General features: G+C 44.0%; 2 protein-coding genes across 4 annotated transcripts; one reads left to right on the forward strand and one right to left on the reverse strand.

Annotated features, from left to right (window-relative positions):
• Window positions 1-8124: 8124 nt before the first annotated feature.
• RORB (RAR related orphan receptor B) lies at window positions 8125-147385 on the forward strand. Of its 3 annotated transcripts, none has more exons than XM_078885959.1 (11): window positions 8125-8365; window positions 131266-131351; window positions 133253-133394; window positions 133581-133715; window positions 134300-134779; window positions 135209-135330; window positions 135699-135831; window positions 136247-136354; window positions 137588-137698; window positions 138628-138740; window positions 139466-147385. In XM_078885959.1, exons 1-11 carry the CDS (start codon window positions 8140-8142, stop codon window positions 139640-139642), a joined length of 1833 nt encoding a protein of 610 aa, XP_078742085.1. In that variant the 5' UTR covers window positions 8125-8139; the 3' UTR covers window positions 139643-147385. The 3 variants fall into 3 exon arrangements, with proteins under 3 accessions (XP_078742085.1, XP_078742086.1, XP_078742087.1); XM_078885960.1 differs by having other exon boundaries at window positions 8128-8365; window positions 134300-134572; XM_078885961.1 differs by lacking the exon at window positions 8125-8365 and adding an exon at window positions 114450-114615.
• Window positions 147386-182985: 35600 nt separating this feature from the next.
• Window positions 182986-264826, reverse strand: ADAMTS17 (ADAM metallopeptidase with thrombospondin type 1 motif 17). The gene is made up of 25 exons (XM_078885971.1): window positions 264676-264826; window positions 263003-263730; window positions 258915-259052; window positions 256155-256263; window positions 247267-247442; window positions 244415-244498; window positions 237388-237515; window positions 233350-233393; window positions 227723-227828; window positions 227111-227269; window positions 220227-220311; window positions 215984-216187; window positions 214646-214848; window positions 212372-212544; window positions 207849-207976; window positions 201916-202036; window positions 200345-200416; window positions 198750-198830; window positions 196584-196741; window positions 193909-194059; window positions 190905-191040; window positions 187908-188112; window positions 186839-186991; window positions 185596-185773; window positions 182986-183718 (listed from the first exon to the last, which is right to left on the reverse strand). Exons 1-25 carry the CDS (start codon window positions 264779-264781, stop codon window positions 183519-183521), a joined length of 4026 nt encoding a protein of 1341 aa, XP_078742097.1. The 5' UTR covers window positions 264782-264826; the 3' UTR covers window positions 182986-183518.
• Between the last annotated feature and the right edge of the window lie 23532 nt (window positions 264827-288358).

Genomic DNA, 288358 nt, shown 5'->3' on the forward strand with positions numbered 1-288358 from the left:
CCATACCCAAATGAATATTTCATTAAAATGCACCTTGACAAGCTTGGGATAAATTCCCCAGCATGGTACTCATCTCGGCATTAAAAATATATATATAATTGGACCCAACTGCTCGCTTGCCTAATTTTTTGGTATTATGCGAAAAAATATAATTTTACTCTGGCAAGGCCATTTAATTTTGCTTAAAAAAGAAAAAACTTGCAAGCGTTTTCCCTAAACTCCACTTAGCGATAATAAACATGTTTGAATTGATGAAACTTCAATGATAATTCAAGAGCAGGTATTATTTTGAGCGGCGCGTTAATTTTGGCGCCGCCAGATGTTGGTGTTGAGGAGTGCGTGTTGAGGTTTCGAGAGATGGGAATTGGTTGCGCTGTGTGCAAGTCTGCTATGGGAGAGAGAGGAGAGAAGAATAGTGCGGTGGGGGGTGGGGGTGGAGACTATTCAGAGATTGTACAAATTCCCTACAGTGTATAGATCCCAAGCATCTTCCCAATTTGACTGTTAATATCACGTTCGAAGAAGCATACGGCTCGCATTTTGGTCATTTGAAATCATCGCGATTTTGCCCCACGGGTATGGAAATGCCTCTTTATTTTCTCGTTTCGCCTCCTCAACGGTGCTGCATGATGAAACGCTGTCTCCTTTGTTTTAGAGACACAGATGCCCCCCATACAACCTGAACGGACTGTTGGGACAAGTGCTGTTAGGTAGCAACCTATGAAGGCCGGCAAGGCACACGAGGGGGTGGGTGGCCAGCACCACGCCCGGCCGCCTTTTTCTCCGCAGTGGCGATGTTTATACATCGCACCAGGTACTAATTTAAGGCTGAGTCGACCTAGGGGAGGCCCAGGACCGTTTCAGATAATCGTCACTGGTGTTGGCCCTGAGCGGGAATCGAACTCGGCTCAGCAGGTTCGTAGCGCAGCGCGCTAACCGCTACTCCATCGCTCTCCACTGCTAGAGGCACACACACACACACCCCACACACAAAAACAAACCCTTTAACCTAATCAATCAAAAGCTCCCCAAGAAAATGCTGAGCTGTAAGTAGATGGCACTGTCGCACACCCCCTATTAGTCCTGTGTTTAATTGAGAGGGGTCGGTCCTAGCAAGGCATGTTGGGGCGGTCGGGGGTGTTTTGGGGGTTGGGGGGTGTGTTTGGAAGCATTCGCGAGTTGTGAACTCGTATTATGATAAATTTGGTCGGCACGCTGCAGGCCATGTGCAGGGTGGAGGGGAGGAGGGGGGGGACTAGCGGGCGAGCTGTCACGTGTCGAGCGGTGTGCTGTCCCGCACTTAAGCTGCCCTGAGCCCAGTTTACCTTCACCACTGGCTGTGGCCGCAGACCGGAGGGGAGAGAGAGAGAGAGAGCGAGCGAGGGAGCGCACGTTGTCTGGCAAGGGTTGAGGATGACAGGCCACGCAAGGGAACAACGGCCGCGTCTATTAACTATTCGTCTCGGTCGCTTAAATTATTCAATCTCTTTATTCACTTACACGTTTGAGCATCGGTGTTAAATTACATTTTTAGGGGTGGTGGTGGTGGTGGGTGGGGGGGGGATGACAACTTTATTTATAATCAACTGAGATATACGCTCGTGGGGGTTTTTTTCTTTGCTTTTGTTTAATTGTTTCAGCCGTGTTTTTTATTTACTGAAACGCGCCGAATAAAATGGAAAATCGATAGGTTTCTCTGAAGTTAAATCAATTTATTTTTGTTTTAATATTCGGTATGTCGATATAATTAGCTTGAGGTGGGTGGAGGGGTAAAGAAGTCCACTAGTCTCATATCCCAAGCACAGTGTTCTTCATTTGCAAGGCCCGCGGGCCACTGAAAACACCCCCCCATCCCCCCCATCATCGTGATGTCAAACCCCAATGGTTTCAAATGTGTGGCGGCCCTCAACACGCCGATGTCTTGTCGGCGAAAGTGGCCCACCCTTCTGAGAATGAGTGAAGAACGCTGCGCAAGCACATCAGCTGCCGCGCACAATTACACTGGCGCCGATGGCAAGCAAAGTGCGGAGAGGCACGCGCACGAGGTGTGGACTCGAGTCATGTGACTTGGACTCGAGTCAGACTCGAGTCATGAATTTGATGACTTGCGACTCGACTTGGACTTGCATAACAATGACTTTGTCCCACCTATGAGATGTGGACTCGAGTCATGTGACTTGGACTCGAGTCAGACTCGAGTCATGAATTTGATGACTTGCGACTCGACTTGGACTTGCATAACAATGACTTTGTCCCACCTATGAGATGTGGACTCGAGTCATGTGACTTGGACTCGAGTCAGACTCGAGTCATGAATTTGATGACTTGCGACTCGACTTGGACTTGCATAACAATGACTTTGTCCCACCTATGAGATGTGGACTCGAGTCATGTGACTTGGACTCGAGTCAGACTCGAGTCATGAATTTGATGACTTGCGACTCGACTTGGACTTGCATAACAATGACTTTGTCCCACCTATGAGATGTGGACTCGAGTCATGTGACTTGGACTCGAGTCAGACTCGAGTCATGAATTTGATGACTTGCGACTCGACTTGGACTTGCATAACAATGACTTTGTCCCACCTATGAGATGTGGACTCGAGTCATGTGACTTGGACTCGAGTCAGACTCGAGTCATGAATTTGATGACTTGCGACTCGACTTGGACTTGCATAACAATGACTTTGTCCCACCTATGAGGTGTGGACTCGAGTCATGTGACTTGGACTCGAGTCAGACTCGAGTCACGAATTTGATGACTTGCGACTCGACTTGGACTTGCATAACAATGACTTTGTCCCACCTATGAGATGTGGACTCGAGTCATGTGACTTGGACTCGAGTCAAACTCGAGTCATGAATTTGATGACTTGCGACTCGACTTGGACTTGCATAACAATGACTTTGTCCCACCTATGAGATGTGGACTCGAGTCATGTGACTTGGACTCGAGTCAGACTCGAGTCATGAATTTGATGACTTGCGACTCGACTTGGACTTGCATAACAATGACTTTGTCCCACCTCTGGCACGCGCACGAGATGAGCTCCCCCGTGCGTGTGTGACTCGGCGCAGGTGGTGGGCACATTCACGCGTCCAGGCCGCTGACGATAACAATGTTTATGGCAAAGCGAACGTCGTGAGATGTTGAATCTCGGTCAATGTTGTGGACAGAATGTATGGCACGCTTTGTTTTTGTTACAAATGTCGGTACAATCATTGAAATCCACTATCCATTACTTTTGTAATCACCATCATCAGCCATAATCTGATGATGATGATGATGGATGAAAACCTCCCCAAGCAAGCCGTGATAATCATTTGTCACCTGATTTGATCGCATCGCTCAATTTCCATGGTTTTAGGTGCTTCGGTCAGTGTCCGAGTTGCGTCCAAGTTGCTTCTTGAATTTTTGTGGACGTTGTGAATTTACATTTTTTATTCTTCACTTTTTTGAGCCATCACATTGCTTTATTGTTGTTAAGGACAAAAAAAACGAGCACTTGAGTGACGTAATAAAACGAGTAAACACTTGCTCTGGCAAGATATGACAAAGCAATAGTGCTCGGTGTGCCATGTGTTTTTTTTTCACGAAAAACCTAATAGAATGATTTACAACATTTCAGGAGATAAAATTAATCCACACTCATAGCCACAAATTGTGCAAGGGCAAGAAACGCTGCTAATAAAATGAAGTTAGCTGCTGATGCTCCGCAGATTGCATTTGACTGTTAATATCCGCACTCCCTTGACTTTCATTTTTTGTGCTCCACATCCATGAGCAAGGACACCCCTAAATAGATTTTGCAATTTGTAATATTTCATCAAGTGGATCATCCACGTGCATATTGCTCACAACACAACGTGAGCGCCGTGCAGGAGTATTTGCACGGATACTTCGACAATGCTGATCAGATCGGTTAGGAGAGTTTGAGTACCCACAATGCATCCCACCATACGTCATCTGCTACTTCACTTACTGCCATGCACACACTGACTAAGAACGTTCTTAGTGTATATTCCCTGCTGTGATAAATGGATTAGAAACACAGACAGTGTAAAAACGGAAATGAAGCAGAAGCTGAAAAGTAAACAAAGAATCGTGGAGAGGTGCATGCTTGGAATTGCACCGAGAGGAAGAAGAAGAATACATGGAAACGAGAAGACGCACAAGTTAAATAAGTAATTTTTGAGATTGGGGGAGGACACGTCACGAGAAGAGATTATGGCTGGTGGTCGAAACTAATGATGGAGAGGCGCCAAAGGAGACAAACCTGCCCGAGAGCACGTGAAAAGGTCGCGCTCACTACACACAAAGTGCCTGCCACAAAGCGCTTGCCACAAATGAACCACAATACCTCGCTGATCTCGTCAATGAGCATAAACCGTGACGCGAACTCCGGTCATCCTCGCAGCGGATTATTTTGGCTCGCCATCGAAACAAAGACGGCCACCGCGTAGCGCGCTTTCAGATGCGCGTCTGCGGCCGTCTGGAACGCTCTTCCTTTCCGATATTAGGAAGCCACTGGAGCTACGCACTTTTAAATCTACATTGAAAACTCATTTCTTTATAACTGTTTTTTGCGTTTAGTTTGTTATCCTTCCCCCGTATGTCCGTATAGCACGGTTGATTATGTAAGGTGCGAAAGAAGTTCAACATACATTCATATATATGTCCACCATGGAAATATAATTAAGTATGAAATCAACTCAGGTGCAGATGCTTACTGGATTGTTGCATCGTGAAACCACGAGAGATAATGATGGCTTGGGGAGACTTTCATCCAGCAGTGTATTGACTATGTCTGATGACAAGGATTATAGCAAGACAGGTGAGGAATTAGCCATAAAATGATGACAGGGAAGTTCTGGGTACTTGGGTTTGACTGCAAAGTATGGGGGAAAAACTGCAGTGTGGCAATTAAAATTTAAATCCATTCTGATGACATTCCAACGATGCACAGATCGAAGGGAGAAATATTTTCTGCAGTAGGCCGTGTACGGGATTGGGTAATGAAGAGGTCAGAGAGGTAGGAAGAGGAGAAGCCTAGGGGGATCTTTAAAAAAACAACAGCCATCGTGTAGACTGTAGAGCATCTATGGGTAGCTTGGAAAGCAGCAGTTGAGGGTTCTGAGAATTGAGATGACGTGGTCTTCAGTGCGAGCTGTGAATGATGAAAAGGAAGGAACGGCAGCCGTAGAGCCAGATGGTTATGAATGAATGAATGAGGGCTGCTGTAGCCAGAGGATCCAGAGAATTAATAAATGTAGAATGTGTTCCTTAGATGAAGGTAAGGAGGTCTTACAGAGTTTAGAAAACACGAAGGTCTCCCTGGGGTTGAGGATAGCGGGTTCAAAGACTAAAGGAGATCAAAAGTTAGGTGCCGTCAGCATGAAGATGCTGATCAATTTTGGAGCCAAACATACTTTTGCAAGAGAGGAGAGAGATAAAGGACAGATATCCAGCCTTGAGGGATATCGAGCCAAGAGAGTCAGTGGACGATTGACCTTGCCGAGAAACACGAGCAAATAGGTGAGTGGAACCAGGATGAGGGTGTGCTAAGAGACTCGGATTCGGCGTTGGACAATACGGAGGATAACTGTTGATCGATGGTGTCAAAGGTAAAAACCGACGATAAGTAGAATAAGTGGAGATATGGAATCATGGTGAGAAAATGAGGAGAGGTCATTGGCCGCTCGCAGCAGGGCAGTAAATACTTTGTGTACCTGGCGTGCGATGGCTGCATAGACTAAGTGGACAGTATGTTGGTCATTGTGCCAATTTGCATGGATGTCATTATTGTTGTTGTTTATTGCCAGTGCTTTATAATGACTATGAAAAAATGACAAATTATTCACTCTGGCATAATTGATCTCCTAGCAAATTCATAATATGTAGTCCTTTGATCAGCCACTGCTGGTTGGAAGGCTTCTTCTATGCCATGACAATCGAGGCGGAATTGGTTGACGCTGCTTCGCCTTGCTGATAAGTGCTTGTTGGTGAAGGCTGAGAGAGGGTACGGGACCAGTTCGGATATAATTCGCCGTTGATGTTAGCCGTAGCCGGGAATTTGTATGGGGAAGTAGCGAACGCTACTTCCCCATATAAATGCTCCCTCTGTAAAGAAAACATAATAATCTTGTGCAATAACCTTTCCTAGGCATCCCTTGCAAATGACAATTAACATCAACGGGCTCGCGTACTTAGTTAATTACGTATTTGTACGTCAAAACTGGAAACCGTGAACTTGGATTGTGATGGGCAAAAAGGTCTTCTAAAAAGCAGTATACTGATACGCCTGACAAAAGCTACGATGCATCTTAACGGGCTCTCGCCTGCTGTAAAAAAGACCCGATGCTGTCACTCATTCTTTGGTTCTTTTCGGTTAAGTCACGTCTAAAAATAAAAATAAAATAATAAATTAAAATAACATATTACGACGTTTCGATTGCAACACAAGCAATCAGCATCAGGTATAAAAGAAATAGCAACAAAAATCTAACTAGAAAACTATAGACAGACATACAAGCAGACAGACATCACAACGGCACACAGAGAGAGGACACACATCGGCACGAAACGTCGTAATATGTTATTTTAATTTATTATTTTATTTTTATTTTTAGACGTGACTTAACCGAAAAGAACCAAAGAATAATTCCTGCAGTCACGAAAGCTCCTAAATTAAGGCTGTCACTCATATTAGCTTCGTGAATGTTGAGACTGAAGGACTTATCAAAGACCCACACAAACATTAAGTTCTCCCGCACCAAGCTGATCATGAATCCCAGCGAACTGCTTGCTCCTCAAATGACACCGCATTATACTGTGATCTATTATATATATATTTTTTTGGTGTGCCCAAGAGCGCTTGAAAGAAACTTGAATTTTGAAACTTAGCAGATCAAGGTGGAGGGACGGACATAGAAGGAGGGGACGGGAGGTGTCGAGAGCTGGGGTGGATGTGAGGTTGAGTTCGAATCGCGAGAGGAAGAGAGAGAGAGAGGAGAGAGAGCGGTGTGGAGGGAGAGAACGAGCTCGTGCATAGTGGGAGAGAGAGAGAGAGGAGGAGAGTGGAGTGGGAGGGAGGGATTGTCAGACGCGAGTGCTACCCCTCTGCGTGAGCCGGGCACACCGCATGTGACGCACGGATTCGGGCCCCCGTGAAGCTGCCGAGCCGCAGTTCGCACGGCGCACACCGGGACCGATCTCCTGCGCGCCAACCCACTTCAGAGACGGCGGAGCGCGCATCCTCCTCCTACATTGTGTGTGTGGTGTACACGCACGTGCGTGCGTGTGTGTGTGCGCGCGCCGTGTGTCTACTATAGCGCGCGCACGTGTGTGTGTGTATATATAAACGGATACAGGAGGCACTTCGCGCGCTTTGCGTAATTCGGTTAAAGGTCTCGCGTAGCCTTTTGCAGAAAAAAAAGAGAACAAACGAGGCAAACGACGCACAAATTGACTGCGAACGCGCACGGCAAAAAAACTAATTCGGATTTACGCAACGTGCTACAGTCGAATACAACGATTGTACTCTACTCTCAATAATCACCCGACGACTCAACGGTTACCGTTATAGCAGATGTACAATAGAGCGAGAGCAGAGAGAGAGAAAAAAAGTATCAGGCAATAAAATAAGTAACCGGTTAAATAAACCCCCCGCATCGACAGCGGAGCGTGGAAGTTGAACGCGCGCGTCGGGAAGAAACGGGGGGGGGGGGGTCTGTGCTTTGCATTCGTCCGCTACGCTCTCGGGGGATCGAATGCACGAGCGCCTCTGTGCGTCGTTGCATTCATAGACAGCGGCGACGGCGAGGAGAGCACACGACGCTCGAAACACACAACGGACACACAGACGCACACAGACACACACACGCACGCGCGCGCTCGCTATCTACACACGCGCAACGCACGCGCGCGCGCGCCGCCTTCACGATCGGCGTGCTCCCAGCCACGTCTCGCCCCGGCGAGCGCAAAAAAGGAACTTCCATCTTTATCGTTTGAGAAAACAACAACAACAACACCACCGGCGGTGTTGAAAGCAAACAAGCAACTGCTTTACCGCAACCACCTCGATCAGAAGCAGCAGTATCAACACCACCAGCAGCAGCATCATCATCTACCATCATCATGATGGAGAGCGCGCATCAATCGCTGCTGCTGTCCACGGCCAACGCCAACCACACCACGGCGCCGCAGGCTCCAGCGCCGCCCCCGCTGCCCTCTCTGCCACCGCAGATGCCCGCGCACCACCCTCCCGTCGCAGCCGCGGCTGCCCCGGCGATCGAGAGCGGCGATCGACCTCCTCTGCCCTCGCAGCCAGCGCGCCGACCCAGGTGCCCAAGCAGCAGTCGAGGTACAAGCCCAGGGATGGTGGGGGCAGGGGGAGGCTGCCCGGCCAGGGCAAGCTGGTTTCCTGCCTTGGCTGGGATGGTATTCATGTTGGGGTTCGATTTGGGGATGTCGCCGTGGGTTGAAGGTTGAGGAAGAGGAGGGGGCCATGGGGTTGGTGGGGCAGCCCGCCCGCGCGCCGGTCGGTCGGCACTCCCAGGTGTGCAGGTAGCAGTGGAGATGGATCCCGGGACGTTGTGGTGGTGGTGGAGGACTGTGGGGGAGGCTGGCAGGGTATGAATGTTGGAGTTCGGTTAAGGGACGGGGTGGGGGTTGGAGGTGCAGGAAGGACGGCATGAGGTTGGTCGTACAATAGGGTAGTTAAGGTCAGCAGAACGATGGTTGGTTAGGTCGTATGGCATGTAGAAGTAGAGGAGATGGAATGATTCCCTTCATGTTTGCGGACGGCCTCGTGTGGAGTTGCGTGTGTGTGTGAATGGCTGGAGTTGTTGTTGAGCCCATATTAATTATGACGGCTCACATTTTTGTATTTTTTTTAAATTATGTAACGGCGATGCCCAACGTAGCGAAAACCTCTCTAAACTCTGTGCATCTGTGTATTTGAGACGTAGCTCGGCTAAATACGTAAAATCAAGAATGTGTGCCTGTTGTAATTAAACTGTTACGTTTTAAAGAAAAGCAGCTCAGACGAGCTTGGCAATTTGCTCATACAGTGAGGATATGTTTAGACAAGTGCCTTATACAGTATAATTTGTGTCCGCATTAATATGTATTCGTGCTTTAATATTTCAAAATATGTGTTTATATGCATTTAGCATAAGTGTGTATTTAATGGCCGCAGACTTAAATCTACACACGTGTCCCGTGTACACAAGCTAACACGCACGTGTAAGAGTGTATGCCCGTGCACACAAGCTAACACGCACGTGTAAGAGTGTATGCCCGTGTACACAAGCTAACACGCACGTGTAAGAGTGTATGCCCGTGTACACAAGCTAACACGCACGTGTAAGAGTGTATGCCCGTGTACACAAGCTAACACGCACGTGTAAGAGTGTATGCCCGTGTACACAAGCTAACACGCACGTGTAAGAGTGTATGCCCGTGTACACAAGCTAACACGCACGTGTAAGAGTGTATGCCCGTGTACACAAGCTAACACGCACGTGTAAGAGTGTATGCCCGTGTACACAAGCTAACACGCACGTGTTAGAGTGTATGCCCGTGTACACAAGCTAACACGCACGTGTAAGAGTGTATGCCCGTGTACACAAGCTAACACGCACGTGTAAGAGTGTATGCCCGTGTACATGACAATTCTTACATTTCCCTTTGCTATTTGCTTCCAGATCTACCTCGGTTTAAACGAGTCATCTCAATGTTTCTGTCGGCTACTTATAGTGAGAAAATAGACTTGACAGAGCATTGTGTGTGTGTGTCTATGAATGTGTGCCACTGTGCATTACCATCACCATAGGATACAGTGCACAGCTTCAATCAGTCGGGGTGGACACGCCAGGATGTATAAGGTCCATCATTAGGGTCGTCTCATCTCAGCTGTGTCTCTGCAAACCACATTTGTGTTGTGCACAATGTAATGTGACTGTACTATCCACTGTTGGATGAAGACATCTCCAATCCCTCTCGGTCGTGAGTGTTGCTGGACCGCACTTCACCACGCTGGTCAGTGTGATTTCAAAACAACAGACGGAAATATGTAAAAAAAAGAATACAGCCTCTGTGCATATGCAACCAAAAAAAGCCAGAATTTCCTAAAGAAGTGCACTGTGATTCTCTTAGCTTAGATCACCATTGAAATACACTTGAGCAAAAGTGATCGGGTGACAACGGCAGTGATGCAGTGATGGATAAATTTGGACCGGTTTCATCTTCATTTGGGACTCATTATCACAGCAGAGTCAACCAAAACTCACGGCTGCACAGCCTGCCTCTGGGAGCTATGAATTGTATATGGAGTCTTCAACATCCACACTACGGGACCGATTAGCTTGGATAATGCCAAGAATAATCACATCTGTAATTGAAGATAAAACGGCGTTCATAGTGCAGGCTGAAAATTTACAAGTTTCAAACACCGCACAGAAATGTGTAAATGGGCACATTTTGACGATGATCTAAGGCAACAGAGCCACATTGCACTTCTTCAAGAAATGTTGATTGTTTTTGCAACAAAAATTGCACAGAAGCTGTACACTTTTTTTTTGCTTCCTTGAACCCGATGATTTTCCAGCCTGCACTATTCTGTAATGCTGGGTTTTTCTCGTCGTGAACAGATTTGATTGTCAGTGTGGGTTGGTGAAAAGTCGGGGGGGGGGGGGGGAGGAGAGGGGGGGTGTAACGAGGGAGGGAGAGAGGGGGGGGGGGCTTTTGGGCTATAGAGGACAGGTTGAGATATCACTCCGTCACTGATGTTTAGCCACCCGTCGGGAATCGAACTCAGGCTCAGGGTGTGCGCGTGCACATCGAGCAGGCCACGCACATCAAAGACTCAACGTTGGCTGTAAAGCATACGATCGGCAATAACCCCCCGAAGAGCATCGCAAGAGAAGCAGCAGCAGCAAGGAAAAGAGCAATGCTTTTGCAAGCTGCACCCCACAGGCCAACGGTGACTGCAAATCCCAGCCTTTCCAAAATAACTCAACTGTATACGTTACATAACATTACTGTCCTGTTTGGGGAATAGCGCTTTGGTCTACACGCATGGAAACTGAACTTCCTGCAGTCTCTGTTAAGGCAGACACACCCCGACTTGATGCCTGCATAATCCCCCCCCCTTGCCTCTGTGTGTGTGTGTGTTTTTTTATGGGGAGCGTTGGTGTAGCGGTTAGCGCGCTGCGCTACAAACCGGTGACCCGAGTTCGATTTCCGCTCACAGCCGACACCAGTGACAATTATCCGAACCGGTCCTGGGCCTCCCTTAGGTCGACTCAGCCTAAAATGAGTAGCTAGTGGGATATGTAAAAACGTTGCCACTAGGGAGACAAAGGCGGTCGGCAGTAGTGCTGGCCACCCACCCCCTCGAGTACCGTGCCGGCCTTCATAGGTGCTCGCTAACAGCACTTGCCCCAACGGTCTGTTAAGGCTGTGTGTGTGTATGTGTTAAAGCGCTCTCTGCAAACACATATCCATCCAGTATTAACCAAAGTGCTGCTTTGAACACAAGCAGAGAAACTGAATGACAACCATACACATGCGATCATTGACGATAGTTCGGGGTTCTTGTTGGGGGACTCAGAGCATCTCATGGATAGGGATGTATGCACCCCCACCGACCAGAAGAAAGACTCATCACTGCTCTACATGTCGTCTTAGATAGACTGTGCATGTACCTGGCTCTAAGGCTTTGATACTTCACACGGTGCATTCATAGAGGTTTCTTCACATTTTACGCACGAATCCTGAATACTTAAAAAAAACCCCATTCTGCGTTCCCCTCCCACCGTCAGCCAGCACGCGACCAAACCCTCCAAATCTCTTCTCGGAGGCAAGTACATGCAAGAATTCTCAGATAATGTGGAAATCCGCAGACTGAATATAGCGTATTCATTACAGTGCCGTCACCGTCATTATTATGTAAAGGAGAGGGCGATGCAAGTTGGAGCTGGTGTGAGTGTTATCATCCTGCGCGTGAGGAGAGCGCCCCGTAGCGAGGTGCCTCTGGTTTGCCAGACGAAGACCGATACAAAGGTTTGGTTTGGGGAGGGGGGGGGGCAGTATTGGAGGGAGGGGGGTGGTAGCGCTATAAAAATAATAATACAGAAATTTAACCGGTCATATAAGCAACATGCAGTTTAATAATAATAATTTCCATAAACATATGCGTGACTGCCTACGGGTGCTGTAATCACTGCTCAGCACGGAATTTGGTGCCACAGTTCGAATGGGCCGAGCCAAACGGCCCCTGCGCTAAAGAAATAATTATCAGGTCGGTGCTAAGGCTTGCTTTAAAAAAGAAAAAAAAATCTTATTTAATTTATGAAATACCGAGCGAGCGAGCGAGAGCGTAGCGCCGCTCTCTCCGCGGCAATTGGCCGGGATGCGCTCTGGCCGGCTCGTGTGCCCAGAGCTGTTCTGCCTGCTTAAGTTTCAAATCACATTTCAGGGCCTGAGTTGACAGTTACATATAGGAGTAGAGGCTGAGAAGGCTGTCCTTCCTTTGTAAATAATAGCACCGGTTTATAAAACGAGAGAGGGAGAAAAAGGGAAAATAAGTATATATTTCCGGCAATATACGGTCCTTCTGCGGAGACGAGAAACAGGCGGGGATGCCACCTTATTCGAGATGTTTCTGTGCACATATGAAACCAGCTGTCGAGGGGCAGATATAATTTGACCGCTGCTGCATTTTCACGTTTTTAGCCGTTCTTGTGCTGGCTCTGTCTCTTCCGATGTCAATGTGCCCAGATGGTAGCGCAACATGGGCAGAACATGACCTACTGATCTATAAGCAGTCCATCATTCCTGTTTTGCCTGAGCCATGATGGACCCAGAGCCCACTTTGTAGAGGCTTGCCATTCACCCATGACGTCCTTTGCTGTGACATGCGGTTATTATTGGTACGTTTCCAAATCTGAGATCATCGTCCCTGAAGACATGCTTGCAAAAGCTGAAACTCGTGGTTGCAGAGTAAAAAAAATCTAAAAATCACGAGACCGTTGATACTAATGTTTGTACGTTTACATAGACTCAAAAAAATTGCATTATTGCCATGTGTAGACCAAACTAACGGTAAAAAAATACTGTAACACGGCTGATATTTTTTCTTCTTAAATTTGTATTATTTACTCAGTAAAAGTCTCGTGGAATATCATGATTTTTTTTTCGGTAGGATCCTGCTCAAGACGTTTCGCAATGCCCCTCTCGGGAATGTTTTTTTGCGCACGTGGGAGGGAACCAGAGTGCCTGGAGAAAACCACGATGTTTGACTCGGACGAGCGAGCCGAGTTGGAAAGCACACGCAATCTTTTCCCACGCACACGCACATTGATCGTGTTGCAAGGGATGGAGACGCCCGTCGAAGGGAGAAAATGAGCAGAGCCCCTCCTCGCTTTGCAGTACAACCTCGAGCGAAACTTTTTTTTTACGAGCCACGGCGAAACGGTGCGCATGTGTGCAATATTCCGGTTGTTGTTTTTCATGTTTGCATACACACACACACAGATAGAGTGTAATAATATCTTGAACAAGCTCACTGCGCGCCTGCAGACAAGCAATTATTGCAGGAGTGCAACAGCCAGTCTGGCACATTTGCCCAAAGTAGTGCTCATTCCTTTGACTCATTATCTAAGTAAATGCATTATTAAACACACAATTACACGGGCACAATTGATTCATTTACCATCTTGACCTGCTATCGCACTTTTTATAGAATTCTCTGCCGTTTTTTTATGCTGTGTCTTGCAAGCAGTGTAACTTTGCATCGTGGAACATGGCTTATTCAAATTCTTCAGTTGTCATTTTATAAACAACTTTGTCCCATTATTATGTAACGAGCAGGAACCCGCGGAATTGCCGCGAGGAATTTAGCAGTCTCCAATTTACGAAGGGGATCTGTTCCGAAGACATACACACATACACACACACACGCTGACTTTCACACGGACACACAAAGATCCCCCGTATAGCCTTAACAGACTGTTGGGGCAAGTGCTGTTAGCGAGCACCTATGAAGGCCGGTACAGCACACAAGTAGGTGGGTGGCCAGCACCACGCCCGACCGCCTTTGTCTCCCCAGTGACGATGCTTACAGACCGCACCAGGTACTCATTTTAAGGCTCAATAGAGCTAGAGGAGGCCCGGCACCGGTTCAGAAAATTGTCACTGGTGTTGGCCGTGAGCGGGAATCGAACTCCGACTGCCAGGTTCGTAGCGCAGCGTAGCGCTAACCGCTACACCACCACTCCTCACACACGCAAAACATACACGCGCGTGCGTACACACACAATCTCTCAACACACACACACACACAATTTCAACACGCACACTCTCTCAACACACACTCTCAACACACACACTCAACACACACACACTCAACACACACACACTCAACACACACTCTCTCAACGCACACACAATCTCTCAACACACACACTCAACACACATAATCTCAACACACACACTCAACACACACACAATCTCAACACACACACAATCTCAACACACACTCTCAACACGCACACACAATCTCAACACACACTCAACACACACACAGTCTCAACACACACACACTGAACACACAATCTCAACACACACACACTCAACACACACACTCAACACACACACACTCTCAACACACACACAGTCTCAACACACACACATTCAACACACACACACAATCTCAACACACACACACTCAACACACACACACTCTCAACACACTCTCAACACACACAATCTCAACACACACACACTCAACACACACACAATCTCAACACACACACACACTCAACACACACACACTCTCAACACACTCTCAACACACACATAATCTCAACACACACACACTCAACACACACAATCTCAACACACACACACACTCAACACACACACACTCTCAACACACTCTCAACACACACACAATCTCAACACACACACACTCAACACACACACACAATCTCAACACACACACACACTCAACACACACACACTCTCAACACACTCTCAACACACACACAATCTCAGCACACACACACTCAACACACACACAATCTCAACACACACACACTCTCAACACACACACACACTCTCAACACACACACAATCTCAGCACACACACACTCAACACACACACAATCTCAACACACACACACTCTCAACACACACACACACTCTCAACACACACACAATCTCAACACACACACAGTCTCAACACACACACACTCAACACTCACACACAATCTCAACACACACACACTCTCAACATACACACACTCAACACACACACTCTCAACACACACACACACACACTCTCAACACACACACACTCTCAACAAACACAATCTCAACACACACACACACTCTCAACACACACACACTCTCAACACACACACACTCAACACACACACACTCAACACACACTCTCTCAACGCACACACAATCTCTCAACACACACACTCAACACACATAATCTCAACACACACACTCAACACACACACAATCTCAACACACACACAATCTCAACACACACTCTCAACACGCACACACAATCTCAACACACACTCAACACACACACAGTCTCAACACACACACACTGAACACACAATCTCAACACACACACACTCAACACACACACTCAACACACACACACTCTCAACACACACACAGTCTCAACACACACACATTCAACACACACACACAATCTCAACACACACACACTCAACACACACACACTCTCAACACACTCTCAACACACACAATCTCAACACACACACACTCAACACACACACAATCTCAACACACACACACACTCAATACACACACACTCTCAACACACTCTCAACACACACATAATCTCAACACACACACACTCAACACACACAATCTCAACACACACACACACTCAACACACACACACTCTCAACACACTCTCAACACACACACAATCTCAACACACACACACTCAACACACACACACAATCTCAACACACACACACACTCAACACACACACACTCTCAACACACTCTCAACACACACACAATCTCAGCACACACACACTCAACACACACACAATCTCAACACACACACACTCTCAACACACACACACACTCTCAACACACACACAATCTCAACACACACACAGTCTCAACAAACACAATCTCAACACACACACACTCTCAACACACACACACACACTCAACACACACACAATCTCAACACACACACACTCTCAACACACACACACACTCTCAACACACACACAATCTCAACACACACACAGTCTCAACACACACACACTCAACACTCACACACAATCTCAACACACACACACTCTCAACATACACACACTCAACACACACACTCTCAACACACACACACACTCTCAACACACACACACTCTCAACAAACACAATCTCAACACACACACACACTCTCAACACACACACACTCTCAACACACACACACTCAACACACACACACTTTCAACACACACACACACTCAACACACACACACTCTCAACACACACACACACTCTCAACACACACACAATCTCAACACACACACAGTCTCAACACACACACACACTCAACACACACACACAATCTCAACACACACACACTCTCAACACACACACTCAACACACACACACAATCTCAACACACACACACACTATCAACACACAATCTCAACACACACACACTCTCAACACACACACAATCTCAACACACACACTCAACACACACACACACTCTCAACACACACACTCTCTCAACACACACTCTCAACACACACACTCAACACACACAATCTCAACACACACACACTCTCAACACACACACACACACTCTCAACACACACACAATCTCAACACACACACACAGTCTCAACACACACACACTCAACACACACACTCTCAACACACACACACAATCTCAACACACACACACACTCAACACACACACAATCTCAACACACACACACTCTCAACACACACACACACTCTCAACACACACACAATCTCAACACACACACAGTCTCAACAAACACAATCTCAACACACACACACTCTCAACACACACACACACACTCAACACACACACAATCTCAACACACACACACTCTCAACACACACACACACTCTCAACACACACACAATCTCAACACACACACAGTCTCAACACACACACACTCAACACTCACACACAATCTCAACACACACACACTCTCAACATACACACACTCAACACACACACTCTCAACACACACACACACTCTCAACACACACACACTCTCAACAAACACAATCTCAACACACACACACACTCTCAACACACACACACTCTCAACACACACACACTCAACACACACACACTTTCAACACACACACACACTCAACACACACACACTCTCAACACACACACACACTCTCAACACACACACAATCTCAACACACACACAGTCTCAACACACACACACACTCAACACACACACACAATCTCAACACACACACACTCTCAACACACACACTCAACACACACACACAATCTCAACACACACACACACTATCAACACACAATCTCAACACACACACACTCTCAACACACACACAATCTCAACACACACACTCAACACACACACACACTCTCAACACACACACTCTCTCAACACACACTCTCAACACACACACTCAACACACACAATCTCAACACACACACACTCTCAACACACACACACACACTCTCAACACACACACAATCTCAACACACACACACAGTCTCAACACACACACACTCAACACACACACTCTCAACACACACACACAATCTCAACACACACACACACTCAACACACACACACTCAACACACACACACTCAACACACACACAATCTCAACACACACACTCTCAACACACTCTCAACACACACACACTCAACACACACACACTCAACACACACACAATCTCAACACACACACACTCTCAACACACACTCTCTCAACACACACACACTCAACACACACACTCTCAACACACACACTCTCAACACACACTCAACACACACACACTCTCAACACACACACACTCTCAACACACACACACACTCAACACACACACTCAACACACACACACACTCTCAACACACACAATCTCAACACACACACTCAACACACACACACTCTCAACACACACAATCTCAACACACACACACACTCAGCACACACAATCTCAACACACACACGCTCTCAACACAAGCACACTCTCAACACACACACACTCAACACACACACACTCAACACACACATACTCAACACACACATACTCAACACACACACACTCTCAACACACACACTCTCAACACACACACACTCAACACACACACACTCTCAACACACACAATCTCAACACACACACTCTCAACACACACACATACTCAACACACACACACAATCTCAACACACACACGCCCTCCCAGCGGTGATGTGAGGACTCTTTTACAGCTGGCGGAGGATCTCTCGCTCCGCCGAAGCAAATAGTTGGGGTGCTTCGTTGACAGCCAGTGCGAGGAGGCGTTTGCAAAGAGGCATTTTGTTTGCACGGAATTGGTTACCTCCGTGTGCTCGCAACGAGCGTCGCCGACTTACGATCAATTGGCCCAATGAACGAGCCTCTGAAAGAGGCCCCGTTCGTAAGTCGGGGCGGTGAGTTGCAAATAACGTTGCATTTTGCAGTGCAGGACGATGAATGATTGCACGGATAGGGCCACTCGCCTCTATTTTCTGTTAACATCGGAAGTTGTTTTCGTGCCATCGCGTTGACGGGACGTGTGTGGATGGAGCAAGCGGCCAGCCAGCACGTGCGCGCATAAATTATGTTAGCGATGGCGGCTGAGCAGCCAATCAGAGGGGGGTACAATGTTAGGGGTGGGGGGGAAAGTCTGCAAAGCGTATTCTGTGTGTGTGTAGGAAGATCAGATTGAGTTGCAACAAAGTTCATAAATATGTCAAATGTAACCTTCCAACCATTTGACTGCGAGCATTATATTAATTTGTAAAGGTACCTCATTTGAAATGTATATATATTTTTGAATTTATATTATTGCTTAAATTATTTACTTTTGTCCCGCAATAAAGCTGATCCAGATTAAACTAAAATCTGGGGATGTTTAAAGAGTAAAACAATGAGCGTGAACAATCTATATACCTCAATTGGCAGGGCTCACAATGCATCAGAGGTGTGGACTCGAGTCATGTGACTTGGACTCGAGTCAGACTCGAGTCATGAATTTGATGACTTGCGACTCGACTTGGACTTGCATAACAATGACTTTGTCCCACCTATGAGATGTGGACTCGAGTCATGTGACTTGGACTCGAGTCAGACTCGAGTCATGAATTTGATGACTTGCGACTCGACTTGGACTTGCATAACAATGACTTTGTCCCACCTCTGCAATGCATGCATGGCATCGTGTATATAGGTACAGGTGTATACTCTTAGTTCTTTCGGTAAAGTCACGTAGGTAAAAAATGAAATGAAAATTAATAAAAATAAAAATATTTTTATTATTATTTTATTATTATTTTATTTTTTATTCATTTTAATTTCGTTTTTCACCTACGTGACTTTACCGAAAGAACTAAGAGTATGAATCCTTGCAGTCACGAAAGCTTCAAATCTAGAATTAGGTACTGGTGTGTTTAAGTTCATACGAATTGGTAATGGGAATCATTCCGACAGAGTTGGTCACTCGCGGTGAGCAGGTGACCGACCCCCAAGCTCTGCGGTTCTCTATATGAAGGTGTTATCGGCCAATCAATGAGTGTTTACATGTGGGAGGAAAGTAAAGCACCACGCAACACTCTATCCAGTGCCGGATTAAGTTAGTGCGGGGCCTGTAGCAAATGTTATAAAGTGGCCCTAAATAATACATTAAAAAACGTAAGTGTTCAAACACATTTTTAACTTGCATAGTAAATTTATTGTATTTTTTCATTTTCCATACAGCCAAATAATACGACAAATCGCTAACCTTAAACACCCAGTCGTTCATAAAAATTGAAGATAGTATAGTACTATAGTGATAGAGCAAGTGCAGAATCACTGAACCGAAATTGATAGCTTGAAAGCATTTAGCGCGGGGCACTTGAAATAACTGGGCCCGTAGCATATGTAGCTACTTTTGCTGCGAGCATAATCCGGCACTGACTCTATCCCATGCAAACATAGGGAGGAACAGATTCAACTTCGTCCACGCTTTACTGGAGCACATTCTCGAGGAGGGAAAGTGGGCCCAACGTTTGTGTGAACCACCAAACCCCTCTGCCTTCACGGTGCTGCAAAAACGATCGGCTCATAATGTCACCATTTACGCGAACGGGATGAACAGAACTGCGCAACAACTCCAAAAACTGAAGAAGAAAAAAATTCCCGAAACACTACAAACGAGATGGTAAAAAGGATAATGCAAATATCAATTCCTGATTTAAATAGTGGCCTAGAATCCTTTTTTTTTTATCAAATAACCCATGGGGGGTATGGCTGGTGAGTTAAGCCGTTGTACACTGTTCTAAATCATGGGTATAGAGAACTGCAATCTCCCTCTCTCTTCGCTGGTACTGAAGTAACTTGTGCGTCCCCCCCGACCAAGTTACAAAATTGCCTTTCAAACTTCCATATTTGCAATATAAAAATATCAGAAAGCCATCAAACGTGTTTCAAATAGGCCCTATTGTTGACTGTTAAGGATTTTGAAAGACCCATTTCGTGAGACAGCGCTAGGTGAGTGGCGTTGTCCGAGTGGCTTGCTGCCTCGCGGTTTGAACACAATTCCTCAAAAACCCTTGCACAGCAGGGCGGATCAAATATTCACTGCATCATTAAGGAAGTAGGAGAAAGTTGCTTGACAGTTCCTGCACATTTTGCAGATGTGTTGCACGTTTCCCTGACCCATTATAGAGTGCCTGATTTGCAAGTAAAATTATCCAGTGTTTTATCATGGTCATACATATATGTGTGTGCGTACGCTCATATGAACACTTTATTCAAACAAATTTAATGATTTATGATGGTCAACCAGAAATAAGCGTACAATGAACGGTCACCATCAAGTTTTCACCGGCATATTTTACTTGAGGCACCTACGGTCGTAAATTGTTACGTGTCGTTTCATGTCTCCAGTGCAGCCAATTAAGTTAAAGTATTTAACTTAATACTAATTTTGGTTATTTATGCGGGCACATCCCTGTAATACCAGCAGCTTAGCAACAGGACATCGCGCTATTGAGAACCTCACCTGCAGAGATATGAATTCCCCGAAGTAAGCATTTAGGTAAACGGGTTTCTGACCTCGTTCTCCGACGTGTATTCGAGTTGCATCACGTGTTGTTCGGTGACGATGTCCGACGGTTTCACTATGCCTGCCGGGTGCTTCTTCGGGAACTGAGCTAACTTTCTCTGAAGAAGGTCCCAGCACGTGGAGCAAAACGTCGGACATTGTGCTGAGCAACACGTGGCACAATCTGGCTCTCAAACGGAGAAATCCCAATCTAACCGTATACACAATAATATTCATTAAGGGAATTGACTGAACCTCCCAGGTGCAAGTCACGTCTTAGGTTGGCTTTTGGGACTCAGTGAGACTTTACTGAGTAAATATATACATCAATGGGGCTTTTAAAATATGAGTTATGGACGCTTATTTAAATATGCTCCGTGATCTGTGGCATGCATAGTGTAATATATATGCGAAACATAAATTTGACATTCAATATTTTCTAAAATAAATTAAAACTTGTGCAGTACCGCTAGACATTTTATATAGCATGCGCAGATGTTAATTACGACATACATATCCACCGTAGTATTACCATAATGACTGCGTACTATAAAATTATGCGTGCATAATTGCACAATGTAACAATTTGCATGGACCACTTAGAAAGAAAAATACAAGTTCGTGATTTATTGCTCAAATGACCAGCAAGGCAGTGCTCGCCTCCTGTTTACAGCCCTGAGCTAGTGATAGTAAATCAAATACCTTTGGCGGGGGTGGGGTCTATTTATTGGACAACCGCTGCTAACATCACCATGAGGTGATACTCATTTTATGAACCCCCACTCACCCCGGAATGATGATGGGCTTAGTCAACAACCCAACCAGGATTTGAACTCGAAACCCTCCGTTTGCGAGCCACTCACTCACTCTTCCTGCTGAGCCACTTGGTTCGTTTCAGCATGTATGTATTTTTGTGGTCACACGTGCGCTGTGTCGAGAGCACGGCCGCTTTTTGAACGCCAAGTGTTGTTCCAGAAAAATCGCTGGCTACCGCTCGAAAAGATTTCTTTCATTCATAATGAACAATGGAAATCATCAAATCACATTGCACCCATTAAAGGCGCTATCGCTGTGCCCTTGGATTGGCGTGCTACTCTCATAGTGGCGATTTTTACTTCATACAAGATAACTCATTACTTTTTCGACAATCATCACTGTGTCAAAAAAAAAACCGCACACACAACTCACGCTCCTAGTTTTATTCGTTAGTGTTCTTTTGCCCTTGAAAGGGAACGATGTCATTGTGACTCTTCACCAACTTCGTATTGAAGCCCACGACAAATATCCCCTTACAGATTTGGATTCTTATCAGTTTGCGCAAATTTTTTTTGGTTTGTTTGTTCCCTCCACGAAGGTGATCGTTTTTTTTTATCCCTCCGGAGCTGCGCATTTGTTGAGAACGGTTCGGCCGGGGCGTCGTCATGCAAACGTGGGGGGGGAGCGTTCTTAGTGAGTGGACTCGAAGTGCACGTGGTTTAGACCGAGTGTTTCAGCTCATTCCCTAATGGCGTATTTGATTACAATCCCATCCATAGCAACGTGCCGCTGTGCGCCCGATGCAACGTTAACTTAACGGCAAAATTGCACTCCAGAGGGTCATTCTCAGCGCATATATGCAAACGGCGGTGCTTATGGTATCCTGCATGTGTCGCTTTGATAATGAGTGACAATTTAAATTCTGACGATTTTTTTAAATGTGTTTTTTTTTGTTGTGGCAAGCAGTCATTCATGTGCTTGCTATAGTTTTGGCTGAAAGCAATTCCCAGTAACTCATTACAAGGACATCTGGACCCAACAAGCATTTAATTACTGACGAAGTAATTGTATACATTGTGTGTATATAACACACACACGGCATTTATCATATATAGTGTCGCAAGTTCGTCAATCCATTCGTAATACATTGCACATAATTAAATAAAGATTGTATTGCTGTTATGAGTTTGGAAATATGCTAGTCTATAAAAATTATAATAATTTACAGACATTCGTAAATTCACTGCTGGATGGACTTTTCAGTTATGCGGGTTGTTTGACCATACTTCACCACGCTGGTCAGTGTGGACTGGTGACAGGGGGCTTAGGAACATTATAAAAATACACCTTTACACAGTATATATTATGACACATTTTGAATTGCGTAATACATTTGGTAGGCTTGTTTTGGCACTCGTACGCCTACACATTGGAAAATTACGTTAATACAAATGGGTGATGTCGAGGCCATAGATTAATAATCTAATCTTAATTGTGCCTCAGTTATGTAGTGTGAGATCTGGTCAAATAATATATTCACGTAAAAATCAATTGAACCCAAGCATTAAACACTCCCTTACACGAAATTAATCTAAATGTAAATTGTAGCCTTCGTTAATATCCCTGGGGACAATTTAGCTGTTGTAAAACGTTGACCTGTGATCATTTTGTTTACTGCTGTCATGATAAAAAATGTCCCTAAAATCATATTTGTATGCTAGTGTGTGTGCGTGGAGCCGTGGCGCAGTGGTTAGCGAACTGTGCTATTAACTTGGCTAGCCAAGTTCCAATTCAGAGCCGACGGCTTTACAAACCCACACTAACCAACGTGGCGTAGTATAATAAAACAACCCTCACAACCTACACTGTAGTGAAGCCTTCAGCTAACAGATTGACTAAGGGCTGTACAGAAATATAACATTTTATTATTGTACATGTGTGATAAAATCACATTATTTTAATTTGCCTCCACCAATCAATTCTTGCTTACAAATATCGCGGTTTTTTTTACAGTGTAGTTATGATCAAGGATTGTGACAAGCTCGTTATATAAAAATAAGTTCTACATTGTGTGGTGGCCGGGTGTCTCAGTGCTGAGCTTGGCACTGCTGAGGACCTGTGATCAAACCAGCCTCTCTCGGGTCGAGAATTAATGGTCTCAGTCCAATCACCAGGGACTGAAAAGCAAAATTGCGTTCAATTTGCTTCCCTACTGAACTTGGCTAAATTCCAGCTGTCATTTGGGTAATGTTTCTCTTCTCTGCAAGATGATGGATGGTGAAGTGATGCCCGCTACTGTGGACTGAGTCACTTGACGGGATTTTGACGAGGTAGACCAGTGTTATCCGCTTCCACGGGCTGTTCTCCAACATAAGGTTCAAAGTTAATGTATTAGGTATAGCCCTGTGAGCCATTCGGCTCTTGAATCGGGTGCAACCGCAACAAACTAAAAAACATGAACAAGAAAACATCTTAAAGTGCAAACAGAAAATCCAAAAAAAGACAGCAAAATATTGAAGAAAAATCACCGTACACCAACCCTGTGCAAATATCCCAGTGGGATGCAAGTCAAACAACAACAACCAAGACAACTTAGATTAAGGCCATCAGTCTAACTCTGTACTACAACAAACAAACATGGCCAAACCAAAAAACTTTTCGAAAATCACCAAAATAAAGCCATAAAAGCAATGAAACAGTGGTCATAGGAACTGTGACCGAATTTTCACAATAAACGACATAAACAACATGTACTACCAAACCCTGCAGCCATAGCTGGCTGCATGAGTCACTCCACAACAGCAGGAGCATCAGTCGGAGTATCAACATTTTTCAATGCACCTTTAAGATCAAGATTAAGAACACGAAGAAAGGGCTGCACTGCTCTGCGAGAGGTCCGGACGAATTCTTCGTCTCGTGTTGATGTGACACCGACAGCGCCGTTGAGATGACACTGGGTGCAAATGATAAAACAAATTCTACGAAAAAGATCTGTGATGCACAGCAGAAACATTTTCTATTCAACTTAATTTTACATTTCCAACATCCAATTTTACAAGTTGCCTATTATAGTGCAATGTACTATTGCTAACGGAGCTTTTTGGGAACTTAAAGAGCGCTCCTTTATTTAAATGTAATTTATATTCGCACATTAAATATTTGTACATATAATGTTTCAGCGTATAGTCAAGTAGAATGAAGCGAATTTTACATTCTGCACTGCTGTAAACAGAGCATTTAAACATGCACACAATATAAAAGCAGCAACAGCTTTAAAAAATAGATTTGCAGTATAAAATCTCCTTAATCCTACATTTCAATTTTTAGAAATGTCTTTGCATTTGTTGGCAATGTAAATTGTCATTTTAGGGAGCGGTTTTCTTTCTCATTTTAAACTTTATCCAACAGTAAAAAGGAAGTTGGTGAGACAGCGGAGTAATAATCTGATTAACACATAGGCTTTCGCGAAACATCAGATTATTATTTATTGTGAATAATAATACTTATAATGATTAATTATCTGATGTTCAGAACGTCAGAATGGCATTGAGGAAGGGGTGAGGCATAATATGTTAGGCTGCCTGAGAGCGTTGGTGAGTCAGCGACTCATTTGATCCAAGAATACCATACATTGGGCCGTGTTCACATCATTGAGCAAACGACCAAAACGCCTCACGTCTGCAATTTTCCCACCTTGTTGGGGATGGAGACATTGACACCTTTTGGACATAAAATCCAATGAAAAGGAATTTTCGCCAACACATGAAATCGGCCCTAATGTTGTTTTTGCCAGCGACAGTCGTGTGTAGGTCCAACAACAAACAAAACATTAATTGTAGTGTTGCTGTAAATGCAATGCATCGACGACTTCATGATTTGCCTTTGTGGTGACCGTAGGATCATAGCGATAAGCATTGCTAACAGGACATGGTGTTGTCAGGGAGACGTCAATGTAGCTAGTTATGAGCGTAGTAACAAGGTCCTGTCCTTGGTAGTCTTGGCAGAGCGAAGCCTGCTGGGGGTGCCCAAGAAACTTTTGTCCTGACAGTTGACGCCAAGCCACTGACCCTTGACCTCCACGGAATTGAGACGATGTCTGCGGCCATGCTGGCAGGGCACACGTTTATTTCATTCCCATGTGTCTTGACCTGATTGCATAAGCCCAGCTGTTATCCTGGTATTCTCCCTGTCAGGTGTCTTAATTATTCCACTATGAGTTTGAACGAGATAATGCGTGTACGGCGATTATGTGCTTTTAAAGTAGGCCTTAGAGAGTAGAATGGAACAGTATTGCACGATAGAGAAACATTAATGAACATAAAGGATGGATTTTACACAGATATCTATAGCAACAACAACTAAAGAAACCCCACCACATACCCCAGCAAGAGAAACATGTCACATGTAGAGGAGGAGGTTCCAGATGTCACACTTGAAGAAGTAATCCCACACCTCCACATTTTTAAAAGAGGATAAGCTCCAGGACCAGATGGAATAACTGTGGACATCGTCAAATACGGAAGACCAGCTGCTGAAATAAAATAAGTAAACATTTGGTAAGTACAATATTTACGAAATGTTTACACTTATAATGTAAACGCCACAACAGTGGAACAATGTCCTAACGGCCTAACCGATGATGGCTGATGGCAGCAAATGAGGGATCATGCCTGGAGATTGAGTGAGGGGATCAGCTCATCTATAGGAGTGAGTGATGTGGATTGAAGCGTCGCAAGACGGATGATGATGATGATGACAATATGGACTAATGCTCTTAGAAATTTCCCCGTGGAACTGACCGCTTGATGAGCGAACGTACACTATTAGTATTCCATCCACGGAGCTAAAAGCACAGAACCACGGAGAGAAAGGTGAAGGAGCAGCAGGACTCTAATGAGAAGTACACATTTAAACGTGTCAGGTTTCCTGTAGAATTGTCTATAACGGGTATTTGACATTGGGGATTTTCGGCCTGACTCAGGGGAAGGCATGTGAGATTGAAGGTCAGATGTCCTGAGCACCGCAACTGCACCGGGCCATCTTCCACGAGCTCCATACAAGATCTCGGGAGCGGGAAACCTCCGTACAGCGGCCCTTCACTCTCCTCCATTGGCCTTGGCGACGCGGGACATTTTCAAATCTTGTCGCGCATCATGGTGCGGCGCGTTTCTGCGTTCAGGTTACACAATCGCTGCTTCTGCCCACCCATCTGTTCGCTCGCAGACATAAAATATCACGCCACGCTCTACCCGAGTAGACCATCGCGCGCCAAAAAGATTCTCGATCAGCTGCTGCTTCATATGTCCTCGTGCAGTGTGCTTATCGACGTCCTTTTCTCCTGCATTACTCTGGCTTCTTGTATAAGTATACCATCACTTTGACGAATACGATGAGTGAGCTCTAATAAGATATACATTGTGAAAAAGTTAGTGGGGGTAGGGGGGGGAATAGCGGCACAGTGGGTAGTTTATTGCACTATGAACACGATGACCAGTTTTTTTAGATTTCCAGCTACGGCCAACATCAGCAGCATGCGATATCTGAACCGGCCCTGGGCTGCCATGACATGAGGAGGCCTTCATCCCACAGTGGATTTACAAAGGGCTGTAAAATATGACATAAAGGTTTTGAAATCTGTTGTTGTGTAAAAACTCTCAGCCTTTTGTTTAGTCACCTTTTCTGCCACTTGGAATACTCTACGGTAAAATAACTTTAGTGCTTCTCTTGAGGCCGACGTATAAAAATTAATTACGAGTAATTTCAGTGACAGAGTAGATGTCCAATGCAAATATACACATTAGAACGTGTTTCATTATTCCGCGTCACGTAAATAAGTCAGGCGTAAATAGGAGGCCTGGTTTAAAATACTGTAATATAAATAGCAAACAGGTTAGCTGCGTTTTGATGATGTAATTTGTAAGTTCCAGTATATTTGTCCAGTTGCTGAGTGCTTGTGTACGGGAATGTATAAACGAATGTGTACATGTAGATGACATCTAAAAAATATATAAATTCAGTGACAAATACCATGTTTACAGTTTATTTCATTACCGTCATCAGCAACAGCAGCCATAATAACACGTACGCTTTTGCGATTAATATTATTTTCATTATAAAGGTTTGTGGGTTAAAATGCGTAAATAGAAATGCGTCGTTAACCCACCACCACCCGATACACGCAATTTTAAAGGTTTGTGACGTGAACAAAACGTGCCAATTAGTTACTACTTCAGCACAATGGTGTGATAGCGAGTCGACCCATTTCGCTGGCGATTTCAACCAGCTTCATCAGGCGATTTGCCAGAATTATGGCAAATCGATTTGCCAGAATTATGGGAAATCGCCTTTGTTATGAAGCATCCATGATCTATCCACTGCTGGATGAAATTCTGTCCACGTTCTTATCCCTCACAGTCTGGCAATATTGCTGCAGTACACGAGCCAGTCTCATCGCTCCATCTAGGAGGTGGGCGCTCATCTTGGGCATGTTCGCTCCTTTGACTGCCATTCCATTGCCAGTCTCTTTCATTGACCATAATGGTTTAACAGAGTTATGTATATTTGTTGTTTTGATTGGCATATTCATCCCTTTTAACAACACCCTTTTTGTGATTTTAACAACAAATCCAACACATTCATCAATAAGAGCGTGGCCTTAAAAAGAAAATAGAGAACTGTTCAGGCAATGTCCCTTTTTCATCGCACACAAATGCACATTCATTGATGTGCTATGAATAAGGGACAGTGCCCAAGCGTTACCTATTATATATATATTGCTCATTTCAATGCAGTGTGATTTGGAAACATGCATTGAGATGATTTAGATTTAATTCGTTTGCTGCGATAAATGTCCAAACGACAAGCCACTTTGTTGAGTTGTCATTTGTGGCGAAGTCGCTTCTGAAAAATAAGTGAATGCCTCAGTAAGCTTTGCCTGGTAGGATGGAGATGGATTAGTTGTATTTGTATGTGTTTGGGCAATTTGTTTATCTTTCTTGTAATGTGCACGACTACGATGTTTTTGTATTGTTTGTTGGAGTAAAGTTCTTACCTGCTCCTACTGGACATTTGTGAAAAAATTAACCCGTAAAAACAAAGTTTTTCACTATAAATCCTTTATATTCGTGGCATCGGTTTCATTTTATTATTCATTTCTATTTTTCTTGAGTAAGAGTTTCATTTTTATCACATTGGTATTTTAAATTAAATATGATTTTTTGTTTTCATAAAAAGTGGAAAATTTTGGAAAAAAATTTTCACGAAAATAAATTGTCACGCACAACGAGTCTGTGTGCAAAATGTCAGCTCGATTGGATCACGGGAAGTGGGTTAAAAAACGATCGAAAAATTTGCACGGCCGTAAGCGCGTAAGCACGCAAGCAAGTGAACTTAATATAAAGGATTTAAAAAGAGCTTTATAGCTTATCGAGTTCCTCCAGCATAAATAAATAAATATTCTCATTTTGATATTCATTCATGTGTTGAGTGTTTTGTAGAGGGGCTTGTGCTTCACTACCAATGCAAAAGCAACACCAAACAATGATGTAACACGATTTTTGTTCCTGGATAATAAGTGTTATTTTCTAATTGCTTATGCCTCAAAAGTACAGAAAATGGCTATTATTCCCCAAGAACTTTGCTTTTGGGACCAGGACTTTACGTGAATGAATGACACAAATGCACACCATGTTTTCTCATTGAAAATAGGTACATTTCGAAATATCACTGTCCTAGTCAAAAAAGCAAAGTTTATGGGGAGTAATAGCAATTTTCTGTACTTTTGAGGCATAAGCAATTAGGAAATAACACTTACTTCCCAGGAACAAGAAATAAAAAATGTGTTACACAGTGCTATTAATGGAGTGGATTATTAACTTTGCTTTTGTGTCCTGGTACAAAAGCAAAGTTTGTGGGGAATAATAGCCATTTTCTGTACTTTTGAGGCATAGGCAATTAGAAAATAACACTTATTAGCCAGGAACAAAAAAAAACATTTTTTTGTTACACATTTATTTATTTTTTGCCGTTTTTAAAATCTGCCTTCCACTTTCAGCACACCGTTACAATGCTAGTTATTTAATTCTATAAAGTGGTGACTTCTATTGAATCATTGCCATTCTCTCGGGATTGAAATCAGTTACTGCACTTATAATTCGTCAAAAATTCTCCTACATCGCGACCTGTATTTGACATTAGCCGTCACGTTTTGTGTGTGTGTAATGAACGCTGTCCTCTATTTGAAGTGTAACTCTTACCAGCCTCTGATTCGCTAAGGGCAGAGACATATCTAACAATGTGCGGCTTTATTTATTAATAATTTCTCCATGTGGGCTCCTCTCTGTCCATAGCTACAAATATAAAGTCGTTGAAACCACAGAATTGCAATGGAGACCACAAGTTTCGCAAAGCTCGGTGACCTCTTCAATTAAGCGTTAAAATATTCCCAGCTTCCACGGGGAAAAGGCCCGCAAGTTTTCTGTGTACGGCTGTTAAGCGCCGCACGTCACCGATATATTTTGTTGTCGCTGTAGAAGCGGGATGTTTCCAACGGGATTGATTTCATGCTGTGCAATGTAATCCCACCTTCTCCAACGTGCACAAGCAACACTACACGTTGTGCTGCGTAGCTCTTCGATGTGTTTTTCAGGTTGTGCCGCGTGTGATATTGGTATGTTGTCAGTTTGTTCGCTTCGCGTGCTGGGAGCTTCGTCAATTCGCAAACCGATTTGTTCAATTCAATGAAGAAGAAGAAGCTCCCACCTGTAACACCGTTCGCAAAACGTCGGACGTCATGCCGAGCAGCATGCGCTACAGCTCGAAAACCTCACGAATCTAGACAAGCAATGGCCCACGATAGCGTGACTGCAGTGCGATTGTTGTGCTTTTCTCTGCTTTGGATTGGAGCAGCTTTAGTGTAGCGCACATATTTACGCGATAGCTGGTGTTAAAAGGGTGTTTTACAATTTCATTGAGCAATGAAAAAATTAATGGAGAGGGCTGTGCCAGCTTTGTCACAGCCGTTCTTAAAACCACACCGGTGGCCTTCTTCTAACACTGTGTTTTACTTTCGTGTAGTTTTAATTTTTTTGCCTATAACACTCTTCTGAAAATTGGCATATTAGAGTATTATTTTTTTCACTGGTGGATTCTTTTCTAAATTGCTTTCAGATGTATTATGTGTCCCCCCACGTGTTTCTGTGTTAATATTATTTTCTCATCGGCAATGTGTTGGTGTGGGTTTTTAAAATGCAAGATTTCATTACATAATGATGAATGTGTGGGTTAGTTAGGCTCGTAGCTTAGCTTGTTTTCCCCCAGCTGTGTTGTTTGGTGGCCAGTCATTGGCGTGGATCTGTGCTGTATTTTATTTGCATGCTCCAAAAAATAAATCTGTGAATTTTGACTTTAAACTTTCCTGACTGCAGGAATTCATATTCTTGGCTTCTTTCGATAAAGTCACGTAGATAGAAAATAAAAATAGAATTAAAAATACATTTAAAAAATGTAAAAGCAAAAAACCCACGACGTTTCGATCGCAACACAAGCGGCGTGACTTTACCGAAAGAACCAAAAATATGAATAAGAAATCTGTGTCAAAATAAACCAATTATTTTTATAACAAACGCAGCCCTTAACAATACAACTGTAGAAAAACGTTGTGTTCTAGGATGATTATAAAGGAGGTTTAAGGTGCAAAAAATGAAAGCAGAAATGAAAAAAGGTGCATGCAAGGAAAACATTACATAATGGGTCTTTTGCAAGCACTTTAATTGGCAAAACGGCAGCTACAGATGAGAGTATTTTAAGCCTAAGTAACGAAGAAGAAGCACCAATTATGAATGACCTGTATCCATTATACGAACTGTTATTCCTGAATGGGGTGTTTTAATGCAAGATGTTCTTTAATGGAAAGGAGCATTCTCATGCAGGCTCAAAGCTTTTCACATCATATGTGCGTGTACGCTCAGAGATTTTGTGTTATGTAGTGTTAAAATGCAATTGTATTTCTACATCATGGGACCTCCTTTGACAGTACCAAAATATGATAATAGTTTTTCCCCTTTTTTCTGGCAACAAAACAGGTGTTAAGATGTTATAACACCAAACTGAAACCTTTTACAAGGAATCATGTCTGCTTAACCACAATAATTGTGGTCAGAATGCAAACAAAAAACGTATTCTGATAATATATGCATTGTCTTTTAAGCTGATTGGCCCACACCAGAGACAGCTTTCTTTTGAGCCTAGTCTTAAAACGGTGTTAGACCAGAGAACGCCAAAAGACCTTATTTTGGAACAATCAGTTTCAAAGACAATGCATATATTATCAGAGTACGTTTTTGTTTGCATTCTGACCACAAGTATTGTGGTTAAGCAGACATGATTCCTTTTAAACGGTTTTAGTTTGGTGTTTTAACATCTTAACGCCTGTTTTGTTGCTAGAAAAAAGGGGAAAACCTATTCTCATGTATTTCTACACTCTGTTGGGTCAAAATGTTGTATATTTATATTCAATTTGGAATGATGTCTACATATGTATGAGATTGTACGTGTCTTTAAATGCATAAAAAATAATGGTCCCCCGTGTGCGTATGGGGAGCATGGGGGAACCCATGCGCTACCAACTTAGTAAGCTGGGTTCAATGCCTGCCCACGGCTGACATCAGTTGCCGAGTGATATCTGAACTGGTATTGAGCTTCCCATAGGTCAGGTCAGTCTTAAAACACATTCCTGCGGAGGGAGCTGGTAGGAACGTTGGGTTGCTCGGTCAATGGCCAGGGTCAACGGCGGCGTGGTGTATTCCGCAAATATGCCCAACTGTGAGGGCGGGCACAAGCCGGCGTGAGTAGGTTAAACGTTGAGTTTTATAAGGGCACCACGGGGTGACCAGCCCCTCCCCACCCAGCCCCACCCCTCCCACCCCCCACCTAGCCCCACCCTCCCCACCCAGCCCCTCCCCACCCTCCCCACCCTCCCCTTCCAGCCCCTCCCTCCCCACCCAGCCCCTCCCTGCACGACGGACACAATAATCCCCTGTGGGCTGGTGTAACCAGGAGGTTCCTACCAGTATGAGTACCTAGTGGTCAGGTGTAGTGCTGGCCACAAAACCCCCTCGTGCACCGTGCCACCCTGCATAGGGCCTGCGTTGGTGCAGCAGGTTTTAAGTCAATTGAGGTGGTGAGTAAAAATGCACTCACCATGACCGTGATTGCATTGAAAAAAGGGCAAAGCCTAAATTAAATATTTTGAGTTAGTTATACAGCTGTCATATCTCGGCAAAATGAGTCATGCCTTAGACAAAATAACATATTAATCTCTTGCGGCACAGAGGTCGTCTGATTGAAATACAGAGCAATAACATTAATTGGAAAGACAGTGATTTTGCACTGGGTGTATTTATTATCTTCCAAGTGACAAAATATCGTGGGTGGCAGAAGCTGTGAACATTGGGAATTAACCATTCTTACAATAGATGTGTCGATGAGTTTCATGGTGGTATTAAAAAGTGACAAAACATCTTGTGCTTTGTTAAAAAATGTCCCGCTTGAAATGCCATTATTTTTCATTAACTGGTATTATATATTTTTTCTAAGTCACATGCCCAATTCTCTAATCCTCTTTGACCTTTTCCACACAACAAATATCCCACAACATACATTTACATGTTCTAAATGTAACATCTAGATGACATTAGAGTATTTAGTTTAAAAACGTATAATACTACCCAGTTTGATAAGAAAAAACAAATACACGTTATTTAACAAACATTGGAAACCGTATTGTATTTATCGTCGCTGTTCCGTATGTAAACGTTGTGCAATAAGGGTGAATACTTGTATGTAATGTTAGTAAACAGCTTTAATTGTATGGAGCTGTATCAAAACTTTACAGTCTGATATCTTCCATTCCAAAAATCACTTGGTAAGTGCACAACCAAGATTATAACAAAACAAAATTATAATTTCTATTTCCTCAAAAAAAATGGTCCATCAATTGGTGCCTCCATATTATTTTTCTCATTCCGCCCACCACTGACAGACGTTGGCTTTCCTCAATAGACGAGAGATTCAATAGGTGCCTGATTGTACGCATTAATACGTTTACATTACTTTCAATAGGTCCCCCCGACCCCCCGAAATCACTGGAGGCGAGCCATAAAGTAGGAGCCATCATTTCAATCTTTATTCTGCGAAGAGGTGTCTTACTTGAATTAAAAATCTATTTACGAATTTTTTTTTGGGGTGGTGGGGGGGGGCGCTGGGTCTTCAGAGCTTCGTTTCGTGTACCGAGTCATTCGTGAGCAAAACAAAACATGTCGCAAACCAGTCGTATGATTGGATTTGAATTTCATGGGACGCCTAAATTCACACATCTTTGCTGTGTATTCAATCCCCAGCTTTTTCCGCCTTGAAAGTATGACCTCACAGGCTGGTCTCTGCTTGCTGCCAGTCTCTAAACACTGTAATTGTCATCTCGCTGGATGTACGTTCCAGGCCGTGTCCATGCTTGTGCCGGTGAAAACTACCAACGCCGCCTAAGAGCCTTTGATGACACCTCCCATGCCACCTTTTTGTGCTCCAGCATGTTTTTTTGTTGTTGTTGCTGTGCGGTATTGTGTTTTAAAACAAACTGTGTGTGTAACATTATTGAAGGACCTGTGAATCAGAGTTGCATTTGAGATGAGTGGTTCTTAACCTATAGGGGCCTTCCATTTAGTACGTACGCAGATGGGGGGAGGGGGACGTGGGAAAAGTACGCGTGCTTACAGGGAGGGGGGGAGGGGTCAAGTTTTTTTTACAGATTTTTGCGTACGTACTAAATGGATGGCCCCATATTATTTCGGGGTAATGATATTACATAAGATACGTCTATCCCTGTTGTACGTTCTAGTCAACTCTGTATGATGGCGATTGAAATAGAAAGATCCCATTATTGCACATTTGTATGAGGATTATATTGGTTATTGAAATACATATACACATATTAATGATGAGTGTTTTATTTGGATTACTCCATACGATGTCAGTCTGAAAAGAAGACTTAGTTTCTTTATATAGACGACTTAATTTTTTTATCATGACAGTAAGCCAATCCACATGCATGGAACCATAATATACCTCCAAGATTACTTGCGCCGGCATTGGATGACACACCAAAGAGGTTTGCTCAAATCGCCTGCACAAAATATAATGTCCCATCGTTTGCCAAAGAGAGTCTTGTTATTGGACGAGGCCAACAACAATGACATAACCACTGACTGATGAATGTATTATGCCTGTCAAAAAGCCCTAGACTTAAAAATACAATCATTAAACAAAGGCTTCATTTAGGAATCATGTTTTCTTGTCAAAACAAGTTTTATTTTATTGAATTCATTAATTCATTGAAGGGCCTGAAATGATATGCAAAGTTACATATTTAAAAACATGTATGAGATTACTTCTAATAGTAACCGCCATTGGATAATAATTACGTAACATTGTTCTTCACACATTTATTTATGTATCTCTGCCATACAATGAGTTAAGTTACAAGTGCTGGGGCTACAGGGGAGGGGTCAACTGGGCCAGCAAAAGCCAGTTGGAGGCAACGATGAAGAACAGGGGAAACATTTGACGGCATGGAACACCTCAATAGAAAAAAATGACTTCTCAATTCACAAAGCAATCATTGGCCACTACTAGCAAACTAAAACGCACTTTGCAGACCAATGCTGAGTTACCTTCTGCCATACAGACATGGCTGCCACTGTGGGTCCCTTTTTGAATGGTTTAGATTAGCTGTGATGTAAGACACTTTTGAAATGCAGAGGCAATTAAATGCCCTATAAATACAAACATTATTATTCGTAGCAAGCTTGAGGTGATGGAATCTTGCATCACCTCGGTCTAATCACACGGGGTGCGTAAGGTTTCCTGCCTGTACATCCACCTCCCCCAGACTGCTCAGCAGGGTTCCTGCCTTAGGACGTTCCACCATTCTCTCAGCTTAAGATTGGTAGCAGGATGGCGCAGGGCTACCACACACACACAAGTGTAAAAAAAGGAAACATTTTGCAAGGAATCCTGTCTGCATTAAGCACACGTACTTGTGGTGAACATGCAAACAAAAAACATGCTCTGATAATATATGCATTGTCTTTTAAACTAATTAATCCACACCAAAGACATCTTTCTTCAGAGCCTAGCCTCAAAGTGTTAGACCAGAGAACGCCAAAAGGCGAACAGCACAAAGACAATGCACTATCTGGCAGAGGTGGGACAAAGTCATTGTTATGCAAGTCCAAGTCGAGTCGCAAGTCATCAAATTCATGACTCGAGTCTGACTCGAGTCCAAGTCACATGACTCGAGTCCACACCTCTGCTATCTGGGCATTGATAGCTCGGGGTGAGCAGCTACAATATGGGACTTTTCTTGCAAGTAGAGTAGGGTAAAACGTATTCTTATATTTTGATACTGGCAAGAAAGGTCCCAAAAGGTCACCCGTTATAAAGGTGGAATGCCTCGGTCAATAAAGATAATAAAGATGTAAGGATCGATAAAGGTATGGCATGGTGTGATAGGCGTCGATGTCTGAATTGGTGTGAATTAGCTAGGGCGTCAGATCGTATTGAAATTAGGGCCACCCTGGCACAGGAGCCCGTAAACTTCAGAAACCTGTAGCACGACTTTGACTCTCCAAGACCCATGAAACCAATACTAGGTGGATACAAAAGTCTGTCAACTCATTGCCTTGATCCAAGAGCTCTATGAGGACACGATAAATTAAGACTCAAACAGAAATCCAAGAAACCATTCGAGAAACATGGGAACCTAATACTTAGATGGCAGAAACTAAAACAGGACTCGAATATTGAGTCTGAAATCCAAGAAGACGAGGGAAGCTACACCAACAACTTTGCACTCGTGTCAATGTAGCCACGGCAGTGTAAATGCCTCACCCGGAGTGAGCTCTTTAATATGCCACTTGCCTTAATACACCACAATGAGTCAAACACACTTTTAGGATCTGGCACATCCGACAGAAAAGGACCTCTGGGTGTCTTGGGAGCAAACACAATTAAAAATGCGACCCTTGCGCTCCTCTCCAGTGAAACTGAAGAGAGAAAAAAAAACCCTCCAGAATATGAGCGTTGGTTTGAATTCCCCATGGTAGGCAACACCCTCCATATCAGGGGCGGTTTCTTCATTAGGGCGATTGGGCGACGCACCACCAATGTCATTCAACCACAGAGTCACGCTAGCCGTCACTGTGCCTCTGGATATAGTCCAATCAGCGTCATGTCCCGTTCTGTGGAGTACCGCCTCTTTTTGGGCGATTTCACTCCGGCTGAGAATCGCCCCGAGTGGCCCCATAGACTTACATTCAAAGATGTTTTTTTTCGAACGGGGGCGCTGCAATGCATTCTCTATGGCTTCCGGGAGGGCTCGCCCTAACGTGCTTACGTCATCATACGTAAGCACGTTTCATCCAACAATATAATTTGTCGCCACCTAGTGGAATCTTTAATAAAAGAAACTTGAGTGGATTGTATATTAATAGTGAGTATAGAAACAAACAAGATGTATTGTAAGAGTCACTTTATTTTTCATTAATATTAAAGAAGTGAAGTTGCCTTTACATGCTTAAGCTGTTAATTTATCCATTGCATGGGTGGACCTTATCCTTATCAATCATCCAGACATTTGCCCCCCCTGAGAGATTTTGCAGGAGCCGCCACTGCTCCATATATGTCCCTGGAGGGTATAGAAAATTGTAGTCACTTGACATAGAAGATGGCGACGTGACAACGCAGTGTTTTTTTATGCTGCTGCCCCATTTAATGGTGCACCGGCATGGAACGCTGGAAATTGCAGGGCACGCTGGGAAAGCATAAAGGGAGGGGCAATAAAGCCCCTGCCAAGTCACAATAATTTCCACCTTGTATTGAGAGACTTGTTAAAAATACAGGTGCCACTCTTAGCGACACTGACCAATTATCCAGGGGTAGGGGCATGCCGGTGTGTGTGTGTGTGTGCATCGTTGTGTGCACGTGTGCTTAGCCATTGCAGCTTGGTATTTTAGTCTTCTCCACCCCACCAGCTTGTTCCCTTATTCGAACTCCAGTCCACCTCTGCTGAGCTTGGCACGGGCATGGGAATGGTCCCAGGCTTTCGGGTCAGTTTTATTGTCTCTGTTGATGTCAGGGGCGAAAGACCTGGGAGCCGTGGCACTACATTGCCCCGCACGTGTGAGTCTCATGTCTGAGTGATGTTTCACACTTTGAATATTGATGTGTATAGATGTGTCACACTTTGGTTAAGTTGAATAGCTGAGCCATCCAACTTAACCAGATTGAGGCTCGGTATTCTCCCACTGGTGGAGTGTTGTCAGGGATCTTGGTGTGATTCTGGGTTGCATCCTGGGTGATCCTTCCTTAAGTTGCCTGCTCAAGGTGGCTGTCATCGCCACTGCCATAATCTCAATCCTCCCACTCCAGACCTCTCCTCATGTACATGAGTGGTTGCGGTGGTGGGATTTCGAATAACAAGTCAGCTGAGAGGCGAGATTTGTTGGCATAAATTACTATGGATAGCACATGCTGGATTGAGGCATCTACTGTGGTCCTATAAGAGAAGAAGTTAATGGAAAAATCCCAATTCCACTTATTGGCTTGCAGCACATGGGTCGCTTGGTTGTGAGGATCTGTTTGGAGCACTCCATTGAAGCACTCCATCAACCTGTTGCTCACATGCTATACACAGTCACCCAATGCCTCATGTAGGCCATCTCCAATTGGCTCAGGAAGCATTTTTTGGCCTTCAACCTGAGGCTTCAGCTTAAGGTAGGCAGCATGCAAATATTCAAATGAAGTGCACAACCGGATCAGATGCTTGGGCAGAGTGTTTATGAATAAATTATGACATCAAATTCAATTTAAAACTGTCCTCAGCTCCATCGGTTTGTGAAGCATCATGGGGAAATTGGTTCTGCCAAAAGGTATAACCTGAAACTTAGAAGAGGTCCTAAGGTGTTGCAAAAGATAGGCCTACCTCGTGCTTGACCAGGGTCCATCTCGACCTGCCAAGTAGCCAGGTGCCAGGTCTGGGGTAGAGACATATTGAGTCCCTATAAGGCCATCGATAATCATATTAAGACGAGGGAAAATGAATTAATTACCAGAGGTGATGGAGGTAATCACACACAGGACCGCGTGGACTTATCCTTCAAGTTGATGGGCGCTGACCATTGGCTCGAGGAAGGGGCAATGATGCCATCCCTCGGCGTGTTGTCCAGGCCACCGATATAGCAGGCCTAAATTTTCTAGCCCTCAATGACCCATGCTGGTGCTGCCCGAGTGTCAATAGTTTGCTTTACCAGGTTGGTGCAGCCCAGATCAGCGTTGTGACAGAAAAATGTTTTGTAGAAGTCGGTAAGGAGTCTCGTCTCATGATAGGAGAAGCTTCCGGGGCTGTGGCATTACTTAGCGCAGCTCCGATTAGCACGGTTGGCTACGTAAGATGCGAAAGAAGTTCAACATACAAACATATTATTGAAATCATGGCAAGCACGCATGTTACCGTTTATTTGCCTGGTAGTACAAAAATGCAGTCGCTCGCTATACCCAGGGCTTAGTTTCTCAATCGAGAAACCGGTTTTGAAGTAGAGGATTATCAGCATAAGGCACTACCACTATAGAACATGGTACGCCTCTCCACTATAATACTATATCATTGTACCCTATATTCCATTATTTGTATTATTATAATGCAACTCACTACAACTCGGCCTCAATGTCCAAGGAAAGGAGACTTACAGATTTCCCAAGAGAGTTATCCCTAAAAGAAGATGATGCTGGCAGACCAGGGCAGGTGGCAACCCTACAGGGTGGAGCTTAATATCTCATGAAATATATTTTGAGGGTGTCTCAACTCCCAACACTCGGACCCCCCCCTCCCCACCCCTTATTGGGGGGTAGAGGCATGGAAATATTTTCTTTAGCTCAGCCCCAGACAGCTTCAGCTGAAATGGCTGAATGTAAGTTGAGATATGATTTGATTTAAGATCATTACACGTTTTCTATTAACTCAATCTGTTGTTGTCGTATCCTCAAATCTTGTAACTCAATTTTAACCCACTTCCCAATGTGGTATCGACTGCAAACTTGGTATACTTTTGTCATACTGATGACAATACTATATTCTATCATAAAACAAAAACATTTCAAACAATATTTTTTATATGTTATGTTTCGCCTTGGGTCTAATTATCCACGCTCAACTGACGTTGGCTGTAAATGACCACGTCCCCTTACGTTATGGCAAGCTTCGGGGCCACTGCCTGGAGTCGTGGAGTTCTGCCATTACTCGTACGGTACATTTCATTAAAGCGTATTTAAAAAAAAAGTCTTTCTAAATGTTACTTATTTTTACTTACTTTCTTTTGCGGGGAACATGAACAGATTCTAGTGGTTGGATGGGTAATGTGAACCCGCTACAAACGGCATATACAAATTGAAAACATTCATCATTACACACCTGATTCAATGCTTGCATTGTAAGCTAAAAAAAAAAATCTATATTAATTTATTAATTTATATACTGTACCTCTACACCACTAATTTACACGCTAATGAAGAAGCCATGAAAGACGATTGAGCTACTGTTTGTAAAAGTATCTCTCAGTCTGCAAGAAAGTATCACATGAACAAGATGAGTGTTTTTTGTTACAAAGATAAACACAGTTTATGGAATATGTATCATATTGATTTGTAATGCAAAATGTAAATATATTGTACAGTGTGACAGTGAAGAAAAATGCGTGTTTAAAAACTAAACTATGTATATATGTTTAGCAGGTAAGGCCCACTGAGCTATATAGCTCTTTTTCAAAAGCGACCTGGCCACAAATAGTAGCTCAACGAAGTGGCTTATCATGTGGAAGTGTATAGCAGCCAAATACTCTAAATGCACGTTGATTCTAAATGTGGAGGGAAAACCCGGGGGACCCAGAGAAAAATCCACGTGACCACGGGGAGAACACTTGAACTCCAAATATACAGCAGTCGTCAGGGTCAGGATTAAACCCACGACCTCCTGTACACCAGGCGAGGTGGTTAACATTTCTCCACTGTGGCGAGATGTTATTCGCACCAACCCATAAACAACACAATGTAAAGTTAAACATTAAGGACACAGATTACTGTATTTTTATCATTTTAGTTCCATTTAAATTCCCGCGTGAGATTGCGATTGAGTACATGGGCTTGTTCATGAATGTTATTGGCATTGCCGAGTACTTTTGAGTATGCAAACTGCATGAGTGACTTGGGCAACCGTTCTTCAATTCTGCAACAAAGTTGTTGAGGGGTAAATTGCTGGCAGTTGAAACAGAGATATGAATGAAGGAAGCCTGGTTGTATACACTTTAAAGTTGACTGGTTCAGAAATAGTATCCTGAAATAATAGAAAATACTATGGGACAATCAACTGCCCTATGTTATTTTTATATAAAGTACTCAGTTTCATTTTCCCTTAAGAAACAGCAACTCCATTCACACATTATATGTTTTACATGGTCCCTATATTCTACCTGATTGCCAGACAGGGCTAGCATCGTTGGTTTCAGCAACCTGCACTCCCCTTTTAGCAACCTGCAATGACCAGCATGGTGAAGTATGGTTAACTGCAATGATCAACATGGCACGGTTACTTGACAAAAGGGCTCATAATTATTTTAAAAAATTACCTATTTGGTAACAATATATTTTCCTACTCCTGTCACAACCTGTCACATGCATTTCCTCAGGCTTAATTTTCATCGAATACACACTATTAATAAATGATTGCGAGTTGTTCAGTGGAAAGAGTTCACGGAAATATATTGCCTGGACACTCTCATGAGTAAAATAAACATTATTTGGTGATACTGCATTGTCAGTGGTGCACAAGCACAAATAGCTAAATGAAAGCTGATGGCCTTAAAAAGTATAAAATGGCCCTTATTCACAGTTACATATCGAGGGCAGATGTCCACCTCTCTAGCCTTTCTCTGAGCTGTCCAGAAGGGCCATTGCCCGAAACGTTGCCTACGATGCACTCTTTTTAAGGTAGTGTTATAGATGAATGTGCCGAGTTTTTTTTAATTTGTTTTACTATTCAGTGATTGATGGAGAAGCTGCAGGCCTCTTCGTGATACCTTGAACAATTATTTTTTATTGTTTTATATTTATATTATTTTATTGTTTCCCTTCTACGTGACTTTACCGAAAGAACCAAGAATATAATTCTAAACGCTTCATTTCAGTACACCGTGTGTGACTTAACAGTGCAGTGCCACGAAGCGTGATTGCCGAGTCTGTGCATGACACAGCATGCCTTGATTAAATTAAAATTGTCAAGCCTATAATGAAAGCACATTGTTAAATATTGGTCTTGGTCTGTTGCTTTGAAAACAGTGATACTTTTTTACGCGGTGTAAGTGATTTTCATTTCCCAATGCTTCTCGACTAATAGAGCACTGTTTATTGTATAATTAAATAAGATGGCCATTGATTAATTGCTTATTAGCATGTAATCAGTTTAAGTATTTACTTAAGCAATTGTATGCAATTAAGATAATGATTTGGCTTTTACCACAGCACGCCAGGATGTCTTAAAAGTACCGTATTTATCGTGATAAAGGGACAAATGCAATATCAGGCCCTTTTTTTTTTTAGAAAGCTAATGGCATTAACTCAGCAGAGTGATATTTGGGATGTGTTATCATGATGGCGTAAATGTGCACACTGCTTTATGAAGCTAAGTTTGAGTCCCAGCCATTGTTACAAACATCAGTGGTCTTCATCTAAACCGATGCCAGGTCCCACCTTCACCAACTTGCACTGACCAGCGTGGTGAAGTATGGTCAAACAACCCCCACAACTGACATTCATTGAGTAATAGATTTACAACGGGCCGCAAATTTGTATAACTTAAATTATTATTAAATTATTATCATCATAAATTTAGCATGTCTCTTTTAAAGAGCACATTATCTAATTTAAAATTGTCATCTGGAGTATACATTTTTCACGACCCTTCCCCCCTATGCCCTTCATTATGCATCAGTCTAACCCACATCTGTCAGCTGTACCATAATTAGGCACATAGACATAATAAAGTGTCACTGGTCAAAATAAACTTTTGACCCGATGAAAGATTTGAACACATTCCCATTTAATCCATTATTATTTAATACCTATAGCTTATAAATGTATTAAAATGCTCGTGCGCACAGCATATGTAAGTCCATAGTGCAGTGCGGGGAGCAGTGACGTAGTGATTGGCGCACTGCGCTACAAACCAGGCGACCTGAGTTCGATTTCCCGGCCGTGGTTCAAATCAGTGACGAGTGATATCAGAATTGGTCCTGTGCCTCCCCTTAAATGAGTAACCTGGGGCAGTGTGTAAGCACCGTCACTGGAGAGACTATAGCAACCCGGTGTGTTGATGCAGGCTAGATCACCCCCCATCATGCACTGTTCAGTCCCTAATAGATGCTTACTGACAGCACTTTCTCCACCAGTATACATGGATATCTTTGCATGATACAGTGCTCTGTACCTGTGTATTGTGCATCGTAGCATGCACACATAATCAATGCTGCTGTTGAGCATTGTCAGAAGGTATCTCTGTCAGACATTAAAACATTCGCATGTATTAATGACAGCACTGTAGGGGAGGAAACTGGTGTATATTTAATGTTGGGGCCAGGCTTTAAGGCACCCACATCCCCATCATCATTAACACCACCTTAAAACAGAAAAATACATGGTAAACTCATTTTCCCAGCAGTGGTTCTTCCTCTGAGTCTTTCATCCGAAGTGCATTGCCCAAAAATTGTTGCTTGTTATGCGGTTTTTTTCTGTCTTAAGGCAATATTAATGATGATCACCTTAGACCCAATCACCTTGGCATGCTCCCCATCTCACCAGATCTCGGAAGCTAAACGGGGTTGAGCCTGGATGGTCACATAACCTGCTCCGTGTGAGTGAGGAGGCCTTCATACAGCAGTGGACTGTCAAAGGGCCATTAGATTTATAATATTATTAATTTATTGTATACACGATGGGGTCAATCTGAACGTTGACGCAAGCCTGTTTAACTGCTCAAATGTCCACGCAACCACACTATCATAGTATCACGTGTGCATTATACAATAACGCGGTATTTAAGACGTAGACTTTCACAACCAACATTATCCATAATAGAGGTTTTAAGGTTAGATCGCCACCACCCGACAGCCAATTAGCAAGGTTTATCACGTAAACAAACATGCCAGTTCGTTCCTAGTACAGCACACCGGCGTGTTGGAAATACACCAGTGTGCTGTACTAGTGTAGTGTCGTAGGTCTCTTCTTCCTTCTTGCTCGAGGCTTGTGTGTGCGTGCGGGTGGCGTGCGTCGCACACACACTCAGTCGGAGACGAGGTGGTCGCAGGAGGCACCGTCCTCCCATTTTATTATTGTTGTTGAGTTCACGCCACCACTCGGGCCCCCTCTCTCTCACGACCACGCTGCCGCACGACCCGTCCCAGACACCACCCTGTCCGCGTTGCACCGACGGCGTCGACTGGGACAGCCAACGACTGTCCGGCCACGCAATGATCGGACTGGCAATAAAATTGCCAGTCCGCATAGACGTTGGCTTAGGGGATTGATCACCACAGCATGGAGTTGGTAGGGTTGCCACCTTCGAGGTAAACATAAATAAATTGGGACATCATGGGAAACAGAATATCTCAATGCTGGAAGAAGGGAGAACTACATGTAAGAGTTCAACAAAAATGTCCATAATAGAGGTTTTTTGGTGGGATCGCGTAAATATATAAATGTGTCGTTAAAACCCGCCACCACCCGACACAGCCAACTAGTAAGGTTTGTCACGTAAACAGAACGTGGCCAATTCGTCACTAGTACAGCACTAACAGGTGTGTTGGAGAGCCAAGCCACAACATGTACAATCTGGGTACCACGTTTCGCCAATAATTACAACTAGCTTCATCAGGCGACAGCCAGATTTGTGGAGAAGTCTTACTGTTTCGTTCCTTATATAGAGGCCACACAAAATGTTTTATTTTTTTAAACTCAATTTGGTCTATCCAAGCATTGAATGGGCTTGCTGAACATATTGGCACAAAGAGAACCACTCACTTCATCCATCTCTGCACAAGCTGAAAAGCGCAGCCTATGGTAGGTGTAAGGCAGTAACTATTGAATGATGCGAGCGTTATAAAGGCTTGTCAGACACTGGGCTTATTCCCTCATGTGTGACACTGTGGCTCTGTTGTCGCCAAAATTCCAGAAAAGGAAAACGCTTTGCCCCGTGCCATTGGGTGGTAATTAGTGATAAAAATATATATTAATGTAAAAATAAATATATAAAACTTTAACGTGTTGCCAGGAAAACACTTCATGCCACTACTTGCCTGTACAGAAGAAACGCGGACTGCTACTGTGCTTGCACTGTGCTGCGTCGCGTGCGTTTAAAGGGTTTGAGGGCGATCAACGGTAATCATAGCTTGTTTTAACAGTCCATGTTTACCAGTCTGACACAATAATGCACATTTAAAGATAATGGTGGGTCATCGTAATCAGCCATGTTCTATCCACTGCTGAACGAGGCCTCCTCGTGCCATTCCCGCCCCAACCCTCCCCATGGTCCCGTTATGCCACAGGCCATCTCGCCCTTGCATCGTTTCTGCATCTTTAAGGTGCTCCTCCCATTTGGTTGCGTTTTCCCCTCTAGGTTACCACTCCGTCATCAGCCATCATTCCTTCTAACCGACGTGTCATGCCCGAGCCCATCCACTTTAATTAACAATCACAATGTTTTTTCTTCACAATTGTGTTCGTCCTCCTATCCACGTAGTTTCTCGTTCTATCTTTCAATGTAATTCCCAGAATGCATCTCTGCGCATGCTTCTTTGTGTGCTGTCACCTTTTGTTACATGTTTCTTTGTCAGTGTTTCTAATTCTGAACCATGTCATAGCAGGCAATATCCATTGATTGAAAACATTCTGTTGCTTTTCATCGTCCAATTAAACATTTCCAAAAAGCACCACACCTGCTCTTGCTCACCTCCTTATTTCATCGTTTGTATTCCAGTCTATCATTAACGATTACCCCCCTACTGTGTTGTGCGCTCCAGTTGTGACGCTCCTCAACGTATTTGGTTTGCTCAGAAAACGTTTTGTAAATTACTTCTTTTTATTCTGTATGTGATTATCTCCAGCCCAACTTTGCAGCATTCTCTGCTAAGTTTTTCAGTGATCGATCATCATTGTTTGTCAAAATTGGCTTTCATGAACACATCTCAAATGGTAAATTTAACACGTAGGTGCTTCGCGACCAATATTTATCAAATATGAGGTTGTATTGGGTGAGGTCGTGTAAATGTCGATGCGATCTAACCTAAAACCCCCCAAAAACCTCTATCATGGATAAAATGGTCAAACATTGTCTCTTCATTTAAGTTCATGCCTTAATTTCTGTAGTCGCTTTTTTTATTATCTTCTAATTATGTTGTAAATAGCCTCGGTGAGAGCATACAAATCTTATTTTCTTAATTAACCCTTCTGATTTATTTTCGTTACTCACTTTATGCAGTATCAGTGGAGCCGTTCCCTCGTTATAAATGGATTCTGTAATTATTATATATTTGTTAATAAGGCCTCGGTTTGTGGGAGCTTGGATGGCTGCAACAGTTTCCACTGAATCAAATGCATTTTTTATAGTCGACAGAGCCAGGCATAGTGGCATTGGATATTTTTAAATATTTAACTTTTTTCAACATCACTATTATCTTTTGTATATAAACTATGATATGAAACTAAATCACTGCCATAAGCCCTAAGTCTGTGCATAATGTTAATAGTCTTCTTAAATTCATATGAAAACGATTGCACGCAACAATGACTGCTTTTAGAATGACTGTAAAATGTTGAAGAAAATGGGTTATTTTTGGCATACATATGTTTGCACTTATTTGTGAATGTTTTCCACGATTAATTGCCAGAGCACTCTCTTGGCAATGCATGTCAGCCTTTTAGAATTGTAGCTTAAACTATGTTAATTCCATATAATAAACGTAAGTCTGCATTGGGTTATGCATTTCACAGAAACGCACTCACAAATCTTTCCCAAAATCACGTTAAAAGCTCGATTATAAGAAACGTATTCAAAGGCTTTGTTTTGACTCCAGTTGCATAACATGTTTGAGCTGATCACACCCAAAGTCACATTTTCTATGATCAACCCTAAAGAAAAAAAGATGATTTCTTTAAGAAAATGGAACGCGTACCATTAATATTTCCAAATATCAGCATGGCCCTGCGCAGAGTTGAGAATATAACGGATGGAAAAGCACAACACGCACAGGAAATGGCCAGCATAGCTTCAGCAAGGGTTTGCAAATGTTGGCCTTTTGGGGGGGTTTTTTCTCCAGCTTTCTCATTTGCCAGAAATTTAAACAGCAGCCTCCGCCCTCCCACAACACTTGAGCGTATGGTAAATAGCTCGTCAGAGTTTCCGTTTGTCACTGCAAAGCAGAATGCAGTGATTTCTGTGGTGCAAAATACAACCCCATCCTGCGGGTGTGGCATAATAAATTGTCGAGTTTTATTTTGGAATAGAATTCAAAACAAATTATTATTTTTTTTGTTTCCCCCTCCTTGTCTTGCATCTATGTAGCTCAAAATGTTGCAGAAAAATGCGTGCACGAATTGCCGTCTCTCGGCGAGGCTTTGCAACCTAACCACATTGCTTGTGTGGGGAGCGTGAGCATTGACAAAATCAATTAACAACTTGTTTTGCTGAAACAAAAATATTTTTTATTAGGCGAGGCTGTTTTCAAAGTGATGCAACTCCTCATTAAAGAGAACACAACAAAGGCTAAATAAAACATCTAGGAGCGGTTATCAATGCACACTGCAGTGTAAAAAAAATGCAGCTCATGCAACCCAAGTGGGTTTCAAGGGTAGCTTTAGATGGTTTTCAATGAGCGTATTAGTCGGCGTTCCTTTCATTATCCTCCTACTCAGAAAGTAGCTGTGTTAAATGGCCATTTTTCTGTCCCGCTTTTAGAGCAATAAACGACCTCTAGGCCGTTTAATAATGCGTTACAATGGAGGGAGGGAGAATTGTATATTGTTATACGTTTCAATGTACAATTACGAGCCCATTTATATTAGTCATGATTTAGTCTCATGCCTTGTAAACTTTTCTAAATGTGCAAATGTTGTTTTGCGAGTTGTAAAAATGTCACATCGGGTCCATTGTAAAAGTGGTGTAAAGGGTGGTGTAACACAAAAGCAATGTGCACGCATTTTGTTCGCCTCATCATACCATTATATATTATTTATGGCAGGTGAAAATGTGCTGTATTAGAAGAATATTTTAAGTTTATCTCACAATTTGTCTACCATCCAGAATGCAGTGTGACAGTCTTGAGCATCTTCTTGGTTCTTTCGGTAAAGTCACGTAGAAGGAAAACAATAAAATAATAAAAATAAAACATAATAAAATAATTCTCACGACGTTTCGGCCACAACACAAGCAGCCGTCTTCAGGTGGAGAACAGGTCTGTCGAGAAGGCAGAGTCTGACAGACCTGTTCTTCACCTGGAGACGGCTGCTTGCGTTGTGGCCGAAACGTCGTGAGAATTATTTTATTATGTTTTATTTTTATTATTTTATTGTTTTCCTTCTACGTGACTTTACCGAAAGCTTTAAATCGAAAGTCTTGAGCATGTTTACTTGACATTGAGTGAACGTCGAAGAGACGTGAGAGAGATGGTGACAGATTAGGGAGGCCTTCATCTAACAGTGGATTGATCTAGGCTGATGATCATGATGCCTTGACATTGAAAGCCCCCTCACAATGCTGTGATGTAGGCAGGCTGTATGCGAATATATGTGCATTCAAAAGCACCTTGTGTGACCTGGGATTATTTTTGGGTCAAGCAGTTATCAATGTCCTAATAGCATTGATTCTAGCACACCTCAACATTTCTTCCTTCCTCCCCTTCTGCTAGATCCTGAAGTTGTATCAAGTCGACACTCGACCTTAAGAATTTGCTCTTACAGTATCTACCAACTGGCTTTAGTTCTTCCTCTTGATAACTGACCTTTGGATGCCACTCCAGTTTCTGTCTGGGCAACCTGCCTTCCTCCATCCTGCACACATACCCCAACCCACCACAACAATATTTTTCTCATTTAATCTATAAACAGTTTCTTGCCATGGTCTATTCCAAACTCCCAAGTCACTTGCCCCATCTTTCTATAATCCTCTGCAAACACACCTATATTCAAAGGCTAATATCTTATTTTCTATTTGCTTTGTTAAAATCCAGATCCGTGACCCACAATGTAATGCAGAGATTAATGCTTCTACGTGAACACAACTTTTAGCACAAATGTTCACAGCTGTAGTCTTAATAGTTGCTGTAATCCATAAAAAAAACCTGCCCTGCTAATGTGGTACCTTTCTCAATCCCCTTCTCACAACCCCCTGTATTTACACAAATTCACCACCTAAACATGCAAAGTCCTCTGTTTATCTACACATTCTCATTTCCTACTGCTAACACATGTGACAATGGGGCACAGGACGTGCATCTCTAGCCACTGACATCAACTTCACTTCACTGTGGCGCCACGGTGGCTAGATGTGAACTAGCTTGCCTGGTATGCAGGAGGTCGTGGGTTCGATCCCGACCCTGACGCCTGCTGTATATTGGAGATTGCATGTCATCTCTCCCTGTGGTTCCGTGGCTTGTTCTCCAGGTTCTCCAGGTTCTCCAGGTCCTCCGGTTTTCCCCTCCACATTTGGAAACATGTCTTAGAGTATTTGGCCACTCGAAATTTCCACGTGATAAAAATCACTTCGCTGAGCGATCATTTGTGGCCAGGTGGCCTCTAAAAATAAGAGCTACATAGCGCAGTAGTGAGCCTTGCCTAGTAAAGTAAAAAAAATAGCTTCATATTCTTAGGTTTTTTCGGTAAAGTCACGTAGGTAAAAAAATAAAATGAAAATTAATAAAAGTAAAATAAAAATAAAATAAAAATCACGACGTTTCGGAGGCAACACAAGCTTCCGGGACGTCGTGATTTGTATTTTATTTTTTATTTTACTTTTATTAATTTTAATTTAATTTTTTTACCTACGTGACTTTACCGAAAAAAACCCAAGAATATGAATCCTTGCAGTCACGAAAGCTTCAAATCTAGAATAGCTTAACAGTTTCAGTTGTGTAAAGACACCTATATTCAGCCTCAGAACCTACACCTGTCAAAAATCTACAATGCCCCCAGCAAAGGTCTGAGCTAACAAACCTCCATCGTTCTTATACTTCAAGTTGCCGAATGACCCAATGTGATCCCTGGGTGTGTGTATGTCTCTCCCCTATCCATGGTTTTAGTGAACACACATGGTCAAGCACCGCAATGAACAAAGTGGGTGGCAATGTAGCTTGTGCCAAAACAAAATCTGCCCTCAACTCAAACCGCTCTGATGTAACTGTTTCTTACTGCACAAAAACCTGCGTTCCATTGCACAAGGTATTAAAACGGTCAGATTATATTCTTAGGTCTTTCGGTAAAGTCACGTAAATAGGTTCAAAGAAAATAACAAAATAACAAAAAACGACGACGTTTCAATCGCAACACAAGCAATGGTCATCAGGAGAAACACAAACTCTGACGATTGCTTGTGTTGCGATCGAAACTTTGTAATCTAGATTTGAAGTTTTCGTGACTGCATGGATCCATACTCTTTGGTTCTTTCAGTAAAGTCACGTAGGCATAAAATAAAATAAATAAAATCACGACGTTTCGGGCGCAACACAAGCGTCCGCAATCAGGTGGGACAACCACAGCAATTGTTTCTTGCTGTGGTTGTCCCACCTGATGACGGACGCTTGTGTTGCACCCGAAACGTCGTGATTTAATTTATTTTATTTTATACCTACGTGACTTTACCGAAAGAACAAAAGAGTACAAACGTTGTAGTTTATTGTTATTTGGTTCTTTTCTTTGAACCTATCTACGTGACTTTACCGAAAGAACCAAGAATATGAATTCCTGCAGTCACGAAAGCTTTAAGTCAAGAGTCGGATTATAATTATCGTACCTGGAATTAGGGGTCGGCACGGTTTGAACCGACTCAAACTGGTTTCAAATTGAGCAATCCAAACCAAACCAGCGACGACTGAACCAAACCAAACCAAAACCAAACCAAACTAAGCTAAACCAAACCTCTTAAGTTGGCTTGAACCAAACTAGTTTGAGCCGGTTCCACCCTGTCCGAGCCAAACCGAGTCGGTTTTCGTAGCCCCAAACCAAACCGAACCAGTTCAAACAGAGCCAAACCAAACCGATTTGGTTCGGTTCAAACCGCGGTTTGGTGGTTTGAGCCAAACCGTGCCGACCCCTACCTGGAATACCAAAGGAAGCGTTGCGATATCCCTATTATTCAAAGTCCCCCTTGTAGACCTGCGCAGATTCTTCCGTATATGTGTAATGATATCTTCAAATGCCACTGTATTGTGTTTTAATCGCTTTGTAAATCTTTTCTTGTCTCAATGGGTTCCCACCTGGTTAAATACTGAAAATGTGTAAATCTTACGGAAATATATTCTACACTTCGTGTGCAGCATTCCTCTTTCATAGCACAGATAATAATGCACACCCCTTTGTCAAACCACTGCTGAATGAAGGCTTCCCCATATCATTCAGTTATCGTTGTTGTTGACTCTACCTTGCCACGCTGGGCAGTACAGGTGCCTTCAGGGGGCCTCAGTACCACTCACTACTGATGTTAGCAGGTGGCCAGGAATCGACCTCAGGTCGTTGGGTTAATCGTGCACCCCACTCCATATCGTTTATATCTGAGTTTGTTGTTAACGTATCTTAATATTTCATGTTCATTTGTTTGCTATCATAATCATGAAACTAGGAAGTTGAGCATGAGGACACACACACACACATGTGCGCACGCATGAAAATTTGAGTAAGTTTCATCAGCTATGGGAGTACATTTTGAAAGTACATATTGTGTATGCTGCGTAATTCTAACAAGTGCAGCTCCTGAGTGCAGTTACGAGAATAAGGGACGATGTGAAATGAGGACTGAGTGCGAGAGTGCTTGCTAGCTCTTGGGCAGAGTGATGTTTCTGGGCCAAATACGTCAAAAAGATCACATTCAGATGTCGCCACATTCTTGTTCACGCACGTGCTGTTTTTTTGCAATGGAGACCAATGCAAAATTGAAATATTCCTGTCCATTATCGAGGATTTTAGAAAAATATCTCAACCTTTTAGTCCACTTGCAGACTAAACAATAAGTCACTGCCATGGCGATAACTTTAATTTTGCTTGCAGACATTTTTATTTCCCATGCTTGTTTGTAATCGTCATTTCACCAGATTCAACGAAGTAATTGAGACGCATGAAACTCTGCCTCTTTTGCAATAGCAACCTGAATTTCGTCAAACTAAAACAGTTTCATTTGGTGGGCTGTTTACACTTAAAAAAAAGCCACATACTTTAACATGAATGATTTGCATATTATAATTTACTTTCTAAAATTAGAATTGTGTTATTATCTTTATTGACTTTATTTTATTTTTAGCTCCATTTCAAGTCACAGTGTTGATTAACCATCCTATGGAGTGAATGTTCCCACTGGGTCTTGACGTTTTGGTTGCGCTGTAGTCAAGCTCTCGCCACAAGCAGAATGGGGAACATTTCCAATGCCCGAATCGCTTCCTTTGGGGGAATTCCTTAATGATTTCAAAATGTTTTTTAAAATTCTATTAACTGAGTGAATTCAGTCTTCTGGGAACGCCGTTCGCGCCTGTGATATTCAGAATTTGAGGAGGAAACACACGAAGCATTTCACTTTGAAATATGGTACTGGAAAGGGAGCTGAATACCTGCTGCCCGGATGTGGTCTTTTACCTGCAACGGTTTCATTCCAGTGATTCCCTGTTAATGTATCGTTCACGTTATCTCGCGCACGATTTGCCATAAATCGTACGTTGAAGACATAAGTGATAAAAAAAAAAGATTGGGACACTTTTGTGCAAGTGACTTCACCCAAATGCCACTTTTTGAATGTTTTAACTAAATGCTTATTGTTTTTGAAACTATATACAATCTCTGTCTGTCTCCGTCTCGATGCACAGTGCTATTTCTCGCAAAATAAATTCTGAATCCCGCTGGGCTCTTTCCTTATGAAATAATGTTAATGATCGAAGGTCTATACATATGCAGTTTAAGTATTTTTTGTTCAAGCACAACGAACATAATAAGCTGCACCTCCGGCATAACTGTCATCATCAAAATGCCTATTTTAAGACTCGTTTTTTTTGTGTGAACAGTACACAAAGCTCAAAATTGCATCTCGAAAACCTATAAAGCAATTGCCATTGTCAGAGTACGGTGGTTTTCTGGATGTAGGGAATTTGCATGACACATATGCACCTGGTTGGTGGCTGCGAACAAGCTGGGCATGAAAAGGCAGCTGATCATGTATGGTCTTTGGAGAACCAATTTGGCTCGAAATATGGCGGTGCGTGGAAGCAACATAAAAGCCTTCTGCGTCACGCCTGGAGGGATTGAAGGTTTCAGACATTTCGAAGAGCGCTTAGAAATTGATTAGATGTGGAGACTTTTTTCCGATGCTTTTTTTTTCTCCTCCTCTTTTATGTTGCAGAGGAGATTTATGCAATATGGTTTTTTTTTTCCCTGTTGTTTTGGCATCTTCAAAGTAATCATCCCGTGCAATTATTTCCTTCATCTAAGGTTTAGTCAGATAAGCTTATTTGATGCCCCAAGGAGAAACCCAAGGAGCAAAAAACCTGCCTTGGTAGTTTAGACTTTTTCAATTGATATGGTTTGTAACAAAAATAGCATCACTGATAACATTTCCTCGGTGCATCTTTAAACTTTTTCGGATCTTGAAATTCTGCTGTATCCTGTGGTACTTTGAATTTTTTTTTTAGCCGTAAGGCAAAGATGCAGCAAATGAAGGTGAGGCACACGAAGGGAAATGGTCTTGATGTATATGAGATTATATTTTGGCTTCGAGTTTAACCAGAAATCTCACATGTCTCTCCAAGGATTTAAACTTCAAATTACCGGTAACATTGCCTTATTTCTACTGCCCTTAGGAGAAGGCCGTCTGGCGCGTCACAATCATAAGCAGCGGGACATGGGAATGATATTAGCACATTGCGTACCCGTAGCCGTTTCTGATCGTCCGGCTACGTTTGGTAACTTTCTCCAATGTCAGCATCAGCAGCGTCACCGCAGATTCAAGGGCAAGCGGCGGCGGGGAGTCATAATGATGCTGGGTGCATCACAGCGCTGCCGTTTGAAATGCGCAAGATTAGAAGGGTATAAAAAAAAACTCCGAGAAACGAGTCCTGGTGGGATATGCACCGTAGCGCCGCCGACTTCAAAAGCTCCCAGTAAGGGGTTCGATTTTAACTCTTACAATGAATGCCGATTGCAACGTGACAGCCAGAGATTTATGGTAACAGATGAATTCCTCCAAATGTGAGAATAGAGATTTCCAGCCAGGGATGCTTTGTGTTTCTGAGGTTGGGGAATTTTTCTTTCTGTATGTATGATGAGGGGTTAATGGATACTGTTAAAAGTAGAAGCAACAGTAAACTGCCATGATATATGAATATTTACACAGATTTCGAACGTTTGCTCAAGGGTTTTTAACATAATCAGAATATCTTTTTATACTGGAGAAAAAAAGCTATAACGCTCTTTTCCACAGATTTCCAGTATGGGCGGGTCAGAATGTTACAACAAACAATACAAAATATAGGAAAGGTAAACAAATCATTTAAAAATATATACACACAAAACATGTTTTATTTTATTTTTCCAGGTGAAGGCCACTGTGGTATTAACTTATCTTTCATAAGCGGCCTGGCCACAAATGACAGCTCAACGGCTCATCATGTGGAAATTTATAGCAGCAAAATTATCTAAATAATCTAAATGCATGCTTCTGCATTCGAAATTAACGAAGTGTACTCAATTTATGGAGGACATTTATCTTCCCCCCCCCCACCCCTTTATGTGTCACGTATTGATTTTAAAATTGTGGTTTCATACTACAGTACAGGCAGTCCCCAGGTTACGGAAGGGTTAGGTTCCCGAGAACGATCCGTAACCCGAATTTTCCGTATGTCGGAAACTAAACAATTTTCCATCAAAATCATGATAAAATCCCATAGAGTCGGAAATAGCTGTGCCTCCCTTACCGTTTTCTCTCAGTACCGTATGGCTCTGCCATCCGTTTTCTATCACAACCTGTATCGTGTCGCTCTACAAACGCTCCGTACTTGCTACGATTCTTTCATTTCATCGAATATCTACCCTAACATTACCCATTATTAAACTAATGGAACATATACTGTATCCAATTATTTATAAATACCACGCAACATGTTTATATTAATTGTTAACAGAAAGCAGTAACTTCCGAATGTTCGTTCATTTACCGTGCATTAGGCTATGCCTAGATTTCACATACACAAAGACACATACACACACACATACACGTAAAGTGTCGAAGGCCACGTGTCGAAGGCTCGCTGACAGGAGGTCTCGGGACAGACCAAGGTGCCATTGGTTGGCTGAGGTGACTGGTAGATGCAGCAGCTGTACCCCCGACTGTGCTAACTTGCTGAATTTTAGCCGTCTGGCACTCCGTCAGTTGTTGTGAGCGTCGCTCCTCTGCCCTCTATTGTTGATGGAGGGCGACTGCTTCCAACTGCCCAGCAGCGTCCTTCACGAGCCTCCTCCACAGAGGCTGATCTTGACACCGCTGGTACCGGTCTTCGACAAGTCCACTCAGCTCCACATCCTCCCGTACCGCAGCAGTCCATCTCTTCTCCAGCCCATGTCGTGCCTGTTTAGCCCCCTCTATGCGGCCAAATAGACGCTGTTTGGGCATGCGATGGCTGGGCATGCGGGCTATATGACCCAGCCAACGCAGCCTTGCCTGCTGGAGGAGCTCACTGATAGGAATGTGTCCAGATCTTTCAAGGATTTGTGAGTTCCTCACACAATCCAACCAGGTTAAACCCAGGATGGATCGTAGGCAGGCCAGCCTGAATGTTTCTAACCGGCGCAGATGTTCCATTAGAGGGGTCCACGTTTCACAAGCATAGAGAAGGGAGGGAATGACTGTGGCCGAGAAGAAATGAAGCTTCGTGCGGAGCGACAGTCCAGGTGGCTTCCACATAGCATTACGCAGCCAATTAAAAGATAATGCCGCCCGACTGATTCGGAGTGAGACCTCTGCTGTCAAACAGGAGCTGGTCATAAACACACTGCCCAGGTATGGGAAACTCTCCTCTTTCTCCACAACTGCTCCATCACCAATGGGGAGCTGAGGGCGTGGAGTGTTTGGTGGCACAAAATACCCAGGCAAGTGCTTAGTTTTGGTGGGGCTGATGGTAAGACCCCACCTCTTAGTGGCACACTCCAGGTTCAGCAACAGTGCCTCGGACACCTCCTCTGAGTGACCAGCAATCACCAGATTATCAGCATACATATTGTTGACCAAAATATGGAGCTTTCCCTCGACCGCACCCGGGCATCGATCAGCCTCCCATTGTATTTGTGTCGTCTACACACTAAGACAAGGATCCCCCCCATATAGCCTGAACAGACTCTTGGGACAAGTGCTGTTACACAAGCACACATGCACACATGCACACACATACACACAGTACATGCGGTAAATAACTGATGAAATAAACTTAAAATGAAGTAAACTAGCAATAGAAACATGGGGGGGAGGGGGGGGGGAAGATAGTTCAAGCATATAAAACAAAGATTTACGTAATACTACAAAAGGAAAATAAATACGTAACGCTACAAACATCCATACACCTTAATCCTCGGGAAGCTTGGGCTCGTTTTACGCCGCGCGGAATTCATCCGCAACCTCACCGCGCTGCACTATTTGCGCTTACGTAACTAACGCAACACATTTCCGCATACTGACATTTTAAAAACACGATTTATGGGAGAATTTCCGTAAAGTTCCGGGGTTCCGTAAGTGGGGTCTTCCGTAACCCGAGGACTGCCGGTATGTTGGGGGAAACAAAGTTTTGCTGCATTGCTACCTGGCTGGCTAGCACGCTGGCGGGCAAGTGAACGGTGGGGAGGGACGTCACCGCACACATCTGCGTGTTGATGTGACGCCGGACGTGTAATCCCACGCAAATACACAGGCAGTGCTAGTTACATTTTTCCAACAAAATCATCGTTGAATACTGTTTAAAAATAGTTTGTGCGGAATACTTTTTTTGCCCCTGTTAGAATGATGGGTCATTGCATCCTGGAAAAACAAGAGACAAAGACATGAGAGGTGCCACATTGCTTGTGTAATATTAATAACACTGTGTAACAAACAAACACAATGTGTCCCTGGGTAGTAAGTGTTATTTCCTAATTGCTTATGCCTCAAAAGTACAGAAAATGGCTATTATTCCCCACAAACGTTGCTTTTGTGACCATTTTCAATGAGAAAACTGTGTGCATTTGTGTCATTCCTTCACATAAAGTCCCGGTCACAAAAGCAAGTTTGTGGGGAATAATAGCCATTTTCTATACTTTTGAGGCATAAGCAATTAGGAAATAACACTTACTACCCAGGAACAAAAATTGTGTTACATAGTGTAATGTATAGGTTGTCCGTTTGTACGAAGAGAGAGTTTGGCTGTCACATTTAACGTCATTATCCTGTTCTTTTCAGAATATCATCTCGGGCCGCAAGGGGTGGTACTAACTAAACTTTCCATCATAATTGGTGTTTATGCTGTGAATTATGCGTTCCCATCCTCAAGTACATTAACATCTGAACATTATGATTTCCATTGCAGCACAGTTTGCAATCACATTTCATAAATTGCGATGAGTTATCTAATAACTAGCACAAATGTTTTTTTTTTATAATAACATTTCATAAATTGCGATGAGTTATCTAATAAACAGCACAAATATTTATTTTTAATAAAAATTATGAAGGTCGATTTTTTGTCCAATAAATAAATACTCCGCCAAATTAGAATAACCTTTTGTTCGCGTAATTCCAACAAAATTGCTTGTCATTCTGCACAGTTTTAGAAAATGACTTTCATGATTAGCGGATCCCGATTTCAATCTATATGAAAATGTGAATAATTATGTGTGGATACAGTGAAACAATGAAGAGAAGCGCACTTTTGGAACCCGTCGCAATTGGATAGAGTCTCGAGAAAGGCCCCCCCCCCTCCCTTAAAAAACTTCAAAGAGAGCTAATGATCATTGTCCGTTTGCCAAGTTTATTTTAATATCGCCATCTGATTCAGCATCCAACAAGCCCACCGCAGGCTTCGGTGCAACTTCCTTGAAGAAATGGCAAAGTCGAGGGAGACCGTTAAATAAAAAAAAACAAATCTGTTAGAAGGGCGGGCAAGGAGGAGGGTTGGTTGGTGGTATGTTAGTTGGTTGTGGTAGATATTAAAAAAAAATTGAGTGGAGAAGACCGTCTCAAAAAATTGCTGGTTGCAGTTTTTCCGCACGGAGAAATTTCGGTGGAAAAGGTGGGGTGGTGGGTGATGGGTGCGCATTTTTTTTTAGAAAGGTGACAGCAGCAGCAGCAGCCGCAGAAGCAGGAGGCAGTTGTTGCTTCGTCCTGCTGCTGCTGTTGTGGGGAGGAGAGAAAAAGAAGGGTCCGCGGGGTGGGAAGGGCGGTTATGTAAGCTTTGTTGGCGGCCTAGACTTGGATCGGATGTTAGACATTCCAGCGAAGTTCCGTCAACGCTCTCCACACGACAGCTGCTCGCTTGCTCGCTGTAGAGATCCCTCAGGGTCCTCACCGAAAATTGAAACAAGACAAATAAGGGACGGGCGGGTGGGTAGGTAGTGTTAAGGGTACAGTGCACGGCAATGTACCCTGGAAGAAGATGCGCACACGCAAAACACAAACGCCGACAAATATGTCACTGGTCCTCCCCCAACCCACCACGCACACACTCTCTTCCGTTTTTTTGTGCGTGTGTGTGGATAAGTTGGCTCGGTGCAAAGTCTGCAGGCGAACGCATAAACACCAGTCGAGGTTATTTTAATGGCTTTGCAATTTACATTAGCGGTGGGGTAACAACAAAACGGTTTTTTTTGGGGGGGGGGGGTAAACATCTAAAGTTCATTGCACGGTGCTTATTTGCATTGCAAAATATATATATCAATCGTAAAGTAACGTGTTTCAGACAACCCTTATACAGTGGATACATTATGCATGACGACAGTTTTATTTTAGTTGCAATGCGTTTTCTGAGTCCATCCCGAGGCTCCGTGAAATATGTTCATTTTCATCAGCATACATTGCAGATTTATGGGGGGGGGGGGGGGGTTTTGCACGGACGCTGGATATGTTCCATGAGATTGTCCGTAAATATGTAACACTGCGTAAGATTTGATGGCGCTCAGGGTACTACTGTATGTGTGCCAAAGCTGTTTTTTGTTAATCATTGGCATAATTATCCATAATCCTTGCCTTATGGAAACGGGCAAGGTCCACTTTACGGCACTGGACAGACAGCGTGGTCATTGTGTATGTTTACTGCATCAGCTATCTTATGTTAACCCTTTCATTCCTGCTAATCCTAACACTTAGCCTAAGCTTAAATCTAATTCCAATCGTAAATCCTAAATGCAACCTTCAATGTCCGTATGACGAAATTAATTGTTCAATGTTGTCATTTTATAATGCATTGAATTGTATGCTGTTGTGGCACGATTTAAGATTGCAACCGTTTTAATATGCATCAAAAGACGAGAATAAGAAATAAACGTCATGTAAGAATATGCATTTCGCGTTCGAATTGTGGCATTTGCGTTTATTGACAATCATGGGATCAGCGCCAGTGCTCGACGCATACAATCTGCCCCATCAAACGCAGTATTTTATTTTGATTTCATTGCCACAATGTAAAGTATCCCCTTTTTTCAAGTGCGTAAGACTACGACGCATCAGGAATTCCATACAAACACGCAGTGTTGAGTTAAATGAAACGTGGTGGATAGCATCCCCCCCCCAAAGGAATATAACAAACAAAAATCCCTTTTCAAAAAGTAAACAAAAAGCAAAGAACGTTCTGCTACTAACGCAACAACGTACATGCTCAGTGGCAAGCAACGTATAATTGTCATGGTCAAGTCACACCAAATCAGCAAAAAGCAAATCAGACTGAAAAATAAATTCAGCTTTTGTGTAATATCGACCTTTTAAAAAAAACGAAGCTCGCAGACTCGCAGGAAGAGAGAGAGAGAGGGGGGCGGGGGGAGGACCGCATCTGTGCTTTCTGGCATGCACGCACGTAGTGCGCATACGGGTACAGACGACTGAATCCGACCACTCCTGTCCCGTGCGCACGCGTGAGAGAGCATTGGCGCGTAGCGCTACAGCTGCGCCTGTCGGAATGGATTAAGGTGACGGCTTAAAAGCCTCCTAACCCAGCGACCGACTGAGTGGCGTACATACAGTGCAGCTTTTCTGCCGAAGGGCCATGCCTGACCTACTGTATGTGTGGATGTAGTCACGGTGGCGAGTGCGGCAAACGCAGGAATATCGAAATATTTTGTTTGAAAAAGCCAACCCAAAATAAAGCTTCGGTTTCCTAGAAAATTTTAAAAAAATACAATTGTTCGATGCATTTTTTTTTATCAATGTTTTTTTGGTGGATTCTGAAATGTATTTTAATAATTATCATCATCTATACTTATGCCACTCTAATATTAACACATGCAAACTTACATCGGAAAAAAAACATCCACTACACTTCAATATGGCCGAAGATGTATTGTTCATATGCTCAATGCAATGTTATTATATGTAACGAAACATTGCAGGTTCGATTAATAAATCACCTTCCCATTATTCAACAGTCAATACAAGCACCAAACAGGTTACATCCAACTCGGTGTATTTTTCTGTGGCTAGATCATGCTGTTGTTAATGAATGTTTTTTATTTACAGTTAGAAACACATTTCCCATGTTGAAGATTTTAAAGTCATTTATTTTCTAAGTATGGAGTGATTCGCCCCTCATTGTGATTCGTTTGTCAAGATTTGGAGGGGGGTCGCAATTTACATTGTGAGTCGATTAATTGTGTTTTTTTATCATTGTGGTAAATGTGCCAACATCTAAGAGCTGCAGGGGTCATTTGAACCAATTACATGCAACGTACGTGAGTTAAAATAAATTGTACTTACACTCCTTGCTCCAAGTACTTTGACCCTAGGAATATATTTTCGTCGATGCATCGATACACATCCAAACATTTAATGTGGCAGTAACACATTAATTTAATGTATACATAATTTTGCTTGTGGGAAATTTACATTAACTCATTGAGAACATTTTCTCTCGATATCAGTGGAATATACATATGCAGGGTACGAACAACGGAATTGCATTGAGACAGAAAGGGGAACACGTGGCTTATAGAAAATATGCGGCGTAATAAGCATTGTCCAAACTTCGATTTAAAGCTTTCGTGCCTGCAGGGATTCATCTTCTTGGTTCTTTCGGTAAAGTCACGTAGAAGGGAAATAATAAAATTATAAAAATAAAACATAATAAAATAATTCTCACGATGTTTCGGCCACAACGCAAGCAGCCGTCCTCAGGTGAAGACCAGGTCTGTCGGGGAGACAGCGTCTGAATGAAGCGTGTTGGTGTTTTATTCAGACGCTGTCTCCCCGACAGACCTGGTCTTCACCTAAGGACGGCTGCTTGCGTTGTGGCCGAAACGTCGTGAGAATGATTTGATTGTTTTATTTTTATTATTTTATTACTTCCCTTCTACGTGACTTTACCGAAAGCACCAAGAAGATTGTCCAAACTGTTAAGAAAAGTAAGTGGGCTTGGGCAGGACATGCCGCAAAAAGGGATGGTTGACGATGAATCAAGAATAATAATTGAGTGGCAGCCAAGGAATGGAACGCGTCGTAGAGGAGGCTCCACCTCGGAGATGGAAGCGGTGAGTGAATGTGCTGGACGGATTGTAGGATAGGCGACGGTGACCCTGGGGAGGTTTTCATCCAACAGTGAATTGATCATGGCTGATGATAATGGTCTAGACTCGAGAGCATGTGAAAAAAAACCTGCCAAGCATGCTTGTTCTTAAGAGTCCCACCAATAACAGGAACTTGTGATTTCAAAACGGAAAAATTTCCTTCTGCAATTGCGCAAAAGTCTGAATAATTTTCAACCGCAGCTTTGCAGTTGCGGGGGCTGGGAAAAGAAACCGTTCAAGGTTCCAAAATTTCAACGTTAAACATTTAGTCGCACCTCCTAAACATATGCGAGCGATTGTAAGAAGCATGCTCAACTGGAAAAAGCCAATGATAAGCCTTCATTATGCGACAATAATGGAAAAAGAGTGCAATAACATTTTGTTTCAAAACAATTGCGCAATATGTAAGTTCTGTTTTATAGGCATGTTAAAAAAGAGCTAAACTAAAAATGGTGGAGTGATGATTGAATAACCCTTTTCAATGTACAGAGAAATGTGACTGTAAAACTGTATTATTCCCCAATAGCAATTCAGTGAACAACACCATCCAATCTTTGTATTGGCAGTGTTAAGGTGCAACATTTTAATTGAGGAGTCTTTTTTTATCCATACCTTCTCTTAAACGTGTATTACAGCCTGCATATATGTTTACATCTTAAAATCAGCGTGCTCCTATAGTTAGACACGTGTGTTTGGCTGACCAAATTAAAATAAAATCTTCTACTTGTGGCTATTTAGCAGGTGTTCTTACCACCGCACACATTTACCAAATCGACAGCAGGCCTTGATGTACATTGATTTTGTGTGTCGTGTGCGATTTGCATGGTGTTCATTACGTTGCTGATATGTGTGTGGGCAGAGTAGCTAGATGACACGAAGATGTCCCCAAAGTCCCGTTGCTCCACGCTTCACTTGCCCGCAATGGCCACGGGCGAGTTTAGGGTTCCAACGGCATCGCACACACGTGTTGGCAGACGATCCTGCAACAACAAAACAATGTGAACCCCGATGGTGGCGTCCCTGGTTTGTAACGTCAAGCATCCCACAATGGCCTTTTACTTAAAGGTACGTTGCAACGCATAAAAGATGTGTTTGCAAGGGGGCCTACTGTTTCTAGATTTGAAGCTTTCGTGACTGCAAGGATTCATATTCTTAGGTTTTTTTCGGTAAAGTCACGTAGGTAAAAAATTTTAATTAATAAAAGTTAAATAAAAATAAAATAAAAATCACGACGTTTCGGAGGCAACACAAGCTTCCGTCTTCAGGTGGAACCGTCACAGCAGGATACAGCTATCGTGCTGTGACGGAAGCTTGTGTTGCCTCCGAAACGTCGTGATTTTTATTTTATTTTTATTTTACTTTTATTAATTTTAAAATTTTACCTACGTGACTTTACCGAAAAAAACCTAAGAATATGGGCCTACTGTGCCACGCTTTGTAAGGAGATGGCAGATCCCGTGGATTCACTGGTGACCCGTAGCTTGGGGCCCAATTTTACCAATGTTCAGATCAGGTTGGTGACTTGCCATCAGCTGTCAGGGACATATTTCTCCGCGATAACGTTCATCAGAAAGGATGTTGCCCCTCTCTGCATAAGCAAAGTCCACTGTAATATGTGATGGCCCCGTTGGGCAAAGCGTCTGCAGTCATGGCCACAAGCCTCAATTCGAGCTACCTCCCCCATCATTCTCGACAGTAACGCAGACTGCGTCGCTGTACATTATTGCTTTTTGTGCTGAACAGAGCCCCCCATATGTAGCGCTCTTACTCATAACATCTGTTAATCCAGCAGTATTTGTTTACCAAGCCTGGCTCTGTTGATAAGACCCAGAAGATTGAAACTGGTCCAGCGTTTTATTGCTGAAACAAATGTTGCCGGACAAAATTGGTCTGGTGAGACAATAGGGATGAAATATATAATTTTACCTCTTCTACAAGTCAAGTTAGGATCATAGCCTATATCGTCAGCCTACATCTAGCATATGATAATTCATTAAAATATTTTAAAAGAGTGAAATATATTTCTAACACATGTACGAAGAATTAACAATGTAAAACAATGGAAAATGACAAGTTGTTTTGCACAAGAATGGAATATAATGTCAAAATGCCATCCTGAGACTGAACATTTCAGTGTAAATGTACAGTGGAAGTATTGAAACAGAGGATTTCAATAATGGAGGGGCAAATGAAATTGTAAAAAAGTGCAAAAGCATTATACTTTTAATAAAGTGGAATTTATTAGTAAGTTGAATTGGGGTTTAATAAGAGAAGATACCGTGGTCTTAAAGGAACAATATGGTCGAAGAAAATCCACAATAACGGTGCCAATTGAATTTGGAAACAAGTGTATTCTTTCATTTTATATAAAAAAAAATTACTTGTGATTTCTATTATTCTACAAAATTGTGACGATAATTGACTTGTTACATCTTTGCTGGAGAGTAATTTTCTGGAACAAACACATTATTGCCGCTGAATTGAAATTTGCTATTTCAGCCGCAGACATTTCACTGGTTTGGCTAATTTATTTTTTACTTTCAAAAAATATGTCATCTACCTATCATAGCAAGTAACCTATTGATGATTAAGCATTTACATAAGTCCTTGGTATGAACAAAAATAAATATTGTGTTTTAAATCACAAAAAAAAACACTATAGAATGCTTGATGATTATGAGAGGAAAATTGGAAACATATAACTTGCATCCAATTTGTTATTGTGCTGGAGTGAAAAATGATGGGAAAAGAACAGGTTGTGTTGAATTGTAAAATACCTATTATATGTTGGGACCAGTAATTTGTGTTTTTTTATTCTTCCAAATAATACAATAATTGAGAGCTGCCTATAGAAAATTTGCAAGCTCCAAGCACTTTACCTTCCAAATAACACCTAGATTAGAGAAGAAGTACAATACATTTAATAGCATACACACACACACACACGTATGCATACACACACACACCCACGCACGCAAGCACACACACATACTCTACACGTATGACTAAAACAGAATACTACGCTCGTTTCGGGCAAATAAATGCATGGTATTGGTAAATATTCCGTTAATGCAACACGGGCAGCATGAGTCTTTGAAACAACATGAGTTGGTGCACTGACATTCTGTAGGAGTGACCTCTAATGTGACCGGATTGCAACGCTGTGATTAAAGCATCACGGTTGTTATCATTGAGCGTGCCTTCCAATCCATCACCATGTTCATCTTCAAAAGTTCCCAAGACATAAAAATGTACAAGCGTCCCGTCTGTCAAGATAAGGCAACATGAGAGCCTGCTGCTGCTGCTGCTACTGCTGCTTGCGCGTGTGTTCAGTAAATAAGGAGCGTCTCACCAAAGACGAGGGATGTCTTGTACCCCACGCGCATCGTTTTTTCCGTATAATCTAGACATTTTACTGGGAACTATCCGACCGCACAATGGGATAAATACCCACTCTCAATCTTTATTTTGCAATCTTGATGTTTGATGATGATGATGTCGATAATGATGATGACCTCCAAGAGGTCAATACGGTAGTGACATTTTTTATTGAACAAAATTAAATAATTTGGTCCGACTTGCGAGCGCCTTCCGTTCATTTTATCTCATGTATATTTTGTTATCTATCGAGCTCTTCCTCTCTTATTTTTTATTTTCTTCATGCATTTCATTGTATCTTTTCTCACGCTTTTTTCATTAACGGTATCTTTTAATCCCCTTTTCACTCTGTCGTGCGGTATCTCAGACTCCGTCTGTCTGTCTTTCTCCCTTGATGGCACCCTTTCTGTCCACCATACTCCTCTCATCTAATGCTTTCCCATCCCACACCCCAAGCCTCTCCTCTCCTAGCCTCACTTCCCCTCTTCTCTCCAACCCACTCCTTGCCTCAATTTTTTTTTACATTTCCTTGCCACAAAAAAACGCATTGCCTTGTCAATGCGCTGAAAAGACGAGCGGAAATGTAGAGGCAGATACTTTCTATCAAGGCCACGCTGAAATTATTGTTGCAGAAAGGTAGTCTGCCATATTTTTACAAATAAAATTAGTTGATAATTTTCAAATCTATATTAGATGAACGAACCCTTTAAATTTTTTACTTTTACTTTCAAGTATCTTTCATTTAAATAATTGAACAGATAAGTCATGAGCCAACATTCATAGCTCCATTAACTCACCAATGCCTGTATAACATACATGAAAAGGAATTCAATATTATGATTTAGACCCAAAAGGAGTTGCTATGGTGATAGTGTAAAGGTATACATATCAGGAAGGATGTTGTGAAATAGTAAGCAATGTTTTTAATTTAAATTGCCATCTTTTGTTTCCCAACCATTCGTGAGCGCTATGATTAAAATGCTGACTTTTTTACTGCTTTACAAAAAAAGTTTTAAAGCATTGATACGCGAGCTCTGTCCGTTCGTTTACCTTGTTTGAAGCGATGGGTGGCAATAATTCCCATAACAAAATTGATCACTAAAAATGTAATTTGATTGTTGAGTTCTGTTGCTATCAGGGACTCTGGTCAAGTTGACCGAAGGGTTGCCCACAAACTCTGATAAAAGAAACCAGCCCTGAATATTATATTATTGGTTCTTTCGGTATAGTCACGTAGAGGGAAATAATAAAATAATACAAATAAAACATAATATAATAAACTTCTCACGACGTTTCGGCCACAACACAAGCAGCCGTCGTCAGGTGAAAAAAACAGAGCTGTCGGAAAGACAGCGTCCCAATGAATAGACAATACTTTTCTGACGTCACTTCGTTCGCTGCGTGTGATGACGTTTCGTCGTGCCACTCGGAACGTAAAGTTGTTCATCGTCGTCATCAGCCATGATCTAGCCGCTGCTGGGTGTAGGCCTCGTCAAGCCACCACCATCTCCCACGGTCCTGTGGTGTAACACGCCACACCCAGTACCTGCACGAGAGTTGATTTCATTTCTCCATATTATGCTTTGGTTGACCTCTCGGGATTGGTCCCTCCTTTCAGCTGTCACTTCATCTGCAATCTTGACCCTCACCCTTGGTGCCTTCTACCGGTGTATCCTGCCGAAGCCCACTTTTCTTCACGGTCAAGATGATGTATCTTACTTGTTTATGGTCTGATTCATGTACTCCTATCTCAGTGTAACTCCAAACATGCACCTGTCCACACTTATTTGTGCACTTTTAAACTTTTTGTTCCACTTTCTTCGTCAATGTGCGTGTTTCTGGTTCACGTCCTAGCGAGTAGTTCGCACCTACGATTAGCACGATTGGCTACATACGGTGCGAAAGAAGTTCAACATTCAAACAATTCAACTCTACGCGTGATTTATTTTTCCCTTGCGTAGTTGAACACTCGGGCTGCACATAAACAAAGCTTTCTATTATGTATTTTGTAAAAGAAAATCTAATTAAAAACACGAGTAGAAAGCGAAAGGGGTCTTTTGCATGGATCTCCCGACAGACCTCTACAATAATTTGCTCGTTCATATTGAACAATTTGGAAAAGGTGCGTGCCATTTGCCTTTGCAAGATTGCAGTCTTTCTAGCTATTACAGTCGCATGCTCTTGCGTGGCTCTAACACATATTGCTCATACTGTTACGTTAACTCAATAGGCAAAACACTCTGTTCTGCCCCACGCTGATGTGCTGGATAATGTCACTTCAAATGTGGATGGGAGGAAAAAAATCATCGCTAACGGTTTCCAAATGCTCTTTCAACCCCCCCCCCCCCCCCCGAATAATCCCTCAGAGGGAATCTGCGGCTAATACTCATGCCAGTGTGTATCTCCCACGTTGAGCATGAGACTTTCTCGTGCTTTTAGCGTAGTCCCTGGTTATCAACCATCAACCTCCTGATACTTAAAGGACTGGCAACGCTCATGGATGTGCGCATTTACCCTCGGGAACTGCGGCAAGACCCGTGCAGCAGCAAGATTACATTTTGTCAGTTTGAAACTCACTTGTTGGGTCTCTCTTTTTTTAATGGCGAAATATGTTGCGTAGAAATGTATTAATAAATACAACGGCGTGCAATAATAATAATGTGACAATGTTGAAAAGTCTACATGTGATTACATTTGTAGGCGTACCAAATGTTTCGTCAATTTAATGTCAGAAGGTTTTGTGCAATGTTAGACACATCATCTATTGGTTTGATTGAGCACGCAAAAAGTAATATGAAAATGACAATTATAAGTCCATAATCACGATTCATTTTTATGTCATGCCTTAATAGCATATACTAATTGCGTAGAAAATGTCTATTAAATGCATTATTTAAATTAAAATAATTGCGTAATGTATTACGTAATTTAAAAATTAGTTAAATGTTCTACTTTAAAAAACGAATTAACATGTATTACAAAGGAAGCAAACGGAGCTTACTACGAATAATAATAACGATCCTAACATTTGAATTGTGTTGCATATGCATGAACACAAACACAGCATTAGGCCATGTGAACAAACCCCTTGGTCGTACTAGTTCCATTATTACCATTATCATCAGCCATGATCTACCTACTGCTGGATCAAGGCCTCCCCAAACCGTTGCCATCTCTCGCGGGTCTGCAAAGCAACAGTGCACCTCGCACCTGCATACAACTCAGCTGATTTAATCGCCATAAAAAGCCAAACATTTACGGACACTTTACAGTGCAATGGTAGCATTTTGTGATTGGAATAGTCTACATTTTGTTGTTTTGTGTCCCAACAGGGAATAAACGACTCAGTGTTTCTTAATACCTTTGCAGTGTTGCTCCATTCTAGGAGGCAATTCCTGATTTCCATTAACATATTTGTAATCCTGCGCGGATTATTCCCCGGATATCGGCTTAGCCCCACCGGAGCGAGGGAATTAGGGGTAAATTCCACGTCAGAGCTTGTCATGTGCCTCATATTGCTTAATTTGTACTGCAAGATTATACCCACGGGAAAATTACTTTATTATAAAGAATGTTAAATGCACACATTGCTCCTTGGATTTACAACACGCTAATGCACGATGGTCTTTTAACATTCAGGTTAACAGTACATTACACGATGAAACTGTGTACTTACAAAAGCGTGTTTATTCAGAGAACTATCTTTACCCTGCTGTGTCGAATTTAGCGATTGTGCTTTTTTGGGTTTTTCCGCTCGTTGTGCGGCACGGTGTCCGACGTTTCGCACCGTGTGCAGGTAGCTTCTTCAGGAACTGCTCCCAGCATCATTGGAACCTCATTTGCCAGTAACAAAATATGATAATTGTTTTTTTACCCTTTTATCTGGCAACAAAACTGACACCTTTTTTTTACAAGGAGTCATGTTGGCATAGACCACAATACCTGCAGTCATAATGCAAACAAAAAACATAACTCTGATAATGTATGCACTGTCCTTGAAGTTGATTGGTCCATACCCGAGACAGCTTTCCTTAGAGCCTAGTCTCACATGGTGTTGGACCAGATGACGCCAAAAGGCGCACTGGAGGGAGCCGTTGGACATCATGCCGAACAACACGTGGTACAGCCCGAAAACACATCGGTGAGCTTTATCTTAAACCCTGTCGTGCACAAATTATTAAAAGCAAAACCAAAAAAGAAATGTTGGCTTCATGCGATTTTCAGAGTCAAAGGAACCCTCCGAAATGTGTTACAATGTGTCATATAATGTTACAGCAGTAACACATGTGTCACAGCAGTCCACCACAGTGGATTTGATGCATGAGAGAGTTCAATGGGCCTTGCGTTTGCCATTTATATATTTCGTCACAGATCGAAGGCTTCTGCCACGATGCATTATCACATTCAGGAAGGTTAAATAAACGTTGCAAATTACTGTACTAAATGAACGGAATACTTTCGTTGCCCGAGTGAAGAAGAGCTTACTAATGGGAGACACCCAACCCTCCCATGGTCCCTCTTAATGACACTGTGTCTCTTTGTCCCCGCGCGTACCTCTGTGCCTGTCTTCCGCAACCTGTGTCTCTCCGGTCCTCTCTTGTAACCGTATTAATGCCCGCTCAGGGGATTTGCTGTAACTTTAATGCGATGTAGCAAACTTTCCTCCACGTCGCTGCCAACGGGTTTCAGCAGCTCACTGCAACCATAACAAAGTTATGTAACCAAATAATGGGCAAGGTGGCTGGATCTTAGTTTCATAATTGCAAAACCTCTTCGCTGTGTAGATGTCCTTTGTGTAATGCTTTGAACGGTGGCAGGTTTTTTTCTATGATGTAATTCGCATTGGCCAGATAGAGGAGCATTGATGATGGAGATAGAGAGTTTGCTATTTTAACATTAAATTAATTGGCGAAGCCTGTATGCTCATCTTGTGTATATCAAGTGCGCAGTGTGCATATGCATTGGCATGTGATAATTGTTATGGCTGGGTGAAGGAAGTTGCAAACGATTCGAAGGCTGCACGGTCAATGGAGCCCATCAATCTTACCAGGGTTGATAAAATAGGTACCATTTTGTGGGAGGTCAGCAGTGGTCAGCCTTTAGATGGACCGGTTCTCAGCATGGGATTGTGGAATTTCCAACTCTGGATCAGGATTACACATGGGGATGAGATGAGTGCCATCCAATGTTCATTTGGCATGCGAAGGTACTTTAACATGGAATAAAATAGGTGATTTATTTGTAGATATGCCACTAAAGTAATCTGGAGAAGTTATAGTAAAAATATAATTTACTTAAAAGTCTTAACATGTCTCCGACCAATTTTAATGCACTGATTCAATCTTTTAATACCGTACTCTCCTCTCTAATATATTGGCCCATCGCTTGCACAATAGTCTTATCACTTGTTGAGAACAAAGTAAGAGGGACATTATATATAAAAAAGTGGGCACATATAAAAGGATCAAGCTGTACATATCCATGTTTTCAGCGGGGTTTTTTTTCTACCGATATTTCTACGAAATACAACTTTCTCTACAATAGCTGCCGCACAGGATGACAAGCGTTTGGCTGAGACACAAACATTCCACGATGGCGGGACTGTAATTGCAAACTTTGCCAGAGTTGCGGTTTTACATCGCACTGGCCAGCGATTACGTAATGAGGTCAGCTGGTGCCAGCGCTGGATGATGAGTGGCAACGTTGTCCCTCGGCAGTGTTTTCGCTCAGTTTTTTCCCATGGCGCTTACACAGTGCAGGGGCGGGCAACCCAAAGTGTGGTTGTCATAAAACTGTAATGTTTGGTTAAAACACGTGCCGTAACCAAACTCGTGTTTCTTCCGTTCGCTAGTTAAACAATAATGTAGTTGCCACACAGCGGCACTGCAATATTGCAGGTCAGTGGGCTAATGTGGTCACTTGCCGTAGTCTAAATATGCCCACATCGCATTGGCCATTTTTAAATTATTTTATTATTATTATTTTATTACTTCCCTTCTACGTGACTTTACCGAAAGAACCAAGAAGATGAATCCCTGCAGTCACGAAAGCTTTAAATCGAAAAATTGGCCACTTCTTTTGCCAATCAATTGAACTGCGTCTTTGCTCCTCTTGTCTTGCCGTCAGAAATGTTTCAACGTTCACTGACTGTTTGGAACTTGAAATTTCAACTACCAGGAACCCAGGATAGCCACTGCCCTGTGAATGAATTCTCACATCACTGCTGCGTAGGTTTTAACATTTGCGCTGATGCGTTTTCGGCTTGTACCTTGTATTGCATGTATGTTGAACTTCTTTCGCACCGTACATATCCAACCGTGCTAATCGGAGGTGCGGGGGAAGGACAGCAAACACAAAACAAAAAAAGCACATCATATCCGACGTGCTAGGGGCACGTGTAGCGAAACGTCGGACATCGTGTCGAACAACCAGAAAACACATCCGAGTGCGAATGCTCACATTATTCGGATAGAACAGTGCCCACAGTGGATGAGGTTTGTGCGATGCTCATAGTTTTCACAAGGTTAACCGATTCTCTGTGTGGACCACAAATGTGGTGTCTTACTTTATATGGGCACATTAAGCCGGAGCACCAATCTGCTTTCAGATGTGAAGGTCCTACAACACTGTGTGGTGACACCCTCTTCTGGGTCCTTGTTCACATCAAGGTTATCTGGCTGCTAAGCAAGAAGCTTTTCAAATTTAAATTGGTACTTATTCGAGAAAACATCGTGCAAGCATGGCCCTTGAATTGCAGCTTCTCAAGGGTTTTATATCATTTTGGTTGTATTGCAAATGTCTTTTTTTTACTCAAATGAACCCTGAGTCCAATCTTTGCATAATGCACTGACACAGAGCATATTTTTTTTGTTATCACATATGATAACCAAAAGGTGGGCTGTTTAATATGTTGTATCAATGAATATGTAAAATATGCTATTTACAAGCATTCTAACGAGAGTAGGCCCATTGAGCGTACATGCATAAAATATTTTATATCTATACTATAATGATACATTTTAAGTAAGAGCTACTGTGGTCAATTTATTGCATAATGCACACCACTCAGGTTAATGTTTTATAAGCACAATTTATGAGATTATTTTTCAGAATGCATCAGTGTTTGTTATCAAATGTCATCGTGTCTGGATAAAGTTCACAAGCTGAATGCTAAAATCTTCTAAACGATTCCATTGATGATCCTGCGTTGTCACTCGCTTGTGATGGCACACTAACACGTATGATTTCACCAGAGTTTAGCAGCTATTAATGATAATTACAAACTCTTCCAATAATATCAACAAAACGCTATAATTTTGAGCCCTCTGTTGAGCCACGACTGATGTCACCATACTTCACCACACTTATTGGTAAAGATATCACTTGGCACTGATGTGAGCAGTGACCCGGAATTAAACTCAGGGTGGACAGGTTCATCGTGCAGAGTGCTACCCACTGCACCATCGCTTTACCCCTCAGACAATATACAGTAGTAGCATTGTTGTTGGCATACTACACAACATAAATGGATCACCTACAATTCCAGATATGCTCTTAGTTTTATTTTAATAGTGAGCTAAAAGTGACTAAACAGTTCTTTGTCCCCCGAGCTCTCATACTCTGATGGTGCATTGTCTTTGTTGGCGTCATCTGGTCCAACACCATGTGAGACTAGGCTCTAAGAAAAGCTGTCTCGGGTGTGGACCAATCCATTTCAAGGACAATGCATACATTATCAGAGTTGTGTTTTTTGTTTACATTCCGACCGCAGGTATTGTGGTCAATGCAAACATGACTCCTTGTAAAAAAAAGGTGTCAGTTTTGTTGCTAGATAAAAGGGTAAAAAAACAATTATCATATTTTGCTACTAGCAAAGGAGGTTCCAATGGAGTTCTTTGTCATTGCACTCTCGGTTCTACTTCAGTCGTGGGGTAAGTCTAACTACATTTCAGCATCCTGCTCAGTGCGAGCTGGGCTGGTTCAGATATCAGCTCCTATTTGCCAATTTCATAGCAATGTGTGCTAACCACTGTGCCACCTCTCCCACCCCTAACTAAAAGTGTAAGCAAATTTTCATACACAAATGGAAACTCAGTAACATGGTCCAACCCATCATTCAAGGTTTGGTTTTATTTTGGTTCAAATTTTGGCCGACATGCAAATCTTTTGGTTTCCGAGTATGAGCCTTTTGCAAAGAAAGTGTATTGGATAATCCGAAAGTGAGCACAAAATAATTGTTATAATCAGTGATGTGGTTTGGATTTCTGTGGATTAGTAGGAGACTTCTGGATATCTGATGCGAGTTCATACCCATGTGTAATACCCTATTATAGAGTGGCTATGCCAAAACTGTGAAACTACAAAGGTGGGGCAATCCTCTTCAAGACATAATTATTAGTAGTCACGCGTTTATCATCCACTTTATTGGGTCACTGGCACACATTTTTACGTCTGAAGTGTGACACATTACCAGAGAGGGATACCAATTGTACAATGAATGTAATTTTACAAAACACAAGAATTAGATTGACTATTTTAGCACAATTTGTGTTTTGAATTTAACTGTGTGTGGATATATATGCTTATATTCGACCCAACTAATGTACACTTGTATGCAGCATCATATTTTCATTCGCGTTGACAAAGCTTTAAGCTGCAAGATATTTCTCACATGTGTCTTGTATAGAGAACTTTGATCTCCTAGAAAGTAAGTGGGGAAAGGATGAGGTGGGAATTAAGGTGGTTAAAGCGAGCACTTCCCAACTTTAAAAAGTGCTACAATATATGAAGTTATATTAAATAGATGGAGTGTTCAAATAGTATCGGCAACGATGTGATTTGTAGTGAATAATATGGCCACTGCATTGAAAACTCATTTTTAAGAATTTTAATTTGCAAATCAGAGTTTGACCCTTGGTGTCATAATTGTCAAATGTCTCTCCATGTTTTTTGCCTAATCAAGATGTGAAAGAAAAATGACACTTATGTGGTCTGTAACATGTATCCTGGCATTTTGTGTTTTAAAACATATGGTCATCGTGGTCTTCAAAGCAATGAAGATGCCATAATAGACTTAAACTGCCCAATTTTAAGTTAAGAAAATTGCTTCTCAGAAGTATTTCTGAACTTCAGAACTATAATAAAAAAAATTGTAAGCATTTTAACAACAACAAATATTAAATGTGGCAATCATGGAAAAGTTCCAAGATGAAAGGCTGACTCAATTTGAGCATCGCCATCCATGTTTCACAAACTGAACTAAAAAATGACACATTAAGGATCTAAATGCTGGAAATATTTCGGGAGTTCGCGTTCACAAATATTTCCCTCTCTGCAAGTTCCTGAGTTGCACACTTGCATTTGATCCAGACTAATGTTTGTTTCCTCTGGGACAATTATAGAGGGAAGTGAGGAAATGATGTATTGAGCACCCTGGGGTTCACTGAAATCTCTTCCAGGTGATGCATTAGTGTGGGAAGTCTGTGGTTGTCTAATGAGCTGCTGCAGTCATTTTTCTTTATTGCTCTATCTGCTGGGAAAACAGACTCCAGAGAAAGAAGAACTAAACTTTTGAACATGAAAGATGACTTGTTAACTACTCATCACTGCACTAATGAAGAGACGTTTTTTTGTATTTCTGAAAGAATTGTGTTTAAAAATCTTTGTTTTTACTTCTATTCTTCTAGTATTGAGAGCTCTCCAAAAATATTTTCTGGATTTAACCATAATTTGAAAAAGGTAACCAGACAGAGCCAATTCACACAAAATAACAGTGGGTTTTGAAATATATATTATTTAGAGCCAACACATAACACAACAATATTTTCGATAACAATTTCCCATGTCATTTTAGTGGCTGATATCAAATGTATGTACAGTATATATGATGTTGCACTACTTTCGCACCGTACGTATCCTGCCGTACATTTGGAACCCATACTCTTGTAGCTACAGCCAATTCTTGTGGCTGAATAAATAAATATTGAATTGATGTCTTCACTGACCGGCATGGCAAAGTATAATCGAATAGCCTCCGTGACCTGCAGGGATTGAGAAGACCTCCATTCAGCATTCGACTTTCAAAGGTGTTGCACACATATATATACTTACCTCCATGTCTCAGGACAATATATCAGACATTATGGACATCTTCAGCAGTCGTGTCACTAAATTCCTGCCAAAACAACAAATCTGGTTATGCTACGATACTGAGATTTGTCGATTTGATTTTGTATATATATTGTATGTAATTGGTTCCCATGCATCTCGCATTCACCAGAGTGCAACGTTCATCGCAATGGTAAAACATCCTCGGTTGACGCAAATGGTGACCCCGAAATACGGGGTCAATTCACAAAATTGTGAGGAGGGCAAATTGTTGAATGATATATTGAACTATTTATTTTATGTTTCGTAAAATAATGCAATAATTAATAGAAACATATGTATGGCCAGCACTGTACTGTATATAATGTATGGAGAGCGGTAGTGTAGTGGTTAGCGCTACGCTACGAACCTGGCATATCGCGTTCGATTCCCGTTCATGGCCAACGCCAGGGACAGTTATCTGAACCGGTTCTGGGCCTCCCCTAGGTCGACTCAGCCTCAAATGAGTACCTGGTGCGGTGTGTAAACTAGGGAGGCAAAGGCGGCCGGGTGTGGTGCTGCCCACCCATGCCCTCGTGTACCGTTCCGGCCTTCGTAGCTGCACGCCAACAGCACTTGCCTCAACAGTCTGCTAAGGCTATACGGGGGATCTTTGTTTTTGTATATTATGTATCCAGTTGGGTCGCTCTGTGGCAGTATTGTATGCAAGTTTAAGTCCCAATCTGAGGTCAACTCAGCCCGTTTCTCCTTCGAGGTCAATAAAGTGAGGAGTCTGCATATGAAGCTAACAGTTGTCCAGTGATGAGACTGGCCTCCTCCATGGCAACGTGGAATTTCCACCAGCACTACCTATGGCTATAACCGCCAAGCATTGCTCATTTGAGCATGGGCAGCAAAGGACACAAACTTTGGATGTTTTTTTAATTACTTTATAGAGTGTGGAAAGTTATGTTTTTCCTTTTAAACAGGGGCGGGGAACCTTTTTTCTGCCGAGGGCCATTTGGATATTTTTAACATCATTCGTGGGCCATACAAAATTATCAATTAAAAAATGTGACTGTTATATTTGGTCAAACATTAAATTAGCTCACCCCTAATGTGATGGCTGGAACTGCTTCTCTTTGGCGAGGCGTGTGATGTTAGCTGGTATTGATGGCGTTGTTACTCGCAACTGCTTTTCCAGGTTTGCTCCAAGATTTATTGAATTTCGAGTCCCGCCTGCGGTTGCCTTGGCAGGGCCAGACCAAATGATTTCGCGGGCCCTATACGGCCCGCGGTCCCGACGTTCCCCACCCCTGTAATTTAAACTAACGCATCTGTTCTTGCGCTCACAATATATCGAATCGTATATCTGTCAATCACCTATTTTTTGTTCATATACAATACACTCAACAATGTTAACAGCAACAAAACGAGAGGACCAGTCATTGACATGGAACCACGACTCTTGATCGTGACAATTGATCAGCTCGCGAGTCGGCGGGGTAGATTTGGTTGGGGAGCGGAGAGGCTTTTTGGTGGCTGGTGAAATCGTTGCTGGCCAAACACACGAACTAAAACATATGCCACGCGTGACGTACAGTGCATTTGTTTTGCAACATGTGCCGCGTGTGTAAATAGCGTGCCATGCCCGGCATCAGATTCGCTTTTGAAGTTCCATGTATAACAGCTTTCATTATTGTACATCAGCTTTTGATCAATCCGTGGCTGGACGGGAGCCTAGAACCCCCACCACGTCACCGCCGTCCCCCACTTTGCATTTGCAATGCCAAACATCCACGGTTCGCTCCCTGCACTCGTGGAGCAAAAACTAGTGGCTCAACTCGACGGTGGTCGGTCGTTCTCTTCGGTTCTTTTGCTCCAAACTCTTTGGTTCTTTCGGTAAAGTCACGTAGGTAGAGATAAAATAAAACAAATCACGACGGTTCTTTTGCTCCACCTCCAGTCGCCCTGCCCAATAACACCAGTCGCCGTCCGTTCCCCCAGCCACCGTGTCCCGTCCCCAAGCACGATTGCTTTTTTTTCTTCTTCTGATTCTTCTTACGCCTCTGCATTTGCACGTGGTGCAATACCTGGCGGTGTACGTTATTTGTTGGTGCATTCACTGGCGCGTTAATTCAAACGTGCGTGCATTTAAAACAACAACAACAACAACCACAACACAAATATTCGCCCGGCAGCTTCTCTCTGAATGTGGTTTCCCGAGCCTTGCATCAGACCACTGTATCTGGGCACCTCTGGGGACAGTAATCAAAGCTGTTCCTGGCAGCTGTTTGTACTCCCTTTGCTCTCCGATAAAACAGCGAGCGCATCGCTTCTCCACTTTCTTTTGGACGTTACACATCGCCGCCACAGTCGCGTTGACTGTACCGTGCAGTAAAAGCGTCGCACATCCACCCTGGCCAATTAAACGGGGCGAACACTCAGGGGGTGGGAATTTGTGCACGGCTCAAAAGAAAGCTGTCTCTGGTGTGGACCAATCAGTTTCAAGGACAATGCATTTATTATCAGAGCATGTTTTTTTGTTTGCATTCTGACCACAAGTATTGTGGTTAATGCAGGCATGATTCCCTGTAAAAGGTTTCAGTTCAGTGTTTTAACACTCAACACCTGTTTTGTTGCCAGAAAAAAGGGGAAAACCTATTCTCATGTCTATAGATGTTTACAAATCCGACTTTTTTCGCGCACAGCAATGGATTCTTAATCTCGTTTGCATTTGCTGACTTCTAATTCACGGTGCAGTAAACAATTGCCCCACGTTTAAAGTAGTTTGTGCTTTATTTTTGTCCGGTAACCTATTTGTGCACGATCCAACCCGTCATTTTCTGTCGTTTTCTATACCTCAGTGTCGTTCACCCGCACCTCCGATTAGCACGGTCGGCTACGTACGGTGCGAAATAAGTTCAACATATTTCGATTTAAAGCTTTCGTGACTGCAGGGATTCATCTTCTTGGTTCTTTCGGTAAAGTCACGTAGAAGGGAAGTAATAAAATAATAAAAATACAATATAATAAAATTATTCTCACGACGTTTCGGCCACAACGCAAGCAGCCGTCCTCAGGTGGAGAACAGGTCCGTCAAGTAGACAGTAGACAAAGACAGCAGACAGAGACTCTGTCTACTTGACGGACCTGTTCTCCACCTGAGGACGGCTGCTTGCGTTGTGGCCGAAACGTCGTGAGAATTAATTTATTATGTTTTATTTTTGTTATTTTATTACTTCCCTTCTACGTAACTTTACCGAAATAACCAAGAAGAAGTTCAACATTCTTACGTACGTCCAGCAAGGAGGATATGTGCTGCTGTGCCGCACTCGCTGCTATCCGTTGCCCTTTAACCGTGTCATCTGTTGAGTGAACATTGTGAGTGCGGCGACACCAATAATCTGGGTGCAGCTGCATTGACTTGACAGTGTGAGAACGATGCTTGCTTCCTTGGCCTGTCTGAGGTTAATTGAATAAAAAAAAATGCACAGCCGTCTGACCGCATACAACTTAAAATGTTCTTTTTAGTCCAGAGCAGTCAGCTTAATAGAATGTGTTACCCAAAATGTTCCAAAACGGTGTAAAGTGATGGAGCAGTGGTTAGCGCACCGCATTGCAAAGCTGGCCACCTGGGTTCAACTCCCGGCCGTGGCCAATATTAGTGTCAGGTGACATCTGAATTTACCCAGGGCCCTTTTCATCAACCCGCACTGGACACCCTGGCTAACAGTAGTAAGTATCTGAACTGGCCCTGGGTTCTTCTTCATCTACCAGAACTCACCACCAGCGTGGTGCAGTACGGTCAAACAACCCACGTTATTGACATTTTATGATGAAACCTTCATCGAGTAAGTGGATCGAGAATGGGCTGTAAGTTATAAATAATTATAATGCTCCACAGAAGTACAAAAACACATTCCTGCGGAGGGAGCTGGTAGGAACGTTGGGTTGCTCGGTCAATGGCCAGGGTCAACGGCGGTGTGGTGTATTCCGCAAATATGCCCGACTGTGAGGGCGAGCACAAGTAGGTTAAACGTTGAGTTTTAGTAGGGCACCACGGGGTGACCAGCCCCTCTCCACCCAGTCCCTCCCCACCCCACCCTCCCCTCCCCACCCAGCCCCACCCTCCCCTCCCCACCCAGCCCCTCCCTCCCCACCCAGCCCCTCCCTGCATGACGGACACAATAATCCCCTGTGGGCTGGTACACCAGGAGGTATGAGCTCTAGACACACAGTAATAATTATTTTGTATCAATTGCAAACAAATTAGTATAAAATGACAACTACATGCACGGTATATTACTCGTACTTATTTGCTTTGTAGTTGTTTTGCTTTGTTTGGCATGGGTTCTTGGCACTCTGGTTAAAGCACGTGACTCAAAATATGAATGTTGCGAGTTCAGTTGTGGTCATGTACCTGTTACAGCCCTTTGTCAATCCACTTCTCGGTGTGGGTCCTGGCAGTTATTTGACCATACTTCATCACCCTGCTGCTCAGCAGTGCGAGTTGGTGAAGGTGGAGAGCATTGGTGTGGGAGCACAGAAGTACAGTACAGCAATGGAGTTTGCTGCGTTGTTGCCCACAATGCAGCACCGCAGGCTGTAAACAGTTGCATGTGCACGCTGGTCACGGACCCCGAGCACTATCCAGGATCAAGCCCGATTAGTTTCTACGATCTGACGACATCGGAAGCTTTCCAGATAATTTGGTCACAGGCCCGTTGTGGACCACCACTGATTAAAAGTAATCAATGGTGGTCCGATGGTGACACTCATCCCCCACCGTGCAAGTGCAGAATGTATTTCCACAATTGTCTCAGGACCACCAAAAGAGATCAGCAATGCCCCATTATCCACTGGGAACCCTTGTGCAGAGACGCATCGACTTACGAACACTCGCCGAACGAACTTTCAGAGATACGAACAAACCTGTCCGTATGTCCAGTTGCCTTTTTGGACCGAGAGTCGTAAGTTCAACCGCCACGCAATAGATGACGGTGGCGGCATCTACATCTGCAGAACATGAAGAACCAGTGGCATCTACATCTCCAGGAGATTATACAACTTTTAAAGCCATTCCCTGTGTTTAGTGTACATGCCGTACAAGATGTTTGGAATCGACAGAAGTCAAGTTGGACTTACGAACAAATCGACTTACGAACATACCTCCGGAACCTAACTCGTTCGTATTTAGAGGAGTCCATGCATCCTCATTTTATGTGATGCATTATAGATGCAGTCCTGCAAATTACTTGCTCAAGCCACTGCTGGCAGAAGGACGCACTACTACAGTGAGCTATAGAGAGCCCCTTCCAGAAAGGGGATTCGCTGTGCCTTACTCTTCCATTGCTGGCCATATGTCTTGGTTAGAGGTGGACGTACCCACACCTTACCCCCAGCATATGCTACCTGCCGATCAACTACGTGTTGTGGTGTAACTCATTAATGCATTTGGGTGGACAGAAGAGGTGGGATTAAAAAAAAGTTCATTAAAATATAGTGCACGTGCCAATATACATATTCAAGATTTTATGGAAACTACATATAACGCGGATCACAATTTAATTTAATTCCTCGCCCAAGAAAAAAGAACAGAGTTGTAATGTAACTTTAATTGAAAATGACAATGTGTAGTTTTGCCTTTTTATTATTATTAAGTTTTAAGCACGTGAAGCAGCGTGTCTGAAAATGACAATGTGTAGTTTTGCCTTTTTATTATTATTAAGTTTTAAGCATGTGAAGCAGCGTGTCTGAGCCACCAAACATGAAAACAGAAGCCGTGTCACTGTTCTACTGATGTACATCTCTGTGTGATGCAATGTGGTTCTTATAGGGGGGGACCCTATGTCGACAAGACCCATGCTTACGAAAGGCTTAATCCGATTCTGCCACCACAGAAGAATATACATAAAAGGATGATCTGGCTTTAAATAGGGAATGATTGTCTTTCAAGCTTAATGTGACACATTCGCCCTTTCAACGTCTCTTGCACAATTTTACAAAAAAGACGTTCTCTAAGGCTTCAGATTAAGCATATTGCATGTTGCTGTTGTTGTTAACAAACTCATTTTCTGATGGGCATCGGTGCCAAAATCAGGCAATTTAAATAATCGTTGGCGGAGGGCAAGTCGGTCCAGAATATGCAGACGTTTTCTTCTTCAATTTTACACAAGTGTTTAAATTGAGAACATTTAATTTCAGTATTGTATTACAGACTACGTCTCCACGATGCATAAATTAACTTGGTTGTGGGATTTGAAAATAATCAGCGCGAAAACCGCTGCCAGAAAAATATATAAAAAAGTCATCTTGCTCTTGTTACGCAGGGACAGATTGGCCGTTTTCATTTTGGCTCTTAACAAATTCACTTACAATGCGAAGTGTTAAGTGTGAGTCATAGTCAGCGTTTGGTACAAGTGTCAAAGAACAAACAACACACAAATTCCCTTAACGCAAGCCATGCCTGTAAAGTTTCAAGATTGCGTAACAGCTTTTTTTTTACTTCTGCAAGCAGCGTCCGCTTGAACAATGCCCCCCCCTACTCCCCATATCTCTCTCGGCCACGTTACGAGTTCTGCTCGCTCTTAAAACGAACCGTGGGGTGGTCGTGGGGGTGCCCAGGGGCTAACGGGGGCCTGGAGACGGGGGAGAGGAGGGGGGCCTTGCTTCACGGACTATGAAAATGGCCCTCGGTCGATGGCTCGCCGCATACGCCACTGATTCTGTCCCACAGACAAATCGACGGTTGTGTTGCATTACACGTTGCTTTCAGACAGCGAGGCAAGGTCACAACAGTGCCGCGTTTCCACGGTGACCTGCTGGTGATGACAGTTCCACACACACACAGATGCCCCTCAACGCAGTGTGATGATGGTACACGGGTGCCAAAAATACAATGTATCATCTATAATCTTGATTTGAAGCTTTCGTGACTGCAGGAATCTACACACTTTGGTTCTTTCGGTAAAGTCAGGGGAAAGCTGTCCCACCTGATGACGGACGTTTGTGTTGCGCCCGAAACGTCGTGATTGATTTTATTTATTTTATTTTATACCCACGTGACTTCACCGAAAGAGCCAAAGAGTATAATTTATGAGTTGATTTCACTACTTTCTGATGTTGGCGCTGTTACTTTATTTTAAGTTTCCCGACGAAGTGAGGATTTTATCTGACAGATCGCATTTTAGATTGACCGGTTCACACGTTTGTTATTAGGCTACTAGCCCTTTGCCCGTCCAAGGACGGGTGTATTGCAGTAAATGTGAAACTTGCAAGCGAAAAGCAGCCCGCGACGACGTGATATTCATTGCATCAATGCGTGTGCAATTTGTAAGGGCGCGGTGACACAGACCTATTTCATTTAAAGGTTATAATCCCTTGTTCATCACGACGTCCTTTTTACTTTGATGTCTCAACAGCGTTACGGAGATCGCGTGACGTGAGGGTTCTGCCTTTGTAGTGAGGGTTGTGAGTTGACGCCGAGGAGGGGGGAGGAGGCGCCTCGCTCCCTCCATGTGGAGTGACGTCACCCGCTAATTATTATGAATGGGGGGGGGGGGTGTCCATTTGGAGGACGTCACCTTATAATGGTTATTAATGAAGGGGGCTGTTTGATGTGGAGTGACGTCACCGGCTCATGATTATTAATGAGGGGGGTCCATGTGGAGGACGTCACCCACTCATGATTATTAATGAGGGGGGCTGGTCGACGTGGAGTGACGTCACGCGCAGGACACACAGACATTCTTGGCTCATTTTAGTCCCTAAATCGATGCACTGTTTCACGTTGTGCAGTATTATAGTGGGGGGGTTCAGCCATGGTGCAGTGGTTCACGCAGTGCGCTATGAGTCCGGGAACCAGAGCTCGATTCCCAGACGTGACGAACAATGGCAGTGAACCCACCCCGAGGAGGCCTTCATCCAGCAGTGGATTGACGCATGGCCTCAAATGAACGTCAAAATGTTAATTTGTTCGCTACGCCGCAACAGTAGGAGCAGCGTAAACGTTGCGGCGGTCGATTTTCGAGGGCACTCAACTCGATAAGCTTTGTGCCACTGTCGAGACATAAAGTTCATATTTAGTACTGCACGTCAGAAGATAAACTCATCAATATGGATATTAGAACAGCTTGGAATAGGATTATACCTATTGTAAGGTTACAAGGAATTTGCAACACCATGCAGCGGGCATTTAAAATATCACAACACCTACAGCTGTAAGAATTCAATTCATTGCTGTTGTCAGAAAATAATTGATCAGTCTTCAACGCATGGTGCTTCGTGTAAAATGTCAAATGCTTGTATGGTGGCATCATTTTAAGGACTTGCATTTTCAACTCCCTTCCAACACATGAGCCATATGTCGCACTAGTCGCACACGTCCATATGAAAATATGATTAACGTGTATCATCATCCTCAGCCAGTCCTCAATCCACTGCTGATTGAAGGCCTCCCAAAGCCTCCAACATCTCTCACAAATCCTGTGATGTATATATATAAACATGTACACTCTATGAAGAGAGGGTGAATATTTTAATATGTGAGAGTTCAGGTTTTAGACCTTTTTCCGGCCCAAGGATTGATGAGGGTCGAGATTAGCGACAAAGCGGCAGTCGAGGAATTGAAAGCATCTGGGAACGATGACCACCGTGGAGATGGAGCGATGAAATCGGCTCGCGTGCAGATGCTGAGTGGATCGTTACATCGTGGAACTGTGACATATGTCGACGGCTTGGGGAGGCCTTGATCAATGAGTCTATTGATCATAACTGATGATGAACATACCGATACTGAAATTTGGTTCTGGTAAGAAAGTCCAAACAAGCGTGGTAATATTCATGTATAAAAATCTCATTTTTTGTGTATGCCGGGATACGTATAAATTACACAAATACAATGTTAATAAAGTGAATGTACACGACCAGCAATGTCTAGGGTATCATTTATTAAGGATTTGTTACTTAAACACATAAAATAATTACATTACCTTTTTTTAAATGCTTAACCATTGATGTATCTCTTTGTTCGAACATTAAATGCCTGCACGTGCCCAAGCCAAAACCATCTTGCGAAATTTTAATTCCCAAGGCGGTGATACTCATAAAAGATTAATCTACGGCAGCATTTGTCATTCCAGAATTAACTTTTGTGGTCAAGTGAAACGCGATGCCATTGTGCATCGTACGAGGTTGCACTTTGTAAATGCAGCCAAATTATAATCCCCTCAAAATCACCGAAGGATTTGAGTTGTTTACATTACTTTGTCATGTCAAAACTCATGAGAATGACACGCATAGTTTTTAGTGTGTGGTTTTAATTAACATTATTATGGGAATTCTGGGAGGGAGGGGGGGTGGCCAGCATGGAGCAGTTCGCACACTGTGCACTGCAAACAGTGGCACTATGCATAACCTGAACCGAAGTGACGAGTGCTATCCGGATTGTTCTGTCCCCCCCCCCCAGCCCTTCACCAATTCGGGCTCACCAGCATGGTGAAGTATGGTCAAAGAATCCCCCAGACCTTTACAGTGATCCCTCGTTTATCGCGGTTAATGGGGACCGGAACCCCTCACGATAGGTGAAAATCCGCGAAGTAGGATTGGCCCCCTAGGAATTTCCGTATATGTGTGTGTGGTTACCAGAATGTTTAAAATATGTATATTTATACTTTATATATATATTTTACTTAAATCTATTTAATTATAAAACCTTAATATTATACATTCACTCTCTCTCTCTCATACGATACGTATTATGGTGTTCTACACTCACCAATGACAGTAGTATCTTGAGACTTGACTCCAGTAATGACGACGACGACGATGACAATGACAATGACGACGATGACAGACCTGTGCAGTTCGATGAATGTGATGATGAATGATGATGATGATGGTGTTACTGCACAGGTATAATTAGGCCTATAAATCAGTTCGAAAAATCCGCGATGCACTGAGGCCGCGAAATTTGAACCGCGAAGTGGCGAGGGATTACTGTACAGCCGTCATTCAGCAGTGAACTGAAATAGGGGTGACAATTTTATTTGTATCGCCACTTCATGGGACTTCCATTGCCAGTATATCAAAATATAAGAATAGGTTTTACCCTTTCTGGTAATAAAACAGGTGTTAAGATGTTAAAACACCAAACGTAAACCTTTTGCAAGGAATCATGTCTGCATTAACCACATATACTTGTGGTGAACATGCAAACAAAAAAAACATGCTCTGACAGTATGTGCATTGTCTTTGAAACTGATTGGTCCACACCAGAGACAGCTTTCTTTAGAGCCTAGTCTCAAACAGTGTTAGACCAGAGGACGCCAAAAAGCGAACCGAGCTCTCAATGTCGTGATAGTGCACTGGCGTACGACTGATCCCTGCTACAGCAAAGTCAAATATTGCTGTAGCAGCTCAATAATGTGCATAAACTGTCAATGAGTACACTACCACAAAATGGGCATTGGAGGACAGAGGCAGTATTTACTTGGAGTGATATTAGACTCTACTGCGACTCAGGGAAGCTGTTAAATCATCGTTCTAAATTCGGGTTTGAGCTCCTGCTTAGTCTTTACTCGGGCGTGCTGTTACCCCCGTGATAATTAGGGCACTTTGTGCGCCAGTGTAGACAGACCACGGTGCATTCACCACCTACTTGCGGTGGGAAAAACACCCGCAGCATTTTATTGCAACGAGTTGAACGGATGAGGTAGGAATGCCCAATCCGTCAGGATGACCTTGTTCAACGGGAGGGCAGCACAACACAGCGAGTCTCGAAACAAATGATAAACGATCAACAGAATAAGCAAGGGCATGATTTGCTATCGTCTGCTCTAGCTATGTATATGAGGAACTACTACGAAACCTTTATTGCCCACCTGTATAACAACGCATAAGGAGGGGCTGAGCTTTCAGCAGAGGGGGCTAAAACATACCTCCCCCCCGCCCCACAATGTTTTCTCGAACTTCTGCAAAATCAATTCCACCTGTAATTCTCGTGCCAGTCCATGGCCCAATTTGCTACACGGAATGGGTGAAGTCCCATTCAGCAAGAAATCTCGCAGCCAGTCAGTAGCTGGTGGAGTGCCGAGGGCACTTGGGGCCACGCGTGCTGATGTCAACAAGCTCGCTCTGCCGACCGACAGAACTGGCCAATCAGGCTCTGTCTGTCACAAAGACTAAGATCTCCCGTATAGGGTTAGCAGGCTTTTGGGGAAAGTGCTGTTAGCGAGCACCTATGAAGGCCGGCACGGTACGCGAGGGCGTGGGTGGCCAGCACCAAGGCCGGCTGTCTTTGTCTGCCGAGTGGCGATGTTTACACACTGCACCAGGTACTCATTTCAGGCTGAGTCGACCTAGGGGTGGCCCAGGACCAGTTCACATAATTGTCACTGATGGCCATTAGAGGGGATTGCTACACTACCGCTCCCACACACACGCACACGCAATAATGTGTGTGTGAGCTGCTTTGCCATCCTTCTTAATAACCATTACGATGATGCTAAAAATTACATTGAGAATTATTAATATAATAGTAGCGACAATGGATGATGACAACGATGATGATGATGCTTCTGCAGCTCATGATTATCCACCAATACCCACCACCCATGAGCCACCTCCCTGCCAGCCTCGTTGTCTGGCAATCGACCAACCCTTGGATTGCAAGTGTGCGGTAGTTGCAATGCACACTCTGCACCAGGCTCCCGTTTAAGACTGATACTACTTCGTGGAACAAATTAATTATTTGCTGCGTTGGCCGTGGTGATGTGTGTCAGTGATGTGTGTCATGGGTAGGATTCGAGTTCAAGTGTACAGGTTCATATCAGACTGGTGGTAAAGCAGGCCAGAAGCAATGCACATTCACAATAACACATTGTAAACATTAGTTATTATTACATTTTAACATAATTAGTAAATTAAACGGGTCTACACTTAAATAATTGACCATTAAAACTTTTACAGAAAAGCGTTATTTAAAATGGTCCCGAGTTTACATATAAGTCGTGAAAAGTGTACAAATTCCGACGTGAAATGTCGTTTTCAGCTTACAGTCACCACTTCGTATTAATCTTCAGCTCACTTTCCTTTGTGTAATAAACTACCTCAGAAGCTGAGCAGAGTTGAGCCTGAACGGTGCTTTGATTGGCAACCACCACACATAAATAACAAGGTGTTTTGGGCTGCTGTGGCGCTTACATTGTTGGCAGCAGAGGGCAGCGCAAAACAACATAATGTTGTAATGTACTATGCTCCCATGTGTATGCTACCTGACTTCAGCAACCCACACTGGCCAGTGTGATGAAGTATGGTCAAGTAACCCCCGTGACCCGCACAGCACGGGGACGCCCTCATTAGGGTTGCCACCTGTCCTGGTTTTCCCAGAATCCTATTTTGGGAGTTGCTATCCTGGGAAATCTGTCGTCCCGGTTTTTGTCGGTTGCGTAATACAGTGATACACCACTCAAGATCATACATTAGCAGGCAGTTCCGTACTCTTCCGGCCGTATGAGATACACAATTATTCTTCCTGTGATATGTTCTGGTTATTTTATATTTGAGGGGTGGCAGCCCTCAACCTTTGAAAACGAATGTATTGAGAACTGCTTTTTGTGTTTAGTTAATTGTCCATCCCCCCCGTCACCTCCGATTAGCACAGTTGGCTACATACGGTGCGAAAGAAGTTCAACGTACATACAACCATCAGTGAACTGCCAAAAGGGCGTTTACCTGTTCGTGTTCAATAATGTTACCTCGCCAAGAGTAGCTGAATTGCTGTGCTTTTTCATTACTCATCACGAACGTGTCCATCACCACTTGCTTGAATCGCTTGAACACACCACGGAGACTACCTTTTCAGTGACGCAACGAGATGGTGATGTCCAGGGTCGATGCTAATTAGGTGACCCGCTGCATATAAAGGCAAATTGCTTTGCATTGCCCCGAGAACAAACACGGCGGCGCACTCTTCTCTTGTATGACAATAATGTGTTTACACTGGCCGGCCCGTCGCTAAACCGCAAGAGTCATTGTCAAGAGGTCAGCCGGTGTAGCTATTGAGCTTGCCAACGGTGTAAATACACTGCAGCCTACGGGACACGGTGACCCAGGCGCAGGGCTACGGAGAGAGAGAGAGGGGATGGGTTGGGTGAGGATGGGGGGGAGACTGGACAAGAGGGTCCCATTTCATTCCATGCACCAGGGCCAAAGCCAAACACGCTACGCGACTCCGCAAAAAAAAAAGGGTACCTGCTTGAGATGTTTGACCGGTTTATTTCTGAGCGCTATTTGCCTCAAGAATGAGATCTAAAAAATACTTGGAGAAAACGTACACGACACGTCTTATGAAGGATGGGCTCGGAATCTCTACACGGATAGGTCAGCAACCCAATTGCTGTGCTTCAACCCAAAATGCCCCTCATAGCCCCTGCGGGCGGGTGTCTCGCACACGTGTTCCTCAACGTGATCCACCAACCCTACCTCCTTGTTGTTGGATTACTGTCCGATAGGGATGGAACAATTCACACCCCCCCCACCCTCAAGTTATTCGATAAATGTCTGCAATTCAGGGTTGCAATTCGATGCAAGAATCCCTTGCAGTAATTGGTAGTGCATCTCGTGGCCACGTGAGATCATTACAATGTGTACAAAATATAATAATGGTAATTTTCAGACATTCGGCAATCCACTGCTGGATGAAGGCCTCCCCATGCTCTGTCGACCATGTGGGTTTTTGGACCATGCTTCACCACGATGGTTAGTGTGGGTTGGGGATGGAGTGAGTGGGACTGGTTCAGATGTCACCTGCCGGTCAGTTCCGACCCATGGCTTGAGATCAAATTCAATTCCCTGGGCATATATATGTCACAGTGCGCTAACCACTCTGCCACCATTCCACTCTATGCAACATACGAATAAAGAATATATGATTACGCCACAATTCTACGCAAGTACCATGTAGGTAAAAAATAAAATAAATGGAAACAACTAAATGAAATCACGACGTTTCGGGTGCAACACAAGCGTCCGTCATCAGCAGCAGACCATGCTTTCCCACCTGATGACGGACGCTTGTGTTGCGCCCGAAACGTCGTGATTGAATTTAGTTGTTTTAATGTATTTAATTTTTACCTACATGGTACTTCCGTAGAATTGTGCACGTAATCATATATTTTTTATTCGTATGTTGCATAGAGTGGAATGGTGGCAGAGTGGTTAGCGCACTGTGTCATATATATGCCCAGGGAATTTAATTTGATCTCAAGCCATGGGTCGGAACTGACCGTGTCCAGTAGGCTGCAGTGTATTTACACCGTTGGCAAGCTCAATAGCTACACCGGCTGACCTCTTGACAATTATTTTTTTACCTACGTGACTTGACCGAAAAAACCAAAGAGTATGAATCCTTGCAGTCACGAAAGCTTCAAATTTAGAAGTACCATGTACTTAGAAATATGAGTTTTAAGAACTGGGCTGTTATAAAATGTCCACATGATAAGCCACTTCATTGGGCCATCTTTTGTCACTTCTGAAAAAAAGCGACACTAAACTATATAGCTCAGTGATCTTACCTGGTAGAATAAAAATAGTTGAACGTTTTTTTTAGTTTAAGAATCTAATCTCTATTAATGATGAGTCAATGCGTCGTTCCACTCCTCGTGTGCAGACGTGTCCATCATAGCTGATAGTTCGGAAAGAGTTGCTTCGCCAAGTTGCAAGTACGAAGTGTTACTGAACGGTACAGATTATGGAACGGCTCCGGTCAAGTGCTTGCCACAATTTACAAGCTGAAATTGCGTAATCAGGAATGCAAGTTTAGACATGGCAGAACGTTAAAACAACGGCTTCAGCCTTCACGGCTCTGGCAAGCAACCATGTTACATAACCCAGCCCTGGAGAAACCTCTCCAATGCCACCATAGCCCATGACAATAATGGGAAAAAAACCGTTCTGTCTGGAAAATCTTTCCTCGGGAATTTATTTGATACAGTACTTTTTTTACAGTTCGAATTCCTGCAGCGTATTTCAGTGTTATAGGGCAAAAAAAAATATGTGCAGAACTGAATCAAGTGTGCTTAGTTGTAGCATTGCAGTGACACATTCAATACTCTTTATATTTGCCAAAATTTATATAGCTATGTTGTGCCAGTGGATTATAACTGTAATGAAATGTTAATTGACACAGAAGTATATTTTTAATTATGTAAATGCATAAGATGCTTGCGTAAAACCTGTACGTATTATTTAAAATGTATATGACATTATAAATTACCACTTGCCCCGGGCTATCAATATTTCATGAATAGTTTAGGGCGTTTTGAATGGCAGAAAATTACACTGCGCTAAAAATTATACATTTTAAAAGAAGAATACACTGAGTGATGTTGGAATGCGTCCAGACCTCAATAAAGAGTGAGCATTTCATCTGCCAGCCTGATCAAGGGTGGCTTCCTACTTGCTTGACAGCCACAAAACGTTTGCTGTTGTAACTGTCTAACCTATGCTACTTCCAAATTTACTTTTGCCAGCAATGCATGGACTTGCTGCAACTTCTGGTGAATTGCATTCCAGCGAAATGTGCACAGGATTGAAATTTGCCAGGATAAATGACCAATGAACGCACGTACTCGGTTAAATTTAATGCAGTACAGTACGTACTACTTTTTAAAAATACGCCCCTGAATAGCCTTTAACTCTGCACTGTACTGTAATTATTAATTGAGTTGCAGCATTATCTCGTAAGTAAGTTGTGATATATTGTTTACGAGCATATGTACACATATTCTACCTATGCAAATGATTATTCTTCCAAATAACTTTTAATTAAAAGTGAAAACAACATGCTTCTGGTTGATGGGAATGGGCCATTAAAGTTGTGGGATTTCTTTAAGCCAAAATATTTCACATTTTTTATGAATAAATTCCAGTACAGTAGTATTTATTAGATACATTTTAAATGCATTAAACAAAACGAAGGCCTTCTTACGCCTTGTCGGTTGCGGGAACGTTTGACCATATTTTACCACGAAGGTCAGTGCCGGTGAGTAAAGAGGAACCCAGGACTGGTTCGCAGATCACTCTCTGCTCCTGTTCGCCGAGGCCACGAATAAAACTCAGGTTTGCCAAGTTCAGAGTACGCTAACCGCTGCACCAACGCGCCATCCCATTGGTATGTTGTATATATCTACATACAGAGTATTTTGTAATGTTTATATTTTTACTTCCTATTTGTATATTGGTATAACATTCTGTTATGGTTACAGACTTTTCCACAAACCATTTGATCTGTGTTTGACTTAAGCTTTGTCTCTATTCCCCCAATGGATAATTAGGCGACACACTTCATGCACAGTTACATTTTCCTACCAAACTTTATTTATTATATTGATCTATTTTGAATATTTTAAAAAGGTAATCATCAAATTCTTAAGCATTTGTCTAAAAATAAAAATTACACGCACATTTAAATGCTCATTTTGATTGCATATTGTAAAGAAATCAAACAGGAATAGTCTGGAAAATACTTCATAAGGTAAACTGAGCTTCCATTCATTGGTACTTACACAAACGAATAAGTTCATAATCAACGTTTTTGGGTTTAGATCGCGTTAATTATAAATGTGTCGTAACCCTCCACCACCCGACACGGCCAATCAGTAAAAAAGTGTTACGTTGACAAAAGATAAATAGTTCACTGCTTTTGCCCACCGGTGTGTTGAAGCGTGAAACCACAACATTTACAATTTGAGTACGACGTTTCGCTGGTAATTGCATCCAGCATCATCGGGCAATTCATCATCGGGCAATTCTGGCGAATTCTGGCGAATTGCCCGATGATGCTGGATGCATTTACCAGCGAAACGTCGTACTCAAATTGTAAATGTTGTGGTTTCACGCTTCAACACACCGGTGGGCTAAAGCAGTGAACTATTTGTCTTTTGTCAACGTGACACTTTTTTACTGATTGGCCGTGTCGGGTGGTGGAGGGTTACGACACATTTATAATTAACGCGATCTAAACCCAAAAACGTTGATTATGAATAATATTGGTCGCGAAAGCCTACGTGTTAAACTGACAAACTAATAAGGTCAGCTTGCAATACATATCCACAGCACTTGACATTTCTCAACAAATATATATTTATTTTTTGGGAGAAAAATAAATGATTTACGAGAGAGGCAACGGTGGCTTCAGAAATGCCTGTAATGCTGGCACATGGAGATTGTCTAAAAGAAAGAAGATACGCTACAAAGAAACCTTTTGTGTGATGCTTTTCAATTGCAAGCAGATAAATAATCAGCCGTCCAATCTGGGGGCTCTAAAAACAGACATTACTTTGCAATGCACTTGCATGCTTTGGAGAATACACCTCGGTAGCTGGAATTGTGAGTAAAGTTTTAAAAACCGCGCTTGGCCTGAACTTACCCGAGGCATTGTAATACAGGGGGACATTTTTTTGGCACGGACGAGAGCAAGCTTGTTGGCAATTACACAGTCATGCTTCAGTGCTCCTTAAAAAAGGTGGGATAGAGTTCAGTTGTAAAGCACAAAAGATATCTACAGTACTGTATATAGAGTTGACACACACATATATATACACAATCTGTTTATTAATGCACTGTATGGACGAAGTAAAATCTCTATTTAGAATAATATAAAGTACTGCAGGGAGAGAGAAGGTAATAATGGTGCATCAATTCATCACGTTAATTCACTTACAATGGGTTATAAATACACACAGTGAATTATTGTGCGCGTAAGAATCGATTATTATTTGTAGATCCTCTATGTAGTTCACTGAGTTAACGTGACCTCTTCTGCCACTTGATACTTCTATATTCACCACAATAAAAACATAATAATAGAGAATTTTTTCTTCAATGAAATAGCAAACCCACAATTGTAACAATTACTCAAATCTCTGGAGGTCAACTATAACTGTAATGCCATAAACATCCAGATAATGGCTTTTAGGTTGATTAGGGGAGCACACTTTTACTTTTATACCATACTATATAGGCCCAATCTCCATCTAAAATGATGAACACTAACATTTCTTGCGAGAGCAATTTTTTCTTCCTCAATACGGAAGGTGCAATAACAGAATTTGTCTTTGTTCAGGACCGTAACGTAAATTTTTCGTTCGTCTACGTGGTCTGCTGCGCTCACAAGCTTCGCTCTCACTATTTACACTGGCATAACCGGTGTCAAGCGCTGTAAAATAATTCAAGTGAGTCAAGGGGTTTGCTTTTTGTTTGCAGAGGTGCAATTAAGTTGCTTCACTGTGTACTTTTGACGTGACCCGTGTCTCCCTTCCAAGCATATCCTTCATTCCGTCAAAGATCAGGCCGTGCGTATGTGTTTTTCATCCTGGTCTTTTGTCTAGCCGTGTGCACGACCTGTTCAAACGTTATCAGTCTCTTATTGTGACCTCTCAGGTACGTATATCAATATGTCCAGGGTGTACGCGCTATACATACATTCAGCCAACGTGGGCACAATAAGTTTACTGAGTGAGCACAAACTCCATTGCTTCGCTCCACGAAATCACTGGGCAGAAACAACGGAAAGGTACCGCACGTGTTGCCTATGACCGAATCACACTGCATGTGCCCGATCTGGTCAGATCTCAGGAGCTAGGCAAGGTTGAGCCTAAATTTCGATTTAAAGCTTTCGTGACTGCAGGGATTCATCTTCTTGGTTCTTTCGGTAAAGTCACGTAGAAGGGAAATAATAAAATAATAGAAAATAAAGCATAATAAAATAATTCTCACGACGTTTCGGCCACAACGCAAGCAGCCGTCCTCAGGTGAAGAACAGGTCTGTCGGGGAGACAGCGTCTGAATGAAACACCACCAGGCTTGGAACGTATATTTAAGCTGGGTCTTCACCTGAGGACGGCTGCTTGCGGTGTTGGCGAAACGTCGTGAGAATTATTTTATTATGTTTTATTTTTATTATTTTATTATTTCCCTTCCGCGTGACTTTATCGAAAGGACCAAGAAGAAGGTTGAGCCTGGTAAGCACGTGGATGGAAGACTGCATGGGAAGTGCTGTAAGGGCTTTGGCTGAGAGGTGGCTAAGAGATGGCAGACGATACATATATGACTTAATCTATCTGTACAGAACTTTGAGTGTCTCCCCCCCCCCTCCCCTTGTACGCGTGGGCTTTATTCATGCACTCTGGTTTCTTTTCACATGCCAAACACTCATCAATAGAATTGGTCAAACATCATAATGCAGAGCGCCTGGAAAAACATATGTTGAGACTCAGGCTTTTCCTTGGTAAACAAAAGGCATTTTTATTCTTATTATTGTTGTTGGAATTTTTTTTTTAAAAGAGCCCAAGTGTCTTCAAAGGCATCTCTTTCCATTAAGCTATAGAAATAACATCTTCCAAGTTCAGTCTGCCCAGCTAAATTCATAATCATTAAAACATGTGTTTAGTATTTACCCTTAGCCTTGAGCAATGAAGATGGAGATTGCTTGCTGCTTGTTTGTTTCTGATTTGTTCTGCGGCTTGCGATTTGTAACGTGTATTATTTTGTACAGCCGTTCACCTGCCTACAGTTTGCTAAATTAAAAAGGAAACAACTTAAGAGCATCGTTAGCATCTCATTGAAATTCTACGTGACCTTACGTTTAATGATACTGTGCTGCCCACACTTGCGTTTGAGCACAGCGTAAATGGATGCGTCACTGCCAACAGCACCCTTTCACACCTACATAAGCCATTACATGGAGTGGAGCACGGTGGTGGAGTTGTTAGTGAATTGTGCTACGAACCCACTGACCCCGAGTTGTATTCCCAGCAAAGACTAACATCTGTGGCAAGTGATGTCTGAACGGGTACTGGGCTCTATTTTCACCAAACTGCAATAGCTGGTGTGGTAAACTATGGTCAAACAATCTCCATGACCAGGGCAGCATGGGAAGACCTTCATCTAGCAGTGGATTGGCAAGGCGCTGTACAGACCGTCGCGCCTATATTATATTTGCGCCATTCATCTGCTTAATTCGTACAATGCAACAATTTCCCCATTGTTTTTTTTTGCAGGAGTGGAAGAACTGACCAAATTGGCGAGCTTTAATTTATGTTCCAGTACAGCACTGCCAACACATTCCCTAATTTTTATATTTCCATTAAAATAACAAGTGTCAGCTCGCTGTCATAAAAACATTTTTTGGTTCAGAACACCTAAATCCAATGTCATAAAAAATTAACCCGTAAAAACAAAGTTTTTCACTATAAATCCTTTATATGCGTGGCGGCTAGAGTCCTCTCGTCCTCTGGCTTGAGATGGCTGCCACCTATGGGTCAGATGATTGCCTGCCACCATTAAGCAATTGGTAATTAAATAGAATTTTTTTCCTAAAAAGTGTAAAGTTATGGAAAACATTTTTCACGAAAATAAATTGTCATGCACAACGAGTCTGAGTGCAAAATGTCAGCTCGATTGGATCACGGGAAGTGGGTTAAAAAACGACCGAAAGATTTGCACGGTCGTAAGCGCGCAAGCAAGCAAGCAAGTGAACTTAATATAAAGGATTTAAAAAGCAGATTCTATAATGCAGTGCGAGTTGAATTTTGCACCAATCCTCCCCTTCTACACAGAAGCACCAGCATGTATTTTAATACATTCACACACAGATATATGAACATTATGGCGGTACCCCGGGGTACCATAGTACCTCGGCTCTCGCATAATTTCCCCGTGATGCAGTCATTTTTAGTCTGTTGATGGTCGGCAATCGTCCTCGCTACGTTTCGACATCGCGGAGCGGCACTGATTTCGGATTGATTGGTACCCCAGATGCGGAGTTAAGTACACCCCTGGAAAAAATACTGTCCCAGAAATAAAATATTCAATTGCCTCGGCCATTTTGTATTATTTGGTACCCCTGGGTACTGCCAACACATTCCTGCGGAGGGAGCTGGTAGGAACGTTGGGTTGCTCGGTCAATGGCCAGGGTCAACGGCGGCATGGTGTATTCCGCAAATATGCCCGACTGTGAGGGCGGGCACAAGCCGGCGTGAGTAGGTTAAACGTTGAGTTTTATAAGGGCACCACGGGGTGACCAGCTACTCCCCACCCAGCCCCTCCACACCCTCCCCACCCAGCCCCTCCCCACCCTCCCCACCCAGCCCCTCCCCACCCTCCTCTCCCCACCCAGCCCCACCCTCCCCACCCAGCCCCTCCCCACCCTCCCCACCCAGCCCCTCCCCACCCTCCCCACCCAGCCCCTCCCTCCCCACCCTCCCCACCCAGCCCCTCCCTGCACGACGGACGGACGGACACAACAATCCCCTGTGGGCTGGTGGAACCAGTTTGTTCCTACCAGTTTAAGGATCATATATCACCTACGCAGAACTCCGCTTATCCGCAATGATGTGGGGCATGAACATCGTGGATCCTATGATCTGCAACGTTATTGATTAATTCCACTTAATTTGCAATTTCGTTGCAGATAACAGGACAAATGGGGCTGTGGATAATAGGAGTTTTTTTGCGGATGCTGCAGCTCCCGCTGGTCATACGAGTAACATGTCATACAGTTTGCGGATAAAAGAGAAGTTCTTCTGTATTGTATAAGCAAACACCAATTATTCTGTAATAGGCATGGTTGACTACGTACGGTGTGAAAAAGTTCAACATACATATGGATATTATGCAATGTAGCACGAATATCGGCTCAACTTATCTTGTCTCGATGACCATGGGAAAGGTTGACATGTGGTCATTCAAGGTTTAGGTATTGTCTCCCATGCTGCTTTGGTTGCATGTCACAATTTTTCGTGTGAGTTGATGGTCTACAGGAATACCAGTTCACTCGGGGTGATTCATTACTTTTTTCTCCCTGCCCCGGTGATTTGATGTATTCAGGGTAAGTGATTCGAATAAAGAAAGCGGGGTGGTTTTTTTCTTTACATTGTGGTGAATTGTTGCATCTTTCGTGGCTGCAAGCGTATAATGAACCCATTACATATAACAGATACGAATGAAAACCCAGTATGTCTGCCACACAAAATGTTGTGCGTCTCTTATAGGTTTCAGGACTCAATTTCAATCAATGAATCGATGCATCGTTGCACCCGTAATTGGCAGCCATCCAAAGGAGGCATGCATATGTCTGCCTCCAATGCCCTACTGCTTGGAGACAGCCTTCCGTATATGCAAGAGCAGAGCTTGACCCCGCTTAGTTGTGGGGTTCAAACGAGATCAGGCTCATTAGCGTTGGGCATGATATTCTAAAAATACAACTGTAAACATCAGCCAAGAACATGATACTGAAATTGAGTTTATCACTACCATGAACTTTAAAAAAAGTTTTGATTTTGTGCCATGACCTAGATATTATAATAGTTCCACATATCATATAGACATCCAGCCCCTTCTTAATCCACTGCTGTATGAAGGAGTCCACTGCCGCAAGCCAAGTTTTGTCATACGAGTTGTTTGACCGTACTTCACTGCCCTGGTCAGTGTGTGTGACTCGCCACTGACGTTTGCTGTGGTCGAAAAACAAACCGAGGTTTCCGGGTTCATAGTGCAGTGCGTTAACCACTGCACCACTGCGCCATCATACAATATTATGTTGTACTTTCAAAAAACAACACGAAACACGTGTGAAAGGCAAATATTCTTTAAAATCATCAGCATTTCCTGCATGTATGTATGTAGAACTTCTTTCGCACCATACACAGCCCAGCGTGCTCATCGGAGGTGCGTGGAAGGACAAGCAACTACATGCAAAAAGCAGTTCTAAAGAAATTAGTTTTCAATATAAGTTTAAAAGTGCATAGCTCCAGCGACTTCCGAATATCAGAAGGAAGAGCGTTCCAGACGGCCGCAGTAGCGCACCTGAAAGCGTGCGATGCCTGCGACCGTGTCTAATCGGTGGCTAGACAAAAATTCGCTGCGAGGATGACCGCGAGTTGGCACCACAATGTTTATGATGCTCATTGACGAGATCAGCAGAAGTTCACTGTGGTCCTCTTTCCTTAGCTCACTATCCAAATAAATTGCAATTAAGTGGAATTAATAAATAACGTCGCAGATAATAGGATCCAGAGGTGGGACAAAGTCATTGTTATGCAAGTCCAAGTCGAGTCGCAAGTCATCAAATTCATGACTCGAGTCTGACTCGAGTCCAAGTCACATGACTCGAGTCCACATCTCATAGGTGGGACAAAGTCATTGTTATGCAAGTCCAAGTCGAGTCGCAAGTCATCAAATTCATGACTCGAGTCTGACTCGAGTCCAAGTCACATGACTCGAGTCCACACCTCTGATAGGATCAACGATGTTCATGCCCCACATCATTGCGGATAAGCGGAGTTCTGCGTAGGTGATATATGATCCTTATGGCAGTACCCAGGGGTACCAAATAATACAAAATGGCCGAGGCAATTGAATATTTTATTTCTGGGACACTATTTTTTCCAGGGGTGTACTTAACTCCGCATCTGGGGTACCGATCAATCCGAAATCAGTGACTAACGGACAGCTATCGGCAATACAGTAATGGACAATTGTGGACCGGTTTTATCCTTAGAAAGGCTCATAAGCACACTATCGTTACCACCGGTGCAGTAAATCACAAGTTTGAACTCAGACAAGAGGGCCAAAATGGAATTTTTAATTAAATGCTGATCGTTTTTTCGTATGCACAAAGGCTGTGTGCTTTTGACACTTTTCCGTGTGTTGTTTGAAACGTATGGTTTTCTGGTCTGCACTATTATGTTTTTTTCTCATCATTTGCAGATTTTATAATATTGTACTGTTTATATACATTTAATAGACTATACAGTCCTCGAAACATGCTGAGGTACGCTGTACAGTTCTCGGAATACATCACAGTATTATACTTCGTAAATATGATTACTGCAATGCCAGATATTTGCCAGAGATTTCATTAAAGCATACACAACATTAGACCACAACGTAATTATGTTGGGATCGAGAAATTAAAGTTTTACAAAAAGGGATTGTCATGTGAGTAATGTGACAATTACCATTTTACTCGATATTAATACGCGTATGCCAATATTACATAGAAACTATTTTAACTCAATAGTTTGATATGCTGCATTGAAAAGTTTCGATGTTAGATAAATGATATATTGATTTTTAAAGAGGATTTCTATCCAAAATAATAATAACCAAGGAGAGAGACACCACGTGTGACAGTTACACCACCAGTAACTACAGTACTACACAATGTCCTTTTGGTTCATACAACGTCTTAATATGACCATATCTCGAAACAACACACAGTAGAACTCCACTAAGCCGTTACCCTATTACCCATGATCTATAGGGGCCATGGAAACTCCTGTTATCTGCATTCCTATTCATTCAGTGCACACCCATTGTTCCAGAGATCATGCGTGCAATAGATTTGTGGATTCGCGGATAATAGGATGCCTAATGTTCACCCCCTCACATTACCGTGGGAAAGGGGAGCTCTGTGATAGTGGGATGTGAATTACAGTGTGGTTTTCAATATCCAACCAAAAAAACATACAAATAAAACGCAAACATTTATCGTGTCTTGTTTTTTCCCCGTCACTTTTTGTTTGCATTCATTTTTTTCTGGGATATCGATAAATGTAAATATTTCATGACATTTTTAAGGCTCATTGTCAAATGTTCTCGGCAGTGATAAATGGCGTCACCATTGGTAACGGTAACTTTCAGATTGAAGAGCCATTGTATTGTATTGTGCTATGTGAAATTGCTAAATTACAAACAAATTTGATTTGGGTTAATTGAAACTCATCCTAATTCAAAACACAGTCCTTGTATTATCAGTTCTTTATTCATTGCAACAAATCCGTAGTTTTTTAGAAATCTATTTAAGCCAATTTGTTTTTGTTGTCAAACAACTGCATGTTTCACAGACACACCGATGGAACTGTGGTAACATAAAAGGACAATACGTGTCCAAGCAATGCAATGGAGGGGTACACAACTGAGAAAATTGTGGGCGGAGTTAGAGTGACTGGCTGTGTCAAGGTTAATGCGCACAGTGTCTACTGCGTCGGAAAACATTCCACGTTGGCGCATTGTGGGCTCTTAATGACTCTCGTCAGCTTAACGAGGCATGATGGCTCTCAGGAGAGAGAGAGAGACCGGGGGAGGGGTGCAAGGGAGAGCGAGAGAGTTGGGAGTGAACGCAACATACCGTGCTAATCCCCATCCATATCTGGTGGAACTCAAAATTAAATGCATCAAAAGCGACTGGGCTTCATCGGATCATAAATTATTCATAGACTGCATGCTATGAAAGATACAAAGAAAAAGACGTCGTGTGTCTCAAAGCAGGTTGATGCCGAACAACCAAAGGATGAGCTGTTGACAATGTAAAGATAGTAAGGCACGCTCTTAAAACTAAGTAGACATTTTTTTGTGCGTTATTATTTGTAAGCCATTGCACGAGCCAGCGGACACAATAAATAAATGATGTCATTATGCATGAATTTCATTGCCTATGCAATACTGTACGTCGTAAACATCTGATCTGTTATCTATGTTGTAATGATTACCGTGGGTTTAAGTGCAAGATTTAAACTGGATAGTAGGAAAAGGTATGGAGGAGAAAGCTTAAGATGTCGATGTGGGTTACATTAGGCAAGCTTGGGCCCTCTCTAATCCAATGTTCTACTCTTCGTGCTGTGACTATTCTTAGCTTTAAAATCCCGGCATGAGCTGTTGAGAATTTTCACGCGTGTCCATCTACAGTGCACCGTTTTACAAGCGTAAGAAAGCTCCACCCAAACATGTGTAAGTAACTAAGAGTGCATTAGATCTCAAATTTAACCCCAATTTGAGATGGGGGAAGACACACACACACAAAACACAGAAATGCAGAAAACTGCCCGGGCTGAATCTCTCAAACAGGAACTGTCATCTTGTAGAAAAAAAAAAGTCCCCAGAGCATAGCCCCCCCCCTTTCCTCATCTCCCTCCCCACATTAAAATCAAAGGGTGTTGGGAGGAGAGGGGAAAAAAACTCGCAAGTTATAAAGGTTGTCACGTGGCGTCTTTGATGTGTTCATATCTGCTGATAATGCTTGCCTGAACACGTCGGGCATTTGATGGGGGAACCGCGGGGGGGGGGGGGCAGATCAGCAGGATGGCTTTGTCTCGGCTGTGAAAAATACCGCTAACTTTTGAGACACACTGTCAATATCTTCTCCAACAATTATTACGATCGAACTATTTGAGGGTTGGGAAATAAATAATGATTACATGCGGTGGCGAAGCACGCATTTTCAAAGACTGAAATTGCTCCTTTACCTTTCTGTTGTTTGTAAAATGCAGATGGTATGTTTTATTCGCTCAAGTTGGTGATACAAGTCGTTGTTGTTTACTTGTAATCTGCTATGTTCAATGTGTTTTTTATAGATAGTGTTAGTTCAAATTAAGTGATCAAATGGAACGTATATGTAAATGACAGGATAATTAAAAATAACAACGGTTATTTTTTTACTGTCACCAAAAGGAATGGAAGCTTTTGTATAATAATTATGTTCTTTGCAAAGTGCCTTAAAATGTATAGCAAAGCATATTGTATATATATAATTATGGATGAGTTTCGTATTTAATCTTTACGGAAATCGTCTTTTCATATTTTCAGGCCCAATTATAGATGTTATTTCGTGTTTTGATTCGTTGGGATTTCGAATGTATTAGAAGTTGATACCTCTAATTGTTTTTCCACTAAACATTATGGGTTTTAATAAACACTGAATTTGTTCATTTAATCATGCAATACTTCTTTGGAATTTTTTTATTGGCATTCTTTCATTAAAGTGGTGCCATGTGTCACATCATGTAACATCGAATTGAGAGCACTTTTACCAGGAAAAGCACAAATGTAACCTCTTGGACATCACTTCATGTGATACTACATTTTCAGATCAATCTGAAACAAAAAACATTTTGAATCATTCAAAATTGCATATCTAGGCCTCATTTTTCAGTGTATATTCAGGATGAAGTTCCCTAATGTATCACGACTGTATACTTTTTAAAAGTAAAGCTGCAATTGAAGATACCTCATAAAGCAGAAAGTCACTAATAGAGGAGAAAAGCTTAGAATTGAACAAAGGCAGGGAGTTGGCAGCACGGAGGGCAGGTGGAAAGGAATTCCAGGCAAAGAGGGACAGCAGTCAAGAAGGAGTGACATCCTATTGAGCAGAGGTTAGCTGGGAGAAGGCCATGCTTGCGGAGTAAAGGGGAGTGGATTGAGAGGAGGGAGTTAGGCAGCGGTGAGTCTGTGGAGATCTTGGTGACAGTTTCAAAGTGTAACAAATCAAACGGGGAGATGGAGATGGTTCTAACATAGCAGTGGGACTCGCTCAAAAACACGTTCCTTCGGAGTGGGCACGTAGGAACTTGGTTGGACAGCACATTCGTGCACGACAGAAAGCTCGCGGTCACGTGATGCACTTCAACCAATCCTGGAGCGTACATGTTTGGGAGGGGCTATGCACGACAGACACATAATCCCTGGTGGGCAGTGTGGAACTGTTGTTTCCTACCTGTAAGAAGACACGTACACACAGTACGTACGTTGATTGATGAAGTACAGATAGGTATATATCCTGTCTGTGATATTAGCATATTTATCGGTATGTGAGGCGAATGGAGAATGGTCAGCAGTAAGTCCATTTATAAAATCTTTCCAATATTGGCAGAGCCAATCACATTCCAATAATGTTTTGGTATATAAAAGCAGTGATCGGCAACGATTCTGATTTGAAGGTGAGATAATCTCTGTGAAGCGGAGGCAATAAACGGGTGGCATGTCTGCTTCATTTTTAAAAGGACGTGTTTCGCATAATTACAATCATGCGTGCAAACAATGTCCAATGAAGTTGCTGATAGCAAGGAGATTACTAATGATATGAAAGAGGGGACGTAACATTACAGTCCTGTTGAAACATTTACAGGCACTGCCTCTTGTCAGCGCCTGTACATGCTGTCAGAGGCACCTCGGAAATCTCCAAAGTGAGGAGGAACTGTAACACTATGTAACAATTTTTGTTCCTGGGTAATGAGTGTTATTTTTTAATTGCTTATGCCTAAAAAGTATAGAATTGGCTATTATCCCCCACAAACTTTGCTAAATGCCCCAGCTGCGAAACACATCATGGGTATCTGTAAATAACTACGGAATACCTCTTGACTGTTTTGAGATGGGGACCCGTCTATTATCCGCGGGTTTATCGGTGAATTTGCTCCACTTATCCGTGGGAAGGTAAAATAAATAACGGATAATTGTAGATAATATGAAAAATGTGGCACTCGATTCCACTTATCCGCGACAAAATTGCGAGTAATTGGATGCAATTATGTATCAAATTATCCACGTTAACAGGAGATAATGTGAATGAATAGGGCTGCGGGTAATAGGAGTTTTCGCGGACCATACAGCTCAGGCAAATGATAATCGTCCAGGGCAATAGGATAACGAATACGTGGTATCCTGTAATTTGCAACAATGTTTTTTTAAAAACAAACAGTGCGAAATCTAGTTCTGACGAGTGCATTTATTGTCACTGTAAACTAGAGTTTCGATTTAAAGCTTTCTTTACTGCAGGGATTCATATTCCTGGTTCTTTTTTGGTTCTTTCGGTAAACTCTTTTGTCAAGGCGCTCTGCTCCTCCCACCCAGCTTAAAAATACGTTGCCAAGCTTAGCGGTGTTCATTGGGACGCTGTCTTTCCGACAGCTCTGTTCTTCACCTGAGGACGGCTGCTTGTGTTGTGGCCGAAACGTCGTGAGAATTTTATTTTATTATGTTTTATTTTCATTATTTTATTATCTCCCTTCTACGTGACTTTACCGAAAGAACCAAGAATATGTAAACTAGAGTGTATGCTCGGCGCAAAAACGGTCTTTTTAAATCTCAATAATAACAAATATTTCCTAATACTGTAGATTTACTGCAATGTATATATTACGAATTATATATTACTAATTATGCAGTGTTTACTGTACATATTAAGTTGATATATAGTGGACAATATGCACTGTGGTGCAGTACAGATATACGGTGAAATGTACAAACACAACATGCTCTAAAGTGTTTTGTTTTAGCATACTTAGCATACCTAAGTTTGTTTCCAGTTACGACTAGCATCAGCGGCGTGTGATATTTAAACCAGTTAATGGCCTGGCCCACACTGAACACCATGGTCCATTATGGTTAAACAAACCCTTACAACTGACACCGCACGAGGTGGACTTCATCCGGACAAAGAGCTGTACATTTATATGATGGATGAGTAAATGCATGTATTTCATGCACGTGTGTTTCCGATACATACACACGTGTGTGAATTACAAGCAGATACTGTGACCGTACATGGGGGTACATTTGCTTGAGCCTCGGAAATTTTTTGCACAAGGTAGACGATACGTCGCATGAACCTGGCAAACACATTTTGGAGAAATGTGGCTGGATTATCATAGCATCTGCTTGTGTCTTCATTACACACCATACCAGTAACCGGATGGTGCATTTTTTTAATCACGTGCCATGCACAGAGAGTATATTTAAATATTAATAAAATTATGTAAACTATGATCGACACTTGATAATATAATCACTGCCTGTAAAACATTATCCAGTTGTCGGTGGCTATTGGCTAAATGTTAACCTTTTGATATGTGTCATCGGCATGCTGCACGATGTGTGTAGAGATAAAATAAATTGAGGGGTGTGCATTGGCATCAGTGTAAAGTGTCACTCGTAATCATTGTAAGCACTTCAAATTTTTATAGACATTTTGAAAATCAGTGATACTGCTGGGACAACCGCTGTGTGCATTCACACTTAATATATCTCACGCGGTATTCATTTATGAGAAATGAAGCGGCCGGGTGAAACGATGCCTGCCTGGCCATAACCCTGGCTGTAAAACGTCGTTACTTACCTCCAAGGCTAAAAAGACGCATATAGCGCCTTGCAGTGTGCATACACATGCAACATTTGTCTCACATAAATATACATATGGGGCCCTAATTATTAAGCAATTCAGGTCATCTTTCTGTCCCGATTTGGTCGAATGGAGGCTGATTTTGCTTAAAATCAGTTCAATTCCGCCATTTGCAATTGCACGGGGGGAGGGAGCTTTTCCACCATTATGGGACTGTATTATTGCTACGCTTCGGTCTGTTTGGTGAAATTCCACAATTGGTTGGGCTAGAGGGCAGCCAGAGGAATGGCCCCAAAAGTGGCTGTTGAACTTGGCATGAGACATTGTGCCTCGTTCACTCTGCCACAATGTGGCAGGAATTCTACAACTAAAAGGCACCTGCCACACCCAACTAGAAATTCGTTTTATCCACCGGGGGATCTGTTGCATCACATATAGATCTGTTCCATTCCTGACAGTTATTGCTCATCACTGGCAGATCAATCTCGTTGGCAGATTAAAACTAAATATAAATACAGATATAGCATGCACAAACAACAACAACAGCTGCAAGGTCTTGGGACAAACACAGGTTTTAAAGGCTGACTGATTGATATAACTGGAATATGCACCATCTGTTCTCCTCACGCAAAAAAGTGCTGTGTTTTAGCTACCCAGTACTCTGCTCGTTGTTTTGAGTATGGCTTCTCATGGAATTTTTTTTTTGCCTAAGGATAATAAGATGCAATATTTCATGCACACACACGTACACACATAGACATACACTTTTTACATTACGCTGTTAGCCAGCACCTATGAAGCCCGGCACGGCACACAAGTAGGTGGGGTGGCCAGCACCACACCCGGCCGCGTTTGTATATATAGGCACTCATATAGGCACACTTGAAGACAGCCACATGAGTGGTTATGGCTGAGTTCCATCATGATCATCAACACCATCAATATCACCATGACCCTCATCATTCCTCATGTGCTCCTAACAGCAGTCACACAAAGGCAGCAGACAGACAGTAAGGGTCTTGTACTTGTGCCACCTCGTTGGTGGCTGTGTGGCGTGTTGGCACATCTGCTGTCCATTGCACGGCGTAGTGTACCTCTTGGACAGGTTATTTTCCTCTTACCTTCTGTTTACCAATAAAGGGTCTGCGTTCGTAGTTTTGTGTTGGCCATGTGCAGTGCGTAACCAAGGTATTTCACTTTTTCCTTTGAGTAATATGTGATACTTTAATGGGATCAGTTGTAATAAAAAGTATTGACAGTTGTTCATATATATATAAAATCAGACATGAGCTCTGTCACAGTAATATGGAATTTCCAATGCTGGCTCCGCATCACTAATGGAGATGGGACAGCTCTTTACTTAGTAGACCTCTCCTACTTAGTGTGCACACTTTCAGATGGATCAGAGATTCATTTAGTTGGCTGTTTCCATGGACAGAGATTTATCCATCACAGTATGATAATGCGATGGAATTCTAACACGCAGCTCCCAAGGTTTTGGAGTTTAACAAATCTATGTGATCCATCATTCAATGCTTCCAAAGCACTGGTTCACAGGTGTATCCCAATGTGTGCAACTGCAGTTGTTGCTGCTGTTGATGATACTTCTGCTAATGCTGCTCCCGCTGCTACTGCTGATGATAATGATGAAGGATAAGATGATGAAGGTGTTTACTGTCGGAACTGCCCCTGCTGTGTTCTGCCACATCTAAGCAGGCCCCACCGTGTTCTGTTGTGTTGGACTGCTACCAATGTGTTCCACTGTCGGCATTGCTCCCACTGTGTTACAATGCGTCGAACTGCTATCACTGTGTTTTGCCACGTCAGGACTGCTCCTGTTGGCACAACTCCCACTGTTAGTATCTGGGCCTAGACATTCATATTTGGTGAATACTTTCAAAGGCCTGAAACCATATATAATCCTAATCTACTTTAAGATGAACCGCATTCCTGGTTTGTTCGTGTTTTTTCTACAGGTGCCAGAATCCCATCAAATCATTCTTTTGTAAAACAGATGGTCTGTTTTTTTTAAAGCTACGAGATCGTGCTTGAGACATATCAGAGTTGAGTCCTCCAAAGACTCCTTTTGCCCCAACAAAAACAAAGATTCCCCGTATAGCCTGAACAGACTGTTGGGGCAAGTGCTGTTAGCAAGCACCTATGAAGGATGGCACAGCACACGAGGGGGTGGGTGGCCAGCACCACGCCCGGCCGCCTTTGTCTCCCTAAGTGGCAATGTTTACATACTGCACCAAGTACTAATTTGAGGGTGAGTAGACCTAGGCGAGGCCCAGGACCAGTTCAGATAATTGTCACTGGTGTTGGCCATGAGCAGGAATCGAACTCGGGTCGCCGGGTTCGTAGCGCAGCGCGCTAATCACTCCACTCTCTTTATCTTGCCCCACCTCTCCTGCTTTCACCAGCTTTCATGCCCCAATGCTTCATTCACTCATCCTCCCTCGCCTTCTTTACCCATTTGATTCCTCCCCATTATAACGATAACATTCATAACAGAGTCAATACATCTTTATAGAAATTACCTGTTAAATGTAACACTGGCCACTTTCCCAAAAACCTGCACATGACACCGATGTGTGGAAACAAATGGCCCTACAACTTGCCCTATGACCTACCCTCCCAAATCAAGCAGGGTATCTTGGCACAGTAAGCAATTGTTGAAGACAACTTGATCACATTTTGATTTTGAGTCGAAATTTAACGTGAGGAAATGCATTCAAAGTATAATTTATATCGTGGGACCTCCTTTGCCAGTAGCAAAATATGAGAATAAGTTTTTCCCTTTTATCTGGCAACAAAGCAGGTGTTAAGTTGTTAAAACACCAAACTTAAACCTTTTACAAGGAATTATGTCTCCATTAACCACAATACTTGTGGTCAAAATGCAAACAAAAAACATACTCTGATAATCTATGCTTTGTCTTTGAAACTGATTGGTCCACGCCAGAGACAGCTTTCTTTTGAGCCTCATCTCAAACGGTGTTAGACCAGAGGACGCTTTCGTGCAGTTGTGTGGAAATTGTGTTTCTATCTACGTGACTTTACCGAAAGAACCAAAGAGTATGAATTCCTGCAGTCACGAAAGCTTCAAATCAAGATTGAACCGCCTCTACGGGGAGGATCTCCACAAACCTCAGACATGACTTCAACCGAGAAGATTGATGCAAAATTTAGCAATCTTTAGAAGGACGTTGATCAACCGGATAAAGTGTTAACTGTTGTGTTGGCCGACTTTTTGCGTTGCATCACATTTCTAAGTTTTTATTTAAAGTTTTCGTGACTGCAGGGATTCATATTCTTGGTTCTTTCGGTAAAGTCACGTAGAAGGGAAATAATAAAATAATACAAATATAAAACAATAAAAATTCTCACGACGTTTCGATTGTGTTGCACACACCTCAACACAGTGTTGCAGTCGAAACGTCGTGAGAATTTTTATTGTTTAAAATCTATATTATTTAATTATTTCCCTTCTACGTGACTTTACCGAAAGAACCAAGAATATATTTCTAAGTTTGCTAGGTTTTCCTAGCTCTACGATCTTACATTTACTTGCAAATTCCATCTCTAGCCCAGCCCACTTACCCTTGGGTTGTACCTACCACAAAACGTATATAACATACTCTTTGGTTCTTTCGGTAAAGTCACGTAGTTAGAAATTAATTAAAATAAAATTTAATTTGATAAAATAAAATTTAATTTATTTCTACCTACGTGACTTTACCGAAAGAACCAAAGAGTATGGATTCCTGCAGTCACGAAAGCCTCAAATCAACGTATATCACCTTTGGTTGCAGTAGCTCTCTCGCTACATTCCTTCCTGCCTCAGCAGTCCGCCTGCTGTATTGTTTCACCTGAAGACGATTGGTTGTGTTGCGATCGAAACGTCGTAATCTATTAGTTATGTTTCTATCTACGTGACTTTACCGAAATAACCAACGAGTATTATTCCGTGTAGGTACAATTTGTTTACAATGCTTGCTCGTATCATGTTTTGCAGAACTTGATTATAATTAAGCATTACACATCCCTGATGTTTTATTTCCTGACGGCATATGCACTATTGGTGTTATCACACCCAGAAGTTTTGGAATTTTGCCATGTCGCAATGACCACACCAATATAAATAATGTACTCCCCTGCCTGTCGAAAATAACGCCATTTCACACATTTTCTAATTGTCTCAACCCTTCTCTGTTGAACATAGCTTCTGTGTGAGCCATGACCAAATGGGTTTACAGTACGTTATTTTATTCTGCAACTAAACCCATTGAACTCAACAACAAATTTGATTTGAAGCCTTCAACAACAAATGCACATTATAGTCCGATGAACAGATCTATAGATTGGTAGAGAGCAAAGCAATATATGGACTGATCTTTTATATAGTTAAGCTGGGCACTGTGAAGATATGATCAAACCTGTATTTCCCAGGGAGCTATTATATTCATGATATAGTCTATACCATTGCCAGGCTAGCCTTTTCCTTGTTTTTTTCAGTGATGCCATCAAACAGATGACTGACGCTTGGCAACTAATATTAAATTATTTACATACATTGCAAGATCCCAGAAAATAACCGGTATTTACGTTTCTTAGTTACATTAAATGCAAGGTTATATTGTATGCAACGTCCTTATAGTCTCAATGCAAACAAGTTGCATATAATGTTTTACAGAACATCTATTTACTTTAATGGTAAGATTAACGAATTCATATTCCATTCATGGGTTAAGTATTGTGTTTGCTGCTTGAGAGCTATGTAATATTCTGTACCTCACTGGTGATGACTGGCAGTTGGCATTCAAACACGCTCTCACTATTAATTAGATGCTTTTAAGATGTTCAAGATAAATTCTGTATTGCATTAAAGTAAATCACAATTAACGTGCATATTCTGCACGTAATTTCCTATCAGCAAAAATTAATTACAGTAGCTGTCAACGTGTGCTAGTTGTAAACAAAGCAGTGTGAAGAGCTGGGGAGCCGATGAATGCAGTCTGAAGCCTCATTGCTTGTATTTCCCAAATTCATTACTGTCCTGTCTAACCTTTGGAAAATTAACGTTGTATAATTATATCAAATATATTTATAAATTCTTATATTTGCACTGCGCAGGTTGTGCTTTGTAGCTCGCCGATGTGTTTTTGGGTTGTAGTGCTTTGCCGTCGATATGACGCCCGATATTTTTAATCCACATGCTGGGTGCTGCTTCTTCTGGAACTAAGTTCAGTTCCTGCACTTGAAGCGAAACATCGGACATGATGCTGAGCGACGCACGGTACAACCCAACACACATCTGGCAGAGTTCATATTTACGTTTGAAGACCAGGGACAATCAAAGATCGTTTTTGCATTGCAGGAGGTGGGATCATACTAAGTGTGGGTGTTGAAGGCAATGGGCCATTCAGAAGCTGGCTGCATGACTGTATCCTAGTATTGTAAATAGAAGCAGCTGGCTGATGTAGTCAGCAGAATTTCCCAGGCTGCATAAAATGTAAATGTTGGCTGAATGTGATTTGAAAGCTATAGTTTGGCAGCCAAAGTCGTAACTTATTTTTTAAGTTGTTGTACGCATGTTGCCAGTGTGTACAGGCACACCATTATATAAATAAAGTGCTGCATTACATGTTTTAATTGACACAATATTTTACTGAGCTTGCATTATTCAGAACGCTCGTGTACATTTTAATAAAGTATATATTTATGAATCAATACACGTAAATTACATCTGTACTTTTTAAGAACACGAGACTAATCATTGCCATGGCAAATGGGTAACAAAAACAGCAGGGAATATTCAAACTTAAGCTTAGCCCTATTCAAAGGGTGACAGTGTGTAGGTGGCACACAGGGGAGCAATATAATTTGGGGAGGAGACCCAGGGAACCAAAGACAATAGACACCTGGTTCAATATGTACGATAATTAATATTTGCATACATCCTTAACGTGGGTAAAGTCACGTAGATAGAAATAATAATGATAAAAGAAAACACGACGTTTCGGTCGCAACACAAGCGTCCGTCTTCAGGTGAGAAAATTATCTGCTGTTGTGGCTTTATATAGACACGGGAGGGGAGGGGGGGAGTTTTGTCGAGTCGTGGCTGTAGGAGTTCACGGGGAAGAGGGGGGGTATAATCATATTTAACTTATTGAATGCCATAGACACTTTTTTTACGTTAAATTATTGAATGTTAAGCATACATTACTCCGAGTGGTAAACAGACTTCATATGCCATTGCTTCAGTTGCTATAGATTTAGATTGTAGGGTAATTGGACATGTAGAATAGTACCTGGTCTTCATGGATTTTCATGAGTCTCCAGCATAGACTCAAAATGCAAAGGGTATCCTATACAGCACAGTAAGTGCTCTGAGTGTTGTAGTGTATAGGGCAATGAGTCAGTCAACGCTACCTCACTACCTAACCCCATCCAACCATTTCTCTCCACGACTTTTCTCATATGTAGTTAATAGAAAGCAGAATTCTACTCATCCATTTAGAATTATTAACTTAGAATGTCCATTTTGTACAGTTTTGTCATTCAGATAATGGTCATATGATGGGCATGCAAGAAATGCTTTGCATATAAGATGCGTGGGCAAAGTCTCAAAGTTGGACTTAGAATAATTGGGGGAAAAAACGAGAGTTATGTTGAACCACATTCTCTTAATGGGTAATCTCTGTTGGGGTTGGGGAATAAACACTGGAGCATAAACAGCCGATGAAGTGCATGTTTGCGCACAAAGGAATGGCAAAAGTGGATGCCTGGCTATGATATCAAAGCATGTGCACTTCATAGAGTATAAAGTGAAAGTTGTTTGAATGTTTAAAATAGGCACTAATGAATGAGTCAACTTCATGACAATGTAATGAATTGTCATTGATTCAGAGCCACCATTTAATTTAAGAATTAATAATTATTTTAAAGTTTTGACATTTATTTCCCCCCCCCCCATTGTTAACTCCCTGGCCTGGGCTATAAATGTGGCACCAAACAGAAGCGAATAATGTCAATGTGTGACTGCTAGAATGTCAGATATCTCACTTATAATAAACATTATTTATTTTCTATCCACTGCTGGATAAATGCTCTTTACACCACCCTCACATTCTTGCATTTCCACGATTAATGTATTTTGTTCCGATTTCTTTGTCAGTGTCAATGCTTTTGGCCTGTCATAGCGGATATGTTCTGAGAAAAATGCTACTGTGATTTCTAGAAAAAGCGATTTTTTAATTATCCATATGAAATGTATTGCAAAAGCGGGAGACAATTTGTGAATTATTAAGTACTGCACTCAAGTACAGTATTCAAATTAATACACATGGCTTATTCTTTTGTTCCTGACATTACCGTATCTGAAACGTTCACAGTGCAGCAGACGGTGCATAGCATTTTGTAAATATTAACCAGGGTTTGCCACTGGGCTGGAACCGCAAAGTACCGGACGTGGCAAATGTGCTTCCACTTTTGTTCATGCCACAGGTCACAGCAGAGACCACAGTATAAACATTTCGCCACTTTTGCAATGGATTAAGTTAGAAAAGAACCCACCTAGGGGAGAGTATTTGCTACCTCCAGTCGTATCTCTAAGTCTGAGTAGCTTGTAAAGTACTCTACTGTACTGTATTGCATTCTCATGATTGTTCGCCTGGTGTTAGAAATGTTAGTAGTGTACGCTTATATTGGATGTAGCTTTACAGTATTGATAATCTAAAAGTAGATACTTTCAAAACAATGTTTCAAGTTTCCTCTGAAACAATTGCCAGTATAATCTGGATTTTTTTTAATGCTCTGAAGTGTACAGTATTGCCTTTGACACGTTTGTATCCCAACTCATCAGAATGTAATTTCTTTAGTACTTTACAGTTACTGCATTTAAACGCTTTGTATAACAATAACACCGTAATACGGGAATCATTATAATAGCAACAACGCCCCTGCAACAACAACAAAAAATAACTAAATCCCCTCTTATTTTTTCCCTTTAACGTGGCAAGTAAAAATCCTCCCTCTCTCATTGGACAACATTGCGAGTTGGGGAGCTGCAGAGGAGCAGTGGGTGGGGGGGGTGTTGAGGGGCGGGGCTGTAACCAGTGGGGGGTGGGGGTTCATGAACGGAGGGGTGAGAAGAGAAGAGGGTGGGAGGGAGGGGGGTCCTTGCTATGATTGGCTGCGAATGAGTGAGGGGCGGGTGCGGGCTGGGGGATTTGTGGGAGGGGTGGAGTAGCGAGGGGGTGGGTGGGGTCTAGAGATTGGAGGAGCGCTCTTCAGTGCGCATGCGTGGCGAGGGGGGGGGCAATGTGGAGGATAGGACGGGCTGTGAGGGAAAAGTTGGAGGGGGGGGGGAGACCAAGGGGAAGGGGGGGTGGGGCCAGTGGGGGGGGGGGCAGTGGGGGGGTGGAAATAGCGGGAACTTCACGCGGCCGCGCGCGCGTGACGAGTGAGGCTGGGGCAGGGGTTTGAGGGGGGGGGGGTTGAGGGGGGGGGGTTGAGGGGGGGGGGGTTGAGGGGGGGGGGGTTGAGGGGGGGGGGTTGAGGGGGGGGGGTTGAGGGGGGAGGGTTGAGGGGGGGGTGTTGAGGGGGGGGGTTGAGGGGGGGGGAGACAGCGCGCGGGCGCGACTCGGGAGGAGCGGTGGGAGGGGGCGGAGCAGGGGGGGGGGTGCACGCGCGCGCGCGCTTTCCCCCACCCCAGCTACAACCCCCCCACTTCCCAATCCACCCCCCTCCCCCACATTTGGCCCCGCCCCTCAGCGGCCCCCACGTGTCCCCGGCTCGCGTCGATCGTCTTTATGCGCCGCTGCTGCTGCCGCTGCCGTCGTCTCTGCCACCGCCGTCGTCTTTATTTTTTAATATTTATCATAAATGGTGCGGACGCGAGGCGGACGAGAGGGCACGACTGAGCCATGAGGGGTGAGTTGTTGTTGTTAATATACCTCGTGTGCATCATGCGTTTGTGTGTGTGTGCATCCGTCAGAAAATACGACGTGCGCCTGCGAGTAGAGTGTTAGTGGTGGTGGTAGTAGCGGTGGTTTTTTTTGCGTTAAAATAAAAATGTGAAATAACGCTACGTGGTGGCGGCCCTGCTCCTGCTGCTGGTGTGTGTGTGTACAGTAATGGTGGCTCGGTAGTGGATTGTTGGGGCCGTGAACGGTGCTCGCAATCCTCCTCCTCTCCTGCTCCTCCTGCTTTGCTGTGTTTTGTTTCGGTGGCGCAATCGTCTCTAGTCATGCGGCAGCGATAGCGGGAGGATTATTTTTAGTTTGCATGCTGCCGTCGCTGCTTAGTGTGGCGTGTGCTTAGCGCGCGTGTGTGTGTGTGTTTTCAAGGGCTCTTTTTCAACGTTGACATTGTTTGTCGCCTGTGTGTGTTGTGGCCGGTTCGCTCTTTCGGCCTTGCTGATATCATCAGCCTCCTCCACCCGTGCACGGCACGCGTGCATGTGGACGACGGAGATGGCCATCGTCGTGTTTGCAATTGCATTTTGAGAGTGGCAGAGAGTGGGACTTGCGAACTAGAGAGACACATACGCAGGTGAATGGCATCCTTCAAACTGTGGACAAAAGTGAGTGGTGAGGGCTCGGACTGGAACACGTCGAAAAAAATAGGATGATGATGACGACGATGGCTTTACGGTCGAGGGTAATAACGGAGTGTGAGCCAAGGGATGGAACGTGTTCAAGAGCACGACCGCCAAGGGAGCGGGTGGATCAGGTGCTACGTGGACTATAAACATCGCACGGGATCTTGAAAGGTGTGCGTTGTGGGGGACGGGGGGACCCTTCATCCAGCAGTGGATTGTGACCGGCTCCATCCCTCCTCCATCCCCATTCCACAACGCAAATTTTCCGAGGGTTTGTGGAGATGTTTAATAATACAACTAATTATCACCATTCTCGCAATTTGGCAAGAATAAACTTACCATCTTTAACCCAACAGTGACTCATTGGGTTGTTGCATTCGCTCATTTTCTTTTGCATTTGGGTATTTGCTCGGGGTGTTGAGTCGGTGGCACTTTTAGCGTTGGCAATCGACGATCAGAAAGAAACCTGGAGAAAACCCCCGCGTCTGGGACAGGAGGAAAGTACCCAACTCTGCAAAACAATTGTCACTGTCGTGCTGGTTGCACTGCTCCCTTGAGGGTGTGATGTTGTAGCAGTGTGTGTCAAAAGGAGGACTTTCGTAAAGGAAGATTGTGGCAATGCCAATACTTTACTAACACCGTTTGAGACGAGGCTCAAAAGAAAGCTGTCTCTGGTGTGGACCAATCAGTTTCAAGGACAATGCATTTATTATCAGTGTGTTTTTGTTTGTATTTTGACCACAAGTATTGTGGTTAATGCAGACAGACAAGAAAAAAAAGAACAAACTTATCAAACTTAGAAATGTAATGCAACTCAGAGAGTCGGCCAACACAACAGTTAACACTTTATCCGGTTGATCAACGTCCTTCTAAAGATTGCTAAATTTTGCATCAATCTTCTCGGTTGATGTCATGTTTGAGGTGTGTGGAGATCCTCCCCGTAGAGGCGGTTTAATCTTGATTTGAAGCTTTCGTGACTGCAGGAATTCATACTCTTCGCTTCTTTCGGTAAAGTCACGTAGATAGAAACACAATTGCCACACAACTGCACGAAAGCGTCCTCTGGTTTAACACCGTTTGAGATGAGGCTCAAAAGAAAGCTGTCTCTGGCGTGGACCAATCAGTTTCAAAGACAATGCATAGATCATCAGAGTATGTTTTTTGTTTGCATTTTGACCACAAGTATTGTGGTTAATGCAGACATGATTCCTTGTAAAAGGTTTCAGTTTGGTGTTTTAACACTTGTTTTGTTGCCAGAAAAAAGGGGAAAAACCTATTATCATATTTTGGTACTGGCAAAGGAGGTTCCATGATGCATTACATTAATTGTTTCTCGTTTGTTTTTTGTTCCCTGTTGCATCCATTTGAGGTGTTGCATCAATCTCTTCATTACGCATTAGGGTACAATTCTGCGTGCGGGTTTTGGTGGCTTGTGCACTGTCATGCTGCTGGCCGTTCACTCTGCCAAACTCGTATTTTTGTTATTTTTAGTTTCGTCTTTGCTGTTTATATTTACTCGGTGCCTCTTGCAGTGTCTTGCCATGCTTTTAATAGTATTTGGACGGTATACAAAATAATTGATTGCATCCCTATGTTCTTACTGGTATTCAGGGTGAATACAAATCTTGCGCCAATGATTATCTTTATAAACATACAGTGTCTGAAAACTCCACGGTCTGTCCTCGTGGGCACAGCAGCCAATTCTCATCAGTTGGTGAAAATCACATGGTTCGATGCAGCCAAGAGCTTGCCTGATATGACCACCACTGTTGTTTTTACCAACAAAATTGTTCGCACTACCAGATTGTGCGAATTATACTAACTCCAGAAGGAAATTGCGGCGAGTCTGACCGTTGTTGGGATTTGAGCTCGTGCTCTGAATTGGGAGCCTGGTGCTCTTCTCATTGAGCCACTGTCTGTTCTGTAATGATTGGAAGGGTGTTATTTATGATAGTGTGACACGTTAAAAAGGGGCATATAACAACACCTCGGATATATATATGTACTGTGCTATCACACCATAGCAACTGTTAACACTGAGGCCAGCCACGTCCTTGGTTGTCTTGTCTCAATATGGTTGCAAGTTTATTGAGAAACCTTTTCCAGGTCTCCTTAAAAACTCAATCTAATTCAACCGTAGGCTTTGATTGATTTGAATGTATGGTTTGATTGATTTCCATGCCATTGTTCCCATTAATTGCACTGTAAACAACATGTGCTGCAAGGCTGTTGGTTTGCTTATCCATGTGTTGCATACTTTGTTTCTGTATTTGGACATATGCATCATAACAAGTCAATATATTTGGAAATGTTATAACTTATAAGAGGTTTCCCATGAGCGTTGTACCACCATAATTTATTTCGAGTTAATACATACGCTTAAGGGGTACATTGCCATTATATGACGATTACTTTCAAATGTTCACCTTCACATAATTTGTGCATTAATGGTGAGAATCATAAGCGTTATTTGTACTGTAGGGATGTCGAAATTGCATTCCCGACTTGATAGTAAGCCTCACACACTTCTGCACGAATTGCACACATGTACCATTTCTGCAGTGGTTTTGTTTTACCTTTCCATTCATTTGGTGTCTGATTTATTGCAGTTGATATGAACTGTGTGGCATCCTATGTATACTTAGTATGCCTGTTTGCAGACAGAATTGTCCCGTAAAATACCATCACACTTCCATTTTCCCATCCTTTTCGAAGCTAAGAAAGTAAACATTGTTGAGTGTTTAATAAAGTAATAAGTTAGAAATTATAAGGAAGTTATGACGAGTGACTGGTGTGTGTGTGCGCGCGTGTATGCGACCTGATACTCTACTGACCCAGATGTGTCAGTGATGGGGGGTGGGTGCGGAAAAGGGCTCATGTGTCAAATCATGTGCTCACCACGCTGCATGTGCTGCATTGCCATTGTGGTGACCACTATACTGTACAATATTTATCATGTTGAATCCAGCAATCGGATATTATTTGACAAGGTGAGGGCTCGTTTGAGAGAAGGCATGGTTTTTTCCAAGGTAGACTTGGAAAGAGCACAATGTGAAAATAACGTGCACAAGCAAAATGAGACAGAGTACGAAGATAAAACAAAATGGGTTAAATCAATAAATAATGAAATAGTCCAATACTGTTATAATACATGTATTGTTTAAACTAGAACACTGGCTCCAGTTTTGAGCAGGCCTCCATGTTTGTTCGGGCTGCTGAAGTTGAGAGCTCGGGATGTGGTGGGAGCAGAATGAGGCCCAATAGAAGGACATTTTTTAAAAGGTTTGTATTTTTGATTCATCATGAGGGTTGGATTCCAGCCTCCCAAGCCAAAATTTACAGCTATTCCAGTTGGCTTGTACTCATGGCAAGGGCATTTCCCAGGTGTACACGGCTAGAAATGAGTACCTGGTGCTGCATTCGCTGGAGCTAAAGGAAATCAAAATCCAGCCAGGCATCGTGCTCTTGATTTGGCCCTACATTCCTTGAGGACTTAAATATGGTTTCTTTATCATTTTTTATTTTTTATATATGGTATTACAGAGTGGTTTTGTGTGTGCTAACTCCATATCATTGCACTGTCCGTGTCTCTTCGGAGTCCATAGTTCAAATGCAGCCCAGACAGCAACTATGAGGTCATTCTATGCTGGTGGGTATGCTTTAGACTGCTCGTGCCCGATGGTGTTTGCTTTTGATTAAGGTTTGCCATTTACAGCCACCACCTCGCCGCCATTAAAAATGTGTTGACATATAAATCACAGTGCTTGTTTGTAGATCTGACAACACGTTATGGGCACACGTTACTTTCACATTCATAAACTCTAAAAATATATTACCTGCACAGGATAATTAAACAATTGCAAGACATTTTGTTGCCAGCAACTGACAAGAAAAGCTAAAACAACCACATTGCTTGGTAAACTGTGTCTTTGATGCTATTGAATGTAACAATGTGTGTGCGTATGTCCCTTTACTTACATGGGTCATATAGTACAGTAACATCCCTCCATCAGAAGTATTGGAAATGTTACATTTCCAGCCATCATTGTTTGGTATTTCGGTTAAGATAATGATTGTTTTGTGGTCATCTGAAGCACATGAAGTTAAACAGATGGAAATATAATACGAAGTAGAATTGGAAGCCTTCATTTCAAAGTTGAACATCCATAAAAAAAAATTTTTACATTGTTCTGCGAATATTATTTTTGTTATAATATTGAAAGTTAGGATTTGAACAAACATACTGGAATGCAATTATCGTGTAATACCAAAATATGATTTAAGGCCACTTTACAGAAAAAGGCACTTTGGTGATTCCTTGGAATAATCACTGGGTGGCTGCAGAGGTAAGTTTTTTCGACTCTGCACACCAACTCGGTGTGATGTGCAAACACATTCATATTAACCAGCAGTTTATTTCCACTATGTCATCATCACATACTTATAAACAGATTAAGGTTCTGGGTCTGTAAATATGTAATTTCCTATTTAATCTGTGTGTTGGCATTATAATTTGAATGCATTACTTATTTTGGTCCCAAAAACATGTTATGATTTTAATGCTCAAATGTAACTATTGTTGCAATATTAATAATCGCCTGATAATTGATGGCAAACTAACAAGTATGCATATTGAGCGAACATGATTTTGACAGAGGAGCATTTACAATTTTTTTAACTATCACAATGGGGAGCTCTTACATGAATATTCCACATCTTTTAATGAACCGACTATAAAGAAATATTTGTGCAGAGCATGTGGTTACAGCTGTGGAAGAACAGGGAAGTTGTACGAGTACTGTATTTTAATCTTATGTCTTGTACAGCTGTAACCACAATTTTGGAGATTCGTAAGTGCTGTGGACTTAAGCTCCAGGGATGGAAACAGTCACTCTGTTCCAGCACTTGTTAATTGGCAATAATTGGAGATTTCCAGAATCCGAAATCCATTTACAATAATTTTTAGTAATTGGTACTGTCAAACCTTTAAATGTACACATACGTTGTCAAATATGAGTTTAATTAACTATGATGTAACAACTGAATTAAGGGCTAACGCTTTTGTTGGAATCCTTTTTTTTAAACAAGTACATATTTATTGTATTGTAGTACTTAAAAACCACCATGCTTCTATTGATATCGTTATCCCGGGGTTATTTTGTCCAATGAATATGACCAAAAGTCAAATAATTACGACATTAAAATTATTTAAATGTACTCGTTTATATTGCAAGTAAATGAAAGTCATTTTGAAACGAAATCGACGTATAGATCACATGAACCCTTTCCCAATGCTTTTTGCAACATTGCTTCCCTTTGGTGAAAGATTATACAGTATGTAGATTTAATGAAAGATTGAAAAGGTTTATCCTTTCATTCTAATCCCCAGCCAATGGACAAAGTAGTGCTTTGGGCAGTGATGTGAGCTTATTTTGATGTATACAGTACGCAGTGTGTACAGTGCTGTATGATTAAGCTTTACCTTATGAAAGTATTCATGTTTGTTACCATCTTCTTCTTGGTTCTTTCGGTAAAGTCACGTAGAAGGGAAGTAATAAAATAATAAAAATAAAACATAATAAAATGAAATAATTCTCACGACGTTTCGGCTACAACGCAAGCAGCCGTCTTCAGGTGAATGATTATTTTATTATTTTATTACTTCCCTTCTACGTGACTTTACCGAAAGAACCAAGAAGATGAATCCCTGCAGTCACGAAAGCTTTAAATCGAAATGTTACCATCTTGTTATGTACTGTATTTTCATAATCCCAATGCAGATGACATACAGTAATTGTCTTTTTGCATACTCTTTAGTTATTTCGGTAAAGTCACGTAGGTAGAAAAATTAAATTAAAAAAATGTTTTAATTGAATTTACCGAAAGAACCAAAGTATGAATTCCTGCAGTCACGAAAGCTTCAAATCAAGATTGTCTTTTTGCACTTTTATGTCATTCTATTGTCATTGTATACTCTGCAGCTTTTGCTCTTATGGCTCTTAATCATGATGACAGATATTCTTTGAAGTTTAACAATACGTCTTTGTTTAGTTTCTAACGTTGACAGTGAGTTTAATTCAACTGGTTTGTTTTGTTTGGAAATTTCTGAAAGGAAAGAGATTATTAATTGTTGTCCATTTCAAGCTTGAAAAGTTTAGGTTTGCCATACCATGAGCACAGTATGCAAATAACTCGGCCAACATAAAATTATCATTAGTTCGCATTCATGGTGTTCATTTACATGTTATGATGCTGCCTGTGAAATCCTTTCCTTTGGGATTTATTTACATGAAATTGATATTAAATCTGTAAACTTGTAAAGGGATATGTTGTATATTGTACAAATAAAAAAATATTTATGGCAGCAGTTGAGGTCATTTCAACAAAACCTTGGACCTTCTGTTTCTTATTGACTGTCAGATGAACTGTGCAGTTCATGTAATGATAATCCAGGAATAATTGGCAAAATTCCAAGACACCCCCAGCACATAATCTGAGATTAGTGAGTAACAAATATTGCAGGGCTGTGGTAGAAAGTTCCACACTCCATTATCAGTGGACTTTTCTAACCTAGTTTTTTGTGATCATGCTAAAGTGTGAGCCGTGCAGTAGATAGGTTACAAAGATTTGTTTAAGATGAACCCATCTCACAGAAGGATGAGACAGAGGCTTAAATATAATGGTAGTGCAATTGTTTAACAAATTTTGTTCCTATATAAAAAATTTTTTATCACTTTAATGTATTGCTGATATAACTGATCTCTCTTTGATCAGTGGTATCATGTCAATTATACAAGTGGTGTTGGGGATGTGTAGATAGTTCCGTGTGCTTTTTATATTGTTACTTTTATAGTTTTGTGATTGAAAAACAATCAATACAAATGGCCAATAAAAAATCTCATGTTTGAGCTTATAACAACTGCACTTGTAATATTACATTGTTCAGTAAATGTTATATCTTGTTTGGATCGCACACTCACACACTATATGCTCATTTGTATACTTATCAAACCTGTGCATTTCTTGTTTTGCAACAACTGTGCAAAGCAAAACATATAGATGTTGGGTCTCTTGTCCAGTGTATCTCTGATGACATCTGCTGGCCACGGTTTAAAAAGTCTTGCACAAGCTATACGTATAGAATTGTTCCTTGACCACTTTTGGCTTTCAATTTGATTTCCCAACAGGATTCATTATAAAAAAAATATTTTTCTAAAATGCAAACGGCATATGGTCTCAAACAGTATTTTCTGCCTTTTGGTTAAATTCAGAAGGATGCCAGACTAGGCTTTGCTGTACCCACTAGATTTCAGCAAGTGGCAACATGTGTATCAAAGTTTGGACAGACATTTAAGCTGTTGTAATGGACTTAATTATAGTCTGGGCATCAAGTTAATTGCTTGTTTTTACCCTTCCTCAGAACCCGACTGTTTTATAAGGAACATTTTAATTCTCTCGCAGCTATTGCGTAAGACCGTTCTTTGATAAAAGTAAAAGGGTACATTTTAGTACTGGTACGAAATTCTAAAATGTGGCATTAATCATTTTGGTGCTGACCTCCATAATTCACGAACGGGAACACTAACCTGGCGATGCCTAATATCTTCGCAGATATAGTAAGGAAAATAAAGTAACGTAAAATAGTCAACATTAAATGAGTAGAATGTATTGGAATTGGCTTGAATAATGATGGTCATTTTACCTGCATATAGAAACGCTGTTGATGGTACATAAATGTTAATTGTTTTGTGTATTAATAACAACATTGCTGGACTGTGGGAGATGGTGACGACTTGGCAAGGCCTTCAGTCAGCAGTGGACTAATCATGTTTGATGATGATGTATTCAGAAGTTCTGTCACACTGCATTCAGTGAGAGAGTGAAGAAGGAGTGGGATAGAATCTGTGTGCGTGGTTGTGGTCCTTTAACCCACGTATCCTCCTTCCACCTGTCCCCACGTTCCAGTACAGAACCTTTTAGACACTTTCTAAATTCAACATATTTTGGTTCACTTAGTCAACAGTTATCCTTGGATTACACTGATATATTTGGATGTAAATCAATTGTTTATTGTCACTGCACACAAGTGTGTTTTAAAAAGGATATCATTGGTTAACATTAAACTGACACTTATCGAGTTAAAAGTGTTAAAGTAGGTGCATGCATATCGCAGTTTGCTTGTAGTTGTATAGCTTTAATGGTCGTTTGTAACACAACATTTCAGCATCTATGATTCAGGAATTCTGAAATCTAAAAGTGTTTTTTCTATGAGCCTCATGTAATTACTTACAAGAAATTGAATAATATTTTGCACATTATTTTGCGGTAGATATACAGTACCCCCAACTGAATCCCTCAGTGTGTGCAAACACATTTTGGCTGTACAGTATTCCTTTATTTACAAATGCACGGTACATGTGAACGCCTGTGTATAACATGTATTGCACTCGAAACGGCTTCTTTGCGAATCGATATTTCTAGAAGCTTTATTTTGTCTGACGTTCATTAATTGAACAAAATCTGAAAATCTCACAAATGCAGGAAAAGTGGAATGGATCAGGGAGCAAACACAAATCAGTGGCTTCATACTCGCTTAAATGTGCTTGGGCAGTACGCAATACATATTAATGAAGGGTAGCATCAGATGATGACCTGTGTACAAGATTTCTAACGACTGCCAATTGATGGGTCAAGTTGAAAGGAGGTTGATTAAGTAAGGAGATCAGAACACTTGCCGATATAAGTTGTGGCAACAGCACCAACATGTATGGTGTTGTGTGAAGTCTTCAGCAGTTGCTTGATATTGGCAGCTGTTGATGCTGAATTTACTTGGCGTAGAATGTCTATGTTGTGTTGTCATCCACGGTTTTTTCTACCCTTCATACATGCACCAGTAGCCTAACAAAAAGTGTCATTATTTTAATGTAATCAGATGTTTATTTCTGTTTGACACAATAGTCTGTCATACATTGGAGCTGCAGAACTGAAGCACTGAGCCTTAACAAATTGGCTGCATATCCAAATTATCGAGGCGCTGCTTACATACAATTTTGACTGTTCATCTTTGAGAGCAAATACAGTTTAAATAATGTTTTGACAACGCGTGTTAAATGAATCTTGAATTCACCACACATTGTGAGTTGTTTAGCTCTTGGGAGGAAGTCTGATGAAGACAAGGTAGGGACACCAATGTATTATCTAAAGGGATCAGTAACATTAGGAGGCAACCTCGCAGAGCTTTTGTTCACAGTCTCATCAACGCTCCAATGCATTATTGAGTGAGCTGTGACTCGGTTGTGTTGCACGGCATCAACTCGTCACACACCTGTCAGAAATGTTGTGGCTAGTGTTACTCTAGGGGTTTCGAAGTATTGATTGATTTTCTTTTTTTACATTTTTGCATGACGTTTGAAGGAGTAAGTAAATGGTGGGATTTTTGTATTACGCATTTTTTTTTACAATTTTTTATTTTACCAGGTAAGGTCCACTGAGCTATATAGCTCTTTTCAGAAGTGGATTATCTTGTTGAAATGTATAGCAGCCAAATATTCTATACGCATAATTCTAAATGTAGAGGGGAAAACGGGAAGGCCGGGAGAAAAATCCACGCGACCACGGGGAGAACATTCAAGCTCCAAATATACAGGCGTCAGGGATGGGATCGAACCCACGACCTCCTTTATACCAGGCGAGGTAGTTGACATCTCGTAGCCACCGTGGCAATGGAAACACGCCAGAGGAGGGAGGTTCGTCGTGGAGATGGAGCGATAACATTGGATTGTTTGCTGGAGCTAGATGGATTGTTGCAGAATGAGGCTGAGAAATCGTGATGTCTTGACTCTTGGGACATTCATCTAACAGTGGATTGATCATTGCTGATGAAGATGATGATGAATGTTGCAATATTGGATCACATTGTCTCTACATAAACGTTTATGTAAGTGGTTCGTTTAAGTTTTTTAGATGCACCATGAAATCTCTTATGGTGTGGGAAATTCATATCTCCATTGCTGATGATTCAAAGTCCTTATCTGACCACATGGCCTTTAACTATATATCTTTATAGCTCAGTACAGTATATATGATTTGACATCCAATATAATTCCATACGTAGTAAAATGTGAAGTTTTTCACCAGCCGTTCTTGTTAAAGATGGTGCGTAAATATGTTCACCGCAGCAAGCATTAAGTATTCTAAGACATAATTTTAGGGAATGGTTGTGCTATACTGTTATTACGGACATGGTCCACAAGAACAATAAATGTTACTTACTTTTTAAACTTTAGTGTTGTACTATATACATATTGGTACATCTTAAGAGTGGGTTGAATTCATTTTCCCCTGTCTAGACAGTGCTGTCTGCAAAGACTTGTACAGTGCTCTAATCACACTCGTTTCACGACTTGATTACATTGTATTTTTACTCTTCTTATGGCCGCTTTGTATATCTAGTGTCTGCTTGGTTTATGTTTGTAAAACCCTGAAGTCTACATTTAGCTAGAAAAAAATGCTCAAGGGCAAATCTTGTTGGCAGCTGCCTGATATATGGTTGTATGAATTTGGTTTGATTCTCAGCGAGTTCAGCAATGGGTCACGCAGATTTATGAATGTTTGTCTTGCAATGGCAGCTATTTTTCCATGCATTATGTCATTTTGCACATGTGATATGTTATTCTTTTGCGCATAAGACCAAAGTCCTGCCGGATGAAATCTATGTAAACGTAAAGAAGAGGCATTTGGAGTATATTGTGATTTTGTAATAACTTATGGCACTTAAGGTATACAAAATGTGCACAATTAGTGTGTTTACTGCTTGTATATATACCAGTAACTTTACATAACATGGGTAACAAAATCCCTTCATTTTAATGTTTAACTCTAGACAGTTGCTGACGGAAGTTTTTTTTATGTCTATATTCTCATATTTTCGTTGATCATGACATTAGTTGATCGGCCACCTTTCTTGATGAAAGCAGGTCGATGCATTGTCCGGTTATCATGCTATCTCTATAGTTATTCAATATGCCAAACAAACTCATTGTGTAGATTTGTGTAGTGGCTGCACTGGAATGTTGCGTTCGAGCCAATAATGCATTCCGTAAAAAAAATATCTTATTGTTTATGCATGGCAATAAAGAAGAGTGAATCTGTCAGCTGGGCAAAGTCTGATACTCTATTGCGGTTTATATAAAATATATATCCTTCAGGCAAAATTGACAAGACAATTATAATGCTGAAATAGCTTGTCTCTTCAGCACGAAGTATCGTGACAAAATAGCTTCCGACACGTTCATGTTTCCCGTGCAATTGATACCCACAAAATTGTTTGTGGCTTTTTATGTAATGCTTAATTGAAACACGGAGCTTTGTGGCTCCGGGCACGTTACTGCGTCTCCAAATTTAAAGGCCACAATGAGTTGTGACAGGAACCTATGGTGATTAATTGTGCACAGAAGTTAAGGCAAAAATAAGTGGCCCAACTATAGAGTTACATTTCTTGAGGGTAGGTTTTTTAATGTGCATCCGTTTTGTCTGTCTGATATCTGTTAGGAAAGTCATCATCTGTTTGTATATTCATGCAAGTGTGAACCTCTCCTGCTACTGCAGTGTTTTATCTCATACACACGCTTCAATATCGTTCATGACACCACGTTTAATTGCATTTCTACTCCAGTTTATTTAAGTAAAGTTATTTTTTTTATCGATGCGTAGATCCGTTTCATGATAACAACTAAACGCAACGGTTTTGCCAAATTTCTCACCTGCTATACCAGAGGTAAAATCCATTAATGCTATGTGTTTCATCACGCATTGTTCATATTAATAATGCCACCTTTTTAGATTTAATTAAAAAAATCAAATTGGATAATTCGCAGTTCTTTTAATAGTCTCATGGCCCATTAGTTACAGAAATGTTATGTCAATTTTGGTATTTCATTTTACAGCTCTTTGGCAATTCACTGCTGGATGAAGGCCTCCCAAGGCCATGTTTGTCATACAGGTTATTTGACCATACTTCACCATGATGGTCAGCTTGTTGGTGAAGATAAATTGTAACTAGTAGTTCAATGGCAGGCACTTAGACCTAAAGACATCGATTTACTGAACTGTGTGAAGATCACAATATGGTTTTATTTTTCCGATAAACATCTAGACTTCTAGTTTAAATAGATTAATTTAAGGTTTGTATTGGTACGTTTGTAACAAGGAGTGACTATTTCAAGTACACAACGCTGCTTGTTTGAGTGGTGGAAATTAAAGAAACAATTCATGAACATCAACCTTTATGCAAGTTAAATAATGTAGCCATGCATTTTATATCATTTCTTAAATACTCTATATAGTCTGTCCCTGCTATGCAAGGAATTAGTAGGGTGTTGTTTAGTCATGTCATATTGAAACATGTGTTCTACCCCCATGTGCTTCATTGGCCTTTGGATACAGTCCAATTCATATTGCTCTTGGTTAGTATCTGTCGTGCATCTGAAATTAGATATTTATATCATGCTCTCTTGACCACAACTCTGCTTTTGTCCCCTCTCTCGCTTGGGTCTGCTTGGTTAGTACATTTAATTCTGGTTCTATTTTCATCGAACAGTACAAAGTAACAACATTTATATTGGCATTGTTACATGTGTATTATGAACTAAAAAAAATAATCGTGGGATTGAGTGGATTTGTTTAACGATGGCAAAAATGCACTAATTTTGCTCCTAAGATTCTTCAGGATGATTAATTGCAAGTGATTGTTGAAAGATGCACCTCCACCTATTCCGAATGATGGCATGTTCACAAGTTTAATGCTTGCCCAAGTGGCACGTAGGCCAAGGGTGATGTCATATTGCTTGTTTGTGGAGTGTCCATGCCAGGGTTTTGCCTCTAAGTTATATCACCATCTTGTCATGTTCTATCATCCTGGTGCTTTGGTTTTAAAGGATGCCTGGGGCAAATTCCACAGAGTAGAGTGCTATCAAATGAGTGCCATTTGACTAAGCCTGAAGGTAGGACAAAATACATGATACGTGCATGATGTTATATTTAAGTCTGTTTTCATATTTCAAACATTGACAAAGATACATGATTTTAAGTTGTCATAACCCCATCGTATGTCTACAGCAGTCAATACGATTACTACAAGTTACATATTTCACATAACCATCGTGTATTTTACAAACCGCATTGCTTGGTCATATGACAAACATCAGTGCATCGCACACGGTATTTCACGTGTTATTTGCCTTTTGGGTGTGGAGCAGTAGCGCATCGGTTAACACGTAATACTCTGACTCTGGTCAACTTATTTCGATTTCTGGCCACGGTTAGCATCAGTGGGGAGTGATATCTGAATCGGTTCTGGGCCTCTGTCATCAGCCTGCACTGATGAAGCATGCCTAAAGTATAGTGAAACAATCCCCACAGCATGGGGATGCCTTCATCCAGCAGTGGATTGACGGAAAGGCTGTAAGATATGACGTGTATGCCTTACGCGGTAAATTAAGATGAAACGTATTGAGCATAATATACTTTATTTAACCAATATGGTCTGTTATTCATTGCTAAGGTTTCATCAATATTATCATCAAACATGATAAATCCACTGCTGGATGAATGCCTTGGAAGTTGTGCACCTGCAACATACGCTGATGTATTGCTTCTGCTCCACAGTGGACATCTTCTTGATAGTGTTCCTTTTGGTTAGAACCTCCCATTATTCTCCACCACCACCCGTCATCGCTTGTAGTGAACGAAGTGATGAAAAGTCCTGTAACTTGTGTATGTTCTCGAATCTACGTCTTCCTCTTTGTCTGTAATTACACTGATAATGTATACTTGGAATAAAAACAGAGCAGCATTTGGCTTCAAAGGCACCCTGTTGCATTGTGAAAGTACAGCTGAAAAATTAAGTCACATGGGGAAATAAATAAATGTTGAGATAAATGTATAAAGTCAGACCTGACATGGGCAAGCCTCTATAATTGTGTGCATGAGCGATGAACGTCTTTCGCACCATCGTATGTAGCCAACCGTGTTAATCGGACATAGAGTATATAACTTAAGAATGTATCTCGTTAAAAGTTCTGAAAGTCCAAAACATTTGTGTGGGTGTAAGTAATTAGGCTGTATCATTAATGGTGAACGCAATCAACGAAATAAGGTGGCTTTAATTTTAAAATTCGAATTATTGGTTTTTCTGATGCACATTGTTTTAAGGTCTTAATGTTTAAACGAAATCTATAGGATTGCAAACATCCTGTTAACTCGAACAAAGGAAGAGACAATACTCGTGTATATTCCTGCTGCCTTTGGCACAAAGTCAACCACACCCTTCAGAGATGATAAGTGGCTTCGGATTAAGATTAACTGTACCCTGGCGTACCAAAATTACGTGAGTGCATTTGAATCTGGATATATTACATTGTATCACGTTGTTAATAAATGTCACGGCGCTTCGTTGAACTTGATGTTGACGATGGCTTTTAAATAGCAGCAGTTAAACACATTTTAAAGGGAGTAAAACATGCCCTCTTGCAACATTCCTGTATTATAATTTTACCAATATTATATTGGGGTATTAGCATAAGGTTTACGTCACGAAGTTCGTATGTTTCGCATACATTTTTACACCGGTGTGCATGTTCATCTGTGTGTTATTAATGTGCTTAAGGGAAATGGTGAAACTTGACATTACTATATAAATAAAACAACGTACTCAGCTTAAGTAGATATAAAAGCTAAAAAAATACATTAGTATCATTTTTCGATTCAAAGCTTTCGTGACTGCACGAAAGCTTTATCATTTCACGGAGTTTAGCCTTCAGATTGTTAATTTTAGGGAAACGTGAGGCAAGATCGAGGATGTCCCAGTTGTTTTAAGAGAAGGCTCACTTACCCAACTGGCTTGTCCAGTTCAGTTTATAAATGACATCGTTTAGCAGCAGGCATATACTTAGAGCTATGTAGGTCAAATACACCTGGGCGGTGGCCCTCTTTCTAAATATTTTAATTATTATTTTTACATGTAATTCCACATGAAGGACCACCTATGTGGGAGCAGAAACTAAACTAAAATTATGGCAAGCTGAAAAAAATTACATTTTGTGCTGTGCAAATGCAGGTTTATGCCATGTAAGCTTGCAGTCAGGTATAGGACATACTACCCGCTGGTGTTTGGGACGTCCTGACCAGAGTTACGGCAGAATTGGTACTTATTTAATTACCCCGCGGACGCGATATGGCACCCACTGTGCCTGTTCGCAATGTCACATCGATCAGAGACGTTTACTTTACATTTTGAGCTTTTTGCTTTTAAGCCTGTGGAAGTCCTGATTCCTTTTTTTTTTTTACAGAATTTTGCCATGTTGTGATGCTTCTAGTCAGCGGATTCGTTTTCGACGTCGAGTATAATTGAAAATGTTAAGTCGGCATTGGTGATACACGGGTTTGCTGTAATACCGCCATCTAGTGGTGCATGTAAATTATACCGCAGAAGAGGCGCTTGATGACTGAATATTCCGTTACGTAAAATATGAAAGATGTATTTTAGTGTTGTGCTCTCAAGTCAGTTTCACGTGACTGATTATACAGCCTGACATGAAGAATAGGTGAATGCCTACATAATTTTTTTCAAGAGTGAATTAGTTGGGATCATGAGCTTAGACTTTGAACAAATTACCGAGAATGCACCCAATTACATTTTAATGTCAGAAGGTAAGCAATGTCGAGCCTGCATAGTGTGTGGATCGGTAACCGCTATGCCCAACCACTTTTATTGTTTGTGGAGCTCTGTGGTGTAGCAGAGGACAGTGTAGTAAAATCTATAGTGTAGTAAAGTCTTCACCAACCAGCACTGACAAGAGTTACGCAGTTCAATCAGATAACCCCCATGGGTGGCATTGCGTGTGTGGGCCCTCATCCAACAATGGACTGACAAAAAGGCTGTACTTGTACGTCATGTGAATACGCGGGCCTCTGTGTTTCAGCACAAATTGAGGTGATCCCGTGCAAGATCTGTGGCGACAAGTCATCAGGGATTCATTATGGAGTCATCACGTGTGAGGGCTGCAAGGTATGACCTCCGCCTTCTCCTGTCCACTCTTGTTTTCCCTAAAGCAAAACCCATTTTAAACACATAGTAGGGTAAACAGTAGTATGAGACCCCTCATTCTTGCAAATTGCTCAGACTATGAGTCAAGGTTTGCCTATCATTTGATGTTTGTTTATAGTACACCTAATAAATTATTTTAGTTTTCCTTTTGCGATTTAAAAAAATATATAAAATGTGTTAGTTGTGAAAAAAAGTTATTAACGTAAAATTCATGACTAAATTTGTTTGACCTACCTGGAACATATTCACTTGTGCACATTTTTTTTAAAAAGTGAAAATAGAGGGATTTGTCTTTTAGAACATTTCCCATTATAATGTGTTTGAACCACCATTTATGTTAGGAGTACCACTGGCCTTAGTTATCAGTATTTAAGGTATGCACATTAATATGTTAAGTCGATTATTTAAAATAAAACAATCGTTGTGGTTATCCAATGTCAAAATTATTGCTTCTCATGTACAACTTCATCAGTAGAGCTCACCTTGAAGGATATGCACTCTGTTCCAGAGGAGTGAATTAATCTGCATTAACACATGTCGATACACCCAATAGTTTGCCCAGACCAATTGTGTTTGGGATATACATCTTCAAATTGTGTTGCATTAAGTGCTGTTTTCTGTCACCTTACTGGTATGTTTTATAAATATGGCACTCAAGTGAGTACACCTATAAATTACAAATAACATCAATGGGTTGCTTTGCCAGTGGTGTGAGAGCACAACACAAATCGCCTTGTTCACATTGAACACTGCTGTGTAACATAAACATACATGACTGGCTAAGGTTTTGGGCAGTGGCCCTTCACATGAATGTTGTGAGGTTAAAATTCCACTCTGTTACAAACGTGTGGATGAATAAAATTACCCACTATTCAGTGTTTCTTTATACGTGGTACTTTGCTATAAAAGAAAATAAAAATATTCCTAAAAGGCATAATTGTTTATTTATACCGGCACGCGTGCTTACTCGCTGAGAAATAATACACATTGACAGCTTGACGTAGCAGAATGAGATTTTTACCCATTAATCTTTTTTGTTTGCACATTTATTATTTTTTTCATCTAATCCTTTTTATTTTAACCTGTTTTGTTTCCAAAAATATATTTTCTAAATGAAAGAGAAATGTAATCACAGGATTAATGCTTCATTCCCTGCATGAAGAGAAAAGCTGACTGTTAAGTTATTAATTAGACCAGCAGGATGGCTTCCTGGGAGAGACGACGACGTGTGTTTTCAAACACCGATGAACGGATTGGAGGCCGGGTGTTGCATGCATTCATCCTGCACGGTTCAGTGGAAAAGGATGCTAATTAGAACCCACAAAAGGGACATCGCGTCACTTTGATGTATTACTCCTACTTTTATATGTGATAATAGAATTCAGATCAAAAGTTAGAAAATGCTGCCTATTTTGAACAGTTCACACATTTTTGTAGTAAATTAGATATATTCCGAGTCGGCATATGAAGATAAAATTGTATTGTACATATGGAGCTGCAAATTGCATTACTGTTCTGAAATTTGACAACTTGCCTGGTACTGTTACCATGGGCTTTTCAGTTTGAATTTTCATCACAGTTATTTTTGATAATTCATGTTTAAAATAATATTGACATTCTCTAACAGTAAAATGTATTTCTTCTAATACAGAGGCACATCACATGCCGCCTGAAAGTGATGCCAATTAAAGTAAAAAAAAAACACATTTCTGAGTGCCTTGACCACCTCACTGGTCAATGTGAGTTGATGGGAATACATGTATCTTGTCTCTTGCTGATTATCGCATGAGTATGTTACGAATTCACCTTTCTTATACCGTATTCTCTCCCACTCTTTCCTCCCATTGCACCGTGCTCAAAAGGGATTTTTCCGGCGGAGTCAGCAAAACAATGCATCATATTCCTGCCCGCGGCAGCGCAATTGCTTGATCGACCGCACGAACCGGAACCGCTGCCAACACTGTCGCCTGCAGAAATGCTTGGCCCTCGGCATGTCGCGAGATGGTAAAGACACATTCATCGCCACCTCACTGAGTCATCCTTCCTCCTGTTACCGAAATAATTTTTGCTTTTTGCCATTTCGAAAGTCGTCGTATCGCACATTCATTAAACCACTTAATAGTTCTGCTTTTAATAACACATCAAGGTTTGCGTTGTGAATTTTTTGTTTTATTTTTCATGCATGTGCAGCGGTAAAGTTTGGCCGGATGTCAAAGAAGCAGCGGGACAGCCTGTACGCGGAGGTGCAGAAGCACCAGCGGCTGCAGCAACACCAGCAGCACCAACAACACGGGGAAGCCGAGCCCCTCACGCCATACTCTAATGGTGCGTTTGCACGTAGGTTGCAAAGATGTCATCGAGTACCCCTTTTAAAAATAGCACAATGCGCCACTCTGCATTAACGTGAATGTTTTACTTCTTGAATCTTTAAAAATTTTATTATCAACGTTAATGTTGTGTTGTCAACCGTTAAATTAATAATATTGTTAAATAAAATGCTCGACATCGGGACATAAGGTTTTTGTCTACCCTGGAAACTACCTTCCATCTGTTAGCAATGTGTATCCCCTATATGCTGCTTAGAAGGTCACAGTGTGGAGTTGTATTTGGTTTGGTATGAATCAATGTTTATTGCTTTTCTTCTGCCAGAACCTTTTGTGACGGTACAGCCACTCCTGAATTACATGTTCATTCATTTCATCTACTTTGTAACATGGAGCATTCAGACTACGATCGATGTAGTTTTGGTAGCCACAGTATATATTTATTAAACCACACTTTATAAGATAAGACAATGGGAGGCATACTCTTTAGTGATAACAAATCCACAGTTTGGCAAACATGCGTCATAACAAAGTCAACGTCAACACGGCAAGCCTTAAGTGTGATCTTGTTGGTTTGCTTGTTAGGCAATGGCTTGGGCAGCGGAAGTGGCATCTCTCACGACCCGGACCATGAGCTGAGCGACCTCAACGACGTGTTTGGGCCAGAGCTGGCAGAGATGGCCTCTCAGGCGGGGAGCGCGGGTGACATGATGATGAGCTGCTATTTCCCATCAGCCTCCGGTGACACAAGCACTCCGCCCAGCTCCAACTCGTCCGCCTCCTCTGTGGGCTCCGTGTCGCGGTCCGGTTCGGCGTCAGGCCAGCCATCTCCGGACCAGTCCGGTTTGGACATAGATGGTAACCGGCCCCGGAGTTTGGTGATCAAGCAGGAGCCTGGCTCAGGCGTGGCCACAGCACCGTGCGTGGTGTCTGCCACCGCCAACAACGGTGCTGTTGGCATGACATATGACCTTAATGGTGACCTTACGTGCGACCTGGAATTCTTGGCCAGTGCTTTTTGCAATGGCCACTACGGCAGTGGGAAAACACCAACCAGTGAAATTGGTATGTTACAATTGTATCTGATAACATTTGTTAAAGATAATCAGATAAATTAACTTAATGTGTTCTTTTGGTCTCAAAAGTTGGAACTGTCATTGCGGCCCTGTAATATTGTTGTTTTCGTAAATACTGGTTAAATTCTTAACTCCAAGTCTGCCATTTGCACGAGATTCTACTTTTAAATTGTTCAATGAGGGTCAGCTGTCTGCTAAAATGTTAATTTAACAGGCGCAGTTATAGCTGCATCACGATGATACCAACACCTTTTTCACCAAACCTTTCCATTAACTTCGCCATGAAATACATTTTCTCTCGTGGTAAATTTTGCCTTTGTGTCCACTTGGGACTATTAACATTGGTTGGGTTATTTTATTCATCTGGTGGTTATCGTGCACATATTTAAACATGTTTCTGTGCTGTCGGGCCTTGCAGAACACCTTGCCCAGAACATTGTACGGTCACACAATGAGACGTGTCAGTACTCAACAGCGGAGTTGCAGAGGCTGGCATGGCAAACATACTCCTATGAGGAAGTCAAGGTTTGCCAGAGTCAGGTGAGAAACGGTGTTTTGCAGAAGTTGCAATTAGTCTGGAGGACAATGAGGCTTATTGGCCCTTTAACTGAATTTTTATGCTACACTATTGTTTGTAAAATTCTGAATGTAAACCGAATTGGACATGGTTTATCTATTGTGGAAGTTATGTTTGTATGCTGCAATGTTTTTTCCCCATCTATGAAATTAATGCCAGAATGCATGTTTAAGGCAAATGCATGTATTTTGGTTGGGAATATGAGTATGACAGTTATGTTTGCCTTCTACTTGTTATTATGTGGTTGGACATTTAATAATTTTAAAGGTGTAATGTTTGCATAAAAAATGTTTGAAATGTATTGACATTGTCATTTTGTTTGTACGTACAGCCTCTGGAGGTGATGTGGCAGCAGTGTGCCATTCAGGTCACCAACGCCATCCAGTATGTGGTGGAGTTTGCAAAGCGCATTGATGGCTTCATGGACCTCTGCCAGAATGACCAGATCATCCTGCTCAAAGCTGGTACGAAGCTATATATATATCAAACACTGCAGTGCAAACAAGGGTTTGTTTAGACAGTGTCGGTAAATAGTGAATTCCTACAAAAAGGATCTTCATACACCACAAGCAATGCTCTTGCTATATATGATATTTGTGCATAGCTTTGAGAAGTCGATCCCAAAATAGGAAAGCACTTTATTTCTATATTGATATTTAGTTTATAATAGTTTGTAATGATATTTTACATGGATGCAGTAACTGCATGGATAAAAAAACTCACAAATATTTTCATTGTGGAAAGTAAAACATTTTTTGCCGTGCTTTATATATATAAAAAAAAAATTTGCCCATGCTTTTTTTTCCCCCAAATAAAATCGCATGCCTTGTTATTGCACTGTCCGTGATGAAATTGATTTTATTGTGTTGTGTATTGCAGGGTGCTTGGAGGTGGTGTTGATAAGGATGTGCCGAGTGTTTAATCCACACAATAACACAGTGCTCTTTGATGGAAAATATGGTGGCATTCAGCTTTTTAAATCGTTATGTAAGTGCAATTTACTCCTATGGATATCCCTGTAATATGTGTCCAGGTCAAGTGATCTTTGTGCAGAGTAGTGTAGAAATATAATGCACCTGATGTTTTTTGTATAATAAATTATACAATTAATGTGCAGTATATATTATGTATTATAATCATAATAAGACAGGGTACTTGGTGAGTGCATTGGTAGTGGTGCACTAGTACAATTAACAAACAAAAAAACTCAACACATTTGTGAATAACACTGCCTAACATAGAAATAGGTGAATAAGAAAAGTATGCAATCGGTGACATTTCAGTCCGTGGCCCTTCTTCACAGTGCTGTGAATTAGGGCCATTGATGTGCTGTCACTCCCCGAAAAGTTAGCTCTTACATACAATTTATTTTTAAGGCATTATTGTTTTCGAATGTGTTGTGTTTTTATAAAGTGCATATAAGCGTACGTTGTTATTCCTACACTTGTTTACCAAGTAAAGCCTCGTCGAGTCTCCAAGACTTTAGCACGAGGGTCCTGCCAACTTTTGGCATTAGCGGGTGATGTTGCTAAACGCGATCACAATTGAGTAATTTACAAGTATATTTTGGCATTGTCATATCTTCTCAACATATCAGGTATATTGTGCAGGATTTTTTTAAGCAATGGGAGTGAACCGGAGAACCCAGGGAAAACCCATGCAGAAACAGGGGGAGAACATCCGAACAGTATGCTGAAAAGCACCCGGGTCGGAAATAGAACACAGGCCATCTTGGTTGTGAGGCACAAATTTCACAACTGTGCCACCCTAAATAATTATCATAACGTACAACTGTTTGTCAAGCCACTGCTGAGTAAAGGCCTCACCCACGCTGTGTCTGTTATGAAGGTTGTTTTGACCATACTTCACTTTGCTGGTCAGTGTGGATTGGGGAAGGGGTGGGGTAGCCCGGACCGGTTTTACCTATTACTTGCTACAGATAGCATACGTGGCTGAGAAGTGCACTTAGGTTACCAGTTAATAGTGTCATATACTAACCAGGCCTTTAAATCATGTGCTTTCAATTGTTAGTCACTGTATAATGCCCTAAAGGAAAAAGTGCCACAGGCACCTCACAAAGGATCAAGGCACATGCAGTGGTTCGCTAGGCCAAGGGCTTATGTTGCTATTCGCAGAGGAGGTTTATTTTTGACTTGCATTGATCTTCCACCGTGAGATTTCAAAGTGATACGCGCGTATGTGGCTGCGTGTTACATGCAGGCTGCGATGACCTGATTACTGCCATGTTCGACTTGGCCAAGAGCCTCTGCGCGATGCAACTCAAGGAGGAGGACATTGCTCTCTTCTCGGCCTCTGTGCTCGTCTCGTCCGGTGAGGAGTCATCTTAACCTCCCTCCGTCTTCTTTTGTGGCTCTGCACGCTTTGTGTTTTTGAACACCTTTTTACATTTCAGTGCATTATTGCATGTTAACTATGTGCTCACAAAAGAAGGCAAGGAATTTTGGGAACCTTTTCAGCATACCATTTCAGTTAAATGTGTTTATTTATTTGGGGATTATTTGAATAGTTTTGAATCCATAATAAAAATAAATCAAGTTTAAGTGTTCTTTTGTGTAAAATTATACATTAATACTGTAGGTTTTGTCTTCATATTTTGGTTTGCTTACATGTACCACAGAGATGGCCATGATACAGTGTACTAATGGGTTTCAGTATTTGCAATTTTGTCAATTTTTATCTATTTTAATTTTCCCAGGGTTTAAAGGTTGTTTTGTCTTAGTTTTTCCCTAGTCTGTTATGTAAAAAAATATTGCCGCATAACACATGAACATTAACTGTAAAATTAAGTTTGATTCCATGGAGGTTTATTTTCGAGTTTTAAACCTTTCTTGAAATGTCATCTGCCTAATGTAATGTTGTGGTGCAAAACACTCAATGATACTTATGTTACACACCTTTACATAAATTGTCACTTGGGCTTAAAGATGAAGGGGTTAATCCTTTTCATTAGCAAGTACATAAGGTGACGGAGGGAGTAATAAATAGATACCGTAATTGAAAGCAAGCACTGTCCAATGCCAAATGCTTAAAACAGCCATCATCAACACTGTTTTGTAGCTGAAAATATACGTGATAAGCTCAGGTTTGAGCAATGCCCTTGTGCTTTTGAGAAGGGCCGTTGCTTGAAATATATATTTTCGGCTTTTGCAATGCCAGTGACAGCAGCACTATAGCGTTTTTAAGCCTGTGCTTATACGCCACTGATAACAGTTCCTGACATTTTATTTCCTGTCCATCAGACCGGCAATGGCTGCAGGATTCAATAAAGGTGGAGAAGCTGGCAGAAAAAATTAACCTTGCCTTCCGGCATGTGGTTTGCAAGCATCGTATGAATGACAACATGCTCAACAAGGTTGGTCTACATTCCAATATATATTACTGGTTTATAGAGCATGTGTTCAAATCCTGTGGGCAATGTGATCCAGTATTTTTTTTTATTTCAAGATTAAGCAATTAAAATTTAAATCGACGCAGTTAAACTTGCGCAGTTAATACACAGGAAGGATTCCAATGCTGAATTTTAAGGGTGCATCTTTTGTTCGTGTAACTTTGCGCATTGCTCATTTAATGCGCAACATCCAATGTTTAACAAAGCAAATTTGTTGCCCATTATTTTCATGCTTGAATTGCTTATTTAAATCAATAAAGTACTTGCATTTGTATTTAGTCATCTGTTTTGAATGAGGTTGTGTGCTGCAGAGCCTCATGCAACGTTTTCCCCATAGTGTTGCAGCAATGTTAAACAGGGAAACACTGAAATCAACTTTAGTTTATGCAAAGTTATTGCACAATCTATACCTTTTTAAACATTTGCTTTAGAAAATAGTTTAATTCACGAAGTAGTACACGGTCTCCTGAATTATGATTCAATGTGTACCAAATTGAATCGCTTTTGTAAAATTATTCCGAATTCACAATTTTAAATGACAGCCGTTGAAATATTAGCATTTTACGATGGCCCAATGTCCCGCAAATGTTTGCTCGTACGCATCGCTGCTCGATTTACAATCGCATGAACGTAATGCCATGCAAAATTCAGGTCAACATTTGGTGTTGGTTTTGTTGTTGCGTGTACAGTTGCTGCCCAAGGTGGGAGTCCTACGACAGGTGTGCGCGCTGCACATGGAGAAGTTTCAGGAGTTCCGAGAGGGTCATCAGGATATAGTGCACTCCCACTTCCCGCCGCTTTACAAGGAGCTCTTCAGCTCTGACATCCAGCAGTTGCAGCCTGGCTCAGCAGCCAACGGGAACTGATGCCCACTGTCATTTGCTGCCGCTGCTGCTGCTGCTAGTGCTGCTTGTCTGCACGTGACATTGGTTGGGGAGGGCTGGCGGGGGGGTTTTATGAACACCGTTCGGCATGCGGCACATGAGTTTTGAGTCGAGGCTCAGAAGCTACCTGAAGCAATAGCACATGGGATCCAACACCGGTTGCTTGTGTATTTCACAGCCCACTCTTGATCTCCCTCGTCCCTCCTTGTACCCACCTTCAATCCTAGCCATTCCCCTCGCTATGTCCAAGTGGTCTCAGCCAGGCGTTAATATTGATGGAAGCCACTCGCACCACCCCCCCCCCCATCTTCACACTGCAAGTCAACTTTTTTCAAGTGGTCTTCAGTGCTTAGCGGACAATTGAGTGGCTGTCACAACGCGAACACAAATGCAATCAACGGATGATACAGATGCACACCAGAGCATTGTTTGAAGGTAGGATTGCAAAGGCACTTCTGCTGTGAAGTTTAGCATGATAGAAACTATCGGCAGCTGGCTCAAGCTGAAGTTACCTCGCATTTTCGCAACCAAAACCATCAGGAATATTTCGACATAACAGGGTCCGTTCCTCAGTGCTGCAGGTGAGTTTCGAGGGAGCTCAGGAAAAAATATTTAGAGCTGCCCCATCTTAAATAGTTTTGAGCCAACAATCCACTGCATTTATGGCAGATGTAATGGATATGCCACCAATGTGATGTTAATCCATGGCTCTATAGCATTTAGGGTGGGATGCACTCCTCCATGAAGTAGGAGATTCAGATCTAATGATGGATTATTTAAAGGCTGGCGCGTTTCAGGTCACTCAACTATCTGAACGAAGCACAACAAGATTAGTATCTACACTGGTTTCATGGTGTGCACCATTCTTTTTAGAAGGGGTAAAAACTTAATTTCCATCATCAGGATTTCCACAAAACTGAAATGAACTCGTTTTTTTTTCTAATTCCGGTGTGCAACATGAACCAAGGTATCATCGCTAATCAATCTTTTCTTGCGAAATCTCTTGTGAGGCCAGCTTCCCATTGGTCCCATTTTTTTCCCATTCTAAATGGATGGGTACCAGAGCCAATGACGAGGAATCTTACTGCCGGTTTGCTAAAAGAAAATATTCAGTAACAAGATGCACAGCGACAACATGCTGTGTTGTAGCAAGAAGCCGTGCTTGACTTCACTATATTTCACCTGTGTCCCACTTTCTACGAAAACTTGAACTTTAGTGATAAGCGTCGCTTCACATAAAGCCTCAGCTTGCTGAAGTTATGCAAAGTGTGATGCTCAACAACTGACCAGCAGGGTGTGGTAAATGTAAAACGACAACAACAACAACAAACTAAGCATCAACATGAAAATATTTTCTACAAGCAGTAAAGCCTCTACTGATGAGCATTCTCCACCCGGATTGGTGGTGTGCACTTAGCAATAAATTTCCAGCAGAACCAATAACAACATTCTAACACAAATTCCTGCCATTTTAGTTCACGTTATCTGGGAATACCCAGGTATATGGTATGTTTTTGACAAGTCGCAACGCGTTTTATGCGAAACGTTATTTTGAAAAACGTAAACCCTGTGATTTGACTATTTTATCGCAGCACACTAAACACAAGTATAGTATAAATTGCACATTAATTCCAAGCTGCATGAGTGTATTTTGTTTTCTTTCAACCAGTGGAGGCTTCTGGAAGATTGGCCTGAATCTCATGCAGTGTATGCATGCTAAATTGTTTTCTCAAACTTTGAACAAACTACTGATAGTTTAAAGCGATAGTATTTTACACCTGATGTGTTTTAGGCACTACAAACACTATATTTTGTATAATTTTAGAGTGAAAATAAAAACAAATGTCGTTTCCCTTTAATTGCTTAAAGCATTATAACCTTAACATTAACAAAATAAGCACTTAACTCCGTCCCTGTCATGAAGAGCCAAAGGATTTGGCTCCGATCACAGTCATGTCATAAAAAAAAGTAATGTGTAAACTGGGCTGTATATATTCATTTTAGCACTCACCAGGCATCAGTGTGGTATGGCAATTTTAGATTTTAAAAGACTTGAAATGTATATTTTATTGGTTTCAAGAAATTACTCTTGGGGGGGAAAAAAACAAGACGCTATAACTGTTGGATTCAGGGTAAATGAAGCGAAGAGATGAATGTATCTTTGCAAGAGTGGAAGTCTTTAAGAAAGGCTACAGTGTTGACAATCAATTGTTGTGTTTTTTTTCTTTCCGTGGTTGAATGTCCTTTTTATTTACGAATAGTCCTGTATTTGTGATATTTCGTTCCTACATTTGTCCTAATTATTTGAGGCTGTACATTTTAATGGAGAAGTGTAACACTCTCTTTCGTATGGATATGAATTGAGTACCAACTATAAATTGACGTCGAAAGTTGTATATCCAGCTGATGGCCTCAGTGGACGTGTACCACTTGTGCTCCTGACAAACGCTGCAAGTGGACATTTGTTCATAATGTGTCCCACCGTTGGTTACGGCACGCAAGTCGCTTAACACTCAAATGTCCGTGGCACGTTTCTCAATTTTCAAATACCGTTTATAAAAATCTGAAGTTACAATATTCTTTCCATGCAAAGTATGTAGAACAAACGCGTTACTAAAATTACTACAAACAGGATAATATATTTTAAAGTGGTACATTTTAGTCCATGTATATAGACGGGTGCCAGTACTTTTAAGCCCATGATATTTTATTGCACATTGTTAAACCAATTTTCCAAATCTTGAAAATGTTTCCATTAATATTCTCACGAATTTGAACGGCTATGATCGTTGATTATAATGATATAAGTGTGGATATTAGACTCAAACTGAAAAACAATGCAGTCAGTTCATAACTGTAAAAATTACATCAACAAAACAGCACGTCTATTTTCTGTAAAGTAATGTATTTTCTTATATGTAATTGTTTTAGTATGTAACTAAAACAAGCGTTTTATTAGCATGGGCATTCAAAGTAGATTATTAAGAAAACAATACTTTATTCTGATTTGTATCCTGGAAATTGCTGTGTTACACTTCACCATTGTCTTTGTGACACCCGCACTAAAAGTTAAAATGGTTTATGGATTCTTATTTAATTTGTAACCTGGAAATTATAGTATTACACTTGATCCTCGTCTTTGTGGCATCCGCACTAAAAGTTCCAATGGTTATGAAGAGCAGAGACATGTCAAAAAGCCTTGTCTGGATACAATCGTGCTGATGAGATTTACGCATTTTTGAAAAGTGTGTATTTTTTTTGAAGACACCTTATATTTGGGGTAAAACGTTGTAAGATGTATTGTGCATTCAAATTTTTAAGAGTATATTTTTGTGCGTAAATGTACCAAATACTGTACTAAACTTTCACAAACGCCAATGTGTTTTCTCCCACCATCTGCATACCTAACTGCTTATTATTTTGGTCTTTGTGAGCAAATTTTGATAACTGGTGATTTAAGAGTAAGATGACAATACAATTTTATTGCATGCATTATCCACGTTAAATTTTCCAAAAAAGGGACTTTGAGTTGACAGACAATACAATTGTATACGCGTGTATAATTGTACACACCATTGGAAGAACTGATCATTCGTATGCCCTATATAACCCAATCCGGCCCAGGTTTATAAGTGCATCTATACATTTTTGCGTACACATTACATGCGGTATTGTGGCTTCACTACTTTGGTAGGTCAATTGAATGTGCGCCTTTTAAAAAAAAATACAATAATGAAAATAACGATGAAAAAAGTGACATTGCACATGCTTCTGCTAAAGTGTCTGCTGGTGGTGGCTAAATTGGTGGTGCTCTGCAAACATTCCAGCATGAGAAAAGGAAGTGGTGGTGGCTTGGTGGCAGTGTGGAATTGTTTACGTGTTGAAGACAGCGTTCCAATTTATATATATGTCGATGTACTATTGGATGCCGCATACGTAGAGTAACCTTCATGATTTGCTACTTGTTATTTTTTCCCTTTAAAAACATTTTTGCACACATTATTTGCTCCTTGCTCCCTAGTGCAATAGTATTTTTTGTCTAAATATACATTTGGGGACTATACAGATGTGAGTTGCATCTATATTTGTGCTTGAGCACCTTTTTTATTTGGGTGGGTAGAAAAATGAATGAATGAATGGGAGTGTTCAAGTCCCTATTTGTTGACATGTTCCCTTTAATGTCATCTCTGTACTTTGACACTTTTTTTTCTGAGACTCCTTTGTATACGTACCAGTAGTATATCATCACAATCACTGTTTTTCGAAAATAACGTGATGGTTCACATTCGTTCGTAATTTCAAATCCCATTATGTACATAGCAACGCATACTTACATGGTATGCGTTCATCAATTTGTGCCTGGGTTGATTGCTTTTGTGTGTGTACAATTATTAAGTGTTTATACTTCTGTATGCATATGTATACAGATTTGTGTTATTTCGACTTAATGAATGGTGTGTGTATGTGTTAACTGGGTCATAGTCTCAGGGAGAGTGACAATACATTTAATGGTAAAGGAATTCATCGAGCAAAATTATGATATTTTCACTGTCTCACTAGACATTAAATTCCACACGGTAGCAATAACCCATTGAAGGAAAGCTTATACAATTGCTGGCTTTTAAAGTAATATTTTTCATTAGTGTTTTTTTATCCTATGTCTCTTGGTTCCTCGAATAAAGCCAACCACGTTTTAACGTGTAATTTTGCATTATATATTTTTGCGTATAGTACTTTTTTAAGCCTCCAGCACAACTATGTAGCATTTAGTGTTTATTTTGAACATGGGAAAAGTAAGAATGGTATTATTAAGGTGTCTTGCTTGATACCTGAATTGAAGTATCTCTTCTCTACCTTTGAATTAAATAAGTAAATAATTTGGGTTTGTGGAAAAATGACAAGAATTCACTATTTTAAGAGCATTATTTTTTATTGTAATATGTATTGGTGTTCAACTCATCCTTTCTTCTTTGGTTCTCAGCTGAGAGATTAGTGATGTTGATGGTTAAGTTAGTGTGGGTTTGTAGCGATGTAAGGTGACAGAATCCCATTGTTGTATTGTTTTGTGCAAGCAACACAAATAATATATTGAAGGAAAATGGTTTTGTTTTCATGTGTCCTGTTATAGATCTTTGTGATGTTGGTTTGTAGTGGTGACATTTCGAAGGTTCCTTTTAACAGATCTCGTAACCTCTAGCCTTTCTCAGGGATAGTCCTTTTTGATTGAAGTAGGGATGTGTATGACCATTTCATTGCTTAACCTTTATAATGCTGCTTGTGTTTCTAACGCTAAAATGTGCAAGGCATTAGACTAAAGCCCTATATTCATGGTTTTCCCATTTACTGCACAATTCATACTCTTGCGTGTAATGCTGTCTCAATGGCCCATAATTTATATCTTGTTACTTTTCTTTTATATAAGAAATTAAATACATTTTAAAAAATGCCAAAATATTTTTTTTTGGATCTGACGATTCAACCGTTCTAATGTCCAACATCGTGCAGAGAACAGTAACTTTGGAGTGTGAAATAATTTTCAATGAAATATTCCAGCGTATTAAAGTTTTGTATGTAAATAACATACTTTTACTCTAGACAATCAAGTATGCTCTTGGGTAGGTTTGGTGCCAAAAGCACCCACTTTTTCTCATTTGACTTGCCCTTAATATGGTCTTTGCACTTTCCTTTTAAAGCTTGAGTTTTTTTTTACCTGTAACGTGTATTTTTGTTCTTATTTTAATTACTGACATTCAGTATCACTAAGCACTCAAAAGTTCATATTACAAAAAAAATTGCAGTCCCTTAATGCCCTTTGCAAAATACCCAACTTGTTTCCTCCACAAGTCCACCATAGTATTGGGACTTTCAAAATGTATTCATCCACATTTATAATCAGTATTGTGATGGAAACTATAATTTCAGTTAGTCTTGATATGTAAAATATTGGCTTTTTTAATGCATCTAACAACATTTTGTTCTAGCACAACAGTGAAAATGTCAACGCCTTTTAATTACAATGCTTTTATATATATTTTCCATCATACAACGCTTAACTTTTATAGCACTTGCACCAATAATTTCATACATGGTTACGTGTTTAGATCTCAAACCAATTAGACCGTGTGATCACTCATCTCCCGCGTCTCAGGGATGCCCTCTTGTGTTTCCCAAGAATGTACATGCATCTTTTCGGTCCAACAAGTGGTTTGCAAATGGAAATGTGGAAGGCAATAAGATGACAAAAAATACACTTTTTAAAGTCCGAAAATTAATATGCTGCATGCTAATTTTAAATTTTACACAGTCACTACCAGACAAGGCTTTTCAAAAGTATAATTTGTCATGCTCGCTTTTGCAGCACTTGGCAATTAGAAGTATAAATCATGGGAAGGAAACCCTACAGATTATTGCAGGGTTATGACAAGGGATGATAATATTTATAAAAGGTTTATATAGTGTATGTTGAAATCTATATTTGGAGAATTTGAGTAGGTGCAGTTTCTGATGGATGAAAGCCGTAAAGACATTGCATTTTCAGTGTCCAAAAAGTATGACACCTTGTATGGCTCAAACTTGGAGGGAAACGTATTGTCTTTTTTTTCTCTCTTATTTATTTCAACTCTGTTTATTCGCCATGAAAGAATGCTATGCGTTAAGATGTTTGTACATTGTAAGATGAATCATAGTTGTCGTCAATGCTAAAATGCACAGGTGTTGCTTTAAGTAGACAGTATTGTTAACATGAGTATAGGGTTGGTAACATTCAGCAATTTTGGTGAACAAGGGCAGTTCCAGCGCTGCTTGCATGTTACAATTATTTTTAACACATGCTATATAATGTTATTACAATTTACAGATGTGTCGTTTTAAACTTGTCTAACCAAGTAAAATACCAGTGGGCCAAATAGTAATGCTTCTCTTTAAGGTGAAATCTAAAATGCTGTTACAATGTCAATGCTTTTCAGTAAATACAGTGTAACTTTAGCCAAATGCTGGAACGGCCCTTTTTTTCAAAAGTTCTACCATTTTAATGGCAACCCTAAACCAATGTTCTATTTTACACACTAAGTGTTTCCACTTAAAGAAAGTGTTATGAATGCACAATTAAATGCAGTCAATTGTTCAATTGTTTCTGCAATAACTTTATGGTTTTCATCTCCTATATGTCCCCATCACTCAGTAGAGTATTTCCCTATTCTTACCGTTTTCCGGTAATTACCTTCTTGTAATATATATTTGAATGTAACACATTTATAGTTGTTCCCTATTTGTAAAGCAATAAAACGAAGTTGAGAAAAAAAAAACATTTTGAAACACAACATTTATTGTACGAGTACGTGGTTTAGTTTAAGCCATGTTATTATTGAAGCTTGTGTAATGTTTTAAACGTGCATTTTGCACACCTTTCATTACTAAGGATTAATCCTTAGGTTACCTGTATAGCTTTACTTATATATTGGGAAATATATATAAATATCTTCACTAACGCCCTGTTTATCTGACAGCATTGTTATAGCTATTTTTTCGTAAATGCATTAATTTATGTTTCTCAAATTCTTACGCGTACGGAAGGTTTAGCCTCGTCATTGCGAGTTGCGCTGCACGGGATGGATGTCGCGTGTTTGGAGCAGAAAGGACTCACACCTTCACGGTTTCACGGATTCCGACATAAGCTCCTTATTTACAGATTTTATGTATTCACTTTTAAAATAAAATAAAAAGAAATCTTTAATTTACTGCGCTATGTGAACATTTGTTTGTTTCTTTTGTACATTTTGGGAACCAATGTTTCTTCCAAGAATTCTTTATCAATGCATAATCACAAACTTGAAAATATAAAATGTATGCGATGGTGATATCTTTTACAAATAACGTGTTGTGTTAAGATTGTGAAGGTCGGCAATAACCTTCGAATTTTTTATACCTGTTTTGGTGTTACTTAATGTCAGGGTGTTTCAAAAAGATGAACCCGATTAGAAATCGCTATATCTCTGCAACCACGAACCGCCCATGAATGAAACTCTTACCACTTGAAAGGGCGGGGCATCGAGTTTCAAATGATTACCGCTAGATGCCTCTCCCGGCGTTTTGCGTTCTGCAGTTCAGCAAGACTGAATCCGTAATTGCGGTGCAGCGTGCGTTTCATCACACCCTGCGACTTTTTCTTGTGGTGATACGTAAAAGACCGTGTTTTTTTGCCACCATTCGTGACTAATTTGGAAGACCTCAAAAAAAGAATCACGGCAGCGGTGACTTCAGTGGAAGAAGACACTTTGAGAGGCGTTTGGGACGAATTCAACTATCGTCTCGATGTTGTCTGTACAGCAGGTGGAGGGCACATAGAGCATTTATAAAATGGTTAACAAAACTTGATAACTCATTAAACCGTTTGTAACTTTTTGTGTCATTGTAACATGTTGCCATCGTGAAATATACTGCTTTGAAATTGGGTCCATATTTTTGGAACACCCTGTATAACTTAGAGCTTTTCATTCATGCTGACATTCCAAGGTGTTGCCTTTCAATACTAGAAAAACATTGGAATAAAAAATATTTAAAATCACTTAAAAAAAAACACGCTTTAATGAAATGTACCGTACGAGTAATGGCAGAACTCCACGACTCCAGGAAGTGGCCCCGAGGCTTGCCATAACGTAAGGGGCCGTGGTGATTTACAGCCAACGTCTGTTAAGCGTGGACAATTAGACCGAAGCCAAAACATAACATAAAAAAGATTGTTTAAAAATAGATTTATTTTCAATGATAGAATATAGTATTGTCACCAGTATGTCATACGTATACCAAGTTAGCAGTCGATACGACATTTGGAAGTGGGTTAAAATTGACTTACAAGATTTGAGGATACGACAACAGACAGTGAGTTAAATAAAAGCGTGTAATACAAAGGCGTTATGATAGCAACAAAGCACCCAATGATAATTGATAATGGTTTTTTTACCCTTTTATCTGGCAACAAAACGGACACCTTTTTTTACAAGGAGTCATGTTTGCATTGACCACAATACCTGCGGTCGGAATGCAAACAAAAAACAACTCTGATAATGTATGCACTGTCCTTGAAATTGATTGGTCCACACCCGAGCTTTTCTTAGAGCCTAGTCTCACATGGTGTTGGACCAGATGATGCCAAAAAAGGTCTCAGTTTTGTTGCCAGATAAAAGGGTAAAAAACCAAAAGGAGGTTCCAATGGTGTAAAACACCCAATGTTGAAAATGTCCGGTGATTATTAGGTTATTCATTTCCATTTATACGGCAGTGTTAGCAACAATTTGTTGAGACCAGTTTTCAGACAGGTGCAGATGCACGCGTAGAATGGCATGAAATTATTAGGTTTGTCATGCTATGTAAGCGGAGGTAACCCCCTTTGATGTTAGATTTGAAGCTTTCGTGACTGCAAGGATTCATATTCTTAGGTTTTTTCGGTAAAGTCACGTAGGTAAAACATTAAAATTAATGAAAGTAAAATAAAATAAAAATCACTATTTTAATCACTATTTTACTTTCATTAATGTTTATGTTTTACCTACGTGACTTTACCGAAAAAACCTAAGAATATGAACCCTTTGATGTTGTTAGCATTCGTAGACTTTGTGGGGTTGGGGGCCGTGGTGAAGCAATGGGTTCGTTCGCATGCTGTGCTATGAACCTCTTGGCTCGGGCTGACGTCATGTTCAAGCCCCCCCCTGTATATTTCATTCCAGAACGTGTCGGGCGTTCCCACTCAACAGGTGTGCATTCAAAGTAGCCAGCAGTGTCACCTGTGAGCAAATCTGGGTCTCCTGCACATTTGGTCTCGTGACGCGTGCACTATGTTCTACTCAAATAAATCATCTCAAGGATGATTTCATTAACTACACGTGGAAATCTACAATTAGTGTTCTATGTGTGTTCAAACTAGTCGATGTATGTTTATTGCAAGAAATATTGCAAATGCAATGCTGCACAAAGGGCAATGAGTTTCACTTCTAAAATAGAATCTGGTCAACTGCATTTGTTGAACTTCTTTCGCACCGTACGTACCCATCCATGCTAATCGGAGGTGCTAACTGAAACCTAAGAACAACGATGCGCAGTCTGTCTGGGTGGTTTCGCAACGAGTCGGATATCTTTGTAAATGCATTCTCTCAATAGTTAAATGCTTTACATTTTAAAATAAATTCCAGAGGTAATGGTGATATGGGATTTTCTACTGATCGCACCAAACAGCTGCCATTTGCTACTAAATGGAGGTGACATCGCCACAACACTTTTCCAGAGTAGGTGAACATGCATACTTTCATTTTATATCACATCATTCATGCGAATAGCATCCCATAACGCTGTACATGAATTATAATGCAAGGACCAAATCATATATACAGCTACTACCAAGCAAATGAAAACCCTACCATCGAAAAAAAAAGATTAAACTTTAAGAAATGGCACCAAAAAAAAGCACAAACAACAAAATTATCACAACAAAGAGGGCCAAGTAAATGTTTTATTTTTTCTGGTAAAAGGTCGAGGGACATTATGGGTTGACTGGCAGATATGCAAGCTAAACTCCTCACTGCCAACTCCATTGTCAGTCCTCTGCCTTCCAACTGCCCAGTAGCAATCCTTCATGAGCCTCCCCCAGTTGCCGACGACTGGTTCCAACAGCGTCCGTCGTTGGCAAATCCATGCAGCCAATGAATATGTAATGTAGTAACTCCACGGGAGACGACTTCACGGGTAACACACTCTTTATTTTATCAAACTTGGTTACAGGTGACTAACACCTACTTTGTATCTCGGGTGACAAACACCCACTTAGCTACTTGGCGACTAACGCCCACTGAGCTACTCGGATGACCAACATCCACTTAGTACTCGGGTGACAAACACCCACTTAGCTACTTGGCGACTAACGCCCACTGAGCTACTCGGATGACCAACATCCACTTAGCTACTCGGCGACTAACGCCACTGGGCTACTCGGATGACCAACATCCACTTAGTACTCGGGTGACAACCACCCACTTAGCTACTTGGCGACTAACGCCCACGGAGCTACTCGGATGACCAACATCCACTTAGCTACTCGGCGACTAACGCCACTGAGCTACTCGGATGACTAACATCCACTTAGCTACTCGGCGACTAACGCCACTGAGCTACTCGGATGACTAACATCCACTTGGCTACTCGGCGACTAACGCCACTGAGCTACTCGGATGACCAACATCCACTTAGCGACTAAGTCTTCAGCTCCGTCTTCGGGTCTTCAACTGGGTAACTCTCCTCGAGTGCTCTCGCGCGTCCCCCTTTATACCCCACCTGCGGACGTCGCTGCGAGCACCCACTTATTCGACCAATCGCCGGGCGCTGGCTACGATCCTCTTTTCCCACATCTCATCGTGCCTCACCACTCACGCCGCGCCGCCCCGTCATCTGTCACTCCCGGCGCGCGCGTCCACACCACGCCCACAACGCGTGCCCAACCCCGCACCCCGCGCCGCCCCGTGATCCATCACTGTCACAGTCGGCGCACGTCAATACCACCACTACATCACCCCCTACCACATAGCTCGCAGCCGCCCCGGCTGCTACAAAAATATACAAACCCTCCCTGTGTGCCCCGTAACACAACACAACAACAAGAACAACAACTAAGCTAACAACACAACACGACGCGAACACCACCATCCGCAACCCTCAACCAATGCCACCGCGACAATAGAACAATATATACAAACCGGCGAGTGACAATAGCAATGTGTATACAAAAAAAATAAATGGAAATTTTTTTTTTTTTCTTTCGACTCGTGCAGTGTCCCCTTTTCTTCCGAGCGTCCCTACAACGGGACATTACCCCGGCAGAGGGGAACACCGGGCGAGCTCGGTGTAGAGCACAAAAAAACCCGTCCTCATGAAAATTGTTGAGACCTAGCCCGAGTCCGCCTTGCCGGTCCGTCGTACGGCACCAGACGCGGTTGAACGTCCGGTGGTGCCGGCGGTTCAGGAAGACATCGGCCAGGCATCGAGGACTCGTGCGTGCCCCGGGGTTCAGGCTCTCGACGGTCAGCAGCCGTCAAGCCCGAGGCACCTGGGGGTGGGTCAGGTGGAGACACGTGAGGATCAGCCTGCGACACCTCCCTCCCCGAGTCGACGGTCACATCACACGCCCGGTCGTCACGGCACAGAACGGGGTCACACGGTGCCGCATAGGGCTTCAGTCGGGAGGGGTGCACATACCAACGGCGTTTCCCCCATTTAATCTGTATACTCTGGGGCCGTGCAACCCGCACAATTTCCACCGGTCCCCTCCAAGGTCTCAACAACTTGGGGGACGTAGCCAACGGTGCATGTGGACAATGCAGCCAGGCCTTATCGCCTGGTTTCCAATCATGCGTATGCACCCTCCGCTCATGCAATTTCTCGTTTGCAATTTGCCGCGACCGCGAATTCAACCTTGCCCCCTCCCGCGCTTCAGTCAATTTGGCGATATTAAATTTGATGTGGTCTGCCAATTTAGATTTTGCACGTGGCTGGGAAATCCCCAGTTGGACGTCCATGGCCGGATCGGCCTCCCGCCCATACATAAGAAAAAATGGGGAAAACCCTGTCGCCGCATGAGGGGCCATTCGATAGGCCGCGAGTACCCCCGGCACCTGTAAGTCCCAATCAACCTGATCGTCGCAGACCTGTTGGCACAACATAGACGTAATCGTTCTGTTCAGACGCTCAACCATCCCGTCAGTCTGCGGGTGGTAGGGGGAAGTACGCACTTTCTTTGTACCCAACAGGTCGCACACCTCGCGCAACAAAACGCTCGAAAAATTCTTCCCTTGATCCGTCAGCAAGCGTTCGGGGGCGCCCTTGTCCAACACATAACCCTGGACAAAGGCGTCCGCCACCGCCGCAGCCGACTGGTTGGCGAGCGGCCATGCCATAGGCCATCGGGTGAAGTATTCCACGCCAACCAGCAGGAACCTATTTCCCCTTGGTGTAACCGGAAAGGGCCCCAAGATGTCCAACGCTACCAATTCGTTTATACGCGAAACCTGAATGGATTGCAGCGGTGGATTAGCTGCCAATGGTGGCGGTTTCCTTTTGGCGCACCCTACGCATCCCTTAAGAATATTCGCCACGTCGTTACCCATCCCCGGCCAATAATAGTCTCGCTGGATTAGGGCGAGCGTTTTGTGAAAACCCAGATGCATGAGCCGTTCATGAGCTGCCAGAACAACCCTACCCCGCATAGCAACAGGCACAACGAGCACGTGACGCCGGGACATGTTGTCCCACCTCATCAACAGGCCCTGTCTGCACACCCAGGAACCGACCCACGCCTCCCCTTGTTCGGGAGCGCCAACTTTCCGACGCAGCGTAAGTAGGGAGCTGTCGGACATCTGGAGGCGGCCCCACTCAATGAGGGGCAACGACAACAGCGAATCCCTCCCCGTGGGAGCGTCCTCTCCCGGGGTGTCAGTGGCGGCGAGCGCAACTCCCGGGGTGCCGGCGACCGGGGGTTTGCACCGCGCTGATCCCAACAAACATGTGCAGTCCGTGCACGGCGGCAACCGCGACAAGGCGTCCGCGTTTGAGTGCCGCAACCCCTTTCGGTAAATCGTCGTGAATTGGTAGTCTTGAAGGACCTCCAACCATCGGGACAATTGGCCCGATGGCTGTGCCACGCGCATAGCGTATTGTAGAGCCGCATGGTCCGTCCGGACCGTAAAATGACGGCCGTAAAGATACGGCCTGAATTGCTGTGTAAAAAACACAATGGCTAACAATTCACGACGAGTTACGCAATAGCGTTGTTCTGCGGGGGAAAGAACCCTACTACCGTAGGCGACCACCCGTTCAACCCCCCCTACCACCTGTGAGAGCACCCCCCCGATACCCGTATTGCTGGCGTCCGTGTCAAGCAAAAACGGTTGTGTGAAATCGGGGTAACACAAGGGGGGAGCCTGCACCAAAGCGTCACGGAGGGAGCAGAACGCAGCCTCCTCTTCCGCCCCCCAGTGAAACCTCACACCCTTAGCCGTCAAAGCGTGCAGGGGCTTGGCTATGGTGGCAAATTGCTTGACAAAACGACGGTAATAGGAGGCAAAACCAATGAAACTACGAACCTCCGTGACCGAGGTTGGCGTTGGCCATGAGCTGACGCAATGCGTCTTAGCAGGGTCCGTCGAGATCCCTGAACGACTCACGATATGGCCCAAATACCTGACCGATTCCCGAAGCAGAAAACATTTAGCCGGTTTAAATTTAAGCTTAGCGGAACGCATCCTGAGGAACACCGCTCTCAGTCGCTGGAGGTGCTCCTCGAAAGTCCGACTAAAGACGATAATATCGTCAAGATAAATCAAACAGGTATCCCATTGGAGGCCCGACAAAACCAATTCCATGAGTCTCTGGAACGTGGCGGGAGCGGAATGTAAGCCCATGGGCAAACGGTTGAATTCAAATAGGCCCCCAGGTGTCCGGAAAGCAGTTTTAGGTTTAGACTCGTTATCGAGTGGCAATTGCCAAAATCCAGAAAGCAGATCGAGTGTGGAAAAAAACTGCGCTCCCGCCAAGGCATCCAGCGACTCATCCATCCTGGGGAGCGGATACGCATCCGCCATCGAGATTTTGTTTAAGCGGCGGAAATCGACACAAAACCGCAAGGACCCGTCCTGTTTCTTTACTAGGACAATAGGAGCACCCCACGGACTAGAAGAGGGCGAAATGATATCTGCCGCCAACATATCATTAACCGCCGATTGCACATGTTCCTTCTCGGCCGGGCTGAGCCGGAAGGGATTCTGACGAATAGGGGCCGCGTCCCCTGTAGCTATGTGGTGGCGCAACAGGTCAGTGCAGCCGATATCGTACTTATGTTTGCTGAACACGTCAGCAAACTCGATGAGCAAACCCCTCAATGCTCCCAATTGCACCCCGGACAAGTTATCTGAACCCGCACACAGCGAGTCCAACCACTCAGTCCCCTCATCACTTTGAGGATGCGACTTGACAGTGAAATCTGCTTGAGCCACGAGCCGTTCCTCAACGGGTAGCGGCGCGGCGTGAGCCAGCACCGTTCCCTGCGCAATTACGGCCGGCCGCGACCCCGTATTCAGGACCATTACGAACGGCTCACTGTCCCCTCTCACCATGGTTTGAGCAACCGCTAAGTCGAGGCCCTTACTGGCTCTGTTTGACGGCCCCAACAGCACCCCCTGTGCCTCCGCACCCACCTCGAGTGGCTTCCTGAACCGAAGGGGTACTAACATTTGCGATCCCGGGGGCACCCGTACAGTGTGCGTCGCCAGCGCCTGCACCGTCGCACAAACCGTGCGCACTTTGGTAGGGCTCGACAAGAAGGCAACCCGCCGACCTGACGGAAGCTCTATGCAGGCCTGATCTATAAGAATTTTGATGAGCATTTTTGACAAAAAGTCCGTACCTAGCAAACAGGGAACGGCCAGCGATGATGATACAAAAATAGGGCCCGCTAATTTAATGTCACCAATGCAAATAGTCGCCCGAATCTGGCCGATGATCCCCAGGGATCCTCCATTCGCCGCATAAAATGGCACGTCTACCGGCAGAAGGGGTCTACTTTGGACGGGAAGAATGTTATAAATAAGGTCCGAGATGATGGTGGCCGACGCACCCGTGTCAACAAGCACCCGGACCTCAACCCCGTCAATGAACCCCGTTACCACGGACGACCCGGCTGACGCAGCCACGATCCTGTGGGCCAATTCGGACCACTCGACTGCTTGCGGGCCGCGTACGGACCCTCCTCGCTGAATTGAACCCCCGGCACCCAGCCGCGAACCCTCCACCGCGAAGCGGCGACCCGAATGTGCCGTGTTTGTGGACCGAACGTGTGAGGTGCCGCGACTTGCCGGGTTTTGTTGGGATGACTTGTGGCCCTGGTCGTCGTCCCGACGTGGTCCTGCGGCGCGCTGACGCGGGGCCCGGCACCCGGCTGCGACGTGACCCCGAAGGCCGCAGTTGTAGCAGACGACGGACGTCGTAGGTTTCGGTTGCTCCAGCTTGCGGGGCGAACGTGTGGGCGAACGACCTCCCGTTCTCCACTCCCCCGGACGCGATGCAGCGAAGGCCTGCTCCTGCACCGCAGCTGGCTGAGGTTCGGCGATCGTGGCGGCCAGTGCCGCGTTCCCCGGCAATTTGCAGACGACCCCCGGCTTGCGTTTGAGGACCTCGTACGCGTGAATGCTCGTGGCGATCGCCAGGGAGCAGATCTCCATCTCGTCTGCCACGTTGATGGGGACCCCCAACTCGTGGGCCAACACCAGCAGCTGCTCCGTCACCATGGCGTCCTTCCCCTCCTTATCCATGCGGGGAAAAGCTGCGTCCGCCAAGGCGAGTAGTGCCATGCGGTAGGCTAGCGTCGTTTCCCCAGCCACCTTCCGCCAATCGTAGAACTGGTGGCGACACGTGGAGGGCGGCCCGAACACCTTCGCCATCAGGTGTAGTGCGGCCTGGAGCGTAGAGCGGGACGACCTTGCAGCAGATGTGAAGGCTGCAAGCGCGTCGTCGTCAAGCATCGCTGGCAACGCACGCAGGGCAGTGGTGTCGGACCACCCCGACATCTCCTGATGAGCGAGGAACCTTCGTTGGAAGGCTCCCCAGTCGCCCCCATCCGCCTTGAACGCCGACAGCGCGGGCAATCTTTGCTGGAGGACCCGATCGTCGTCGACGTCGGAGAGATTTTCCCGCGCTCCGCTGGAGTTGTGTAAAATGTCGGCTCGGTTGTCAGGCGCAAAATGGAGGGCTCCGGCGCGCGCTGATGACGTGGGCTGCGCTGCGCGGAGGTGTCCGGCCACGTGGCGTCCATCTTTCCCGCCAATCAATGGCGGCCCCTCAAAAACGGCGGCAACTTCCAGACTTTTGGCGCGAAGCGCCTTTTGGCGGGATCCCGCCAGCCTCGCTCCTTCCTCCAACCCCGCAGCCGTTTTCTCGCCCGCTGGAACGGAGATCTCGGCCAAGATTGCAGCGGCGGCGAGCAGCAACTCCGCCAACCGGGAGTGTGCGTCTTGGAGGCTGGTGTCGGAGGCAAGCGGAGCGTCGGCCATCACCGCGAAGTGCTGCATCGGCGGCAACTCCTCGTCCTCTACTCCCGAGGTCGGTGTCCCCGGTACGCCGTCGTCATCCCGACCTCGCTCGTGGGTACGGGTAGTCTTCCTTGTGTCCATACTTCTTGAAGACAGGTTTACTTCTGACACCAGTTGTAATGTAGTAACTCCACGGGAGACGACTTCACGGGTAACACACTCTTTATTTTATCAAACTTGGTTACAGGTGACTAACACCTACTTTGTATCTCGGGTGACAAACACCCACTTAGCTACTTGGCGACTAACGCCCACTGAGCTACTCGGATGACCAACATCCACTTAGTACTCGGGTGACAAACACCCACTTAGCTACTTGGCGACTAACGCCCACTGAGCTACTCGGATGACCAACATCCACTTAGCTACTCGGCGACTAACGCCACTGGGCTACTCGGATGACCAACATCCACTTAGTACTCGGGTGACAACCACCCACTTAGCTACTTGGCGACTAACGCCCACGGAGCTACTCGGATGACCAACATCCACTTAGCTACTCGGCGACTAACGCCACTGAGCTACTCGGATGACTAACATCCACTTAGCTACTCGGCGACTAACGCCACTGAGCTACTCGGATGACTAACATCCACTTGGCTACTCGGCGACTAACGCCACTGAGCTACTCGGATGACCAACATCCACTTAGCGACTAAGTCTTCAGCTCCGTCTTCGGGTCTTCAACTGGGTAACTCTCCTCGAGTGCTCTCGCGCGTCCCCCTTTATACCCCACCTGCGGACGTCGCTGCGAGCACCCACTTATTCGACCAATCGCCGGGCGCTGGCTACGATCCTCTTTTCCCACATCTCATCGTGCCTCACCACTCACGCCGCGCCGCCCCGTCATCTGTCACTCCCGGCGCGCGCGTCCACACCACGCCCACAACGCGTGCCCAACCCCGCACCCCGCGCCGCCCCGTGATCCATCACTGTCACAGTCGGCGCACGTCAATACCACCACTACAAATAGATAATGCTGCTCGATTGACGTGGTGTGAGAGCCGCTGCCAAGCTGAAGCTAGCCATCGGCGGCACGCTGCTTTAAGTATGGGAACTCCACCCTCTCCAGAAGTTCAAGTTCATTTATTAGGTATAGCCCTGTGAGCCATTCGGCTCTTGAATCGGGTGCAACCGCAACAAACAAAAAACAAAAACATGAACAAAAAACATCTTAAAGTGGATATGTGACTAAGTGCAAACAGAAAATCCAAGAAAAGACAGCAAAATATTGCAGAAAAAACACCGTACACCAACACTGTGTGCAAAAATCCCAGTGGGATACAAGTCAAACAACAACAACAACCATAAGACAACTTAGATTAAGGCCATCAGTCTAACTCTGTACTACAACAAACAAACATGGCTAAACCAATACACTTTTAGAAATCACCAAAATAAAGCCATGAAAGAAATGAAAAAGCAATCATAGGAACTGTGACGGAATTTTTACAATAAATGGCATAAACATGTACTACCAAAACCCTGCAACCATAGCTGGCTGCAAGGGTTAAGGAAGTTTAGTTTTAGTAATGACACAGTACCCAGATAGGTAGCTTATTGTGGTGGGGCTGATGGTAAGGCCCAACCGCTTTGTGGTAACCTCTAGCTCGATGAACAATCTCCAGTTCCTCAGAGCGATCCTGAATTACCAGGTCATCAGAATATCCGAACAGGGTCGACCAGGAGGAGGTAAGCCATCCCTTGACCATGCCGAGGCGTAAATAAGATTAGTGAACTGTATCCGCACTAGATAGACATTCCACCGGTACAGCCACAAAAAGGCTCATTGAACTATTTGATGAACAAAACAAAATGTTAAGCAAGTGTAGGAGCGAAAGGACATCCGCTGTTACACCCCAAGGTTAAAAGGTGAATGGTTCAGACTATTGGCCACACGGCTACACCTGGCCTTGCCTCCAGGGAAATCTGTCTGGGTGGTAGGGGGTATTGAGGGTGGGGAACGGTCGTGTAGCGGTTAGTGCGCTGCGCTACGAACTCAGCGAACCGGTTTCGATTCCCGCTCATGGCCACCAACACCAGCGACGAATATCTGAGCCGGTCCAGGTCCTCCCCTAGGTCGGCTCAGCCTCAAATGAAGACCTGGTGTGGTGCGTAAACATTGCCACTGGAGAGACGAAGGCGATCGGGGCGTTGTGCTGGCCACCCACCCCTATGCGTACTGTTTGCTAACAGCACTTGCCCCAACACTGTTCAGGCTAAAGGGGGGGTGGGGGTCTTTGGGTTCTGGGGTGCGCCCTGAACGAACAGGTGTCCCTCTGGCCCACCCAAGTTCACTCTCCTTAAAGGTGGCCCACACAATGGCTCTACTGAGATGATCTGGAGTTGTATGTATGTTGAACGGCTTCCGGTTAATCGGAGGTACGAGAGTTGGACTGAAAACGTGAATAACAAACCCAGTAGTGCCCTTGGGCCGTCATCGGAAGCCATATTGTATCCACTGCTCCGTTGTTACGTGAATAAGTCAATGCGAGTGTCTGACCAGTGAGCGCTAGATGGAGCTAAATGGCAGCGGAAACACTGCTGCTTGTGGTATGCCCTTATCCTCGGAGGGAATATGCAATTACGTTTAATGCACGCCAATAAGGGCAGCTGTAAGGCAGACAAAACGGCCACCAGGGTCGAATCTCTCCCTTGGTCTTCTCAAAACAGACACGGCTTATGTGGGCCTGCCTTCAGCTTGCAACCTCTTGACAACCCCTTGGCTGCATTGCTGCTGCTGTAAATGACAGCGTGTGGTGAGTGTAGGTCTGTTAAGCATGCAAAAAAATACATATTACATTTTAAATTACAACTCTGGAGCACATTCCACAATATATTGTGCAAGCACAAGCTGTGCTTTGAATCTGCCACACCGCATGCGGCTATTGTTCGTTAACTTTAATGCAAAGGATTCGTTATTTTTTAAAATGCGTTACTCATTCTGGGAGGAAAACTACTCAATACAGACGGTGGGCATTTAATAATAATAAAAAAAACCCATGATTATTCAGGTTTTGAACTTTGTCACGAAATGTTTTCACATATTGTAATTGTTTGGAGGAGGGATGTGTAGCGTCAATTCTGAATAGCGGTCACGACATATGGGTCGGAAATATGGTCACGAACAACAGGAATGTTATGACAGCTTTAAGCTTCACCAAATAAGCATGGAAAACTGTATCCGTGGACTATACCGGTGCGAGGTGACCAGGGTGTTGAGAATAGAAACACGGATGTCAGGCAAACAGAGTCAGACACACATTGCAATGAGAATTTAAACAGAGCGTGGGATTTGTCGAGGATACGTTGCAAGAATTGACAAATGATGAACAGAACTACGAATCGAAGGGTGAATCAATAATTACATCGACTAGAATTCATTAAATATTCAGAGGGGATTGAGAAATTACATTTGGGAATGTGGAGAAGTTCCTATGCAAAGTCTGGGGTGATTCAAGTTAACAATTGATATATAATTCAAGATAAGATTGTCCATGTCATTTCCATCAGTACCTAGTTATGTAAGCCTGAAACCTCATCTATTATTTAACTAAACTATTCAACAATTTTGATTTAAAGCTTTCGTGACTGCAGGGATTCATATTCTTGGTTCTTTCGGTAAAGTCACGTAGAAGGGAAATAATCAAGTAATTATTTATTATTATTTTATTATTTCCCTTCTACGTGACTTTACCGAAATAACCAAGAATATTCAACAATTGTTTTTCTTTTACCAGGTAAGGTTCTAAATGAGCTATATAGTTATTTTTCAGAAGTGACCTGGTCCACAAATGACAGCTCAACGAAGTGGCTTATCACGTGAACATTTATAGCAGCCAAATAGTCTAAACGCACGTTTCTAAATGTGGATGGAAAAACCAGAGGACTCGGAAACAAAAATCCACGCGACGACGGCGAGAACATTCAAACTCCAAATCTACAGGCGTCAGGGTCGAGATCGAACCCACGACCTCCTGTATACCAGGCGAGGTAGTTAACATCTCATAACCGCAGTAACTCGTTATTTTTTTCTTTTAGGAACACAGCGTTATCGACCAAGGTGTTGAGAAGTTTTGTTATTTGTGCTTGTGCACCACCGTCAATGCAGTTTCACCAAATGTTTTTGTTAATTACGTAAGCTACATCTTTAAAACACTTAAAGTTATCTGTTCGTTATTTGTTATATAAAACAATGGCTGCGAGGAGCTGCGAGTTTGCAATCAAAATTTTAAAAAAGTGCAGTTACTAATTGGTGCTTATTTTCTCAACAATGAAATGAGAGGTTCGCGGTGGCTGTCCTATAGACATGCTGCCCCTACCATATGAACGTGGAGTTTACACCACTGACTCAGGGCTCACAACAGAACTGAGCACCACGTTTCCACTGAACAGACAATTCATTATTTGTATTATTATTCGTATTTACACAGCATGTGAATGGGCCCACATCTAAATGGGCTCTACATTAACATTGGGTATATTTGTGTTCTACAGATGTTAGTTATAGATAGAGGTAAGAGGTCTTGCGCTTGAACTTGAAGAGATTTAGGGAGTTGAGGTTTGGGGCAAGGGAGTTACAGACTACGGGCGCGGCAGATGTAAAATAGCAATTTGGTTCTGTGAAATATTAGCTACTCATCTGCAGACAATTTATATAAATCCAAATACACCGATCCTTACACACGCAATTAGATGTACGAATCGTGAGCCTAAATACGTTTTTATTGATTAATCAATCTATGATCACGCCTCTACTATTCACGACATTCCCCTGCAGGTTAGGAAAGCTACTTGGGGAGACTTTTATCCAGCAGTGGATAAATCATAGCTGCTGGATTGCTGAACATGTGTGATTTAGTCGCCTGTGTGGGCCCTCCTCAAAGCTCACCCGCATCATTCCTAATTTCCATCACACACAACTGTGGCTTGGCAAGATAGTAGAGGGCATGTGTCAGTTGCTGGTTCTATTAAAAACAAACTTTTTTTTTTACTTTAAACCAGACTGCATTTCCTTTAAATTCTTTGGCAAAACCGCATCACAGTTGCGGTCAAATCAGTCGCACATCTGGACCACAATGCACACCCATTAATGCCGTTCCCGTTTTTTCCCTGCCTACAGTTGACCCTTTTTGCTCATAATTTTCCATCGTGACAAATTGACCCACGTTGACATTTTAAACCGTCTGCAGTTATGCCACAAGTGTTTCGGCGATTAGATTGCCTGGTGCACAACAACAACAACAACAGGAGTGTATTGTACCACACCAATGCATTGATGCAGTCACTTTTCACACATTGGCAGCACTTGCAAAATCTCATCGCGGTGTCGCTCTGGGTTTCAATGCGCCGCAGTCACGCATCTACTGGCCAAACAGCTCCCTCTGCTGTTGTGAGTGTGTGATGTTGTCACTCTGCGTTTTGGGGGAGCGGCAGCGTAGCGGTCAGTGTGCTGTGCTACGAACACGGCGACCCGAGTTCGATTTGTGCTGTAACGATTACCTGAACCGGTCCTGAGCCTCGCTTATGTCAACTCAGCCTCAAATGAGTACAGTGCCTGATGCAGTGTGTAAGCATCGCCGTTCGGGAGACCACGCGCGTTTTGTTTATATTGATCACAAAAGACAAAGATCTACCGTATAGCCTTAACAGATTGTTGGGGCAAGTGTTGTTAGCGAGCACCTAAGAAGGCCGGAACGGAACACGAGGGGGTGGGTGGCCAGCACCACGCCCGACCGCCTTTGTCTCCCCAGTGACGATGTTTATTACAAACACCGCACCAGGTACTCATTTGAGGCGGAGTCGACCTCGGGGAGGCCAGGAACCGTTGGAATAACCGTCACTGGGTGTCGCACGTGATTGGGAATCGAACTCGGATCGCCGGGTTCATAGCGCAGTGCGCTAGCCACGACACTGCCGCTCATACACACACACGTGACCCTGCCATGCACAGATAAGGGACCGTTCATAAATGACGTCACGGACCTGGGGGGGGGGGGTCAGACATTTGGGACGATGTGTGACGAGGGGGGGGGGGGGAGAAATGTGACGTAACATCAAAATGCGCAACTTTAAATAAATATAGAATTGTTATAACAACACTAATTGTTATAACAACACTCCTACAACATCAGAGTGCAGCGCCACATTAAATACGCACTACAATGACAATAGTGTAAAGCGATTTGAAGTATGTTTTATTTTCAAAATGGAAATATGGTTTTGGGAAGGGGTGGGCAGAGCTTTGTGACGTCATATTTGAGGGGGGGTCTGACTTTTTGTGACGCCGTGTGACGAAAGAGGGGGGGGGGGGAAATCGTCCAAAATCGTGTGACGTCATTTATGGACGGCCCCTAAGGACACCCCAAGACCAGCCAGGTGAGCTCTATCAACACAGGTGCAGGGCCTCTCCACGCTGGATTCAAAAGCGCTGGTGGGGAGTGGGGGGGGGGGGTCTCTGTTCGATTCTAGGCTGGGATGAGAGGTGACTGAGATTACGGGAAGTTCCCCGGACAACAGAAGTGGGCTGTGTCGTCTCTGGGGCGTGTGCAGGTGAACCCGACGTAGACACGTGAATAACACTGGTCAACAAAAAAAAACAATTAACCCGTAAAAACAAGTTTTTCACTATAAATCCTTTATATGCGTGGCGGCTAGAGTCCTCTCGTCCTCTGGCTTGAGATGGCTGCCACCTATGGGTCAGATGATTGCTTGCCACCATTAAGCAATTGGTAATTACATATACATTTTTTTTCCTAAAAGTGTAACATTTTGGAAAAAAAATTCACGAAAATGTGTTGTCACACACAACGAGTCTGTGTGCAAAATGTCAGCTCGATTGGATCACGGGCAATGGGTTAAAAAACGACCAAAAGATTTGCACGGTCGTAAGCGCGCAAGCAAGTGAACTTAATATAAAGGATTTAAAACATTTCTGGCATGGACTTTTGCAGCTGTTCTAGACTAATTTCAGGGTGCTGATTCCAAATCTGATCTCAGATTTGCTCTATCACATCTCATTTTTATGCTATCGGCATACCCCATTTTCATTGATTTTACCCGAAATTAACTCCGTCACTTATGATTGCAAGTTGTTGCGAGCCAGTGACTGCTTTAGTGTTAAAATATGGTGCTGTATTTTTAGGATAGTGTGTTTCTAATATTATTTTATGTAGATATCCACATATATTTAATATTTTTCTTCTGCAGTTTTTATTTAAAATGCAATATTTGATATCTCAAAAACCTGATGTGATAGACAAAAACTGATGCCAGATTTGGAATCAGCACCCCACAATTACATTAAACCCGTTGGAATACCTTATGCCAGAAAAAGTGTGTTGACCAGTGTTATAGAACAGTCACTGCAGTGATGTGTGGCCCCTGGCTGTCTCTTCATTGCGTTATATATCCCACCCACTAGCGCAAGGAATGGAATTGAGCCCCGCCCCCCCCCCCCTGTCCAATTTCCCACTCCACCTCTTCGTAGAGTCCACCACCTGTGCCCTTTCCATCCCGCGAGGGCACCATGTTGCAACGCCTGCACGCTCGATGAGCTATCGGAATCAGAACACGTCATTCATACCGGAGGAATCCGATGAGCTATTAAGCCATTTTTTCACAGATGTCCTGTAGAGGCCGGGTCAGAACGCTATGCCACGGACTTACATAGAGACACACAGACTTACACAGGCGCAGTGGCATGGCGACAGATGGCTGTCGTGGGGCCCTGATGCAATGAATGAAATGGGGCCTCCTGTGCAATGTATCCTCCTGAAATACAATTTAGACACGCAGCCAGGGCCACACATCTCCGTGCGCACCTCAAGCTGTGAGGCTCTGCACGTGGAGCCGGGTGAACTCTGCACGTGGAGCCGGGTGAACCTTGCACGTGGAGCCGTCTCAAGCGTGAGTTTCCGCCTCCCTGGGGTTGATGGTTTGTGTTTTATCTGCGTTGAGTGACGCTTTTACTTCCGAGATGTGAATGAACGGGAGAGTAGGGATAGGTGGTGTGCTGCTCGATCAAGGGTCTGAAACCAAAATGACAAGAAGAGCCATTTTTTTCGAATTTGGTCAAATAAATCAATCAATATTTCAAGAGCCGCAATACAAGACGGCGGTATAATGAAGCAAACCTATCACACCTGTTATGCATGGCCGTCACCGACCAAAGCACGACGCAGACTCAAACCCCGCTTAGCTTTTGAAATCTAATGAGATAAGGTTATGAGATCATATGTGTTACTGTAGCTATATATATGCCTGTATAATTACACCACAGCGCCCGTCTATTTTTGGATTCTGGATGTGTCAGTGCCGAGCTCCCAGGGCCTTTACAGTTGGTGCCTTGACAGTCCACGCTGCCCCACGCGTTGGTGATGAACTCAACCGCACGGATGTGTGGCGCCTGGAGCGACTTGAATATTTTAATCAACCACCAGGCGAGAGCAGGGAACGGTCTCAAGTGATTCGGGTGACCACAGGGTTTCTTTCCAGGCGCAAGACGAGTGTCGCAATATGAGCGCCACGTTAAGGGAACCAAACCATCCACTCTCAACTCAGGGGCTTGCGGCTCCCGTTCCGCTTAACGAGCAGCACTTGAAGTTGATATCCTCGGCACAGCACATTGTGGATTTATGAAGCGTCTTAGTGAGACTGGATCTCTCTAGGCAGTGTACAAACATAATGCGGCATGATTTCGGAACACAGGGAGGGCTTGTTCTGTTATTTGCACAGGATGAGGAGAGGGACAGGAGGATGCAGGGCGGGGAGGGAATGACGGAGCTTCATAGTCCACAGCAGAGGAGCCAGATGGCTTGAGCGTGGAGAGGGGAAACGGACTTTGTTGTGTGGACGGTCAGGGAGTTGGGGGTTAAAGACGAAGGGGGCAGCAGAGGAAGAGTGACCTCCAAACTGAGCGGAGCTTGGCTTGGCCAGGGCGCCTCGTAAGCTGGTGGGGAGAGCCACGGGGAGGGAAGAGCGATGAGAGGGGAGAGATGGGCGAGATCGCGTTATTCATGTTTGCCCAAGTGTTTTGCTCACCAGACTGTATGTATTTCACTTGCTAAACGTAGGTGTTGCGTTTTGAACGTAATGTTGTTGATGGATGCTGTTTGAGTCGTGTTTTGCTGTTAAAATAAAGATAATTACCAGTCATTTTTCACGGGATTTAAATATTTACACAACTGGATATCGTTTAGTTTTGTAATATCTCACTCCATTGGACCCCTTTCACTCGTTGCCTTTTATACAAAATCCACTGCTGGATGAGGGCCTTCCTAATATTTTGCGGATTAAGGGAGGGGGGGGGGATGTTATTTGACCATATTTCACAACTAGTTAGTGTTTTATGGGATTTAAACAGCTAGATTTAGTTGGTCTGGTAATATATTCACGGTATTGTTTTTGATGAATCAAGTTTTTGGTGTTATTTTGTTGTGAAACAGATATTTTGTTGTGAAAACAGCAGTTTTTATGACAAGTCCCATTTAACCGTTTACACGTTTTTTTTACGTGTATGTCCAGTGGTACATTTCACTGTGATTCGGTGTAGAACAATGGCTTACAGCTTGAATTTGTTAAAAACCCAGTGTAAATGTGATTATTTGCGTTAAAGTGACAAAATGTTGTATTGCCGTAGGAAAAAAAGAAGTTGTGATGCCCTCCTTTCATCACCCTCGTTCAGGTCTCCCACCACCTCCTCGACGTCCTCCATCACTCCTCCACACCAGGTCCAAGATCCCACGACTATCAGCCCACACGCGTTGCCCATTCAACCACCGAGCGATGCTGTGACGAGGGTCCTCCACCCTATATTTCTCTTTCGCCCTCTCCATGTGTGCGCTACTACAGAAGGGCCAATTGCCTGAAATGTGACTTGTGTATATTTGTGTTTATTTTAATGCAACGTCGTTGACGAATGTGTTGAGTCTCGTCGTCGTTCACCGTTGCTTGCATCACCAGATAATTTGTTTAAAGGTGAGTCATGACGTCATCATATTATATACAAAAAAATACTTGATACAAATAAAGCCTGGGATTTGAACTCTGGACAACCACTTCCAAAGCAGTCCCTTGTGGTCCATTATACCACAATGGATGGGCAGAGGCACGTGTTCTCGTCATCACATCATTGTCGTTGATAATTTGTTGGATTCAAAAATATAGAGTGCAGGTTCCCCTCGCTTTATGCGGTAGTAGATGCATTCCAAGAAAATCGCGCACGAAGCGAAACCGCACGAGACAGCTGCTTGCCGAGTAGCACACACAGTAGACACACACAATGGTATCTGTCCCACGTCCGACCGCATAGCCGCATATGACTGAATTCAAACCGCATACAGCGAATTTTGGGAAGAAATAGGTTAACCACGTGGGTACAAAATCGCACAAAAGCGAACACGTACAAAGCGAGAGAAACTTGTTTACTGAAAAATGCACCCTTGAGCTTTTAATGCACTGTACACGCAGTATTGCGTTTGATAATAACGAAGTAGATTTGTTAATCATCAAAACACGTGGCTTTAAACCCCAAACCCCATGACTCACAAGCGCCACACTCGCCGCTCAGCCACCACGCAGCTCTGCTCCTTGCGTTTAGTTTCTTGTCCTTCCCCCGCACCTACGATTAGCACAGTTAGCTACGTCATGCGCGAAAGAAGTTCAAAATACCATACATCATACAGCCAGTGCCGTTATTGCAGCTAACATCATCCGTGTAGCATTATGCTACTTTGCACACATGAGCCACGCTGAGTCTCAAAGTAATTTTTCAGGAGGATCCTGTCAAGTTTCCACAGCGGGGTGGGATGTTTTTTGTCAACTGCCTTAAAAAACCTGGCAGAAACCCCACGCAGAACAGGGAGAGAACATGCAAACTCCACATGCAGGGAGGCGTCCGAGTTCTGAATCGCACCCAGGGGTCGGTAACAAAAATGACAAGACGAGACATTTTTCTTCGATTTCGGTAAAAAAAAAACTCAAAAATTCAAGAGCCGCAAATGCAATGTGAATACGGGACGGTGGTCCTGAATAAATGAGGTCACGAAGCAGTCCTTAAAGAGCCGCATGCGGTTCCAGAGCCGCAGGTTGCCGACTCCTGCCCATGGTGAACTGGACTCCCATGGTAAACTGGACTCCCATGGTGAACTGGACTTCTATGGTGAACTGGACTCCCATGGTGAACTGGACTTCCATGGTGAACTGGACTCCCATGGTGAACTGGACTTCCATGGTGAACTGGACTCCCATGGTAAACTGGACTTCCATGGTGAACTGGACTCCCATGGTGAACTGGACTCCCATGGTGAATTGGACTTCCATGGTGAACTGGACTTCCATGGTGAACTGGACTCTCATGGTGAACTGGACTCCCATGGTAAACTGGACTCCCATGGTGAGCTGGACTCCCATGGTGAACTGGACTCCCATGGTGAACTGGACTTCCATGGTGAACTGGACTTCCATGGCAAACTGGACTCCCATGGTGAACTGGACTCCCATGGTGAACTGGACTTCCATGGTAAACTGGATTTCCATGGTAAACTGGACTCTCATGGTAAACTGGACTCCCATGATGAACTAGACTCCCATGGTCAGGGGTCAGCAACCAAACTAACAAGAAGAGACATTTTTTGCGAATTCGGTAAAAAAATAAGAAAAGAAAAATAACCCCTCAATATTTCAAGAGCCGCAATGTGTAAGTCCTTGAAGAACCGCACGCGGCTCTGTAGCCGCTGGTTGCCAACCCCTGGTCTAACTCCACGTGCTTCTCGCTGTGTGGCCGCGTGTTTAATACCACTGCACCGTGAAGAGAAAGAAGCATCAAACGTGAACATTCGCGAACAGCTGGAAGCTGCGATGGCTCGTCCCATATGGCCGCGCTTTATGAAGTGCATTTAATAATGGGTATATTTATGGCACGCGGCACGCTCACAGTTTCATTGCCATGCTCACGTCAGCGATGGCGATGATTTGTGTTAGCATGAATGTAACATATTTCAATGGAGAAAGAGAGAGAGAGACTAACCATATTCACACATGGATGCACGTGTTGAGCATGACACGTTAACCCTTCACTTACCATAGAATACGATTTAGCAACGTACAGAAGAAACGAGAAACAATTACGACTCAACACACGTGGTTAACACACATCGGGCTATGCGCCCAGAGACCTGGGTGTGATTCCTGGCCACCGCCAACCCCCCACTGAGCAGAGGTGGTAGAACAATCTTGATTTAAAGCTTTCGTGACTGCAGGAATCCATACTCTTTGGTTATTTTGGTTAAAGTCACGTAGGTAGAAAAATAAAACATTTTTTTAAAAAATCTATCACGACGTTTCGATCGCAACACAAAGCGGTCGTCCTCAGGCGTAAAACATAATCCAGCAGTGGAACTGCTGAACCAGTGAGAGAGTTGTTACTACAAAGTTGTATATGATACAACAAGGTTATATATGATATGACATATACATATATATATAACCTTGTTGTAACAGCTCTCTCGCTGGTTCAGCAGTTCCACTCCTGGATGATTTTTTCCGCCTGAGGACGACCGCTTGTGTTGCGATCGAAACGTCGTGATAGATTATTTTTTATTTTCCTCTTCTTGGTTCTTTCCGTAAAGTCACGTAGAAGGGAAATAATAAAATGATGAAAATAAAACATAATAAAATAATTCTCACGACGTTTCGGCCACAACGCAAGCAGCCGTCCTGCTTGCGTTGTGGCCGAAACGGCTGCTTGCGTTGTTGCCCGAAACGTCGTGAGAATTATTTTATAATGTTTTATTTGTATTATTGTATTATTTCCCCTCTACGTGACTTTACCGAAAGAACCAAGAAGTTGAATCCCTGCAGTCACGAAAGCTTTAAATCGAATTATATTTATTTATTTATTTTTCTACCTACGTGACTTTACCGAAAGAACCAAAGAGCATGGTAGAACAACACGGCATGAGGACCCCTTCATGCAGCAGTGGATTTACAGAGGGCGCTGTAAACAGTTATCACTGCACGAGCACCTTATACAAGGAAATTGTTTCTTTGTAATTTTTATTTACAGCCCTATGGTAATCGATTGATCGGCCTCCCAACGCCGTGTCCATTACGAGGGGAGGGGGGGGTGTTTGTTCATACTTCACCACGACGGTCGGTATTGACGTTGAAGGGATTGGGTGAGGAGTGGGGGGAGGGTGGCAGGACCGTTCATATAATTATATCATTATTCACTCGCCACTGATGTCCGCGGTAGTCCTGACCGGAAATTGATCGTAGTTCAACTTTGGTACGCGTGCAATACTGTATGCGGGGCCATCCTCCTTCCAAAAAAAAATGTTGAGTTTCGATTTAAAGCTTTCGTGACTGCAGGGATTCATCTTCTTGGTTCTTTCGGTAACAGGTCTGTCGAGGTTCTCCACCTGAAGACGGCTGCTTGCGTTGTGGCCGAAACGTCGTGAGAATTATTTTATTATGTTTTATTTTATTATTTTCCTTCTACGTGACTTTACCGAAAGAACTTTGACAAAAAAGATTGACTTATAGATATAAAAGCGTTTCAGATCATAAAGTTCAACGACTAAAAATGAGTCACAATTCTTGGCATGATGCGAGTACAAATGAGAAGCAATTATAATATATTAGAACATCTTTATTTAGCCACTCTGTACATATACTATCAATCAGATGCTAGAACGAGCCAAATGCCATTATTATGCCTGGCTTTTGTCGATTGGGAGACTGATTCCGGAGAAAATTAATGCAAATCATCCAAGCTCTCACAAGCGAAGGCCTTAATAAAACGTATACTCTACAGAAAATGTTTCTTTTTAACTAAGACGGAATATCGACTGAGATTTCACAAAGTAACAACGATACAAAGCAGCAGAGGCGTGACAAAAACATAATCTTCCAAAGTGTGGAATATACTGCACTTTGCATGTGAAAAAAATACATTTAGACAAATAAAGGCATGGATATTAAACAGTTAAAAGGATTCAGCGTCTGTCTTGTTAGATTGGATGACGTAACTGTTGTGACGCCACCATTATGTAATTAACTACAGGATGTTATTGAAAACAAAACTTAAGGCTGAAAATGTGGGCTCAAGACCAGGGCGGTTTCTTCATTAGGGCGATTGGGCGACGCACCACCAATGTCATTCAACCACAGAGTCACGCTAGCCGTCACTGTGCAGCCTCTGGATATAGTCCAATCAGCGTCATGTCACGTTATGTGGAGTACCGCCTCTTTTTGGGCGATTTCCCTCCGGCTGAGAATCGCCCCGAGTGGTCCCATAGACTTACATTCAAAGATGTTTTTTTTCGAACGGGGGGGGGCGCTGCAATGCATTCTCTATGGCTTCCGGGAGGGCTCGCACTAACGTGCTTACGTCATTATACGTAAGCACGTTTCATCCAACAAAATTATTTGTCGCCACCTAGTGGAATCTTTAATAAAATAAACATGAGTGGATTGTATTAATAGTGAGTATAGAAACAAACAAGATGTATTGTAAGAGTCACTTTATTTTTCATTAATTTTAAAGAAGTGAAGTTGCCTTTACATGCTTAAGCTGTTAATTTATCCTTTGCATGGGTGGACCTTATCCTTATCAATCATCCAGACATTTGCCCCCCCTGAGAGATTTTGCAGGAGCCGCCACTGCTCAAGACATAAATGACCTAAAACAAAAGTCACGTGCAACGAGTTTTCGAGCCAAAAGAGGGACACAGCTGAACACCACGGCAGAATCTCTCTACCTCGGGCAAATTATTGATGTCAGTCATAATACAGGTTTTTTTTGGGTTAGATCGCGTAAATATGTGTCGTTAAATCTGTATTGTGGATGATATTAGTCGCGAAAGCCTCCGTGTGATATTGAAGGCAGATTGGGATGGAATCAGGACGATACAAACGCGAGCAGGATGGATGGAGCGTTTTGACGCGGCCACGTGCTCGTTCAATCTGTGAACATCATCATCCGCCTTGGCTGAGCTGTGCATCAGAAAACATGGACCATGACGAAAGGAAAACAAAAGCAGAGACGCGTGGCGAAATACGCGCTCTGAAATTAAAAGGAGAAGACGGGCAACAGCAAAAAAAGGGAACAAAGAAGACGAAATGAGAGAGAGACACGGTATTGACTTTCGATTTAAAGCTTTCGTGACTGCAGGGATTCATCTTCTTGGTTCTTTCGGTAAAGTCACGTAGAATGGAAATAATAAAATAATATTATTATTATAATAAAATAATATTATTTTATTATGTTTTATTTTTATTATTTCCATTCTACGTGACTTTACCGAAAGAACCAAGAAGACGGTATAGACTGTTAATGAAAAGTGTGCTTGTGCAAGGACACATGGATTCCAGTCCAGTGTAGCCAATGGACGAGACAAATCAGCCACGATGTCGAGCTGCTCGAGACGACGTTCCACTGTGCAGGGCGGAGCGGTGAGATCGGGTTGTCTTCGGGAGTGAGATGGATCGCGCGTCACGGGGGACCTAGATTTGAAGCTTTCGTGACTGCAAGGATTCATATTCTTAGGTTTTTTTCGGTAAAGTCACGTCGGTAAAAATTTAAAATTAATAAAAGTAAAATAAAAATAAAATCACGACGTTTCCGAGGCAACACAAGCTTCCGTCTTCAGGTGGAACCGTCACAGCACGATAGCTGTATCAAGTGTGTAGACTGTAGACCCCTTCATCCAGCAGTGGATTGACGATGGAATGTCTACGGCGCAAGCGAATCACACTGCAGTGATGTCCATAGTAACGGTGTTTTTGAGGGATCAGACCACGTAAATGGAGTAGAACCCCCCCCCCTCTTAACGGCGGTAATTGGTTCCACAGAACCGGTCGTTAAGTGATTTGGTCGTTAAGCGAGTATAGGAAACACGTTAAAGGCTGAATTCGTTCGTAGCATCGAAAGTTACCCACTTTTAACCAATAAAATGTACTTTCATCATATTTAAACGAGGGATATCAATACATACAGATTCTAACATTATAAATAAGTAATATGAAAATAAACATAATCAATGCATTTATTAATATTTACTGCACCTACAACAGCCCGTCGTTAATAGGGGAATGGTCGGTAAGCGAACACGTTGGACTCTATGGAGGCACTACACTACACTATCCACTACTATACACTACACTACTATACACTACACTGTTATACACTACACTATACACTACACTACTATACACTACACTATACACTACACTACTATACACTACACAACTATACACTACACTATAGACTACACATTGGACTCTATGGAGGCTCTACACTACTATACACTACACTATACACTACACTACTATACACTACTATACACTACACTACTATACACTACACTACTATACACTACTATACACTACACTATTATACACTACACTACTATACACTATACACTACTATACACTACACTATTATACACTACACTACTATACACTACACTACTATACACTACACTATACACTACACTACTATACACTACACTACAATACACTACACTATACACTACACATTGGGCTCTATGGAGGCCCGTCATTAAACGATTAGTCGTTAACTGGCGTTAAACCCACCACCGACACGGCCAATTAGTAAGGTTTGCCACGTAAACATAACGTGCCAATTCGTGACGAGTTCAGCACACCGGTGTGTTGGAGAGCAATGCCACAACGTTTACCATTCGAGTCCGACGTTTCGCTGGCGATTTACAACCAGCTTCATCAGAATTGTGAAGAAGTCTTCCCGCTTTGGTCTTAAGTCGAGGAGTCAAGGTGATGACACCACTGTACTGTTATTCACGTTTCGTGACATTCCATAAAAGCGACATTTAAAAAAAATTGTAATTCCCCCAAATGTCCACAAGGTGGCGACGCGTCTCCATCCGTTACTTTGGCTTCAAATGTACTCGATTGTAAATGCGCATATTGTAATTACTCGTGATGACATCATTGTAATCATAATTTTAAATACATTATCATTGTAATTACATAATTCTGTATAACAATTCTCAAGAAGTATATATATAAGTATATTTATACAACATAAGGCGCAGCTGTACTTTTCTTCTCACAGTCTAACACGTAGGCTCACGCGACCAAATATCATCCACAATAGAGATTTTTGTTGGGGGTTATATCGCGTAAATATGAACGTCTCATTAAACCCCGCCACCACCCGTCACGTAAACAGAACGTGCCAGGTCGTTACTAGTTCAGCTGTTGGAGAGTAAACCCACAGCATTTACAATTCGAGTAGCCGCAACGTTTCGTCGGTGATAATCTTCTCACAATCCTTGTACTCGGAGCAATCAAAGTAATCCGATTTTTTTGACTTAATGAAATGCCAAGGCAGTTTTTAATTGAATCGTGTCAGTCTTCCATATTCGTTACGTCCACCTTTTTTTTGGCCGCTATTATCAACACAATGCTCATCGCAGGAAAATCCCGTTACGCCAGTTACCCAGCTAGTTTGGGTATAAATCCTTTGCAGCAATCATCTCGACCACTTAAAGTAACCAAAAATGCTAGCAGAAAACTAACGTGATGCGTGAGATGTCATTCTTCTCATCGACATTAACACTAAGGTGTTTTATTTGGGGGAGAGGTGGGAAAAGCAACCCTCTTAGACTGAACAGAGCGTATTGTTTCCCCGCCAAAATGCTACAAAGTGGCAGCTTAAATGAAGACTTAAAATTACATCGCTGATGTGGATAATTGGTTACCGCTATAACGTTATGTTCAAGAGAGAGGGGGGAAACAGATCTTTTTTAAATATATCCTGCATCTCCGCACACTCTGGCTTTCATTGAAACCGCAGGAGATTGACTTGTTTTGTTATGACCGTGTTGTAAATCTGGGGGCTATTTTATCAATGGTCCCAGGATAATTTAAAAGCCATGGGTTTACGTTGGGTATGGAACATGCAGTTGTGGAACACGGCCAGAGAAACGGCTTGAGCGCGCACAAGAAAACATTGTCTCCAGCCGGTACAAACATGTTAAATGCATTAAGCTCTGCGGATATCGCTGTACATATTTAACGTAATGATTAAACAAACGATATAGATGTTTTATTAGGATTACTGTTATTTTTAAGTTGGTGCACATAGTAAAACATATTATGATTTAATGCTTTACAGTAAAACGTCTATATTATTCGTAAACATGTATGGTTATTCAGTTGCTAAGTTTCATTTCTATATTTACCCACAGCAAACAATGATGGATGGTTGGATACAATCCGCTGCAATTTCCTACAGTTTTTGAGCAATTTTGTAAATTTTTGGTGATTCAATTTACGACCCTTCATAAATCCACTGCTGGTTGAAGGCCTCCGCATGCCGTGTTGGTTGCGGAGATTGTTTGTCCATACTTTACCGTACTTTACCATACTTTGTGGGGAGCGATAGTGTAGCGGTTAGCGCGCTGCGCTATGAACCCGGCGACACGAGTTCGATTCCCGCTCACGGCCAACACCAGTGGCGATTATCTGAACCGGTCCCGGGCCTCCCCTAGGTCGACTCAGCTTCAAATGAGTACCTGGTGAGGTGTAAACATTGCCATTAGGGAGACAAAGGCGGTCGGGCGTGGTGCTGGCCTCCCACCCCCTCGTGTACCGTTCCGGCCTTCATAGGTGCTCGCTAACAGCACTTGCCCCCTACAGTCTGTTCAGACTATACGGGGGATCTTTGATCTTTGATACTTTACCATCCTGGATAGTGCAAGTTGGTGACGAGGTGTGGCCCCACCACCGGTTGCGATATAACGCATCCGATATAACCCACCACTGAACCACCCTATTTGGTCGTTCAGTAATTATCGATATTTCATTCGCGTTATGAAGTGATTGTCACAATCTGACATTCACCGTCCCCGGTCGTCATTGCGCTCTCTAAAGCGGCTGCTAAATTAAGGCCTCAGTGCACACAATGTGTTCTCAGCTCGCAGAAAATGTGCTAACAACCTGCCGCATTTAGAACATTTTTTTTTGCAAGAACGTGCTTTTCATACGACATTGTTAGATTGTAAGGGCACCTTCGCGTCAATATGCTATGCGTGTCGCACGTTGGCATCATGTTAACGGGTGTCTAATGCAAGGAACGTTTAATAGATGAGGAGGGCATTTTATTTTTATTTCGGTTGTCTTCTTAGGCCATAGTGGGCACGGTCGTTTCCTCCACCGATGTCTCCTCGCGGTGATCTCTCCACTTTCTCCATGTCCATCGCTGCACCTTTCAACCGAGATTGCTCCCGTCTCGTCCATCGTTTGCTGCTTGACATCCACTCATACCGTGGTCTTTCCTCTTCTCCAAACACCTTCCCGTTGTTCCCTACATCACCGCCCGTTGCAGCTGATCACCATTCATTCCGGTCACATGTCTGAAATATTGCAGTTTCTTAAACTTGGCCTGACTTTGTAGCCCGGATTCTTTGTCGATACTTTCCCAGGAGTGTGTTGTTCAGTCGTTTAGTTTATAAAACAAAGGTCTACTCAGATCCAGTCTTGTATGGTACACAATGGTATCAATGAATATTCACTTATGAGCGTCATTGGCATCTTCATCCGAGCCCTCTGCACTCTGGACTATTCTACAACGCTCTCACTTCTTCCATGACATCCCTTTTCAAATATGATCATTAATTACTTATAATAGAGCACTATATTAACACCAGACTGTATAACAAAGTTGATCGTTTACATAGATCCGGATCAAACGAAATATACACCATCCAAATGTAATTCGGTCAGATTTACAAAACGTACCCATGTGCCACGCGTTTTTTTTTCTCTCTCTGCAAGGAGTTTGGCCATCGGAAACGATCTCAGGCATTTTAAGGCTGTAGTATACACTGTGTTAGTGTATTTGTGAAAGGGAAAATATAATCATCAACAGCTGTGGCCAATCCATTGCTGGATGAAGGCCTCTCCAAGCCAACGCCACCTCTCACAACCCTGAGATGCAATAATCTATCGAGCACCCACCGCTGCATCTCTTTGGTTGAACATTCAATATAATTCACTCAAAATATATTTCCACACTCTGAATGAGAGGACATATTATTTTAAATCGTCCACATGCTTTCTATATGTGTAACAGAATATGGCTCCAATTCTCATTTTTTTTCCCATTTCATTTTCTAATCTGCAAATTTGTCTTCTGCTCAGCTTGCACGCGGTCACGCATTTGGGAAAGATTCCTCAGTGTATTGCACACATTGCATCGTTACACAATGCCTCGTGCGTGCACGGTTGTTGTTTTTTTCCATCATAAAATACCATTTGGTTAAAACATTTGACCCGTCGAGAATCATTACAAAAACGGACAGCTGGAATGGTTGCAGAAGCAAACATCTGCACGTGGATATTAATGTCACATACTGATTACGCTTTCCCGACTTTCTGCATAATTCTGCAATTGCGCAAAAAAATACCCTGTTTATTTTCACGGCACAATTTGTGCAGTTTTTTTGGGGGGAGAAATCTGTTCGGTGCACCACTCATAGCATAACATTCGAGAAATTAATGTTAAGGCTAGAAAATATATGCTTAAATTCATAATCATTAGATTACTTTTGAAGCCAAAGACATCCACACGCAAAAGCAATTTGACATCGAGTTTGCATGTTGCAACAGCTGTCAGCAATGTATATCGCGCGTGATTTATAATGGGAAACAAAACACTGCTTGGCGATTTTCATAATCCGGCTATACAAAAAAATAAAAATAGTACTTTCTATACCAACGAAGTATTGGCTGTATTCTTTGTTGTATTTTCATGTAAAGTGCCCTACAGCTGTAAACCAACACACAAAGCACCACATTGAAATCCAATAAGTGCAAGTGTGTATGCTAATGTGAATAGAATTCGGTTTCAATTTGATTCTCAGGTTGGCTTCTTGTGGTGGCATTGGAAATGAGACTCGAATTCCAATCATAAAAAATGCATTCCAGTGCAGTTCTGTATTTAAGTTCCTGAAGCAGCTCCAAGCACGTGGATCAAAACGTCGGACATAATGCCAAAACAACACAGCGGAGAGGTACAATGCATCATTTAAGTGTATATATAAACTTAGCACGGTATGACTACGTACAGTGCTAAATAAGTTCTACATACTTTCAAGTGTACTACTTACAGATGGATTATTATCAGGTCACCTGGTCTCCGTGAAGGAGAACAGCGAATACTGCTACCAAGCCACTTTAATGCTCTTCATATCCAATTGTTGGGACAACTAGAAAATCGATAATAATTTTAGCGTCACAACCATTTCCAAAATTGCACGTAAAGTACCATGGTTATTACTTTAGCAATATAGATAGCTGATGTAGCATTGCACGCTAAGTGAGATGTATTCCTTTTAAATATGTGACATTCAAACAGATGGCTTCTGTTTGCCTTTAGATGCATTCATAAATGCCCCTTTGTGTTTTTTTTCTTAAAACAAAAACCGTAGCCAAAAGGCAACACTTTTTTGTAAATAAGGGGATGAATCACCATGGTAGCCGTTATGCAATATGCTTAAACAACAGGCACTTAGAGTTTGATTTGAGGCTGGGGTTGCGCACGAGTTAAAGCTCTGCATTCGCAAAATGCAATCTGATAGGCGCGCTTGCACGCATAGCTGGCTGCGTTAACAATCGGAGTCAAGGAAGAAGCATTTCAGGATGAGTTCAGCCATAAGAGGCAGTCTTTGCAAAAACATTGCCTACAGAAGCCTCCAGGCTTTCTCTGTGGTCCATTCATCCCATCACGAGACTTTGGTGTTGAGACTGATACAAAGTCCGGACTTGACCGCCCTTCATTAAATATAACTGATGTAGCTTTACTATTTAATACTGGTAGGAACCTCCTGGTTACACCAGCCCACAGGGGATTATTGTGTCCGTCGTGCAGGGAGGGGCTGGGTGGGGAGGGTGGGGAAGGGTGGGGCTGGGTGGGGAGGGGAGGCTGGGTGGGGAGGGTGGGGGGCTGGGTGGGAGTGGAGCTGGGTGGGGGTGGGAGGGGTGGGGCTGGGTGGGGAGGGGCTGGTCACCCGGTGGTGCCCTTATAGCACTCAACGTTTAACCTACTCACGCCGGCTTGTGCCCGCCCTCACAGTCGGGCATATTTGCGGAATACACCACGCCGCCGTTGACCTTGGCCATTGACCGAACCCAACGTTCCTACCAGCTCCCTCCGCAGGAATGTGTTGTGTGCCCTTTTGGTATCTGTGTGCATTTAATGGGCCACTCGTTTGGACATTTGTCGACAAACCCCAAGGGAAGCAAATGCGTCCTCCTCATCTCACGTTTAATTGTCCTTTATTGAAGTACTTCCCTGTTGCAGACTTTTGTTTGCAATGAATGTAGCCGATAAGGTGTTTTGCTTCCCTTTGGCCAACAAGCTATTTAAATATGTATCAGTACAGGGTGGTGTATCACTACTGCCCATGTTGTTGCGGTTTTGCCCTGCAACTCTGTGCTGTGTTTTTTTAGTTTGTTCCGTGTGTTGTTGAGCACGATGTCTTGACCTTTCTGTCCACGTGTTGAGAGCTCCTTAACGAACTCCATTCAGTGGCTGAACAAAAGCAAATTGGTCCCGAAGAAGCTCCTAAGACACCGGAGCAAAACGTTGGGCATCGTTGCCCGAGCAGCACACAGCAACGTCCAGAAAACGCATCAGAGAGCTAAACAGCACAGCTGGTGAACACCTATGCAGCAGTTGGGAATTGCTGTTCGATCAGAGGCTGCAGTACACCCCCGGCAGGTCCACCTTGTCGAGTATTGAAATTCCAACTCCAACCCGACAAAGCCTCTTCTCTCCCGCCTCGAGTGGTGGTTCCACACCCCAGGAGTATTGGTCACCTTTCCCAACAAGTATCTCACCAATCTGTCCTCTCTGAGCACGTGTGGGAAAACACCTACCACGTAGCAGTCGGCGTCACACATCCTCGTGTAAGCTGGAGTCATTTTTTGCTCTTCTTGTCAATTGGATGGATGCAGGGCTGAATTGCTTAATTGCCCTCTAGTACTCATAACGTAGTCCTGCATCCTATAACAATCTGTGCTTTGTGGTCAGCCAGCAAAGCATTATCCAGGCTCAATCCTATTTAGTTTCCAAGATGTGATGAGATCGGTCGCATTCCTGTTGATTTGGTCATAGGGTGAGGGTTTAACTTCAGCCCGAGTCTGGCTCAGCGACCCTCAGTATAATCCTCGCTATGGCTGTGGCTTCTCGTCACGTGCCACCTATACAAAGTCCACCAGCAAACCGGACAATATTCAGTGAAAAATGTAAGTCCCTGCTTGCGCGACACACACATAGCTTGCAAAACAATCACCGCAAGCGGCTAGCACATTGCATTTTACCACATTATCCATGGGGCTATTGTGATGGAGTCATTGCCATAAAGAAGATAACTCATAAACGTCCCATGAAAGACATTTTGATCAAATATGTACTTTCCTCACGAGGCTTGTAATTACATTTTGCAGCAACGCAGTTTTCATACCCAACTTTCGTCGACCCAACAACAAAAATAGTTTCGACGAAACAGTATATTTCATCTTGGAAATAACATGTTCAGCAAACAATATACAACAGCGATTTAATTGTTATGGTAATTATATATAGCGTACGTCTATTGCATTATGAACTGAGTGTGTGTGCGTTGGTGGGTAACGTTTGAAACAGATGCAAGTCTTTAAATGGATTCTAATAAATTATTTCATTTTTAAATCATTTATATTAAGTTCGCTTGCTTGCTTGCTTACGACCGTGCAAATCTTTCGCTCGTTTTTTAACCCACTTCCCGTGATCCAATCGAGCTGACATTTTCAACACAGACTCGTTGTGCTAGACAATTAATGTTCGTGAAAAAAAATTCCTAAAATTTTACACTTTTTAGGCAAAAAAAATTTATTTTACATATATTCAAATAGAACTCATTCATGGCTTTGGCTGAACGTTACAATATAAGAGCCCAGAGCGTAACCCCTCCACAGGCCGGGGGCGGAGTAGCGCAGTTGGTAACGCCCTCGCTTCCCATGCCAAAGGTCGCGGGATCGATCCCCGTGTCCTCCACAGGCGAATATATTTTTAAATCCTTTATATTAAGTTCGCTGCCACACATATAAAGGATTTATAGTGAAAAACTTTGTTTCTACGGGTTATACTTATTTTTTACTAGAATCAGTAGCAAAAATTCACACAGGCTCGTAGACGGCATCGCAGCAGATCTGGCAATGGGAATCTCAAACGTCGTCTGTACATACATTGTTCAAGGTTCAGAAAGTTTTCTGTGAACGAGTAAAAAATGAGGATGATTGAAATTCCAATGACAATGATGATCACCGTGGTAAAGACCTTTACGAAAAAATGAATTTATATATTTCTACGTGGTCTATATAATGCGATAACACATTTCATATTTTAAATATAACCATGTGCATATTTTTTTAAATATATATAATAGTTGTTTATATTGATATCTGAAAAATAATGCTGACAGAACGCGGCGACTTATTTGGTAAACCAAAATCAAAATACAAATCAGAAAAGTCAGCGAAGCGATGAGATGTGTTGATTTGTACTTGTACACCACCACCGGCAATTTCCTTTATTTTATTTACATTATAAAATACACGTGATTTTTTTAAGCTGTCAAAGTTTTTCATTTAAAAACACCCAATGCAATGTCATTTTAAAAAAGCTGCTTCTATAATTCAGTGCAAGTTTAATTTAGCACCATTCCTCCCCACCAAAAGAGCAGCATGTGCTTGGACACGTTTGTATACCTTGATAAACGTGAATACATTACACCTATAAGAGCAAGCACCAGTTCACTTCATTGCGTTTATGGATAATGGGCAGATATGTGTGCCGTATACAACGTAGCACCGATATCAGCCAAGCGACTTATCCCGTCTTGGCTTCACCGCGACGGGAAAGGTTGGTGTGCAGCGATTCAAGGTTTTGATATTGTCACCTCCCTGTCCTGATTTGGCTGCATGTTCTCTTTGCCTTTGTGAGCTAATCGTCGACGTCAAATGAAGTGTCCCATTTCGGAATTGTGGTCCGATTAAGAACCAATCTTTTTTAATTTCTACATTGTGGTGTATGGTCGCACCGTCTAGAGCAGGGGTCGGCAACCAAAATAACAAGAAGAGCCATTTCTTTCCAATTCGGTACAAAATTCAGTATTTCAAGAGCCGCAATGCATCTATGTACATACGTACATATCGTCAAGAAGCAGCCCGTAAAGAGCCGCATGCGGCTCCGGAGCCGTAGGTTGCCGACCCCTGGTCTAGAGGCTGCAGGGGTGACGTTGGACGCTTTGCATACATCATATACAAATTGAAAAATAGTCTCATGCACGTGATTGAACGTATTACCATGAGGTTAGGTATCATTGATGAATCAATGGATCGTTCCACCCCCACTTCGCACGGGGGAAAAGAAGAGATGGGTGCCGAGAGAGAGGGTAAGAAGAACAACAATTTACAATCGCGCAAAATGCGGTGTCCTCAACACAGAAGAAAACTTCAGAAAGTGGGGAGACTGGAATAGAGATGTATTACCATCTGCCCGTTCCGAGAGAGCACAATTTACTGACGTAGATACACATGCACTGGGCCTCCATCTCACGTGTGTGAAAGGGTTCAACCGCCGAGAGTTGAGCGAAACGTTAATGGGTCTGTGATGCCGTGCGTCTCTCTGTCCATAAAGCATAGTCAACATGGGATATTGTGCATAAGACACAGCACAAACTAATTTCGATGAAGAGATCGCTTGTCTAGCCGAATCACTTGCGGGACGTTATTTGCATAATAGCGAGACTCAAGCCACTTAGTAATGAGTCGTGGTCAAAAGTGACCGTTGTCAAGAACACACTTTAAGTACACAATTGTTATTCGTTATATATATAAAACTATTATATTCAGCAACCACCAAAATATATTCAGCAACCATACTCTACAACATATTTCCATCTGAGTTTGTTGTAAAGTATTTGGACTCAAACAGGAAATGCAGCAACAGATGTTGACTCACTTTCCCACGCGGTCAATGATGAAGGTTCATTCAAGTGTTTAAGCAGCAATAACTTCCTATGTGAACAGGAATTTTGATGATCTAAAAAAAAACAATCATAACCAGCGTTTCCCCATTGTCATATTAGCTGAGTTTAACAGAGTGAATTTGTAAACCGGAGTTTACATTTTAATTTTTTATATAAAAAAAAACGAACGTTGAAAATGCCTCAGACTATGAGGTGCACTGTTTAGAGGTAGTTGCTACTCAGATTTGGCTGCTTGGCTGCTTGGAGGTGACAAGTGTTTAACGCCAACACGTCCGCTTTGAGCACCAGTAATTAACGAGCTGTTGGTAACTTATCACCATCGCACCCTGCAGAGTCACAATAAAAAATTCCGTTTACACAAAACTTACTGTCGCAGCTTTTAGAATAACAATCTCAAGTGTGCTCTTATTCTTCCTGATGACGACGACAGCAGCAACAACAAGAACAACAACAACAATCACAAGTCCTCCTCTGAACCCAGAGCGGATCTCGCCACGTAGAAACGAAAACATCTGAACGCTTGACCCGCCGTCGACCGTTGGGGTTCGAAGGCTGCGAAGGCATCGGCGGAGTGAGTGGAGTCGGGTCGGTGAAGTTCGGTGTTGGGGGGGGGGGGTGGGAAGGTCGCGCAATGGTGGCCGCCCCCGGCGCTTGTTAGCTGCCCGACGGCCGAGCGGCGGGGAAGGCCGGCGGCTGTCGTGGTGGTGCCGAGGCGAGCAGCGCGGCCGCGTAGAAGTCCCTGCAGGTCTGGCAGCACCGCTGGTACCAGCGCAGGTCACGGCACAGTTGGCGCTCCCGCACCAGGCGGCAGTACACGGACCACTGGTCCCCGAGGCACTTGTAGGTCAGCGCAACTGGTGGGAGCGCGGGTGAAAAGAGAACCACGGTGGGGAGATGTTAACTCCCTCGCTTGGTATGCAGGAGGTCGCAGGTTCGGTTCAAAGCCTGACGCCCGCTGTGTATTTGGAGTTTGCGTGGAGTTTTCTCCGGGTCCTCCCGTTTTCCCCTCCAAGTTTAGTATCAACGCGCGTTTAATTGTGTTAGGCTGATTTAAGTTTCTACGTGATAAGGCACGTTGTTAAGCTATTCATTGTAGCCAGGTTGCTTCTGAAAATTAGCTAGATAGCTCAGTCGGCCTCACCTGCAAAAATAAAAATAGTTTAGTTTGAATAGTTTTTTTGTTTAAAAAGTCAGAAGAAAATTATTTAACGGCGAGCAAGATCGTGTCAAAAATGGAACAAAAACCAAATGGTGTGCGAAGAAGCGTGGAGAGTTGCGTGCTTGTCATTATATTGAGAGCCAGAAAAAAACAGGTGGATGATGTCGATTTAAAGCTTTCGTGACTGCAGGGATTCATCTTCTTGGTCCTTTCGGTAAAGTCACGTAGAAGGGAAGTAATAAAATAATAAAAATGCGTTGTGGCCGAAACGTCGTGAAAATTATTTTATTATGTTTTATTTTTATTATTTCCCTTCTACGTGACTTTACCGAAAGAACCAAGAAGGTGGATGATGGTTAAGAATTGAGACGAGCCTAGGGATGGAACGAGTCCGAGAAGACTTCTACCAAGCAGATGGAGCAATGGAAAGAGTTTGTGTGCAGTCGCTTGGTGGATTACTGCATCACAGGATCGTGAGAGATGGTAACGACTTGTGGAGGCCTTCGGTCAGCAGCAGACTGATGATGATGATGATGAAACACACTGTATACTGAACTTTGACTTCAAAGACAGAGTTCAGTTGTCTCCTTGCTCTAACAAGAGCGGGGTGGTACTCTCCATTCATGGTCCAGGGGTGGAAATTCCATGTTGATATGACAGGAGCCAAGTCTCTCCATAGGAAGAACCACTGTTGACATCTCCCAGTGGTTGACCCACCAAGTGGCATTATATGTACTCAAGTTTATACAATTTTAATGCACGCATTCATCTCTCTTTACATCTGCGTGCAAGCCCGATGCACTTGCATCCCACTGGGATTTTTGCACACAGCGTTGGTGTACGGTGTTTTTTTCTGCAATATTTTGCTGTCTTTTCTTGGATTTTCTGTTTGCACTTAGTCACATATTCACTTTAAGATGTTTTTTGTTCATGTTTTTGTTTGTTGCGGTTGCACCCGATTCAAGAGCCGAATGGCTCCCAGGGCTATACCTAATAAATGAACTTGAACCTGAACAGGAATGACCAAATACGGACAAACGTGGCCTCGTTGGAGCCAGAAACACCGCCGGCTTCAGTAAATATGAATACTCCGCAGCTGCCTCGGGCAGCAAAAGAGATGGGATAGTAAATGGGTTGCACAGATTCTCTCTCGAGCTGTTTTCTCATTGCCAAAAGCACGGATGTAAACACTGCCTCACTGAAGGTTTTGGTCTTTCTTAGGGGCAGCAAAAAAAATCCATTCAGTCCCGTGTTTAAAGTGTTTCTCAACAGGTGCTGGTACGCAGGTAATACAAAAATATGCTATGTAAAATGTTTGAGTGCATTTGATTGACTATAGTATAGCAGAGGTAAGCAAGTCACTGAAAGTAAATAACTAAAAATAAATACTTTCAACATTAAGCGCAAAACACGCCCGTCGTCGCAGCGACAGCCTCAACCACGGTTGGCTACGTACGGAGCCTCATCTCCCCGCGCCTCCGACCAGCCCCGGTCGGCTACGTACGGTGACGAAAGAAGTTCAACACGCGTACGTACACACGTACGTACACGCGTACGTACACGCGTACGTACCGAGGCGCGGGGAGGTGATGGTGTTGGCATCGAAGGTCCTGTCGCACTCGCCGGCGCCGCACTCCCGGTACGTGACGGGCTTGCCGTCGGCCTCGCAGCCGCTGCCGTGGCGGCCCGACACGCGGTGCATGCAGTGCACCACGCGCGACTGCAGACCCCGGCCGCAGCTCGTCGAGCACTGGCGCGACGCGCCGACGTCGCACGGGAGGGGTGGGGAGAGACGACACCAAGTCGGTGAGTTCGCCGAGCGTCTCCCCGAGAGGGACCGCGCGTCTCGAGCGAGCGCGCCGCGCGTTTGCTAGTGGAACATGTGATCACGTGTAGCAAACACGCGGCTGCAGGGCTATGATACGGAGAGCGGGTGGTAGTATAGCAAGCAGGCTGCTCATCTTGTATGTGAAATGTTCTCTCGAGTTCCTCGATTTCTAAAATAAATCGGTTAAGCCTGATATTCCCCCACATAGTGCGTTCTACTCCGCATGGGGCAAGTTACTCAATTTCCACACCGCTACGTGGTGCTACGTGGTGCAGTGGTTAGCGCGCAGAGCCTATGAACTCGATCAATTCACCACTGGCGAGCGACATCTGAACCAGTTCTGGGTGACAATACACCAACCCACATTGACCAGCATGGTGAAGTATGGTCAAACTACCCCAACGACTGACAAAGTATGGGGACAAATGAAATGGGTCCTTCTGTAAATTTTACTACCCTCTTCATAGCCCAGAGTCTGGGCCCCTACAACCCGTGGGCCCCTGTGTATACATTATTATTATTATTATTCACACCATTACCGCGCCCCACTATCTGCATATAACAATGGTGGTGGTGGTGCTCCAGGTCAGGTGGCTGAAACGCAGCAAGTCGGCTCAGTAGAGGGGGCACAGGCGGTGCATCTGCCAGTCATCTCAGTCAGTAAACTCATGGCACCTGGGTCTGTCCCCGTGACCTTCTGTCAGCGGGCGTTTCGACACTTCACGTGGCCTTAAAGTACACATAGCCTGGCACAAGCGCCGTGGAGATGTCACCGCCACATTGTGGCGAATGGCGGTTGTTGTTGTTGTTGCTGTGGGTCGGACTTAGCCTTAATCGAGTGCCTGGCGCGGTGTGTAAACATCACCACTGGGGAGACAAAGGTGGCCTGGCGTGGTGCTGGCCAACCAACCCCCTTTCTTGTGCCGTGCCCCATGCTATTGCACGGGGGGATTTTTGTTGTTGTTGTCTGTCAGTGCCGTGACACACCTGTGACCAGTCGCCGGTCTTCCACTCGTAGCACTGGGAGTAGTCCTCGCAGCCGTCCTGCTCGCGGGGGCGGCTGGTGGTGAGGCAGCGCCCGTGCGGGCTCGTGCACTGCGCGGTCCGCACGCGCGTGCCCTTCCCGCAACGCGACGAGCACTGCGTGACAAGAGCCCCGACCACGCATCACCGCGAGCTCAGCGCCTGTGCGTATGGGTGCCACGGTGGCGAGATGTTGATTCTCCTAGCCTGGTAAGCAGGAGGTCGTGAGTTCGATCCTGACCCCGACGATGCCTGTACATTTGGAATTTTGTATGTGCTCCCCGTGGTCGTGTGAATTTTCCCCCGGGTCCTCCGGTTTTTCCCTCGACATTTAGAAACATGCACTGAAAGAATATTTTGGCTGCTATAAATTGCCACATTATAAGCCCCTTCGTTGGACTATCATTTGTGGCCAGGTCACTTCTGAAAAAGAGCGATGTAGCTCAGTGGGAGTTACCTGGAAAAAGAAAATTGTTTAGTTTAATAGTTTTAGTTCGTATACGTTGCCAGCGTTTCGTCACGCGGGAGACGCTGCCGCGACGTAGCACGGTGACGGTTCGCGCACGCGACTCACAATTGCGAGCCTTGTGTGGTAGTTGGACCAATACGTCACGTGAGAAGAGGTAAACGTGCGGGCCCTGCAATTGCTTCCTCGTGCCACTGCTGATGGAAAGGCCTCCACTTGAGGGAGCTCAACAGAGCCCCCTTTAGAAGGTATTCGGTCTACTCTTCAACTCGGGTCCGATGTTTTGGATGAGATGGGAATACCCGCACTTTAGTTCACCAAAAGCGACCTATCAATCGGCCGTGGCGCACCAATGTATACTGCTGAGTGGGCAGACGGGGTGGGGGAGGGAGGGGACGAGATTTAAAAACTCTGCCAATCACTTAAACTGCCCCACCAGGGTGACTCAATTGAACCGGTGACCTGTAAAAAGACCCTTCGTGCTAACCATTACACGGCAGCAGGATATGCTGGAGTAAATTCACGTGTATGGAGAGAAAGGTAGAGACAGGCCAGACGACAGCTCACCTGGGACCAGCTGGTGGCCTGCCACACCCCGAGACAGTCGTGTCCCTGGCAGCCCTGGGACGAGGGCGGCCGCGGCTTGGGGCAGCGACCGTCGCGCGTGCGCACCGAGCCACCGCCGGGCAGGTGCAAGTGGCACGAGACGGAGCGCGTCTGGAGGCCCTTCCCGCAGGTGCGCGAGCAGGGCGACCAGTCGGACACCTTCCACCTGACGTCGGCAAAGCACCCGTCGTCAGTGTTTCTGCGTGAAAGTGCTCGAGCAGTGGTTCTCGACCTCCGTGCCCCCAAATATTCAAACTAAATTAAAAACTAAACGATTTTTTAGTTCATCAGGTAAGGCCCCACTGAGATTCATGATGACCAGCATTCTTGGGGTAGGCCTTCATCCAGCAGTGGATTGACCAACGCTGATGATGATTAATGAATTGCAAATATTCGGGTGTGGTCTCGAGTTAACGGTTGTTGCTAGAATTCCAAGGAATTTTTTTACGTGGCTGTAGTAGCGTTTACTTTTTCACGCTGTATCATTTTTCAGCATCGCATTTACTTTCAGTCATTTGATCGCACCACTGCGCATCCGTCTGCCCTATGGCAACATTCGTGCGAGTCTCACGACTCGCGTGGAACTTTTATCCCTAATTCTCCTTGGTCTCGTGATCGAGGATCAGTCCCGCTTTCATAGTTCCACTAAATCCTAAAGTATTATAACGTAAACGAATCGTATTTAAAAAAACACCGTTGGTTTTGGCAATAAGAATTTGTTTCGATTTGTTTTCCTTTCACCAGATTTTAACTGGAATAATAAGATGAATCGCCAAACATGGGTGTGTGTGTAAACTTATTCTGTCCAGAGAAACAGAGGTGCTGCGGCTAAGAGTAACATTACACTCTGTCTCGTGTAAGCTTCGATTGCCAAACTATCTGTCTACTTTACAACTGGATGAGCCTCCATGGGTAGCATTTGGAATACAAACACCCGTGCAGCGTTGAAATAAGAATTAGGTGGTGGGGCGGAGGGGGATCATGGGGGAGATGAAATTACATTTCACATTGGACAATGTTTATGGAATGTTTTGCTCGCGTAAAGTACTTAAAACACACGCACGGGCATGCACTAACTCACAAATACCCGCCGTACGTCCGTATTGTTTTTGCGTTGTGCTGGGATTACACGCACATTGAACACTATGAGTGGCTTTTTATGCTAAGCTTAACCCAAAGTTGTATTAGATCCAACTTCTGATGGCATTACACAAACTTTGGCAGGCATCAACATTAACAGATCTTCTTGGTTCTTTCGGTAAAGTCACGTAGAAGGGAAGTAATAAAATAATAAAAATAAAACATAATAAAACAATTCTCACGACGTTTCGGCCACAACGCAAGCAGCCGTCCTGAGGACAGCCGTCCTGAGGACGGCTGCTTGCGTTGTGGCCGAAACGTCGTGAGAATTGTTTTATTATGTTTTATTTTTATTATTTTATTACTTCCCTTCTACGTGACTTTACCGAAAGAACCAAGAAGATGAATCCCTGCAGTCACGAAAGCTTTAAATCGAAATTTAACATTAACAGAGTTTAACAAGATTTAGCACACATCTGCAGATTTTATTTTCGCAGGCCATGCCAGGGTGGGCTTTGTTTTTTTTTTCAAGCATTCAATAAAAGGTACGGTATTCTTGCATCCTCCATAACGCACCGATTCGCCTGGTACTCGACCGGCATTGATTACTTTGGGCAAAAAAGTGCTTGCCGACTCTCACTCGCGCCTTCTCACCCAGGCCCCGTTAATGCACCCCTCCTGTGCCTTCTCACTCACTCGCCCCCCCCCCCCCGCCCACAAAACAAAATGAAGCACCCCTCTTCCAAAAGCATCCCGTGCCAAGGCAGCTTTCGTACGGCGCTGCCGCTGTGGTGATCGCCGAAAATTGCAGTCGCGCGTCGTCATTTTCTCAATTGGCTCCATTAAAGCCGCACCTGGCGAAGGGCGCGCTGAAAAACGCAGCGGCTAAATCAGTTTCCGTTTCATTTGCGAGGAAGGAGATGGTGGTGGGGGTGGTGGGGGGTGATTCGCTACTAGCTACACTACACACCAGAGTTGCCACCTCTGTGCTACAAAAAGCTGGGACGTATCGTGAGACCACGAATATCTCACAATTACTTACGATAGCAGAAGAGGGAAAAACTTCTTCTTCTCTTTGGCCTTCCCCCTGGTCACCGACATTTGGGGTGCCTGCTCCAATACGTCTCTAAGTGAACAGCCCTCTTGCATCCTCCACACGTGTGTGTCCCACTCGTCATCACAACCCTCCTTTTAAGACAGGCAACCCACCTTTCTCCAAACGTCAAGCTATCAGCGCAGCCACTGTGCGAGAGACTGCAACCAACATGTCATTCTTAACAGCCGCAGTCGCGGCGTTGAACTTCTTTCGCACCGCACGCAGCCAACCGTGCTGATCGGAGGTGTTTTAAAGAAATTATTGTTTTACCGTCATCTTTTGACGCGAGGGGCCAACATCTACATAAACCTTTAGCGTCGCGCTCCATCACGCGCATCCAAGCCGCTTACCCCAAATCCTTCCATGCAATCCGCAGCATCCTCCGTAGAGTAGACCTGACCAAAACCTCACGCCACAAACTGACTTTAACACAATATCTGCACAATGACACCCTGCCATATTTGCACTATGTTACCCTATTTGCATTTTTGTAATTTTATATTGTATATTATAGCTATTGTATATTTATATTTTATTTAATTTTTACATACTTTAGCTCCTTAGTATTAGTTAGACTTGTACCTTTAGTATAGTTAGACTTGTAAACCACTTATTTAAGATTTAAGATTCCTAAATGTTGAATGTATGCACCTTCCGGCCAAAGTAAATTCCTTGTCTGTGCAAACTTTCATGGCGAATAAAACCCTTTCTGGTTCTGATTCTGACCGCTTTATGCGTGTGCGACGGTGCCCCAGCTGCCACTTGGCCGCCACTGGCCGCACCTGTTTGGGCAGGGGTGACTGTTGCAGTGGCGGTTCTGCAGCGGGGGCCGGCTCACGTTCCGGCAGTCCTCGTCCGGCACGCAGCTCTGGGATCTGTTGACGATCTTCGTGCAGCCCAAAATGCTCCGCACCTCGCCTGTCCATGACACGCGCAAACAACCGGTTAGCACGGTTGGCGACGTCGGGTGCCGAAATAAGTTCAACGTACGTTACATTTGCGGAGTGTTGGGATCACACTCATATTTTCAGCGGTTTATTTTATTTGCAACATTTTAGTGCCACCCCGTTAAATGGTAATTGAAAAGGACTTGCACACGCAGCTGGCACGCACTGCTGAAATGCTACTCTTATTTCCAAGACTTTGACACTAACATCACGTAGTTTACCCTAAACTTGACAATATCCATGCAAGAAGTGCGCTACGCCATTGTCGGCATGCTGCAAAATTAACACAATTCCCAGGGTGGTCCTTCATTCGAATGTGACCACTTTCAGCATCAGTCTTTATCCAATTTGGGAACGTCTCTTAATGCCGGAAAAGGACCACACTGTGTTAGAGAAAAAGCCGCAAATAATCACAGACCAACGCAGCCCGCTAGCGTCAAGGTGGGGATAGCAGGGGGGTGACCTCCCCCACCCCACTCCCCGCTGAAAGCTCAGCCCCCCCCCCACTTCCCATCTCTAAATTCTTATAAATAAGTAACAAAAATATTGCTGCAATATTTAACACCGGTAGCAATGAAGCCCAGTGGCAACTGAGCATCGCAGACTTTTCCTCAGGTGCACAGTGGGCGGGAGCTGGAACGGAGTCTCGTTCCGTTGAACGTTTCACATTTTTTACCCTTCTATCTGGCAACAAAACTGACACCTTTTTACAAGGAGTTGTGCGCCTTTTGGCGTCATCTGGTCCAACCCATGTGAGACTAGGCTCTAAAAAAAGCTGTCTCGGGTGTGGACCAATCAACTTCAAGGACAGTGCACATTATCAGAGTTATGTCTTTTGTTTGTATTATGACTGCAGGTATTGCGGTCTATGCAAACATGACTCCTTGTAAAAAGGTGTCAGTTTTGTTGCCAGATAGAAGGGTAAAAAACCAATTATCATATTTTTACTGGCAAATGAGGTTCCCATAGTGTTTCACATTTATTTAAAGTTTGTTCACCCGCTAAGTTTTTGTATGCCCCCCCCCCCCCGTTGAAGCAAGGTCACACTACGGAGGTTTGGTGTAACCCACTGCGGTTATTCTTCGAGTGGTAAGCTCGGCGATGCTTGTAGAAAGGAAAATAATATATAATGCTTAACGAGATGCCCATATTTGCACGAGCTTGTGTCTCGAGGCTTTACAAGACAGGCCTTGCGTAACGTACATCCTCCCAAAGGGCGGGCAGCGTTGTCGGAAATGAACAAAGCATTGCAGATTATTTATACGCCAGATTCATGTCCGAGCAAGGATTGTCCATTGGCCACTAGACGTTGATATTTTTACTCAAAAACATTGCTGTACCGAGTAAAGTTTCTGCAAAAAATTCCATGAGAATTCATAAAATGATACGAAAGCTGTTTTCATCTTCTTGGTTCTTTTGGTTGTCACGTAGAAGGGAAATAATAAAATAATAAAAATAATACATAATAAAATAATTCTCACGACGTTTCGGCCACAACGCAAACAGCCGTCCTCAGGTGAAGAACAGGTCTGTCGGAAAGACTGTCTTTATTTAACTATGTTTTATTTTTTTATTATTTCCCTTCTACGTGACTTACCGAAAGAACCAAGAAGATGAATCCCTGCAGTCACGAAAGCTTTAAATCGAAAAGAAAGCTGTTTTCTTCTTATTTGTAGAATTGCAGCAGGTTCCTGTAAATTATATTTCACAGTTTTCTATTTTTAACTCTCCTCGACAAACATTTCCCCCACAATTACCTGTGCAAAGGTGAAGTGGAATGCATTGACGTGGACTCTATATCAATTTAACTTGCCGTTGTAATTTGCTGACCCGCCCCTACGGGACATCTACTAAAATGAGCTTCATAGCTCATCGGATTCCTCCAGTCTAAATAAATATAAAAGCTTCTGGATATGACGCACGATTCCGAGCTAAGCCAAGCATACGTGTCAACCGCGAAGTCCAGATTTGCTGCATTCAGTTAAATCAAGCGAGGCTGCCGAAAGCATGCGCTTGTGCGTGCACGTGTACATGTACACTTAATATGTGGGAATGTGTGCGAGTGGACAGTATAGCAAGGTGTATATGCATAGGTATGTGTGTGTAAAGTGCCGTCACCAACTCGTATCCACTCTACCTGTCCATATACGTGTTATGAAGAAGGTCCATCGCCCCGCAATGTCGCCTCATGTATTTTTTCCCTTGTAGGGCGGTGTTTTATTGACGAATGTGCAATTTTTTATTGTTGTTATTTGTGCTTGTGCACCACTGCCAATGCAATATCACCAAATAATGAACGTATACGTACGCGTGTATGAGTGGGTGAATGTACGAGTGTCTGTGTCACAAGCAGCTGGCACAGAGCTCAAGGCACAGTACCGCATTGGCAGCCGTGCACATGGCAACCGAGGATCTGACACCAGTGGCGGTGCTCGTCACTCAGTGGGGGCCCTAAGCTGAAATAATCTTTGCAACCCTCCCCCCCTTTTCAGTCAATAAAATCCGAGTGAGATTACAGAAGAGATACCAAACAATAGATGGAGGCGTAGTGAGATGAGATCAACTCGAGATGATCACATTTAGGAGGCTTTTTTTTACGTTCATGAGCTTGTTATGTGCATTACGATTTGAATTTGTGCTGATATTTCAGGGCACCATCATTTCTCGTGAATCAGGGGCCTTTAAGCTTTTGCTTGGTTTGGTTGTGCCGAGTAAACCCACCACCGTGTGACCCAACCGCAATGTCCCCCCCCCCACCACAGGCGGTCTACGGGTTCCAAACCAAGGATGCTTTCCAAGGACAGGGTCGGTGGCATGCAGTGAGTTGTTGTGCCCGCACCTCCTCCGCACTGCACGCTGCAGTCCTCCCAGCCGACGTGCGTCCACATGTAGAGGGGCGTCCGCGGCCGCTCGCCGTGCCGCGCGCTCCTGTTCACCGGCACCGTGAACTCGTAGTGGATTCCAACGTTGTGGTCATGGAAGAGCAGCACCTTGAATGCAAAAAAAACGGGGAATTAAAAGTCAAGATTCGGGTTGTGTGTAGATCGGGTTGCTCAATGTGGAGGCAATCGGTCAAATACGCTTTAGAAGGGGCGCCTCCCCAGTGCTCCGTCTAGCGGAGGCCAGCAGTGGCGTGAGCAACAATCACCTTGTTGCAGTATATACATTCAGTATGCATTGCGTGAGTGTTTAAAAAAAAATACAGCAAACACAAAGGTTTAGCTCTTTACTAAGCTCCGTGCATTTCTGTGTTATTCAGTGGGATGAAACATTGAATGTGAATGCTAGCAGATTATAAGTTGAAGCCGGTCCTAGGTACCACCTCCTTGACCAATCCACGCTGACCAGCGTGATAGAGAATGGTCACCAACACGGCATGCAGAGGCTTCCAACCAGCAGTGGATTGACAATTTTTTTTAATTATTCAAAATGATCTATAGTGGCCAAGAATTAAGACTATCTTTCAGAACTGGATTAATGCTACTCTCCTACATTTCTACATCTGCAAAAATGTAGCCACAGAGAATATAGCATCCATTGAGACATCATTGTATCTTGTGCACTGGTACTGAAACTTCTCACAGAGACAACGTTTGGCATGCTTTTGGCTGAACCCATCTGATGAGGTCTCACGGAAAGAAACAGAAAAAAACATGAAATCCCACTTTTTTTTTTTTGAAAAAAAATGTATTTCGAAAATTACATCTGTTTTTAGACCAAACATTAATTTGCCACTTCCTTCTGCCAATATGTCCTCCCACATGGCGGTACGTCATGGATTATTACTGCGGCGCTGGCACGAAGCCGGCTTGGCTTGGACGGCCCTCGAAACCCTTCGATGTCTGCTTTGCGAGATTGTCAGTGAACCACCGATGTTGGGGAGTGCAGCATTTAATTGAGCATGATAATTCTCCTGGGATTAGATTTTCTTTACCAAACCGCCCAGATAATTCGGGTGCAATCAAAATGTACGGCGACGTAATTAGAATTTTTTTTCCCCCGTCGCCAAGACGAGCCTTGCGTTTTTTGTCGTTGCTGCTCGATCTCTGATTATATTTGATTAATGCAGTCATTACACTGTCTAGTCTTTACCATGGGGCTCTTGGGCACGCAATGAATCTTCGGAACACATGGAGAGTATTAACTGAGGACAGCCCCTGCAATGCATTGTGCGACGTGGATTTACTTTCACCTTATTGTTCGAATCAGTTGAGCCGGCGCTTGGCTGGTTCGCTTGAGATGGCATTGAGGCAATCCTGCGTCTTTGCGGTGTGTAGCCATGCAACTCGTAAACTTATTTTTTTATAGATTCATGGCTTTCACGTAAATGTATTTATTACATTGCCGCAGTTTTACCTTCTCACATTCGTAATGCATTAGCACAGAGCAATTGTCGGTTTAATAACACTGGTCAACACACTTTTTCTGGCATAAGGTATTCCAACGGGTTTAATGTAATTGTGGGGTGCTGATTCCAAATCTGGCATCAGTTTTTGTCTATCACATCAGGTTTTTGAGATATCAAATATTGCATTTTCAATAAAAACTGCAGAATAAAAATATTGAATAAATGGGGATATCTACATAAAATGATATTATAAACTCACTATCCTAAAAATACAGCACCATATTTTAACACTAAAGCAGTCACTGACTCGCAACAACTTGCAATCATAAGTGACAGAGTGAATTTCGGGTAAAATCAATGAAAATGGGGTATGCCGATAGCATTGAAAATGAGATGTGATAGAGCAAATCTGAGATCAGATTTGGAATCAGCACCCTGAAATTAGTCTAAAACAGCTGCAAAAATCCAGGCCAGAGAAACATGTGTTTTTTTTGTTGACCAGTGTAATAAAACGGGTGGGGGGGGGGGGAGCTTCGTGTTGCTTTCAAGGCCACGCTGGGCTGGTTGCAGAAGAGGTGGAGCAATTTAAAACATGGAAACTCACAAGAGATAGGCCACACGAGTTGAATGGCAGGAACCTGCGTAGGATTTCATCAATTGCCAGGTTCAGAGAGAGGGAGGGCTTGGTTGTGACGGTGGCGGTGGTTGGTGGTGCTAGCTGATGAGGGGCCCAAAGGGAAACAATAATTTTGAGAGCCTCCCTGTAACGTTTTTTTAAAAATGCTAGTGAGATTACAGAAAATATATAGACAAGAGATATACATGTAGTCATTAGATACGTGAGAAATATAGACAAGACAGAAATGCGGTGAGATGAGAGAAGCGGACAAAATAGAGATGAGGCAGATTAATTGCCTTTTTGTTTTAAGTTCGAAGAGAGAAAAAAAGATGCGTACAATATAGCGATGAGATAGAGATGATAGAGTGTGATCGTGTTTATACATTATTGATCTTGTTATCTTTATTCGGATTTGAATTTGAGGTGATATTTGATGAATCTGGGAGCCCTTAGAGCCCATTTGGGGCCCTAAGTTTGTTTTGCTCGGTTTGCTTACGCCTATAGCCGCCGCTGGCAGCAAGTAAGGGTTGCGTTCAAGCCCTCATACCATGACGTTGAGGGGCTGCTTCAGGGGGCCCTTGACGGTCATCTTTTCCCAGATGCCTCGGCGCACGTAGCGGACCGTGCTCCCCGCGACGCTGTAATCTCCGGGCCTCTCCACCTTCCACTCGCTGTTAATGGAGTTCTGGCTTGAGTCGTTCACGGCTGTTTTCAAGGCACAGTCATCATTCAAAGTTAAGGGCCACGTTTAATAGCTTCGGCCGGTCGCGTCCAAACCATCGTGCGCGTCTCTAAAAAGATGTTAACAATGCATGTTGGTATGTGTGTTGTTATTATTATTATTCTCATTAGCCACATGTGGATTCATACTTCGTCCATGCGATCCTTTCACCTGTAGGGCGGTCATCGTCGACTCAACGTGACAGCCAAAAATATTAAAGTAAAATTTTTGCTGCAGATGTCCGAGACTGCTTTTACAGGTGTGACTCTTCACACAAGGCATGGTTAATACTCAGTGATGGAGTAAAGTATGGCTCTGAAGGTGGCTGGACATGTCGATACCCCTGATAAAGGTCCAAAGGTTTGGCACTGGTCAAACTTGGACCAGAACCGGTCAGGTTTGTGACGATGTCATTCCCGTGCACTCTTTGCGGCCATCACTTCTGTTTCCAGAGCACTCGCAAGCATTAACGATTGAGTGTTGAAGTCACTGTGGAATATTTTTGTTCACGTACAAATGTACCGTGTATTAAGTGGAGTGGTGGTGCAGTGGTTTAGCGCAATGTGCTATGAACCCGCAAACCTGAGTTTTATTCCTGACCCCGGCTAACACGAGCGTCGAGCGATATCGGAGCTAGGCTTGGGCCTCTCCTAGGTCGACTCAACCACGAATGCGTACCTCGTACAGTGTGTAAACATCGGCAGTGGAGAAACAAAGGTGCTCGTGTGTGTGATGCTGGCCACCACTCCCAACATAATGGGACAACCATCAGTAAGGCCCCATGTTTGTCATTTTAGAAAGTGTTTTCTTTCTAGGAAGCGTGCAGAGCTGAAGACATCTGGAACGTTATCAAATGCTGATAAGACTTTTATAACTGAAACTATAATATTAACAATGAATACTGGGTAGGAAACACATTTCAATTCGAGTGATTAATAGGTGGGAAAATGTTATCGTTTGGACATTTTCTTTAAATAATCATAACCTTGCTATATAAAAATGCCTGTAAGTGCAGTAAAACTATGACCTTAAGAATTATGCTTTTATTGTTTGTAATCGCTTTTTTTTTTCGCAGCACTTTGCAAGCATTAAAAATAAAATCCTCTCTGTGAGGGAAAGAAAATGGAAAATGAGTCACCAAATTGATGATACATTAGTCGCCACTCATGAGACGAAGGCCAGCTGGAATAAACCTCACCAACAGTCTCAATGTATTTTAGCCGTAGAGATTACAGGGGAAATGCTTTATGCAGTGCACACCAACAGCGTAAGCAAAGTTCGCCTTCCAGTTTTAAGGGGCGCCATGGTTACGTAATGTTAACTCCCTCGCCTGGTATGCAGGAGGTCAGGGGTTCAATCGCGACCCTGACGCCTGTATATTTGGAGTTTGTGTGTTCTCCCCGTGGTCGCGTGGATTTTTTTCCTCCGGGTCCTCTGGTTTTTCTCTCCACATTTAGAAACATGAATTTGTATTTATATTCTTTGGGTCTTTTGGTAAAGTCACGTAGATAGGTTCAAAGAAAATAACAAAATAACAAAAAATATTTTCTTTTAACCTATCTACGTGACTTTACCGAAAGATCCAAAGAATATGAATTCCTGCAGTCATGAAAGCTTTAAGTCAAGATTTGCATTTTTATTATTTTGATTATTTTCCTGTTTAAAATGTACACGTGACAAGCAACTTCATTGAGCTATCATTTGTGGCCAATTCGCTTCTGAAAAAGAAGCCAATTGCTCGGTGGGCTTTACCTGGTAAGTAAAACAATAGTTTAGTAGTATTTGTATACATTTGAAAGTGATTTGTTTACCTTTCCTATACGTTGCACGATCGTGTTTTTGTAGTGTTTGTTTTAACGTTCTGACCTACCCCTACCAGACATCTGTGAAATAGAGCTTTATAGGTCATCGGATTCCTTCAGTACAAATACATATTCTGATTCTGTTCTGGCAGTGCATTGTTTAATTACATCACGCTTCCCACATTTTTACCCAGGTAGCTGTGCGCTGGCTTGTGTTCAACCACACGGATCCGGCGAGCACCGGCAGGAATCGTTAGCGCCTTCACGTAACCTGCCGGAGGACATCATCATCAGCAGCATCATCAGCAGCATCATCAGCAGCATCATCAGCAGCAGCATCATCAGCAGCAGCATCATCAGCAGCATCATCAGCAGCATCATCAGCAGCATCATCAGCAGCATCATCAGCAGCATCATCAGCAGCATCATCATCAGCAGCATCATCAGCAGCATCATCAGCAGCATCATCAACATCTCTTGGCTAACCATAGAACAAAGACAGATGCACTTCTGCGGCCGTCTGGAATGCTCTTCCTTTACGATTAGCATGGTTGGCTATGTATGGTTTGAAAGAAGTTAATTATTACATGATGTTCTTTACCTTCATTCAGTCAATGCACCATCTACATGTGAAGCTAAGATTGTTTTTTTAAACAAAACCCACTTAGGGTGAGTTTTAAATCGTGGGAAAAGCATTAGTCACTTCCAGTGCCAAGATAAGTTAATTCCACAGTTTGGAAGCCACCAGTTTGGAACAGTCATTACCCTGGGCAATTCTCTAGTCCAACACAGCAAGAGGGCTTCCCATTTGCTGAGTGCACGTTCATCTCTTGTGCGTGGCAACGTAAAACTTATGTTACATAAACGCGGTAAACCTTGTAAGTCATTACCATCAGCTTAAGTTAATTATTGGCTTCACCGGTAGCCAGCGAAGACATGAACATCAATCTGGCTGGTTACTGGCACCAAAAGCAGCCATCTGCTGTGTGCTGCGTTATACTGCAGGGACCTTCAAAGGCATTTGATTGCATGCAGCAGTCCTGTTTATTAAAAATAGTTATAATCATTTACAGCCTGATGTTAATTCACTGCTGGATGAAGGCTACCCCTTCCTGTATTGGTTGAGGGGCTTGTTTGACCCTACTTCACCAGTCCGGCTTGTTGAAAAGGTGGGATATCCCACTCTGCCCACACCCGGTTCAAACAGCATTCACCACTGCTATTGGCACCGCTGGAAATTGAACTTGGACTACTGGGTCCAGAGTGAAGTGTTTGGAATTATATGCAACATGCCGTGTTATAATCTAAGATTATATCACGTAAAAAGGCAATTCCCCCCCCCCACCTCATGCAGCACATAAACACATCATGCTGTCAATTGATGTTAGCCGTGGCCACGAATCGAACTCAGGTCTCCTTTGATTTAAAGCGTTCGTGACTGCAGGGATTCATATTCTTGGTTCTTTCGGTAAAGTCACGTAGAAGGGAAACAATAAAATAATACAAATATAAAACAATAAAATTCTCACGACGTTTCGACTGCAACACAAGCAATCATCATCAGGTGTGCAAACCACAGCTGATGATGATTGCTTGTGTTGCAGTCGAAACGTCGTGAGAATTTTATTGTTTGATATTTTTACTATTTTATTGTTTCCCTTCTACATGACTTTACCAAAAGAACCAAGAATATCAAGTCTCCTTGTGAATAACACAGTAGCGCACTTATTAGGCAGACGTGAGAGCGTGCGAGCGAGCGAGCGTGCGTGCGGGAAGAAAACTCACAAAAGTAACACTTGGTGGGCAGCTTGGCCTTGGACAGGCTGCAGATGGAAACTTTCTTGCAATGGCTGCTGGCTAGCGACAAGACACACGCAGGGCGAGAGTTAATTTATAAATAACTGCGCATGAGGCGTTGTTTCTCTGTGTGCCTATGTGTGTGTCTCTCTCTGTGTGTCTCTGTGTTATCTATCTCTGTTTGTGTGTCTGTCTGTGTGTCTCCGTGTCTGTGTTTTGTCTCTCTCTCTCTCAAATGTAGAAATCTTTGAAAGAACGTAATCAACCAGGTAGGGTGTTGACTGTTATGTTAGCCGACTCTCTGTGTTGTATTGCATTCTATTTATAAGTTTACTAGGTTTGTTTTCTCTTTCATTCGTACCTGATGATGATTGCTTGTGTTGCAATTAAAACGTCGTATGCTATTATTTAATTTGTTTTTCTTTCTACGTGACTTTACCGAAAGAACGCTCCAAATCAAGTTTGAGCCTGTAGTTTTTCATGTTTTAATTTATTTTCGGTATAAATCTCTCGCCAATTTAAATGACCCTCATGAATTTGCTACGACGTTTCATATTAAACTTGCGTGTTATCATATATGGTCCGTCATCATACAGTTTCATCAACGATGGTTTATTTATAAATGAAACTGCTGTCAATTGTAATGAAGCAGGTGAAGAAAATGCTTCTAATGATAAAACATTTTTGCTCTAAATATTCTGAAGTGATGCTCTTGATGAATGTGATGAGGATGATTATTGACTATGGAAACTAAGGACCTTGACCATTTTGTGTACTGTATTCTTCGGAAAAACACACCATAAGACTTGCTCCCTGTGTCAATTAAGCCAAAAAAAGACAACGTTTTCCAGGATAGCTTAAATCGACTGTTAGGGCAAAGACCAGGTACTAATTTGAGACTGAATCGACCTAGGGGAGGCCCAGGACCGGTTCAGACGATCGTCGCTGGTGTTGGCCATGAGCGGGAATTGATCTCGAGTCTCCGTGTTCATATCGCAGGCGCGTTAACTACTGCGCCACCAATCCCCATACTACACTACTGTACTGTATGGTAGGAACGTTGGGTTGCTCGGTCAATGGCCAGGGTCAACGGCGGCGTGGTGTATTCAGGAAATATGCCCGACTGTGAGGGCGGGCACAAGCCGGCGTGAGTAGGTTAAACGTTGAGTTTTATAAGGGCACCACGGGGTGACCAGCCCCTCCCCACCCAGCCCCTCCCCACCCTCCCCACCCAGCCCCTCCCCACCCTCCCCTCCCCACCCAGCCCCTCCCTCCCCACCCAGCCCCTCCCTGCACGACGGACACAATAATCCCCTGTGGGCTGGTATAATCAGGAGGTTCCTACCAGTAAAAGAGCTATGTAGCTTGGTGGGCCTTACCTGGTGAAAACAAGTTTAGTTTTAGTTTAATCTAAGTTGGGATGGGGGGGGGGGCAGGGGGAAGAATATGGTGAAAAAAGGGAGCGGGGGGGTATTACAATAGTTAATGGAGGGTTGTGAATGAATATAAACGACACGGGAGTCCCTCCGCCAACGACGAGCATCTCCGAGCACAAGCACCTGTGCCCCGCGTGTGGTTGAAGTCCCCCTTGACCACCTTGCAGGACTTCCCGTCGCCGTCGCACATGCCGCAGCGATCCTCCCTGACCGGCGATCCCACGATGCCATCGCATCCCACCTTCTGCTCGAGAGGACGGAGAACCAACAACATAACACACGGTGAGCAACAATGAACTCGTTGGGAGAGCGGGTGGTGGTGGTGGGTGGGGGGTAGCATCACCGTTGCTGAACAAGTGCTGTTTATTTTCAAGGGTATGTCTTTCAGCATGCGACTGCATATAGACACCGATGTTATTTGGAGCGGCGGTTTGCTACGGATTTATAAATACGTGGAAGTATTTCCTCGAGCTTCACGAGGTGCCTGCAACCGAGAGTTGGATGAACAAATAGAGAGTAAAAGACAGGCAAAGATGTGCTGTTCCTCGCAAGTGATGGTGTAATATTGCCTCGTGAGATTATGCTAGCTGGCTGAGTAAGCCAACTCCGCAGGGAGGATGCAGAGAGGCCAGTCCCCTGTACGGATTGAATCCTGCATCTGGAGCTCGCTAACTCAATTTTACGTGCTCAGCAATATTCCAAGCGTTGAAACAAGAGCTTTGAGACATCAGCCTCCTTCAGTCCTCCATAGTTGTATACCCGAGGAAATCTACAGCTTCTACAACTTTTTTGGCCCGGCCTATCTGCCCTTTCGCTGTAACCAATACGAATAGTTTGATCACATATCTATTTACTGATTCACATTTTCCACGGCAGTAGAGAATGCCAAAGTGGTGCACCAGGAGAAGGAGATGTTTCCAGGCCACTGCCGCACAGCGGGCAACGATGGTCCATTTACATGGCACACTTTGATGTGGTCGCGTGAAAGCAAAACGAACACCACGCATAGACTCACAAATATAAATAAAATCTAAGTGAAATAGAAATCTGATAATAGCAATATCAGTGACGGCTCTCGAAATTCCCATGAAAGGAAGAACTATGATAAAAGCAAATCATAATAATTGCAGAGTAATCCTATCAGACACCAGAATTGATTTTTCAATATTAAGTTGCAGGAAAAGCCGTAAAAAGGGGAGTTTTCAGATGTGAATTAAAAAGTGATTCGGAATCCCTAATGGACCGTGGAAGGGGATTCCAAATTCGCGGAGCCTGTCTGGAGAAGGTTCAAACCCTCCCATAGACCATCACCACAGAGGCCTGTTTTTGGAATGATGAGTAGACCAGAATCAGCCGGTCTAAGTTTTTCGCAGTGATATATAAAACTTGACGGTCGTCGCCTCTCCCATCCGCAAGCAGGCGCGGACAGCTGGACTTAACATCCCTTAAAAAAGAAAATCGTGCGCATCAACAGATCTGGGAATTTTCTCTAAACGTACAGACCCGGTGACTTGAGGGGTGAGAGCGGATAAAGAGGCCATAGGGCAAGCATGCAGGACACTGGGGCGAATATTTACAGTGGAGGAGCTTGCAACTGGCTGCCTCCGCGTTTAATGGAAGTCACAGATCCACGCGGCCGTGAGGTTCACAGGGCGGCATACATCACCTGGAAGCAATTTGGTGTGTTTTCAAGGTGAAATTGTCATCATTTTCATCACAGCCACTTAGCCATTGCCTTGCTTGTGCAGGGTGCACGATGGATTTTGCTCCTAATGGCTTAAATGTGGCGGGCGAACTGTGCCTCTTCAATGCTGCAACTGCATTCTACATGTCACCCGCGATCTGGTATGAAGCAAATGACTGGCCTCCCATGGAATATCCAGTATCAATCCGCAGAACATGTTGCACGTGTCCATGCTGGCAATGCAAAATGCTCAGATTTATATTGGATTTGAGCTGCCAAATCATCGCAGACCATAATTAATACGAACGCGGGTGATTAAACGTTTGTAAATGCGGCAATTTATATCTTGGCTCATTCCAGTGATTTGCATCCTGAAAGTTAATTAATGTCATTAATACTTTGAGTTGTGCAGGCTGCCTCATTTGGAACCAAAGTTGCTTTTAATCTATCGCATTACTTTGCTAAAGGTGTCTTGGTTTTGATTATCTGAGGATAGAGGAGCGGATATGAGTAGTGGGGCCTGTGTTGTAGGGAGAATGAAAGAGGGGTGAAAAGGACGTGTAGGATGGGAATGTCAGTGGGGATTCTGGGAAGGGGTGGGTGACAGGGGTGAATCTTTAGGGGGAAAAAATAAATCAAGAACAGATTCCTCAGAGTTGAGCAAATTTATATACAAAGACAAAGCTCCCCGTATCGCTGTACCACCTGAACAGACTGTTGGGGCAAGTGCTGTTAGTAAGCACCTATGAAGGTCCGTACGGGTGGGTGGCAAATACCATGCCCGGCCACCTTTGTCTCCCCAGTGGTGATGTTTACACGGCACACCAGATACTCAATTGAGGTGGAGTCGACCTAGGGGAGGCCTATAACCGGTTCAGATAATATAATCGTCACTGGTATTGGCCTTGAGTGGGATTCAAACTCGGGTTGTTGGGTTTGTAGCGCAGAGCGCTAACCACAACAATACCGTCCCCCCTCCCCCAACACACACACGCTGTACGTTTGGTAAAGTGGTTAGTGCGCTGCGCTATTAGCCTGGTGACCCAGGTTGGATTTTAGGGCCGTAGCTAACATCAGCAGAAAGTGATATCAGAACGCCATTCCTGCCCTCTCCCCACTTATCCAACCCGCACTGACCAGGGTGGTGAAATATAATTAAACAAACCCATGATCAACATCTTGTGGGGAGGCCTTCATCTATTAGGGGAGTGAGAATGACTGAGATGAATGTATTTCTAATTTGATGCTGTATATTTACCACCAATCCTCACCCCCCCCCCAAATAATGCCACGCCACACAAAATAGTCGCATAATCCTTTCTTCAGGGGCCTACCCTGGCTCCTCCCCCCCTCAACCAGTATATATACAAGGTCGGGTCTCTTGGAATTTCTCTTTACTTGATACAGCAATCGTGCTGTGATGGTTCCACCTGAAGACGGAAGCTTGTGTTGCCTCCGAAACGTCGTGATTTTTTATTTTACTTTTAGTAATTTGAATTTTGTTTTTTACCTACGTGACTTTACCGAAAAAACCTAAGAGTATATAATCCTTTCTCTTCGACAAAGCTGACAACTACAGCTGCTTAAAAATGTTATGCCGCTCATTCCAAGTGTACAGCCATATTTCTGGCCAACTGCTGATATGATTGTGACTATGGGAGTAACGGGCATTACCGCATTGCAAATGTACACTCGTGGCACATGACTAGAAATACATGCCAGCCAATCTCTTTCCCTCAAGGGAAAATAAACATATGGCAGAGTAAACAAAGATAACGATGCCCGGATAGGCTACACTTAGAAAGTTGGGGCAAGTGCTCGAAGCGAGTGCTCAATGAGGCAGGCGCGGTGCACCTTTGTTTCCCTTGCTGCTGAAGTGTACACACCACACGGGGTGCTCATATAAGACCGAGCTGACCGAGGGGAGGCCCAGTACAGGTACAGCATTTGGGAATCGAGCTCATGTCTCCAGGTTTGAGGTGTACACAGCACTACACTCACCACTGCACCGCTGGTTCTCAATTAAATACACACTATATAGGATGTGATCTACACCGGGCGGGAACCCTCCAATTCACCTTTCATTCCGTTAATATAGAGGCGCATGAAGAAAAAGTCACCCTTAGGTGAACTGGAGAAACGCAAATGGCTGATGTGTGCACAAGAAGACTGTGAAGTAGGCGGGCCCCAATTTAATTAATTAAAGAAAATTGGGGTGTATCATGAATCATCTCAAAATAAGATAATTTTAAGATTTTAAAAAGCTAATATTTTTAACAAGAGTATTGAAAAAAAAATTGTCATTGGATGCTACAGTACGTGACTTATTTCACACAATCGTTCCATGCTTCAGTTGTGTAGCTTGTACGGCATACTGTGCTTATTAAGCCAGGTGGTACACCCCATAGGTGGGACAAAGTCATTGTTATGCAAGTCCAAGTCGAGTCGCAAGTCATCAAATTCATGACTCGAGTCTGACTCGAGTCCAAGTCACATGACTCGAGTCCACATCTCATAGGTGGGACAAAGTCATTGTTATGCAAGTCCAAGTCGAGTCGCAAGTCATCAAATTCATGACTCGAGTCTGACTCGAGTCCAAGTCACATGACTCGAGTCCACATCTCATAGGTGGGACAAAGTCATTGTTATGCAAGTCCAAGTCGAGTCGCAAGTCATCAAATTCATGACTCGAGTCTGACTCGAGTCCAAGTCACATGACTCGAGTCCACATCTCATAGGTGGGACAAAGTCATTGTTATGCAAGTCCAAGTCGAGTCGCAAGTCATCAAATTCATGACTCGAGTCTGACTCGAGTCCAAGTCACATGACTCGAGTCCACACCTCTGGTACACCCAATAATGATTTCTGCTTAGAGCCCTCAAAATCGGCTGCATCCACCACTGAATTAGATGCACCACGTGAGCAACTGGAATAACCTGGCACCGCTCTTAGCAGCTCCAAGTGCATATTAACCATCTGCTTCCAGTGGACCTGAAAGTTCGTGTGATGGTATTTGAAAAAAAGTAGGCCACGTGTGCCGGTGTCACAGTCCTTGTTTGTAAAACTGTCAATTGCTTATAAACTACTTGGTTGAAAATCATCACGTAGGAGCATCGCGCCTTCGTGTAAAACTATTGCAGACAATACATGGGTTCTGGTAGTACATGTTGTTTATGCCATTCATTGTGAAAATTCCGTCACAGTTCCTATGATTGCTTTTTCATTGCTTTCATGGCTTTATTTTGGTGATTTCGAAAAGTGTATTGGTTTAGCCATGTTTGTTTGTTGTAGTACAGAGTTAGACTGATGGCCTTAATCTAAGTTGTCTTGTGGTTGTTGTTGTTGTTGTTGTTTGACTTGCATCCCACTGGGATTTTTGCACACAGTGTTGGTGTACGGTGTTTTTTCTGCAATATTTTGCTGTCTTTTCTTGGATTTTCTGTTTGCACTTAGTCACATATTTACTTTAAGATGTTTTTTGTTCATGTTTTTGTTTTTTGTTTGTTGCGGTTGCACCCGATTCAAGAGCCGAATGGCTCACAGGGCTATACCTAATAAATCAACTTGAGCTTGAACATTACCCCTCTATTAAATGTATAGCGCCTCTGCAACGTAACAATGATGTGAAGAGAAGATGGCCAGGTGGTTCAAAGGTCAGGGCTCCGATCTAGCAATGCCGAGGGCGTGGGATTGAATCCAGGCAGTCCCCTGTGATTAAACTAGCCTCTCAAGTATAGCAAGGCGATGGTCACCAATGAATGCACAAAATCCCCATCACATTACATTTGGTTCTGCACTTAATTTGAATAATTTCCAGCTCGTGCAACAAACCTCCCTCTCATCTGAAACAAATGCAATGGGAAGTACTACCCTCTACTGTGTGTGGGCCAGAGGTCACTTGAAGACATCTAAATGGTTACTCTTTGGTGTCTGCTTCCGTGGGCCATTTTTCAAAACTAAGAGTCGAACAGGTCTACGAGAGATGCGGAAGGAAACCGCGGCTCATTAGAAAAACATTTTCGCAGCGATTTTTGTTGTCTCCCTGTGTTGTCACGAGAGAGATTGACTTGCATCCCACTGGGATTTTTGCACACAGTGTTGGTGTACGGTGCTTTTTCTGCAATATTTTGCTGTCTTTTCTTGGATTTTCTGTTTGCACATAGTCACTTTAAGATGTTTTTTTATTCATGTTTTTGTTTTCTGTTTGTTGCGGTTGCAACCCGATTCTAGAGCCGAATGGCTCACAGGGGCTATACCTAATAAATGAACTTGAACTTGAATCGGGATAAAATTTTGGAAAATTAACTCCCTTCAAAAAATTGCCTCAATTAAAAAAAGAAAGTCCCAATGATTTGACTGGACGAGCACTCACCTGGCACCTGCGGCCGAGGCACACGTCACGCTCGTAGGGTCCGCACGGCGTGCCGTCCTGTACGGACTCGGCCGTCAGCGTGGCGCCCTCCTTGCGCCCGGCCGTGCACAACAGGGCACACGGCCGCTCTGTGGGCCCGGGGCGGGCGGGGGGGGGTAACGGAGTCATTGGAGCAGAGAGGATAAAACGCCGGTTATCAATGTTTTGTACGCCAAATCCCAACAACGACCCAGAGCATTTTTATTTCGATTTAAAGCTGTCGTGACTGCAGGGATTCATCTTCTTGGTTCTTTTGGTAAAGTCACGTAGAAGGGAAATAATAAAAGAATAAAAATAAAACATAATAAAGTAATATAATAATAGAATAATACAATATTTTATTATGTTTTATTATGTTTTATTTTTATTATTTTATTATTTCCCTTCTACATGACTTTACCGAAAGAACCAAGAAGATGAGACCCAGACCATTTAAACGTATATCACCCGGCGCAGTGGTTCCAAAGCATCTTTGTACCCAGGGACACTGTCAGCCCTGTTGTTTACCTGACAAACCTTACCACTTGGTTGTATCAGGTGGTGGTGGAGTTAACGGCGCATTTATATTTACGCGATCTAACAAAAAATAACCTTTGTTATGAATAATATTGGTCGCAAAAGTCTACTGTCAGCCCTCACAATCTGCCGTGTACCAGTGGCATAGTTTAAAAAAGTTTATTTTTTCTATTAAAGTTCTGGAAAATGTTAATTGGCAGGCCATGAAAGCAATGACCTTACTTTATGTATAATTGTACTTTTTATATAGTAAAGTAAAAATAAATATGTTGTTTTGTATCAGCAACAGTTCTGTGGATCATTTCCCATGGCCGAGCGAAGCACATACTACATACTGTATTGGGAACCACTGGTCTAAGGCAAGCTGCCGTGCTGTCATTGTTAACATGCTGCCAATTTTATTTCCCGGCATGGCAATTTAAACAATGGGTACATTCCTTACATCCCTCTGCCTTTGTCTACCCGGAAAAAAAAAATTGGCATTTGGTAGTTCGTCGATCATGTGGTCGGTTAGAGTGTGGGTATTCCCACCTCTTTCAAGACATCTGACCAGCATGGAAGAATAGGCCAATTGCCCTCAAGAGGGGCTCTCTAGAGCTCCCTCTAGTGGAGGCCCCTTTGACTAACTTCCACAACCAAGGAGCCCTACTAATGATTATTGAGATTTAGCCTGTCACAGCCCTGGATACATTTTTATTTTATTTGTCAAGTGCCTGGCCTTTGTACGGCCACCTGCTGTGATACCGAGTTATTTATTTTAATATTTCACACAGCTAACATAGCCATTAATTGTTTAATATACATACCAAGCCATAAACGCAAAAGTCACATTTTGTTCCTTCCAGGAATCTTTTCATGTTCGGTTACTGCCACTGCCAAAATTTCAAGGCTGTTCCCATGATTGCAAACGAGCTTGCGTTGCAACCCAAGTGGCAAAACCTGGCATTTCACAGCATTTTGCTGTCCACAATGTGCACTGTTGTTAGGGTGCACAAAGCCCTGCAGGTGATAAATGAGCAATCATTTTGAGGGCAAAAGCTATGACCCAAACTAGTAGCTTTGTAGACCCCCCACAGTAAATGTAACGTTACACACTCTGCACATCCATTTATTTATTCATCTGTGTGTCCTCTTTAGCACTTTATTCCAATGCCAATTTTCTGCAGTGCCAGTTGTCGAAAAGACAATTTCATCGTTACAATTCGTCACGTTCAGCGGACCAATGCCCCCTGGATGAGAAGATTTCCATGGCATGACACCAACATAATGTTTTTCCCAGCAACCAGAGGAGCCCCATCACAGTCCTATTACTGCACAAGCTTTCTGTCAGCACGTAAATCTGTGTACAACTCTTGCCATGTCACATTGCCGGATCATGAGGGATGGTGGCAGCTTGCGGAGGCTTTCATCCAGCAGTGGATTAAAACGTGGCTGCTGATTTTAATGATGGCGACTGAACACATTTACAGACAACCATTTTGCAACTCTATTTTGTCAAAGCATCAAAGCATTTGCCTTGCTGTCCTCAGGCTCAAATCTCTAGATCTAAGAGGTGTTTCTGGCTTAGGAGCTTGACACAGGCATTTACCGCAGTAAGCCTCAACTTCAGTAGACACAACGAATCCAAAGCCCCTTATTCGTATTCATATCAAGACCACATATCTACGTATATAATCCTATGGTAAAGTGTTCTTGAAATATCTCATTGTAGAAGATAGTTCCGAGTTCAATTCTAATCCGTGGATCAGTCCTGCCGCGCGACCTTGTTTAAAGGGAGGGAGCATACAATATCTCAAGAGGGGCACGACACAGTCAATGTTAAACAAACTTGGAACAAATGTTAAACGCCAAACAGAACTAGTAACGACAAGATGTGATTTTGTATCTCGTGCATTTCTGCTCTAGCTCTCGCTTGTCGGAGGTGTGGGGTAAGGACAACCATGTACAAGGGAGAGGTTGAGACACCCATCGCTTATCTGCAATTGACATTAAATATTGTTCAAAATGTTTTGACCCGACTGTAAAAATGATTGGGGAGGGGGAGGGGGTAGGGGGCGCAATGTGATCGACTGTTGAGAAAGACTACCCCAAGCGATGCCCCCGCGTGTGACCAAAATCACACACGGGGGCAGCTAGGCAAGCCAGCATGTCCGCAAACGCAGGCATGTGTGTGTGTGTGCTCCGCTTCATGGAGTGTCACATCCGCAGCACGTGAGAGCAGACATGCGAGTTGCACGCATGCCTTACTGCCCGCCCGCGCCTGCCCGCTCGCGTTCCTCCCCCCCACCCCCAAGTCGCCCCGAAGGGATTGGAGCAATGGTTCTTTACACAAGGGCGAGATTAACGAGTGCACATGCACGCCAGAGCGGGGGCCGCAAACTGCCGCAACTTTCCAGACGAAAAGTCGGCAAAAGGGAAATGTACCCCAGCAGCGTAAACTGCGCAAATTAGTGAAATTATTTTATACTAAAAAAATGTGCAAGCAAATGCTTCTATTTTTGCACAGATTTAGTTGGGATCACATCTTGCAGCGAGGTTCGGGCAGCGTGAATTTCAAACAGAAGCTACAGGTGGATTCTAAACTCTATCGTCAAGTAGCAGTGTCACGCCGTCCCTGCAATTTACTCAACATGGAGCACTTCAAAACGTCTGCAGTCAGCCGTACATTCCAGCAGGCCATCCTGGTATGTCAGGTGTAACATATATATTTATATTTTTACCAATGTAACCTCCATTGACATTACCTCTGTTTATTTATGACTTGCCAGGTCTCGTCAAACCACTAACAGCGCCGCCAGCGAAGAAAAAATGAGAGTTATTTGTCTTGCCTCGGACGAGGAAGAAGTGACAGTTTGGCACATTCTCACAAAGCGCCCGGATCTCAAGAAGTAACTGCAAGTGACGGAGGAAAAGAGGACGGGGAATGCACGCACGCGGCCTCGGTTTACAAGTAACGTCAAACGAACGAAGCCTAAATTTAGATTTAAAGCTTTCGTGACTGCAGGGATTCATCTTCTTGGTTCTTTCGGTAAAGTCACGTAGAAGGGAAGTAATAAAATAATACAAGTAAAACATAATAAAACGTCGTGAGAATTATTTTATTATGTTTTATTTTTATTATTTTATTATTTCCCTTCTACGTGACTTTACCGAAAGAACCAAGAAGATGAACGTGGCCTAATTGACGTGAATAAATGATGCCTTGTTTCCGTGGCCAGTGGGAACTGGGCTGATTCAGTGCTAACACTGGGCTGGCCCCGACAACCTGCCTGTGTTTACAACTTGTGTTTGTCCTGGTCGAAGCAACCCCCAGTGGAGCTCCAACCCTGGCCCCCCCGGGGCCCTGAACTGGCTTGTTGGCCCAAAGAACACGTTCATAGAGCTGGACTCATCCCATTGTCATGAATATAATCATGATAATTGAATGATACGTTTTTACACCAGTTCAGAGTTGCCTATACTAATTCATGATTAATTAATAGATGACAACTCATGTGAATGGACAGAATAATACAATCAACAACCGCACTTTGTCCATGGCAGCCCTCCCCCCACCTCCCTCCCACGTCTGAAACGCCATCATCCCACTGCAAATTTGCAGCAATGTTTGATCTGCACCGACTTTGAAGAGACCCGTAAAGGGCCCACCTCTTCCGCCCTGGCTTTTGAGCGACACACAGCTTGGCTCCGAGCCTCAAGAGTTACGGTCATTCATTTGCGTCTGTGAAACAATGCGAGCGTCACAAATCGCGTTACAGTTCTATCACTACGGACGGACGGTTTGTTGCATGAAGCTCACAACCTCGCCCATTAGCAAGACGACAGCAGCGATACGATACCTACCTATCACCCCTGATATGCAGCGTTCGTGAACCCGCTAAAGGGATCGCCCCTGACTCTGCACCGCAGGCTTCCCCGGTGTGGATGCCGGGTTAAAAAAACAAAACGCCCAGGCCTGCGGGTCTCACCGGGGTCAGTGACGGAGGACCATCGGCGCGGCCGCGGCGCGGGAGGGCCGCCCCAGTGCAGGACCTGGCACTGGCGGTCGCGGGACGCGGGGGTCTCCTCGGCGCAGGAGATCAGCTGGCACACGCCGTGTTGCACGTCGCCGCCGCGGCACTCCGCTCCGCCGGGCCGAGGCCTGATGGGAGCGCGACAGGGGTCGGTTGCATTCAGTCGCCAGAGTTCAACGCCGCCGTCACCGGCCGCGTGCCGTCATCGCACGAGGCTGCGCTCGCGGGTGCGGTCACCGTGGTGCCCCGGTGAGGAGCGATTGCACCGTGGTGAGCACGATGCAGTAGGAAACCGGAAACCTGGATTCAATTTGCAGCCACGGCTAACATCAGCGGCCAGTGAGATCGGAACCGGTCCTGCGCCTTCCCTAGGACGACTCAGCCTTGTATGAATGTTGGACTTTTGTCGCACCGTACGTAGCCAACCGTGCTGAGCGGAGGTGCGGGGGAAGAACAACGAACTAAACACAAAAAACATACATTTACAACTCGCCCCTGCCACCCCAAGGCTGTCCTTCGGCTATCAGACCTTACGCGAGGAAGAGGGTAATTGTTTCGTGCGTTAGCAATGACGTTTGTACATTATAGACATGTGCCTGCTGCGAAATAGACGTGTGTACTGCGATTGAAAATATTGATCTTTAAGGTTATGAGAGGCAGACGTGTTGCATTGCGAGTATGTTTTTGCACAGCTTCTTTCCAATGCTACAGTGCCTTGGTATGCGGTGGCATTTAGACAAATTATTGTCGTGGATTCACAACTTGGGCCCATATGGAAAAAGTCAGGTGGCCAGTGGAACATTTTTTTGTTTAAAAAGGTAGAACAATGCATTGGTTAATTATGAATCCTTAATTCAGATACATAGGTGTATATGTAATATACATACACAACACGTACACGTATATACATGCTGTATTTAATGAGTTCGTATTACCCCTGCACTAGCATTCGACCCAAAAGTAAAAAAAAAAAAATTGTTTCTTTAATTATTTTTCTGAGATGCCATTTACGTATTTTATTAAATTATATATTTGTATTTAAACATCGTTTTCGTTCAAGTACAATTATAACTCAAAAGTAAAGTTCAATGAAGAAAGATAACGACGTTGTGCGGGATATAAAATAACGATTGTTGTTTTTAAGATGTCATTGGGATGCTGAAGGCAGGTCGGCTTTTTGTTGCATATATAACGACACCAAACCAACGTACACGTTAAACAAAGAACAAGATTGAAATCCGAAGCCAAAAATGTGTCGGTCAACCGTTCTGCCTCACTGCTGCCAAATGCGAACGAAACTCTCAAGTTTAATTTACCAAAAAATATAAAAAAAATATTCTCAAGAACTGCACTGGCCCTCGCAGCCTTTAGGTTTTACATTCGGACAGAGAGCGCACCACCACACTGGCCTGACGTGGGCACAACGCAAGTGACACAAGCGTTGCAATTTTTTGGAAAGCCGGCCCATGTGCTAAAGGCTTGCCATTTCCCGGGGTGCTTTTATGAGTAAATAGGAAACCCCACTTAAAAGGGGAAATGAACCACATCGGCCCAGACACTGTAACTGCCATGGTCTGCAGGCCGGAGAGATGCATGCAGATAAGAAGGGAGGGGGGGGTTTGTCTCCCCTGTGGCTTTGGGCTCGGTGGATCACTCGACGGGTTGGCAGTGACCCGTGCTGTTTTTGCAACAAGCGTCAGGCTTCGCAATTTATTTTTATCCAAACAACAAACACGGGGGAAAGTGATCGCCTGGAACGGTGTTAACAGCCACAGCCTTTGCAAGCCGAAATAACCACCGTAGTTCGCCCAGATCGACATTCAACAGAATTAACAAGTTGGTAAATAAATGTGTAAATATGTAATAAGCACTGAATTATGAATATGCACATCCCACGACACTCCATGTGGCCTTGTTCGAGTGCATGCTGGGTGATGAAGGATCCCCCTTTGTAGATCATAAGATTTTTCGTGAAAAACCACAGGGAAGTGAGTTTTATTGGGTCGTTATGGTGCAAAGCATCGTGCAAAAATACTCTGCCCTCTCTATTAGTCGGCATCTACTTCAAGTGGCTAAAATGTCTCTTCATTACATTTTTTGTTGTCGTTACAGCAATGCAATGCCACGAGTGGGGGTTGGGGGATGCCACTATCATGCGGACTGCTGGTGGGGTGGGGGGGGAGGTTGTGCTTTCAAATGTTCAGGGCTTGTTAAAAATGGATGTCTCACGGCGGGTGGTCGCAGCGCCGCTGCCGGTAACGCAGGCCGGGCCCGCAGGGCTGATTGCAGCCGCTCCAGCCTCCCCAGGGGCCCCACGCCCCGTCACGGGGCTCGGCCCACGGGTCCACACTCCTCTGACTGCCGCACTCGCCCCGAGCATCCCTGGGCGTCTCCGCGACACCAACTGCCACGTCTGCCGCCGAGCCCCGAGCCTGACGACGACAGCCGAGCGGGGAGGAAGCGAGGCAAAGCGGATTTGACGGTGCACATCTGGGTTTTTTTTTCTTGTTGGGTTTTTTTTTCTTTTCTTTCCAGCCATTGTCACGCCAATTATAATTGGGCTGTGAAAAGGTGAAAAGTGAAATATTGTAATTAGAAAAATTCTAGGAGCAAATTCGTGATATTTTATAACATTTCCAACACTTTGTCAATGCACTGCTCGATGAAGGTCCCCCAGGCACAATGTCAGTTGCAGTTCATTGATCATACTTCACCACACTAGCCAATGTAGGTTGGTGTAAGGGAGGTGGGGGGGGGGGGTGGGAGGCCAAGGAGCAGTTCAGATATCACTGTTAGCCCTAGCTGGTAATCAAACTCAGGCCGCTGGGTCCATAGTACGGCGTGCTAATCACTGCACAACTCCTCACCGCGGTGCCTCGCCTGGTATACAGGAGGTGGTCACGTGGATTTTTCTCCGGGTCCTCCAGTTTTTTCCCTCCATAATTAGAAACGTGCATTTAGAGTATTTGCCTGCTATAAATGTCCACCTGAAAAGCTGCTTTGTTGAGTTATCATTTGTGACCAGGTCGCTTCTAAAAAAATAAATATATAGCTCAGTGGGCCTTACCTGATTCATTAATAAGTATAACCCGTAAAAACAAAGTTTTTCACTATAAATCCTTTATATGCGTGGCGGCTAGAGTCCTCTCGTCCTCTGGCTTGAGATGGCTGCTAACTATGGGTCAGATGATTGCATTGCACCATTAAGCAATTGGTAATTAAATATAATATTTTGTCCTATAAAGTGTAACATTTTGGATTTTTTTTTTCACGAACATTAATTGTCACGCACAACGAGTCTGTGTGGAAAATGTCAGCTCGATTGGATCACGGGAAGTGGGTTAAAAAACGACCGAAAGATTTGCACGGTCCTAAGCAAGCAAGCGAACTTAATATAAAGGATTTAAAAATAGTTCAGTTGTCAGTTGAGTTTAAATGCAACTTTGGTGTGTGACAATTCCTTGCTCGGTGCGTTGTCATCCTTTTGTTATCATGACCAAGCATAAGCACAGGCGATGCGCTCCTGTTATGCAATTAATCCTGCTGTGCGCAACTGCATTGGCTCACTCCTGTTTGTAGGAGGCCGTTGTCTGCCGGTTGCTCTGCCTTGGCGTGGTCTCTGGCTGCCGGGGGCTGCGGAGGAGTCTGGGATTTCTCCTCGGCTGCATCCTGTTGTCCCCGTGTGGCTTCCTCGGTCGGAGGAGAACGGGGCGGCTCCTTGGGTTTGTTCTCACCCTCGCTCTGATTTAGGCACTTGCCCGCCGCACACGCCTGCCAAGAAACACAGAAATAACACGCTCACGTAAAAAAAAAGGTAAGCGTTAAAAGCTCAGCCCTACAATCACTTGCTCACGCCACTGTTCACTAGGGGCAGCCCCTCTCGAGGGGTATTTTGGCCTAATATTCCACGCAAGCCAAACTCTACCACACGCCGCCTGCTGATTGACTAACTTCGGTGCACCCACTCATATTGGTTAGTGGACAGTGCCGTTGGGGATGGGGGGGGGGGAATTAAGTAAATTTCCCACCGTTTGAACTTCCGCGCCGGGAGATCTCTGGAAGTCCAGTGGTGATTGCAGAATGATTGCAGTATTTAATATACGACAGCAGTTGCAGCACTTAAAGTAGATCAGTCTCCATTGTTTATGGATATGAGGCAGCGGCTCACAAATCGCGATGAGAGATGAGAATGGCCAAATTCTCGTTTGCGTGTGGTGGGACTGCGACTGCAGTATGCAATTGAACGTATTGGCGGTACACCGGAGGTGTACGATATATAAAAAAAGGAATTTTTTCGCAATCATTTTCTTTTTTTCCACAATTCGCAAACCCGGGTCATAAGATATTGAATCTTGCGGCCAAAATCAGTTCTTGCGATGTCAAAGCGGACGGAAGACGAACGTTATTAGCTAGACGGTGTACCACCAATACAGACAAATGCTCCTCCTGTATCAGAGTGATGAGATAGGTAGCCTTGATTTAAAGCAGATAAGAGCTTCTGAACTACAGGTCTTTCTTTCAAGGGAGACCCGGAGGTTATTTACGGCGAAATAACATTGCACGTGGGTACACGGGTACACAATAACCACAAAATCTAATAACAAAAAATTGCCGCAAATGTACAAAAAATAAAAACAGCCAAATTATATCGTACAGTCCGCAAGTACCGCATTAAGAATGTATCCAAAAGTTCAAAGAAAAAATAATCTTAGGTAAAATAAATATGTAACTTTATAATTAAAGAGAGAATGATAAACTGTTAACAAATGATACATAGATTTTGATTTTAAGCTTTCGTGACTGCAGGGATTCATAATCTTGGTTCTTTCGGTAAAGCCACGTAGAAGGGAAACAATGAATTAAAAATATATAAAGCAATAAAAAAATTATATTTAATAAAAAACAAAATATATATAAAACAATAAAAAATTTTCTATTTTTATTATTTTATTGTTTCCCTTCTACGTGACTTTATCAAAAGTACCAAGAATATGGATACACAGATTGTTTTTGCTTTAGGTCATGTCAACAAAATGTATGAAAAACAAAACACCTCAATAACGACACTGCGCAAAGGTGAAGCAACTTAGTCTACCTTTTGATACATCCTTTTTTTTTTGCCAAAGTTATGAAAAAATATTTAATCGACCCCCTGAGCAAAACGACCGCTTCACGAGATGAAATGAAAGGGGGCTGTGCATGTGCACGCTTGGGCACAGTGACCTGTCACGGTTTGTCTTTACAAGCAATCTCATTAAACTTTTTCCCCCGCCTTTTGTTTAACCAGGTTGCTCATAAATCATACTTTAAGCCGCCAATGGTATGCCAGTGGGTCTACCACTTCTTCAAGCGGTGTCACTTTTGAAATGTGTATGAAATACGGTTCCAAAAAAACTAGAACATTTTTCGCCGCCATGCACACTGAATGGCGGTATGTAAAATATGCGTGCGCGTAAATACCATGTTGCAGCCACACACAATGTAAAAAAAACTCTGCTTCAGGCCGAGCTTTAAACGTGATTGTCTCTGATCACAACTCGTGTCTATACTGAATATAAGGTTTAAACAAGCGACTTCAAAAACCATCAAAACAGCTCCATTTTCACGTCGTACGTTTTTCCGCGATTGTGCGGTGTAACCCTCCGATGTGTTTTCAGGTTGCACGCCGCATTGTTCTGAGATGGCGTCTGATGTTACGCTCCACATGCTGGGAGCGTCTTCATTTAGCTTCTTCCTTCAATTCAGTTTCTCGAAGAAGAAGCTACATAAATTCAGTTCCTGAAGAAGCCAAGTCTATTTGTTTCGCCAGGCGAGAACTCATGGCACCAGGGTAGCTTCCTTTGCTACAGTGACCCCGGTCTGCAAGAGTGAGAAGCTTCTTGCACGTGGACTGAAACGTCAGACATCTTGCCAAACAACACGCCCGAACACACATCGGAGAGCTGTACTCATTCCACGCATGCAAATCCTTGCCTAGACACAACCTCTATACATTGTGCTGTTAACAGCACTGTTGTAAGGTGGGAACATGCAACATTTACTTCTATGGCCAGTGTATATTTTTGTAATGTACTGTATATTAAATGGTGGCACAACCACAGGGCACTGTGATTATGAGGACCACGCTGACTCGGTGTGGTCTGTGGGAGGACAGCCCAAGGCAATGACCTCTGTTAGGTCACGGGAAATCCAACACCACACGTACAAATGTGATTTCAATATGGAGCGTCTCTTTTGATAGTTTTCCCCTGAGGAAAAACCGTAACAAATGCACAGAGCCTGTCTTTCTTTTCTCTGTCTCTCTCTCTTGCCTCGTTTTTGCTTGGAGGTGTTTTCCACCCTCTTCCAATCACCCCGTTTCCTTGAGAAAGGCAATGATCATCTGCCAAGGTGCACATTAAACAAAATCACTGGGTGGCTTTTGCCTTCGAGTTTTAAGATGCTATCTTCTGTCATTCAATTTACGGCGTAATTGGACGTTGATGATTTACAACCCACAGAGGAATTTCCCGTCAAAATAACCATCGTCTCATTGCACATCCGCCACAAACGACACTATTCAAATTTATTTTGCGTGAAATGTATCAAAACTCATCACAGTATAGGGCGTTCGCCGTGATCGCTAAATATTTTGGCAATGTAAAAGTTTCACTTTGCATTTCAGATCAATTGTACTTTCTGCTTCTTCTGAAAAACTACCCGAATAACATTCCGCACCTTGCTCTGAATGACGCTGTGGCCATCAGCAACATAACCTTAACGTTCACCTTTCAGCACAGGTCTGGCAGCTGTCATTAATCTCAGTCCAAGCGTAGACCACAAGCCCTTTTAGTGCCGGCTGAAACACTACGCTACCATTTACCCAGTTCAATCCAGACAAGACCACCGGAGGGACCCGCTGACAGAAAGGTCAATGTCTGCATTGCCATCTACTCAGAGGCAAAAAATGTAGCATCGGACCTGTTAACTACTTGGCCTGATAACACTTTAGATATTAAACGCCGCCACCGTCACATTTCCATACACACGGCAGCTTTTGCCTCAGCGCTGCTGGCTTGACTCTATCTGAAGATCCGTACGATCTATTGGCACGGCCGTATTTTCCCTTACTCGGGTGATTGACACAACTAGAGTTCCCCAACCGTGGCAGATTGACACGTCTGTCAATGAAAATTATAGTTAAGGGCAGTGGTGTAAAATAATGGTGCCGAAAGCTGTTCCGGTTCAAGGAGGCGTCAATCACAACATGGTTGGAGTGTTGTCAGCATCTGGACAAGACTCTTGCATCCCAGAGGATCCATCCAGCACAAATGAGATCAACACGTCTCCCATGAACACTGTCGAATGCTCGGCAGTGCTCATCCTTCAAAGGCAGTCCCAGACCACTGGTGGAAAAGCCGCAGTTTTCGTGATGGGAAATGGTCTATTGACTTCCCACCAAATGGTTCTCATGTCATTCACCTTGGTGGGTTGAGTCGACCCAAAACTGGCACTGTCCATTCGTGAGAAGGGAACTCTTCCACATGTACACCCGGTCCCAAGATAAATAAGGTTTTATAAAGTCTCTTATCCCTTAGTGGGGTAATCACAACACTAATGGAAACTGGGTACAAGCACACCCTTTGGAAGTAAGGCCAGGTGTGTAAATCACATGTTTGCCTTTGCCTTCCCCAGAACAGTGTAACGTAAGCATCTGTTGCTTATATCGGATATGTGCTTATAAAAGGTGTGCTTATATCCAGCATTACTTTGATCGTTTTCCCCAAGCTCATCCAACTTTCACCCGTTGTTGCTGGCATTGCCACCGAACCTGAATGTTTTGCGGACGGACGTGGGTGACGTCCGCCTGTCCCGCCTGCTGCTCCGTCTCACTCATGCAGGCACTGGCAGGAGATCTGAGGAGGGAAGAGACGGACCACACTCAGCAAGCGCCGGGCAGCAACGATTGCGACGCCCTCCACAATGTGCCCAGCAGCCTTAACCCTTTCCCGTTCCGATGACGTACGTGCACGTGTACGTCATCGGAACGGAACCGAAATAAAAAACGACGAACGAAAATAACTCGATGGGTACCGAGACTCCCACAAGGCCATGCGAGAGGGCGTGTGGCACAGTTTGGCGTCCGCTATCATAGAGTGCGGTCGTGTCGCTCCAGATCTCTGCGGTGAGGACAGTGTCTTTAAAAACAACGCCGCTGTGCCTGTAAAATTTAAATTGGCGTTGAACCGCTTGCGCGTTCCGAGATTCAGCGGTGAACGGCACCCACCCTGCAATTTGCAGTCGTCTCGTAAACATTTATGCTGCGGTATAAAACTTGTGTAGAGTGTATGGAAGATCAGCAGCAGCTTGGGGAAGCCTGCATCTAACACTGATTTGGCCCCGGTTGATTGATGATGATGTTGATTATATGTAACTTGAAAAATGTTGCCGAGGATAATGATTGTTCATCAGCCCCTGGAAGGAATACGTGTTGAATATTGTAATTAAATGTTTTCGATAACATTGTAATATTAGATTCTCCTATTAAATTAATATGCTATCCCTTTTGGGACTTGGTATATGTTTGCACTATTCTATGTGTCTGTGTACCAATGTGGCTGAATTTGCCAGAATATTTTTTTTGATATCAGCAAAGATATCAGAAATAATACCTTTATTTTCTTTGTTTTTTTCGGTAAAGTCACGTGGGTAAAAAATAAAATAAATGAAAACAACTCAATTAAATCATGACGTTTCGGGCGCAACACAAGCATCCTTCTTCAGGTGGGGACAACGTAGCGAAAGCACACACACTTAAACGTCGTGATTTAATTTAGTTTTCATTTATTTTATTTTTTTACCTACGTGACTTTACCGAAAAAACCAAAGAGTATGAATCCTAGCAATCACGAAAGCTTCAAATCTAGAATTAATACCTTTATTTCACTAAAAAACCTCCTCAAACAGAAATCGGCGAAACATTTCAACACAGGACCCTGCTGCATAGTGTACTGCGACTCGGTGAGGCTCTCGGTTCTTTCGGTAAAGTCACGTAGAAGGAAAATAATAAAATAATAAAAATATAACAATAAAATAATTCTCACGACGTTTCGGCCACAAAGCAAGCAGCCGTCTTCAGGTGGAGAACAGGTCTCTGCCTTCTCGACAGACCTGTTCTCCACCTGAAGACGGCTGCTTGCGTTGTGGCCGAAACGTCGTGAGAATTGTATTTTATTATGTTTTATTTTTATTATTTTATTCTTTTCCTTCTACGTGACTTTACCGAAAGAACCAAGAAGATGAATCACGTACTCATCACGAGTGGTGGCGTAAAAAAGGCTATTCCATCTTTAATTCAGTTGTAGAGGTTACGATCGTCAAAGATAATCTCATTCGAATTATCCACATCGCACACAGCTGCACATTAGGTTGATTCATACAGCAGAAACCAATTCCACTGAATAGTAACGCCATAAAAGCCTCAGAAAACGGATGATGAAAATAAGAATAATCCATGTTCCTTTCACAATGACGAATCAATTGAGTATCGACCACCGCAAACCTTCGACTGATTAAGCAACTACAGCAGTCATTATGTTCAACTCACCCCAATAAATTATTAACCCACCAACATTATTGATCATGTGACAAGCTGACGAGGGCGACACTTTAAATAACGTTGAACACGCAATTAAATTGTTTGGGTTACTCAAGCCGCGCACACAACCCGTTGGAAGGTGTTGTCCTTGCGAGCACCGCAAACCCTCCCATGTCGTCCCAGTTGCTGTACTGCCGCCAGAGGTGACGACTTCCTTTCACAGGGGGGCAGAGGTCCCCCCCGCACCCCCCCCCTTATCCCCCCCCCCCTCATCCCTCCCCTCATCCCCCCCTCATCACTCCCCACCCCTCATCCCTCCCCCCCACTCCTCAACCCCCTCATCCCCCCGCCTAATCCCCCCCTCACCCCCCCCCTCATCCCTCCCCCCCTCACCCCCCCCCCCCCTCATCCCTCCCCCTTCATCCGTCCCCTCATCCCTCCCCCCCCACCCTCCTCATCTCCCCCTCCTCACCCCCATCCCCCCTCCTCCACACCCCCCCCATACACCCCCTCCTCATCCCCTCCTCACCCCCCTCCTCACCCGCCCGCCTCACCCCCCCCCCCCCCTGCTCACCCCCTCCTCACCCCCTACTCATTCCCCCCCCCCTCACCTCCCCCCGACGACCGATCTGTAATAGCCGCGCCGCCGCTCACGACTGCACCCGCGTTGCAGACGGGCCGCGCAGCGCTCGCGCCACCACAACCCGAAGCGCCCCCACCGGCTGTCGATTCAGATCGATCTGTGCGGTTTTAATGAGGTCCTGGCGTTCAACTTACGCGCAACGAAAAGAATGTCGCCCCCACCCCAGAGGGCTTACGCCCATGCAATTGTGCGCGTGCATTCAATTGTGAGCTCGAATTAAAATACAGATAACCATCGGAAATGATCACTTACGTTTTTCGAGTGTGATGTTATATCAATAAGCACGCATCTGTCTCTCGGGCGTGAAAAATAAGTTTTAGTTTTTTTTTAACAAATCCCATCAGCGACACGGCCTTCTGAGAGTTCATAATTTCAGCAGCATTGGTTCAACGCACGCAAACACTGGACGAGTTTTGACATGCAAAAGTCTCATGAGCAAAAGTCAAGTTTTATTGAACCAATGCTGAACTGCCAGATTTTTATAGGCAATGCCCTTCTCTGCTAGATACGGGTCCTAGTTTGATGCAAAAATATATAATACATCACATAAAATAATGATTATAATAATGTGCATTGTGGGGGAGATAATAAGTAACAAAATGAATATGGAGACAATACTTTTTACACATCCCATCAGCTGCAAATGTAATATTAAGTCACACATTAATTATTCTGTTCGTGAAACAACTTTGATAAAGCCTACATATGCAAAACAATGTGGGTATGTAACAACAACAACAACCGCCATTCGCCACTAAGTGGCGGTGACGTCACCACGACGCTTGTGCCAGGCCATGTGCACCTTGAGGCCACGTGAAGTGTCAAACGCCCGCTGGCAGAAGGTCACGGGGCAGACCCAGGTGCCACGGGTCGACTGACTGAAATGACTGGCTGATGCACCACCTGTACCCCCTACTGTGCCAACTTGCTGGGTATGTAAGCATACACGTATACGTACAAATAAATGGGTATCGGTGACCCTGTGGTTAAGACCACGTCATGTTTATGATTAGTAACGTGAATAAGTCATTTCTTGTGTTCAATTTATCTGTACAGAATTCTCCACGTTAAAAAAATTAATAAAAGTCAGATTATGTTTTATGTATAACCTTCATCAAAGCTCATATGTGTCACCACATCCATACAACACTTTCGGTATCGATGTCAGCCGATAGTTGGGCATGGCTAACTGATGAGCATCATCTAGGGCAAAGCTCACCCATGGCTCATGCTGTAGACTGTTCACTACACCTCTGGAAGTTCTTGCCAGCTGAAAATATTCACTATATTTGTCAGGCTTGGAAAGATATCTGACTACTTTATAATCATCCATAACATTTGAGTTTTTTTTTTAAAGGGGTTGGTGCAGTGGTTCGTGCACTGTTGCTATAAACATGGCAACCCGAGTTAAATTCCCAGCCATGGCTAACAATCAGTGGCGGATAAAATCTGAATTCGAGACCACCCCCGATCAGCACAGTTGACTTCGTACGGTGCGAAAGAAGTTCAACATACAGTACATACACCGCCCACCTCAGTACCACTTCATCCCCCTTCACCAAACCGTCCTCACCAGCATGGCGAAGTATGCTCTCAAACCTCGCATCACCGGCATGACAGTCAATTGACAAAGGACTGAAAATTATTTTCACAGTACAGCATTACATCTTGAATTAAAGCTTTCGTGACTGCAGGAATTCATATTCTTTGGGTCTTTCGGTCAAGTCACGTAGATAGGTTCAAATTAAAAATTAAATTAACCAAAACTACGACGTTTCGATCGCAACACAAGTGGTCGTCATCAAGCGGAGAGAAAAGGGGTCGGAGTCTTTCATTTATTTTATTTTTATTAATTTGAACCTATCTACGTGACTTTACAGAAAAACCGAAATAATATTATACAGCATTGCTGCTAATATGTAAGACGTTGTCCTAAAGGCGCCTGGAAATTAATTTAAAGAAAATTTCACATCACGAGCGAGCAACCCCACCCACGCTGATCTTAAAACCAGGTGTTGTGCATTCCAGCAGCAGCGCTTTGCCCCATAATTAGCGCAAGACATTTCAGACCCTTTTTTTCCACAAGGAAACAGAGGGGGGGAATTAGTATTTGAGTGACAAGTCGGTGGAAGGATTTGAACGAATAACTGTTTTTTTGCTCTGCAGCTGTGTCCCCGGCCGGATTTGCCGTGTCGTGGATCTTTTGTCTGGGTCTACCATGAGGGCATAATGTTGTGCTCTGTTCGCTTTGAGGATAAGCCGAGATTATCCGTCAAACATTTCTGCGGTCTGGAGGAAGAATGAAAGAGAAGCGATGAGCCCGATAACTGTTGATTTGTCAAGCGTCGCCAAAAAGCGTCACCGAAAAACCGCGTTCAACCGGGGGATGTACTGCACGCAGGGAGCGTGTCCAGTTGTTGCCCAAGCATGCAAAAAAAAGACAAAGGTCCCCTGTATAGATATTAACAGGATGTTGGAGAAAGGGCTGTTAGCGAGCAGATATTAATTGGCCGTCACGACGCACAAGAGCTCTACGCCTGCCTCCCAAGTGCACTTCTTCACACACGGCACCAGGTAATTAGTTCAGGCTGAGCTGACCTTGAGGAGGCTCAGTAGTAGTTTCAGATGTTTGCCGATCATATTAGTCGTGGACTGGAATTGGGTTTGGAGTGCGGCGCTAGCTACTCTCTAAATGTGAAACAGTGTTGTCGAATATTTGTTCCACCGCTGAGACATTGTATCCCGCTTGTCGTGTTATAATCCGGGATTATATCGTGCAAAGAAGCTTATTAGAATCCACCCCCTCCTTGTAGCGTAAACACATCGTGCCTACGTCCGTGAATCGTTATGCTCCCCCTTATCGCCTGCGCGCACACAGACAACATAAGGCGAACCAAAACACAAACAAGACTTGCTAGGCGGGATCAAGAAGGTCGCAAAAACCACACGAGATGAAAGCCTTCATTTCCTTTGCCTCTAGGCTGAAAACAAATGCGATGGCAAGTTATAGATATAACAAACGTATAAACCTTTCCTGGCAAAACAGACCCCGGTATTCATAGCCTTTGAGAAAAGTGGCTTCACCAGCATGCAAAAAACACCTCGCCATAAAACCCACAACAAAAATATAAAATCCTGTAGGTATCATTATTAAATGTTGTCTTACGTGCAGTGTGTTCTAAATCTTATTTAGCATCTATATTTTCATTTCCATTCAAGCACGAATGTATACACACACACACGAATAGGATTTGTTTTAGTTGTGCTGGCAGATGTTACGTGTATAAAAATCGCATGACAAATCTCATTCGTTTGTTAAGCTGCCAAGCATATATTCAGAAAAAGGGTACTTTTTTGCAATTGTCCATCTTTATAATTGTAGGTTACTGTATTTTCAACATGTATATGAGATGAGCTACACACTCCAATTCCTGTGGAACGATTCCAGTACACTCTGCACAACGTGATGTATGTTCAACTCGTTTGCAACACGACGTTCGCCCGATCATCGCAGGCGTCGGCGATTGAAATCAGAATCGGCAGTGAGGGGCTGGAATGTCTCAGTGAGAAAAACAAGTTTCCAACAAACAAAAAAACAGAAACAGGGCATTAACAACCCACGACACGCTGGGACAATTTTAGGGCAATCGTTTCCGGCAATCTTCACAGGCAGCGGATTTTCTCGGAGCAACGAAAGTCAACTTTTTGCAGCAATGACACTGAGTGACGGAGTCGTGTTTTGCCTGTTCAAGTGGAGATTGTTTAAAAGTGTGTTTGATGAGCAGTGGATTGCTCTTACAGAGCAGACACAACCTTGGGTGGGTAGTCACGTGTCCACTATCAGTGACCTCATTGCAAGTTTCCATCCCTCTCTGTATACGTGTTAACACGAAAGCCTACGTATTATACTGTGTGTATGTTGAGCTTCTTTGGCATCGTACGTAGCCAACCGTGCTAATTGGAGGTGCTGGGGAAGGACCAACGAAACACAAACATCACTTCTACAGAAATTAGCTTTCAATCTATTACAATAATAACAAATCCCATTTACACCGTGGCTCTCATTGTGAAACCACTCCAAGGTCACCTGCCGCAGGGTTTGTCGAACCTCATTCCTCTCGACCCACTGCGTTCATCTTAGAGGGTTCTCCAATTTACCACCGTTCAAACACAAATAAAGCTGTTACATGCCGCGCACACTTTACATCTGCTGAACCCCGCATAATGTGAAGACTATTGATTAATAAAAAATCATCATATGACCATCATACGTCCTTTCCGCCAGCTCAACAGCGACAATCGAGCCGACTGAACTTCCTCTTCTTGTCCCTGGCCAGTATTGCTGCTTCGTCCATTGCCACTCCATTTTTCCTGAGACTGAATCAGAATTGTTCAATATTGATACTATTAACATGGCCTTAAATGTGGGTTGGGGTGGGGGGGGGTGTGGGTGCCGGTGGGTCGCGGCACTGACCTGAGGAACTGCTGGAGCTCCAAGCGGCTGCAGGGCGACCAGCTGAGCTCGCTGCTGTTGCTCCCACGCACCCACTCGCCTGCCATGATGCTGGGTCCCAGGCCGCACGCCGAATTGCCGCCGCCGCCGCCGTCGTCGTCGTCGTGCCCCATGCCCATGCTGGCGGGAGATCGCGGGTCAGACCCAGGTGGCCATGGGTTGACTGAGATGGGTTGACTGAGATGACTGGCCTGTGCCCCCTTACCGTACCAACTTGCTGTGTTTTAGCCGCCCGGTGCAGAGCCAAACACACGCGCGCGCACACGCAAAAACACGGCGAGTGCAAAACACTTAAGAGTGTATCCTGACGAGCAGCAGAGCTCAGCTCCTTTTGCAGCTCCTCTTAGCATTGCAGACTCCCGAGAGATGGACGAAATTAACTTACTGCAAAAGCTCGGCACGTCGAGCGGAATTTTAGATATCGTACCGAACAACACGCAGCAGAAACCGCGAAAACGCATCGGCACAACCGCGAAAACCCACGCAGCAGCGAAGGCAGCAGGTAATTCATCCCGCGCCACACAGCAGTAGACTCTGAACAGGCCGGCAATACCGCGTGATGTCGTGACTCACTTGTGCCCGAGCTCGTGCGCGATGGTGAACGCCAGGCCCAGGCCATTCTCCTCGACGATGACGCATTTCCTCAGGTCGCTGCACATCCCGCCGAGGTAGGCGATGCCTGCGGCGCATCGCACATCGGGTAACCATGGTTGGCTACGTATGGTGCGAAAGAAGTTCAACACACGTCCAGGTGCTTGGATGCACGCACCTGACGAGGGTTGCAACTGTCCTGCTTTTGCCAGGATCGGTCCTCCCTTTGAAGTGCCAGTCGTGGGGAATTTCTGTTTTTGTAAGTTTGTACTAAGATGGTTAATAATACACCGTTCAAGATTACGCATTTGCATGCAGATTTCTCCTCTGCTGGAATTGTGAGATACAGAATTCTTATTGCCACGATGTGTCCCAGATTTTTTTGGTACCTCAAAGGTGGCAACGCCACAGCCGACAGGTGTGACTGTCCAGTCTTACTGCCTGCAGCCGGTAAACAAGTCAGCTTCTTGTTAATTCTAGATTTGAAGCTTTCGTGACTGCAAGGATTCATATACTTAGGCTTTTTCGGTAAAGTCACATAGGTAAAAAATTAAAAGTAATAAAAGTAAAATAAAATAAAAATTAAATATTATTTTATTTTTATTTTACTTTTATTAATTTTAATTTTTTACATACGTGACTTTATCGAAAAAGCCTAAGAATAAGCTTCTTGTCAGTTTCACCTTCCAACTGGAACTCATGAGGCAGTTGAGAAATGTGAACATTTTCGTCCACAATTAATTACCGAATGTGCTCTGTGTGTCACGAGAAAATCATGACATGTACATCTGAAAGCAGAACGTTACTCCATATCAGAGCACTGCTTCTGGATGATGACCTAAAGAGGTTCAGTCAATTGCCTCTTACCTACACTAGGGGTTGCACCTACACAGCATGCCCTACTAATGATGTACTCACTGCACGACAGACGTGGCCACCCATTACACCCGTGGGAGGTGAAAAGCAGCCCCCCCCCCCACCTGCATTGCAACTGTGGCTATCAGAGCCATACCATGCAACAAGTCGTCCAAAAATTCCCCAAAGCCTCACTTATTCACTGGCAGCGTCTCAGATATTTGCTACGTTGCTTCCCCTAATCGCCTTCAACTGGCTCGCCATCCTCGACATCAACGCATAACATTGCATATCACCGTGCCATAAAAACGAAGAAGATTGGATGGCAATCAAATCAGAAGTAATTTAATTATCTGAGCTGGAATCAAATGAATTGTGAAAAATAAATTGAATAATATTGGGGTTTTTTTGCGTGCAGTCATTAGAGGCCTGGCTAAGATCAACGAAAAATCTCCATTTGAAAACTTAGTTTATTTCATGGGTGGTTGCCCGGATTTAAACCAAAAATCTCCTGGGTGGCAGCTCAGTTTTCTGACACAGTATTAACTCCCGAGTCACCTAGCCACCTCTGAGAAAAATCTACCACAAGTGTTTAAAATGAAACACCACATCATGACGGAGAGCAGAAGGAAAATATATGCTCATCATTTATCCACTGAACACAAGTCACTGTCACCATTATAATGTACAAAAAAAAGGTTCTGCCCATTGTCAATCCAATGTGAGAGGAAGGTCACCCCCCCCCCCCCAAAAAAAAAGTCAGTCACGGAGGATATTTTGACCAGAATCAATTCAGATATCACTCGCGTTTGATGTTGCCCATCCATGGCTGAGACTCGAACTGAGGTAGGTGGGATTGTAGCTCAGTGCGCTCATCACTATGCCACTGCCCCCCCCCGCCCAACACTGCCTCGACTGTCACCGGTTACTCTTTACACATTCCTGGATGAGGCTATTTGAACACCGCGACCTCACATCCTATGACTTCACTGCTCCGTCACCCTTCTTTGCACATCCCTTCAACCATGTCAACCACACACCCCGCCGCTGACCGACGCAATGACGCAGACAATTTTTTGTTTTTATTTTACAACAAATCTGCCGGTGCAGCTGTAAAAAAATTCATGGACATAACTTGATAGGAAAACCCCCATTTTGGGCGATAAACGAAAAGCATTTCTTTTACACGCAACCACGCGGCTGTGGATAAACTCTGAAGGCACGAGAATTCGTCTTCACGCAAACGCAACAAAGGAATTGGCAACATTGAGTTTGCACGCGCACATCTCGCTGATGGAATGAAGAAGCCAGCGGCTTCCAAAGTTTTTAAAACTTTCATTTGGGCCATTCAATAGAAACAATGTCCGAGTGCATTACAGGTAGATTCTGATGGGTTTCCTTAAGAGGTCGCCACACCTTCAGTTAAGAGATGATTCAGCGCAGACCTCCGCTGATGGCGAGCACAAGGCTGGATGTGACCGAAGCTGCCAAACACAACAGCCGAGGAGGCGATGCCTGGCCTCGGACCTAATGAAAACACCACACTGCCAAGCAGCATTCCCCCTCCCCCTCGCTCCCCCCCCCCCTCCTCTCTATAACGAGTGCAACCCATTTCGCGAGAGCCAAGCAGTAAATGTGGGAAAACGGTTATGTCAGACTGTGGTGGGTCACATTCGTTTTGAAAAGTTTAACTTTTCCAATAACGGTTCTTACGTACAAGAATGGAGAAGCAAAATGACAACAACAACATCCACCAACAACAAATCCACCACCAACAACAACAACATCCACCACCAACAACAAATCCACCTCTCCCCATTCATTGCCCCTGTGCAACGAACACAATACAAATGTGAGATGAAAATTTGGGTTCCACAGTTGTTCCACTGAGTGCTTTCAGCTTTACAGCTTTTGATCTCGACACCACAGCAAGGATTTTTTTATTTGTACATATTCGTATTTTATTGTACGGGATGTTGCGTGCATCGTAAGCCTATTTAAATAACTGAAACAAACTGTAAACAATGTACGTGAGCTCAAATATGTTTTACCTCCATATTGTGAGCGTGTTTTTTTCTAATATACAATAAAATATACCGTTTCGTTTATCTCGAAAGTACAGATAGTACAATGTTAAGCTGATTTGGGATCTATAAGAATCATCCATCTCACAGACCGGAATTTAAAGCCAATCCTCATTGCAGCTGGTTACAACATGCGCTCGTTTGTGCCGAGCGATTGTGCCCATCCCTTGTGAAGTGGCACGAGCCAGGATAAAGGAGTTCATTTTCGAGTCAATGTTTGGACAAATAAGTGGCTGTTTGCCAGGTGGCTTGGAAAGAATCTCTCTATCAAGAGCCAGCACACCAGCCAGACAGCACGCCAGCCAGCCAACCTACACGCCAGCCAGCCAGCACCCCAGCACGCCAGCCAGCCAACCTACACGCCAGCCAGCCAGCACCCCAGCACGCCAGCCAGCCAACCTACACGCCAGCCAGCCAGCACCCCAGCACGCCAGCCAGCCAACCTACACGCCAGCCAGCCAGCACCCCAGCACGCCAGCCAGCCAACCTACACGCCAGCCAGCCAGCACCCCAGCACGCCAGCCAGCCAACCTACACACCAGCCAGCCAGCACCCCAGCACGCCAGCCAGCCAACCTACACGCCAGCCAGCCAACCTACACGCCAGCCAGCCAACCTACACGCCAGCCAGCCAGCACCCCAGCACGCCAGCCAGCCAACCTACACGCCAGCCAGCCAGCACCCCAGCACGCCAGCCAGCCAACCTACACGCCAGCCAGCCAGCCAGCACCCCAGCACGCCAGCCAGCCAACCTACACGCCAGCCAGCCAGCACCCCAGCACGCCAGCCAGCCAACCTACACGCCAGCCAGCACCCCAGCACGCCAGCCAGCCAACCTACACGCCAGCCAGCCAGCACCCCAGCACGCCAGCCAGCCAACCTACACGCCAGCCAGCCAGCACCCCAGCACGCCAGCCAGCCAACCTACACGCCAGCCAGCCAGCACCCCAGCACGCCAGCCAGCCAACCTACACGCCAGCCAGCCAGCACCCCAGCACGCCAGCCAGCCAACCTACACGCCAGCCAGCCTACACGCCAGCCAGCCAACCTACACGCCAGCCAGCCAGCCAGCCTACACGCCAGCCAGCCAACCTACACGCCAGCCAGCCAGCCTACACGCTAGCCAGCCAACCTACAGGCCAGCCAGCCAGCACCCCAGCACGCCAGCCAGCCAGCACCCCAGCACGCCACCCAGCCAACCTACCCGCCAGCCAGCCAGCACCCCAGCACGCCAGCCAGCCAACCTACACGCCAGCCAGCCAACCTACACGCCAGCCAGCACACACCGCAAGCTCACCAGCCAAATGAGTCTCCACCTTAGCAGCCCAGCCCCCCTGCATGCCCCGATTCAAAATGTTTTGGCTGCCAACTGTTGAATAACTTAAAGATGTGCAGGACCATGCTTCCTCCAGCGTACAATAACCACACTGTTGCATTCAATCCAAATGACAGATGTAAAAAAAAGAAACATCGTCTCATTCTTTTAACATTCATCAACCGCTAGTTGCGATAAGCGCCTAACATCGAACATGCGAATATGCGCACACAGTGAATGAGATGATACAAAAATCCAAGTTTTTCTTTACGACGAAAACTATTTAAAATCAACCATCCCAGCCAAGCACATGGTAAATGTTCGTCGCGTAACATTCCCAACGGAACAGAAATAATGACTGGCCACTCTACGCATACCTCCACTTGTTTAAATCCTTTGGTACCTTGGCTTGCGAGGGAGACACGTCATGCACCTAGAGTACATTTCATTGTGACGCATCTCCTTTTTTCAGGCTCGATAATCGACAGGCTGGAATGTTTGTAATTGTTTGCATATGCTGGAAATAATTCAAAATTGAAATAGCAATAGTACAATTTACAAAGTGGTAACTCCCCCTCCCCACAGCCCTCACCCAAAAAAATAAACCCTCCAAAAATGTGTCCACGTAACCGGCCGGAATGGCTTTCGTAATCGCTTTACAGTTGGAAATCAGCTCGCTTAAGTGGGTGGTTTAATTTCCAGCGGGTGAGGTGAAAGAAGTTCGTTTTTTTTGTGTGACTATTCCACCGCATGGCCATGCTAAGGTAAATCCGACGTGTGTCGAGTTGAGTTTACGTTGTAGGTGAGCCCAGAACGCGCGGCCATTCGCGTGTGCCCGGCGATAATCTCGTGAAACAAATCTACCAGGACTATCCATGGGCACACGAGGGCTGTGACTCAATGCCAAAGGTACTCGGATAAGTAACGGCGCTTTCATCATCAACGAACTGCGCACGCTTGTATTTCAGAGAGGGGGAGAAAAAAAAGTAAAGTCTTGTTTGTCCCGAAACAAAATTCCCAACATCTGCAACTGATTTTCCTTTTCAAAGTGAAACTCTAATGCATTTCATGAAAGAAAAAAAACCCGTTATAACGTGGTACAGTTCTTTAAGCTTCAGTGTTTTAACTTGATCCAATTAAGTTGGCACTGTAAAGAAAGTTACATCCTGTGACAGATCTTGAAGGGAGCGTATAGAACGTAGTTCGCTAACATGCCACAAAATTAAAAAAAATGTGCATTCGTTGATAGTTTCCTTTGTTTCTCAATTCAAATATTTTAAAAGGTAAACGGTCACCTCCATGAGTAAAACAAGCAAGGAATAAGTGTGTGTGGGCATATATTAAAGACTGACTTACCGACAGTGTCACAAGGTTCGTCCGTGTGCACGCAGAAATCTGTCCTAGATGCAACAAAAAGAAACGCAAATTGTCAAAGATGAAAATTGGCACTTTTGTTGTTTCACGTTATTCACAAACGGTACTTATTTTAAAGTGCGGTCAATACGGCACGCTTCACATTTGGGCCACGTTGACTTTCATACTGAAACTGAACGGAGCACGTCAGCACGACCTGATTCGATTTGTGGAAACAGTAAAATTGTCATCATTGAGAGAGCACTTTTTTTTTACTCGAGTCAAATTTTTAAATTTGAAAGCAATTTCGTTTTAAAATCACCTTTTAAAGAACAATGTACACATGTGCAGCACGCATGCACACACACACACACGAAAACGGCCTATTATTTTTACACTCGTTAAATAATGATTATCATGAAAAATAAGGGAAAGTTATCTTCTTAGGTTTTTTCGGTAAAGTCACGTAGAAAGTAAAATAAAATAAAAACAAAAATCACGACGTTTCGGAGGCAACACAAGTCTCCGTCATCAGGTGGGACCGTCACAGCCAGATTAGCTTGATACAGCTAATCTGGCTGTGACGGTCTCACCTGATGACGGAGACTTGTGTTGCCTCCGAAACGTCGTGATTTTTGTTTTTATTTTACTTTCTACGTGACTTTACCGAAAAAACCTAAGAAGATGATTCCTTGCAGTCACGAAAGCCTCAAATCTAGAAGGGAAAGTTAATTGATATGAATTGTTAACTTGGTGAAATTAGAATGTAATGCCTCTGCCGCACACAAACTGACCACTGCAGACCGTGCGTCACCATTTAACCAAGAGCAAGAGGGGTGTATCCGCAATATCAGCTTGACAATCAGTGACCACCCACCACCAGTGCAATGAAAAGGCTTTTATGAGATAACATGAAATTGTCCCCAAGCGAAATCAGTGTTTTTAGGCCATACATTGATAACTATCATTATTACAGGATGATAATTATCTTTTAACATTCATCCCAATGTTTCCGTGCCCAAAACCTCTCATTCCATAAGAGTGCACCTTGTAATTGAAAACCACTTCATGCTAGCATGTCGACCCTTGTTGAAAATAAATATTTAATGCAATGACAGAATGATGCATCTTCTTGTTTTTTACTGTCACTATTTAAAGAATATTCCTCATTGCAAACAACTAAACCGAAGATGACTTTTATTGTGTGAAACCAGAGTAATATGGGTTGTGGCCGTAAGCACTGAGGCCAAAACGAATCACATGTCCTCCCACTTTTATAACCTGTTATAAATTATAAACGACCCAGAATCTTCTGTGGATTGCTTACACAGCACCCTGATCTACAAGTCTGTACCAAGATGATATCTCTTCCTGCTTGGTCTCTCTTTTCACATCTCTGACGACAAAATCTACCTTTAAGTGTGCAGTGTTTCTTCAACTTAAATGTAGATGAAAATAAAGCCCTGTGCATTCAAATGTAGTTCCTGTTTCTCCCAAATCACTCAAAACTTTAAAAGGTAATACATATTATATCCAACATGTGCTAAATCATGTGTCAATGCCAGAGAAGTACCACTCAGTTGTAAATCTGGCTGAAACATTGTGTTCGCACGGCCTAATTTCTTTTAAATGTAACAAGTTGGATGGTTCAACGATTATTAAAAAAAAACCGTTGCACAAGTCAATTAAGCACATGTGCGGTCATTTTGCAGTTCGTTGCTGGTGTCGTGAGAGCAGGCGAGCTCCGTTCATAGCTCAAGCAATTTTTTTCGGAGGTCAGCACTCTGCGCCCATTAGAATCTGGGGAGAAAGCCCACCGCTTCAAAAGGGCAGAACACAAAAGGGCGCGTGAGGCCAACGTTGCCGGAATAAATGTGGGATTAGGCGCTCGATTCGATCACATGCGGCTTCAGCCCACAAAGTGCTTGCAGAGGCCCAACACAACGACGTCCGCGGATAAGTGATTGGCGACTCAACAAAAAGGGTGAAATCGAACCCAGCGAGACGTTCATTTGGCGACTCTATTAATTCATCCGTTTGTCCACCCATTCAGTTGCCGTTGCACAGTGGAGCACGCACAACCGGACTGCAACTAATCTGGCTGAAGCCTTGGGAATCCACGTTGGGATGCGTGAGTTTCAAGTTATTTAAGCGGTCCTAAAAACTGCTGGGCATTGACAAAACACGTACTGTTTTATGTGTCTCAATGGGGCCACAGGCCAAAAGCACATGGGTGCTGCACGTTTTAAAGTGAACTTGGCTCGAGGATGTGACAGATTTGTGTGTAATGTTGCAATTGTTAATTTCCGGGATGTAAGCCAGTAACAGCATAAGTCAAATTTTCCCTCTTGGCAGAATCTGATGCCTATCAAAATTAAGGTTTATAAAATGGCACAACCCCAATTGTTAAAAACCTTTGATTACTGATCTGGGATTTGTGACACCAATGGATAGTGATGTGCGATGTTCATCGTAAAGTAAAAAAAACAAAGATGTGTTTCATAATAGAGAAAGATCAAACCATTGTCTGCGAGTCCACAGGGAAGATAACATTGTTGAACACAATTAAACGCCGCCTAAACACTGTCAATCCACATGAGCAGTGTAAAATCCAGGAAACTGCATTTCAGTTAATATTTCTCAAACTTCTTGGTTTTTTCGGTAAAGTCACGTAGAAGGGAAATAATAAACCAATACAAATAAACATAATAAAATCATTCTCACGACGTTTAGGCCACAATGCAAGCAGCCGTCCTCAGGTGAAGAACAGGTCTGTCGGAAAGACCTGTTCTTCGTTTTTTTTGTTTTATTATTTCCCTTCTACGTGACTTTACCGAATGAACCAATAAGATGAATCCCTGCAGTCACGAAAGCTTTAAATCGAACTTTCTCAAACTGTCAATGTATCACCAATCCGACACACGTGTGAAGCGCATAAGAAAGACAACACTATTGTTTGTAGAAGTGAAATCGGTGTCATGCTCACATTTTTCAATCTAAAGAAGCATGAAAACAGTAAATGCGTTCATTCATATAAGATAGTGAAACCATCGGATTGGGGAAGTCTTCATCCAGCAATAGATTGAACATGGCTGTTGATGATGAAACCACAGGTATTACTTTTGTTCAAACGTGAGTTTAATACACGTGATCAGTTTCCGTCAATCTCGAAACAAAATGTGGAATGCAGTCTTCAAAGAACAGCTGAGGGGTTGTACCTGGCATGCCCTCTCCTTCCTAACCCCCTTTAATCAAGGCTTGTAGCCACATGGGTGGGCAATTCCTGAATGTCGATTGATCGTAACACACTTCTCCCCTGCACCCACAGTCCCGAAACACTTCTCACAATTCTGGAAAGCATCGCTTTCCAGCCATTTTTTTACAAGTACACTTTAGCCAAACAAGTTGGGCGTGCTTTTCATAGATTATTACGTGTGTGGCCATGTCACAATGCAGGCAAGAGTTGTGCTGCTAAAGCGTATGTGAAAATTTCGAATCAAAGCTTTCGTGACTTGAGGACGGCTGCTTGCGTTGTGGCCGAAACGTCGTGAGAAGTATTTTATTATGTTTTATTTTTATTATTTTATTATTTCCCTTCTACGTGACTTTACCGAAAGAACCAAGAAGACGTATGTGAAAAATGACCAAATTTTGACAAGAGCGCTTTATTTAAATAACATGTACTATCAGCACATTAGAGGACCAAAAAATTGTTTGAAAGATCTTTCAAAAAGAAAAATCATCATACGACAATGCGTGAAGTTCATGTCAAAGTATCATCCTCGTCGAGCGAGCGCGAGGTTGGTTCTCATCTCTGTTTTGGGCTTTTGGTCAAGTGGTGGAAATTCCACCTTCCTATGGTGGGGAAGTGTCTGTCTCTCATCGAATAACCACTGTTGACTTTCCACAATGCGGTACTCGACACTCAGGCCGGGTCTTAAGCTCAAAAGCGTCCAGCTTGTGAATCAAATGACCTCGGAGCACTTCAACTACGAAAGAGTGAAGTACATGCGTGCGTCAAACTTGTGTGCGGTGACGTACCTGGTCACGAAGATGGCGGCGTCAAAGGGGGGAGCCTGGGACGACGCGCCTTGGCCCATCTCGCTGTTCTGCCAGCGGCAAAAGCTCTGCAGAGTCCTTTCTCCATGGTGGCCCACGTACAAACTCTCCTACAGACAAGGGAAGGGCAAAACGGTGCAGCCCTGATCCTCATTCCACTGTCGGTAGAAGAGCTTCCAAGAGAGAGCTCACTCTAGAGAGCACCCTCCAGGGGGTACCCACGCTTTATCCCACCACACCTGATCTCCCAATCGATGAATTGTGCTGTACCCATTTATACTCCTGGGTGGACAGACACATGGGGGGGGGGGGTGAGAAGCTTGCACCATCCTTTCAACTGCCGCGCCGGGAAGTTTGAGTCGAACAGACAGCCTCTGGATTGCAAGTCGAGTGTGCTCACCATCATTGCCATCATTACACCACGGCACCTGAAGGTGAAATTGCACTTCGATTTAAAGCTTTCGTGACTGCAGGGATTCATCTTCTTGGTTCTTTCGGTAAAGTCACGTAGAAGGGAAATAATAAAATAATAAAAATAAAACATATTAAAATAATTCTCACGACGTTTCGGCCACAACGCAAGCAGCCGTCCTCAGGTGAAGACCAGGTCTGTCGGGGAGACAGACCTGGTCTTCACCTGAGACGCTGTCTCCCCGACAGACCTGGTCTTCACCACAACGTCTCCCCGACAGACCTGGTCTTCACCTGAGGACGGCTGCTTGCGTTGTGGCCGAAACGTCGTGAGAATTATTTTAATATGTTTTATTTTTATTATTTTATTATTTCCCTTCTACGTGACTTTACCGAAAGAACCCTGAAGGTGAAATTGTCGTTGTTGCTCTGGATCTACGTCAGTCACACGAAAGAAGACACCACGGCAGAACCCCGCTGCAGGCACGGGGACGGCGAATTTCATAAACAGTCGGCAATTAATCGGCACAATGAAACCCTCAAGTATCCAAACAGCGTGGCTGACTGACGAGTGCTTTGGAAAATCGGGAGTCTGAGTGAATAGAGTTGGAACGTGTTGGGTTTTTTTTATTACGTGTAAGCCAAGTTTTGAAAAACACCATTTTGCAAAAAAAAAAACATGGCTCTGCTGCTCTGCTGACAAATGTGAAGGCTGATTTATTTTCTTTTTCAACTTTTTTTGACAAACACTGCATTCGAGCACAACTCAATGTTTAAACTAATATTCGAAAATATGCGGAGAGAATCATGACGTGCAAATGTGAGAACGATGATGAAAAGGGAAAGATTCTGGAAGCATTCACTTAATTCACTTTCAACACAAGGTCTACCACGGTGTGGATCATATCCGGGTTCTAAACGTACCCACAGTCGTGTGACTTTGGCTTACGGCGCATGGCAGACTGCTTGCTGAAATACCGAGCAATTCTGACTGATATTGGTTGTGTAACCACCCCCCCCCCCCTTAAGTTGCAGGAATACAGATTTAAAAAAAAACAAATACCTGCGGAGGGAGCTGGTAGGAACGTTGGGTTGTTTGGTCAATGGCCAGGGTCAACGGCGGCGTGGTGTATTCCGCAAATATGCCCGACTGTGAGGGCGGGCACAAGCCGGCGTGAGTAGGTTAAACGTTGAGTTTTATAAGGGCACCACGGGGTGACCAGACCCTCCCCACCCAGCTCCACCCCTCCCCCACCCAGCCCCTCCCCTCCCTCCCCTCCCCACCCATCCCCTCCCCACCCTCTCCTCCCCACCCAGCCCCTCCTTCCCCACCCAGCCCCTCCCTGCACGACGGACACAATAATCCCCTGTAGGCTGGTGTAACCAGGAGGTCCCTACCAGTATTATTTGCATTTGATTAGCTGCTTGATACCAACATCACCACCACTGCCATTATAACGTGTTAAATTATTACAATTCAAACTCTATTTAATAAAATATAGAGTATGTGAGCATGTATGTTAGAAATATGAATGTATTATATTACTGCATATTGCATGAAGCTGGCTCTTTAAACCAAGATTACACACAATGTGAGTGTGTTAGATCATGGCGAAATCATGCTGAGCGTGACTGATCTCATGAGATCTCGTAAGCTGAGCAGGTTTGAGATGAGTTATTATTTGGATAGGAATCTGGCTTTGACTTATCAGGTGTTTTGTGTTTGGGCTGCTAGGTGGCAATGAAATGACAGCAGAGCAACGGATTCTTTAAACCACGTGTGTATCAGCTTTGAGTTATAGCCAATCATATTAATCTACTTTCTCCGGGTACTCCGGCTTTCCTCTAACATGCCAACATTGTTTTTTACTTAAATTCACGGAATTGGTCAAAATATCCGCCTGCAGGAGTGTGGACATTCGGTGGGACTTTCTTGGGTAAATAAAGGGCACTGCCTCTCACGACTCCACTGAAGTTGATGTGCTCTACCACTGAAGGTCACTAATTCATTTCTCCTGGTCTGCCTTGGCAAACACTCTTTGACTGAATTACTTTATTCTTAATAATAATTAATTGAACAGCCCATTGACAATCAACTGCTGTCGGTCGGGAGGACCGTTCTGAACGTATTTCACCACGTTGGTCACGTTGGTTGGTGACGGGGGGTACGGGGGGAACCAGGGTCAGTTCAGGCATTGGCTTGCCATACTCTTAGGTTTTTTCGGTAAAGTCACGTAGGTAAAAAATAAAATTAAAAGTTAATACAAGTAATAATGGAAATAAAATAAAATAAAAAATCACGACGTTTCGGAGGCAACACAAGTCTCCGTCATCAGGTGGGACCGTCACAGCTAAAATTACTGCATCAAGTGAGGAAAATGTATTTAAGGGCTGGTCTTTTATTACTTTTCTTAACTTTTAATTTTATTTTTTACCTACGTGACTTTACCGAAAAAAACCTAAGAGTATGAATCCTTGCAGTCACGAAAGCTTAAAATCTAGAATTGGCTTGCCAGTTATTGTTAGCGATGGCCAGCACATCGAAGTGCGGCTTCCCCAATTGCTATCCGATAAGTCCACGCAAAACAATGTATCCGAGTGACCTTACACTGGCTGGCCAGATCAATGCCGAGCCGGTGGATGGACTTGATTTTATTGGGGAGGGGGGGGGAGTCCACTTGTAACGGCCGATTAATTTTCTCTGACGCTGTTTTGGCTGTTATTTGTTGCAATTACATCATAAACTACGTAATTCCACGTGGGCATTAACATGCACTGCAACGTGCAAAAACAAAGTATATCCTCAGTATACCTACTATAATCACCCAGGAATGTCTGTCCTTAACGCTCGTGACGTCACTCCACATCGACCAGCCCCCCTCATTAATATTCATGAGCAGGCGACGTCCTCCAAATGGACACCCTCCCCCACCCCTGATTAATAATCATGAGCGGGTGACGTCACTCAATATGGAGTACTCCCCCCCCCCTCACTAATAATCATGTGCAAGTGACGTCACTCCACATCAAACAGCCCCCCTCATTAATAATCATGAGCAGGTGACGTCACTCCACATGGAGCACCCTCCCCTCTCATTAATAATCATGAGCAGGTGACGTCACTCAACATGGAGCACCCTCCCCTCTCATTAATAATCATGAGCAGGTGACGTCACTCAACATGGGGGGGCAGGGCGAGACGCCTCCTCCCCCCTCCTCGGCGTCAACTCACAACCGTCACTACAAAGGCAGAACCCTCACGTCACGCGATCTCCGTCACGCTGTTGAGACATCGAAGTAAAAAGGACGTCGTGATGAACAAGGGATTATAACCTTTAAATGAAATAGGTCGGTGTCACCGCGCCCTTACCAAAGACTAGTTAATGAATATTCGTCAAATGTACTTGTACTTCTGATTGTAATTTTTGCAGTTGAGAATGTATGATTAAGACATGAGAAAGTACGGAAGAAAAATCAGTAATTAAATCAATTACATCCAAGATAATTAACGTTCATTAGCATGGAATGCCAAAGGTCCAAGATTATCCAAATGCAGCTGGCAGCCCCAATCAATTCAAGCTGTTTTACTTGGAATTTCTACAGAAAGAGTAATCAGCAAAAGACACCCATTATCATAACTTATCGTAACGATCCCAGTATTGCTATTAGCCTTTTGCCCGTCCAAGGACGGGTGTATTGCAGTAAATGTGAAACTTGCAAGCGAAAAGCAGACCGCGACGTGATATTGCATCAATTCGTGTGCAGTTTGTAAGGGCGCGGTGACACAGACCTATTTCATTTTAAGGTTATAATCCCTTGTTCATCATGACGCCCTTTTTACTTTGATGTCTCAACAGCGCTACGGAGACCGCGTGACGTGAGGGTTCTGCCTTTGTAGTGACGGTTGTGAGTTGACGCCGAGGAGGGGGGAGGAGGCGCCTCGCCCCCCCATGTTGAGTGACGTCACCCGCTAATTATTATGAATGGAGGGGGTGTCTATTTGGAGGACGCCACCTTATAAGGATTATTAATAAGGGGGGCTGTTCGATGTAGAGTGACGTCGCCTGCTCATGATTATTAATTAGGGGGGGGGGTCCATGTGGAGGACGTCACCTGTTCATGATTATTAATGAGGGGGGCTGGTCGATGTGGAGTGACGTCACGAGCGTTAAGGATAGACATTCCTGGGTGATTATAGTAGGTATTAGCTTGTTACTTTAAGTGTTAAAGCCCTCTTTCTCATACGTGGAGGTAAGCCCAGACTTTGCTAGACACTTTCAAAGAATTGCCACTCCAGCAAGTGCCGAGAGTGGCACAATAAATGAGAAGCACACTCCAACGTAGATTATATTTTTTTATCAGCAGTAGCCATGATCAATCCACTACTGGACAAAGGCCTCCTCAAGCCATCTCACCATCTCTCATGATCCCACAATATAATAATCCACCGAGCACCCGTACACGGGCTGATTTCAACACTCCATCTCCCCTCAGATGCATCCCATCCCTTGGCTATCAATCTGTCACCGCCCAAAACTGCTTCACTTAATTATGTTCAAATATATTCAGAGTTACATTTCTGGCCATGACTGATGTCAGTAGTGGGTGGTATCTGAACTGATTCTGGGCCCTCCCTTCACCAACCCACATTGACCAGCACGGTGAAGTATGGACAAAACAACCACCCATGACTAACATGACATAGAGTAGGTCTTCATCCAGCGGGAGATTGACAAAGAGTTGAAAATCACTTAAATTACGATTTTAACTATTTGGTTCGGTATACTGGAGTCTTTTTTTCGTAAAAACCTGTTTCAAAAATGGCGATGGCCTCAAATTCCCCTCTTCTTTGACAATGTGTATTTCTCGGTGACCCCTACAGGCAGGAGAGTAGGTCTAAAATGCCACTGGAGGGGCTCCTACTAACGGAGGCCATTCTCCAGGCAGTGCCATGAGCAAATAACTCCAGGGCTGTCTTCTTTTTCTTCGTCGTGTCTCCTGTCCAACCTCTCTCGTATTTTTCCGTAATTCTGCACAGGCCACTGCTTCCGGTGTTGGCATTGCCAAATATTGAGAAGAGTATTGTGGTGCTGCAGGGCATCTCAGGAGATGATCCACGGTTTACTTAACTGCGTGGTTTGCTTAACTGCACAGGTGGTTTCATTGAATGAATAGAATGTGGAGACAATGTTTCATGTTCCAGCAGTGGGCCTCATCGTACCAATTTTCTGAGAAAACTGTTCCCAAAAAAACACAGTAGTCCTGAAGAAATTACTCTTTCTACAGCCAAATGATTATATTCAGCCCCCCGCAAATGTCACTTGAAACTGGAAATTCAGGAGTAGATTCAGGGCTTAATTTTAGCTGGGCCTACAAGTGTTCGGTCACATGGAAAATATTTTCGCACCCTGGACTCACCACATCCAGTATACCTTTCACTCTGGCTTTGGTGACTTAGTCACGCGTCTACTAAAGTCTACCAGCAGCCGGGAAAACATATTCGGTCAGTAATAAACGTGGCACATTAGGAATGGACCACTCTTTTAATTATTTCCTTGTGCGGCAAGAGGGGAGTAAAGTGTGGTTCTGTGAAAGTCTTGATGTGCTGTGCAGTGCATCAATGCACGTGTGTACAGCAGCATGTGATGACTGAGTTGGGCCTGTAGGTGGCTGGTTATTGAATATCAATCCACTTGTACACCAGTCACGTGGTTAATGGCGACTCGGTTGAAGAATTGCTGTGTGTGACACACGTGCTGTTGCATCTTACAGATTAACCACAATAAATGTGTTTGCCCTCGATTTGGAGCACCTGCCCACGTCCTTCATTTCGAGTGTGCAACATTAAGCTGAGGATAGAGTGATTTGTACCCACTAAGGGGAGCCAAGGGACGCTACTGGAAAATATCACGAATGCCTTAGGTGAACTGGCCCGGAGAATACTGCTCTATTTGAAGAGCCCTTCTCGGCTGGCAGAGAACTGGCCACCACAGCCAAAAGGGTGACCTAATGTATTTAATAAAGCTTCAAACCATGAAGGCGTGATTATGCATCTATCTATATATTCCTTATTTCGAGTAATGGCAAAGCAACTGTTTGGTTTGGCTGGGATTCAGGGGATTAGCAAGACGTTCTCTCCGTGCATTTCATATTTTTAGCCCATAATACTCTTTCATGATTAGGTATCCACGATCTGATGAGAGCCACACAGTCAGGCACAAATAGTGACAGGAAATTTAATGCGTATGGATTGGCATCTTGATGTTAGCCGAAAGCATTAGAGCTTGTTATAAAACATATTGCATTTCAAAACTGACTAATCCTATTGTTAATAGCGAACATAACTTTCTAAATACACAGTGCCAAAACACGCACAGCTTTAAGCTGCCACTCGTGGCAATTCAACAATATTACACAAACCGTGGCACAGAGACAGAACGCCATTTAGGAGGGAGCATGAGATGGTGTCGTGAATGGTAGCAGTATTACAATCAACATTTATGTTGTACTGCGACAATGGCAATTTTGGTTTGTTAAAGGCGCTAGAGCCAAGAGAATGCGAGACTTTCGTGATGAGTGGCTTGATTATCATCTTTACCGGGTGCTCATGAAGCAGGACCAGTCGGGCCAGGCGCACGTGGATAGGGATGGCCAGGCTAGAGTGCTGGAAGATGTTGTACACCTGAAAGGAAACAACAACAACGCAAGCATGAGCTCACCTCTACATGTTGCAAAACACTCAATGCAATGAATGCGTATGTCTCCATTCACATATGTGCCCTGGTGCGGAGCAATTGCGCCGTGGTGAGCACAATGCAATCAGAACCCGGCAACCTTGAGTTCGATTCCCAGCCACGGCTAACATCAGTGGCCAGTGAGATAGAAACAGGTCCTGGGCCTCCCCTAGGACGACTCAGCCTTGTATGTATGTTGAACTTCTTCCACACCATCCTGTACTAATTGGATGTGCGGAGGAAGGAAAACAAACTAAACTCAAAACGCAGTTTCTCAAGAAAGGAGTTTTATCTGCTGCCCGGCGGATGGATTTATACACTTCTGGTGTGGCGTGCAAACATCCGCATTGCAGAGGCAAATGAAGCGGCGAACGGTGCAGACCACGCCGCACCACCTCTGTGCACCGTGCGTGCCCGGGTTCTTGCCAACAGCACTTTGCCCCAAAAATCTATGAAGCTATACAGGGGCACTTGTGTCCTCGTACATTTACAGGAAATCGTGAGCGCTAATTAAGGCTGGCAGTGCACCTGCCTCTGGGTATAACACCTGGCCACATTTGTCTCCTCCCCAGTGTGTGTGCTGACAGTGTTGCGCTGACATTGACACAGCGCACCAGACGAGATTCTACTTATGGAGGGGGGGTGGGAGGGGAAGCCCAAGGCTGTTTCGGATTCCAATTTCCACTCGCGTGGTGAATCGTGAGCAAAGGATTTAGCCTCGGATCGCAGCGTAATAGATGTTTTACGAAGCAACCCTGCAGCATCACCTCGTTAATATGGTGGAGGGGCATACACAAACTCTGATGGAGGGGGGAGGATAGTCACTGTTAAACAAACTTTAAACCGATGCTAAATGCTTAACAGAATCAGAAACAAAATCGTCTGCTTTGGACTATTGCACATTCTGTCCTCACTCCCATCCCCTATGTATATCAGGGGGAAAAAACATCACTGGTGTTAAATATTGTAGCAAGAGTTGTTGACTCGACTCTAAATAATTTTGAAGGGGAGCTGAACCTTCAGAATGGAGAGGGTGGGCTAACTCCCCCCACCCCCACCAATTCAGCCCTACGGGTCTATCGCTAACTATTCCTCTTTAAATGGGTCCATTTGGACGCAGTGGGAAATCTCAGACAATCTGCTCATTCGTAACGACCAGGCATGCCATCAAAGTGTTTTCAGAAAATTCTGTCGGGTTTATCCAATCGGGAGATTCGGAGGGAGGCACATGGGACGTAAATATTCGCAGTCCCTTTAGATCCTGCTCGAAAATAAAATAAATAAAAACAAACCCATCAAGAGTGATAATTTTTTTAAGCCAGATAAATCCTTACAATGTTTCTGCCAACAAAAAGAAATTGTATTTTTTTAAAACTTATTTTTGTTTTACAAGCCATCGCCAGAAGTACACATGTACGCGCACGTGTACGCACACATCAGCGCAGATCAGACAGAGTTTGAGGGATCGTGCAATCTTTCACTTCATTGATGTATTTTTTTTTAAAGCCCCTGAAAGTTGGGAGTATTAATGAGTCCGCACCACAATTGGTCGATCGGCAGGGCACGTGTGCGGTGGGATAAGGTATGGGAATACCAAACTATTTCATGACATGTGACAGGGTGTGGAAGAGTAGTCCAACATGTATGTACCGTATGCAGCCAACCATGCTAATCGGAGGTGCGGGGGAAGGACAACAAGCTAAAATAGCCTCTCTAAACGATTTCTAGAACTCTCTCTAGCCAAGGCCCTTTCACCAACAGTGGCGTGAACAAGCAATTTCAGGGCTGCACCTTTACCTCTACCTTTAAAATCACATCACAGCTGCCAAATGAGCAACGTCCACACAGGGTTACGTGGTGCAAAAACAAAGACGACAAAGATTGCTCCACCTATAGCCTCAACAGACTTGTGGGGCGAGCGCTGTTAGCGAGCACCTATGAAGGCTGGAACGGCACACGAGGGGGTGGGTGGCCAGTACCACGCCTTGCCGCCTTTGTATCCCGAGCAGCAATATTTACACACCACACACAAGCACTCATTGTGAGGCTGAGTCGACCTAGGGGAGGCCCAGGAACGGTTTAAACAATCGTCACTTGGCTTTGACTGTGAGCGCGAAGCGCAGCGCGCAAACCATTGCACGAATGCAAACAAAAAAAACGTAAAAAAATACCCCATATAGCCTCAATAGACTGTTGGGGCACGTGTTGTTAGAACATCAACTGCCATTCGCCACTAAGTGGCGGTGACGTCACCATGGCGCTTGTGCCAGGCTACGTGCACGTTGAGGACACGGGGTCAGACACAGGTGCCACGGGTCGACTGACTGAGAAGACTGGCTGATGCACCACCTGTGGGGGCCCCTACTGTGCCACACAAAGACAAAGATCCCCTGTATAGCCTTAACAGACTGCAGGGGCAAGTGCTGTTCGTGAGCACCTATGAAGGCTGGAACGGCACACTAGGGGGTGGGTGGCCAGCACCACGCCCGACCGCCTTTGTCTCCCCCAGTGGCGATGTTTACACACCGCACCAGGTACTCATTTGAGGCTGAGTCGACCTAGGGGAGGCCCAAGACCGGTTCAGATAATCGTCACTGGGTGTTGGCCGTGAGCGGGAATCGAACTCGGGTAGCCGGGTTCATGGCGCAGCGTGGCGCTAACCGCCGCACTACGGCCACACAGACACACATGCCGCCGCCACCGCCGCGAGACACACCATGCTCATGACGGTGAGCAGCAGCTTGGTGCTGCCCTCAGTGCCGTGTTCTTCCACCACGTCCCTCGCCGCCACCACCAGCGTCTCGACGGCGTACTCGCGGGCCGGGGGCCGGATGGCGTTCCGTCGGCCGCGTGGTCCCACCTCCTGCGTGGCCCCCCTCTCCGTCTTCTTGGCTGCTCGATCGGCACCGCGAGGAAAGAAGGGAACGCAGCAACTGCGGTGGAGTGCGCGACGTCCGCAACCGTCGACGGTGCTGCCCTGGCCCGCTGCAAAGTGTGACCTGTGTTTTGATTTAGTGTGCTGATCTTAAAGGTGCATTGAAAAATTCTAATACTCCGATTGATGCTCCTGCTGTTGGTGTGGAGTGACTCATGCAGCCAGCTATGGCTGCAGGGTTTTGGTAGTACATGTTGTTTATGGCATTTATTGTGAAAATTCTGTCACAGTTCCTATGATTACTGTTTCATTGCTTTCATGGCTTTATTTTGGTGATTTCGAAAAGTGTATTGGTTTAGCCATGTTTGTTTGTTGTAGTACAGAGTTAGACTGATGGCCTTAATCTAAGTTGTCTTGTGGTTGTTGTTGGTTGTTTGACTTGCATCCCACTGGGATTTTTGCACACAGCGTTGGTGTACGGTGATTTTTTTCTGCAATATTTTGCTGTCTTTTCTTGGATTTTCTGTTTGCACTTAGTCACATATTCACTTTAAGATGTTTTTTGTTCATGTTTTTTGTTTGTTGCGGTTGCACCCGATTCAAGAGCCGAATGGCTCACAGTGCTATACCTAATAAATGAACTTGAACTTGAACGTGATGCGGAGAGCGGCGATAGCTTCACGGTGTGGAACGAGCTAATTTTGTACTTGAATGGGGAGTAAATTGGTAAACGTGGGACTATGTAGCGTGGTGGTGGCTTGCGAGCACTGGAGTTTGAAAAACCCTGACGTCACCTGTTGTATTTAGCCAGCATAAACAATTCAAGTTCATGCTCCCAAGGCCAAAAAAAATGCCAGCCCCCACTATTTTTCTAAGTTTTTACGAAATGTTTTGTGTCTTTATTTCACGGCGTGTGTATCTCAACAAAAAAATAAAGCCCTCTCTATATTGCCTCACGTAATGGCGTGACCTTAAGTGCTGGTAAGTGGAACCACTTCAAGCAGTAATGAGGCAAACTCCATTGGGATCGCAATAATTACGGGGGGAAAATCCAGCCTATGCCGGAGGAGAGATAGGTACACTGCCCCCCTTTCTTGATCTAGGATTTCAGGAAGTGACTTCAGTTTGTTGTATTTATAATTAGCGCCAAATTTGTTTTTTTCCCCAAAGCATTGTTTAAGCTGAATATACAGTTTTTGTTACTGCAGGTGGTTTTGTTATTTTGCCCCGAAGTGAGAATTCAGGCTGACAGCCAAACCTGCCCACCACCACCACCCACCCACCCCAAAACACCTTCCAGAGAATGGAACTACTCTACACTTACCTTAAAGTTGGTTTTGAAACGTAACTACTTTGGCAGCATAAGCGTGTCTAATTTAAAATGCATTAATGCTGGATTAAACTAATCAACATGGGTTTGAAAGAAATGAAAGAAACATTTAAATATGAACAGAAATTCGGTGTACAAAGGAAACATAATATGCCTGTAACTATTGCTGATCAATCCACCCTGCTCTTGTGGAATCGATTCAAGAATCTACGTAGCATATCCAGTGGCTGTAAGGGTCACGTGAACCTGGTAAACACAGTACAACATTTTTCACGAATTCAATATCGCCTGCATTATCCTTATGACGGATGTACCTTGAGCGTCAGAATCAGGGGCGGTTTCTTCATTAGGGCGATTGGGCGACGCACCACCAATGTCATTCAACCAAAGAGTCACGCTAGCCGTCACTGTCAGCCTCTGGATATAGTCCAATCAGCGTCATGTCACGTTCTGTGGAGTACCGCCTCTTTTTGGGCGATTTCCCTCCGGCTGAGAATCGCCCCGAGTGGCCCCATAGACTTACATTCAAAGATGTTTTTTTTCGAACGGGGGCGCTGCAATGCATTCTCTATGGCTTCCGGGAGGGCATGCACTAACGTGCTTACGTCATCATACGTGCTAACGTCATCATACGTAAGCACGTTTCATCCAACAATATAATTTATCGCCACCTAGTGGAATCTTTAATAAAATAAACTTGAGTGGTTTGTTTTAATAGTGAGTATATAAACAAACAAGATGTATTGTAAGAGTCACTTTATTTTTCATTAATATTAAAGAAGTGAAGTTGCCTTTACATGCTTAAGCTGTTAATTTATTCATTGCATGGGTGGACCTTATCAATCATCCAGACATTTGCCCCCCCTGAGAGATTTTGCAGGAGCCGCCACTGGTCAGAATACATTTTCATCCATGGATCACTTCACTCAGCGATGAATCGCTTCGGGCCACAGTGGTTATTCTGTGAATTCGTTTCAATCACAGTGCCTCATTGTAAAGCTAAAGTACCGTAATCTTGAAATTGGAGACGGAAAAATAATTCCACGTCGTACATCACAAAAGTCAGTTGTTCTTGTACAATGCCTTTTAAACTGTCCAAAAAATAAAAACCCATAAATTGCCACAGCAAATTGTGCAAGATAGGCACCATATGCCAGATGACCAACCGAGTTAAGTAATAGTGAGCAGCTTTTGCCAAAAATCCCTGCCAAGTGTTGGTAGTCTACCCCAATTGTCCCATTCTGTTAGCATTTGTCCATCTCCCCCACCCCACCACCCTCCAAAAAATATGGTTATGTGGCAAGTATGACAGTCACTAACTCTAACCCTTGACTCATTCACTTTAACCTCTCACTCCAACGCTCGCTCCGAATTATAAACGTGCCCCCCCCCCCCCTGTTGAGCCCTACGTGTACCCTCGAGTCTAACCAATCCATGCGCTGGGAAAGAAAGAGGAAAACTCTCACCGCAATGGGGTCAAGCTAATCACGATGGGGTGAAATTCCAGCTGAGCTCCGGCATGCACGGACAATCATCAAGAACCTGAAGAATCCTAATTGATTCATTACGACCTCCACTAAACAAAAAAAAATGCTAACAACATTTCTTGCCCTGAGGGATTTGCCTTTTGCCTAATTCCCGAGTAAAGAAACATGATCCGTGTAAAATATTTACGTAATAAAGTGCATCTTTAATATCAGATTGATGAAACTGAGGCTCTAGGGGGGTATGTGACAAAAAAAACAAATGTCATCTCTCCTTTGAGACGATGCCCTGGACGTGATAGAATTTAGAGATTTGCATGCGTTGTGAGGAATCAATGTGTGTGCGTGGATGCGCTGTCCTACAATAAAATAATCTCCAAAACATATTCCCGATGACTGGTCTCATAAATGCGTTGTGTTCTTGAAAATGAATTATAAGGCTCCCAAGTGTGTTGTGAATAAAAACAAAACGAAAGCTAATAACGGAAATGGGTATTGGTTTTTGCGGCCGTACATGTTGTTGGTCCATAAGCTTGGCTAAGATTGCATGCATTGGAGGTGACTGCTTGACTCGAAGGCCAGAGCACTGAGGTGACATCACTGAGATCTGGCAATGTTGAGTCCACATTGGCCGCCCGTGATAAAAACTGGGGTCTCAAGTGGAGTACGTGGTGTGAGTGAGCCTGGTAACCAATGACTGCACTCAAAAACCCCATCGTAATACTTTCATTTCCCCCCCTCCCTTATTTTGGCAAAATTCCAACTTCGAGTATTAAATATGATCAGTGCGTGATGAACATTTCTCTGCAGCGAGAACACATGTGCAAGACGAACACCCCCTAATAGTTGGACGAAAAGGTCCCTTGAGATTTCAGAAGTAGTTCTAAGATATCTCCTTCCGTTGGCAATTCTCTGACACCGCAAAGTTCTGGATGGATTCTTCCTTTCATGACATGCTCCTCTTAGCACAATGGGAATACAATTTGGAGAAAGAAAAAACATGTTTTTCAAATACGTCTGATTTTATTTCCCCCCAGTTGTATGCTGATTGTGCTATCAGCCTCGTGTCATGAGATCAAGTATACGTTCGGACCTCCCGCAGAGCAGTGCAACGTTTCGTGTTAGAGAACGGCCCACATGAACGGGCATCACAGCACCACATTCGACATCTATTCAAGTGACCTCTGGTCAACACAATAAACAGCAGCGCTGTCACACCCATTCTATATTTGAGAGTAAATATTCCTCATATGAGAGTCACAACGCTATCTTTTTTTTCCTCCATCAGAACTGGAATTTTAAAGACATTTGAGTGCAAATCCAAACGATCACGTGGTTTCTTTCGGTGACATTACTGGTGACCAGACCGCGACCAGACACGAAACAAAACTTGTTATATTTTTAAAAAGAGTCACGTGTGTGCACGATGCCAACAACTCAGCACATCACTTGCATTTGAAAACCGAAATAGGCTCGAAGCAAGCCCGATTGACTTGGCAGCGTGGGCTAAGTGGCTGGCAGGCAATCTGGAGCGCCATTGCTCAGCTCCTCTCTTGGCCAAAACCAACACGGTGCACACATTCAATTGGAAAATGCTTTAACGATCTGGGCATCGAATGTTTAGAGTCAACAATATATTTTCGTCGGGTAAAGCTGGTGGCTCTGTTTCGAGAAATTGGCAGTGCTATAAATGCGCTACATCTCCAACACAACACGGGTTTAATTTCCATGCGACTGCATGTTAGGCATGCGATAACTGAACTCGTCCTGGAGACAATCCCACTTCACGAACCCACGGTGGCCAGCCTGCTAGAGTCAAATCAAGAATGGTAGAGTATGGTCAACCAACCCCCACAACTGAAAGCTGTGGGGGGGGGGGGCGAGGGGGGGGTGCGGATTGACCTTCATCCAGCAGTGGCTTGATAAAGAGCCGACATTTTTTAACGTTACCAACTAAGTTCACAATTTGATTCAAGAATCAATTGAATTTCGATTTCAGACTCTGTCTTATCGACAGACCTGTTCTTCACCTGAGGACGGCTGCTTGCATTGTGGCCGAAACGTCGTGAGAATTATTGTATTATGTTTTATTTTTATCATTTTATTATTTCCATTCTACGTGACTTTACCGAAAGAACCAAGAAGAAGAATCAATTGATTTATAGCAGCGGTGAATGTAGCACCTCTTGCGGCTGCAGGGGTCACATTCATCCATTATATTTGTTTTACTTTATCTAGCGGTGCAGGGAGAACACCCGTTCCATTATAGGTGATCTAATGCTTCAAAATCCATGCAGACAACTCAGCTTATCATTTGCTGCACTACCGCCCTGTGGCGCATCAGTACCCCCAAGCAACTGCTCAATTGAAGAGAGTGTCTCTTTGCACATTTACAGCGGTGTAGGGTTTTCGATGTTTTGTTTTTTTGCCGCTTGACAAAAAACCCACAATGTACTTATAACTTGCGTCTAGGCAAGGCTTCGCATTTGCGGGGACGGGTAAAGCTCTCCGATGTTAAATTTCAATTTAAAGCTTTCGTGACTGCAGGGATTCATCTTCTTGGTTCTTTCGGTAAAGTCACGTAGAAGGGAGATAATGAAATAATAATAATAAAACATAATAAAATAATTCTCACGACGTTTCGGCCACAACGCAAGCAGCCGTCCTCAGGTGAAGAACAGGTCTGTCGGAAAGACAGCGTACGTAACTTTACCGAAAGAACCAAGAAGACTCTCCGATGTTGTCTGATGTTTCGCCCCACGTGCCGAGAGATTTCTCAGAACTGAGCGAAACGTCGCAAGTCTTGCAGGACAGCACGGCGGCACAACCCGAAAGCACATGGGAGGGCTATCTATGCACCTTTGTTTCACGTTTCTGACATACTAGGCGCTACGTATATGTAATGTGTGTGCGTGTGTGGCTATGAAAGGCAAGCCACTTTGTTTAGCTATCATTTGTGGCCAGGTCACTTCTGAAAAAGAAGCTAATGGCTCAGTGGGCTTTATCTGGTAAAATAAAAGTTGCCCAGTTTTTTTCCATGATTTGCTTAACCTTCCTATACTTTGCACTCCTATCGTGTTTTTTTTTATATTGTTTGTTGTAACTTTCTGACCCGCTCCAACTGGGCATCTGTGAAAAAGAGCTTCATAGCTCATCGGATTTCTCCAGTATAAATAAACGTTTCTGTTTCAATGAGGCTACTGCCAAGGAAGAACAGAGCAGCCCCCAATGCTTGCGCATGGCTTAAAGGGCTGTGCACGTGCAAGGACTTGGAGCTCTTCATCCGCCGCTGGATTGACTCAATGACACAACCTCCAGCGGGACAACGTATGCGGGCGGGCGGGAGGGAGCGGGCGGGAGGGAGGGAGCGGGCGGGCGGGAGGGAGCGGGCTGGAGGGAGGGAGCGGGCGGGAGGGAGGGAGCGGGCGGGAGGGAGGGAGCGGGCGGGAGGGAGGGAGCGGGCGGGAGGGAGGGAGCGGGCGGGAGGGAGGGAGCGGGCGGGAGGGAGGGAGCGGGCTGGAGGGAGGGAGCGGGCTGGAGGGAGGGAGCGGGCGGGAGAGAGGGAGGGAGCGGGCGGGAGGGAGGGAGCGGGCGGGAGGGAGGGAGCGGGCGGGAGGGAGGGAGCGGGCGGGAGGGAGGGAGCGGGCTGGAGGGAGGGAGCGGGCGGGAGGGAGGGAGCGGGCGGGAGGGAGGGAGCGGGCGGGAGGGAGGGAGCGGGCGGGAGGGAGGGAGCGGGCGGGAGGGAGGGAGCGGGCGGGAGGGAGGGAGCGGGCGGGAGGGAGGGAGCGGGCTGGAGGGAGGGAGCGGGCGGGAGGGAGGGAGCGGGCGGGAGGGAGGGAGCGGGCGGGAGGGAGGGAGCGGGCTGGAGGGAGGGAGCGGGCGGGAGGGAGGGAGCGGGCGGGAGGGAGGGAGCGGGCGGGAGGGAGGGAGCGGGCGGGAGGGAGGGAGCGGGCGGGAGGGAGCGGGCGGGAGGGAGGGAGCGGGCGGGAGGGAGGGAGCGGGCGGGAGGGAGGGAGCGGGCTGGAGGGAGGGAGCGGGCGGGAGGGAGGGAGCGGGCTGGAGGGAGGGAGCGGGCGGGCGGGAGGGAGCGGGCGGGAGGGAGCGGGCGGGCGGGAGGGAGCGGGCGGGCGGGAGGGAGGGAGCGGGCGGGAGGGAGGGAGGGAGGGAGCAGGCGGGAGGGAGCGGGCGGGAGGGAGGGAGGGAGCAGGCGGGAGGGAGCGGGCGGGCGGGCGGGAAGGGAGGGAGCGGGCTGGAGGGAGGGAGCGGGCGGGCGGGAGGGAGCGGGCGGGAGGGAGCGGGCGGGCGGGAGGGAGCGGGCGGGAGGGAGGGAGCAGGCGGGAGGGAGCGGGCGGGAGGGAGCGGGAGGGAGGGAGGGAGGGAGCAGGCGGGAGGGAGCGGGCGGGCGGGAAGGAGCGGGCGGGCGGGCGGGAAGGGAGGGAGCGGGCGGGAAGGGTGGGAAGCCATCAGCAGACAGCTGCAAACCAACTTGTTCAAACTTGAAAGAAAACTTTGGATATACTGTTCACCCTGTGCAATTCTTTATATTTTGGCCCGATGTGAAAAGACGACCGTAGTAAATATAGTGTAATGAGGCCCAAACTTTTCAAATTGTTTGGCCATGGGAGACTGGAAAGTGATGCAGTATGTGTGTGTGTGTGGGGGGGTGGGGGGGGGCGGTATTGCAGCAGTTAACGCGCTGCACTACGAACCCAGTGACACAGATTTATCATGTGAACCGGTCCTGGACCTCCATTAGATCGACTCAGCTTCAAATGAGTACCTGGTGCGATGTGCAAACATCACAACTCGGAAGACGAGGGCGGCACGGTGTGGTGCTGGTCACCCACCCTCCCGTGTGCCGTGCCGGCCTCCATTGGTGTTTGCTAACAGCACTTGCCCCAAAAGTATGTTGAGGCTTTCCAGGGGATTTTTGTCCATGTCTCTATACATGTATATGGCAGATACAAATATCTTCTATGTAATAGGGAGCAGTTGATTCGTGCACTACAATCACAATTGCACTCGATCAATTCTAAGCAATGACTACCACTGTCAAATAGGTAGCGGAACTTGACTGAGACTTCTCCTAGATCAACCCAGCCTTAAATAAGTACCTGGTAGGTTGGTACACTTTGATAGCATCAATAAAGGGGGGTGGGTGGCGGGGGGACGAAGGCGTTTGCTGCCGGCTGCCACACCACCAAGCTTGAGGTTCCATGATGTGCAAACATCATCGCTTCACGATGCATTATTCTCAATGGGGATCTTTGTTTTTGTAGGTGTGCGCGTGTGTGTGTGTGTGCGTGTGGGAGCGGTAGTGTAGTGGTTAGCGCGCTGCACTATGAACCCGGAGACACGGGTTCAATTCCCGCTCACGGCCAACACCAGTGACAATTATCTGAACGGGTCCTGGGCCTCCCCTAGGTCGACTCAGCCTGAAATGAGTACCTGGTGCGGTGTGTAAACATCGCCACTGGGGAGACAAAGGCGGTCGGGCGTGGTGCTGGCCACCCACCCCCTCGTGTGCCGTTCCGGCCTTCATAGGTGCTCGCTAACAGCACTTGCCCCTACAGTCTGTTAAGGCTATACGGGGATCTTTATCTTTGTTGTGCGTGTTCGCACGCTACGAACTCCGTAAGCCAAGTTCGATTCATGCTCACAGCCAATACCAGTGACGATTATCTGAACTGGTCCCGTGCCTCCCCTAGGTCGACTCAGCCTCAAATGAGAACCTGGTGCGATGTGTAAACATCATCACTTTCGAGATAAAGGCAGTCGGTGTGGTGCTGGCTACCCAACCCCTGGTGGGCCCTTCCGGCTTTTATAGCTGCTCGTGAACAGCACTTGCCCCAGCAGTCTGTTGAGGCTATAATAAGGGGGGTCTTTGTCTTTGTGTGCGGCGTATGCTCGCGTACTTGGGATGATCTTGCAGTATTTGCTGGAGGACAGGCGGCGAGGCCAGGATGCGAGCTTCATCGATCGTCGCGCTCGCCCAGAGCCAGCCCGCGCCTCCGGCGTGACAGGCTGTGAGAGATGAGACACAGAGACGGATGAGGTGCAACCGGTGTCTCACAACGACGAAGTGTCCTGGACAATACGCAAGTGCGGTCACGTTTCACGTTTTCCAAATAAAAAAAAACATTATCCGTGATGTCCACGTATTCTCCTTGGGGCAGTTCCTTGCCGAGGCAGAGAGACGCTTGAGAACGAGCCGTGCGCACACCTGAATAGCCCTCGCACTGAATAGGAGCGCCCATCACCAGCCGGGTGCTCGGTGACGAGACAGCCAGAATGTGCCCCCTTTCACCAAACCCGCGTGGTCACGTTCGCACTTCTTGGGTGGAGCAGTGGCATCGCAGTAGATCAGGCACTGCGCTACAAACCCGGCGACCCGAGTTAAATTCAAAGCCATGGCTATAAAAATTAACCCGTAAAAACAAAGTTTTTCACTATAAATCCTTTATATGCGTGGCGGCTAGAGTCCTCTCGTCCTCTGGCTTGAGATGGCTGCCACCTATGGGTCAGATGATTGCCTGCCACCATTAAGCAATTGGTAATTAAATATAAAAAAAATTTACCTAAAAAGTGTAAAATTTTGGAAAAAAATTTTCACGAAAATAAATTGTCACGCACAACGAGTCTGTGTGCAAAATGTCAGCTCGATTGAATTACGGGAAGTGGGTTAAAAAACGACCGAAAGATTTGCACGGTCGTAAGCGCGCAAGCAAGCAAGTGAACTTAATATAAAGGATTTAAAAATGAGTGGTGAGCGGTGTTATAACTGGTACTGGGCCGCCCATTAACCAACGTGCACTGGCCCACGTGAAGTATGGTGGCAAACAAACCCCATGACTGAGACTACATGGGGAGGGCCTTCATTCATTCGAAAATTAACAAAGGGCTGCAATTTGTTTTAAACGTACTTATTAGTTTGTATAAGTGTAAGAGATTTAAGTTTGGTCTTATATCTTTCCGTTAGCAATAAAAGAGCATGTATCATTGTGTTGTCACTTAAAAAAAGACACCGAAGAGCTAACAGTATGCATCCAAAACCGGCGTTCACGTGTTCCGATGCTCAAGCGTGAGCATGGCGGTCAATGTCACTATCAGCAGTGACGAGCGTGTTGTGGAATTTCCGTACTGCTATGCCAGAATAAGAAAGTTTTCAATCAGTGCATGCTGACATCCGTGATATCTGGATCAGGAACAGGCGAAGCTAATGGATAGTGACAAAGAAAAAAAACACACAAAAGTTGCGATGTGCACGAAGAAGCGCAGAGGAGATGCACTTATGAGACGACGATTAAAACACGTGGATCAGGAAATTGACACAAATCAAATACATGACATTGACTTTTGACTTAAAACTTTCGTGACTGCAGAAAATCATATTCTTTGGTTCTTTCGGTAATGTCACATGGATAGAAAAAATAATAATAAAAATAAAAACCACAACGTTTAAATCGCAGTACCGCTTGTGTTGCAATCGAAACGTCGTGGTTTTTTTTATATCTACGTGACTTTACCGAAAGAACCAAAAAATATCACATTGACTGTTGAGGAAAGTAATGAACTTCGACAGGACCCATCACTAGAAGGAGATGATAGCCGACGGACAAGGCTGGTGTCAGAATTGTAGCCAATGGAGGAAACACGTTTGAGTTGATGACCGCCGCGGAGAGCAGCAATGAGGTCGGCTCGCGTGCAGGAGAGACATGAATTGTGGCACTGTGGGCTGCGAGGAATGGCAGTGGTGTGGGCAGGGTCTTTATCCACCAGTGGAGAGACAATGGATTATGATGATAGGTGCTAACCCCTTTAACCGAACCCAGGGCGACGATGGGCTGCGTGAACCCCAGAGGGATTTAACTTCTCTTGTGGTTTGGATGCCCTGCTTCCGTACTGAATTATACTCTGGCACAAAAAAAATATATAACAGGTCAATAAAAATGGCTAACAGGGCGATTGTTTATTTTTACTGCCTCTGACAGACAAGGAAGATTCCACGCTTCAGCCGAATTGCCTTCTTTAGCCAAAACATTTCAATATCTTCCTTTCCTCTCAGTCACAATAACAAAACACCTGTTGCAATTTAAATAACCTGTTACATTATGCATCAGCAAGGGGCAGTGCAGCAAAATCCATCGTTGTACTGTACTATACTCCATTGTCTATGCTCTCCATCTTCGTCAACCCGCACTGATCGGAGTTGTAAGGTCAACTAACCCCCCACGAGCAGCAAGGTGTGGGGAGGCCCTCATCCAGCAGTGGATTGACAAAAGAGCTGTACAATATAATTGAATGTTTAATATGTTATAATGCGGTAAAGCTACGTTTGAAACATCACCACACAAATGAAGTTCTGTTGCGTATAAGGTCAATGGATAGCATCAACTTGATCCAACCAATACCACGTTTAAACAAAATACAGATGTTCATTCGGTCATGCATGCATGGGATTCCCAGGACAATGTAATGCCACTGGCAAAGGGAGAACAAGAGGCTCTGTGGTTTTTGGACGATGCGTTACAGGAATGAAGACCGGTGATGGAAGTTAGGTACACGGGAAGAAGACACATCGGTTGTTTCAAACTCATGATGGTTGGGGGGGAGGATTGAAGGTTCTCTTTCCCAAGCAAAACATCGTTGTCCTCAGAGGTTTTCGAATTGCTCACCTGTGGGTCGTGACTGGGCTTGAAGTGAAGGCCAGACCTCCTGCTCACCAGATGCTGGAGGCCCAGCGAGGCAGGTGCAGCTGGTCCAGCCAGGGGTTCGATAAACAGCTGATCTTCTCCAAGACGGATGAATCCCAGCTGTCGGCAGTGAACAACAAAACATATGTCGAGGGGTGGGAATGGCGGGGGTGGATGCTTTATGTGTTTTCCTGAGCATTGTTTCGTGTCAGTTAATTAGGCGTAATATAATGCGCGTGCAAAGCGCAACATCGAAAAACGTTGCTTCGTAACACGGCACGGGAATTCGAGCCATAAATAGCGAACCGCGTGTAATCTATCCTCTGGCGTGGTCCTATTTAACTGGTTAAATCACCCGCGGCTTAAGCCGTCACACCGCCCATCGTCTTACGAAAATAAAGCAGGTATTTCTCTCCGAGACTGTTGCCGTCGGCCTATTTAATGTCACCTCTTCATCCCAAACACCTCGAGGGACTTGCAGGAAAAAAATTGCGTGGCGCACAACTTCCATCGCGTTACACGGAAGTGTGTAAATCCATTCGCCAGGCAACAGACGCAACTCATTTCTTGAGAACGAATGTTTGTGTTCAGTTTGTTGTTGTTCTTCCTACCCGCACCTCCGATCAGCACGGTTGGCGACGTACGGTGCGAAAGGAGTTCAACATCACGTACACCGATGCAAGCATCTGATTTTTGTTACCAAGGAAAATTTACGTCCATTTGCCAATCCACTGCTGGATGAAGAGCTCCCCCTATGCCGTCATCAGTCGCGGCAGTTGTCAGAACGTGTTGGAGGAACGCCACTGATGTTAGCCATGGCCAGGCATCAAACTCAGATTGTATGGGTTCACCGCACAGTGCGATCTCCACTTCGCCGCGCCCTGCCACTATTGCAATCACGTTAATTAAAATACCACTCTTGAATCCTGGTGCAAGGATATAAGGACTTTCAATCGACATTCCTGTACCTTGGAAGTTAAAATTACAAGGGGAGCAAAATCCGTGCACTCATGGCAAGGTTGCGTTTAAACTAGGGCGCAGAGCCTTGATTTTCCAATCAAGATTTGTTTTTGATCAAGCGGCTTCACCCAGTGAGGCATTAATTTGACCCCCGGGGGTGGGGGGGGGCTCGGCAAAGGGGGAGCCAGTGGGAGACTTCAAACGTATTCCGTTTCCACTTGATCACAGCAGACCGTAGTGTACTTGTTTGTTGGCGGGGGGAAAAAAAGTAGGCTTTACGAATTCAGCTTTCTCCCCGCAAACACAATACATCCAGCGAGCTATATTTATAGCAAAAAAGAGGCCAGGGCATGGGTGAAAACGTACTTCAACAATGTGCGCAATGAGTGTAACATGTATGTTTTGTTATCGCATTATGCGTGGTTATGTCCCAGCTACTTTCTTAGTTAAAAGCGCTCCCGCCTGCCGCTGCACATGGGACACGCGCACGCACACGCACACATCCACGCACACACCCACGCACACACCCACACCCACCCACGCACATACCCACCCACGCACGCACACACACACGCACACACCCACGCACGCACGCACACACACACACACCCACACACACCCACCCACGCACACACCCACGCACGCACACACACAACAACGCACACACACCCACCCACGCACACACCCACGCACACACCCACCCACGCACACACACACCCACGCACACACCCAGGCACGCACACACACACACACCCACGCACACACACCCACCCACGCACACACCCACCCACGCACGCACACACACACGTACACACACCCACCCAAGCACGCACACACCCACGTACACACCCACACACACTCACGCACGCACGCACACACACACCCAAGCACGCACACACCCACGCACAACATTTACCAGGCAGCAAAGGGCTTCTTGAAAAGGCTATTTCAGGCGTCTCCAGCGTCATGAAGCCCTCACTCCACCTTTGATCTAGAAAACCGAGCAAACTAACCCGACATGTTGAATCACCTTCTTTTTTGTTGTGGGTCAGAGCAAAATGAGCGAGTGTGCTCCTGCTGAAGTATAATGCGCCGAGGCAGGAGGGGCAGATGACGGCGATGATGATAACACGATGTAACACAATTTTGTTCCTGGGTAGTAAGTGCTATTTCGTAATTGCTTATGCCTAAAGAGTATAGAAAATGTATATTATTCCCTACAAACTTTGCTTTTGTGACCAGGACAGTGATATTTTAAGATTGTACCTATTTTCAATGAGAAAACGGGTGAATGTGTGTCTTTTCGTTCACATAAAGTCCGAAAAAACTGTATATGAATCAAAATAAACATGTATTTATACCAAAGTAATACAAAATTACTACAAAAATTTTGAAGTGAGTAGCTTTTCGAGATTTGCGATGATACTGTAAATCACTTTCACGAATCAGCCCCCAAATGTAGTCTCCCATTATGTTCTCGTTATACTGTCCTTGGTAGCAGCTTTCAAAGTTCAGCATATCCTGGTGTAAGCACTCGCCTTCCTCCTCCGAATAGGCTCCCATGTTCTCCATGAATTTATCAAGATGAGCATCAAGGATATGGACCTTGAGGGACATCCTACATCCAATTGTGCCGTAGTTCTTCATCAATCTCAACCAGCTCCACATAGTTTTCGACCTTGTGATTGCCCAGGAAGCCACGAACCACTGCGACAAAGCTGTTCCAATCCGCTTTCTCCTTACTAGTGAGCTTTTTGAGGAATTCATTGCACTCCAGGATCTTCATCTGGGGTCCGACGAAGACACCGGCTTTGACCTTTGCCACAGACAGCTTAGGGAAGAAGTCTTGAAGGTACTTGAAGGGTGCCCACTCATTATCTACAGCTCTGACTAATTGTTTCATAAGGCCCAATTTGATGTGCAGTGGTGGCATCAGCACCTTCCGGGGGTTCACCAGTGGCTCCCACTTGACGTTGTTCCTCCCCACAGAGAACTCGGTCCGCTGTGGCCAGTCCCGCCTGTGGTAGTGCGCCTTGGTGTCTAACTCTTTTTGTAGTGATTTTGTATTACTTAAGTATAAATACATGTTAATTTGATGAATATGTTGGTTTTTTCTGACTTCACGTGAACGAATAGACACAAATTCGCCCATTTTCTCATTGAAAATAGATACATTTCAAAACATAACTGTCCTGGTCACAAAAGCAAAGTTTGTGGGGCATAATAGCCATTTTCTATACTTTTTAGGCATACGCAATTACGAAATAACACTTACTACCCAGGAAACAAAAGAAAATTGTTACACAGTGTAATGCGATGATGACGATGCTAATAACGTAACGATGGACAATGTGATGATGTTCGTGACGATGATGACAAAATGTGACGATGACGTTGGTGATGAAAACGTGATGATGATGACGATGATGAAACGATGCAACGACGAGGACGTTGTCGATGATGTGCGACTGATGTTAACGCGACCTCCGTGCTGCCAGCAAGCTGTGGATGCCTCTCGGCACGTCGTGATATCGCTGCTGCCTGTAGAATTATAACGAGGCGAGGCCCGAGGGGCACCCACCCCCCCCTTGCTGTCACGGTCTGGCACTCCCCACAAAGTTGGCGTGGCGCCAGGTCGGGTAGATTTGCTCTCTCTCTCTCGACTTAAACCTGTTGGCTGATATTATTTTAACACGTGCGGCAAATATTCCCTGACAATTACCGCTCTCTCTCTCTCTCGCCCACCCTCGACTCCCCCTCCCCAGCACAGCACATCATCCCTTTGACCCCTATTTTCCAACCTCCAAACAGGCACTCCTACACCCCCATCCTACTCCCCCCCTCCACTCGCTAAAATGACCCTTATGCCTCCCCGCCCCCCTCCACTGCATGCTTGCGAGGTGAATTAAACCCTTGCAGAAGGAGACGTGTCACTTTAAAGGCCTTACTTATCTGGCAGAGGTGTCCAAAATTCACCCTTGCTCAAAACAAAGTTTCCATGGATACAAATACCCGTCGGCTCAATATGTCGTAACGCCTCTCGATGTAGTCTTACTTAGCGTCGGCAATTGCTACGTCAACTTAAGCAAACGCGTTTTTTCTCTCCTCACCAGGCCGTTGCACATATTCAACGTGACCGCGGAGTTGCGCTGCCCATGCACGAACCCGCTGTAAAAGCACAGCTTCTCCTCCTCCGTCAATGTGTTGTGGACATCTGCGACGCCCGAGTTGCTTTTGGCCACGGATCCACTGTCCCTCGACGCCCCCTTTGTCGAACCCCCGTCGCCGCGCGCGTTCTTCGTGGAGGCGCCGCGCCCGCCGATGCGCCTGCTCTGCGGACCTCCATCCTTCCCGGCGTCGGTCGGATCGGGCGCTCCGGCGGCCGAGCTACGCGGGGTTCGGTGGCTCCCGGGCGGCGAGCCTCCGACGGGAGCGGGGTCACGGGCCTCGATCGAGAAGCCCTTGGCGAGGAAGCGGGCATCGCGTCGCAGGATGAGCACCATGCTCCTCCCGAACGGGGAGAGCCGAACGCGCAGCCTCTCCCCCGGCGGCGACGGGGAGCCTCTGGCCCAACGGGCGGCACTTTGGAAGGAACTCGACGGGACGGATCCGGGGCGGGCTGCTGGAGGCGAAGTCGAGTAAGTTTCGTACGCGGAGACTTTGGAGGAGGTGGCTGCAGCATGGCCCTGGATGGTTTTCGCATCGGGGCGAATGCCCTTCTGCGGGCCAACACTGGCAGGCTTTTCTCCAGTTGAACTGGGCTGAAAATGCACCAAGACAGGAGTGACCACGTCAGTCTGATGTCGTTCCAGCATGTTATTCTCCAGCCTCACCGATTCTGCAAAAATGCATACAACATATCACTTGTTATATTTTTTTGTATAATTCAAAGCTCTCTTTATTTAAGAGGAGAAAAAAAAACCTGCCAACCAGCACACACAGACACACACAGACACACACTGGCTCTACAGTACACTTATGGTTTTATTGGAACGAGAAGCACGCAAAGCAAGAATGACAAAATTGCAGGAAGAAATCCCCAGATGAAAATCCAGAGCCGTGAACCGTCAGAACCCAGGCAGCTCGACGCTCTCTGCAGGGTCCTTGTGTTATTGTTATTGTAATAAAATCCTTTATAGCGGAACAGGTGCGAAGGACTCGTGGAAGCAGGGTGGGCCGTTTGGGGTTTAAGACCAAAACCAATATACCCGAGACTAATTTGACAATTTAGGTTTTGTTATTTTATAGAAAATGATCACGTGAATTGCTAATTTGCAACAACAACAACAACAAAAAATGGGGAAGGTGGAGGGGGTTGGGGAAAGAGAAATTTGCACGGTTTTTTCCAGACTGCATACTTTATTTTATAGAACATTACATTGGACTGGAAACGAAAACGAAATTATTTTCGAAGAATGTTACCGTGCCTTAGTTAGGTTCTACGAGCCCCACATGGTTAAATAAACCTTTAAAATCCTCAACAACCACAACTAAAACAATTCCGCATATAAACGTGCATACTGTATGACCGTTGATGCACACTTCTTCTAAATACATAAACAAATATCACAGGATATAACTAAATAATGTAGTCGCAAAATTGATCATTATACCACGATAATTTACTAAACCCAACAACAAACGGGCACAATTGTAAAAGTGCCCGTCCAGTCAAATATAATTGTTTACATGTATATTTTGTCACTGTAACTGTAGGATAAACTTGCAAAGCATCTACAACCCACATAGAACACCATAATCATCATCGCGATCATTCTCATACCTCCAGTGCTTCCACAGCAGCATAAGAAACAGCTGATCCACAGCGGCACGGCCACAGTCACCTGCAGCATGAGCAGCCGAGGGGAACTTCGGACTGGAACTTTCATTTTGCTGAGTTGGCCTTTAAAAATATATTTTAATAAAAGGGAAGGAAAAAAAACCCGCACAGCACAAAGTAAAAAAAAATCAAGCCAAACAACCCCCCTCCTCAAGCCGCAAGAGACTGCGGCAAGATGCTTCTGAGCCGTGCGCTCAAAACTAAATGCACAGCAACAAACTTTTTTGGGACAAAATTACATGGCACTGCAGGAGTTACCACCCTAGAGCAAGCCACCCCTCTTCTTCACCAAGTCCCGCCGCCCCCCCCCAACTCAGCCACCCCTAAACCCTCCCCATTACAGAAAGAGAGAGGAGAGGCACTGCAACATGCGCATTGCACACACACGCACAAAAAAAACATCGTTGAAACCAGGTGCCGTTCTGGAACCCGTGGCGGGCCAGTGTTACGTAAAGATTTCTCGTTTCACCACACACACACATTCCCTCCCACCCATCCACCACCACATACACGTCTGTATTCTTATATATATTCTCTCTCGCTCCCTCACTGATTGTTAGCTAGATAGTGTTGGCTGTACCTTTGGTCGGTAACAAATACAAGTTGGAGCCCCTGCACCCTAACACTTGCTGGCGGAAGGCCCTCCGCTAAAGAAGAGAGTTTCTAGGAGAGAGTTTCTCGCAGAGAGAGAGAGGGAGAACAACCCTCTCGAGGTTATTTCGGCCTCGTCTCGTCTCTCTCTCTCTCTCGCTTCCACGCTGGCAAGACGTCTTTATTTGAGCTAGCTAAATCGGAATTCCCCAGGAGTTGAACTGGGATAGAGCCGTGCATTGCGGTTTTCAAAGGAACGTTTTTAGCATTGAATGAATGACAAAACAGAATATACGTTAAATATATATATTTTTAAATCGTAAATTAGCTATGATCGTTCACTCGCCTCGGTTGCAAGGTATTCAATAGGCACGCCTACAATCTATTCACCTGCTTTTGGTTTAGTTGAAAATGTGAATGTGTAGAATTCACGCTATGAAGTATGTGAATATTCGAACGTATGACTACGTCTTAACATAATGAACTACGTATACTGTACTATACACATAACTTGTACACTGGCTCTTTGTATCCTGTGCTGTGATTATACACTTGGGTGTACACTTTAAACAAACTCACAATGAACTAACAATTAGCCCCCGGGCAGACTCGCCTCTCGAGATGTGCCAGAGTTCTGACGGGCTGTCTGCTGCTCTTAGGCACCCACAGAGCGCTGGCTACGTTCGGTGCGAAAAAAAAGGTTAAAAAAAACACGAGCGTGAAAAAATGATTATAGCTCGCTAAATCGTGGCAATGTGAGGATGGCAGTGATAATGATCATGCTGATTATAGTGTCACTATTATAGCAATGTGATAATATTGCTGATGATTTTGGTAGCGGTGGTGGTGACGATGATATTGATGATAATATAACGATAACAATGTGATGATAATGTGATGATGATGATGATGACGTGATGATGTTCGTGAAGATGATGACAATGTGACGATGACGTTGGTGATGAGATCAATGCGATGATGCCGATGATGATCACGCGACGACGATGACGTTGTCGATGGTGGTTGATGGTGGTGGTGGTGATGTACTCCTGATGTTAACGCGACCTCCGTGCTGCAGCGAGCTGTTGGTGCCTCTCGGCACGAGTGCGCTGCGCGTTGCGCTCCAAATCACCACCTCCCGGTGCGGAGAAGGGGGGGTAGGGGGAGAGGCTTCCCCGCTGCAGGTGATTGGACGACGGCTCAAACATTCATCTCCTGCGCGCGCTCCCAATCCAGACAAAGACAAAGATCCCCCGGTATGGGCTTAACAGACTGGCGGGGCAAGTGCTGTTAAGCGAACATCTATGAGAGGCCGGCACGGCACACGAGGGGGTGGGTGGCCAACACCACGCCCGGCCGCCTTTGTCTCCCTCAGTGGCGATGTTTACACATCGCGCCAGGTACTAATTCGAGGCTGAGTCGACCTAGGGGAGGCCCAGGGGACCGGTTCAAATAATCGCCACTGGTGTTGGCCGTGAGCGGGAATCGAACCCGGATGGTCAGGTTCGTAGCGCAACGTTCTAACCGCTACACTACCGCTCCCCATAACACCCACGTTCACACGCACACACGTGGATACACATGCACGCGCACTCCCAGACAGCCACGTGCACGCACACGCACGCGTACACTCAAGAACAATGACAAAGACCCCCCCGCCCGCCCGTATAGCCTTTAACAAACTGTTGGGGCAAGTGTTGTTAGCGAACGCTTATTTAGGTCGGCACGGCACTCGAGGGGATGAGTGGCTAACACCGCGCCAGGACGCCTTTGTCTCCCTAGTGGCGATTTTTACACATCGCACCAGGTACTAATTTGAGGCTGAGTTGACCTACGGGAGGCCCGTGGCAGGTTTTAAATATTTCGTCACCGATGTTGGCTGTGAGCAGGAGTCGAACTCGGGGCGCTGTGCGCTAACCACTGCGCCACCGCTCCCCACTGTGGCACCTACATCCATTGCACGAACATACATCTCCACACTGTTGACCCTCACCCTCCACGCTCCTTTCACACTGATAATCGAGCAACTGATTATGGGGGGAAAAACTGTAAACTTTTACAAATATAAATTTCTCATTCGTACAGTGTGTGTAATATCCAACCTTATAAAGTATTCTGAAAAAGGCCAGTCAGACCAAACGTCTATATCTTCCCTTTCTCTTAATAACAGGAATAGAAAAGGTATTACAGTACAGTATTTGCAACTCCACTAATATTTCATTTGATATCCTGCATTATATTATAATATGGCTTAATAATGTGCATTTTTTTTAGTTTTAACTACCAATTATGTCCACAAATGTGTAACAACGCACATAGAGAGGCGATATTCATTCGGTTAATAATGCCAAAAATAAACTCTCAACAGAAAAGTGACCTTCAGGCCGACATACCTGCAAATTTAATATTTTACATTGATAATTGCGTTTTCTGGTTTTGCGTTCTTAGTTCTCATCAGCCAGCCACTGTAGCAAGGGCACTCTTGCCAGATTTGACCTCACAAGAGCAGGAGGTGTCAAGCACCGGACAGCAGAGGGCACTGCAGCAAAAAAACACATTGTTGGACTGCATCTCTGTGCTCTTTAAGTCTACGCTCCCCCACTTTCATCACCGACGTCAACGGGACGTGCCCGGCGTGTGTGGTATCAAAGTCTTGTGACCTTAACCCCCCCCGCCCCACGATCCACACTTTGTGGGATGGATCTCATCCAGCAGTGCACGCACATATGAAATAAACTCCTTTAAAAAAGTTTTTTTTTTTTTAAACAACGGTTTTATTAACAACTTCGTTTCACTCACGGTCGAGAAGTACGTCAATGATGTGGCGCCTGCTCCCACATGAACGCTGACTTGAATTAATTGATTACTTCGGTAACTCGGTCACACGGAGCAGGCGATTCGAGAGTTTCGGGACCGCGGAGTTTTTGACCTACGCAAATGTATATAAATAATAAGGCGTCCATACAAAATGTGAATTGCTTTAAAGTAGCGAATTAATTGATTAAGTGATGCCGATTTTGATACAGGCATGCATTGTCACCGGATCTGAGTACGTGTGCAAAATGTGTAATTGATTGGACAACGGGAAGTGGACGAAATTTCGATTACAAGATTTGACCACGACAAACATAGGAGTCAAGTTAAGTAAAAACCGTTGAAAAAAAGGTTGCATTAAACCCCACACTGGCTTACAGCAGCCTGTGGTACTCTTTACAATAATAAGAATAATAACGACTAGCTTGCTTGCCCGTCCTCGGGCGGAAGCTGTAATATTTACGAAAAAAATTGAGCCGAGTATAATTGTATCTTGTGTCAATTTAACGGCAGTGAATCTTGCACAAAAGTACGTCATCAAACACTTCACTGCATTTCACTGTAGCACTTTATTAATGTCAGTGATTCTTGCACAAAACGAAGTCATAGAACACCTCACTTCATGTCATTGTAGCACTGTATATAACTGACCTTCAATTTGTTCAAATTAACTACTCTGATACTTTATTCTCTTCTGCTTTCGGTCGCTGGGGTTGAAGTAAATTGGAATTCGATACAATACGTGGAAAATCACCGAGAAATGTCTATTGTACCATCATGTAGACGCATAAATTAGACTTACCTTTCGTCTCAAGTACTGAAGAAATAAATAAAGACACCAAATCCACTTTGTTGCTGCGTTGTATTATTTATTAGATTCACTATCAATAAAGAAACGTGAAACTGAAAGCGAATTTGCGAAAATAATGATTTCCACTCGACCTTCTGCGTGAGTGTAAAAATCCACCGGCTCATGAATATTAATGAGGGGGGTGCGGCATGTGGAGTGACGTCACGCACGTGGCACACAAACAGACATTCTTGACTCATCTTCTTGGTTCTTTCGGTAAAGTCAGACGCTGTCTCCCCGACAGACCTGGTCTTCACCTGTGGACGGCTGCTTGCGTTGTGGCCGAAACGTCGTGAGAATTATTTTATTATGTTTTATTTTTATTATTTCCCTTCTACGTGACTTTACCGAAAGAACCAAGAAGATGAATCCCTGCAGTCACGAAAGCTTTAAATCGAAATTCTTGACTCATTATAGTAGTAATGTGTTGACTACAAAAACCATTGATGCTACCGTGGTGTAGTGACTATCACGCTGAAATTGCAATCTCGGAGGTCGTTGGATCGATCTCCCTGCACGAGCAGTCGAAACAATGGGGAAGAGTTCCTAAATCCCGTCCACCAAGAAGTATAAATGGGTATAGGTCGCGAGTAGTGGGGGCAATGCCTGGGTGCTCCCAAGTCTTTCAAGACGTCGTCTGACGAGCGTGGAAGAGTAGGGGGCTCTATGCAACGCTGGCTAGTTGGAGGCCTTTCTACCAGCAGCGGCATGGGCAAAGCACTTGCAGGGCTGCACCTTCACCTTTCGCTTTCCTTAGCTCACACAGCGGCAGCCCCACTCAGGGACTCCTCGCCCGCTTCCCCTCTCATCTCCAAACGGACCCTCTCTTCACTTTCCCCACTCATCCACAAAAGCATCTCTCCAAACCCGAGCCATTATGAATTGGCCAGATTCCACGTGTTGACAAAACACATAACCCAAGCGATGTGGCCCATTGTTAATTAAGGTAATGGACTTTAATCAAATTAGCATTCGCCAACACGTGAATTAGGCCTAATGGGATTTGTTTTTTTGCCTTTTAGCCACAAGTCGGTACACAAACAGTATGGGAATTGACATTGTGATGGGTGGTGCTCCAGTGCAGCGGTTAGTGCGCTGCATTTCGAACCTTGCGACGCAAGTTGAATTCCTGGCATCGGCTGATATCGATGGCAAGTGAAATCGGAACTAGTTCTGGGCCTCTCCATCTCTCACCAACCGACATTCACTCAGCGTGAAGAGGTATGGTCAAACAAGCCCATGACCGATGTGGCACCAGTGGCCTTCATCCAGCAGTAGATTAATACGTGGCTGTAACTAATGCTACATTACTATATTCTTATACATTGCAAGTGGCATATAAAACATAGCAAGTTACCGCAATCAACGTGGTATATCTGGAGGCCTTCATCCAAAAGTGGATTGACATAGGGCTGGGTATTCGTGTTAATAAACATATACAAGGGGCCTGTGTCTCACCGCATTAAAATAAATGATCACTTTAGTCGAGTGCTTCTAAACCTTTACTGCAGCCTTGCACTCCCCCTTCCCCCCTTTGGTTGTCAAAGTAAATTGTTCGGTTTGATGAAAAACATGAGTTGTACTTACGTGACCGTGCTTAATTTACAAGACGCATTGATACATTAGTGGAAAGCGCCTTAGAAATTAACGTAAATTATTATTAATTTGTGTGATTTACCTTCTAAACAAATTTGGTATGTCTCGCTACCCCCAGAAAGGGCATCTCGCATCCCCAGGGGATGCGTGCACCCCAGATCAAGAACCACTGCTTTAGCCCATCGGCCTAGTGACCTTCTGAACCAACATTTTTCCAGGCAGCATTTGCTTAAGCAGGCGCATCGTGAGAGCGGCCCTGCACTTCACCAACCCGTACTAACCAGCGTGGTGAAGTATGGTCAACCAACTCCCATGATTGACATGGCCTGGGGAGGTCTTCAGCCAGTAGCAGATTGATAAAGGGTTGACAAATATGATTGTTTAATTGTAAGGAGCAGAATCTTCTTTTCTTGCATTTTTTGCCTGGCCGATGGTGTTATACACTGCCATTTCAAATGATTTAAATCGCGTGTCATGCTACTTTCATTAATTTCACTTGGGGTGCCCATGATGAAAAGGTCACCTTAAAATGAAGTTAAATCAAGAGCCTCGTACAGGAATATTGATTTAAACATCATATAATACTCATATCATTCTCGATTTGAAGCTTTCGTGGTAGAAAATAAAATAGATCACGACGTTTCGATCGCAACATAAAGCAACCGTCAGCAGTTTTCCTGCTGTGATCGTATCACCTGATGACGGCCGCTTGCGTTGCGATCGAAACGTCGTGATCTATTATTTTCTACCTACGTGACTTTACCGAAAGGACCACAAAGTATACTCATATCATGTATGGATTAATACGTAGATTCGTTTAAACTTTTATGAATACGCATACAATAACTCCAATTTGTACTTGTAATCTATCGTTTGAATTCACATATCCAGGAACACAAAATGTGAATAATATTGATCACCGTGCATCGATGTGTTTGAATATGTAGCGTGCAAACGTTCATCGGTGATGTGTGCAGCAGTGCAATGTACCAACTCGTATGTGTGAGTTCATACACGAACCTGGACTTTTTCCCACTGGTGTTACATGTATGACTACTGTGATTAATCTCTCTCGATGTCATTCCAAGCGTGCATCTCTCCGCGCTTCTGTGTGCACTTGTCACCGCTATTGTTCCCTGTTCTCCATCGATTTCCTACGTCTCTGATCCACACGTCGTAGCAAAGAACACAGTGCAGGTACAATAACGTCATGTCGGCCGCTAATAAACATTTGGAGACCTTGGGCGGGACGCGTCGCGAGTAGGGGATCGAGAATCAGGACGGCGGTGGTGGTAGCCAAGGCAGGGGAAGTCACTCGAAAGCCCGCTCGAGGTGGCAACAGCTTGGAGAAGCCCTTCGCCCAGCGGCGGATCGATCATAGCCGCCGCATCATGACGAGGATGATGACACCGCGTGCAAGTGTGGCGTGCAGCCCTTGAAGTTGCGCCAAACAAGAGGAAATCATTTACATCCACAACGCCACCGTGCAGTGCACGCCATATGAGATGCTATACTCACCGTTCATTCACAGCACCGTCAGTCACCAAACCCATCCTATGGGCTTACTGGAGTAAAGATACTGCGCGCGGAGGCATGAAGTGCTGCAGATAATGTGTTTTTTTCTTATTCGAATTGCGCGCCGCGTTGCATTTGGCCGGCAGCAAGGGCCAGCAGTGATTGAGCCAGAGACCTCGTGCGCGCGCTGGGAGAGATGCCTGTCAAAAGCTGCACGGCCAACGCAGACAACTAACCCGGCAGCACATTCACGTACACGTTCACTAGCGGCTTCATTATGAGACCGTCAATTGGCAAAGCGTTGCGAGGAACCCTCGCAGGGAACAATGGGGGCGTGCGTCAATATATTAGCGAGTGGCATGATAGAAACCCGAGATAATAGCTGGCCAACTCTTACGGACACGTTGAGTAATTAATGCACTTTCACTCTCCATTCTTCCCTTCCTCTTTTTTTTCATGTGTGTGGCTCTTTTTTTATGGACGTAATTTGCAAAACAATAAGGGTCATTAGAATTCAGCGACGAGCTCACTGGGGCCGCACTGACAAGAGCAGACTTCACAGGACGCTCTCTCCAGACGACGGAGCTCCACAAGTGCCGCCGTATCCTCACACCTTGTCCACGCGTCACACGCATCGCTGTGAAATTGCGGTAACACCGTGCTTGTAACGTGTGGGCAACTGCCGCACAAAACGATCTTCCGCCACTGCGACGTCGCCCCGCGCAACGCGCGCTGACGAATGCCCTCGAGTGGCCTATTGAACGGCGAGCGGAGGTTCAAAACAAAAAAAAAACCCGTGCGAGTTTTTGCCGAAGGAGAATGCTGGCTTTGGCGCTCGAGACGACCGCGCCGATGGTTTATTCCGCAAAGGACGTGGGGCCACCTCCTAACGACTCGCGTCTGTGGAATTGCGAAAAGCCACACAAGTTGAGGCGGCCAGCTGTGCGTCTTTTGTTACCCCCCCCCCCCCCCATTTTTTTCCCAGCATTGCATGGACAAAAGTCAGTGCCCTTTCCAGTTTGGTGAAAGAGGGATTTTTTTGTTTAAGACTCTACAAAAGACCTCACGTATTGAGTGCTCGGATACTGTGAGCCAAAAAAAAAAATGTGTCCCAGCTTGCATTCTTTCTGCTTATCCAGGCGTCAAAAAAGTCCGAAACTTAATAAGGAGGGCAAGGAGACACGTGAAGCGTTTTCAAATAATTTAAGTCCGCGCCTTTTGTAAGCGTAAGTATTGTTGCGTTCAGAAAAAAAGAGTTACAAGTCATTTCGGTGTTTTGAAATGTGTTTATTTTAGCGTGATCCTTGCCTTCCTGTCGTGAACGTTGTTTTGAGGAATGCCACTCTTTCCGTTCTCCATTTGTTTTTCGTTGTCGCCAACTTGAACGGCCACTTGAATTCTGCAGTTCGCTGGGCGCTCACCGGAGCTGTCGCGTTAAACGAAAACGCCGACCCGAGAGATTCGCGCGCGTATCGCTCTCCGCGATGCATTTTCTTCTGCAACGTCGCTAAACCTCGCAGAGCACAACGCAGCCACGAACGCGGTGCCGTTATCGCCGAAGCGTTACACACGCAACCAAGAGCCATACAGGCGGTTTGTGCAGCAGTGTTTTTGAAACGCGCATCAAACTTTCCTCCATGGGTTTGTTCCAAGCAGCGTCAAAGGTGAAGAGTCCCACTGAGATGACAGCCTGACGAAAGCGGGTAGAGCAAGATGCGGTGCAGATTTGGTCACTTCAGTTCAATTCAAGTCTATGTGTATATAGATTGTTTAATAGCGTGAGTGTCCATGGAAATGTATGTAGGAGCTGTTAAATAATTTCGACAAAAATCCAATTCTCATAACCTTAAATTTCGATTTAAAGCTTTCGTGACTGCAGGGATTCATCTTCTTGGTTCTTTCGGTAAAGTCACGTAGAATGGAAATAATAAAATAATAAAAATAAAACATAATAAAGTAATTCTCACGACGTTTCGGCCACAACGCAAGCAGCCGTCCTCAGGTGAAGAACAGGTCTGTCGAGAAGACAGCGTCTGAATGAAACACTCCAGGCTTGGAGCGTCTATTTAAGCTGGGTTGGAGGGGGAAGAGCGCCTTGACAAAATAATTTGCATATCAAGAGGAATTTAGCATATTTATGGAAATGCAAAAACGCCCCGCCCACCTCCTACGCATTTCACAAGTAGTACTAATCACACATCTCATAACCTTGTTTAAACAATATTTTGATTATCAAACTTTGGTTATGATACCAATTGCCCCACTCTATAAAACCTAATGCCTCAAGTTAAATTCCAGACCACAGCTCACGTCAGCTGCCAGCGGTAACTGAACCGGTCCTGGATCTTTGCTTCACCAATTTGCACTGACCAGCGTGGCGAAGTATGGTCAAGTAACCTGCTTGGCCAACAATTCATCCCACGGTGGATTAGCAAAGGCCCGAATATTATTATTATTATACTTTTAACATTCACTTTAAGCTATTTGGGCGTGTGCTCTGGTAATTGCTTGCAGACATCGCTGGGCGATGAAAATCGATCTGTCGACTCCGTGCAAGCCAAGCTCGGTAGCAAGGGTGCCGACCACCGCATTGCTTAACCATGCACCGTATATTCTTGGTTCTTTCGGTAAAGTCACGTAGAAGGGAAGTAATAAAATAAAAATAAAAAAACATAATGCAATAATTCTTTAAAAATTAAAAATAAAACAGAATACAATAATATGTGAGAATTATTGTATCATGTTTTATTTTTATTATTTTATTACTTCCCTTCTACGTGACTTTACCGAAAGAACCAAGAAGATGAATCCCTGCAGTCACGAAAGCTTTAAATCGAAACATGCACCGTATATTCACTCAGGTGACTATTGTTAATTCAAGCGGGGATATATCTGGATATGAGAGGACGTATATGAGGGATTGAGGGATTGTGGAGATGCAAGGCCAGTGAATGCCTCCCCCAGCGCCACCCCTCCTCCAAGCCCTGAATCACCCCCCACCCCATCTCTCACCCCCTTCTACCCCACAGCTCCAATCCCATACACGTACGCAAGTACACGCCGTGTCACAGCGGGACTATTGCTGAGCTCTCAAGGGCACGTGTCAAAGGTGGAGCAGTGTTAGTGCAGGTATTGCAGTGTCCCACAGCGTGGCGTGTATCAGGCCCACAGCCGTTGCTTGTTTTACGAATTAACAAAGAACAATTTTAATACAGCCACCAATGTTGCTTGTCCACAGGGGGTCTTCTCACTTGACCTAAGGAGCGCGTGCAGTGCTAATACGCAGAAAAATGTTTTTGCCCATTTTCCTGGTGTGAATTGATGGATGTTTCTGTGCTTTAGAAAAAAATGTGGTGAGAAGGAGGTGGGAGGGGAAGAGCGAAGAAATGGCAAGCTCACGTCTTCTCCAGTTCTGCAGTTCCTCTCGACTTGACCACAAATGATATGTTTTCCTGGTGATTGATTGCGCGTTGCCGCTCATTTATACACACGTGCAATGCATCGATCTGGAGATTACAATTTTCTAGGAAAAAAATAGTTTGAGAGTCATGCCGAAGTATTGTTTAAATAAGGCACGTTCTGAATATGAGACACTGAACATGTTTTAACTCTCGTATGTTTGAATGTTTATTTTACACGTTTGATAAAAAAAAACCTGTCACTGTTTCAATAACACCCACAAGATAAGGAATGGATTAATATATACAGAGTGCATATTTTAAAAAATACGATCTTAACTAAATTAGTATACAAATTTAGATCCTAAATTCAGTGCACGTAAAAATGTATGTGTGTATGTAAGTTTGGAGCAGAGTGGTTTTCACACCGCACTGTGATCTGAGTTCGATTCCCATCTCTGGACTACTGAGCCTCCCCTAGGTTTACTCAACCTTCATAATGAGCACTCGGTGCGGTGTGTAAACATTACAACTGGGGATACAAAGGCGGACAGGAACCAATCTGGCCACACAGTTCCCATTGTTGAAGCAATTTGCTAATGGAAATTTCTCCAACAGTCTCTCCGAGAAAGGGGATCTTTGTTTTCGTGTGTGTGGAAGACATTATTCATTTACTATCACAAATGTCAAAACAGTATTTCCCTTGAAATGAAATGAACTAAAGAAAGAACCTCCCTTGTGTTATGTCAGTAATCGGCCTGGGATTACTTGTCAAAAGATAAAGTAATCTCTCAGCCATGGCAGGGGGCAGCAAGAGAACAATGCCTAAGTGATAGTCACAATGCTCATCGGAGACAAGGCAGGAAAAAGCTGAAACACGACGGGTTTTTACGGCATAGGAAAGTGGATTTAACCCTGTCAAGAACATTTCTATACTCACCTCAGCAGGGTGGCCCTGCTCAGTGAACTCTAACCTCTGCACAACATGGAAAGAAACAAGCCAAGGTCCACACGTGGATGGACAGCCAGCGGATAGAGCAGGAGGTGGTCTGGGCGGTGGGGTTACACGCCGACACATTCCGTCCTGGAATTTGTGTGCCCCTGCCCGAGCTGAGAATAGTCCGGTATCTGTCACCAGCTGAGCACTTTAGCGACACCTTCGAGGTAATGCGTGAGTGGCAAATAAAATAAAAAGCGGTCACGCGTGGCCAGGCAATTCCGTGCCACGCGAGACTTGAGACAATGCCAGTGTCACGTGATATAGTGTAGTGGAGAGTGGTGCGATGCTAAAAATATTATTCGGATTGATGTTACATTGTTTCATTTGAGCATTGTTTTATCATCAAAGTTACGCTTTTTCTAGCGGTGTTATTTTGCACAGATTGCCGGCTTTAGGATGAGGATGAATGCTACATCCTTTCTTTTAAAGTTAACTTTGATCGCACGTTCGAATTGTTAAATGGGTTTGCCTGTTTAGTCTTGTCATTTTAAACACGCTTCTTTCCAGTGTCACCTGAGCACAAGGCTTCATTCTGCAAGCGAGAAGAGATCATTGCAAAGGCGATGATGATGATGCAAATGATTGTGAAGATCATTATGATGATTATAATGCGCAGGCTATCAGAACCAGGTAGATTCCAGTGTAACGAAAATGTTCTACTTTCAGCAGTTTGGCTTTTCAAGCACTGTACCACCGAATAAATGTCAAACTTGAAATGCCAAGAGCAGCAATTTACAACGGCAATGAAGCCTCTTCCAGGCGTATAAGAACGTTCAATCATAAATTTAATCTTGAATAAAATCGCATACTTGGCTCTCTCTATATGCACCCAAAATGAATATCTAAAAATATCCACTCGATATAACTCACCCACAATGTAAATGCCACGTCTCATGACACGAGTCGCGTCTTTGCTATCTTACAACAAAAAGGGGTGACGAGAAATAAAGGCCTCTCTGCTGGGTTGTCACGTGGGCCCAAGAGGACACTTGGCTAAGCTGCGTCAGAGGTCGCAACCGGGTACCCGATACCCGTACCCTACCCGATACCCGGCTACCCGTACCCGGCCAGGTACGGGTACGGGTACCCGTTTGCGACCCTGGTGCGGCCGGGTACGGGTAGGCCGTGAGTCACTGGTGAGTAGCCGTTTGTCACTCATTTCGGGTAAGGTACGGGTAAGGGTAGGGAACGGGTACCCGTACCCGGTCGGGTACGGGTACGGGTACCCATTTGCGACCCTGGTGCGGCCGGGTACGGGTAAGGAATCAAAACCCTCTGAGCTGCGCCAAGTGTGGCGAGCGATGTGGGACGGCTTAGATGCCTGTCGATCAGTGCAACGGGGAACACTTCAAAAAGCCCGCAAAAGAATGTGAAGTAAGGCAAGAGGCCAGTATTGTGTTCTGTTATTACACGGAGGCTGTACTGTCACTACTACATTCGAGGGGCATTACGAAGATTAGTGCAGCTTCTCTGTACGGACGGGGGTTGGGAGGTGCTGACCGGCACCGAGGCACCACGGGCCCACCAACTTGTCATTGTTGCTGCCTTTCCCCAAGCCGCATTTTAGTGTTGAAAGATCGGCACGAAATTACGTGCGTGTGCAACTTTGTCCTTACTTGCTTTATTTAGGCTTACCTATTTATCTTGCGTGGCTTGCTTACCTTTTCTCTATTTTGCACTCCTATCGTTGCTTTTTGTACTGTTTGCTATTGTAACTTGCTGACCCAGGCCCCATTCCTCCAGTTTAAATTAAGACTGATTCTATTCTTATTGTAAACTCCGCTAAAGCTTTTCTACTCAAGCCATCATCTTCATCCTTAAAATGTGTTTTGTTGTATTTTTGGATAATATACTGATACGGTGTAAGGGGAATACAATAACGTAAATTCCTGCTTAATTAAGCATGGGACAGTGGCTCATCTCCTGTCTGCAGCCCTGAATCATTGCTGGAAATTCCACAATCGTATTAGCAGATGGAGTTGTGACATAGGATGACCACTTTTGCCATATATGCTACGCGAATGACAGTAGGTTATTAAAAAATGCATTAAAATATCTCTTTGCAATGATATTCCTTGGAAACCAAGGAATCATGTACATTTGCATACGAACTACTGAGATTCTTCACGCTAATAATATCCTATTTGCTATATATATGCATGTGCACAGCTATATTCATTTCAACTGTGTCCAACTGACAAAATGTGTATAAATATGGAAATGTGCCCTACACACGCAAGCACTTCATAAGGCTCTTCGTTGTAAAACACATTATCCAATTTATGCATAGTAATACTGTAGTAGTAATTCACTGCTGGATGAAGGCCTCCTCATGCCCTGTCAATCACAGGGGGTCTTTGTACACACTTCACCATGCTGAGCAGTGTGAGTTGGTGAAGGGAGCGCCAGGATCAGTTGAGGTGTCACCTGCCATTGACGTGTAGCCGTGGCCAGGAATCACACTCAGGTTTGACACATAGTTCCTTGTGCAGTGCAGCTCGAATATAAGCAACCGCTTCTTGATGCCCTTCCTGTCTGCTCTGGGAAAGGGCCATTGTCTGAAGTATGACCCTCCTCTATCTGTTCTGTTCTTACTCGGAACAGTGTTAATCATAATGGTCGTCAAATGTTTCAATCTTTACTTGTGTAATGACTCCGGACTCGAACTTTAGAGGGTTTTTTTCATTTCACGTAACGTAGCTTAGGACCCCGTCGTCATTGAGATAATGGCGACGTGGTGATTGTATGACCGAGCAGGCCGCGATGACGTGAAGACATTTCGATTTAAAGCTTTCGTGACTGCAGGGATTCATCTTCTTGGTTCTTTCGGTAAAGTCACGTAGAAGGGAAGTAATAAAATAATAAAAATAAAACATAATAAAATAATTCTCACGACGTTTCGGCCACAACGCAAGCAGCCATCCTCAGGTGAAGACCAGGTCTGTCGGGGAGACAGCGTCAATAATTTTCACGACGTTTCGGCCAGCGTCTGACGCTGTCTCCCCGACAGACCTGGTCTTCACCTGAGGACGGCTGCTTGCGTTGTGGCCGAAACGTCGTGAGAATTATTTAATTATGTTTTATTTTTATTATTTTATTATTTCCCTTCTACGTGACTTTACCGAAAGAACCAAGAAGATGAGGTTAAGACAGCGACGACGCGAAGACAGCGACGACGGCCCGAGTCCCTCTCCACAGACCCCGAACATCCCTTCTTGCCTTGCTTTTATCCTCGTGGATTCTCTGGGGGAATTCCCCCAGCTGTCCCTTTTGGACACTCTGGGGAATTTCCCAACCAAGACCCTCCAGACTTGCTGGCACCCTTGTCTTTGCATCCAGCCTCGCTGACACCCTGTCTTCACCTCGACACTTGCTGACACAGTCTTTACATATTCTTAGGGTTTTTCGGTAAAGTCACGTAGATAAAAAATTAAAATTAAAAAAAGTAAAATAAACAAAGGCCCATTCCTAACAGCGTGTTTCAGCCGCACCGAACCTCACAAAAATAATATTCAGGGCCTACCTTGGCTCTCACTTGATACAGCTATCGTGCTGTGACGCTTCCACCTGAAGACAGAAGCTTGTGTTGCCTCCGAAACGTCGTGATTTTTATTTTATTTTTATTAATTGTAATTTTTTACCTACGTTACTATACCGAAAAAACCCTAAGAATATGAATCCTTGCAGTCACGAAAGCTTCAAATCTAGAACAGTCTTTACACGTGTACATCACGGTCCACACACTCACTCAGGTATCCTCGAATCTGTGCTTTCAGGGAGGGATATAGTGAGGTAAGGTGGAGGATGGGATATTGTGGTGGGGGTGGAGGGGTTAGCGTTGAGAGGATCAATATTTTTTTCCGGCAGGTTCGGGAGGGTTAAGGGTTGCAACATCTGAGCAAGCAGCATCAAGCAGGCATGCAGGACGGGCTCTGTGTAAAACCAAAATCAGCCTGTTCTTCCAGCTGAGCAGCCACGAGGATTACACAAAACATCCCGGCCATCACTCATATCAGAGCAGCGGCTCCTGAACAAGGTCTCGTGGCGAGAGACGACCAGGCCGGCAGACACAACAGTTCATGCCGTGCGCTGGCTGGAATGCGAGAAGGGAGGGAGGGAGGGGGCTTCACGTTTTGGAAATGTGGACGGGGGTGGGCCCATGTCATTTGGTAGTCCGGGCAGAGTCTCTCTAACCATTACCACTCATTCGAGGCACGAACCAGAATTCTTCCAGAGTGAAAAATCGCGCTGTAGCAAAAAAAAGAGAGAGAGAAAGTTACAAAGGTTACAAGAAAAAAAAAACGCATGTCAAATATATGTTTTCCTTTATGAAAAATGAACGAACACACTTCAATTTAGCTCTTTTCATTTATAGTGCAATTTTAACATTTTTATTCTGTTTTTAAAACAAGCATTTGTGGCATGAAGTCACCCTTAGTTTTTTTTTGTAAGTCAATACAAGGGCATGTGGATAAAATTACGGCACACTAGAACCTTGGGAGAAAAAAAAAACACCTGAAAACCTTTATGTCCTTTAAAGGGGGAAAAAGTGATTTTACGTAACTGTATATTTGGAAATTTTAAGTGTTAATTTGGAAATGGTGTGCAAACACACTAATCAAACGCATTTTGATAGGATTGTAGAAATAATGTGAATTGCAGTTGCTCAAAATGGACGGCACGAAAAGCAGAATGCACGTGCTACATTCAAAGAAAAAAAGACAAGGGCAGGTCCAACGGCACATATCCCACCGTCACATATCCACCCTGACCAACTAACCGCCCACATCCAGAAGCAGCGCATGTACATTGTGTATCTGTCATGTTCTCTAATTTTGACCCTGTCAAACACCGCCATTTTTTCTTAATCTCGCTTACATTCGCTTACTGCGAGGGCACATTGAAGCATTTTTCCACGTTGAAAGAAGTTTCCGTTTTGTTGTTTTCCAGAAACATGAATAACTAGTTCATGAAGCCTGTCTTCGCCAGGCAAAAGTTTCAATAAACATAATAATTACTCTTTGGTTCTTTCGGTAAAGTCAGGTCGAAAATGAAATCAAATAATAATATAATACGACGTTTCGATCGCAACACAAGCAACCATCATCAGGTAAGGATGAATGGGAAAAAACAAACATAGTAAACTTAGAAATAAAATGCAATACAACACAGAGAGTCGGCTCACGCAACATTCAGCACCCCACCTGGCTGATTACGTTCTTCCAAAGAATGACAAACGGAAAGACAGCGCCACTGTGTCGAGGCCTTAAATAGAGAGAGGGGGGAGGGGTTGGGGCAGAGAGAGAGGTGGGGAGGGGTTGGGGTTGGGGCAGAGAGAGAGGGGGGGAGGGGTTGGGGTAGAGGACAATGAGAGAGTTGTGTGGAATTCCGGACCATAGTGGCCGGAGGAGAGACAATGGACTCTAAACAAACCGGCACGGCAATATTCAGAGCAAGAAAATCGGAAGTTTGATAAAGCAAATGTAAATTTCGATTTAAAGCTTTCGTGACTGCAGGGATTCATCTTCTTGGTTCTTTCGGTAAAGTCACATAGAAGGGAGCTGAGCCTTCTTATCACGGAGCTTGTTGAAGGATCTCAAAGTTATGTGGAATCCCTCCCCGTAGAGGCTCCGTGATAAGAAGGCTCAGCTCCCTTCTACGTGACTTTACCGAAAGAACCATGAAGATGAATCCCTGCAGTCACGAAAGCTTTAAATCGAAATTTAACCGCCTCTACGGGGAGGGATTCCACATAACTTTGAGATACTTCAACAAGCTCCGTGATAAGAAGGCTCAGCTCCCTTCTACGTGACTTTACCGAAAGAACCAAGAAGATGAAAGCAAATGTAGTCAAATTAACCTGATATGATTTTTACTATTTTAATCTACGATCAGACACGAACAACTTCTCCAAACATTTGTACGACTTGATTAAACTTGTTATATTTAAAGACATACCTACCGCAAACCGCTCAATTTAAATATTCTGTTGTTTTTTTTATTAGAAAGAAGAAAAATTAATTAGCTTAATACTCTATGAGGGGAAGCTCATATCTTGTACCGTTTTTGAATTATTCAGATTTGAACATCATACAATGCTTATTTTTTATTTATTTAAAACTCGCTTGAATCCGAAATATCTCAAAAACAATAAAAGCCAGAACAATGGTTCTCACTTTAATTTAATTTGCTGTTTAAGGCTCTATCAAACAAAAAACACACAATCTTATATCTTGAACGGTTTCTGAATGACACGCACCAACAAGTTCATGGGGCACTTAAATCGTGATTTTTGAGGTGCCTTGAAATGAACAATCTCTAATTTCAGATTATTTGCCCCTGTTGTTTGTGTCCTAAAAGCTACCTGTGTACCAAATTTCAGCTTTCTACCTTGTCGGGAAGTACCCGCGAGGTTTTTTGAGACATACAGATGAAGGTCTTAATTATATAAATCATAAAAAGATATAATAAACAGCGCCTTTCAAAAACTCTCAAGGGGGGGGGGGGGGGGGAGTAAGACAGAAAAAACGCCTCCTTAAAGACAAACGTTTTGAGATCCCGACTGAAACGGTCTCTCCTCCCCCGACAGCCTTTGGCTGAGAGTCCCGCAATCCGGCTGTCACAGAAGCAAAGGCCCCCAAGATCCTCCATGGGCTTGAGCCTCGCTCTGGCAATGCAGAGGAGATCCAAGTCTGCCGACCTCACAGTTCTTACTGGGATGTAGGAGCGCAGAAACTCCGTGCATTTATTAAAAGGATCACTCCTCAGTAAATGCCCAAGCAATAAATTGTACCTGCACATTTGATCAAGGGTCATTTTAAGTGACGTCGTCGTCATCATCATCATCATTACCATCATCAGAAGCCATGCTCTATCCACTGCTGGATGAAGACCTCCCCAAGCCAACGTTACGTCTCACGGTCTAGCATTGGAACATTCAATCCAGCTCTGGCACATGAACTGATCATTGCGCATGGTCTGTAAATTTGTTTTAAATGTTCACATATCCGACCTTATAACATATTCGCTAAACCGCAGTCCTCTTGGCGAGTCGGATATGCGTTGTTGTACTATACATCTGACGAAGTATCGTCCGAGCGACAAATCTGAATGACTCTTTTCCGTAGGTAAATTGAAGTTTACACGCGTATTCCCTGCACTCAAGATATACAAGCTTCCGTGAGTGTAAAATCCATGCTCCTGTTTCAATGCCGCTTGCTAGTGTCACACTCGATTATGCTTTCCAAATAAAGTCGCAAACTTTCAATGCTCCACTCTGAGAACTTTATTGGACAAAGTGGGACAACGCGCACGCACGCACGCACGCATCCATCAAGTCATCATCATGGTTCGATGGCTTTCACGCACCACCTCAAAAAACTTGCCAACGCCTCGTCAGAATCGTCGCTCGCAAATAGACCTTCAAACGAATCCAGCTTTTTAACGAGCGTCCAGGTCGCACTCTAAAAAAAGAAAAGAGGCCCCCCCCCGGTGACGTGTTTTTTTTAAATCACACTACGTCGCCGCTGCCTTTGACAACGTCTCATCACGTCTACAGACAGCTGGCCTCGCCTTTGTCTCCTCCGGCTGTCAAATGTGCCAGGGCACGGGGAGCTGGAGAAAAAGGGGGACGAAACGTGCACTTTCGCACCCAAAATCTCGAAGTTGGTCACGTCAATCCACCAACACCCTACGATCGCCGTGCAAAAAAAAAAGCGTGCGATCGCAAACTGCACCTAACCAAAGCTTGCCGCGACGTACGGGGAGAAAAGCGCAGCTTCCCCCGTGTAATATTTCCGTAATTTGTTTCAATGAATAGTTCCGTGAAGGACAGGCACAAGAATGCAAAATGAAAAATTTGACGTGAAAAGGGATTTAGGCTTAAAGACGCTTTCGTCAAGTGACCGCTACTGCAGAGCTGCGCTAAACCGGGGCACATCTGGGAACAGCTGGTTGTGACCAGATTGATTACGGTCGAAATCGTGCTCTCCTTGCGTGATAACAACGTCCGTGCCAAAGGGCCGAAAGAATAGAAATCATTAACATGAAGCAGCATGGCTATTTATTTTTCTTTTTGGCGGGTGGTGGGGAGGGGAAATCTGCAGTCATTCTAAAGTAGAAGGGGGGTTAAATCGCGCACGATTAATGGAGGAAACAATAATTATTTCAATGTTTTTGTAAAGTCTTCAACTCGTTACATCTAGACGTGATTTATGATTATATTAGTTATGAATTTTTTTCATTAAGCATCCATCGTGGTAATTTTAGGCCGTGAAACATGCTAATGACTTGTGCGGTACAAAGAAGAAGAAAAAAATATAACATTTTGGCAAATGTGCTGCCGATCTCAATGCAGAGGACAGATGTTGACCAAAGTGTTTAATGTTATACACGCAAACGTTCCTTTGTATGCACAGCAGATGCATGATTAAATCTGCTCACCGCACACCATGTCTTTAAAAAAAAAATATTCATAAAAAACCAAAACCCTTTGCAACCAATTATAGCAACCAGGGCCTGTCTTTTGCCGGAAGTTCAAGGTTACGTGATACAGATAATTCAGTTTAATGGGTCTAGTGGGATCCAATTTCTTTGGATTCTTTACCGCATAACATCTGGAATTGACATTAAACACTCTGTCCCTGTTGTTTGCAGCCTGGTATGCAATGTGGGCAATGCCAAACGGTCGTGCAGTCGTGTAAGAATTCCCTGTACCCTCCCAATTTCGATGCTTTGAAGCAACAGCCACCAATTGAGTTTCAGCACCTAGTTTGGCATTGCACAACACTGTCAGTGTCGATCAACTTCAAGATAAACTTTATTAGGAATTGCATGAATAGCTGAATAGTGTGCAAGTAGCATTTTTCTCTCTCTCTCTCTCTCTACAAGACTCGTCGGCTAAATCAAAGCCCTCCGTCTTACTCTGCAAAGTGGAACTTGATATCTTTATTAAGAACCTTACAGAAGAAAGCTGTCTGCTAATGTCATGTCTTTTGCACAACGTCCACGCAGCAACGTTTTCCCTTGACGAGAAACCAATGAATTCCCGTAAGGTCCAATGCAGCAGCTCCCATATGGCTATAGTGACATCGGAAGGCATGCATATTAAAAAAAAAGCTGCAGAACAACAACAAGAAGAAGACATCTCTCGACAAATTTCACTTGAAACAAAACCACATTTAGGTAGTTTAGCAACCAACAAGAGCTGCCCCGTTTTGTACACCATGGCGCTGGCACGTACAACGATTATTGTCCAAGACCGACAAAAAAAACGTCGCAGACGTTTTGCTGTCGGACGCTCTGCTATGCTACGCCGCATCTCGGCGTTGCACGCAGCCAGGAGTAATTTCCCAGTTTTGCCATTATCATCACAGCATCCGTTCCACAAGGCTCCATAAAAAAAACCCAGCTCCGTGCTCTGCAGCACGTGAGGTCGGAAATCAGTGATTAATCTGCTTTACAAGTGCTTAGAGACATCCTCAGGAGTGTAAGGCCTCTCAAACGGAGCACATCTGGAACGGTCATCCAACGCTTGGGTGAGTGAGGCAGTAAGTGCGTGTACTTCGCCTCGCCTTAAACGTGCCCAGGCCCGTTTACCTTAATTCCCCAACCAATTAGGTGGTTATGTAATGATTAAAAACACTTGCATGCTCACGCCGCTCGGAGCTAATCTGCATGTGCTTTGACCTTGGCGTTCTGTCGCAAAATAGAAGGCAGCATCGTGACTGCTGCCCCGTGCACGTGGGGACGTCGAGTTCGACGGATACACCGCCTAGGTTCACTTTCCCCAGCGAGCACTAATTTTTGTGATGGCCAAAGTGCCGTGTAGTCTCATAGCAGAGACTGTGTGTGTGTGTCATCACGCAGGCCCGGTGGGGGATCGGCAGTGCAGCGTTCAGTGTGCTGCACTACGAGTTCGATTCCCACTCACGGCCAACACCGGTGACAATGATCTGGTGCGGTGTGTAAACATCACCACTGGGGAGACAAAGGCGGCCGGGCGTGATGTTGACTATCCACTCCCTCGTGTGCCGTGCCAGCCTTCGAAGGTGCGCACTAACAGCCACTTGCCCCAACAATCTGTTATAGGCTATACGGGGGAGCTTTGTTTTGTCTTCGTTATGCAGTCCCAAAAATTGTGGTGGCTGTGATTGAAGCTCCGTGCATTTATCAAAAGGACCACTTCCTCAGTAAATGCCCAAGCAATAAATTGTACCTGCACATTTGATCAAGGGACATTTTAAGTGAAGTCGTCATCATCATCATCATCATTACCATCATCAGAAGCCATGCTCTATCCACTGCCGGATGAAGACCTCCCCAAGCCAACGTTATGTCTCACGGTCGAGCATTGGAACATTCAATCCAGCTCTGGCCCTTGAGCTGATTTCCTCGCTCCATCTCCATGGTGGACACATCCTCTCGGGCATGCTGCCCTGATTTGGCTGCTGCATCATCGTTTATTCTCAACCACCGGCCATCAATTTTTCTCGCGACGTGTCCTACCCAAGCCCCACTATTAATGCAGCATCAAACCAAAATGTCTTAAAGCCAAAACTACATTGATGCATGCATAGTACTTGCAAGACTCCTAAGCTCTCCTGGCAGATGATAGTATATGCATTTTCCTATTGTGAAATATATATGTATATATTCTGCATTTGAGCCTCTTAGGCTTAAAATTTAAGTGAGTACCAGTGACTGCAATCTTTGATCTTCAGCCCGTCCAGGCTTTCAAAGATATTCAGGCATGTCTTTGAAGATGTATGTGTGCTCTGGAGTAGAGAATTGAGTTTCCCAGTGCTGCAGATTATTGCACAATGCTGAAAGCCAAAAAGGGAAGAAGAAATAAAATCCACACTCTTTAAATCAGCTGCAGAATCACTAAAATAATTAAAAATACCACTTCAACCATGAATGGAAAGTAACGTTGGCGTGATGCAAATCAGAACGCATATTGCCACAATTACTACGCAAAACATCGTGTCATAGCCAATAATGTCTCCCACCTCATATTTGCTCACTTTTTGGCACCGGTCAATATTGATGATATTTGTCTTAAAGTAAATTATCCTTTCAAAATAATGAGAGAGGGGTGGAGCAGTGGAATAGTGGCACAGTGGATAGCGTGCAGTACTCTTAATCTGGAAACCTGAGTTGTATCCCTGGCCACTGCTCACATCAGTTAGCGAGTGATATCTGAACCAGCCCTGGGCACTCCCATCCTTCGGACAAGGCTTGCCAAACTGTGGTTGAACAATCCGCACGGCCGTCATCCAGTAACAAAAACGGCTCTGGATTTTTTATTTTTTTACAAAAACAAAAAGGAATCAAAATTCAAAGGTGAAGATACAACCTATGCTGAGAAATAAGCAACGGTATGTATATGCTTCTGGGAAAAGCTCTCATGTTATTGTGCCATTTATTTACCCTTTTGGCATAGGGATGTTTGGCCAATACGAGTATCAAGTGTTTGGCTTCGTGTGGGAGGAAACGAAAGAAATCTAACAGTCGTGCGAGGGGGTGACACTCTGCAATGCCATCACCTAGTCACATGCCATCTCCATGTCTACAAAAGCCGACAAGCCTGGACGGTCACCCTTTTTGCAATAACCGGGCCCCAACCCCTGTGTAACCTCTCAGATCTGATAGAATTATGCACATTTATAGTCATTTGCCTTGCAGGCAATGCGCTTTTATCGCCCGCTGGTCTATGCGCTTGATAAATACAGGAAACAAATATCCAGTCCACGGTAAAAGTTGAAGGCCGCACATTTAAATGAAATAAATAAAAGTTACTTTTTAACGACTGAACTCAAACAACAAACATTCCCGGTGGAACATGTGTTGGTAATTTATCAT

Source organism: Lampetra fluviatilis, chromosome 3 (assembly GCF_964198595.1).
Source record: "Lampetra fluviatilis chromosome 3, kcLamFluv1.1, whole genome shotgun sequence".
Lineage (NCBI taxonomy): Eukaryota > Metazoa > Chordata > Hyperoartia > Petromyzontiformes > Petromyzontidae > Lampetra > Lampetra fluviatilis.

Bases quoted from the DNA above. Each gene is read 5' to 3' on its own strand.
- RORB (XM_078885959.1), top strand. From the start codon at position 8,140: ATGATGGAGAGCGCGCATCAATCGCTGCTGCTGTCCACGGCCAACGCC. The intron at 8,366-131,265 runs GTACAAGCCCAG...TCTGTGTTTCAG, and splicing joins GTGCCCAAGCAGCAGTCGAG to CACAAATTGAGGTGATCCCG. The intron at 133,395-133,580 runs GTAAAGACACAT...ATGCATGTGCAG, and splicing joins CCTCGGCATGTCGCGAGATG to CGGTAAAGTTTGGCCGGATG.
- ADAMTS17 (XM_078885971.1), bottom strand. From the start codon at position 264,781: ATGAAAGTTCCAGTCCGAAGTTCCCCTCGGCTGCTCATGCTGCAGGTG. The intron at 247,443-256,154 runs GTACGCGAGCAT...CCGATCGAGCAG, and splicing joins ATACTGCAAGATCATCCCAA to CCAAGAAGACGGAGAGGGGG. The intron at 198,831-200,344 runs GTGAGTTTTCTT...GTCCTCCGGCAG, and splicing joins GCCCACCAAGTGTTACTTTT to GTTACGTGAAGGCGCTAACG.